We start from the raw sequence: 288,358 nt of genomic DNA, 5'->3' as shown, positions 1-288,358 counted from the left end.
ATCTGGCCAGCACCTACTGCACGTACCCCGTATAAAGCACTGCCGCACTGGTGGCCGCTCCTTTAGGGTTCTGGGAACCAAGCTCTGGAACGCTCTGCCATTGAACATCCGTTCTCTGGAAAACTTATCTACTTTTCGGAAGGCCATCAAGACCTACCTGTTCCCCTCTCCCTAGGCCACCTGTCTATCCCACTCTTCTTATTCTCAGTGTAGTGTCTGTGGTTTCTTAGCGCCGGGTCGCCTCTTTGCTGGGGCAGCTGTCACGCTCTACCAAACTTATAACATAACATAACATGTATACATTTATTAAATGGTTTAACTTGTGGTTTGTTTTCCATGCCTCCTTGCTGGTTGTTGTTGATGTTGTGACCATGTGGCTGGCAGCCATTTTGTGTAGCCAGCCAGTGTGCTTTTGCCATAGGACTGTATGTGTTATTTATTTGATAAGCCTCCTGCTTGCTCTTGTGACCATGTGGCAGGCAACCAATTTGTGTAGCCAGCTGTTGACTATTGCCAATAGGCCTGCATTTGTTCTTTTTTTTCCATGCCTCCTGATTGTTGTTTGACCATGTGCCTGGCAGACATTTTCTGTAGCAAGCCAGTCTGTTTTAGTCATATGCCTGCATGTGTTCTTTGTTGTGGCTATGCCTCCTTGCTGGGTATTGTGGTTGTTGTGACCATATGGCTGGTGGGTATTTTGTGCAGCCAACCAGTGTGCTTTTGTCATAGGCCTGCATGTGTTCTTTGTTTCCAATGCCTCCTGCTTGTTGTTGTGGCCATGTGGCTAGCGGCCATTTTGTATAGCCAGTCAGTGTGCTTTTGCCATGGCCCTGCATTGTGTTTTATGTTTTCCATGCCTCTTGCTTGTGGTGTTTGACCATGTGGCTGGAGGCCATTTTGTGTAACCAGACACTGTGCTTTTGACATATGCATGCATGTCTTCTTTTTTCCCCGTGCCGTCTTGCTCAGTGTTCTTGTTGGAATGAACTGAGGTGGCGAAGTGAGCTAAAGAACGATGATGGATTCAACCCAGATCTATTACTGGGGATGAGTTTCTGAAAAGTTTCAGTGCTCCTTCCAGCATCTCCTTGTGTTTGCAGTGTTCTTGGCACTGGCTGGCAGCCATTTTGTGTGTCCAGCCAATGTGCCTTTTTCAAAGGCTTGAATGGATGGATGAGCATCAGTTTAATAATATGCTTGAGAATAGTTTCACTTATTTTTAATTTTTTAAGTTGCATTTTTTAATGTAAGTTTAAAAAATAAACTTTACATTTTTATTTCATTTTGATTTTTTGAATGTAATATTTTTTCCTATTTGACTCAATCCATCCATCCATCGTTCCGTACATCCATATATCCATCTACCATAGGCGCACATCCGCACAAAAGCATTCAGTTTTGTAGGTATATAAATCCATTTTCTCCTGGACACCCTGGCAGGCATACACTTTGGCATGTTAGCATCATTCATTTGTGAAAACGATGATGATTATTCAATACCCCACAGGCCACAATGCCTACCATAGGTGCACACTACTCTACTTCCCTTCAGATGCTTAGTAACAGTATTCTCATATCAAGGGGCATACCTGAACCGGAAGGACTGCAGTAGAAGGAGGAGTTTGTCCAGCGGAGCGTGAGGCAACAAGCTTGAGCAGGATCGGCAAGGTCGGCATCATAGATGCTGCCGCTTTGCCGCTTTGCTTTGCTCGCTCACTCGTCTGCCCGCCAGCCAGCTGGTTTACCTCAGCCGGGAAAACAATTGTCATGCTAATCTGTGGTGCAGGGTGTGTCCCGCTGGAACCCTGGGGTCGGGAGACTCAGCAGCGGGACCCAGGAGAGCGAAGAGCGGAGAGTGGGTTGCAGCCTTGTAGCCCTTGTGGTGAGACCAGTAAAGTGACAGTAAAGTGACTGTTAATGAGCAGAGATATGCTGACAGTTGACAGCTGACAGCGGGAGCAAGTGGGAGCAGCGGTGAAAAAACTGCTGGTGCATGGTGCCGGTGCATCCTTGATTCTCCCCCCAGCTCGTCTCTGCACCTCTGCGCCACTACAAGCACAACCTTTCCAATCCATATCAATCCACTAACTATTCAAATTATGATGAATTCAGTGGAGAAGAAAAGAAGAGCCTATACTAGGCTGGCAGAGGTAAAAAAAAAGGAGAGTGTGAGAGCACGGCCCCCGTTAGTAGTGGCCGCGGAGTGTTGTGCCCAGGAATCTTGACGAATCGCCCCAGCTAGGTGGGCTGCAGCTATCGGTATCTAGTGTGTCCTGCTCTTGTGCTTTTCCCTACAGTTCCAGCCTCCTCACGTCTCTACACTGTTGCCTTACACTGCACCCGCAAATAGACTCAGTCCATTATCAATCCATTATTAATGGTACCTACCATCTATTGAAAGAGGTGCGGGAGGGACAACTCAAAAGAGTTAAACGAACCAGTAGGAAAAACATATTAATTGTGATATTGGATATCACATATTTGGGCTGTTGGGCTATTATCACCAAAAAAAAAAGGCAACTGTGCGTTCAGGTAAAGAGAGGGCAACAGGACCCTCCATAAGACAAGCAAAGAAAATACAAGTACCGAAATTGATAAAAAAAGGCAAAAGCAAATGCTACAGGATTGAACCAATCGTTAATCTCACAGATAGCACTGATGTTTGAAAAATCCACAAAAGTCCCACATAAATTTGATTTTATGAAAGATCCATCTGGAGCCCTAATAACAATGCAAATAGAATCAGAAAAAATTAAACTACAAATCCCGATTAAGCCAATTAGCAACGAGAGACAAAGTACACAAACCAGCAGACAAGAGGTGGACCGACAAGCACAAGACAAGATATACCACATTGTTGTCAATGAATCCTAAATTACCGACCAGGAAATGCTAAATATAATATTACCTGAATGAGTGAATGAAATAGCTTTTCTATAGCGCAAATTTCACTCCAAGGAGTATCTTGGCGCTGATGCAGAGGAAATGGGCACCTTCCAGGAGAAAGAGAAACTGGCATGGTCTCAGATGATTGAAGATCCGACAAACGACCAAGCCATATTCTCAGGAATATTAAAGATCCATGTTCATAAGGATTTCCTAAAATCGATTTCGGTTTGTGTATGTCTTAGTTGGGTAGGCAAGGGGTTCCAGGCTTTCCTCCCAATGGCTACCAGTGTCTTGCCGCCCCTGGTTTTAAGTTTAAATTTAGGTGTTGTTGGGAGGTTCTCTGAGGATGACGGTAGGGTACGTTGAGTGATATAAGGCTTAGTTCTATCGTTGAGATTAAGCATGGGCGTAAAATCCGTTCCACTCGCGGAATTTGCGGATTTTCGGCAAATTCGCAATCCACGAACTCTCGTGAATTTGCCAAAAATTCACAAATTCGCGCGAAGCGGATTTTTTTGCTTGATCGCGCTTGACAAATACAATATTATACAATTTTGCAGCGCGCGGCGTTCACTTACCGTCATTCAGCGTTTGAAGAGTTGCTTTTCTCCATGTTTGCGTGTGCTGCGCCATTTTGGATCTTGCTGCAGGATCCCGCGGGAGTTTGTCGACCCCGATTACTTCATCGCGGCTTGCCACCTTGCACAGCGAGAGTTTGTCAACGCGAGTACGGCCCGTGATCACGCATCGCGGGAGTAAACACTTGCGAACACGTAGATGCGGCGGGCAGCAACAATCTCGCAATTGCGAGATTGCAAAATTTGCAATTTCGCACAAGAAATCCACCAGCAGGCAGCATAAACCTTGAAAATGATGATTTTTATCAGAATAACTCCCCAGGTTGACATTTGCCTGCACTTTTTTTTGCAAGGAGTCCATTTTGGGGGGGGGGGGGGAAGGAAGTGCCCCACAGTCTCCAACTTCCTGTTCCTGTCCAGCAGGCTCCTCCCAGTGCTTTGTTCATGTCCTGGTCACTTTGATTTGGATCTTGACCTGGAAGGATTACTTTTTGTGGATGCTGCTGGATATTTGGATTTGAGGCCTTTTTGACTCTCTTTGGATCACTTTTGGATTAGAAATTTCACAAGTAAGTTGATGTTGTTTGTTTGGGGCATTACAGTTGCTGCAACTACAATTTTGGAACTTTTTCAGAACATTAAATAAAATACATTGTGGGTAGCCACAGTATCCAGTAGGACCAGGGTTAGTTATGGGTGCATGATGCAACTGTTTTGTTGAATTTCAACATCATTTAGGGCATGGAAGGCATTGGATTATGGTGATTTTTGTGTGTTTTTCAATTTTTTGGCTGTTTTTGGGGCCTTTTGCCTTTTGCCCGGGGTACTCAGTGGTGCATGGACTGAGTCTTTCTGTGGGATCTCTTTAATGTAAACATCATGGAGAGCATGGATGGCATTGGATTGTGGTGATTTTTATGTGTTTTCCGATTTTTTGGCTGTTGTTGGGGCCTTTTGCCCAGGGGTACTCAGTGGTGCATGGGCCTAGTCTTTCTGTGGGGTGTCTTGAATGTATACATCATTGAGGGCATGGATGGCATTGGATTGTGGTGAATTTTATGTGTTTTTCGATTTGTTGGCTGTTGTTGGGGCCTTTTCCCCAGGTGTACTCAGTGGTGCATGGACTGAGTCTTTCTGTGGGGTCTCTTTAATGTAAACATCATGGAGGGCATGGATGGCATTGGATTGTGGTGATTTTTGTGTGTTTTTCGACTTTTTGGGGTGGTGTTGGGGCCTGTCCATGTGGGTGGGGGGCATTTTGAGGCCTGGTCCTGGCAGGGCCTGGCCATGTGGGTGGGGGTCTAGGGGCCATTTTGAAGCCAGGCAGTGTGATTTGTTGTACCATAGGCCTGCACTCAGTCTGCCATGCTTTCATCCATTATGCCCAGGGGTACTCAGTGGTGCATGGACCGAGTCTTTCTGTGGGGTGTCTTGAATTTCAACATGATTGAGGGCATGGATGGCATTGGATTGTGGTGATTTTTGTGTGTTTTTCGATTTTTTGGGTGTTGTTGGGCCTTTTGCCCAGGGGTACTCAGTGGTGCATGGACTGAGTCTTTCTGTGGGGTCTCTTTAATGTAAACATAATGGAGGGCATGGATGGCATTGGATTGTGGTGATTTTTGTGTGTTTTCTGACTTTTTGGGGTGGTGTTGGGGCCTGTCCATGTGGGTGGGGGCCATTTTGAGGCCTGGTCCAGGCAGGGCCTGGCCATGTGGGTGGGGGTCTAGGGGCCTTTTTGAAGCCAGGCAGTGTGCTTTGTTGTGCCATAGGCCTGCACCCAGTCTGCCATGGTTTCATCCATTATGCCCAGGGGTACTCTGTCAGTGGTGCATTTTATTGGTCTTTCCATTTTGGGGGGGTGGGTATAATAAAAATGCTTACTTGCAAACTATTAATTGAAGCGCTACATATGCAACATTTATTTAACTGATGTTCCTCTGGCTTCGTTTGCTTTTAGGTGCAGAAAGACGAATCATCAGCCTCATCGTTCCTCATCAGTGCCAGGAAGAAGTCCTGCTGCGGTGTGTGCAGCACAACATCACGTGTGGCCACAGACAACTCTGCAACTTGTGCAACTGCGGCCTGCTGTTCTGACATCTGAAGAAGATGGCCCCAAAGAAAGTTGCCCGTAGCTCCTCTAGCAAGAAAGTTGCCAGTAAGGAGCAGAAGAAGCAAGTGGCGCCACTTGCCAAGGAGACTGGTGTGCCGACCGCTACATTTTTTGGGGAAAAAAAAGTACGCCTGCAGCAGCAGCGGTGTCTGCTGGGGACCAAGCTGGGAGCAGCACCTGCATTGGGCTCAGTCCCACCACCACCACGCCAACTTAGGTCCATGCCCTTGTGTGCTGCAGAGGCAGCCAGTATAGTTGTTCAATCACCATCGACCAGTGATGTTGGCTCATCGCAAGAAAGTAGCAGCATCCCTCAATCAACACAGGTTGTTGTAACTCATCTGATGAGTGTTCAACAACCACAGCCGCAACAACAACTACATATGCTGCAAGTACAAGCCCAAGTACATGTGGAAGGAGAGGTGGCGCAAGGAGAGGCGCAAGCAGAGGTGCATGTAGCGGCACAAGTGCCCACAATAGTTGTTCCTCCAGAAGTAGGGGCACATCAGGAAATCACCATTGAAGCCGAGGTATCATATGAGGAAGCCACTCCTCCTGATGATCCATTGTCTTCCAGATCCCCAGCAAGGAAAAGATCAAGGATGGTGTCTACATCTTCTTCAAGCACCCTTCCTTCTGATGATATGGATGAAAATTGGGAACCACCAGTGCTATCTGAGAGTGAGGCACACCATGATCTGACAAAGGTAGCTAAGCGTAAAAGGAAGGTCCCCGAAAGTCTCAGAGTTATGGAGTGTGATGATGACGCTGAACAAGAAGTGGCGTATACTCCTGCTGAATGTGCTGATGACGTCACTCCAGCCTCAGCAGGCATGCAGCAAACAGACATTTATACCCTATCCTGAAATGCTGCTGAGCGTGATGTTGGCGACGTGTCTATGGGACCACCACCAATGCAGTTAACTAGTACACCACCACCTACAGCTTCCATATTTTCTCGCCAGAAGGGACCTCCATCCACCTCGACCTCCATTTCCTCAATTAGTGGTGCTGTAAGTGCACAACGTACTAAATTTCGGCAACACACAACCTCCACTTCATCTGGCATTAGCAGCATTCCCAGTATCGCCTCCTCCGCCCCCCACAGACATTTGAGGTCCACAGTTTGGGACTTCTTTAGTGTTAGCCCAACAAGGGAAAGCATAGCCATTTGTACCAGTTGTAAGGTTCGAGTTAGTCGTGGTAAGCTTGGTGCCAACTATGGTACCGGAGGCCAGAGAGGTCATCTTGAGAGACAGCACACTGTCAAATGGCATGCGCATCTAAGGGAGATCAAGGCAGCCCAAATTGCAAGTCAACAAATTGTATCCGTTGATGTTTCATCTGCTGATGACGAGGACAAAGAAGCGTCAAACATTTCTTCAAATACACCCAGTACCCCTGTCAGCAAGCATACCCCCTGGAAGATATATGAGCCAAACTAAGAGTGTGGGAGAGAGTGAGACACCAATGCGAAAAAGATCATCATCACTGAGCGTAACTGGGTCGAAGAAGTCATCATCATCCCTTAAAATGGTCCAGCCCACCATTAGAAGCATGTTGTTTTCAGATGCGCCATTTGAACGCAACCGCCCAACGGCGCGTCTGTATAACACTAAGCTGGCTAAAATGCTAGCGCTGGACCTTCTCCCTTTTTCTTTTGTGGAAGGGGTGGGTTTTCTTGAAATGGTGGCAACGCTCTGCTCTAAATGGAAGGTTCCTAGCCGGTTCTATTTTGCCAGAGTTGCGGTTCCAGCACTACATGAAGATGTGCTGGAGGTGATTGGGGCAGCTTTGCAGAAGAGTGCTGTTCACACTATACATCTGACAACAGACATGTGGACCAGTTGCGCAGCCACTGATTACATGTGCATCACTGCACACTGGGTCTCTTTTTCAGGGGTTAAAGCAAAGCTAAACGCAGGTGTTGACACGGACAAAGTTTATAAAGCTGCTCGGAAACATGCAACAATAGCCATGTTTGCCATGGAGAAAACTCATAGAGGAGAAAACATTTTGCATGAGTTTAACACAAAGGTCTTTGAATGGCTGTCCCCAAGAAAACACATGATTGGTTATGTTTCCACGGATAATGGCGCCAATGTAGTTAAGGCCATGGATAAGGGTAACTATTTCAGAGTGCCGTGTTTGGCGCACTGTATAAACCTGGCTGTTAAAAAATTCTTGAGTAAAGAAAGTCCAGTCTCCGAGTTACTGACCACCTGCCGAAGAATGTGCACACATTTCAACCATTCTTTTAAGGCCCGGAAGCAGCTGAGGTGCCTCCAACATGAACGTAAATTGCCAGTGAAAGCACTCATCCAGGAGGTGGCAACACGTTGGAACTCAACCTTCTACATGCTTGAGCGTCTGTATGAGCAGTATGCGGTAGTCGATCATCATTTCTTTAAACTGGGTACACCTATGATAGACATGAGAATACAGGTGGAGCAATGGGAGCTAGTTAAAAGCCTGACAGACATGCTTCGTCCTTTTGAGGTCTTCACACATGCAGTCAGCAGGGAGGATTGTAATTTGGGAAAAGCTATCCCATTGTTGAGCATGATAGAGCACCAACTGAAGGCGGTGTCTTCTAGGTTTGAAAAAGATGGAAAGGAAGAAGCATTGGAGTTGGCGGAGAAGTTATTACAGCGCCTACTTCGCGATGAACTTCTTGAAAAGATCCAGACAGAACAGCATTACATTTCTGCTACTATTCTGCATCTACGGTACAAAAAGGCAGTGGCAGGCAGAGTATTCTTTCCTTTTGATGACGCAGATGTTACAAAGTACAAACATTGTCTTGCTGTGTCAGCCACTCAGTTTGAAAGAGAACGGCAGGAAATTGAAGGAAAAGGCAGTACATCAGCAGGCCATCCGCAGTCAAAAAAATCCACTTCTGCATCTGTGGCAGAAGTGAGTGATTTTCCCTCTCAGCCGTTAACGACACCAGCAACCGTATCATCTGCACCAGACACAACAGTAATATTGTGTGAAGAAGAGGATTGGCTAACTGATCTTGGGTTTTCTTCTCAAATGATTCCAGAAAAAAATAAGCAAAGTGGAGGAACCCTGGAGAACCTTGAGTCGATGGTGCAGGCCTATCTGAATGACTCAACAGAGGTCCATCTTTCTCATAACCGTTGGCGTATTGGCATGGGAAAACTGATGTGTGGCCAGAGATCACCAACCTGGCTATAAATTACTTGTCTTGCCCACTCGCAAGCGTGTCTTCTGAACATGTTTTCAGTGCTGCTGGTGGCATTGTAACTTCCAAAAGGACCCGCCTCTCGCCCAAAAATGTGGAGAGGTTAACAATGATCAAGATGAATCAGTACTTCATACCACCAGATTACAAAATACGAGAATGCACGCAGGAAGAAGACGAGGAGGACACCAATTAGATGAGGGAAGTTCTTCCCTGTTAACTGACCTAATCCCGTCTGAATTAGCAGAGTTTGAGGACGAGCTCTTCTTCCCTGACACTGAGCCCTGAAAATGAGTCAATGAATCACTAACTTTCTTTTTCGTCCTTATTCACTTTTATTCCTGTGTGTCTGTCTTTCTTTGTTTTGAAAAATCTATATAAAAAAAACTTTAATCACCTAATCACAAAAACAAGCCCATCAGCAGAACTTTCTTCACTTATTTGTTTATTGATTTTAAGGTGCCGCAGTTTGCATTCCTCAGGTTCACAAGGTCACAAGAACATGCTCCTCTATCCTCCTCCTCCAGACTCCTATTTCCCTCAAAGCAGATGGCTGGATTACGCCCAATGAAGAAAGACTCTGCACTTGTGGGGGTGTTCTACTTCTTTGCGGGTGAGTTGACGGGTCTAGGGCATTGATGTGAAGGTCTAATACCGGCTAAAAGTGGTTTGGAGAAAATCGGAGCAGAAAAAGTTTTTGCGCTTTTGATCACTTGCCTGTCTTTCGGGTGCTGTTTGGGGGGCTTTTAGGTTGTTGGGGGTGGGTTTTGGGGTCTGTGAGCACTGCTGGCACATTCTAATGTTGATTGCATTTGTTTTACAGGAAATCCATGGTGGAAAAGGGGAGTTAGGGCCTAGCTGCAGAGCTCATTTTGACTGCACTTCAGGTAGGCCCACAGTTTCCTAAGTGTGGCTTTTCCCGGTTTTGCTTTTCGGCTTTTTGGGGGGGTGAAACTTGTTTTTGCCCGGGTTCACGGGTCTGGGGGCCTTGCTTGGAATGTGTAATACCGGCTAAAAGTGGTTTGGAGAAAATCGGAGCAGAAAAAGTTTTTGCGCTTTTGATCACTTGCCTGTCTTTGGGGTGCTGTTTGGGGGGCTTTTAGGTTGTTGGGGGTGGGTTTTGGGGTCTGTGAGCACTGCTGGCACATTCTAATGTTGATTGCATTTGTTTTACAGGAAATCCATGGTGGAAAAGGGGCGTTAGGGCCTAGCTGCAGAGCGCATTTGGCCTGAATTCCAGGTAGGCCCAAAGTTTTCTACGTGTGGCTTTTCCCGGGTTTTGCCTTTTTGCTTGTTGGGGGTGTTAAACTTGTTTTCGCCCGGGTTGACAGTTCTGGGGCTATTGCTGGGAAGGTCTAATACCCGAAAGAAAGTGTTTTGGAGACAATCCCTGGGGAAAAAGTTTTTGCATTTTCTGAGATTTCCCTGACTCTACCGTTTTCGGGGGGCTGTTTGTGGGGATTCCTGGTGTTTGTGGGGGGGTTTGCGAGTCTTGGAGCAATGCTGGGTATGGATACTTTTGCTAGCTTGCAAGTGGTTTGAATACAATCCATGGTGTGTAAGGGGGGATTTGGGCCTACTTTACTTTCAAAGTAAGTTTGGTCATCATTTTCTACTAGGCCTCTGACAGGTAGCAGTATCGCACGTTTTTGAGATCTGATTGGGGGTCTTCTACATTTTTGCGATTGGGTTTAGTATGGGTCTGGGAGCACTGCTGGGAAGGTCTAATTTTGCTCTAAAACACAGTTTACAGTACACCTAGCTTGAGGGGAAAGATCCTCTAAATTAATTCTCCCATACTTATTTATCCTTCAAAAGGAGACTCAGACAGAGTACGCACTTTCAAAAATATTGTACTGTCTATTAGGAAACTCAAAGTGTGACTTTTTGACCTACACAGCGTACATACCTTATTTTTATTTGTCAGTGGTGTTCCAATATCACTTCCTGTTTTTCCATCAATAATTACAGGCCGGGTTTCAGCCTGTGCAATGGGAAAAAAAGGATGAAGTCAGGCTTCACATTAGCGAGCGGCAATTCAGCATCCGCCAGGCAGGCAGTGAACAGGGTGTCTTCTGGTCACCAACATTGATGGACGGAGCGTCAGATGGAATGGAGGAGTCCCGCTAATAAGAGGATTGGTTGGATGCATGCAACTTACCAAATTCAACAGGACAACTACAACAACATACAGATACAGTATCCGTTCTTTTCTAATTACCTTTTAAGTAATGTTATTGCTGTGAACTTCTATGAGTGTGACTCTGCATTTCTTTGATCTCTGCTTCTAAAATCATCCCTACAGCCATTCTATAGGTTTTACTTCTGTTATTTTTTAAACCTAATTTAATGTAAGAAGTGTTTCTCTGAGTGCAGAGATAGGCAAGTGAAAACGCATAATTATTACTGCAGCCCTGTACTGTCGCATTCTTTCATTCACGGTTTTCGAAAGTACTACTTACTTTTCAGTAACCATGCATGCAGTAGTGCATGTACTTCCTTTATGTCACTTAAAAGATTTATGGATAGCTTTGTACCCAAAGATTTTTTTATCTTCAATTATTGTTTGTCCATGCTGTGCTTTTTTTTCTTCTCTCAACAAAACTTTCCCAAAAACCCCCATTCCCATCCATTTTCCAAACCCTAACCCTCTTCCCCCGGGCTGTGTGGTTTTGATTGATGTGTGACTAAATTACAGCAATAATTCCACACACTTGCTGGGGAGGATAAGGTCATAGCAACAAGCTGGTGAAGGAATCCGAGGATATATTCTTACTCAGCTTGACACTGAGTCACTATTGGCAAATGAAAGCAGATTTTCATGTACGCCATCAACTTGATTGGTCATCAAGAACATCCTCCTCCTAGACGTGGCAAATTATTACGCTGCTGTGTCCTTCACCTTCAGTACTATTTCTTGTAGTAGTAGCCAATGTCAAAGAAATTCAACGCAAGTACTACTTATACTTATACTTTCAATACTTTACCATTTGTTAGGCTACATTGTGGCACTGTTCTAGTGTACTGTCACCTGCTATATTCTCTTTTGTACCGTTCTAATGCTACGGTAAGGACAAACAAGGTTTCATTTTCTTTTTTTTCAGATGCTGTAACTGCCACTGTGTAACACCACAAGTACCACCGCAATGATGACATTTCATCCGCCCAGGATTGCCAACCTTAATCACCATTTCCCGTGCAGCCAGCCCTGTGCCTAGCCCTATTTCCAAACACAAATTACAGGTAAGATAAGCGTTTGGCGGTAGGTAGTATACTGGAGTATTAGGAGAGACGAGAGACTGACGGTCCTAGGACTATTGAATTCACTTACTCTGTGAAAGGCACTTAGTTTTGAAAACATTTGGGCAATTACTAGTGCTTACACAACTTGAATCAAGATGCCACTTAAGTTTCAGGAAAACAAACTTACTGTTAAACTCCCACCCACCAGCCTCAAAAGCAGTAAAAAACACGTATGCTAAGATAAAGTTTAAAGTATATTTATATATCCCTAACATAAATAATCTCCCGCAAGACCCAACCCACCCCCCTCCCGAACCCCAACGAATGTCCGTGAAAACTAAGTCCAAAAAAGTCGAAAACCCAACACCAAATCCCCCCCCAGAAGTCTTTAAAAAAGGGGCAAGGGACAGTCTCCTCCTACTGCTAGCTGCTGTTGACGTTTCGGGCCAGGTCGGCATGCTCCTTGCGGAGGGTCTCGAGCAGGGTTTTGGTGTTGAGGAGCTCCTGCTCGAGGTAGGACACCCTAAGTGAAAGGCGGTGCACAAGTGCCTTGCACCTGCTGTGGGGGGCAGCTGATTTCTTTGCTGCTCGGCGGTGGCGGGTGGCTGCGGTACCCCGGCTCCGTACCGCTGGAGACCTGCTGCACTGACTGGCTGACCCAGGGAGCGCGGAGGAGGATGCAGGTGTCACTGTGGATGTTGTCGACATACTCTGCGTGTCCCCCTCCTCCTGGGCCACCAGCAGCCGATATTCAGCGACAGTGGCCTCCAGCCTCCGTTGCCGGACCCTTTTAGCCAGCTCCTTCCGTGTTGGTTTGGAAGGAGCATCTATATGAAGAAAGAAAGACATAGTCTGTAACCAATGCTCTTTAAGATTAACACAAAATGATTCAGCAGAAAGTTGTGTCACAGTAGAACTAGCAACTTGCAAGTGCAGTACATAACTATTGTGGCCAGTATCTATCTAACCTCCCACTTCTTCATCCTTGCTCTAACATTAGTGGGAGTTTAAGGAATCAATTCTACGAGCACTATGGACTCACTCCATTAGAGTCGACTATGACAGTACACCAGTCTTATTCTTCTTCTTCTCTCTTGTTTAGCAAAATTGGTACGTTAACTTCTGCAAGCCGGCATAATGCCAGCGCAGTCAACTTGCACCCGAGAAAAACAGACGCCCGCCATGATGAGTGAGACGGACTTGCGTTACTGTACCAGTCCAGTACATGCAGGTTGTGATGCTCTTACTTTTCTATTATGGGTGACACTGAGAATACTCTGTTACAAGGGCTACTGCTTAATTAATTTAACTTTCACCCTACAGTGCCAATGAATACTAGAAAAGGAAAATGAAGAAGATAAATAATCTGATTATCTATCACTGCACATGGTATGTATTTGCTTACATATGGGATGACTTTAGGTGCTTTGCTTTTTATTGAGTCAACAGTGATACATCCACACATGAATGACCGAGTTCTACTAAACTTATTAACAGAGGTAGTGAGTGGCCATCGTAATAGCCGGATATATGCTGTGCTTGCAATACAAACTACTGCTACTATTCATGGTAGTATTCGGACAAAATTACAACTTCTTTTCCTTGCCTTTCCTACACTGGGACGGACGTGCGGGTGCGGTGTTACATGCTCTTCAAAGTAACACTTAGTTCATCCAGTGACCGTCTACTCTCTCTAGATACACATATGCTATCTAAGAGTCAGATAGTACCATGATCCAGGCATCCATCCATTCAAACTATATGTCAATCATTCTTCTTCATGTCTCTAATCTGGACAAACCTTACGTTTTCTCACGGGAAAACAACCTTTTCATTTTATTTGGGAAACCGCAAGCCATACATCCGTGCTTGACTTGCATTTGAATTTCAACCAAAGCATATGTTGCGCACACATACAGTTTCATTTTCACCCACCCAGGCTGTTCTCCTTCCAACCATCCTTGCCTCATCCTTCACCAGCCATGCATCATATTCCTTCCCAGCCACCTCGGGCACCAATCAAACATGTATCATTCTTCTTTGTCAGTCATCATTACTTTTAACTTGCTCATCCTTCCGCACTTACTTACACCCTTCTTTCACTTTTCGTTCATCCCATCCATCAAGTTCATCTCAGATCTGATTTGGATTCTCGAAAAAAAATTCACCGCTGAGTTGAAGTAAATTTAGAGGAGGCTACTACCTGGTTGATAAAAACTTTGTTCTAAATTTGAAAGTCTGCTTAACAGTATAGTAACTTAACTGTAGAACATATATACTACACCCGTACAGAGAGCACACTATGCAGTCTGCAATCTCAATAAGTAAGGAATATAAGAGCTTACCACTGCCGCCCACTACCGTGGCAACCCGCACAGCAGTTTCGTCTGGCACTTGCACCGCCTCCTCCCCAGAAGTGTCCTCCTCCACCTCCGCGCTGGGCCCAGCACCAGATGTTCCACCTACAAAGTACATTTAAGAATGTTAGATGTCATAGACATACACCACTCATTAGTATTTTGTCTAGGAATGAAGAAATGTGAATACAGAAACCAATCTAATAATTTGTGCCTGTCTACTCTAAAGTAAAAATGTCCCTTTTTCCAGGGAAGGGTGTTGTCTTGCTGCACTTTTTGGCACAACTGATGAATGCTTGCTTTTTAACACGCACCATTTTTCTCATAACAGACAGAAGCTTCACTTCTAAGAACAAGAGCAAGATCAGATCATCATCACTAGGACGGAGTGACCAACGATTCAGCACCAAATAGAAAATTAAAGTTCAAACCAGGTGAGGGCTCGGCTCGCCCATAATAAATGTGTGAAATAAATCACTAAGCACTTTTCCATTTTTAATCAACCGTTTATGTTTTATGACAAGCTTGATTTTAATAAATATTTTTACTTTTAATAAAGCTTTAAAACTTAAATAGACTCTGTGTTTTTTGGTCAAGAGAGAATGAGCAAAAGGTTTTGCAATTAGCAAGCAAGAGTCCGTGCCTCTGACACTTCTGGACTCTGACTCCGTACTCTTGTACTGCGTTGGATAATCATCATTGGAGATCAATCATCGATGAATTCGGGAGCTAAATGACTCTGCCACACTATCTAGTCAGTAAGGAGATTGGGGGTTCTTCAAAGTCTGATATCACTGAGGTATGTGGAAAGTCTACCTGCGTCTATTATAATTGAGAAACAATGCACTATTTAGTGTCCATAGTTCAGTTTGTGCAGATTTGTCCCTGCAACAGTAGTAGTATGGATTGTCCTCTTATCCAAGCCAAAAGTAAAGTAGTATCTTATTCTTTCTTGGTGGTCATTCACCTTTTTATTGTTGGTAATTGTCAAAGCATAAACATTTAGAAGACTTGAAAAGACATTATGGACACTCCCAGAGGACTGCACTCAGTGCATAGAGCTATTGCTGACTAGAATGGGAGTTTCGTTTAACACCTTTTGCCAAATGTGTAATCTTAGTTAGCTACACAGACAGACTAATAAGAATAATCTAGTAATACCACAGGGAGTCATAGTAGAGGCAGGATAAGAATTTAGATACAGTCTACAAGAAGATCAAAGACGATTTAGAAAAAATCGAATAAGGAACGCTAGGAAAAAATAGGTACTCTATATTAAATTTAAGACTTACCGGGGCCAGCAAAGGAGCCCTCGCCTGACCGATCCTGGCCTTGAACAGCAGCAACAGCTGATAACCCCTCCTCCTCTGTCCTCTTGCCCCTGGGGGGAGCTGATGTACAACATGAAAGAAAGAAAGACCCGAAAACATTGATGATTGTTGTCAACCAAATCAAACATTTCAAAAGAACAATAACAAAATATTTTGGCAAAATAGCAAATAGACAACTATTCCACGGGATATATTGACCTATCTCATGTGGTCTACTACGATATTAGTATTGCTTGATTTGCGGACCGTCGACTTGGAAAGTTATGTAACTCACTAACCAAACTACTAAAAAGGTTCGCCTAGGACTGGCAGGCAGCAGTCCGCAGCACGCGAAGTGACAGCCAAACTCCATCGTGATTGCAGATCAGCGACAACACTAAAAAGTTTCCTACTACATTAACCAGTCATTAAAATACTCAAACTATCAATCCACCACCACTATTTCTTCTTATTGCCAGGTGTACAAAGGAAGGACTGGACCTGAGTCTGTAGGGGCAGATTTACAAGCCCCTTGCGGCTCTTTTGCTCCATTGTTGCGTGTCTTTTGTGACGCAGCGGCAAAACAAAAGAGGCGCCATGGTGCGGCGTATATTAACAACGTGACGCATATGGGAGATGCATCACGTTGTAAAGCCCTGCGCCATCAAGGGGCGTTCCGGCGCAAGGGAGGGCGTTCCTGCAGAGGAACGCATCCTAAAAGTGGCTGAGGGAAATCTACAAGATTTCAATCAGTCACTTTTAGGACAATGATGCGTCACTCAAACCCTGCGCCTTCTTGAAGCAGACGTACGGCTTGATGCAGCATTGGGGAGATAGGGCACCCCAGAGCAGTGCTGGAGCTGCGCCATCGTTGCGACGCAACTCCAGCAATGCGCCACCTTTACGGCACAGATGCGTAACGCTTCGGTGACGTTTTGGGCCCATGGTGCGCCACATTGTAAATACACAATTACTGGCGCATCCCTGCTACTTTGCAGGGATGTGCCGGTAATTGAAAATCTGACCCTTAGTGTCTAGCATTACGCAGTTCTTTAAACTACACTCTTACATAATTTCTCAGGCCAATGAAATGAACACAAAATCGAAAACAAATAAGCATAGTAGCAACGCTACTGAGAAGGAGAGCAGTGCACCTGAAATGCACAGAAGATTTTGAAATATAATTTACCTACAATGTAATCGGCAGCATTATTGCTCTTGGTAAAAAACAAAAATTTGCAATATAATAACACACAGAGCAGGAGAAAACAGAGTAGTGATGAAATAGCTACTACTACTCACCAAGCCCGGGGATCTCGATGCCGAGCAGGTTGAGCAAGTCGCGTTCCCGGTCCAGGAGATCCATCCAACGGTGGGTGGCCTGGTTGTAGCTGGACATAAAACACTAGTGCGGCCACCTCCTCCGCGCTAAAGATCTCCCGTGGCATCACTAGCTCACCCCTCAAACGCCCGCACGGTAGCCGGGCACGGGGTGCGGGACCCTTCCCCTTCTCGGGCTGCTTCCCGGCTCCCTTTACCATGGTCTGGGCAGAAAGGAAGGTAAATAAGAAATAAGAAATAGAATAGGGAAGAAGAAAAGAAAAGAGTTTAAAAAAGTAGTTTAAAATTAACCAAAAGTAGCAGAAAACACAAAAATATAGAGCTAGAAAAGTAGAGGGATAGATAATAAGTAAAATAGATTAAAAAAAACTTCAAACAAGTAAAGGATGGCAGAGATTGACAGAGGATACAGAAAGCATGCCCAGAACCATAGCAATGAATGAAAAAAAAGATCGCCGCGCCCGTTCACGACCGCGAGGGTATGTTCGCGCTAGATTTCCCTTGCGATCACACGCGAACTTGTACTAGCGAGCCGCACACTTTGCGAGATTACACATAGCGCCCGGAAACGGAAATACGTCACGCAAACAAGATGGCCGCGCCCATCTACGACCACTAGGGTAACTTCGCAATGTTGCGCAACAAGCAACTTGCGAAAATGCAAAAAATCACGCGAACTAACACGCCGCAAAAAAAACAAACCGTATATTCGCACGAATTCGCGGCTTCCGAATTCGATCTCGCTCGAATTCGCGCCCCGCGAATCGCGCGAAATTGCAGAAAAATGTTTTTTGCAAAACTGAAAGCACTCAGCAGGTGCAAAAGTTCAATCTTATCATTAGTAACCATTCCCTGTAGTGCTTCCTGAGGGGCCCCTCCAGAGTTCAGTTGCCTACTTGCAACTATTCTATGACCCTGCTCTGACCCTCACAGCAGGCTCAGAGAATAGCTACAAGTAAGCCACAAAGGTCCTGTTTAAAAAAATTACACTGCACAGAAAGCAATTACAGATAAGGAAGCAGGTGCCAGACTGGAAGTTCAAATTCAGTGACACATTAATCAGCCCCTAATTCATTCATGTCAGTTGAGGCAGAGCAGGTGTGCTAACGAATTTTACAAACCTGAAAGCACTTAGCAAGTGCAAAAGTTCTAGCTCATCATTAATGAGGAAGCACTTACAGCTAAGGAAGCAGGTGCCAGCTCAAATTCAGTGACACATTCATCAGCCCCAAAATAATTCATGTCAGTTGAGGCAGGGCAGGTGTGCTTTTCCCACCATAATCTACAGTGATGAACCAGAGGGTGGCATGTGTGAGCCAGAGGGTGGCAGTGGTGAAACAGAGGGTGGCAGTGGTGAAACAGAGGGTGCTGTGATGAACCAGATGTAGAAACAACATGGTCGCGACCGTTGCTACCCGACAAGTAAGTTCGCGTTTGCGAACTGGTAAAAAAACCCTTGCGAAATGACAGAAACACTTGCAAACACAAAAGAAAATCCACAAAATTCGTGAGAGTTCGTGAATTTTGCGGATTGCTAATCCGTAAATGCGCAATTTCGCATTTTGCGAATTCGCAAAATTCGCCCATACTTAGTTGAGATATTCTGGTCTGATATTGTTTGCTGTTTTATAGATAATGGTAAGAACCTTAAACAAAATCCTCTTATGGACGGGCAGCCAATGAAGGGTTTTCAGTGCTGTGTGAGGGGAGGTATCTCTAGGCAAAAAAGTACCAACCTCGCTGCAGCGTTCTGCACCACCTGTAATCTTCTTAGTACTTTTTTGTTAGTTCCTGCATAGAGACTATTACAGTAGTCCAGACAGGATAGCACTAAGGCTGCTACCACCGTTTTTTGGGCCGACGTTGGGTGTAGATCAAAAACATTTCTGGGAGTTTTTATTACCTGAAAACAAGTACCAGCCACAGCAAGAGCTTGCTTGTGAAAGGATAATGTATGATCAAATTTTATTTCTAGATTCTTTGCAGTCTCCACTGTAGTCGGGGATGGTGCTGAGTTTGAGTGCCACCATTTATCTGGTCTAAAAATGTTATTCTTGCCAAACAGTATAATCTCTGTTTTGGAGCTATCACATTTCAAATTGTTTAGCTTCATCCAGTTCATCACTGCTGTTAAACAGTGGTGAAATGTTTCTTCAGCCACTGTTGAGTTTTTATCCAGTGTAAGGATCAGTTGAGTGACATCTGCATAAGCGATACACTCAACATCGTACGTGTCCGTCCAAAAAAGCAATGGTGCCATATAGAGATTAAAAAGTGTTGGACTCAGGGCCGAGCCCTGAGGAACCCCCGATTCCAACTCTCTTTCTTGTGATCTATACCTCCCAGCGTTACAATCGGTTTTCTTATTTCTAAAAAGAAGGTGAACCAGGCCAAAGCATTGTTTGTGATTCCCCTGCAAGCAAGTCTGTCTCTCAAGATATCATGAGAGACCGTAACAAACGCCGCTGGCAAATCTAACAGAACCAGCACTGAGTCCTTTCCCTGATCCATAGCATTTTTTAGGGATTCAGCGGAGTGCAATAGTACTGATTCTGTAGAGTGACCTGCTCAAAAGCTTGATTGCTTAGGATGTAGTATGCTGGCTTCCTGCATGAAATCATTAAGTTGGTTATTGACAAGTTTCTCTGTGTTTTTACTCAGACATGGTAATAGTGAGATAGGCCTAAGATTGGAAAGGATTGTGGGATCTGAAAGTTTCTTCTTTTGAAGCAGTTTTACAACGGCGGTTATCCAGCTAACAGGCATTTTGACTAATTTAAAAGTAGCATTTTTGATCTGATTAATGATGGGTTGATAGTATCCATCAGTGCTTGTTGAATTTTTGGAGGGCAGGGATCAAAAGGTGAGCCTGATTTAGAGGAGAGGATAGCTTGCCTAGATTGCTATAAATTAATCTCCTTAAAGCATATCAATTCTTTACTTCTTTCCCCAGTGGTATGGGCCTTTCGCATCTGGGTGGGTGACCTAATAAAATCTTTCTTTAGTTCCAGGATCTTTTCCTCAAAAAAGTCAGCAATATGATTGATACGACCTAGCATGTGGGTAGTAGATATCATCCAGGATAATCAAGGTAGTAGTGAAAACTATACTAGACTCAGCTCGGAGGTAACCTCGCCATTAAACCCAAAGAGAGGAATGAATACAAAAAAATAAAATGAGGATACGGAATGTCATTTCCACAACCACCAAAACCCATTGATCACAGGAAAACTAAATGTAGAGCCTATGCAAGATAGCGCTCAAAGAATACATTACAATCTAGTAACAAAAACAGAAATATCATCTAACAAATAGCACTACTAATAGTAAAACACAATATAATGGACAAGATTATAATAGCAAATATATTGATAAGGATAACTTCACAAAAAGAGCAGCAGTGCAAGAAATCCTGAGTATTTTACTCAAAAGTTCTACTAATATTATTCATGAGCATCTGAATGAACAAAAAACACAAACTATAGGCAACCAGGATTTGGGGTCTATCTGGGATATATTCTACCAAACTTCATCATTACCGTTAGAAGCACTAACATATCAGTCAAATAAAATGAACATTCAAACAGACCTACTCAGAGTGATGGCAAATGCAGTAGCTGGCATAGATCATAAACTTGCTCAGCTGCATAACTTGATAGTTAGAGCCCAAACTGAAAGTGCCAAAAGAAATACCAATTGTACATGTACACCTTTATTAGACAAATTTGCCACAATACCGGAGGTCATACTACCATACTAGCAGATGTCAAAATGAACCTTCCGAGGGAGAAATATAAAGAGGACACTTATAAAATACAAAAAGACAACAATAATATTTCTACAGTTACCGATATGGAACATCTTAGTCTCATCTTAGTCCCATAAAAGATCTGGAAGGCCCCAATCAATTAACCGCTATAAAATTGCAACAAGATGGCCAAGATCTAATAACTAAGATCTAATAACACTGGCAAAACTGCGAACTCGGCGTCAGGATGGTGAAAAGTTATTAGGCATAAAAGCTTCAGCTCCTCAAATGGAAAAGATCACGGATGACAAAGAAGTCAAAGAACCAGTTTCCCCATTGTTTACCATGACAAAAAGACATAGGAAAATACTATGTAAAGGAAGAACAAAGGCTAAACAGAAAACTACAGTGACAACACAGCCTGAAGATAAAGCCCCACCAGAAATAGGCAGTGAAGGAAAATATCTATGGAAGAAAACATCTGGGAAACAAGAAAAAGTCTTGTACGGACAGCGGTGTCCAATAATAAAAAACAATAATAACAGTATTTTGCTATATTCACAAAAAAAACATTGCCCAAATAAGTTCCCAAAGACATATAGCCATTACAGCAGACAAAATAAAACAAACCCAGAATAAATTGGAGATGGGAGAAGAAAGAACGAGTGAAAAGAAACTTAAGTCACATGGAAATGGGTGCATCATAGAACAGGCATCAGAGGAATTAAAAAGTATACCACCTGAAGAGCTGGTAAATTAAAAGAACGTACCAATTCCCCTCAAACCCAAAGATACGGTACAAGAAATAGAGGAGAAAGAAACATATATCGACCCAGTAGTACATTTGGCCACAAGTTTGGGATCATAACATACTCCATAGTACAAGCTTAACAATACCTCCAAATCAGAACCAACAATGTGGGTTAAATGGAGAACAGCAAAATAAACCAAACCAATTAATTGTGAAACAAAACGATATAATAGAGCAAGCTGAAATTATCCGGTGTTAACCAAACTTGGATCATCTGGTTGTTGAAAGATATGGTGCGGAGAAACAAGTTACATATAAAGTCCTACAAAATTTAGATGAAGAAAGGAATAAAGATCTTCCAGTCAATGAGAAAGTACAGTATATTTTTAAACCAGAATTCGACTCTAGAGTTAATCAAGACACACTAAATAGAGGAAACATCCTTTGTCTCTTAAAACCGATCCCGTCACTAGCAAAAGTGACGAGTAAGGATATTAAATCTATAACATTCCTACCAAATACTGAGGGTAGCCAGACATCGACCTTGATAACTGTAAACTCTGTGTCTTTAGCAGAACAAGTCATAAACAAAAAAGATATATTCAATAGCTGGGGTATAATAATCAGCAAGCCAGTTCCAAATGTATAACAACTCCTCTCATTCAAGAAGAGGTTATGACACAGAAAGGAAATAACAACAAGCTGGTTCTCTCTGTACTGAAAAATGCCCTTGGAAGATTAGAGCGAGATATTAAGGCAACATTGGCCCAAAGTAAAATAGAAAAGCCAAGAGAAATAAATGAAAAATGGATATCATCGGCTTTACACACTAATAAGGACCCATGACAGAATACAGCTATAACAACAACAAAGGAAGAAAAAAAGGATAGTGAAATATTCACAATGTGCTCATGGAATATAAAAGGGTAGGAAACAAGGTTAACAATGCCCACTTAAACTCTATGTCTAATTTGTATCAGATCATTTTGCTACAAGAAACACGGGAAATCAATCCAATTATGCTACAGGGATATAAAGGCTATTTTGAACCTGCATTCCAACAACATAAATATGGCCGTCCAAGTGGGGGGTTAGCAACATTCCTATCCATCAACTTAGAAGTAGGACATGAACAACTGGATACAATTAGTCCTAATATCCTAACGATAAAGTTAACATATAAAACAAACAATCAAATTAAATTAAAAACTCTATTTTTGATCAATGTATATAAACATCCAACACCCAGAACAAGGTTGAATATGCGTGCCACCCGTAGCAGTTTTTTGTTGGAACAAATGATGGATGACCCACTTGTAGATTTTATACTCACAGGGGATTTTAATCTAAATCTTTTAGCACCTTTTATCAGAGATGACATCACGCAGTCACAAGACCATCAATGGGATATTCCTCAACAGGTACTAGATACAGAAACAAACCCCCTTCGAAGTAAAATAGGAACACATTTTGTAAAGGACATAGAAGCAATGGGACTACGAATATTAAATGGGAGATTCAACACCAGCATTTATTTTTCAGTCCTACAATGCAAAGTCACAGATTGACTATACGATGGTATCTCTTAATATCTTTAACAACATTACCTTGCATCACTTGAGGAAGGTTCCTGATAGTGATCATAGTCAACAAATGATCACCACAAATTTGTCGAGTAAAAAGCACCAAACATACCTGTCTATGCAAGGTCAGACGGGAACTATCAACTACAGGAAACTCATCCTGTAGTTGTAGAGGGGAATCGGTACGTTCATGGTATATAACAAAGAGGAGACCAATGAACTGGTGCAAAAACTCATTAGAGATTGTTTTGAAGATAAGATCTTGACTTCCACGATTGAACAATGGGTAAACTTTACTCGTAAACTTGTCAAACCCCAGGACTCTGTATCTAAAGTTAAGGAAAAACAAGTCATAGAAGGAGAGAAAAGGGAATCAGATATTAATTTACCTTATAAAAGCTGAGAAGGACTCGTGACAATCTAAGGAGACAGATTACCAATTTTCCTCATAATGAGGAATTACCAATTATGTCAAAAACCCTAAATCAGAATTTGATGAAACTGATCTGGAATGAAAGAAATCAAGCTAAGCAAGATTTGTGGTTGAAACTTCCAGCAACCAAACAAATTCAACCGAATTCTGGAAAACGATAAATGGCCTAGTGAGACCTAATAAGTCAGTGGTCTCATCTACACTAAAGGAAAAAGAATGGGTTAGCTTTCTGGTAAATCATTTAAACTCTGATTGGAAAAAACCCCAAAAAAACGGAAGGCACTCAGAGCAGGACGGATACATCAAATTACGACAATGGTGGTGAAATTGACATATCAAAATCACAAGTCTCTAAACTAATTACTAATTAGAAAGATGGGGCACCAGGACCCAACGGTTTTCCGTTTGCCCTCTAAAAGAAAAAATGGATTTATGGTCAGAACAGTACGGACGGGAAATATACCCAATCCTGGAGAGGGTCGTTAATTTCCCCTATTTACAAAAAGGAAACTGGGCCCACCCTGAAAATTATCGACTAATAACTCTAGAAGATACAAGATACAGATGCTAAGCTGTTTGCGGGGATTTTACTTACAAATCTCGCTGAATGAGCCACGGATAATAAGATACTACCTCCGAATCAGACTGGATTCATTAAAGGACTTGGAACTACAACAAATATTTGTATTTGTATTTTTTTTTGTATTTGTATTTGTTTTTGTATCGCGCATAGCTCACCCATTAGGTCTCATAGCGCTGACAGATGGATAAAACAGAACCGGTAGGTATGGAAGGTGGTTGACTAAGGTTTGAAGAGCAGAGTTTTTAAGTTCTTACGGAAGATAGTCAAATTGGGTTCTGCTCTCAGATCTAAGGGAAGTAAATTCCAGATGGAAGGACCAATTTTTGAGAAGCATCTATCACCGTTCCTCACTGTGCGGACTCTAGGCGTCTTTAACAGTAGCTGGTTGGAGGAGCGAAGATTTCTCGTTGGGCTGTATCGGTGCAGTTTATCTCTGATATATGCTGGTCCTTGTCCGTTTAAAGATTTGTGGACTAGGCAGCAGACCTTGAACTTTATGCGTCTGTTAACTGGTAACCAGTGTAGTTGATTCAAACAGGGGGCAGACGGGGTTCTTGGTGGAAGGTCCAGTGCGAGCCTGGCCGAGCAGGTTCTGAATGGTCTGTAGTTTGGCTATGTTAGAAGCATTTATATCAGCAAACAATGCATTGCCGTAATCCAGCCGGCTAGTTATTAAGCCTTGGATTAGTGGTCTTCTGCTAGTTAAAGGAAGCCATTTGAATATTTTTCTGAGGCTTCTCATTAGGCCTATACAGGTGTGTACCACTTTATTAATGTGTGGTTGCATTGTAAGTTGGTCATCCATTGTAATTCCTAGGTTTCTGACTGTACCTTTAGGGGGGGGGGGCATTGACCAAGTTCAATGGGCCACCAGTCCTGTTCCCATAATTGGTGTGCCTTTCCGAACAGCATTATTTCGGACTTTTCTGCATTAAGCATTAGAAAGTTCTCAGTCATCCAATTTTTGATGGCCACCATGCAGGACCGAAATCTGATTTTAGTATCGCCTGGGTTGGGGCCCATGGTGACCAGGATCTGTGTATCGTCAGCGTATGAGACAGTTTGGAAGCCATGATCCCTGATTATCTTGGCTAGGGGGGACATATAAACGTTGAATAACGTTGGGCTCAAGATTGAGCCCTGGGGGACGCCGATGTTGTTATCTGTAGTACCGGACAGGAAAGGACCAGTTTTTACTCTGGATTTCCTGTCTGCTTTGTAGCCAGCCCAGCGCCTTGCCCCCGACACCAACCCCCACCAGCCGCTCTATTAGTACTGTGTGGGAGATGGTGTCGAAAGCTGCAGAAAGATCCAGGAGAATCAGGATTGCTGATTTCTTCGAATCAATGGCAAGGCGGATATTATCTACTATTTCGAGTAGAGCTGTTTCCGTACTATGGTGGGCTCTAAAGCCTGATTGGGTGGCGTCCAGTATCTTATTGTCTTCTAGATGTTTCATTAGTTGGGAGTTTATAGTTGCCTCCATCATTTTACCAAACAGAGGGAGGAGGGCTATTGGGCGATAATTTGAAGGAACTGTGTGGTCAGCATTGATTTTTTTATATATATATATATTATATATATATATGAGCCTTATCACTTTTAATGGACAAAACAATTTTAACGAAACAACCTTTGTACTTGTGCTTTGTAGATTTCAGATCAGCTTTCGATTGTGTGCACAGATGTATTCTATGGAGAAAACTACAGAAAAGACAAATATTCCGGAGCAATTGCTAAAAGTAATTCAACTTTTGTGTACCAATATAAGGGTTAGAGTGTGGATGTGGGATGGCCAGACATCAACAAAGGAAATATTAACAAAAGCAGGTCTTAAGCAGGGGTGTGTATTTGCCCCTATACTTATTAATGTATTTCTAGCGGACTTAACAGAGGCTCTGAATGGAATAAATGTACACCTACCTAAATTAGCTGGCAAACAAATATATACTCTGCTATATGCAGATGACGTCATTCTCCTAAACCAAACAAAAGTGGTGTTGCAATGCCTAATAGATCAAATATACTCATATTCAAAAGAAAACGGGATGACGATAAACGAAACAAAGACTAAAGTTATGGTTATCACTAAAAACTTAAGATTAAAACATAAATCTAAATGGTTTCTGGAGAATATCCAATTAGAACAAGTTGAATCATACAGATACTTGGAAGTATTATTCGATGACAATGGAAACTTTTGCATGCAAAAATTAGATTTACAAAGGAAAGCAAACGCTTTAACAGCAGCATTCAAGATCCTGCAGAAATCATTAGGTAATCCTATTTATCGGCCCCTTTTAAAGGTTATATCAACAAAATGCCTGCCTACCTTAACATATGGTAGTGAGGCGCTAAGTGGGAAAGACACTGTGATTATAAACAATGCAGTTTCAAAAACTTTTAAATCCCTTTTTCATCTACCAAATAATGCATGACCAGCACAAATAAGGCGGATATATGACGTTACAACGCATGCTTTTACCACGCATGCTGTTACAACGCAGTTTTTACAACGCATACCATTACAACGCATAGCTCTTTGGGGTGCTGGATGGTGAATAGTTTAATTTACTATTCCAACTCCAGTCCCCGTGGACACTAGGGAAGATGTTGGATAGTAAATTAAATCTATTCCCTATCCTAGAGGGCCCCCCAGCGCAATGCGTTGTAATGGTTTTCGTTGTAAAACCTGCATTGTAATAGCACTGTGTGGTAAAAGTTGCGTTGTAAAGGATGTTTCCCAAATCAGGCTGGAGTATGGTCTAATAACCAGGTGTACGCAAGAAAGGGCCAGTTTATCAAAGTATGGAACAGGATAAAAAATTACCATGAAACCTAAATGTCTCAGTTATTATGGCAAGAAATAAATAACAACAGAAAATTACAAGCCTGGAAATATTTAAATACAGCACTGGAATAATTTAAAGTGATGTCAATCTGGGAAACCACAATAACCAAGGAATTGTTTAAAAAGGCAATCAATAAAGTAACAAATCATCTATCAATTGTACGAGATAAAGACATATTTGCAAATAAAAAACACGCATGGCCAATAATGAGTGGGTGCCGCTTCGCTAACTGGCTCACCGCCAGATTGACAGTGCCGGGTTGTATCCCGAAGGACTCCGTCTCTCAGGAGCCCCAGGATTGCCACCACCTGTGTTGGAGCCTGCCCACAGCCGCATAGCCTACATTACTTCTCGCAGCACCCACTGCGCGGGTGCCGCTTCGCTAACTGACTCACCGCCGGATTTTTACTGCAGGGGCCGGGTTGTATCCCGAAGGACTCCGTCTCCCAGGAGCCCCAGGATTGCCACCACCTGTGTTGGAGCCCGCCCACAGCCGCATAGCCTACATTACTACTCGTGGCATCCGCTGCGCTGGACGCACGCGGGCGCTCGGCGGGAGAAGCCTGGGACAAGGGCGGGGCCGTCTGTGGCTGTCCGAGGCCAGAGGAGGCTGGGCTGGGCCACCCCTCGAACGTCTAAGGAACTGTAAGCATACTCAAAATTGGGACTCAATAGCACGGCATGCAATTATTTAACTGTGTGTGAACGTAATAGCGTGCACTGGAAGAACGAATGACAGCACGTACCGGAAAAGGGAGAAAGGCAGGGGTGTGGGGGAGTCTTACGGGAACATTGGACAATTTTATAACCAGAGCCACTACTGTCTTAGAGCATGAAATCGACCTAACGGAGAGACGTCTCTCGTTAGAACCACTTTATCTTAGACGATCATCAATGGGGAGAATAGCGACAGCAGTCACACCAGAGCAATTAAGGAAAAATGCTAGTAATAACATCATGAGACAAAGCGATGGTTGGCAGACATTAGAAAAGACAAACTCCCCTATGACAAATGCCTGTAGCCCCGTTGAGGTGATGAATGATTCTGGTGAGTTAGGCTCTGTTAATATATCCACATAAACTATACCACATTCTCTGACCAGATCAAAGTCTAAAAGTATTTCCAATCCCCAAAACATAAATGTAAAATCGATGCCAGTTATGGGATCAAATGTAAAAAGGAAACAGGGAGGGAAGTCACAGAAGTTAAAGAGTGAGAAATTGAATAATAAGCAAAAAATAATCAAAAGTACTGCAACACAGAGCTCAATTTTATTAGAATCTACACGTTCAATGATTCCTAATCCTAATCCTCCACCAAAAACTGTGTCAATGGATTTGTTAGAATCCTGTATGCCCCCCTCAACTTACAGAGGATTTTATGGGTAAGATGGAGCATTTGCTTAAATCACTAATGTTGCCCCTCCTTGAGAGGATAACAAGGATAGGCGACAAGCTATCAAAACTTGAACAAACAACTCTAGCTAATAATAAGATAGTGAGGAAATATGCTGAGTCCACTTCTATACTCGGTTTGAGGAATTTAACTGAGGACTCAGCAAAAATGATTGCCCAATCCAACTGCGGTTAACCCATCCATGCAACTAACGAATGGAATCAGTCAGGATATCATATCCTTAGAAAATATGACTTTAAGCATGCAAGGAGGGGAGATACAAGGCATAGGAAATGGGGGGCTGGCAAAGACATCAAGTGATACTGGGCAGCCTAGTAAATATGAAGGCCTAGTTAAGGGAATTTAAGATACCGTAAAATGTAAGAATATACTCCCACATATTGATCTACCACCAGAGTCTTTCCCATATACCGTCGTCTTGACGCGGGTCCCCGAGCTGGATGGGGCAAATCAGAAAACTATTCTAAATTGAAGAACAAAGTAGCCTACTGGCTGAATAAGTTTTGACCTATCCCGACCTTTATGCATGGTGAAATCCTGCATGTTCGTAGAATAAGCTGGGTGGGCCATAAACCGAAGGACCAACAAGGAGATTGTGTTATTGTCAACTTTAGGGACAGACGGGTGGTGAGATACATCTGTGGACGGAGCCAGCAAAGAGTAGGGAGTGGGATTAAAACTGTAGATCTAAGGTATTTCTATCCTCCGTCTCCACTTGTCCCAGAAATTCTTATCCCCTGGGGATGCAGGGAGGGGGCAGTAGGGAAGTACATAACAATCACTTTAACATTCCCACCTTTAACCGCTTTGATATCTTCTATGGTCACGAGGGACTTGAGGGACTGGATTGACGGTGTCTGGGGAATTCTAGTTCGATTAATTTAGAACCTAAACAATTGAGTATACAAGACTGAAATTGCCCCTGACAGAGAAATTTGCTCAGAAATACCAGTTATCGTAAGGGCTGGGGCGACTAACCCCAATAGGTTGGCTACACCGGAGGTCAGTGGTATAGTTATGAATACCCCAAGTGAAGAGCCTATTAATGTCAGTTGTAACCCCAGTAGTATTAAGCAGTCCCACAGCAGCCCAAAAAAGGGGAGCTGGTCAATTATGTTTTGGAATATTGCGGGTATAAAATCTAAGCTGTCTGATCCAAATTGGTTGAATCTTGTCAATGATTGTGATATAGTTAGCCTGCAAGAAACTTGGGCTAAGGAGGCGCATCATTTGTGTGGTTTTAAAACTTTCTTTTCCCCGGCTATAGGTTCAGCTTCTGGCAGAGCTAAAGGGGGGCTATGCACTAATGTATTGAACCTTTTTAAATGTGTTAAAATAGAGTTTTCTGTTAATAACGGATATTATCATATGGTTAAGATACATATTAATAAAGTGCAGTGCCTGCTTATTGTAAATTTTTATAATAACGCCTCGGTGGAGGTTTTGAATGATGTGTTGAAAGGACTGTGTGCAGATTTTAAACACATGACAGAAGGGAAAAGTAAGGAAGTCTTAGCTGTCTGGGGAGGGGATTTCAATTGCTCACTATGTAAAAGAGGGGAACAAGGAGTATGCGGTATTTTGTTGGATAGAGAGACAAGTTTATCTCACTTCGATCATTCTGTATGTGGGAATCTTTTGAATTAAATCATGTTTTTATGTGACATGGGCTTTGAAAACAGAGCTTGCCAACCCGAGGTCCTTTTTGGTCCCACGTTTAATGGGAGAGGTGTATTCTCAACAATTGATTTTATTTTAACCTCGGCTAGATATAGCAATCAGGTTATACATTTTAATACGTTAGATACCGCACTAAGGGATCATTTCCCTCTAAGCATTGAAATCTCAAATTCCGATTATGAACTTGAAAAAGACAGCTCAACCAGAGAGGTTGTAGATGACATTGCTCTGAAGCGTCAAAATGGATACGCTCTGAAATGGACTAAAGTGGTCCCGGAAGATTTCCTTCAGAACTTAGTCAGGAAAGGTGAACCCAGTTTTGATGTGTGTCTTGATGACAACGCTTCTGACTCAGCAGTTATTAAAAATGTTTTAAATATAACTTCTCACGTCAAAACTAGCTTATGGGTTGGTAAGAAAACCCCAAAAGATGATGTAGCCAGCTGGTTTGACACGGCCTGTGCCAAGGCTTATACCAACTTTAAACATGCCTTAAATGACCCATACGGGACCAGAATTTAGTCAGAGAATGGCGAAGGGCTTACAAAAATGGGCAGAAACAGAGAAAGGATACCCTGAAACGGGAGGCATGGGAATCCCTGTGTGAGGCGTCCCTGAGCAGAGACACTGTTGCCTTCTGGAAAGCAGTTAACGCACCCTTTTTTGTAGATAAAGTTAAGTCCAGAATTGAGATAGCCATCACTGACACTGAATGGCTAGAGCATTACGCAAATGTATACAGCGTGGCGACGCCCTTGGATCAGATTCCACCAGTAAGTGTGGTGGACGAGGCGACTCTAAATGGTAATAAAATAGAGTGTATTACCCTGAATGAAGTTGTCTCTGGTATAAAGCTAGCCTTGGAGGGAAGGCTCCCGGTCCCAACGGAGTGCCAGTTGATCTGTATAAACATAATAAGGCCTTATGGGGTCCAATTCTTACGAAACTTTTTAATGCATCCTGCTCGAGAGAATTGTTACCCTCTTAGTTTGAGTCTATCATTGTACCTATATTTAAAAAGGGAGATAGAGCTAGTTGTACTTGCTATCGCCCAATATCATTGTTAGACTCTACCATAAAGATCTTTGGGCGCGTAATTTTAAATAGATTATAACTATGGGCTGAAGAATACTCAATAATAAGTGACCTTCAATACAGTTTCAGGAAACGCCTTGGTACAATTGAACAGGGTCTTAACCTGCACATTCTTTTAGAAAGATATACCACAGTAAGGAGAAATCACATATTCTTAACCTTTGTCGATATAACGTCGGCATTCGATTGTGTCACCCATAGTATGCTAAGGCTTATTGTAGAGAAATTGGGCGTGGAGGAGAATATAATTACTTTTCTTAGAGAACTATATATGGGAGCACGGGCCATAGTTAGATTTGGTAGGAATGGTGAATGCACTACGGCTGTTAACATTGCAAGAGGAGTACGGCAAGGGTGCGTACTCGCTCCCTTCCTATTCACAATCTACATTAATGATTTGGAAAAAACATTACTTCGGGAGAGCAGGGACATGCCTTTGATAGCTAAAAGATCGGTCCCTGCACTACTATACGCGGATGACGCGGTTTTGATGGCCTGGACACCTTTGGCAATGCAAAGGATGATTACATCCTTTTCAAATTCCATGACCAATCTCGATTTAAGGGTTAATTGTACGTAAACATTTTGTATGAATTGTGGCCCCGGGGCACAAAACAAGAAGAAAATAATGTACATTAATTCTAAACCATCGGAATTTACTCCAACTTTCCCTTACTTAGGTATACTGTTTGACCAAACTGGCCTATGGAACACAACAATAAAGACACAGAGGTTGTTATTTTGTAAATCCATAATGGCCCTTACAAATGTTGGCAGAAAAATTGGCAAAAAACTGATCGGGGAACTTTTAACTATATATAGAGCAACTTGTGTTGCAATTGCAACATATGGTGCAGGAATATGGGGGTACGCAAATGTTAAATCATTACAGATGTCAGAAAATTGTTTTTTGAGACATCTCTTAACAGTTCCAGATAGTGTGTCTACATATATCTGCCACTCGGAACTGGGCCAACCTTACATAGAGGATGTTCTCAAAGTCCAACCAGTATTATTGTGGCTTAGGGATTGGACTACGGAGGAGTGTGTTTTTAATCAATTAATATTGAGAGATGCGATGAATCTAGATAACGCCAGAAAAATAAGATGGTTGGCATATGTAAAGATGTTTCTTACTGAAATAGGCCGTCAAGATTATTTTGATGATCCACTACTTCTGTCTCATGTGTCCAGGAGAGAATTTAAAAAACTTTGTATGGCATACCTTGAGGATCAAAGATATTGTACTGAGATGATGAAAAGTACAGTGGTCGCGCACCAACTTATAATGATTACCAATGACACTCAGCCATATGTTAAATTGCACATGAAAGATTTTGAAAAGTTTTTATTGATTAGTTTTAGACTAAATATTTTATTTAGATTTCTCAGTTTCCCCAAAATGAACGATTGGACAAAGGAGCCCAGTAAATGTCCCTGTGATGAACTGTCTAATCAATCGGATATGCACTTCTTGCTATTTTGTAAGTTCTATGTTGTGCAGAGGAAAATATGGATTGTGCCGTTTAAGATAATGGGTCTTAACCAGTGTGGCCCTGCCTTTTTAGCTATCCAAAAGCTAGATACCATTTTAAATATTGCTTCTGTCTCTGCCTTTTTATAAAACGTTTTTAGACTACGAAAATCAATTCATGCCCCACCGTAATTATTTATTTGTTTTATTATGTGTAATGGTAATGATGACTGTGTATATATATCTTTCTGTAGTTTTTAACAAATGTACTTTTATGGTTGTTATTCTCATTCAATAACCGAATGAAGATAAATTGAATTGAATTTAATTGAATTGAGTGGGTTCTCAAAAGAGCAGATTCAACCATATTTAGAAATACCATGGTCATTAAAAAACAAACAAATCTTTATAAAGGCAAGAATTGGTATATTACCTGGACTATGCCATTGCCCTCCGTGGATAAAGTCGGAAGGGGGCAGATTGTGTAGACTATGTAAAAAACAGAGAGGAGACCATTATTCATTTATTATGTATCTGCCCTGAACTGCAAATTGAAAGAAAAACTATACTCAAGACACTTTTTAATGCTCGAGGAATAAGGTCATGTAGGCAAGCCTTAATGATGTGTCTGCACTCTAATGATATAATAATGAATTTTGCTTTTGTAAAGTTTTTACTAAGAGTAGGAGCCAAAGTGGAAGATCACAATTAACAAAACACTAGCACAATATGAAACTTTGTTTATAGTATGAAATTAATACTTTATATATGTATACCATGAAATTAATTTTATATATTGCAGCTGGCTTAAAACAAATTTGATGCTTCACTTTTTATCGTTTTAGTTGTTTTATATTGTATTATATATTACATGTATAATGTCTCATTGTAAGGTTTTAAGTAATCAAACAATAAAGAATTATTATAGCTGCCCTTGGGGCACAAGCAGCTATCCTCCATTTTTTAAAAGACTACTTCTATTTACAGATGCAGTTCTCTGAGCGCCACAGGTGTATCCTTTAGAATAAATGGACATAAAGGAAAGAGCTCTCCCATTTAGTATACTATGTGATATTTTGAGAGGGAATGATGTTATGGTGGTGATGTTTGACTTTAAGGTGGTTACCTAAGTAAACAAAACAAACACACTAATATTAATATTGCATTTGTCTGTACTGATTCAACTCTCAAACAATGCCACAATTCACACTACATGTTTTATTTACTAGTTTGCATTTAGGTGCACAAGAGAAGATGCATCACCTGCAGTACTGCCAAATAGAAAGCCTGTCCAGTCACACGTCAGTTCTCCAATCTCTTCCACTTGTGCATCTTAGTGCCACTGCCAATCAAGAGCTTTAAGATTGCCCCAAAGAAAGACCGTTCCAAGGAAGTGGTCAGCGAGAAGGGGCAGCTTCACACCAGTAAAGTGGATCACTTACAAAACATTATTTGGACCACCATATCATGTGCCTGCTGAACGGGCCTATGGGGAAGAAACACACTCCTACATCAACAGCACCACCCCATACTAAGCCCAGGACTATGTCTGTCAGTGAGGCCTCCACTGAAATCATGGCATTGCCAACGAGTAATAAAGTTGAATAGAATGTGTCCCTTTCACAAAATAGTACACAATTGTTTAAGGAAACAGAACCGCAGCCAGCAATAGTACATTTTCCTGATTTTTGAACAGACCAGGTGGTTGAGCTTCCTTCCAAGCAAGAACCTCCTCTTTTAGAAACATTGGCTCCCAGATCTCCAGCAAGGAAAAGGAAGGGTACTACTCCACGATTGTCGCCAAGCACGAATTATGATGCTTGTCGACTAGTACTGTGACTGAATAAAGCCAAAGAATGCAAATGAATGATTAGTGTAGTGAACCCGCTATTCTAAATCAAAAGCTCTATTCTATCCACCTTATCCCTCTACCGTACCCTGTAGTAGAGTAGGTCAAGTTTCTTTTCTTTACTGCTGAGCAAATTAATTTGTTGGAAATAATATGTGGTGGTGGCAGAGACCAGTGACTAAAGTGGGAGTAAGTGCATGATTTGATGTAAGTTTAGCACACAACCTTAGGCACAGGTCGGGAAACGGCATCCATCCGTGCCCTCTGTGCCTGATGTCATAAGGTGTGTCCTCAGTCTCGATCAGTTAGATGGCGGGCTGCAGCTTTTCCGACTCGTAGTCACCATCCTGTTTTTTCCAATGCAATCTGCAGCCACTTGTGAGAGGGTCTCTGGTGCGCGTCACAGGAAACCGCGCTAATACAAAGTCAAAACCTCTCCGTTCCTTAGGAGACTGTACCCTCCACGGCGAAGAAGACCAGAGACAACAACGAAGTTTGGCAGGTAACTGTTTGTTGATTCACAGGACATTGGCACTACCGGTTTCAGCGAGTGCCTTCTTCAGATGCCTAATCCGTTAACAGCGTTGACCCACCTAGGGATTCCTTATAAGCTCCTCCTCCAAGTGGTGGCGGGCTCACCTGCTCTGGATTATTTCAGTCAACGTTAGTTTTGGGGACTACTAGTCCCAGAATACACAGTGCTTAATAGTCCAGATGCAGTGGTGGGGCTATATATATACGCTGTGACGAACGTGCCAAATACAAACAATATCTCCTGTTCCTTTCCCTGTAGTGCAGTACATCATTAATCCGCATTTCATGTGTAAGGTGCATGATGTAGTATTATATTTATTATTCATCTGCCTCTTTGGAGCCAGGGTAGATAGAGAAAGGAATTTGTAGAAGAGCAGGGCCCTTAAAAATAAAAATAGATATTTGTCAACCACAACTGCCCCAGCTGCAGACAGTGGCAAAAATACCTGACGCGCTGACTAGCAATGACCATGGACCCGTTAATTTAGCACAACGTGCAAGTTGTATTCTATAGTGCATGATGCCTTACTCATTAAAGAGATGTAATTTATTTCCCACTCAAAGTGTCAGTTTAGTTACTTGAAATGCCTTTAGAAGAAGAAAAATAAAATCATTGTGTTTTTAATCTGGTGCTATTCATATACTGCCTTAATAAGGTTCTGCTAAACAGTCAGTGCTTTTTATGTGAGGCATGTTTGGGTAAAACATAAACTTTGCCTTGTTTCTCACTTAATCATAATCACATCAAATTCCAATGGCCTCTAAGGGACAAGCAATGTACTGCTACCCCAAAACTGGTCCCATGGTGATTGTTTCCAGTCCAGGGAAAGACATGGCTTGGCAGTTCGAGCTGGACATTTCCCATGAGGCACAGGGTTAAGACTGATTTGTATATAGCTGTGTCTGAACTGGGGTGGGAAGTGAGCTAAAGAATAATGATGATTCAACCCACAGCTGTGACTGAGGGTGAGTGTTTGAAAAGTTTCAGTGCTCCGTCCATCATCTTCTTGTGTTTGCTTTGTTCGCCCTAAGTTGGCAGGGTATGCCAAGATGTGGGTCCCTTGCTCACTTTGCCACTGGATTCAAGCTAGTCTGGCTGATGAGGGGTCACTGGATGCTTGTTTACAGCCCAGGGAAGACATGGCGTGGCAGTTCGGGCTGGGCATTTCCCATGAGGCACAGGGTCAAGACTGATTTGCATAAAGCTGTGCCTGAACTGGTGTGGCGAAGTGAGCTAAAGAACAATGATGGATTCAACCCGGATCTGTAACTTGGGGCGAGGATCTGAAAAGTTTCAGTGCTCCATCAATCATCTCCTCGTGTTTGCCTAGAAAAAACATTACTCATAATATTTTAGAGGCCAGACACATCTCCTCTTAATTTTTTCAATTAAAAAACATACAACCACAATACATCACTACAGTTCGGTTCGCCCTGCATTATCTTCTAAAAAGAAATATTACTCTGGGCATTTGGTTTGTTGACAATGTTAGACAAGCCAGTGGTGGAATAATGGTCAATGAAAGACATATGGGCCTCATACTTTATTTCCAGTCATGCTGCACTGTCATGGAAAAACTGCTGGTATACTGCATAAATGAATAACACAGCACACAACATTGGGAGGGGTCCACAACCATAAACACTTTCTCATGAACTCAACTGTTAGAGCATAAGCAGGTAAAAGAAAGCCTTCTAAACAAACCTACACGGTGAATATTATTTATAATACTAGCTTATTTGGGCCTACAATCTTTACAGTAGAGTTCCAACATTGTGTTCTCCTTAATCTTACTTTTACAGTATCACAATATATATAAGACAGGGAATCATTAACAACAAAGCAGATGAGAAGTGAACTAGAGACCGGAAAAGTCAGCTACCAAATAAGAAAACCATGTAACATAAGGAAAAAATAATAATGCTGGGATGACAGGAATGAAACAAAAATGTAATCTATTGTGCTTTACATGAGTGAGTTTGTATCCTGTTCTCATCTCCACATGGAAGGAATATGGCAGGTAAGGGTGCCAGTCCAACTTTATTTCTCACCAGCAACACCAGCGTCCAGGCAGCAACTCCCATCTTGGAACCCAGCACCAGCATTTCAATACCCTAGCCTCAATTCCCTACAATTCTTCCCTAAGCACCACCACAATCATAAAACCTAAAATTAGGTTCATAATAATAATAAATACTATGTCTTACTGGGATTAGCGGAGAAAGATAAAAAAAATAGATTAGTTATTCTGTTCATCTCCACAAAATAATTATGACAGGCAAACACATGCTCAGAATTGTACTTCTTAAAAATAGATCACTATAGTACTAGCTTTGAATCTATTGACTTTTGTTGAGTTGCCCATACTAATCCTAAAACCATATTCCAAACTTCCTTAACAAAAACTACATTTGGAACTAATGTATTGCAGTTAAAGATCTTTGATTCAATTCTCATATCTCAACCCCCTTGATGGACCCACGCAGTCTCTTGTTCAAGAATATCCATCCAGCGGTGCGTCAGCTTCTGGATGGTTTGCAAAACGTAGCTTGTGTGCAGCACATAACAGGGCACCCTACCCCAGTGTAGCAGATGCTCCCATAGGGGATATCCATAGCTGGGCCTGCCGCCTACAGCCAGCATGAATGGGAAGAGGTGCTGCAAAAAAAACTAGTGGTACAAAAGGGGGTGGTGATGGACGGGGCATCTGAACCAATCAAACACTCACACCCAGTCAACAGATCTGGGTTTCATCCATCACCGTTCTGTAGCCCACTCTGCCACCCCAGTTCAGACATGGCCATATGCAAATCAGTCTGACCCTGTGCCTCATGGGAACAGTCCAGCCCGAACTGCCAAGCCATGCCTTCCCTGGAGCCGGAAATAAGCTCCCGAGGACCGGTTTCTGGCATTTCAGCTGTCTTCAGCCCGGCTTGCTTGAATCCAGTGGCAAAGTGAGCAAGGGACTCACGTCTGAGCATACCCTGCCAACTTATGGCAAACAAAGTGGTACCAAAGGGGGTGGTGATGGACGGAGCATCTGAACCAATCAAACACTCGTGCAGCCACCTCCTCCTCACTGAAGATCACCTAGGGCAACACAACTGGGTGGCGGCACCGCATGCAAGGTAGACAACCCTCTGCCATGGTGCTGGATGGGGTAAAGAAAGATGAGAAAAAAGGAAAAGGAAGAAAAGGAAAGAAGAAATAAAGAAATAAGGAAGTACGGCAAAAATAAACAAAATACAAAAAGTCACAAAAAAACACCCCAAAATTTACAAAAAAGTCAAATCCACAAACACAAAGACACACAATAACATCATAAATAAAAATGAGGGGTAGATTAGTTTGATAGGGGGAGGATTACAGAGATTAAAGGGGGATTTAAACTAAGGCCCATCACCATAACAGATTTGAAAAACAAGATGGCCATGCCCATGCGAACCGCGTGGTGCCATTCGCACAATATTTGGAACATGAGGACACACATGAGAGCTGCGTGGTGCCATTCGTGTGTGATTTGAAATGTGCGGGTAAACTCTACGAACTCCTCCCAGGCCTATCAAAATCCACCCGAGGTGACCTGTTGGTGTGGTCTTGAACCTTGCTCCATTGCACACTGTTAGTACTGAAGCACAGTCATGTATGTCTCTGCTAAGTTCCTGAATGCAATACATGTTTTTCTCCATAGGATAACATTGCCGATCTGCACTGTGTCCATTTTTGAGAACTGTAAAAATGTATAACTCGAAAAGCACTTAACCAATTCTGATTACCTTGGTATCTAAATTTATATAAAAGTATATGTTATTTTTATAATTCAGTGTCGGAATGCTTAGCACTACCATTTGATATGCCTAACTGCTTGCCTACACTACCACAAAAGCAAGCTGTTGGGTGTAATTTGTGCCTCTGTAATTGCTTTGGGGTTTGCTTGAACTCTTTGCACAGTGTACCTCTTGTTGGTCCACTCTATAAAGAGCCTGCTTCCTACAGGTTCTGATTAATATTCCTATGAATGGAAAAACGGTAACAGACCCTAGGTTGTATTGACCACTCACTTTGTTAAATACCAATTATAATACGCAAAGATATTAGCTAATAGGTGTAGACTAGTGGCTCCCAGACTGGTTTCTCCAGATCAGTCAGGGTTCATCAGAGGTCACAGTTTGTTTACAAATATCCAGTACATGACTGATTTCACTGGTTATTACAGACTCTGTGCTGGTGGTCGTTATCCTACTGGATGCAGAGAAGGCATTTAACCTCTTGAGCTGGAAATGCCTTTTCCATACCATGGGAAAGTTTGGAATCCAAACTCATAGACTTGTTGCATGGACTATACCAAAGAGCAGGAGTTCAATTGAATATTCATACTAAGCAAGTGGGGGAAGTGATGTTTGAATAGGGGCAAGGCAGGGTTTCCTCTTTTGTCATTACTAATTGCCCTGTTCGGTGAGCCCCTAGCACAGGCCTTGCATCAGGACAGTTTGATTTTAAGAGCTATTGCAGAGAAGCCAGTAAGAAAACTGTATGCAGACAATGTGGTGCACCTACATTGGAAATTATAAACAGGGTATTTCGAACAATTAAGACCTTTACATGCTTACAACGGTATAAGATAAATGAGTCTCCGGCAGAATGCTTGGTTTTAAATGCTCCCTTAGAAAGATTGCCGCCCCTTTTGAGTAAGAATTGCAAAGCAGACCCTAAGAGATATTTAGTCATATATTTTTTATAAAAACAAGAGGGTTTTTTTCCACAACAACTACTACCCATTCTTAGGGAAAGCGGATAACTCACTGCTACTTTGGAGGTGACTTCCTCTCTCAATCAGTAGTAGAATTACCTTAATTAAAATGATGATACTCCCCTTATATTACTTCTTCTTTTTGGCCGTTTCATAGCAATTAGAGACCTATTTCTATACTAAGGTGAATCAGTCAGTTTGTTCTTTTGTATGCACTCAAAAGCATTCTGAGTCAAAATAGTTAGTCTGCAATCGCCTAAGAATAAGGACTGGCTTGGACTCCCAGACGTACTGGCAATAAAGACACCTCGTATGCCAGTAAACTCCTCCTGCATTGTTATTTCTGTTCTCCGAATGCCTAAAAATTCACTGCCCCTTCATGGTATGTGAAAGTCCCTAAACTTCTGAACAAGTCAGATGTAAACAAGACAGTGGCCCAATTGAAATTATGCAGGACATGGATTTTTTCAGTGAAAGGAATTCCTCATATCAATGATGAGACTCTGTTAGAATGTTGCAGCTCGTTGTGGTTAGTACTGGCAAGGGAGACTATACGCAAATAGGCTGACCTTGGTATAACCAAGTTGGGGGACATTTTTGGAGGCCCTAGGTTCAAATATCCACAGTTAGTGTTTCTCGGCAGAATGTTGCACTGTCAACGGCATTATGGCCTGGTACTTACCTAAGTCCCCTTCTCTACTGGACTCACCAATCTACGGGGATGGATGGCACCTCCCTCCCCCTAGCTAAAACATTAGGACAGACCACACCAAGTTTGGATGGAGAGAGTGTAATCCCCGGCCGTATTTATTAAAATTAAAAAACATCAATGAATAACATTATGTACAAAAATTACGCATAAAGTACAGATACATTGATAGACAAATGCTGTCACATGGCTAAACTTAACAAAGTCTAATACACAAGACACACCTACTGTAAATCTAACAATGCATATATTTACTTTCTGCATGTCCCCTCTAGAGAGGGGTTGGCCTAACGGCTAAGGCGCTCGACCTCGGATCTGGGGATCTGGGTTCGAGTCTCGGTAACGACGCCAAAAACCTCCTGTGATTCTGGGCAAATCACTTAATCTCCCCGTGCCTAAAAAAAAATGAAAGTGTGTCCTCATGTAACGTAACAGGTGCTATGTAAAGCGCTCTGATACCTGATTCGGTTCGGGTCTAGTTCGCGCTATATAAAACTCTGCAAAAAAAAAAAAAAAAGCCTACGGCAAGGTCAATGACTGTCAGCTCCCCAGATCTCAGTACACTACAAAATTTACTCCATCAGGGTAAAGGTTGTGCAGGGGGTACAACTTATCGGACTGAGACTTTCCCCCGGGCCCTCCATATGCCCTGAGCCTTAAACTCCATCACAGGGGCTGCATACTTCTGCATACTGGCACCCTGAGGCGCATGTGCATGCGGGGGTGGCCCCAGGCCCACTGGGAAGAATGACTCCCCCGGCCCCCGCACCCTGACAGTCTACTTACCAGCTGTCACCGCATCTGGAGTTACACGGTACTGACCAATAAGGACCAAAGACTATGCTTACCAATCATGACCTTACCGCCACAGGCCAGTGTACTAGCCTGACTACCTAACTCCCCCAGTCTCCCACTCAGCCCACCAAGAGGTCATGTTCTGCTCTCCATACTCTCCACCCATGCTAAGATGTCTTCTATAAAGGCCTGATTTCCTCGATATGGGAGGTGCACCCCGTCCTGCAGAAAAAACGGATCTCCCTAATGTACCTATGTCCTATCGAGTTCAACTTAGGGGTCCTGAATTACTTATCAAACTTCGCTGAACTGCGTGGTTCAACACCCTCACTGACCCCCCCCCGCCACTGGAGTCTAGGGTTCATGTGAGACCAGACTATCATAAATTTGGGACAACTCTTTGCCAACCACCCCACCTCAGTGAGCAAGTTCTCCACTAGTGCCCTCCGCCCTAGTTGAGCTAAGTCATTACCCACTAGGTGCAGGATCCAGATCGCGGGTGGTGCCTTACTTTCTTTTAAAGTGCGGTTCACCATCTCCCTGAATTGCCCCATGCACAGGCCGCCCTGACCCCAAAACACCATCCTTGTTCCCAACTGACATGTCCTGGCCTCGTAGGCCCCTGAAAAGAAAGTTTTCAAACGGCAGATATATTGTTATGTATCATTTTAGGACTCTATTGTAAGTTTCCCGATTCATGCCCTTATATAGGTATAAATCACCATATCCTTTATAGGCATAGAAATCATAACCATATGTTAGGCATAGCTCATGCAGTCCAAATACGTCAGGGCTACTTCCACTAGTTCCGAAAATCCACAACGATTTCTTGGAAAACTCAGCTTCAGCAGCCGGGGACTTTCCCTTGCTTGAAGATTGATTTGTCCAAGAACTCATGGAGTTTTCAAAGAACTGAGACTCTTTGATGATGTTATTATGTCCAACTGTACGTCAAACTCGGCACCTTCAAGGTATAAATATGCCCACACTCGCCCAAGCAAAGACACGGTGGTTTGGAGCAGTTCGTCTATCTACTTGCCTGACGCGCCCTGCTACAGCAAGTGCCGAAGGAAGCCGACCCTCCAGCAGACACACTAAGAGAGACGCTGTCTTTTCTCCTGCTGAGAACTCCAGCTCCAGTGTTTCCAAGCTACCCTTGCGGGTTGTTGGGAAATAGAGTCCCGAGACTGACCTTCTCCATTCTAAACTAAGGTACGGTACGGAGCTGATTAGACCCTTGAAGAAATCTTGGGCAGATTCTTGGCAAAAGAATACTACAATTATGCTACACCTCGCTTACTTCTTCCCTCGTACTTGGCTTAGGTTAGGTACACTGGGGTAGGTGTATTTTAGAAGCACCAGTTGAGTACTTGAGTACTTTTAGCCTCTGTTATTTATGTATGTATTTATATATGGTTTAGGTACCATACAATGCTCTTACAGTATTATTTTATTCTACTATTTATACTGTATGCATTATATTTTTCAAACAGTGTTACGATTGCAGCAGTTCATTTCTTATGCTCGAGAAAGAAGACTGTTCAATAAAAACATTTTATAGAAACGCCCGTCTTTCTACTTTCTCTGCACCTCTAGTGAAACGAAGCATGCACAATTGACTGAGTGAAATATCTATCTATTGTTTCCACGACTCTGAAGATACGTTTTATCTTGGGGAAACAAAGTTGCCATGTTTATGCGGTTGTCAGAGACTAATCCCTTCTTGTGAATTCGAGAAGGTTTCTAGTGACCTCTGATCTAGCTGGCACACACAATTAAGTCTAGTATATTCGATAGAGACCTAGTCGACCACAGTCCTACGTCTAATCTATTGGATATATTATGCCAATGCGCAGAGCCTATTGGGAATATAGGAACTACACTACATGGCGCCCAACGTTTGGTAAGGCACTAATTTAACGCTAGATACTAGAGTAACTCAGTCATGCTTTTCACAGAGATCCCTTTTATCCCGTAAAAACTCCAATAGACGTCTGGAGTGGGTTAAAGGATAAAATATCCGCCTTAAACTGAGTAGGAGGAAAAAATCCTATGTATTAGTTTTTGGTTTTGTTCAACGTTGAAGGATACAGTGTTCCAAAATATTGTGCACCTAATCTTTATTTCCTTGAAAATTGCTCTGCAAACCTTCATAAAAAATGACGGAGAGTGACGAAGAGTTGTCTAGAGCCGCACAAAACCTAGATACTACAGGTTTTAATGAAAATTACCCGGATGTTATACATTTCCGGCAAATGTAAGAAAAATGATAACTTACAAACTCATAAATAATGGAGTATCATCGAGAGGTGGTACGGTAATATTTGTAATAGATGCACAGGAATATTGGCAGACAGAAGTATTCTATTCATGGATTGTCTTTCCACAAGCAAATCCAGTAACACATGAGTTCCACTTCTATAAGATAGAGGATCATCCAGCGGAATACGTTCCTTTCGAGGACGTTGAAATTCCACTAACTTACCAAGAGCATCAGCTCTGGTTTAATGGCGCCCTATGACATAAAAATCACATTACCAGGCTTGGTCCACTAGGTAGACCAGGAGCTAGATGGCCGGTATTGGCCAGCTATACACCACATCCCGACATTGAAAAAATGACAGGACCAGAATTGTTAGCTCAGCTAGAACAATTAATTAAAATACATAGACAATTGGTACAATATGTCATGTTGACCTTAACAGTCCAACCTGCTATTAGAATTCCACAGCACACCCCTAATCAGGGAAACACAAACAAAATCATACCACAGACTATACAGTCAGTAATCGGTAAGTTGCCTGTAAAAAGGGAACAAATTCCATTCTGGTTAGCCCAGAAAATTACTCAAATAGAGGCAGTATTTCCCGATAGTACACCTCATGAGAAACAAAGGATTCTAACAATCTGTTTAGCAATGGGGAATGCACCACATGTAGAGGACTGTGACACTAGGGGTACAGTCTTTGCTTCAATCTACACAAAAAACATGATGTCCCGTCTATGGTGGTAATACCAAACGTTTTGAGACAAATTCAAAATGAATACGGTCCGGAACCAGCCTTGAATCTTGGTATGAAATTACTGAAAGATTTCAAACAGGTCTCAGCTATCTTGTTAGCTAACATTAAAGGTGAAGCAGCATCAGTGGCAATCCGCCAAAAATTAAAAGAACTTGATATTACTGAGCAACCATATAAACTTGCCAGAATTATTGAAAAATCCTATGAAGAACTAGAAAGAGATAGTTTGGAAGGGAAACCTGTAGAGCCTGAACTAACAGAAAATGCTGAAAAAGTTTTTATCAAAAACAATCTGACTACTTAGAAGAAATGGGAAAATAGTAGACAATCACTTCCTAAAGAGAAGCGTTCTCAGTCCAGAGGTAGATCTCCTCAAAAGGAGCACTCTGAAAAGAGATATAACCTTAGAAATAGGGATAATTTGAGAAAACCTGATAGATATCAAGATACTGATATCCAATCCTCTCGTACCTTTCAGACTTCCTTGCAGAAATCCGAAAGAAGAGGACGATCAGAACACAAAGAAGAACCCGTGAAGTCCAAAGACGAACAACACGTTCCAAAAAATAAGAAAAGCCAATTCTCCAAAAAGAAGGTAGCAAGTCTAAAAATCAGACATGCCGAGGATCTTGAGGACATAACTACAGAACAAGGAGTGGGCCCAGACAATGTTGGACAGCTCGCAGGATCCTGAAAGATCACCTGGAGACAGTGGATCTGAATGAATACATTCAGGTTGAAACTGCTGACACTAGGGTTAGTGTACCCCAGAAGTTATATGAAGTAACACTCCGAATAGAGGGGGATATAACTAGAAAAATAAAAGCACTATTTTGGGAAAAATTATCTAAGGGTTATGACATCTTTCTAGCTGAAAAAGACTGGCCACCTGAATTTGTCAGGGAGTGCCCACATGGCGAAGAGATCATTATGCCAGCCTTCTCTAATCATATTTCTATTCATAAAAAATACACCTATGCCATAATATGGGCTGTTGCTCTGGCTCCAGCAATATATAAAAATCATATGGGATGGGATGAGGACTCTCCTCACCATAAAATCCAGTTAACAAATCAACCTACTGCTCAGAGGCAGTATCCAGTAAAGCAGGAAGCTAAAAAACAAGTCAGGGAGATCTTAGATCAACTTGAATACCAGGGGGTGATTGAAACATACACCTCGTCAATGAACAATCCTTTGTTTCCTGTCTCCAAACTAGACAATACCATATCGTCTAGGTTTGGACTACATACATTTAAACTCTTGTAGCAAAACGTTTGCAGTACAAAATGCACACAGTGCAGCACTGATGAATAACATTGTGCGCAAAAAATACAAAACGACATTAGACATTTCAAACGGTTTCTTCTGTCAAAACATTGCACCAGAAAGCAGGTACTTGACCGCTTTCTCAATCATGGGGACACAGCGACAATTTTGCCGTCTCCGCCAGGGATTCAAGAATAGTCCAGGATTATTTTCAGCCAGAATAACAGAGTTACTACAAACGTATGATGATGAGGCATTATCTTATGTCGATGACATATACCTTACAGATGATGATTTGGACAGGCACTTGAAGAGACCATAATACCATAATACTTGGGTTTGCTTCTGAAGGGTATAAATTCATCTTTAAAAAGTCCAGAATTGCCCACCTCAATGTCCTATTCTTGGGATACGAACTTTCGAGTGAAGGCAAAAGCCTGGCAGCAAACTTTTTAGAAAAATGTGCACTGCTCCAAACTCCAAAAATGCTGAAAAACCTAGTCAATGCTAGGATTCCTAAACTTTGGAAGAACTTACATTCTGAATTACGCAGAAAGGGTTAAACCTCTCTACGAACTAATCAATCCTGATTTCAAACCAACTAATTGGACTCAAAAACAAACAGAAACTTTGCGTTCAGTACAAACAGACATGTTGGCAACAACACACTTACAAACACGCGACAATGTACGCAACCTTATAATCCGAATCATCCCAGGGAGATGCAGACTCACATATCTAACCTTTAACGAAGGTGAAAAGGTACCAATAGCTTACAAATCACACTTGTACACACAAGCTGAAATTAAATTCATTTCAACAGAAAAAATTCTGACAGCTGTTCAGACTGCTGTAGCAAAGGAGAGAGCCCTCGCACAGGGTAAATGCATTATAGTTGTTACACCGTTACCTGCCTTAGAGGCAGTGACGAAGGCAAGCATTCCAAATGCAAAAGCTCTACATCCGAGATTGATACAATGGGTTAATTCTCTTGCTGCAACAGATGTTGAATACGTTTTTGACCCTTACTTGAAGACGCAAGAATTTCTCCAATACAAACAAGAATGTCCTCTGCCTACTGAAATTTTACCTCTAGAACATTATGGCTGTATAATATATACGGATGGATCAGCACAGCCCACTATTGGGGGTAAACAAGCTTACAGTGCTGCGTGCGTGATTGTTAAAGGTCGCTGGTACGATGGTAAATTCAGACCAATGGTCACAAAAACTCAATCTCTCTGAGACTGTACAGCTCAGTGAGCTGAACTACAGGCATTCAAGATGGCGCTGGAAAATACCGATCGCAAATTCCCCACACTCATAGTGTGCGATTCATATTACTGTGTTTAGTCTTACAATGAATATCTGCAGACCTGGGTTCAAAATGAATTTAAAGACACAAAAGTTGGCACAACCAATCATAAAATGCTTTGGGAACAGGTAGTTCTTTTACAGAAAGAACTACAAAAGACTCACATGATCCATACACTGAGCCATCAGCGTGATGGCGTTCACGTTGCAGGGCATTTATTGGCTGATGAAGCCGCAAAGGTCGTTGTGCAACCGGCTTCCGTAGCTGCTATTACTCGTTCGAAAACAAAAATAGACAGCGAAATTATGCAAGCAGTCACTGCTTCAATAAAAGACATTGATAAAACATTACCGAAGGGCTTTCCACTCAAGTACTCATACATAACTGATGCGAATAATGTTCCTTTTGCTCAAATCCCTGTAGTGGGGGATAGAGTAATCCCAAACATGGAACACAGGTTAGGACTAATCTTAGCAGCACACGAAGGTCTTGCCTCTGCACACGCAGGTGTTTCTGCCACAGTTTCATTATCAAAACAACGATACTGGTGGCCGCGCATGAGGAAACAAACCAGAAACTATGTTTTGGAATGTGAAATCTGACAGAAAATAAAAGTTTTGACAGTGAAACGCCCGGCGCAGACGTCCCTTCTGATTTCTGATAAACCACTAGCGTGTGTTTACCTGGACCACTGTGGTCCCTGACAAAGGGATGGCAACTATAAATATATCATGGTCGCAGTGGATTCATGCTCGAGATTCATTTGGATGTGGCCTCAGCGCTCAGCTGATGCTCGAACTGTTATAAAAGATTTGCGAGTCTTTATCAGCACATACGCAATCGGCACGCTACATTCTGACCAGGGTCCTGCGTTTAGATCTAGGGCTTACAAGGAGCTTGGGCGTTGCATTGCGATTTTGGAGTCCATTCCATCCTGGGGGAAATTTAGTTGTGAAGAGGAAAAAACGTGACATAAAGCAATCTATAACAGCTAGGGTATTCGGCTCGGGTGATGGGTGGGTCAAACATCTAATAAATGTCCAACGTAGTCTTAATAACCTGCCAAGACATTCTCTGGGTGGAATCACTCGATATGAAATCCTTTTTGGTACTAGAATGTTGGTTGAAGATCTCGATCGTCACACTTCAGAGGTGGAACAAAAACCCTTTGATATCAAAGATCGTTTGGCTGTTTTACAGGACTTAAATGAAATATGAAGTCTAAGCAATACCAGCGAAAAGCCAACGACCACTGAAGAAAAACCACCTGTCCCAGCAAGACCTGTCTGTATTCCAAAGATTGGGGATCTGGTCAGGGAGAAAATAGCGGATAAGAAGGAATTTAGGCCTTCTTACAGAAAACCAGCACCTGTCTTAGCAATCCACGGAACAAGATCAGTGTAATACTGCCACCCCTTGCTCGAAAAAAGGAGAACCGTGTCTTGTCCATCGAGCGGGTCAAACCACACCATGTGGTTGATAATAAGTAGTAGGCCCAGTGGACTCCCAAGGTGCAGCAGACGACCAAATATTGCTACTATCCAAGAGGTTCAAACTGAAAGACTCATCACCTTTGAAGATTCTAAAGTGAGAAAAGAAGGACTATGCACTTAGGCCATGGAACCTGTGCCTCTTGAAACCCAAATACCAGTTTGTCAAGAAAATCCGGTCTACAATGATGTAGCTTCTGACTATACAAATATGTCAAGGCAACAAGCAGCTCCAGCGATTTCATAGAATCAGGATGCAATACCAACTATTGACAGAACTGCCTCTGGCTATTTTATCAACTTCGATACATTTTCTGAGGATCCCAGTGAACCTGAAACTACGCCAGCAAACACATTTTTCCAGGAAAAAGTAAAGGAACTTGGTCAAGAGCTTACAAATACATATCTGGTTTCACCATGGGTTGAACTTGGATTTTGTTAGGTGTCCTGCTTTGGCTCATTCTTGTTTTAAGTCTGGGAAAGCTGATAGATGGAAAGCACATTAAAATGGACACAGCAAATAGAAACATCAACTTGCTCCTGAAGCCACACAAATCTTCTCATCGTGAACAACGAGACCTGTCATCTGTAAACATTACAGCGGTCCCACTACCTGGTGGAATAGCATGGGATACAACTGATTATGATATTTCATGGCCCTGTTGAGCTGCTAAAAATTCCTCATTAATTTAAGATTTCCTTGAGTGATTTTGTCTCACCAAGCACATTTTTCAGATGACTTTGAGACTGTTAATAACATGATGGCAGACTTAGAAATGTCAGCAAAATTTACAAAACATGAATACTTATAAGGTTCATCAAATTATGAAGACATTTATTGTTTTAATCATTTTGGCCATCATTACTTGCATAAAACTGCAAAACCCAGAAATGTTTTAAGTTATAATCGATGGGAACATTGTCCAACACCTCCAAAGGGTAGTTCCAAAACGTTTCTTAGAAAATTTCTATATTTCACAGGTTTTAATGTTACAAACCCAGAAAGTTTTTACTTTAAAAATGTGAATAAGACAGGCATGAAAAGTATGTTGACAAATACTAAACAAATTTATTCTGCTGCCTTTAATGCTCAATTGTCCACCTTGTGTCGGGCTGGCAGTCGAGGAGAATGAGTGACTCCGAATATATGTAAAAGAAATACTGGTGTGGCTAAATTGTGAAGAGCGAGGGCTTCAAGTTAGCTGAAAGAAGGTAGAGCCTTGTTTGCCCAAGTCCTGAAGATCCCTGAAATGATGAAAGGCTGAAACGTGTCGACTGTTTTTTGAAAGGCACCATAACACAAGAATTAATTATGAATATACGAAATACATTGTGAGGAGCTCAAATATAAGGGAAGGGTAAAGGATTATACCTTCAGATGCTCCCTCGAATTTGATTTTGGTGACCTGGTTACGAGGATTGTTCTTTTGTAATTAATTGAAAACATCCTTTTTGAAATAGTTGTGGGCAAAAAGACCCCTAAAAAAGGTTCAAAGGATTTTTTGTATTTGTTTGTACATTGTGAATTTTGTATGTATATTGTATATATGTGTGTATATATATATGTTGAAGTTGTATATATATATATATGTAAAAAATAGAAAAAGAAAAGAGAATCCACCTTCTGAGAAAGATATGGTTTACTAAACTAAATATACACACCAACTTTTGACTTTTTTCTTTGATTTGTTGAATTTGGTGGATTGCAACCTAGTCGAATGAGTGTAAAATTAAACTCATGATTGATTTAGTTCCTACGAGAATAATTGTTTGAGGGAAAGATAATTAATGGTATCTGTCCCCCATAAAAAATATTGGTAAGTAGTCCATATGCATCACTTTTGATTACTTTCCAATTGTCCACCTTAGGCTTTGACTTTTGGAAAGACAACATTGAGACAAAAACTGTTTGGGGCACGAAAGACTGGCAGGTACAAGGTTTAGAAGCATTGTTCAGAGCCTGCATCATCCCAGAACAAATGATGTTCCTAAATGACACTGTTCAACAGACATTTTGTCTTGGCATTGCTAAGATAAAAGATTTAAACAAACCGTCCATACCTAAGCTCACACCTGATAGTAATTTAACTTCAGATGAGGAGGTAGATGTAAATTATATTTTACAACAGAACAGAACAAATCCTGAATGGAAAAAAATGGTTAATCTGACCCACAGACACGAATAACTGTCAAGATAGATTCCTGAACAAAACACAAGGGTTCACAGTCCCTCAGTCAGATCCAAGATATATCCAAAGACAACATCCAGGGATAATAACAACTTATAGTGTAGAAAAACTATGCCTTGAATGGCTGCAGAAATCCACACTTCCCGAAATCAAACAACAATCTCATTGCTTAAAGATGGCGTTGATTTACGAGAATTCTTAATGGGACCTCATAATCCACGTCATAAACGTTTCTTATTCGCCGGTATATACGCTGCTTACAATAAAGCTTGGAAAGTCACGCAAATTGAAATAGCTGTAAGAATACAAGACATTGATCGTATTAATTTAGAGAAATCACACTCTTTAGTTGACAATGAGTTAACAACTGGGGAGCTCCCTGTTGCGTTTACGGACTTTCGCCTTCCTCTGCCCTACTCACCTGGATCTTCACGTCTGCTGCCTGCAGCCTGCAGTTTTCTCCCGGTCTCCCCCGTCGCCGCTGCACTCCACCACCCGTGCGCGGCCGCCGAGGGGGGAGATCACAACACCTAGCGATCCCTGCGGCTGATCCCGCCCGCCACAGGATTTGGCACCAGGCGGTGCATCATAAGGAGCGCGGAGCTGCTGTGGAGCGGGTGCTCCCTGTAGCGTTTATGGACTTTCGCCTTCCTCTGCCCTACTCACCTGGGTCTTCACGCCTGCCGCCTGCAGCCTGCAGTCTTCTCCCGGTCTCCCTCGCCGCCACTGCAATCCACCACCCGTGCGCGGCAGCTGAGGGGGGAGACCACAACACCCTGCGATCCCTGCGGGTGATCCCGCCCACCACAGGTCAGACTGATTTGCATATAGCCATGTCTGAACTGTGGTGGCAGAGTGGGCTAAAGAACGGTGATGGATCAAACCCAGATCTTTTAACTGGGTGTGAGTGTTTGATTGGTTCAGATGCTCCGTCCATCACCACCCCCTTTTGTACCGCTCTGGCCGCCATGAGTGTGGCAGGGTATGCTCAGACGTGAGTCCCTTGCTCACTTTGCCACTGGATTCAAGCAAGCCGGGCTGAAGACGGCTGTAATGCCAGAAACCGGTCCTCGGTAGCTTGTTTCTGGTCTAGGGAAGGCAAGGTTTGGCAGTTCGGGCTGGACTGTTCCCATGAGGCACAGGGTCAGACTGATTTGCATATAGCCATGTCTGAACTGGGGTGGCAGAGTGGGCTAAAAACGGTGATGGATCAAACCCAGATCTTTTGACTGGGTGTGAGTGTTTGATTGGTTCAGATGCTCCATCCATCACCACCCCCTTTTGTACCGCTTTGGCCGCCATAAGTGTGGCAGGATATGCTCAGACGTGAGTCCCTTGCTCACTTTGCCACTGGATTCAAGCACGCCGGGCTGAAGACGGCTGTAATGCCAGAAACCGGTCCTCGGAAGCTTGTTTCCTGTCCAGGGAAGGCATGGCTTGGCAGTTTGGGCTGGACTGTTCCCATGAGGCACAGGGTCAGGCTGATTTGCATATAGCCATGTCTGAACTGGGGTGGCAGAGTGGGCTAAAGAACGGTGATGGATCAAACCCAGATCTTTTGACTGGGTGTGAGTGTTTCATTGGTTTAGATGCTCCGTCCATCACCACCCCCTTTTGTACCGCTTTGGCCGCCATAAGTGTGGCAGGGTATGCTCAGACGTGAGTCCCTTGCTCGCTTTGCCACTGGATTCAAGCAAGCTGGGCTGAAGACGGCTGTAATGCCAGAAACCGGTCCTCGGAAGCTTGTTTCCGGTCCAGGGAAGGCATGGCTTGGCAGTTCAGGCTGGACTGTTCCCATGAGGCACAGGGTCAGACTGATTTGCATATAGCCATGTTTGTACTGGGGTGGCAGAGTGGGCTAAAGAACGGTGATGGATCAAACCCAGATCTTTTGACTGGGTGTGAGTGCTTGATTGATTCAGATGCTCCGTCCATCACCACCCCCTTTTGTATCACCACAGGATTTGGCGCCAGGCGGCGCATCATAAGGAGCGCGGAGCTGCTGTGGAGAGGGTGCTCCCTGTAGCGTTTACGGACTTTTGCCTTTCTCTGCCCTACTCACCTGAGTCTTCACGCCTGCCGCCTGCAGCCTGCAGTCTTCTCCCGGTCTCCCCCGCCGCCACTGCACTCTACCACCCGTGCGCGGCCAACTAGGGGGGTAACCACAACACCCAGCGATCCCTGCGGTGATCCCGCCCACCACAGGATTTGGCGCCAGGCGGCGCATCATAAGGAACGCAGAGTTCATGTGATGCGGGACGCGCGCGGGCGTAGCCGGGGGCGAAGCCAGGGCAAAGGGTGGGCCGTCTGTGACCGTCCAGGGCTGGCCGAGGCTGGGCTGGGCCATTACTCTTGGCTGGACATTAGACACTGCCTGCCAGAAGACATATACATGTGGTACTTCATTGAACTATTAGTGTTTGCCCCCTGGTATATACCAGGTTATTGTTGGTGGTAATACTAGTATTTGTCTATATTGTGACAATATTTGTTCTTGGAGACATGGGTAAAAATACCCCATACAACCCCGTCCTGCCACCAAACAGAAAACAGCTCCAACTATCCCTCTTCCTAGTCTAACTGCAATAGACAATATGCTACAGAAGACCATAGGGGTGGTTGCTACTGCCATTGAGAACACCGAGAGACGCCTCTTGCTTCCCCCAGGTATGCCTCAACCCCCACGGCTTGAGAATACATCCTTATCATTGGCAAATTCTTTAGACTCTATGCTCATGGCCTCATATGTGGGGTTTTGTGGTGCTGAGAGCCATGAGGCTATCCCCCTACAGCAAAACATGTCCTCTGAATTTCCCCCTTTGGCTAGTAGGCTATCATTAACACCAACTATGCAGTTGCCACTTATAAGTGAGGAACCTCCCCTCCTAATTAATGATTCGGTAGAGCTAGATGACCCTTTAATTTACTGACGCGGTATTAATTGATGTGGTAATCGCGGAAAGCCCCCCTGTGAGAACTAGAGGGCAATAAGCCAAAAGTAAACAAAATCACACCATTAAAGAGCAGCCCATAGGCAAACTCAGGGGGAAAGGTAGCCGCTCATATAGGAAAACGGCACCTAATTCATCTGGACATAAAGGGGATAAGGGAGAGGGTCAGTTAAGTGACGCTGATGTCCATCTCAGCAGAGGAAAGATCGAGGTGGGGGAAGCAGGTTTTTGGGGAAGAATGGAGACTCTGTTTTCTACATTATTAGGGACTATTGCTTTGAAGATCTCTAACATTGAAACTAGGGTAGATGCGATTGAGACCAAATTTAAAAAATCACTAATTTGTCTAAAACACCTTGTACTGAGATTTATGTGCCCTCATTTGCATCAACTTCGAATGTGGCTGGGCCTAAATCTACTCAAGATAAAATTAGGGAGGCAAGGGACAAGTCAGATTCTATACATTTGGGGGGAAATGTTGTAAATAATCGACCTAACATCAGGGATCGTAGTTATAGTAAAGTTGTGACACCTGAGAAACAAGATAAAACACCAAAGACTAATAATGTAATTTTATTGGCAGGAAACAAGAATCCAGGGGGATCCATGTCTAAGGGTCCATGCCTTATAGAAATCACCAAGGGAAATGACATACCGCCAGTTATAAATTTACCACCAGAAAGTGGCGCGTATGTCACAGTTCTATGTAATGTACCCAAGTTGCGAGAAGGGCAACCAGAAACTCACGAAACCCTAAAAAAATAAAACTCTGTACTGGTTAACAAAAAACGGTGGATACCCAACATCACGTGCAGACCAGATAATTCTTACACAAAGAGTGGGATGGATAGGCCCCACTCCAGAAATATTTGACGGGGACTGTGTGATAATAAATTTTAGATCACCAGTTTGGGCACGTGAAACTTTACTTAGCGCCCGCCGCCTTCATGCTGGGAATTCAATACAACTTTGTTGCCATTGGGTTTTTTTTACAAACATTTGCTGATTAATAATTCAGCCCCAGATTATATGAAATTCCATCGCAATATTTACCGGCTGTACATATCATCAGTAGCCCGTTCATTGCAATTCCCCATCCCGCTGTATAATAGATTCCAGTGTTTGACTAGGATGGAGGACAATGATTGACACATAAACCCAGAAGGGGTGCTCGCTAAACATGAGTTAGAGCAGACGGTAACTAGCATGGGAGACAAATGAAGTATTACCCAAACTCAACACACAGAACCCGATATGGTGCCTGAGATTGTTGGGAATGATGAGAGTAGTAATCTAATTATAATAGAACCGGTGTCCTTAACTGATGTAGGCACACCGGATTTAAACTTAAACGATAAACCAGGAACAGAAACTATAATGCCGGGAGGATATACGCTAACTACCTGGAATATAGCTGGCCTTGGGAAAAAATTAGATACACCTTTTTGGCAAAATTTGGTTAATCATGGAAGTGACATCATCTGTATATAAGTAACTTGGTGTACAGATGTGGTTGTAGTGGAAAGTTATACATCCTATTGCTTAAATGCTGTACCTTCCCCATCAGGCAGAGCAAAGGGTGGTTTATTGTTGCTTATATCCACCAAATTAATTGGGTGTAAAATCATTGGTTATTCATCTATTGGCGATTATAGCCAAATTTTGAGGCTAATGCTCCCAAAGGGTAAGGACTTGGTTTTAATAAATTACTATAATAATAATTTTAATAAGGATAGGGATACACCATTAAATTCAATAGAAAAGGAGATAGACAAGGTACTGAAAATATCTAGCAAACTTGTAGTTATCCTGTGGGCTGGGGATTTTAATATTCGGGTTTGCTCAGTGACCCTGACTAACTCATGTGGATTCATGACGGCCCACACTATTCCCTATGGGATAGATGATGAATTATTAAATTTCCCACATTGTGGATACGGCATAGCTTTAAATCTATTAATGGCAAAATTTGATCTTGACCTGTTAGATTTTTCCATGAAGCAGGGCCATATCAAATGCCCGACTTTCACTGGAAGAAATGCTAACAGTAATAATGATCATATTCTAATCTCGAAGAATGAGTTTGAGTTTGAGTTTGAGTTTAAAGTATTTGTAGAGCGCTCTTTCACCAGCGGTTTCATGGCGCTGTAGCAGACAAATCCCCAGAGGAGGAGTACCAGAGAGTACGAAAAAGAGAACGAGAGACCGGGTGACCTAGTTGAAAGCTTTAGCGAATAGATGGGCTTTGAGTTTCCTCCGAAATTCAGGGTAAAGAGTTAGAGATCTAAGCTCTAAAGGCAAAGAATTCCAGAGGACTGGGGCGAGGGTCGCAAACTTCGATCCTCCCCATTTCTTCCTCCGGAAACGGGAGACTGACAGTAGGGATTGGGTGGAGGATTGTAGCTCCCTGGTTGGAACATAGGGAATAATCTCGGATGTGATGAAGGCCGGAGCCGCGCCAAGTCGGGCTTGAAAGGTGATAGAAGCAAGCTTAAACTGGACGCGTTCCCGTACAGGGAGCCAGTGTAGGGATTTGAGGAGGGGTGTTACATGATGGGATTTTGGTAGACTGAACACCAACCGTGCCGCCTGGTTCTGAATAAACTGCAAACGCTTTAAACAATATACTGGGATACCTGCATATAAGGCGTTGCCATAATCTAGGCGGGAAATGACCATCGCCAAGATGATCAGTTTCAAGGCATCAAAAGAAAAAAAGCGGGATACCTTGCGGATGGTGCGTGGTGACAGAAAAGAAGAGGACACCACAGAACTAACCTGGGAGTGTAAGGTGAGCTGGGAGTTAAGTTTGATACCTAAAGTTTTAGCTGAGGTAGTGGGGACCGGGGGTGAACCTAGGGAAGGGGGCCAGAAAAGAGGAGACCAGGGACTGGAGCAACACCCGTCAGCACCACTTCGGTCTTATCCGGGTTAAGTTTCAGGTGGTTGTAGTTCATCCAGTCCCAGATAAAAATCATAATAGACTGAAAGTTTGAGATAGAGACAGAGGAAGAAGAAAGATTGAAAACAAGTTGGAGGTCATCCGCATAGTTATACACGCCGACCTCCATTTGCTGCAATGAAAAAATAGAAGAATAACTCCTTTACTGACCTCTGGATATCAGAACAGGTGGTTAGTGATCACAATAGTATTTCTATGGTATTACTAGACTGAGGTAACAAATTAACTAATACTACGACTGACTTTCGGGTATTCTCCCTTTGAGACCTAACGGGATGAGAATAAAGTGGAATGGTGTAGAGCCCCAAAAGATCCAAACGGAAGTGGTCATTAAAGGCAGGAAAGCAATTGATTATTATCTTAGCGAAGAGATAACTCCTGATATATTACTAACCACATTTTCTGATCTAAATAACATAATTAAAAATGTACTAACAAGGAATACCAAAGGGAGGAAACAGGCTGGCGCTAGATGGTTCTATTCTAAATGTACCCAGACATTACATAAATTGAAATTGGCGCTGGGGACTAAGCCTCGTAACTAATTGCTAGTGCATGAGCTCCGAGTTGCATATAAACTAGCTTTGATGACACACAAACAAGAATTGAGATCTGATGCCTGGAACAAAGTAAGGGCCTCATTAGGATGGCGGACGGAAGGCCGTCGGCCGTCCTGGAGTAGGCGGAAAAAGCCCTTTTCTGTCCACCTGCCGCGGACAGTCCAACCGCCATATTAGGATGGGAGAAACTGTCACAACTCCGTACGCGGCGGAAGAGAACGCACCGCCGTGGAATTACACCCGACCCTGCGGCCGACGTAACCAATCCAGAGACACCGCCGCACGGAATGACGTCTCCGACCGTGTCCCAAATCACGATGGCGGAAAACACACATAAAACCGCTGCGGAAAGACAACCTGCCTGAACACGGCGGATTCCCCACAGCTAACAAACCACACATTGCGAAGATACCCACCACAAGCAGCTCGCCCACATGGACCCAGCACTACACGCTTTTCCGATACTCTTCGCGATCCTCCACCAGCAAGTCATGGACCATCATCGACGACGACGCAGGTACGCAAACTCACTAATTGCTGTCGGAAGGGGAGTACCTGCCAGGGCTGTGACGTTGGAAGGGGGAGTGTCATGTCACAGGAAATACATTGACGAACGCACCAAAATATACACAATAGAAGTACACAACCAGGAATGACAGCGACAAACCACTACACATGATACATTAGCTTTATTCAACATAATAGGTGCATAATATCAGAAAATCCAAGAGCATGGGCATTGTGCCCAACAGAGCAGGTACATCATTGGCAGCACATGAGAGGGCAGAATGCATTATCAGAACAGCAACAGGGCATTGTGCCCAACAGAGCAGGTACATCATTGGCAGCACATGAGAGGGCAGAATGCATTATCAGAACAGCAACAGGGTATTGTGCCCAACAGAGCAGGTACATCATTGGCAGCACATGAGAGGGCAGAAGGCATTATCAGAACAGCAACAGGGCATTGTGCCCAACAGAGCAGGTACATCAGAGGCAGCACGTGAGAGGGCAGAATGCATTATCAGAACAGCAACAGGACATTGTGCCCAACCGAGCAGGTACATCAGAGGCAGCACGTGAGAGGGCAGAATGCATTATCAGAACAGCAACAGGGCATTGTGGACAACAGAGCAGGTACATCATTGGCTAGCCAAGTACGTGTGTCAAGCGACCCGTCACAAGGAGACTAATAAAACATAGGTGGTTACATACGCTATCTACCCACAAACTTAAATGAGATGTGACTGATGGCAACTAGACCTCACACCACAGAATCAGGTGGACTGCTTGAACAACTCGCCTCGGACACACCGCCAGCACAAGCAACAGGAGTGTGAGACACAGCCACCGATCTACTGACTGACACATGTGCCAGAGACCCAGACACACCGCCAGCACCAGCAACAGGAGTGTGAGACACAGCCACAGATCTACTGACTGACACATGAGCCATAGACCCAGACACACCGCCAGCACCAGCAACAGGAATGTGAGACACAGCCACCGATCTACTGACTGACACGTGAGCCCTAGACCCAGACACGCCTCCAGCACCAGAAACAGGAGTGTGAGACACAGCCACAGCTGTGGTGACTGACACATGTGCCATAGACCCAGACACACCGCCAGCACCAGCAACAGGAGTGTGAGACACAGCCACCGATCTACTGACTGACACATGTGCCAGAGACCCAGACACACCGCCAGCACCAGCAACAGGAGTGTGAGACACAGCCACCGATCTACTGACTGACACATGTGCCAGAGACTCAGACACACTGGCCGGACATGTCCCTGTACACTGACCAACAAATACCATGCCTGCACCTGACACATGTGAGTGAACAGCAGCTGAGCCACTAGGACCACTGAAATGTTGAGCCACAGGGCTGTATGGGCCAGGAGGCAGGGTGGCTCTGGGAGCTGGGGACAGCTGTACTGGAGCGACATTGGGGTGTTCAGGTCTCACTGGTGTGTGTCTCTGTTTCTTTGTGAAACGTGGGGGCACCCTGGACATGCCTGGACTGGTAAGTGGAGTGGCATCATCAGACATCAAAGGTGTATCATGTGCTTGTGGTGGTCTGCTCTCTGGGGACGTGCTGGACCCTGCCTGCCGTTTGCTGTGTGCCTGCCTTCTGCCCTCTGCATCATGTGTAATGGGGGATGCAACAACAGTGTACTCCTTCCTCTGCTTTAGCGGGGTGTGGATGGGAGTTGAGGTATGGGGGGACTCCCCCGCTGATACATGTGTTGTACGTTCCTTAAACATCATCCTCAGTGCAGCCAGGGGTGAAATATGCCTGTCCTTGATGGTGCTCGTGTCCATGGGAGAACCCTTGGCCATGGGATGTGCCTTGGATGTCGGAGGTGTCCTGTCCCTGTAATGGCCCTGTTCCCTTGCCGGTGCCCTGTCCCTGGGTGCAGACATGTCCATTGTAGTGTCCCTCTCCTTTGAAGCTACCCTGCTCTTGGGAGGTGCCCTTACCTTGGTACTGTCCTTGTCCTTGGGTGTGACCCTGCTCTTGGGAGGTGCCCTTTCCTTGGTACTGTCCTTGTCCTTGGGAGTGTCCCTGCTCTATGGAGGTGCCCTTTTCTTGGTACTGTCCTTGTCCTTGGGAGTGTCCCTGCTCTTGGGAGGTGCCCTTTCCTTGGTACTGTCCTTGTCCTTGGGAGTGTCCCTGCTCTTGGGAGGTGCCCTTTCCTTGGTGCTGTCCTTGTCCTTGGGAGTGTCCCTGCTCTTGGGAGGTGCCCTTTCCTTGGTACTGTCCTTGTCCTTGGGAGTGTCCCTGCTCTTGGGAGATGGCCTTGGCTTGGGAGTCACGTTGGTTGGGGATGGCTGTGCAGCATGTGAATCCATTTCCATACACACCCCTACATGATCCTGTCTGTCAACTCCAGTGTTGGACACATCGTCTTTGGATAAAGAGATCACAGGCTTAGGGGAGGGTGTCTGTGCCCTCCGTGCCCTGCCTTGCTGCCTGTGGCTGCTCCTAGTGTAATAACCAGAATAAGAGACCTGGTCTGAAGACTCACTCTCCTCTGTAACATCAAGTGGTGTGGATGGTTGTACAGAAGTAGCACCCTGTGTATGCGACTGTACAATGGCTGAGGACACAGTGTTTGCCAATGACTGAACTGTTCTGTGGAGATCAGCAACATCGCCATGCATACCCTCCATGAATGCCACCACCTGCCCCAACTTCCTATCGTGGTCTTGGAATGCATTGATCATGTTGGTCTGCCCTACACACAGCTGTCGCAGCAGATCAACAGCCTCTGCACAAATTGCACTTTGTGTCACTGGGGCAGGGGGGGCGGTTCCTGCACCGAAGGCAACTCTGCTCCCCCTCCTCTGGCGAGCCTGAGCAGTACATGTTGCAGTGGGTGGCAGTGTGGGCCCTGTGTGCTGTGTCCCGACTGAAGGTGTCGATTGGCCACTCCCTGTCTCTGCCAACAGTGCGGACTCACCAACACTTTCTGAGGATGAGGGCGATGGTGTTTCCATATGCGAGTCCTCAGGGACGGTCCTGTCCCCCTCTCCGGGGCTGCCCCCTTCAGTGTCAGTCTGCGTGTGCGTGACCTCTGAATCGGAAGCATTGCCACCATTCATCTCCGTCGTCTGTGGGTCAGTGCCCTCTGCCAAAGCTGAAATAGAGAGAAACGCGGTGTGAGTAAGTGCCACACTCACGTACTGAAGGACAACAGATCTAGGATTCCATTACATACGTTGTACATGTAGCACACATCCTGCACACGTCCCACCCCTACTATCTGCACACATGTCATGCCATGGGACCACAGACCTCAACGGCATGTCCTGGAACCCTCAACTTCCATGCAAGTGGGCTGTCCACCTGGCGGACATGGATGCCACGCCTACTCCGCTAATGGCACCAGCATTGTATTTCAGATAAACATACACACCACCGAAGCCACAACTGTGTCCGAGCAGCAATACATGCATTGCAGGCCCAAGTAACACACACATACAATCTGCTTACCGCTAGTGTGCTGCTGCTCCCCACTCAGCTGGGCGGACAGGTCAGTATGCGTCACAGCAATGATACGGTGCATAAGAGGGGTCATGGTGCGGGGGGCCAGACGTGTAGATCTTGGAATCATCCCCAGTGTCATCTCCGCCACATTCTTGCTGAGCCTGGAGATGTCGTCCCAGCGCTTGTGGCAGTGTGTGTGTCGTCTATTGAACCCCTCCACTGCCCGTACATCACGTGCTATCGTCCTCCACACGGCCTTGCGAACGTGCAGTTTTACCTGCCATGATGGGAGACAAGAGGGTAACGTAAGTGGACAGTATGACATGCACAAACATCGTAGTAACACGTTTCTACATGCAGCCATGCTCCGCACTACACATGTGAAGGTCCAACAGCACACCGCCAGGCCTGCAGAAGACAGGAGCCACTGAACACCTCATGACCAACAACATGTACACCACTGTACTTACCACCTGTCCGGGTGCACCGTAGAACCGTTGGTAGTGGCTGAGCACACCGTCCACAAGGACATCCAGCTCCGCTGCGGTGAAGGGACGCAACCGGGTCTCTCGCACTCCCTGCATGGCAAGGTCCTGGACAGTGGCACAACAGCAGCAGCCGTTGGTCAGGTCAGCAGCAGCAGGTCGAGGTGATGGTCACAGGCAGCAGCCGTTGGTCAGCTCAGCAGCAGCAGGTCGAGGTGATGGTCACAGGCAGCAGCCGTTGGTCAGCTCAGCAGCAGCAGGTAGAGGTGATGGTCACAGGCAGCAGCCGTTGGTCAGCTCAGCAGCAGCAGGTCGAAGTGATGGTCACAGGCAGCAGCCGTTGGTCAGCTCAGCAGCAGCAGGTCGAGGTGATGGTCACAGGCAGCACTGGATCAGAGCAGTGAATGTGTGCTTGTGAAAGTCACACATATATAGGGCCCCGAGCCCATGTCAGTGGCACACGTGGCCAGCTATTGGTTCCCCCTGGAAACCTCATTCGAAAAGGCCCAATGACAGGCCCTGGTGTGGCGGTGCACTGTTTCAGCCATTGTCGATGGCGCATACGTGGCCCGCGTTCCCTCTTCCCATTGGCTGCATGTGCACGGACCGTCACGGACACACATCGGCAACCGCAAGTGTGCACTTCCGCGACGGTTGCATCATTTGCAACAATGTTCAATCAGTGGCGCCACCATGGCAGTGCACGCCTTCCGCGGGGGACGTGCAGGCCAACACATATTTGTGATAATGGATATCAAAAGGGCAGGTCATGACCCCCCTTACAGTCACGTTGCATCATCCACCATACACCGGCCGTGGCAGGCCCGGTGCACAACCGCCGTGCAGGCATGTCACCCACCGCCATGCAAGGCATGTCACCCACCGCCGTGCCAGGCATGTCACCCACCGCCGTGCTAGGCATGTCACCCACCGCCGTGCCAGGCATGTCACCCACCGCCGTGCCAGGCATGTCACCCACCGCCGTGTAAGGCATGTCACCCACCGCCGTGCAAGGCATGTCACCCACCGCCGGGCCTGGCCCGGTGCACAACCACCGTGCCAGGCATGTCACCCACCGCCGTGCCAGGCATGTCACCCACTGCCGTGTAAGGCATGTCACCCACCGCCGTGCAAGGCATGTCACCCACCGCCGGGCCTGGCCCGGTGCACAACCACCATGCCAGGCATGTCACCCACCGCCGTGCCAGGCATGTCACCCACCGCCGTGCAAGGCATGTCACCCACCGCCGTGTAGGGCATGTCACCCACCACCGTGCAAGGCATGTCACCCACCGCCGGGCCTGGCCCGGTGCACAACCGCCGTGCAAGGCATGTCACCCACCACCGGGCCTGGCCCGGTGCACAACCGCCGTGCAAGGCATGTCACCCACCGCCAGGCCTGGCCCGGTGCACAACCGCCGTGCCAGGCATGTCACCCACCGCCGGTGGGTGACATGCCTGGCACGGCAGTGGGTGACATGCCTGGCACGGTGGTGGGTGACATGCCTGGCCCAGCGGTGGGTGACATGCCTGGCACGGCGGTTGTGCACCGGGCCAGGCCCGGCGGTGGGTGACATACCTTGCACGGCGGTGGGTGACATGCCTTACATGGCGGTGGGTGACATGCCTGGCACGGCAGTGGGTGACATGCCAGGCCCAGCGGTGGGTGACATGCCTTGCACGGCGGTTGTGCACCGGGCCAGGCCCGGCGGTGGGTGACATGCCTTGCACGGCGGTTGTGCACCGGCCAGGCCCGGCGGTGGGTGACATGCCTTGCACGGCGGTTGTGCACCGGGCCAGGCCCGGCGGTAGGGCGGTGGGTGACATGCCTTACACGGCGGTGGGTGGCATGCCTTGCACGGCGGTGGGTGACATGCCAGGCCCGGCGGTGGGTGACATGCCTTGCATGGCGGTTGTGCACCGGGCCAGGCCCGGCGGTGGGTGACATGCCTTGCACAGTGGTTGTGCACCAGGCCAGGCCCGGCGGTGGGTGACATGCCTTGCACGGCGATGGGTGACATGCCTTACACGGCGGTGGGTGACATGTCTGGCACGGCGGTGGGTGACATGCCTGGCACGGCGGTGGGTGACATGCCTGGCACGGCGGTTGTGCACCGGGCCAGGCCCGGCGGTGGGTGACATGCCTGGCACGGCGGTTGTGCACCGGGCCTGCCACGGCCGGTGTACGGTGGATGATGCAACGTGACTGTAAGGGGGGTCATGACCTGCCATTTCGATATCCATAATTACAAATATGTGTTGGCCTGCACGTCCCCTGCGGAAGGCGTGCACCGCCATGGTGGGGCCACTAATTGAACATTGTTGCAAATGATGCAACCGTCGCGGAAGTGCGCACTTGCGGTTGCCGATGTGTGTCCGTGACGGTCCATGCACATGCAGCCAATGGGAAGAGGGAACGCGGGCCGCGTATGGCCATTTTTAAATCACGGAAACAGTGCACCGCCATGGCGGCGCCAATGATGTTATTATTTGGACCGCTGCACCGTGCTGTCTAGTCCGCTAATGTGTTATGAGGGTTGTGACCGTGCTGGTGACATTGCATATGTAATGCACTATATCATGTGTGTTCATACTATGCCCAATGATGTGCACACAATGTGCTACACATGTGCATGTCGACGTGTTGACGTCTTGTATTTCCCTACACACGTTTCAAATACTTCACATCTACACTGTACATCAGGCCTGTCTCGCCACAGTCAGAATCTGTTGACAGTGTGTAGTTTATGTGTGCTAATAACAATGGTGGGGGTACACATGCATTCTGTGTATGTGTGTTGCCTGTTGTTTGACCATGCATGTTATGAGCGGATGCTCACCATTGTCAGTGTTGCCATTGGTGCATGGTGACATGGAGTGTGTGTAGCAGAATCGTTTAGTGTCTGCACGTGAATGTGTGCCAGTGATGAGGCTTGTACACATTTGGGTCCTTACACATGTCTTGTTGGCAGTAATGTTGACATGAGACTACGTTGCATTGTACATGTTGACACACTTCATGTTGCTAGTGGCTGCACATTGTTCATAGGGCACTCCGTATTGTCGTTACTTTCTGAGATGTCACACATATGACTATTGTCCACAACATTTATCTGCTTGCTAGTGTTGGCTTACATGTGATGGAGTTGCAAAGACATGCGTTGTTTGTAAGTTGACTTATATTACATCTACTCCCACACAGGAGGGCTCCAAATGTCCATCGCCCATACACTGTGCTGGAGGATATGGTTGACGAGGAGGTGATCAGGAAATTCCGGCTAGATCGACGTCGATTGATGGAGCTTGTAGCCCAATTGTCTCCTCATCTGCAGCCACGAAGGACGTATCCTGGTTCCATTACACCCACAGCTAAGGTGATGGCGGCACTACACTTTTTTGCTACTGGCACCTTTCAGTACACAGTTGGACATGCCGGGGGGATGTCACAGTCCATGTTCAGCATGGTACTTCGGGATGTTCTAAAAGCCATGATGCTGTACAAGGATGACTACATCCATTTCCCACGGCCGGCAGAGTTGGCAGCTGTCAAAGCAGACTTCTATGCACTGGGTCAGATACCACACGTAGTGGGTTCCATTGATTGCTCACATATCGCTCTCATTCCACCACGGGCACGTGAGCCGGTATATAGGAATCGCAAGCACTTTCATTCGCTCAACGTGCAGGTGGTGTGCCTGGCCGATAACATCATCTCCCATGTATGTGCAAGATTTCCAGGCTCCGCACATGACTCCCACATCATGCGGAGCAGCATTGTCCCCCAACTGATGGCAAATCTGCGTCCAGGACACGCGTGGCTTGTTGGTGAGTATGCTGTGGGGACATTTGTGATTTATGTGTGGCATGGGGTACCCACCAATTCTGGTTGTGATATTTGGGTCTGTCATCCCCCTACATAGGCGACACGGCCTACCCAAACCGGCCCTGGCACCTGAGTCCCATACGTAATCCTACTACAGCGGGTGAAATGCGCTACAATGATGCCCATGGAAGGACACGTAGAGTGGTGGAACGTACTTTTGGACTGCTAAAATCCAGGTTTCGGTGCCTGGATAAGACCGGATGGGCCCTGCCTTACTCACCAGGCAAAGTATGCAGGATCGTGATTGCCTGCTGCATGCTCCACAACCTGGCAGTGCGCAATAACATTGAACTGATCTTGGACCCTGAAGACCAACAAGTTCCTCGGCCTCCCATCCCACCCATGTCGACTGATGAGGATAGTGGTGAGGAGGAAGGTGTGGACCAGAGGCGTCAGCTCATTGATCGCTATTTCCCTTGAATGTGAGTGACTACCTCCTGTGACGGTTGACAATGCGTTATGTATGTTTGCTGGTGGTGTGTGGATGTGGTGTCCATCAGTTGCCTGTTCTGGTATGTTATGTTTGCATGTATGTGTGTTTATTTCTCTGGACATGCAAGTCTCCATGATGTGTGTCCTCTCATCTACTGAATTTGTGATGTGTGTGGTTTGTGGAAATTTGCACTGCTGTGTGTTGTGATGGGTGTGATTCACTTACCTGACGTGTGTTTGCTGTCTCTGATTTTCCCTAGGTCACTCCCACAGCGGCAGGATTCTGTACAACATGGTTCCCTGCACCTGGTCAGGTCTGTTTCTGAGACAATCATGTGAATAAACATGGAGGAAACACATCATTGAGTGTGGAAGTGAAATTTATTTACAGGTTGTGCATTGGTGCTGGTGGATATATACAAGTAAGTGTTGGGTGGGGGAGTGTGAGTTGAAGGTCATGGTAGATGAAATGTCCGTGCTGACACCACATTGGGTGATGTCCCGCTAGTCCAGCAGACCTGTGCCAATACTTGGCGTAGTGGGACAGGATAGTTTGCGGGTGGATGGCAGCCTCAGGCAGTGTTACTGTCATTGTCGGCCCCTCTTTGAGCGTGTAGATGGAGCATCCCCACTGCTCTCAGCTCCATCCAGCCTCGGACGGCCCCTCCGTCTTGGAGGCGCTACGGAGTCAGCTTGTGGGGCAGGTTGCTCAGGGGCCACATCCATGTCCAGGGGCACAGGTGGCGGTGGTGGTGGCGTTGCAGACCGTGGCGGCTGGACACTTGGTTGAGGGGGGTCCACTATTTGGCCAAGGCAGCTGTCAATGGACCGCAACACATTGGTGTTATAAACCGAGTCCTGGTGGGCACGATCACCATGTCCCTGCCCACGGTCATAGGAAGCCTGGACTGTGCCGAGGGCTTCCAGTGTCTCAGCGGCAGGATGGGCTGGGTGTCCTTCCCCAGCTCGCCGGTGTGAGGTGATCCTGCTTCGGGGATGTTGTCTCAGCTCTCTCCTTTCCCGTCCACTCTCCCTGCTTGCCTGGGATGTTGATGGCCCTGCGTCTTGCGGTGGGTCAGGCAGGGTGGCACAGGCAGGAGTGGTGGTAATGGTGGTGGTGGAGGTGGTGGTGGTGGTGGGTCTACAGCTCACTGTGGCAGGTGTTGCAGGAGTGACACAGGCCACAGTTGTTGAGGCAGGGATTTCCAGTGTGCCAGATGGCCCTGGCTGTGTGCATTGGCCCACTCCCTCCTTCGCACCGGAGCTGGCTGTGGCATCGTCACAAGAGAGTCCTCGATGTGAGTGAGGAGAGTTTGGCGGCTGGTTGCTGGTTTCACCAATCAAATTGCGATCACCTGTGGGAAAAGATTTTGATGATCAATACTTTGGACATGACATGTTTTGATTGACATACATTACTTTTCAGTGTCCTCTCGCACACATCCCACCCACCACCACCCTCCCTGTGGACATGGGGGCCTGTTGGGAGTTGTAGTTGTGACCTCTCTCACACATCCCACCCACTACCACCCTCCCTGTGGACATGGGGGCCTGTTGGGAGTTGTAGTTGTGACCTTTCTCACACACCCCACCCACCACCACCCTCCCTGTGGACATGGGGGCCTGTGGGGAGTTGTAGTTGTGACCTCTCTCACACATCCCACCCACCACCACCCTCCCTGTGGACATGGGGGCCTGTTGGGAGTTGTAGTTGTGACCTCTCTCACACATCCCATCCACCACCACCCTCCCTGTGGACATGGGGGCCTGTTGGGAGTTGTAGTTGTGACCTCTCTCACACACCCCACACACCACCGCCCTCCCTGTGGACATGGGGGCCTGTTGGGAGTTGTAGTTTTGACCTCTCTCACACACCCCACCCACCACCACCCTCCCAGTGGACATGGGGGCCTGTTGGGAGTTGTAGTGCTGGTCTCTCACACACCCCACCCACCACCACCCTCCCTGTGGACATGGGGGCCTGTTGGGAGTTGTAGTGCTGGTCTCTCACACACCCACCCCACCCACCACCACCCTCCCTGTGGACATGGGGGCCTGTTGGGAGTTGTAGTTGTGACCTCTCTCACACATCCCACCCACCACCACCTTCCCTGTGGACATGGGGGCCTGTTGGGAGTTGTAGTTGTGACCTCTCTCACACACCCCACACACCACCACCCTCCCTGTGGACATGGGGGCCTGTTGGGAGTTGTAATGCTGGTCTCTCACACACCCCACCCACCACCACCCTCCCTGTACATGGGGGCCTGTTGGGAGTTGTAGTGCTGGTCTCTCACACACCCCACCCACCACCACCCTCCCTGTGGACATGGGGGCCTGTTGGGAGTTGTAGTGCTGGTCTCTCACACACCCCACCCACCACCACCCTCCCTGTGGACATGGGGGCTTGTGGGGAGTTGTAGTGCTGGTCTCTCACACACCCCACCCACCACCACCCTCCCTGTGGACATGGGGGCCTGTGGGGAGTTGTAGTGCTGGTCTCTCACATACCCCACCCACCACCACCCTCCCTGTGGACATGGGGGCCTGTGGGGAGTTGTAGTTGTGACCTCTCTCACACATCCCACCCACCACCACCCTCCCTGTGGACATGGGGGCCTGTTGGGAGTTGTAGTGCTGGTCTCTCACAAACCCCACCCACCACCACCCTCCCTGTGGACATGGGGGCCTGTTGGGAGTTGTAGTGCTGGTCTCTCACACACCCCACCCACCACCACCCTCTCTGTGGACATGGGGGCCTGTTTGGAGTTGTAGTTGTGACCTCTCTCACACATCCCACCCACCACCACCCTCCCTGTGGACATGGGGGCCTGTTGGGAGTTGTAGTTGTGACCTCTCTCACACATCCCACCCACCACCACCCTCCCTGTGGACATGGGGCCCTGTTGGGAGTTGTAGTGCTGGTCTCTCACAAACCCCACCCACCACCACCCTCCCTGTGGACATGGGGGCCTGTTGGGAGTTGTAGTGCTGGTCTCTCACACACCCCACCCACCACCACCCTCTCTGTGGACATGTGGGCCTGTTTGGAGTTGTAGTTGTGACCTCTCTCACACATCCCACCCACCACCACCCTCCCTGTGGACATGGGGGCCTGTTGGGAGTTGTAGTTGTGACCTCTCTCACACATCCCACCCACCACCACCCTCCCTGTGGACATGGGGGGGCCTGTTGGGAGTCCTTTACATTTTGGTGAGTATGTAGCCCACATGCATGGGTTGGAGCCTGGGAGCTTTTTCTTCTCAGTTGTGTGAGGCAGGCCATGTCTATGTGCTTGTGGTGCTTGGTTTGTACTTACCAGCCTCTTCTCCTTCCTCAATTCCTTCCAGGCTCTCTGGGTGCAGTATGCCCAGCACCTTTTCCTCCCAATCAGTATAGGGTATGGGCTCCGGGGGTGTGCCGCCGCCAGTGTGATGTGCTCGCAGACGGTTTTTAGCACGGATGCCTTTGACCCTGGTATTTAGGTCATGCCACCGCCTCTGGATCTCGTGCTTTGTCCTTGGCACGGTCCCTGACGCATTCACCCGATTTACTATCCTGTCCCACATGTGATTTTTCAGGGCCACGGTGGTCTGCTGGACTAGTGTCCTGAATAAGTGGGGTTCAACACGGATGATTTCGTCCACCATGACCTTCAACTCTGTCTCCGTGAATTTGTTTTTTTTTGGGTGGCATGGTGTGTGGTGCTCAAGGTGTGGGTTGATTGTTTTGGGAGGTGCAGGTGTGTAGGAATGGTGTGGTGGGTGTTTGTGTGGTGGGTGTGTTTGGGTGGTGGTTGTATGTGTGCAATTTGTCTCTGCTGTCAGTCGTCTCGGCCCTCTTGCTAGCAGCTATGCTGTGTTGCAAAGGATTGTGGTAGTGGGTGGGCGTAATTTTATAGTCTGTGTCGTGGTTGGGTCCCAATGGTTGATGGCAGTCAGGTGCTAGGTGGGTGTGTTGACTAGTGTGGATTAGTAGGTGCTTGGGGGGTTGTCATTGTGGCTTGTGATTGGTGTGGGTGTTTCAGGTGGGTGGGTGTCCTGTGTAGTGTGTTTTGTATTTACTTACGTATGCCATTTGTAAATTGGTTTGACGGTAGGGATGGTGTCCGTGTTGTCCTTCCGCTGGGATGCTGGGTTTCTCGTTGCATTGTTTCCGCAGCGTTCGTGGATGGAGGTGAGTACCGTGGGACTGGCGGCGTGATCCTAATTGCCGTAACGGAGCATCCGCAGGTATTGCGGTGGCTGTGCCTGTTCCCGCGGTCATGATCGTCCGCCGCGGACGGAGTTTCATAGGTTCCGTCCGCTTGCGGGGGTCTGAGGTGTACTCCGTCCGCCGCGGAGGGGGCTTGATGTACTCCGTCCGCCACGGACGGAGTTTCATGGCATTAATATCCTAATCGCAATGGCGGTTTCTCCGCGGAGCGGTCGGGTGTATCTTGGCCGCGTCCTTGGCGGACGGAAGCCGTTTCCGTCCGCCATCCTAATCGACCCCTAAGTATGGCCGCTGACACTAACAATAGCAAACTCTTTTGGGAAACTGTAAATAGCTCCTTTTTAAGGGATAATTGTACTCCCGAACTGACGTCTTATGTGAACTATACTGAATGGATTGAACACTTTTCTAATATTTTTAATCCGGATAGGTTGTGTTTAACTTCTTCCTTTTTAAATGATGATTTTACATGGCCTAGATTACCATTGCTGATTGATGTCGAAGAGGTGCAGGAAGGGCTGATGAACTGTAAAGGGGAAAGGCACCGGACCCAGACGGTGTTCCAATTGATTTGTATAAGGATTTAATGGATTTATGGGCACCGATCCTTACAAGGATTTTTAACATTGCGGCCATGGGGAATTTCCCTATACCATGGGCCCAATCATTAATTGTACCATTACATAAGGAGGGCTCGCGCTCCGAAACATGCAACTATCGCCCGATTTTGCTACTGGACTCCTCTATAAAAGTGTTGAGTAGGGTCCTTTTAAAAAGATTGGAAACTTGGGCCTTTGAGTCCAAAGTCATAACCCCAGTCCAATATGGATTTAGGAAAGGTTTAGGTACTATAGAACAATGTGTAAATCTGGACCTAATCATTAATAAATATACAATTGCCAAAGAGGGTAATTTGTTTTTATGCTTCGCTGATTTGAGCAGCGCATTTGACTTAGTGGATCATTCCCTTCTCTGGAAAGTGCTGCTGGAATCTGGGGCCCCAAAAGAAATAGTGTTCTTTTTTGCCCGGGTCTACGAGAAATTATCTTGTAGTGTACGATATGGGCCAAATGGCCAGCGAACACCATTCTTTGCTGTACAGAGAGGCATCAGGCAAGGGTGCGTATTGGCACCTCTTTTATTTTCCCTTTTCATCAACCAAATAGCTATGGTATTAAATAATATCTCAGCAGATGCGCCTATAATTGGTGGTGAGGCTGTATCGGTACTATTATATGCCGATGACTCTGTTTTAATTTCACGCACCCCATTAGGCCTTCAGCGACTTATTGATGAATTCACTGTTTTTATTAAGGGAAGGAAACTTTTAATAAATAAATCCAAAACATATACCATGATATGTGGGAAGAAAATGAAGTCATCGAGGACCTTTTTTCTGGCCGGCTCTAAAATACAAACTGTTAATACCTTCTGCTATTTAGGCGTTATTTTTGAAGGTAATGGTAAATGGGCGGGTGAGCAAGAAAATATTAGATACAAAATGACTAGGAATATAAATGGAATTTTTCGCTTTGCTACGAAATTGGGAGACCGTAGAATAAGGGACATGGGGGCCATATGTAATGCAAGATGTGTTTCTTCAGCTCTATATGGAGCTGGATTATGGGGTTTTTCATCTTCAGTTCAACTACAAAGGGATGAAAATAGTTTTCTAAAATGGATGCTGTATGCTCCGGCCTCAGCTTCCACCGCTTTAATTCATATAGAAACTGGCCTCAATTATATATCAGATCTGGCAGCCCTGTGTCCCTTGCTTCTATAGAGATCTATTTGGAATAAGAGCGAAACAGAGTTCACACAGTCCATTATTAGAGATTGTCTTAAATTAGATTATTGTTCATGAATCCCATGGCTGACCTACATTACTCATTGGTATAGAATATTATTTGATTTTAATATTTATAAAGAGTCCGAATTTGCGATAACTTTTTCCAAGAAAGAAATAAAAGATTCATTTTTGTTATATAAGAGGGAAGAGTGCTTCAAATTAATTAGGACCCAAAAGACCTCTGTCTTTTACAGGCAACTCAAACTTAAAAGCTGGCTTCAGGCATATTTGGTGGATATGTCAAGACCCTCGCACAGATTTGTTTTAATACGTTTAAGGTTAGGCTATGTCCACCACCTTGTATCCTTCCCCGATATGGGGATAGGCTCTACCATGAAATGCCCCTGTGATGATATTTCTAAGGAGAGTTGTTGCCATTTTTTACTATTTTGTAAATTTTATGTATTTATTAGGAAATGTTATCTGAAGCCTATCCTTTTAAAATACAATACTCGTTCAACAGTAGTTGCTATGAATTTGTTATGTTCTCTTGAGAGTCCAGATATTTGTTTTCATGTCGCACTTTATTTATTGAAATGTAGAGCGGCCAGGAAATCGATAATACTGTGATATTGCATTTATTGTTTGTCTATATTTGCATTATCTATATTTGCTTTTTGCACATGTGCATATGTCACTTTATACCATGCGGTAAATAGCGCGAAGGATCATGACAGAGCAGCTATTTACGAATGCACTTTATGTGATAATCCTTTTACAGGGTTAAAGTTGCACTTATGCACATGTCACTTGATGCCAGGATAGGAATACTTTGATGTTTTGTAAAGTCATTGTTTCATTATGTGGTAGAAATTATAATGAAATGGAACATAGAGTAAGAGAATAACAGTTATTTAATGTAGTATCTTGAAACTTATTTTGTAGGGTTGAATTTATGTATTTGTCAACACTAGGAGAACAAGTTAAGCTCTTCAACCATTGGAAATATAGTTACTTGATGAATGCGACTTTGCGTGTTTGGTTTCTCCCACATGCTATTTTTGCACTATGCACTTTAATATGGTGTAGTAATTTGTGTTGTATTTTTTAAATGATTGTTGTAGTCACTGTTTTAAATATTTTTATAGCGGTGTTCTCCCTTTTCAGTACTAGAGTCATTATGAGAGTCGGTACGTGGAGTAGTTTCCTATAAATTGTTGAGCAAGTGGAGCGTAATGTATTTGTGCCTGTGATGTTTATCTTGTAAATGCATATTGATAACTTTTTATTTCTGTGATTTCTTTTAACCTGTTCAGCTTATATGGTTGTATAAAACAAACGGAATAAAGCTTTTTGAACTGAACCGACTGGGTTAACAACTCTGTCGTCCAGAATATATTCTTTGGATAGCATTGTATCATCTGCCATAGACATAATAGAACAGGACTTGCTAATGCTACAACATGGCCAGTCACAATTACGTTCTATAATGCTGTTAGAATGGACGTTGCAAAACCTTCGTTCTGGCTATGTGCCCTGGCAGTTAATCAACACTACGTCATTGTTTACTGTATTTAACCTTACAGATAAACAAGTCTCATTGGCACAGAGGGGTGCAGACTATACGGTGCTGAGCATTGAAAAACTGGAGAGATTACCATTGACCGTTTCTAAGAAACCATCAGTTGAGTGGATAATACATGGCACCATCACGATACCAGTGACAACTTTCCAGTTTCAATATTGCTTAAAACACATACCAGCAGGCCAGTATGAAAGGTTGGGTAAAGAATACATTAAGTCGACCTGGGATTTACCATACACACACAAATGTTGGAGTGGGGGAAAGGAAGTATTTCTTAGTGATAAAAATTGGGAAACTCACTAAGCGGTACACTATTGTGTCAAGGTATTAATTTACACTGAGCCTGCGAAGGTTCTTCCAATAACCTTTCTTGCCAACTGCAGGGTTCGCCCACAGCGGTGATAGATCCAATTTTCAGGCAGCTTTCCAATGGTAGCTGCATTATGTTAAATGATCAAAGCTGTTGTGGAATGATGCCAGGAATAAGCTATCTCGTTACTGTGTCAGCCGGGGTCACTTGCTGTATGCAAGTATTGTCCCTAAAACCAAGACAGACGGGGAGTCGCCACTATGGCCTTCACTGAACATCTCTTCTATATGAATTGATACTTTAAGCAGAATGAAAGCCATTCTTTTGCAAAAAACTGTGCCACTGACCTCGTCCCAAGAGACGTATGATCTGCAAGTTGCAAGGCTTCTGCAGAGATACATGCATTATTATCAACAAACTGCCCAGTACATTTCGCAGAAATGTTAGGTCGTATCTTTAACATGTCTGATACCAGCGGTATTGCACATGTATTTAAGACGATTTTTTCAGGACTGTTAGCACCCTTTGAAGCAGTCCTGGGCATTTTTCCTAACTTCGTCCACTCTGTGTTCGGCGGACTGCCTCTCATTTTGGGACTCATAGCAGGGATTTTATTTTTATTCCTCCTGCTCTGTTATGGCAAATCCGGCCACCAGTGATACCCAGGTCAGCATTGAAAATGCGCTCCAGGCCATGAGGCATCGTGAGAGAATAACACAGATCCTTAGCTTGGCTCGTTATGAGAGATCTGAATACCACATGGTTCCTGTCTTTCAGACCAATCTGGCAAGATTGCATCTTACCTGTTCTACGATGCTTGCTTTGTGGAGAGGAATGCGTGTTAGATGTTTGTCTAACACTACCATCGGTTATGCCAACGGATGCTGACGCATCACTGGGTCTTGTAACGGCTCATGTGTTGTGTTGCCCCCAGCGGCTACCAATCCTGAGGACGGCATTCATTGAGATCTCACCAGCAAATCCAACTGGAGGTGAGATACGCGGATCAACAGGCACACAGGTACCATCTGATATGAACATTGCTAAAGCAACTGACGCTGACGGTGATGCTTCGCATCTGTGCAGAAATGACCTTCTTAATGAAGTAGTCGAACTTTCATCTACTGTGGTAGACGATTTCTTTGCCAGCCTTGATGACTTAATGTTTTCTCCTGACACCGAGAATAACTTTTGAAATTAGCACACAGGGTTCTTTCAAACGCTGAAATTCGACCTTCACTTTCTTTAAAACAAAAGCTACCAAGTTTGAAACTCTATTTTTACGACAGATGTATTAGATTTTTTCCAAAACAGACTGAACTTTGGCACAAAGTAATCTGCTTAAAGTAGAACTATTCTTAGAAAACAAGAATTCCTTGAATACTTCCTAAGAAACAATATTAGCCTAATCCACAAACAAAATCAGTTTGTATATTCTGCTATGGGATGGTCTCGACTTTTTCTTCTGTAACTGAGAGCCATTTCATAAATGTAATTTTTATGATTCATTCAGTTAGCATTGCTGATATTGTATCACATGCTTACAATGAAGTCATTTCCCTTAAATGTTTACTGTACAAAATGCTAACATTTTCGTGTGCAACCATTTCAAATGCATTTTATTAGATTTTTTGGGGGTTGTAAACACATGCTCTAGATTATATGTTTCAGTGCTTGAACTTAGATGAACATGATAACGTGGAGTGGGTGTTATTTATCATTTTAGGACCCTATTGTAAGTTTCCGGATTCATGCCCTTATATAGGTATAAATCACCATATCCTTATATAGGCATAGAAATTATAACCATATTTAGGTATAACTCATGCAGTCCAAATACAGCAGGGCTACTTCCACTCGTTCCGAAAATCCACAACGATTTCTTGGAAAAATCAGCTTCAGCAGCCGGGGATTTCCCCTTGCTTGAATATTGATTTGTCCAAGAACTCATGGAGTTTTCAAAGAACTGAGACTCTTTGATAACGTTATTGTGTCCAACTGTACGTCAAACTCGGCACCTTCAAGGTATAAATATGCCCACACTCGCCCAAGCAAAGACACGGTGGTTTGGAGCAGTTCGACTATCTACTTACCCGACGCGCCCTGCTACAGCAAGTGCCGAAGGAAGCCGACCCTGCAGCAGACGCACTAAGAGAGACACTGTACAAAGTACAAAGTACAAAGTACAAAGTAGTTTGTTATGTTGATTATTTAAAATCTTACAATAATACGCATCTAAAAGAACAGTAAAAGTTGTCTTCAAGGATATAAAAAACATTTATAACATGTGCAGAGCGGTCATACCGCCCTGCGCGCTAAAAGAGAAGTATTGTGCTTGAATTACAAGCATTTTTAATAATTCCTCGTTTTTTATTTAATTTAGCTTTTTAATTAATTTTTCCCCTGTTTTTAAGGGCTGCTCCCCTATACTTGCACAATAATCGGTTTTGCACCGCGTTTTGCGGGTCCCTGATCCCTTTCTTTCTGACCCTCGGCAGTTGAATTGTTTGGCGGCCATCTTTGGTGAGGGAAGCTCGCCGGTCGGGCAGTGCTCGTTCTAGCGCCCAAGGACGCTCGACCCCCTCATAAAGGAGATCATGCTGACGCGCAGCGGTCACGCGCAGCAGGAATGCCGGATCACTGCCGGAGTCACGCCAGAGTCCAGCCCGTCTGCGCCCGTCCGCGCTGAGGACGGGCTGCTGGACGGGCTGCCCATCGACATTTTGCATTCCAACTCAGGTCGGTTAAATCATGATCTTGTTCCCAATCGTCTGACATATTCCGCACTTATTTTAATATCCTTGCGACCCCGTACTCCCGCTTCTTGTACTACCTGTACTCTACCTATCCATTATTTTACTTGTGCAGGTTGTGGCTTCTCTACCGGTAAAATGTCGCTTTCTAAGATGCAAACTGCTAAGGCACATCACCGGGGTAAATGGAAGGCCACTAAGATTCTTCAGCCTTCCCTTCCTCTCCAATTTTGGAGTATTAACTGCAGATCGCTCCCCAAAAACAAATTAAATTTGTTTGATTTCATAAACGAAGAGTCACCAGACGCTTTGTTTTTAACCGAGACCTGGCTTCACGAAAGCTCTGGACCTGACATTGCTTTAGCCGTTCCTAACGGCTATGTGATGGTACGTCAGGACAGGGCTTCCGGGAAGGGTGGGGGGATCGCTATTATTTTTAAATCCATCTACCAATGTAAGTTGGAGTTGTTTTCCCTCCCTGGATGTGAGGCCGCTCTATTCAAATTAACGATTGGCCCTCAACTAACGCTTACTGGTCTTCTAATATACCGCCCTCCGGGCAATGCTGGCCCTTGGATATCGTCTCTGGCCGATATTATATCCCCTGTATTACTTAAATCGGCTAATTTCACCATTCTTGGTGACCTCAACATCCATCTTGAGGACGCTGAAGGTACCCTCAGTCAGTCGTTACTGTCAGATCTCGAAGTTTTCAATCTTTCACTTCGAAACTCTGGGGCTACCCATTCAGCGGGTCACCTGTTAGACCCAATCATTTCTAACTTACCCTATGACTGCTCCCAAAGGGCCCGCCCACTAGAATGGACTGACCATTTTGCAGTACATTTTGTGTTACCTCTTTGTTCATCTAATGCTAAGCCTTGTGCTGGTAAGAGCAAGCTTTCTTATCGGTGGGACAAGCTTAATATGGTGGCATTTAATCAACACCTTTCTGAATCTATCCCGACTTTGGAAAAATCTGGATTAGAATCTAATGCTGCAGTGTCCCAGTGGTTAAGGGATGCTGTAACTGCACTTCTCCCTCCCATATCTAAGAATCACAGATCCCTTTATCCTCCCGCACCTTGGTTCTCAGAGGAGCTAAAATCACAACGAGCCAAGTGCAAGGCATTAGAAAGAAAATGGAGGCGTTTCTATTCAATCCCCAGTAAGGCAGTTTATAAAGAGGCACTAAAGAGATATCATGTTAACTGTAAACTGGCCAAGGCCGCTTTTGCGGCATCTACGATCACTCAAGCCCAGAATTGTCCGCGGACTCTTTTTACAATGATAAAGAAGCTAACAGGAGCAGACACGGTACCTTCTCCTCCGGCTTTGGACAAACCACAGTGTGATGCCATTGCTGATTTCTTTATTTCTAAGGTGGAGCCTATTCATGAATTTTTGTCTACCTCCCCGCCATCTGCTGAGTCCTCACTGGTGGTTACTTCTGGGAGTCCTCCCCTCCCTTCAACGATCATCAACGACTGGTCTTTGTTTGATGACACTACCTTTTTATCGTGCCTAAATAGTATCAGGTCAGGCTCCCCTCGGGACCCTGTCCCTATGAAAATTTTAAAACTGTTGGACCTCGAGCCACGGAGAGTCCTAATGAGACTTTTGAATACCTCTCTTATAAAGTCTACGATGGCACAGGAGTGGAAACATGCTATGGTCGTTCCCTTGTTGAAGAAGACCGGCGCTGACATCACAAACCTAGCAAATTTTAGGCCCCTATCCCTGCTGCCTGCATGTTCTAAAATTTTAGAACGACATGTGAACACCCAGCTTAATTCGTTTGTCGAAAATGTGGGATATCTCCATCCGTCCCAATCCGGGTTTCGCGCACATTATTCCACTGAATCCGCACTCCTTGGGGTGACGGAGAGGCTTCGGCACGGTATCGATCGCGGGGAGACCTTTGCACTCATCCTTTTGGATTTGAGTGCAGCGTTCGATACCGTGTCTCATTCCATCCTTCTTGACTCTCTCCGCTTCCTTGGTGTTGCTGGATCTGCGCTGGCCTGGATTGCCTCCTTTTTAAGCGGACGCACCTTTCAGGAATTTTCGACAGAAGCTGAATCTGCTGTCCATTCATCAGCATACGGCGTCCCCCAGGGGTCGATTCTCAGCCCTTTGCTGTTTAATATCTATATCAGACCCCTTGCCACCATCGTGGAGGACGCCGGCCTAACAATCTATTCGTATGCTAACGACACGCAGATTGTGTTCTCTCTCTCTAGCAGTGAGGGCCACGAGGTCTCTGCTTTGAAGTCTGGGCTATCACACGTTGCTGCCTGGATGCACGACCATCTGCTCAAGCTCAACAGTGATAAGACCGAGGTTGTTATCTTGGGCAAAAATAAAGATCTGTGGGGCCATCGACATTGGCCCTGCGACATGGGTCCTCTGCCGAATCCAACCCCCGTAGCCCGCAACCTCGGCTTCCTTATTGACGATAAGCTCTCAATGAGACAGCAGGTAACAAAGGTCGCTGCAATCTGTTTTTCCACCTTAAGATGGTTGCAGAAGATCCTATGGATGTTACCTTGCTCTACTCGGAGAACTGTCGTCCAGGCTCTTGTGATCTCCCGCATCGACTATGGGAATGTGCTTTATCTTGGGGCCGATAAGGCCACAATAAACAAACTCCAGGTGGTGCAAAACTCATCAGCTCGTTTATTGTGTAATGTACCCCGGAGATCCTCTGCAGCCAAGGCTCTGTGTGACCTTCATTGGCTTAAGGTCCCGAACCGCGTACAATTTAAAACCTTATGTCTTCTTTGCAAAATTCGGCAGGGCTCTGCTCCTAAATACCTGCAGAACCTGGTTCAAGTCTATGAGCCTGGTCGTACTTTAAGATCCTCCACCAGTGGCAATCTCGTGGTCCCTAGAATTAAATTGGCCAAAATGGGCGGCCGCTCGTTTTCCTATCTTGGTCCAAGGATGTGGAATGCTCTTCCGCCGGCTCTGAAAGCCGAGACTGATCTCCTCTCATTTCGGAAAAAATTAAAGACCCTTTTGTTTAAATGATCCTTCTGCACTGTTTGTTCTGTTTGGGCTTTTTGCTTGCTTTCTTCTCTTGTCTGTCCCTGGCGCCGGGAAACCCATTGAGGGTAGCTGTGCGCAATACAAGTTTAGATAAATAAATAAATAAATAAATAAATAAATAATTGCATCTGCATTGTAATAAGTTAAACATTTAAAACAGTTACAGCTCCTAGTTTCCTTTTAACTATTATTATGAACTTTACAAAGATAGCATTTAAAATGATATCATTCGAGTGCAGGAACTTAATCAGGGCCTGCCTGCATGTCCTTATGCCTCGTGTTTTGAAAGGAATCTTAAGTAACGTTTTTCTCTCCTGCAAGAGTTCAGGGCAAGTACACAAAAGATGAAGGATATCCTCCTCACCACTGTTGCATAGCCTACATTGCGTTCGGGTTTCCGATCTCTCCCACGGTGGAAGGTGACCAATAATACTTAGTAGAGGGCCGTAGGTTAGACTGGAAAGTGACTTCTTCACAATTCTGAAAGCTGCAGTTAGTGCATTCGCTTTCCTTTGGATATCCCTTTTTTGGAGCCGGAAGTTGCCCTTCGCATCAAATAGCACACCCAGGTATTTATATACCTCTACTTGTTCTAGCTCGGTGTTATCCATAAACCATTTACTCTTCTTTCTTATCTTATTATTTTTTGAAACTACCATGATCTTAGTTTTTGTCTCATTTATGACCATACCGTTATCTTTCGAGTACATATGAGCCCTCCTAATTAGATGCTTTAGTCCCACTTTAGTGTGGCTCAAAAGTACGACGTCGTCCGCATACAGCAAGTTCGTAAGACGCTTATCAGCCAATTTCGGGGGGTGCGCATTTTCCTCATCCAGTATTGCAGTTAGGTCGGCAAGAAACAGATTGAAGAGGAGTGGGGCTAAAACATAGCCTTGTTTCAGGCCTTCGTTTGCTGGAATCTCCTTAGATAGTGTTCTTCTGTCCCCCATCCTCACACTCACCCATGTATCTGTATATAGGAGATGAATCAGTTTAAGAAGGGGAGCGGGAACTTTCATTTCCTCCAGTTTTTTCCAAAGTAAATTTCTATTGACGCAATCAAAGGCGGATTTAAAGTCTATAAAACATAGATACAAAGGTTTCTTTAATCTGATAGACTTATCCATAAGTAGGGCGAGGACCAATATGTTTATTGTAGTTCCTAAACCTTGTATGAAGCCTGTTTGGTTCAGGGGTAATTTCTTGGTTTCCGTCACCCATTCCGACAGTTTGGTCAACAAAATTCTGGCAAACAACTTGGCATCCGTGTCTTGCAAGGTGATCAACCTGTAGTTTTCTGCCAGTGCCCAATTTCCTTTTTTGAAAATTGGGGTTATAAGGGATCCTCGCCATGACTTGGGTACAGTTCCTGTTTGAATGACATCTACGTATAGTTTCTCTAGGATGGATGCCCATCGTTCCGGGTTTTCTTTAAAAAGTGCGAACGGAATCCCATTTGGCCCGGGAGCACCATTCTTCTGTTTTTGTATAGATTTGACTAGCTCTTCTTTTTCTATGACAATTGGCATATCTAAGCCGTTATCATGAGAGGAAGGTTCCGTGTCATTGTCATTATTGGACCCCTTTCTCTCACTGTCTTTTCTCCTGTCGAGGATTACAGCTCCAGTGTTTCCAAGCTACCCTTGCGGGTTGTTGGGAAATTGAGTCACGAGACTGACCTTCTCCATTCTAAACTAAGGTACGGAGCTGAATAGACCCTTGGGCAGATTCTTGGCAAAAGAATACTACAATTATGCTACACCTCACTTACTTCTTCCCTCGTACTAGGCTTAGGTTAGGTACACCTGGGAAAGCGTATTTTAGAGGCACCAGTTAAGTACTTTTATCCTCTGGTATTTATGTATGTATTTATATATAGTTTAGGAACCATACAATGTTCTTACAGTATTATTTTATTCTACTATTTATACTGTATGCATTATATTTTACAAACAGTGTTACGATTGTAGCAGTTCATTTCTTATGCTCAAGAAAGAAGACTGTTCAATAAAAACCTTTTATTGAAAATGCCCGTCTTTCTACTTTCTCTGCACCTCTAGTGAAACGAAGCATGCACGATTGACACAAAATTCGCCCTACTCACCGCGAGGACCTTGCACCCTGTCAGGAGCCCGCCAACGCCATTTCCAGCCATGAGGGGAACGGCGTGGCATGTAGTGTGGCCTGGTGAAGATCACAAGCCCCAGAAGTCCCTGCAAGGTGCAGGGGAAGTGACGCTGCTGGAGGGCGACTGAGGCCCTCATAACCGGCCCAGCCCTCCCGCAGCTCGGGACACAAACTTTGCCGTACTCACCGCGAGGGCCTTGCACCCTGCCAGGAGCCCGGAGCTGCCATTTCCAGCCGTGAGGGGAACGGTGGGGCGGGTAGTGGGGCCAGTGAAGATCACAAGCCTCAGAAGTTCCTGCAAGGCTCAGGGGAAGTCCTGCTGCTGGAGGGCGATTGAGGACCTCATAACTGGACCGGCCCTCCCGCAGAGCGGGACGCATGCGGGTGGGCCCATCCGTGCCCGTCAGCGACCGGAAGAGGCTGGCTGGGCCACCCCCTTTTCATCAAATCATCGCGTTCCCAAAGGTCCTGGGTCAGTGTATTTGAACTTGAACTTTTAAGTAGTGTTGTATTTTTTGTTAACACCTGTGATCAGAACAACTGTCAACAATGAGTAAGGGCTTTTCCAAGGGGGCAGGGGGATCAGGGGTGGTGGGCACTCTTGACGCCTTCCTTATAAGGGCCAAATCGGTACTAATTAATGAAATAGAGTTGACCCAAAAGAGATTGTTGTTAGACCTCAACCGGGCCTCTGCTGGAGACCCCCTAATTGGCCCCTTGCTGACACCAGACACAGCAGAAACAAGAGAAATGCTAGATGTCCATGAGGTTCAGACACAGCAGCAACCGGCAATTGTATTACCGACTGCAGTGCTAGATGACTCATCCTATGTCGTTGGAACTTCCGCTCTTAATCATCCCTCTCCCTCCAAAATTGTAACCTGCCAGCAACGATTAGCTTATGCAAAAAAAGGGGAGGATGCTGTTACTGTTACTGCCATAGTGAAAAAAAGGAAGGCAGGTGGCATTCCAGCTACCTCACACCAGGCCAGCAAAGTGCCAAAAACCAGAGGTACCCGTGGACGGAAAGGTTGTGTGCAAGAGGTTGTCACCCCAAGCACCCCTAGTCCAATAAGCGCTAACTCACAGGGGTATCTTAGGCAGGTGCCATGCAACCTGGAAGATCGAATAGTAGCAAAACTTGAAGAAAAATGACTGTCACTGCTTAAACCTATTTCCACTAAACTCGCAGAAATAGATTCCAGATTGAGCAAAATAGAGAATCAGCTTCTTTTGCCTCAATTCATTCCACCTAGTGGGGGGCTTAATGGGCCCACTAATCGGACTGGGGAACTAGTTATCGCACCAAATCAGCCGCCTGTTGTGTCTAGTATAGGCTGCAATACAGGCATTCAAGTTTCCCCAGTTGTGAGAGGTAGTAAGCGTGTTCCACAAGCTAATGAGAGGCGAAGGCCTGATTTAAGTGAGGATCCACAAATAGGAGTGGACCAGGGAGTCCACCATCGACAAAAAAGAGCTAATCAGTTTAATTTACCCCCAGAGGCCACTCCTAACACCGTCATCTTGTCAAATGTACCCCCACTGCAATCTGGAATAGAGGAACATTGGGCCTCCCTTAGGAATAAAGCCCTCCATCACCTGAATAACTTAACAGGGCTTGGCAGTTGTCTATTTAGAGAATTCAAAATGAAATGCAGGATTGCCTGGATAGGGAATTCTGCTAACACTAGTAGAGGCGACTGCGTGATATTACATTTTGGATCCCCGCAAATTGTTAAATTGATCCTAGAGAGGGCTAGAACTAGGAACCTAAGTAGGGATGGTATCAGTATTTTACCCCTAGTGTTCTTTTACCGAAACACATCACTAACGGTAAGAGGAAGGGTCGAGCCAACAGACAGAACACAAACCCAGGGTACCTATGAGTTTACTGTACCTACCCATAATAGATTTGAGACATTTACAAGTCTAGAGGAGAAAGATTGACTGGGCTCCTCTGTACCAACAAAGACTATTATAGATAGTAGGTCGGCCTCTAATAAGGAAATATTAGTGTCAGGTACCCCTATTAGAAAAATTAATGCAGGCACGAAGATACTCAGCTGGAATATTGCGGGGCTAAAGAATAAGTTTGATGATGCCAGGTGGAGGGCTTGCCTAACTGAGTGCGACATTATTGGGTAATAAGGCCTTGGGACCGATGGTGTGCCGGCTGATCTCTTTAAATCTGATGTTAAGACATGGTCTAAAATACTGTATAATGTTTTTAATAAGGCCTGTCAATCGGGTCTACCTAACACGTGGTCTGAGTTTGTAATAGTACCTATTTTTAAAAAAGGTAGTAGAGGGGATCCTAGTTGTTATCGCCCAATCTCCCTAATTGATTGCGCAGTTAAGGTGCTTGGAAGGGTGGTGCTTAGTCAACTCACGGGATGGTTGGCGGAAACGAAAACCCTCTGAAATCTGCAATATGGATTTAGGAAGGGTAGGGGCATGACAGATCAATGACTCAATTTACACATCCTGATTGGGAAGTATACAGTTGCCAAGAAGGGTGCATTCTTTCTGGCATTTATGGACCTTTCCTCAGCCTTTGACCGAGTGAATAGGTCCAAATTATGGGTTATGCTTCCAAAATTAGGAGTTGACAAAAATATTGTTTATTGCCTCGCAGACCTGCACAGGGATTTATCTGCCACCGTGAGATATGATCAGATGGGCAATTGTACTGGAGGAATACGTATTGCCAATGGTGTTAGGCAGGGGTGCATCTTGGCCCCCTTACTTTTTACCCTTTATATTAATAATTTGGACTCAGTTTTATGCGAAGCGTGTAAAGATATTCCGCGTGTTGGGAAACGCCTGATTCCGGCACTCCTTTATGTGGACGATGCCGCCCTTTTAGCACGAACTGCGGTGGGGTTACAACTTCTTTTACATTCTTTTGCAGCCTTCATGAAAACCTTACACCTCAGTGTCAACTTCTCCAAGTCCCATATAATGATAATTGGCTGTAAATCCAAAAGGGCTAAAACCTTTCATTGCGAGGGGAATGTGTTGTCCAGGGTTTCCACCTTCCCGTATTTAGGTATTATATTCGACGACCAAGGCTCTTGGACACCACAAATTCTAGCGAAAAGAAATGTCCTGGCCAGATCACGTCTGCTGTTTTGGGCTTTGCACGTAAATTGGGGGCTAGACCAATGCAAGCCCTTTTGAAAATATACAGAGCGAAATGCGTCTCCCTCGCAATGTACGGTGCGGACATTTGGGGAATAAGGAATGTGAAGGCAATTCAGGTTGTAGAAGTTAAGTTTTTTAGAAATATTTTATTTGTCCCACAATCTATAGCTGGCTACATTGTTCATCAGGAGTGTGGAGCTGGTTTTGTTGAGGATTTAATAGCCATTGCACTTCTCTTAAAAGGGATCTTGACTTGGTTGAACCCGGAACTCGAGCTAAATCAGGAAATCTTAAAAGAATGCTTAGCTCTTGATCATGGGAATCGTATCCCCTGGCTCAGATATGTTTATAATGTGACAGTGAAATTGGGCCGACCCGAGATATATAACTCGCCTGAAAAGCTGTTGAAGGGGGACGGTAAATGGGTAAAGGATTCATATTTATTAATGGTTGACATAGCTAGAGAAGAAAGGGAATTGGCAAAGCCGACGGTAAGGGCTCATCAATTGCGGAAGACTACCCTGACAATTGAACCATATTTGAACATCGTCACAAACCCCAATCATCGATTCCTACTGGTTATATTCAGGCTGAATCAATTTCATTTCCTCCTTGCAGAATCACCAGGTTGGAAGAGGGTGGAAGATCTGGGGGTATGTTCATGTGATGATTTCTCTGTACAGGACGCAACACATTTTATTTTCTTCTGTGAGCACCTTCTTCAAATTCGGAAGCGTTTTATCCTCCCAATTCTAGCAAACAAAGGCTTCTTGCAAGTCAAGCCAGGTCTTTTCTATCTGCAGTTATTATCAAATGTGTGGGAATTTTTTAATGTTGATAGTTTACTTACCGCGGCCGTTAGAATAAAGAGGAAAAATAAGTTATGTATAACCTGTCCCAATGCACCAATCTGAATTAATTGAATGTATGGATGCCTCAATCTTGAAACGTGGTTTTTAAGTAATTAACCCAAAATGAATTGATTATATGTATTGAGTGTATTTAAAAAATTTTTTTTATATTTTTAGTGTAATTTATGTTTTTATAATTCTCTGATATGAAATGTTTAGTATGCTTTTATGGTTTTAACACAAACCGAATAAAGTACTTTTGACTGACTGCCTGAGTGAAATATATATCTATTATTTCCACGACTCTGAAGATACGTTTTATCTTGGGGAAATAAAGTTGTCATGTTTATGCGGTTGTCAGAGACTAATCCCTTATTGTGAATTCGAGAAAGTTTCTAGTGACCTCTGCGCTAGCTGGCACACACAATTAAGTCTAGTATATTCGATAGAGACCTAGTCGACCTCAGTCCTCTGTCTAATCTATAGGATATATTATTCCAATGCGCAGAGCCTATTGAGAATATAGGAAATACAGTACAATATGAATGCCCCACGACCCAAATTTCCTGTTGCTCTTGCGACCAAAAGTGAACTTGAGCCATCACCTTTGCTGTTTGTTTGTGGCTTGTTGTCTGTCGTGCTCCTGTCTGACACAATGGCCTCCTCTTATTGATATTGTGGACCGTTGCAGACCTCTCCCCTGAGTCACAGGTTGAAGAAATTGCAAATAACGTGGAGAATGTAACATTGGTAAACGCATTGCCACACTGGCATGCTAAAACATATCTAACTGCACCTAGTACTCATAGTGAAAAAGGACTTCTCCTCTCTGAGTCACAGGGTGAAGGAAATCGCAGTTAGCATGAACACAACCAGAAAACAAGCTTGTAACAGTTAGAGGACCACCTACCAATCCTCTCATCTCGATCGTCCCTCAGCCCCCTGGCCACTGCCTCCTTGGCTGCCCCTATCCTGAAAGAGTGAGTCCCAAAGTTAGCTGAATCTAGCCCAGCCTCTTGCATGGCCATAACCATGACTCTCTTGAAATGAAATATAGTGAGGGGCGCCCCATCCCTATGTATCAAAAGAGGTCCCCGTGACTCACGCCCGTTGTGCCATAAAGGCCTCTAATTTGTCAATGGGGCAACATGCATGGTCTCCTGCCCTGTGTAGCACTATGTTCTCCGCCCTGGCTCCCTGATCAGTCTTGGACTTGTGTATGGAGTTTAGCACAGAGTCCCTGCCTAAACTTACATGTCCCACCTGTAGGCCGCCCTACCAATCAATTTTCTTCCTTGGCACTAGCTCTCCTATCCTGAAGGCGCCATAAAATGAGAGGCCGAATGCTGCTTTAAACAATACCACTTCACTTGCGGATTTGCAAACCTGTGGCAGGGCTGCAATTAGACTAGTTAACATTTGCAATCCTACCAGTCTCCTGGCATCGGGCTGGCTCCCCTGCAAGCGTTGCCAGCCTTTTAGAGCCTGTTGCACCACGAAACTCCTCGTGGGGTCCCACACCTCTTTTACCTCAGCAAAAAATGATATTGCTGTGATATGTCACCTGGCCCCGTTACCGTGCCCCTCTGCTCCCTCATAAAGGCAAGATATGCCACCACCGACCCTGGGTCGAGCCACTTATACTCCCACGTTGCCCCCAAAAACTGACAAAAAGACCAAAACACCCCTTCGTAAGAACTCCTGGTTCTGGGTGCTAGGCTAGCTGCCACGAGGTCCGATACTCCAAGCTGCCAGAACTGTTCTGAGAAAAGTGTTGGGTGTACTGCTGCCTCTGGGATGTGTGACCTGAATGCCTGCATTTTAAAACGAGACAATGCGTCAGCTGCATGATTCAATATACCAAGGACGTGCTTAGCTTTAAAAAGTACGTTCAATTTCATACACTGTAAACCAATCTCCTTCAATAAACGCAGCATCATACTGCACTTGGCAGTTTCATTGTTAATGCACTCCACCACCACCATTTTGACTGACCAGAATACTACATACTGTTCAGCCCATATGGACACCGCCACCAGAATGGGAAAGAGCTCCAGGAAGCTTATGTTGCCTGTTAACCCAGAGTGTCTCCACCACCCCGGTCACTGCTGTGCCACCCATTCGGATCCCAGAATGGCACCGAAACCTTCGCTACCTGCTGCGTCGGTCATCAGGCCCAGTTCTGGACTGGACCTAGGTGAGCTGGGCCACATCACCCTACCATTGAAATAGCGCAGGAATGACTTCCAAATGAGCATTTTCTGCTTGACCTCTCCGGATAGTCTGGTGTGGTGATGCTTTTCTTTAAGACCCGACATAGCCTGTGCAGGAAAATGGGCGAGCCACTGGGATTATGCCTAGTGCAAAATTCAACTGTCCCACTACTTGCTGTAACTGGTGTAATATAACCTTTTCCTTAGCTAGGCAGTGCTTCAAAGCTACCCTGAAGGCGTTCACTTTCTCCCCTGGGAACCTAGACACCCCTTGTACAGAATCCAGCTCAATCCCTAGGAATTCAATCTTTGTGCTTGGGCCCACCGTCCTACTGAGTGCCAATGGCACCCCAAACTCTTGCATGAGGGAGCAGAACGTTGATAATGCTGACCTACATGCCCCCGAGCACCTTCCCTAAGTAAAGAAAATAATTGAGGTAATGCAGCACCACTGGTGGCCTGTGTCCCTCCTGAAAGCCCACTCTGGGAAGGAGGTACATTTCTCAAAATTGGCACAGGATACAGAGCACCCCATTGACATGCATTTGTCCACATAATACTTCCCTTGGAATTGGAAACCTAGCAGGTGAATATCTAAAGTGTGCACTAGCAGCAGTCTGAAAGCAGACTCAATGTCAGATTGTGCCAATAAAGCCCCCTGCCCTAAGGACCTGAGCATGTCTACTGCCTAGTCAAAAGATGCATATTTTACACGACATAACACGTCTGAAATTGCATCGTTCACAGAATTACCCCCTGGTGCTAAACGATTGTCGATTAGCCTTCGCCTTTTTTGGAACCACCCCTCGTGGTGAGCATACAAAATCATCCATAGGTAATTTGTCAAATGGGCCTGCCACTCTACCCAGTTTTACCTGCTTCTGGAGTTTTGCTGCTGCAAAGCCCTCACTAAACCTCACAGAGAGCTGATTCCTGCAGTGTGCCACCTCAAAGTAGTCCTGCGCCGGGATTCTAAAACCTTCTACAAAACCCTCCCTGATCGTCCTTGCCGCTTCAGGGCAGTTGTACTTGTCTAACCAGGGAATGATAGAGCCTATATTCACAGGGGATCTAGCCCTCTAGGGGTGCCTATTTGTCCCTGTTTCTTGTCCCCTTTCTCTCTGGATTTCTTGAAACACTTGGACTCAGGGTGTGACACGATGCCAAAGAAACCACAGGAATGTTTGAACCTACATGTACCTGGCGCTCTACTACAGGTTCTTTTGTTGTAATCAAAACAGACACCCTTTCTCCCCGTGCCCCCTGGTTTTCCTGCGCTGCCCCCCGTCTTCCCGGTGGGGCCTGCCCAAAAGGGATGAAAGCGCCCGCTTTCCTGTGATGACCAGCTCGGGTTGTCAGAAGGGCCCTGGACTAAATGCTTTAAGTGAATAAACATATCAGTCCGATTCCAACCTAATGATGGGTCCTGCGCCTTGGCGCTTCTAAATTCCTTATTATATTCTTTCCAACCATCGCCCCCCTTTGTTGCATGCTCGACGTTGATCCTGTTTTGGTAACAAGCCATTTCAGAACCAACTTCTGGGAAACGTTCCAACATGACTGCCATGTATATAGTAAAACCGTGTATCCAATTGGCCAAGTTCTCTTCTACCCTGCATTTCAAAATTATGTTTGACCACTCTTTATGATGTGTCCACTCCTTGTTTTTTTCTAGCCTCCTCCCTTTCTGCCTAATCTAACAAAATTGAAAAAATGCTCACATAAGCCCCTTTCCATTTTTTTTCCTTGGTCTCCTGAGACAAATGATACCCCAACTGTTCCCTGGTGGAACGCATCTCCCCCAAACCTAAAGGAGGCAAAGTCAAATTCGTACCTGCTGGTGCTGCTACATCAGCCGTCTTTCGCGTACCTGGGTCCTTTTGGTTGCTTACTGCAACCATTGTGGCTTCAGCACCACTGACCGGTACCAAGACCACGGGCGTTGTGCCGACCGCCGGTAATGCCGGCACCCCATCTGGCTTCTCTTTTGCTAATGCAGCCACTATTTTTCTGCCCCTTTTGATTGTGTCACTACCACTGCTGGATGCCCCTGCAGCGTGAGACCAGTTCCCCACCTTTTCTAGCCACAACAGCACTGCCGCTAGATTGGACACTATGTCCAGCTGCTCTGGCATGACCCCTCTGTCCTGCCCAAATGAGGGTCCTTCGGGGCATGCAGTTGGACCTCAAATTGCTCTGTGGGCACTGGCATACTTGGCTCCTCACTACCCTGTGGGCTTGGTGTGGGTGTAAGTGGTACCGGTACAGACTCCCTTGGGGCCGGCCGCAGGACCCCCTCGCCCCTTTCCCAGTGAGCTTAGGCCTGTTCCATTTAGGCGAAGGAGGGGAATAGTAGACCGCCTGGGCCTCCCTTCTCCCCATAACCTGCCCCATAACCTGGACTTGCTGCATTAAGGCTTCCAGCATGATGTCAGTGCGTGACCGCATCTCACCCCACCGCGTTTTTGGAGCCATTGTGGATAAAATGCTCCTGACGAGCTCTGACTTCAAGTAACTCCTACTTGAACCCTGCACACTGACTGGAAACGACCACAGCAAGCTCTTACCTATTCCGAAGCAGCAGCATCAACCTGCCCGTGCACCTGCGCAACCAGAGCCAGGACCCACTGGCTAACCCAGTAGGCTCGGGTGAGTCGCCCACTCATACACTCTGTGGCTCCCCAGAAGCAGTGAAGATGCTGGCCTGCCAGCATCCCGCCAACGACGATATTCCAAAAAGGCTCTTCCACTGCCCAGCAAGTGTCCTTAATGCGCTGGGTAGGTAGTTGATCGCATCCTCCTGACCTTCACTGTGCTTGTCGCCACGGCTAGCATTCTTCATAAAGGAAAACAAAAATGCTGTTTCGCTGCATGGGTACCCTCACCTTGTCACAACCTTGGATTATTCACTCACAGCGTACCAAGCAACGTCCCAGTGTGCTCCTACACACCCACCACTCTCTCTTGCGACAACCCCTGGCACGCACATCTAGCCCCTCCAAGAATACCAGTTGAAATTCAGAGACTATAGAATAATGACCTACTGTGTGGCTTCCAACAAGAGACTGTTCTGCCCAAAATTCTTCTTTAACACCCCTTATGCTTGTCAGAAGAACCCTTTGGCAAAATAACAGTTCGGCTGCCCTCTCTGCCCCCTGTCCCGCCACTCAGGATTACAGGGATTACTCCACAGGCCACTCGAAATACCATACAATTTGCACGCAGTCCCTAAAAACCTTTTTTATGCCAATTGAAACTGTGAAGCATCGTTATACCCCGTGAACTGGTTTGTTATGCCCCGGTTGTACATGGAACCTGACGCGCCCTAATCGCGCTCACTCCTCGACATGAGAAAAAGCAAACTGCAGCACAAACTAAGGCACAATATAAATGAGCACAGTGGAGTTGCTGGGCACTGGAAATGTTCGCTTAGGGTCAGGCTCAAAATCGGCCCCTCAAACCACTCAGTCAATACAGTGCATGTTATAGCTGATGCGCCCCCACACTCGCGTTGCTGCACCGGTAGCTGTGCTGCTGGCAAAAGAGCCCCACTTACCAGCTTCCTAGCCTTCTCGATCCCCGCGCAGACAACAGGGTCCCGATGTCAGGCCACCAAGCGATGTCCTCCCGACACGCCACTGTAGTCCGGCTCCCGTTACCGCGGTAAACGGCTCGCAAGAAAAACAAGCCGCTTGCTGGCGCTCTGCTCACTGAATTCTGCGAAACCCTACAGAGGAGAAAAAAGAGAATAAAAAAGGTTACGGGCCACGGCCGACCCGGTATCCTGTGGGGAGCAAGAACAAGAGACTTTTCCACTCCCCACAACTCCCCACAACTCCCTTTCAAAGAGGTGCTCCAAGGCTAGCCGATCTAGACTGAACTGTCTGGATGCAGGCTGAACGTTTGAACCGGAAGCACAAAAGTGCTTCCGGTTCAAGGTCAGCGCCTCTCCCTAATTGGATGCCCCTGGGGGTGGGATCGCCACGTCATTGACTGGCGTGGCAAACTCCCTCCTCCTTCCTGCCCCCGGGGACTGGTGCGACCGCCATAATGGCGGTGCGTGCAATGCTAGCCCTCTGTATGCCCAAATAAGAAGAGGGTAGATAAAGACTCCGCTAAAGGAATTGCAAAATATCTGTTCAGGTGGGACGGAGCTAACTGTAGTAAACTAGTTCTTCTCCCAACATGGCCACCTGCGGTCATTACACCTTCCTCTATGTTCCTTCCTACTAAGCCTCCTAGAATGCCTGTTTACATTCTATGTGTTACTTGAATGTTTCACACTTGTAGGTTGATGGTCTGGTCAGCTGCCAATGTGTGTTGCTCTGCTGTAACTTAATAAACCTATCCTGAAACTACAAAGAAGTGTTCTGCTGCCTACCTCAACTTATTTACAACACTAACCTCTTATTTAGATTTTGGTATCCGGCCTTAAAGCCAGAACCCACGCAGTTAGGAGTAGGTGTAAGTAGAAAATGGATGCAACGCATGGGGCTTGATATTACTAATCACCATTAGGAGAGGTATTTTAATTTGAGTTTCACTTGCCTCAGAGGTGTACATTTTCAGGGCATGGCCTTTTTCAACTGGTGGATGCTTTATTTAACCTGCTGCATTTTTAACAAAATCTTTCCATCAATAACTGAAAGGTGGCCAAGATGCACTGCCATAGGGGATTGGTTTTATTTGTTTTGGGCTTGTAATGCTCGAAAACTTTATTGTTTGAAGGAATTTAATGCGCTTGGTTGGTCCATTCAAGGGTACCTCTCTCCATCACCAAGACTGCCTCTTGCAGGACTGGTAGACCCTTGTCTTTTCCAAACCCAGAAAGTGAGGAACTTTATTTTTACAGCAACACTATTTGCACGTTGTTGATTACCACTAATTAGAAGTCCCCAGTAAGGTCATGTTTTTAGCAATGAGAGGACAAAATGAGGAAAGTCAGCCAGCGGGAAGCTTGGTATTATGCACGAATGGATAGTTACAGCATTTAAAAATAAAACTGGAGAGATTAGGGCAGTATGGCATAGGTGACATAAGGAAGGACAGGGGGTCCGGAGTGAAAAAAGGTTCTCTAGTGGGTAGCTAGTAGGGAAAGACTAGTTGGTCATAGGGGGTCTCCCAAGAGCCCTTATTAAGTTTAAGCAATCACTGCCACTATATCTGGAAGGGTAGGAGATATTTATATATTTAAGTATTTGATGATTTTTTTAAATGAGTCCCTTTTGAATGGATTTGGGGAGACATTTTAAAAAACTGCCGACACCGCCGAGAGTCACACTTACCTCTCAGACGCCCACAGAAGACGGCAGAAGTCATCGCCTGTAACCCCGCCACCGCCAAGAGTCAAGGGACACCGGACTCCGCGCCGCCGCTCCGGGAGACTCCAAATCCCGGCAGACACCAGGGCGGCACGTCTGAGTGACGCGGTAGCGCCCTGTGAGCGCCAACAGAGACGCTCAAAAGGAGGAGCACCCCGGCAGAGCGGGGGAGACATTTTAAAAAACTGCCGACACCGCCGAGAGTCACACTTACCTCTCAGACGCCCACAGAAGACGGCAGAAGTCATCGCCTGTAACGCCGCCACCGCCAAGAGTCAAGGGACACCGGACTCCGCGCCGCCGCTCCGGGAGACTCCAAATCCCGGCAGACACCGCGGCGGCGCATCTGAGTGACGCGGTAGCGCCCTGTGAGCGCCAACAGAGACGCTCAAAAAGAGGAGCACCCCGGCAGAGCGGGGGAGACATTTTAAAAAACTGCCGACACCGCCGAGAGTCACACTTACCTCTCAGACGCCCACAGAAGACGGCAGAAGTCATCGCCTGTAACGCCGCCACCGCCAAGAGTCAAGGGACACCGGACTCCGCGCCGCCGCTCCGGGAGACTCCAAATCCAGGCAGACACCGCGGCGGCGCGTCTGAGTGACGCGGTAGCGCCCTGTGAGCGCCAACAGAGACGCTCAAAAGGAGGAGCACCCCCGCGTCGCGGGACGCCCGGGGCGAAGCCCGGGCAAAGGGCGGGCCCTCTACGGCCCTCATCGGCACGAGGAGGCAGGGCAGGGCCAGAAACCCTGCGCAAGGTTCGCGAGGCATTCTACTGTTCAAGTAAGACTGTACTGTTGTAATACATAATTTGCTGTGGTTTGAGGGGTACTGGTTCCCTGTCATCTACCATCAGTATGCCTAAAAAGGGTCCAGCACCACCTGCACCACTTGCTAACACAATGGAAAATTATTTGGTGCAAACAGTGAAAAAAATCAATTTACAGAGGAGAGAATCGCTGGGTTTGAGTCTGTCACCTGACTTACACCGTTTGTCGCCATCTTCATCCCCCTCACTTGAGGACGTAGCGTCCCTTCAGACTTTTTTTGATGCCTCTTCAAATTGTCCTATTACACAGGAACCCGGCCCCCTAAATGACAATATGTTGTCTGGTCCCGAGGTCTTTATCGTGGAGCATGGAAATAATTCTGACAGTGATATGGAACAAGATAATCGTGCTGACCTCACAGATGAAGATATTTCCACCACTGAACAAACTTCACGATTAGCCTCTGTGAAAAATAAAAACCCACCGAGACGGGGGGGACTAAGATCTGGGGCTAGGAGGAAGAGGGTAAACATCCCAAAGGCAAACCCAAAGGAAGCTGAAGGGGGAAGTGCTGAGATTAATGTCAGCCATGATGAGGACTTGTTTGTAAGATTTGCTGACCTAATAGATAGTAAAATCAAATCCATTGTTAAACCGTTACTCTCTAAAATTGATAAATTACAATCTGAAGTCAAAAAGTTGGGAGGGCAGCTGAACAAATTAACAGAGGGAGTTGTTAACGTTACGACGTTGGTATCAAACCTGGACAAAAATAGTAGAGAAATTGATGATCAGGAGGGGGAGAATACAGATGATGTACTAAATAATCTACCATCTCAGCCTCCTGACCCAAAACTTATTGCTCCCAATACTAATAGAGGGGATGGTCTGCTAACGGTTGAGATACCCCCTGCACATGCTCAGTTAACTGACCCTCTTCAATTTATAGTTGAAGCTTCCCCTGTCGTTTTAGTATTGGCAAATGTTCCACCCTAGAAGCCGGCATTGAAGAATCCCCTTCCTCTCTGTCTAACAAAGCCTTGCAGTGGCTTACTACTAACATCAGGTTAGCTCCAGGGGGGGGTCAATTATTGGCTCAAGAGATTAAAACTGTTAAAAGGGTGTCATGGCTAGGTAATCGCCCTAAAAAATTTAAGGGGGATTGCGTGGCAGTAAGTTTCTTACACCCAGGCGTGTTGCCTAACATCCTTATCAACTTACTCCCACCCCAACGTAGGCAGGGCTCTGTTGTACCATTAACATTGAAGTTTTTTTATGGTGAGCAGCAGAATGTCACCTACCCTAAAACACCAGCCTTCGGATGGGACATTAATTCTGATCCAAACTATAGAAGGGGCTGGGAACAACAGCGGAATACTGTAAATCAATCCGCCCCCATAGCATATCAGAATCTTTTTGCTCAACCCCTCTTATTGTCTAATCGATTTGCACCTTTATCCTTTCTGGATCATAATGACTGACTCTTGTCAGATCATTCTAGTCAGATAGAGAATAGTGAGTCAGCTTTCAGTATGCTTACTTGGAATATAGCCGGTATAAAGTCCAAAGTAGGTAATGCACCTTGGTTGGCTTTTATAACTAGGTATGATATCATTGCTCTGCAGGAAACTTGGGACACAAATTCTTGTTTTTCTCTTGATGGCTACAGTTATTTCTGTATCCCTGCCGTGGCTAGCACGGCAGGAAGAGCGAGGGGAGGACTGCTAAGCCTCTTCAAACTAGATATCAAAGGTAGCCTTAAGAAATGTGACTCAGGATCTGAGCAATGTCTTATTGTTGAATTGTCTCGCGTGGAATCTCCTAATATTTTATTTATTTATTTTTATAATTCCAATGCTGCCGACTGTACCACACATAGTCTTGGTAGATTGGATTATTTCTTGTCAGTCTATAGTGAAGATGTTAAAGCATTTGAAATCATTTTTTTGGGGGGATTTTAATATACATCCTTGCTCACTTATGTGTGTCTGCGATGACTCAGAATCCCCTCCAAATGGCGTACTGGTCCATCTTGAACATAACAGACAGGGGGGCTGTTTAGAGAATTTTCTCGCAAGATGGAACCTATATGAATCCAGCTGTGGGGAGGGGGGGAATAGGGCCCCTACTTTTAAGGGCTCAGACAATGACTCTGTTATTGATTATATCTTTATTTCTGCATGTTTTTTATCCAAGGTTTTAATGTATAGAACTGTGGTTTCCACTTTTAGCGACCATAACCCAGTCTCCATGGACCTCGTAGTGTCTGATTTTTTAGGGCGAAACCATGGTCCTTGTTATGGGGAAAAAAAGCTTAAAGTTAGGATCAGGGAAGGAAACTGAAATGGGATAGTATAATCCCAGAACCCTTCATTCAAGAAGTCCTTTTAGAGGCTGAGGAGGAGGTAGGAGTGTGTTTATCTAGCGACTCTAACGATGGGGAAGTGATCTTTGCATTTAGCAGCATTTGTAACAAGATAAATGGCAGGCTTTCTGTGACTAGTAATCCTAAGCCGAAACCTCCTAAAAGATGGTTTGATCACAGTTGCTCGAAAGCACATTCTGCATTGCTTAATGCTCCGAAAACTGTTCCAAAAGATCGTGACCTCATTAGTAATAGTAGAGCACTTTACAAAAAGGCCATTGTATTAAGGAAAAAACAGCTTAAAGATGAAGCCTGGACCCAACTTACCGATCCAGCCATTTTAAAAAATAGTGGAGAATTCTGGAGGATTGTCAACCAACCTTTATTCACAGGGGAGGACAACTCCCCCTTAGAAACTAATATTCCTGATGAGGGTTGGATTAAGCACTTTAGAGACATCTATTCAGCTCATAATATCGCTGTTACCAGGGAACAGGAAGTTAATACTATTCCATTAGGGAACTATTTGCACTTTGAAGTCTGTGAAGTATTATCTGCAATAGACTGTACCTTAAAAAAAAAGGCACCAGGACCAGATGGTGTCCCTGCTGATGCCTTTAAATGCTTCCCTAACTTCTGGTCAAGATTGCTCTGCAGGGTCTTTAATGCCTTAAACCGTGATAACATTCCCAAGTCATGGAAAACATCAATAATTATTCCTGTTTTTAAAAAAGGAAATAGGCAGGATCCTGCATGTTACAGACCAATTTCACTGATTGATTCTTCAGTTAAAATTCTCGGGAGAGTCATATTAGTGAAATTGAATGAATGGGCTACCGAGAACAACATCTTGAGTAATGTGCAATATGGGTTCAGACCTAAAAGAAGTACCCTGGATCAGTGCCTTAATCTCCACCTCTTGATCGAGAAATACACCAGGGCCAAGGACGGGTCCATGTACCTTGGGTTCATGGACCTCTCCTCGGCGTTTGATATGGTCAATAGATCCAAGCTCTGGCTAAAGTTACTCGATATGGGTCTGGATAGATCCATAGTTAATTTACTAGCTGATTTACACACTGGCCTTACTGCTAAAATTAGAGTATCAACGAATGGAAGGTGTACAGATGTCTTTGCGTCTGAAAAAGGAGTAAGACAGGGATGCATTCTGGCACCATTGTTATTTTCGCTTTATGTGAACACGCTGGAGCCAGCCCTTAGGGGCGTCACTAGCGACATCCCACGAGCAGGAGAGCAGGGGATACCAGTCCTCCTTTATGCGGATGATGCTGTTCTTCTTGCGCGCACTGGGGTGGGGCTTCAACGACTCCTGGATGCCTTTGAATCTTTTATGGGCTCACTTGACCTGAAAATAAATGCAAAAAAATCACAGGTTATGCTTATGGGCAGGGCCTCTAGGAGACCCTTCCATAAAACTTTTCTTTGTGGGCAGGAAAAGCTCGCACGTGTCTCCTCCTTCCCCTACCTAGGGCTCACCTTTGATGACAAAGGTAGCTGGGGCCCTCATGTTACAAGTAGAGCATCCATGCTGGCCAGGACATCTGCTGCCCTCCATGGGTTTTCTAATAAACTGGGGGGTAGGCCATTTGCAGCTATCAGCAAAATATACAAGGCTAAATGTATCTCAGTTGCATCATATGGTGGCTCAGTGTGGGGTTATAGGGGTATGGAACCCATACAGACAATGGAAAACAAATTTTTTAGATCTGTCTTGGGCGTCCCCCAGTCAACCCCGACCTATACAGTTCACATGGAATTGGGGGAAGGCTACATTTCAGACCTGATTAGAATAGCACCTTTAGTTGCTTGGCTGAGGATGTGGCTGAACACAGAAATTCCTCTTAATCACACCATAATGAGGGACTGCTTGAAACTAGATAATGTACATAGGATTAGGTGGTTGATGTACATTAAGGAAAATTTTCTGAAGCTGGGGAGGCCTGAACTTTATACTGCTACTGATTCTCTAACGTCAAAAGATATAGTTTACATTAAAGCTGGAATGAAGGAGCTCCTAACCTTGGAGAGGGAAGAAACTGAGTTGAAGAAACCCTGTGTCAGGGCCAGTATACTGTTGGCTATACCCAACGGACCTGACAGTTATCTTAACGTGGTGACCCATCCCTACCACAGGTTCATTTTAACTCGTTTTCGATTTAATTTGATACATTTTAGCTTGGGGTTTTATCCCGTTTGGAGTAGCCCTGAAAAGGCACCACCATGTTCTTGCGACCATTTTTCCGAGCAAAGTACCATGCACTTTATAATGTTTTGTAGCCACTATAATGAAGCCCGGAAATTGTTTCTTGTACCTATACTCAAGGAAGCAGGATTTATTTTAGTTAGACCTGCTCTTATTTATTTACAAATGCTACAAACTCCCAGGATCATGTTTTATGTGGCTAGTTTCCTGGTGAGAGCTATTAGAAGCAGGAATATCAGACTTAAAAATGTGCCTACTTGCCTTTGTAGTATAGATCAACATTCTAGCTAGTATGTTGACCTTCTGGGTCAGCATTCTTAGAAGCAAAGTAACATGGCTAGTAGTTGCCCGTCCTAATTATTTTCCTAGGGACCCCCTTAGCATACTTTTTAACATTTCTTAGTTTTTATTGCACTTTAGCACTTTTGCACTTTAGCACTATGCACTTTGTACCAGCTAGGCTGATGTTAAAATGTAATATTGTGTATGTTGGTCTTATTAATTCGTTGCTGGTCTTTTTAAACCTGTTATTTTTAAACTGTTTCTTAAATGTTTTTAATGTATGTGTTGTTTCTGTCTCATATATTTGCCATTGTCTTTGTATGATATTAAGTTATCGCAATAAAGTATTTGACTGACTGACTGAATGGATTTGATCTGATTTAACTTGTGTTCTGACATATGGTTTGTTTTGAATAATGTATATCATCTTTTACAGTAAAACAAAAATAAACAAAACAAGAATGAACGACAATGCACTAATTTCTTTCCTTGTGAGGTGCGCAAAACAAGAATGTTCAGTTGGCTCTCTGTATTTGCAACAGTTCTTCCCTCAGTACGCAATTTCGAATTTTATTTCAGACGTAAATAGTGCTTTGTACTTGAAACTGGATTGGTGGTCCTATTGTAACCAGGACCTTAATATCATACACCAAGAGTACAAAGAATCCATGATTTCGCTGTGAAAATGGCAATCTCGTGAGTGTTTACTTAGCAGCAATTAGAGCAGATGAAGACGTAATAGAGTACTCAAACCTAACATAATAAAATGTCGAAATCAGTTCTAATGTTTGTCAATGTCTATTGTTTCTAACTTTCTAAACAAAGAAGATACAGAACTGTTGAAAGCAGCACATACATTGAAGTGCATAACATTTCTTAATCAGAAACGTTTGCTAATCTTTACATATATGGACACTGTCAATATAATAATTAGGAGAATTCTAGCATTTGCACTAAAATCAGATACTTTCTGCCTGTTCAATTATTTTAAAAGATGTATGCAAATCACAACAATCTTTCAAAGTTAAATACTGCAACAGAAACTAAACATAACAGTATCAATCTAGTCAACAGTACCTACAAAGCAACAGTGCAATGCTTCAGAGTTTCTTCACGTATGTTGGTGTACAGTGAAGATATGCCAACTTACGACTGTCATGAAACCCACAGACACAACTACCCGAGAAAGATGAGGCTTGGAATGAACCACAAATATTCACAGATTCAGCAGGCCAGCTGGATCCTATACTGCCCTAAATACCAGGTTAAATGGAAGTCGTGAATAGATAAAAATAACAAAAGGTGCAGCTAGTGTTGTGCGCGCTACAGTGAGTCACCATTGCCCACACACAAACCCCACAATCTCTTCCCCCATGGGCATGCTGATCTTCTTTGACCAGAAGTGGTGTAGTCCCTTTTGGGACTCTGGTGCTCCACAACCAACCAGTCTCTTGTGTGAGGGAAATTCAGTAGAGCCTTGTCACTTCTATCGCATTTAGGGGGTTACATACGAGGAAGTGGAGGAGAGCGGTGTTAGCCTTCCTAGCTTAATGCCTCTCTACACCACTTCTGAAACGCAAGGCGGCACCATTTTTACAAGAATGTGGTGCAGCCTTGGGGTCCACCCTGCGATGGCGCTACGTTTAGCAACTTAGCATCAATGCAGGCCCCCTTGCACCAGAGTGCAAGGGTGTCTGCATGCAGGGGAGCATTGTTTATGTGTAAGAAGGTGTCCCTTTCTGCACATAAACAATCTTAGTAATGCCATTCTGTCACTTTCATGTGTGCTGCTTCAGCAAGCACACATGAAAGTGACAAAATGGCATTTAAAAAAATGTGATTATGTACTGGAAGGGACACCTTCCTAAACATGAAAAAACAATGACATTTTGCTTTTTCTCTTTGTGCTGCGCAAGTCAACAAACATGGAAAAAGCAAAAACTAGGAGAAGTAATGCATTTCTCTTCGTCTCGCTAACTTAAGGCCAGGATTTACCTGGTCTTAATTTTGGCTCGCTCTCCTATGTATGCCAGTCTTGTACATAGGGGGCAGCATCAAAATGAATGGTGTTGCGGCGGAATGCCCACCGTGAAACTCACTGCCCACCCCTTTCACGCTAACCATAGCATGAAAGGGGGGCTTACGTACAAGGCAGCGTTAAACCACGTTAAGTAGCTTAACGCTGCCTTGAACATAAGGCGCAGCCCCTATCGCCACCACAACGTCAATATAGGTGACATTGTAGTGGCGAAAAGGGCTTGTAGATATGCCCCTTAGAGTCTTTAAAAACAAGAGACTCAAAGGGCATAAGTTTAAGGATTTACTTTGAAAATAATAAAAATACAAAGTGTCAAATTGCAGTTGAACAAGATGAAATTTGGTCAATGTGCTAAGGCCAAACACAGAAAATCATGAACTTGAGAGAGTCCAGAGACAAAACTGACAGATATTCACCCAAAAAAAGAGGGGAAGACTTCTCTTCACATCATAAAATCGCACACCTTTATAGGAGTTAAACAAACAGTTCATGCATTCACTGTTAGTATATGGTTCTCAGGCTTAAAACCAAAAAAAATCAAGCACAGAGAAACATTGAAAACAGAATACATTCAAGGGTTTTCTTACTGGATTTGTGTTCACAGCATCAGGTGCATGGGGACATAAGTGGTACATAACATGTTATTTAGTTTGGGACAGCTAAACTCAGCCTTAAGAAAAACTAATTTCAGTCAGATCGTTCAGTAAAGTTTCCATCTTGCTCCATGGGGCCTAAAAATTACTTATTCTAGCAGGGATTGAAACAGCAAAAATAATCACCAGGTAGCCCTGCACATCCTTAGGTCTGATCCCCGACCTCTTTTTGCTTGTTGCGCAGCAAAGTTTCTTGGCCAGGCATGGCTCACTGGATGGAAGGTCCTTTCGAGAGTGGCACACCCACAACCTGACTGAGGTTGCAACACACATGTGCTACGACCTTGAGCCTGCTTGACCAATTCAATTAGAATAAATCAAATTAAATAATCTTCTTTCATGCACAAGCACTTTATTAGTTACTCTATATTATCCTATAGTAAATGTATAATGTCCCAGCTAAATACCAGACATGCATTACACTTTAATGGTTTGGCAACAAGATGAAATGCTATTTGTTTGTAATCTGTTGATATTGTACATTTCTATTTGTTATATTAACTGCTTGTTTTTACCTGATAAACCTATATTTTAACACATTGATTACAACAATTCTTTTATTATGTCTAGGATCAAACAGACCGTCACGATGCATTGTTGTTCATATGATGTTTACAGTATTGCATGATTGTACTTTTATATTTTCTTAAAAAAAATGTATTCCAATAGCTTTTATGGCACTATCTGCTGAATAAAGTTTTACAACTACCACAACAACACCAACAACAACACCAGGTATAGTACAATGTCATATCAAAGATGGACGACAGGGGCAAAGTTAGCCTATGTCACTTAAAGCATAATTTCTGAGGTCACCAACATTAAACTTTTTAAAAAAGTGTTTTCACCACCATCTCTCTTTTGCTTGCAGCTGTCAATCTCTCAGGTAGTCTGCCCTTGTTTCATAGGTTTGAAGGGCTCAGTGGATGTCCACGACACAATCATGTCTCAATATAGAATGATCCACAGACTATGGGGTCCATTAGGATGTCGGGCGGTGGCACCACCGCGGTGCTGGCGGGGTGGAAAAACGCCTTTTTCCGCCCATGAGCAGCGGAACTCACGTCCGCCATATTAGTATAGCAAAACATAGGTCATTTCCCGTCCGCCATGGAGCGACGCACACCGCCATCAAAGTGCGCCCGCCACTGTGGCGGTGGTAGCCAATGGAGACTGACCGCCGTGTGGAATGTCGTCCGCCACGCTCCCAAACAGGCAGATGCACCGCAGCAGAGACGGCGGAAACCCGATAGTGGAGTGCCATAGCACAGAGCCTGTCGTCACCACCCTGTCATGAACGCCATGGACCCAGCCCTACATATGCATCCGGTCATGTACCTGCTACTGCTCTACCATCAACTGGGCCGCCGCGGACGTCGCTGCAGGTACACAAATACACAAATACAACACACAACACATGGGCTGACACAGGGTCCAAGTCCACCACAGACACCCAGCTGGGGGTCACAACACATCCACAAGGGCACCCCTACAGCACCCACCTGCCAACAAGTCTCCCCTCCGCATCCGGGACACACATCGACCGCGAACTAGCAGCAACGTCCCGCTCCCGGTCACGTCACCGCAGTGGTCAACACATACGCACAATGCAGAATGCAGGGCCACTACAAGACATTGGCAGGGCACAGAGACCACAGGGACACACCACCCCCAACCACACATCAACACACACCAGCAAGTCACAGGCCAGGTGCCCATCCTGTGCACCCCCATGCACACCAACAAGCACAGCAACAAGCAAGCACAATACACAACTGGCACCACACAACAGACAACCAGCGATAAAGCCACTGCATGAGTGTCTGCCAAGGAACACACAACATCAGTGCCACAAACACTCAAGGCTGACAATACTTCCCAGCACATACACATATCCACAAACAGAAAACACACACAGGGTAGCCTGAACAGATGCCTGACCAAAACTACACACAAACACCACAGGAACACCCCCCCAACAGAAGCAGACATACGCTGCCAGCCAAACTGTGGAAAGGCAATGTGAGTACAAACACAACATGAGTGCACAACATCATCACTCACAAACTAAACACACACAAAACATAACACAAATCACACAAAATTGCACCTGCACAGAACTACACTGCCACATCAAACACACCACACATGCCCATGAAACCACAAATCAACAAACATCACAGGACATCAGAGGATGTACATCAGGCAATGCCAAGCCCACATTCTAACAGCACTGTATGTACAACAAGCAGTGTGTGCACAACAAGCACAACAGCTACACACAGACATGACTGACACAACCTCAATACACACACCACAAGTCAGCACAGCACAAAAGCAACAGCACACCCAGGAAGTGAAGCTACGTCACAGCCAACACACAGACATGCAACACAACAACAACAGGATGCACCACTCTGGGATGCAAGAGCACAACCAGCTACACCAGAACACTGGGCAGCACACACAGCTCAAGTACACAAGGGCAATCTACACTGATGAATAGCACAAGAACATCACACATAAACCCATGTGGTAATGTCCAGAGTGGAACAGCACTCCTGGTCCAAAAACTGCACCACAAGGCACAGTCTCACAAATGAAGGGATTGGGAGGCACATACACATGTAAACAAAGGGGACAGCTGACATCAAAATCAACTGACTTGCATGTCAGTAGTAGACATGTGAGGTGTGTACCATACACAAATAGTGGGAATGCAGACCCACAATGGCTAGGCACAAGTGGCACACATAGGGGATGGGATCACACCACACACCATGCCATATAGGAGGAGAAAAGGCACCATGTGCTTGGAGTGCAAGAGAAAGTCACACACAATGCCAGTGAGGCTCAGCAGGGCCACACAGCCCACACAAACACACACAACACACATTGATGATCAAACAAACACAACACTGATGTGCAAGTTACACAGTTGCACACTCATAAGTGGCCAAAAAAACAAGGAGGAGTCACACAGAACTGCATGGACACACCAACACACTGCACAGTGCACAACAGACAACTCACACAAGTGCATACAATCATTTACACAAGGCAGGACAATTCAAACAACAGGCACACAACTCCTAGCTGACACATGTGTGGCTATCACAATCCAGGGGCACACGCACATCAACACCCACTACAAAGCCACACCCTTCACACTTCCTCACCACCCAAGAGCACACATCTCATGTAGGCCAGGGGACCAGGACTAAGGGCCAACACAGAATGACCATACACATACACAGTTGGGCACATATACAGGAATTTCACACATGCATCATGACAGTGCCCAGCCTGCATGCAAACCTGTGCACAGCATCACACCCTGTGCTGGCAGTGTACCCCAACCTGTCATGGCAACAACGTAGCCAACAATAGGAAACCACTACAAATAGAACTGCATGACAGGTAAAAGAGCCACACAGAAAACACAAGTATCAGGGTCTGAATGGGTTGAAGACCCTGTCACCCCTGTTTAAAAATGTGATGCGGCCAAAGAGCTTGGCAATGTTGAAGTGACACATAGAGCATGGGACACAGGCAGCCAAATGCACACACAAAAAGAACTTTAATCAGCAAGGACACTGGCAAAACACACAACAGGAGTAACTGTCTTTATTCACATATTGCACAGATGTGCCAGTAGAACAACTGTACACAAGTGCAATGTACAAAATGCTGATCAAATGCAAGATATCCTGCACAAGCAAACTACAAACAGGAAGGCCAGTGTCCATGGCACAGGGGAAACTCCAACAGAGCAGAGGAACAGGACCAGTGTCCAGGACAGGTAGCACAGCAAGTACATGAGAGGCTGCACAGGTGAGACTAAACACAGCAGAGTAACAGGGCCAGTGTCCATGGCACAGGGGAGACTCCAACACAGCAGAGCAACAGGGCCAGTGTCCAAGGCACAGTTGAGAGTACGACACAGCAGAGCAACAGAGCCAGTTTCCATGGCACAGGGGAGACTCCAACACAGCAGAGGAACAGGGCCAGTGTCCATGGCACAGGGGAGACTCCAACACAGCAGAGGAACAGGGCCAGTGTCCATGGCAGAGTTGAGAGTACAACACAGCAGAGCAACAGGGCCAGTGTCCATGGCACAGGGGAGAGTCCAACCCAGCAGAGCAACAGGGCCAGTGTCCATGGCACAGGGGAGACTCCAACACAGCAGAGGAACAGGGCCTGTGTCCATGGCACAGTTGAGAGTACAACACAGCAGAGCAACAGGGCCAGTGGGCATGGCAAAATGCAGAGTCAGGACATGAGAAGCTGCACAGGCAAGGGGAGAGCAGCAGTGAACGACAAGGCCAGTGGCCGGGGAGAAGTGCAGAATCAGGACATGAGAAGCTGCACAGGCAAGGGGAGAGCAGCAGTGAATGACAAGGCCGTGGATCGGGAGAAGTGCAGAGTCAGGACATGAGAAGCTGCACAGGCAAGGGGAGAGCAGCAGTGAACGACAAGGCCAGTGGCCAGGGAGAAGTGCAGAGCCAGGACATGAGGAGCTGCACAGTGAGTGTGTTTGACTGTAACCTTCCATGGCCAGCAACACACCCAGGTGGCAAACAATGGTCAGGACTAGCACACCTGTATGAGAGACAGGTGTATGAGGGGGACTGCCACTCACATTTGGCTGACAGGTCGACTTGGAGCTGGCTGTGTGTCGGCATGAACACTTGACCGGTGAGACAGAGAAGCCGGTGATGCAGGGGCAGGGCTATCAGTCGTTTGGCAAGCTGGAGGGCTGTTTGGACCAGGTGGTATAGTGGCACGTGGAGGTGGAGTCATACAGACCTCTGACACAGTGTGGGTGGGAGATGTTGGAGGGGTGCCCTTCTACTTTTTGGGAATACAAAAATGGCTTCCCTGTCTTGGGGTTAATGGGAACTGGTGATGACACAACAGGTACACACACCAACTGTCCGGCATCAGGTTCAGACACTGGCACTCCCTCTGGTGATGTGCTGGATCCTGCGGAATGCTTTGTCTGGCTATGCCTCCGGACCACCTTCCCATGCTTGCCAGGTGTCCCACCTACAGTGCCCACCTTTGCCTGTTTGCCAGGGGTGGCCCCTAAAGTGCCCTCCTTTGCCTGTTTGCCAGGGGTGCCCCTACAGTGCCCTCCTTTGCCTGTTTGCCAGGGGTGGCCCGTACAGTGCCCTCCTTTGCCTCTTTGCAAGGGGTGGCCCCTACAGATACTGTGGAATGCTTTGTCTGGCTATGCCTCTGGATCACCTTCCCCTGCTTGCCAGATGTCCCACCTAGAGTGCCCTCCTTTGCAAGGGGTGGCCCCTAAAGTGCCCTCCTTTGCCTGTTTGCCACGTGTTCAACCTACAGTGCCCTCCTTGGCCACTTTGCCTGGGGTGGCCCCTACAGTGCACTCCTCCACCTGCTTCACCGGGCTTGGAATTGGAGTTGATGTGGTGGGTGGATGTGGGCCTGTGCCCTTCCTAGGTGTACCCTTGCCATACAACACCTCTTCAGTGGGCACAGACACTGCACGCCTAGCTCTGCGTGAAGTTTTAGGGACAGGAGAGTCCTTTGCTGGTGATGCCTCAGAGGTTTGTGAGGCTGATGTCAGCCTCATTGCTTTTTCGGCCTTGCTCTTCCCTGACAGGCTTTTGTCTTTGGTTTGTGTCTGCTTTGTGCTCCTTGTGCTGTATCGTGTCTGTGACGCATGTGAACCGTGGTCACTGTCCTCTGATGTGGCCACTGACATGGGGGGTGGACAAAGGCACCTGAGCAGGAATGGGAGCATGTACTTGTTGAAGGGCAGATGTTACTGCGGATGACAAAGCTTGGACTGTACGGTGGAGCCCACCCACGTCAGAGTGTATTCCCACCATGTAGGCAACCACCTGCCCTAATTTCTTGTCATGGTCACTGAAGGCATTGAGCAGGGTGGTCTGGCCCACACAAAGCGGGTGCAGGAGCTCTACAGACACAGCACTGAGTGCAGCAGGGTGGAAAGGTACAGGGTCAGCGGTGCCAGGTGTGAATGTAACTCGCCCCCTCTTACTGACACGGACACGGCCACCACCAGAGGAATTGGATAAGAGGCAGGCCACTGGCCGTTGAGTGGTAGATGATGTAGCAGACTCCCCATCCCCTGTGCCTGACAACATGGATGCATCACCACTCGCATCAGATGATGTAGTACTCTGTGTCTCAGCAACGGATTCCTCCTGCATACTCCTGTCCCCTTCAGATGCGCTGGTGAGCTCTGTGTTACTGGCCTCCAGTGCAGCTGTAGTGCTACTCTCGCCACCACTGGTTTCCAGCTCCCGTTCCTCCATGCCCACTGGTGATTCTGGATGAGAGAGAAATGCAGGGTTGTATAAATGATTTCATCAGGACAAAGCAAAAAAAACAATGCATGCAGGGGATGCCCAAATCAACATGCTGACCACCACACCATTCATAAACATTGCAGCAACACACTACATACACCACAACAGTGCCTGCAACACTGAATAGCTGCCATGACAGAGCCATGTTGAGGCCACACAGCACTACACCTTGCCCGTGGATGAAGTGTACCACACACAGCTTGCCATGCCCATACCTATCATGTCCCAACACTCATTGCCACTGACAGGCCTTCAGCGAACCTGAGGGGAGAACACACACACCTATTAGGAAATGACAGTCCACAATGCCAAGTAGGCCATACCAAGCACCATATTGTACCCTGGGGCACCTTGTTGTCAGAAATGTGACCCTCAACAATCATGGTGTATGCAAAGTAGGAAAACATGAACTCACACTCAGATAGTGGACCCTTCTGTTCACCCCTAATAGATTTTCCACACCATCCCAATGCAGAATGATCATGTGGTTCCAAACACACCTGGCTATGATAAAGCACAGCAGGGATGATCAGCCTTGTAAGGGCAGTTTGGCACAATGCCTGACACTAGCACACATCCCTGCATCCACTCACATGACACATCACAGCACCACCCCACGAACATCACATGGCACACCGCTGCCACAGGCTCTGTACACATGCATCCGCTCCCAGGCAAAGTCACCCTCCCCAAATACTCACCCCTGCCTTGCTGGCCATGCTCCTTCAGATGTGCATCCAACTGCGGATTAGTTACTGCCAATATGCGGAACATCAGTGGTGTTATATTGCGCCGTGCCAGACGCCGAGTGCGCGGTTGCAGCCCCAAGGTCATCTCGGCCACATTCTTTGCCAGCCGGCTGATATCGTCCCACCTCTTGTGTCAGTGGGTGGGTCGTCTGTTGGATACCCCCAGGGCTCGTACCTTTTCAGCAATGGCCCTCCACACAGCCTTATGCTGGTGTACCTTGAGCTGCAGGTATGGGAGAAAAGTAGGGTAAATGACAAGTTACACAGTGTCATGTACCAACATCTCTCACAACAGTAGCAATACACAGACTCAGGACCAATTGTAATCCCCCTAATTCCCAAACTGGGGGACACCTCACAAGGGCACTCTGCATGGCCCAAATTGATATCATAGCATGCATACATGAGGGCGTAGAGGCTACATGCTAATCACACACACATGCAGGATGACTGCACTGAACCCCCTCAGTGGGTCGCACACATCACCAGTCCCATGCATTTCAGACACCCCCCCTGCCCAACAACACCCTCAATGTTAACTTACCACTACATTGGGGCCACCATACAGCCTCAGGTACTGTGCCAGCACCTCGTCCACTAGCACCTCCAGCTCCTCACTTGTGAATGGACTGGCACGGATATTCTCAGTTCTTGTCATCCCTGTGGACATGTAACACCTGTGGTTGAAGTGAGTGGTGAGGAGTCCCAGGCAGCAGGCACTTCAGGCAGCAGCAGGAGAGGGACCCAGGCAGCAGCAGGAGAGAGTCCCAGGCAGCAGGCACTTCAGACAGCAGCAGGAGAGGGTTCCAGGCAGCAGACACTTCATGCAGCAGCAGGAGAGGCTCCGAGGCAGCAGCAGGAGAGGGTCCCAGGCAGCAGGCACTTCAGGCAGCAGCAGGAGAGGGTCCCAGGCAGTAGGCACTTCAGGTAGCAGCAGGAGAGGGTCCCAGGCAGCATCAGGCACTTCTGGCAGCAGCAGGAGAGGGTCCCAGGCAGCAGGCACTTCAGGCAGCAGCAAGAGGGTCCCAGGCGGTAGCAGGAGAGGGTCCCAGGCAGCAGGCACTTCAGGCAGCAGCAGGAGAGGGTCCCAGGCAGCAGCAGGAGAGGGTCCAGGCAGCAGCAGGAGAGGGACCAAGGCAGCAGGCACTTCAGGCAGCAGCAGGAGAGGGTCACAGACAGCAGGCACTTCAGCCAGCAGCAGGAGAGGGTCCCAGGCAGCAGGCTCTGTGAGCAGTGGAAATGTGGGGCTCACTCCCACAGATTTATAGCCCCCTGGGCTCGTTTGTGAAGTGCAAAGCTGCAGTAATTGGTTGTGCAGGACTGCCTCATTCAAAAGCGTCCAATGACCGGCTCCGCGGTGGCGGAGCACGCCTTCCGCGATTTCGCGATTTTCAAACCTGCATCATGCCACAGCAAACATTGCTCCCATTGGCTGTAGGCAATGTTCCATGGCGGTGATGCACCGCAGGGGCCTGGGGTGCAGTACCGCGATGGTGCATTGTTTAAAAGCATCCAATGACCGGCTCCGCGGTGGCGGAGCACACCTTCCACGGTTTTCAAACCTGCATCATGCCACCGCAAACATCGCTCCCATTGGCTGTAGGGAATGCTCCATGGCGGTGTGGCATCGCAGGGGGCAAGCGGTAGCAACCGCGATTTGTGTGGCGCAGCATGCCCACCACCAGCAACCCATGTCTCCATGCCAATGTCTACCGCACTTGTGTAGGGGGTGGTGCTTGTGTCACACCGCCATGGACAGGTGGTAGCAACCACCATTTGTGTGGCGCAGCATGCCCACCGCCAGCAACCCATGCCTGCATGCCAATGTCTACTGCACTTGTGTAGGGGGTGGTGCTTGTGTCACACTGCCGTGGACAGGGGGTAGCAACCGCCAATTGTGTGGCACAGCATGCCGACCGCCAGCAACCCATGCCTCCATGCCAATGTCTACCGTATTTGTGTAGTGGGTGGTGCTTATGTCACACCGCCGTGGACAGGTGGTAGCAACCGCCATTTGTGTGGTGCAGCATGCCCACCACCAGCAACCCATGCCAATGTCTACCGCACTTGTGTAGGGGATGGTACTTGTGTCACACCGCCGTGGACAGACGGTAGCTACCGCAAATTTGATCACATGCAATGGCAAATTCCATCGTGAACTCTGCATCAGTACACAGCAGCAACATGTTTAATCGCACATCATTGTGCACACAATGCCATTAATTGATTTAATGCACAGGTTGTCGCACGATATGTGTGACGTACATTGGTCTGTTGTCCCTTCAATGTCACTGATGCATTTGATGATTGATGATGCCTGACAGTGTTAAGCTGTTGTCAATGATGTGTGACAAATCGGTGTGTCATGGGTCAGTCCTACCCTTGGCAAGGCTTGTCTCACTGAATGGTGTTCTTTCATACTTGTGCTACCTTATCAGCCCATGCACACAAGTTTACCATCTACTGTGATCATTGGGCTCTTGAAGTGTGCCAGCTTCACATGATGCATTGAGGTGTGACAGGTACAGCAGATGTGTGTGAGGCATTCATGGTCATCGTACACACTTTTGTTGATGGTACGGTATGAGGCGTGCACATGTGGAATGTGGTGTTCAGAAACTGTGCATTTACATTCTGTTTTGTTTGCAGCACCTGTCTATTGTAAATGCATTGGTCTGTCCTCTGTGTGTCTCAAATTTAAACACATGTGACCTTGTGTGCCACGCATCTCTCATGGAATTTTAAGGTTTTGCGTGACATGCTTAATGGTATGTGCTGAGTCCACCTCATGATGGTTGTCATTGACATGTGTCCATGTACATCTCAACTAGGAGGAGGCCAAATCTCATACGTCACCTGACAGCGTTGGAGGGCATGGACGATATAGCGATCATCCGAAAATTTCACCTCAACAGAGCGACCATGAAGACCCTTTGTGATCTGTTGGAGCCCCACCTGCAACCTCGTCACCACTACCCAACAGCCTTCACACCCACATACAAAGTGATGGCAGCCCACCGCTTTTTTGCAACTGGTTCCTTCCAGGAGACCGGGGCGGGCGCTGCAGGGATGTCGCAACCCATGTTCAGCATGATGCTGAGGGATGTTCTTGCAGCCATGATGAGATATAAGGATCAATACATACATTTCCCCAGGGGAGCAGAATTGCCCGGTGTGAAGAGTGACTTCTATGCCCTTGGGCACATCCCCCATGTTGTTGGTGCCATCGATTACACCCATGCCGGTCTGGTGCCACCACAGGCCAGTGAGCACATTTTTAGGAATCGCAAACATTATCATTCAATAAATGTGCAGGTGGTGTGCCTTGCGGACATGATCATTTCACATGTGTGTGCAAGATTCCCCGGCTCAGCCCATGATTCATACGTCATGAGGAACAGCATGGTGTCCGGATGATGGCTAACCTGCATCCCGATCGTGCTTGGATTGTGGGTGAGTATGCCTAGTGATATGGCGTGATGTGTTGTTGTGACCTGCTGCCCTCTGCCTGTGCAACATCGCAATGTGTGTTTGTCATTCCTAGGTGACTCTGCATATCCCAGTCGTCCATGGCTGCTGAGCCCACTAAGGAACCCCAGGACCCCGGCTGACGTCAGGTACAATGAGGCCCATTGCAGAATCCGACGTGTCATTGAGCAGACTTTTGGCCTACTCAAGTCAAGATTCCGCTGCCTTGACAGGACTGGAGGTGCACTGGCATACTCGCCTGTGAAGGTGTGCAAGATCATTGTGGCATGCTGTATGCTGCACAATATGGCCATTCACAAGGGGATTCCACTGCTCCTGGATGACGGAGAGGAACCAAGGCCCCTGCCTGCCCAAGGACCTGAGTCCAGTGATGAGGACAGTGGAGAGGAGGAAGGAGTTGACATAAGTCAATAGCTCATCAACCGCTACTTCACTTGAAGGTGTGTGAAGATGTACGACTTGTACATTGTCTGTTGTGGTTGTTGTTGTGAAGGGCTATGGTCGGATGGTACATACAGGCACATGTTGAGTCACCTGTGTGTAGGAAAGGTGGCATTGACATTGCATATGTAGACGTATGCAGGACTCTATTGGTTGACACCTGCTGCACATTGTCTTGTATGACTGTAGACTCATGTGTATGTTTTGTGTAGTGTTATGTCTGTGATGACACAATGTCACCAGTGACTGTTCTGTTGTGTCTCCCTAGGTGCTTCAAAATAATCCAGCCCTACATACTGTACATCATTTGGACACATCATGGACATTTTCTAAACTGTAAATATTGCACTAAAAACAATACAGCACAAAATCTGGTGTGTCAGATATTTTATTTGCAAAGTGGACATGTGAGGGGAACGGGAATATTTGCATGTAGGTGGTGAAGGAGCAGTGAGTTGACAGTCATGGTAGATGAGATGCAAGAGTAGACACCACATGAATGTGGTGACCCAGTCCAACAGACAAGTGCCATTGCCAAGGCAGTGTGGGGAAGGACAGTCCAAACAGTCAATGCAGTGGGGAAGAGGGTTGCCATCAGGGCTGGCTCGGTGACTGGCGTGTGGCTGGTGCTTTGCCTCCAGAGACTCCCAGGCTCTTCTTTGGATGCCCCCTTGATTGCTTTGGTGGGGGGCCTGCTGCATGGCCAGCGGCGTCTGAGAACTCACCCCTCTCTGTGGCCTCAGGGGAGGATGGTGCACTGTCATCCTGCAACACAACAGAGGGGGCAGAGGTGTTGGTTGTGATAAAGGCCTGTCCGTCAGCAACACCACTTACTGGGCCATGAGGTCCACCATTTGACCAATGCGTGTGTCGATGGACCTCATCAGCAGGATGAGCTCACGTAATAGTTCGTCCGACCTGCCACTTTGTCCCTGGACCTGTTCATATGCACCGATGACTCTGGAGAAGTGGTCCAGGGATGGTGTGCCAACCTCCTGAGGTCTGGGGGGACCCTGGCCCTCCACCTGCCCTGCTGCCACGGACCTGTTGCCTCGCCACAGTGGGTACTCGCACATTCTCCCTGCCCTCTACAGTTGGTGGTGTGTCCTGGTCGTCCCCTGGGACAGGGAGGGTGCTGATGGTGCTGGTGGTGGTGGTGGTGGTGGTGGTGGGCGAGGTTGCAGCGGTGGAGGCACAGGCCGTGACTGCAGGGGTCTGCTGTGCAGTTGGTGCAGCAGACGTGGTGGTGGGGAGGATGGGGTCCTGGGACCGGTTGGGCATTGGCACACCAGATGGGCTGGCCCGGAGCTCATCGTCCAAACTGTTCTAGGAGTCAACATCCGAGAGTCCATGTACCAGGGGTGGAGACTGGCTCTGCTGGTCGTTGTTGTCGTCAGCAGCAAGCTCTTCATCACCTGTGGATTAGATGGGGAATGGTCAGTGTTGTGCAATGTGCAATTGGTCTGTTAGCTGCATGTCATCTGCTGTCTGTGCACTACACAATTGAGACAACTTTAGTATTATTGTTAAATGCAACACTGGCTGTTATTACATGGTGCAGGGAACCATCAAATAATCATACATGTCCTGTATCGATGCATTGCATGCAATTGGTGCTGTCTGTAGAGTGGCAGGTCTCACAACCACTAACAGCCAGACCTGTGACGATGGCTACCTACCTGTTAGGTGAGGGTGAACAGTGCAATGGCTGACACATGCTCTTGGGTGGGGGAGACCTCCATGCTGCTGGGGTGTGGGACAAGGTGCATGGTGGGAGTTGTGGTACAGCCCTCCCACAACCAAAGAGCCAGTACAAGGAAGATGGCTACCTATCTGTTAGGTGAGGGTGAACAATGCAATGGCTGAAACATGCTCCTGGGTGGGGGATGCCTCCATCCTGGTCAGGTGTGGGACAGGGGGCATGGAGGGAGTGATAGTGCAGGCCTTCCTCCCTCAAACAGTCCTCCCAGTGAAGATGGCTGCCTACCTGTTAGGTGAAGGTGAACAGTGCAATGGCTGACACATGCTCCTGGGTTGTGGAGGCATCCATGCTGCTGGAGTGTGGAACAGGGGGCATGGTGGGAGTCGCAGTGTAGGCCTCTCACCCCCACAAAATCCTCCAATACAAGATGGCTACCTGCCTGTTAGGTGAGGGCGAACAATGCAATGGCTGACACATGCTCCTGGGTGGGGGAGGCCTCCATCCTGCTCTGGTGTGGGACAAGGGCCATGGTGGGAGTGATAGTGTAGGCCTCCCTCTCCCAAACAGGTCTCCTAGTGAAGATGGCTACCTACCTGTTAGGTGAGGGTGAACAGTGCAATGGCTGACACATGCTCCTGGGTGGGGGAGGCCTCCATGCTGCTGGAGTGTTGGACAGGGGGCATGGTGGGAGTCACGATACAGGCCTCCCATCCCCAAACAGTCCTCCCAGTGAAGATGGCTGCCTATCTGTTAGGTAAGGGTGAACAGTGCAATATATGACACATGCTCCTGGGTGGGGGAGGCCTCCATGCTGCTCAGGTGTGGGACAGGGGGCATGGTGGGAGTGATAGTGCAGGCCTCCCACCCCCAAACAAGCCTCCCAGTGAAGATGGCTTCCCACCTGTTAGGTGAGGGTGAACAGTGCAATGATGATTGGGTTGTGCAAGGAAGTACTTATCAGTGTGTTGGTTGCCATTTGTTTGTACTTACCAGCCTCCGTTCCCCCGGCTACTCCTGTGAGACTCTCAGGATGCAGTATGGCAAGCACCTTCTCCTCCCATGGTGTGAATGTTTTCTGTGGGATGGGAGGACCACTGCCAGTCCGGTTCGCCAGCTCCCAGTTCTTGTTCCTCTTCTCCTTGACAATCCTCTTGAGATCATGCCACCGCTTCATGATCTCCTTCTTCGATCGGGTGGTGGTCCCTACTGCATTGACTCTTTGGACTATCCTTTCCCACATGTGTGTGTCCTTGAGGCTAATGGTGTCTGTTGGACCAGGCTACCAAACAGTTGTGGTTCCACTCTCACTATCTAATTGACCATGACTGTCAACTCACCCTCTGTGAATGTTGGCATTTTCTGTGCTGCCACGGTGGTGCGTGATTGCAGTGTTTGTGGGTGCAGGGGTGTGTTTGGTGGGTGCGGTGTTGAGGTGTGAGGTGTGTTGTGTGCTGGGGGATTGTTCGTGATGGTGTGATGGTGGTAGCGATGATGGTGGTGTTGGTGGTGTGTGTATTGTGTTGTTTTGCCTCTCCTGTCAGATGTGGTGTTTGCCCTTCTCTTCTGGAGTGTTGCAAATGATTGTGGTAAGTAAAGGGGCTGTTTTTATGCTCGGCTGTGTGGGTGTGTCCAAATGGGCTTTTGCTGCGAGGTGTATTGTGGGTGTTGTCCTGGGAGTTGCATTTTATTTTTTTTGCATTTGTTTTATCATTGGTATGTGTTTTGTGTATTTGTGGAGCATGGCTACTTTAATTTGTTCTCAGTTAGGCATCGTTGCGGTGTTTTGGCTTCGTCCACCATGTTTTTCAAGTACCGTCCGCTGCGGTGGCTATGCTGCAGCTCTTCCGCTGGCTCTCCCATTCACTTCAGTGTGCGACCGTGGTGGTCGGAATCAGCGGTTCGTACCGCGGGACCAACGGGGAAATCCTAATTTCCCATGTGGTGTCTCCACTTTGCTTGCGGTGGGGTGTAGCATTTCCACTGCGTTTCTGACTGCAGCGGTCGGTTTTAGGACGTCACCGCCCGCATCGGGTGGTTTTTGCTAGCCCACTACCGTCGCGGTCTGTCATTTTTGGAGGTTGATCCTAATTTGACCGCCGGTTTATCCGCGGTCCCGGCAGACGGTTGTTTTCCGCCTCGGTCGGGGTGATTTACCGCCCGCTATCCTAATGGGGCCCTATATCTGTCTCATTGTGAAGGGGGTGAAGAGACAGAATATTGATGCAAAAATATCAACTTGCACAAATATCGAGATATAAATATTGTGGGTCAGAAATATCGATAGACAAAATATCGTGGTCAAGAATATCGATTTTAGGTTAGTAATATCAATGCTTAAAATATCAAACTGTTTAATATTGTGTTAAAAAATACAGTTGTTAAAAATATAGTTTTTTATTAATGTTATGTATTTTAGTATATATTTTATATGTATGTGATTTTTTTTGTGTACGAATTGTTTGTATTTTTATTATATGTGTTAAAATAATTAGTAGTTATTCAAAAGATTGCATTTGAATTTTGCGTTTTTAGTTCCGTAGTGGGTTGTGGATTTATAGGGAATATGGTGGGAAGTCATTTAAATATATAAATGTATAGATTATTTGTAGTTGTTAATAATAATTTTTTATCAGAATTTAGCATTTTTAGTTCCATAGCAGGTTGTGGGTTTAGGGGGATAGGTTAGGAAGTATTTTAATTATATTAAGAGCATTGCATATTTGTATTTATTCACATTTGTTTAATTGAGACATTATAGTGTTAAATGTGTAAAGTAATTTATTATGAAATAATTAAAAATGTGTTGTTAATTAATTAATTGGCAATTAATTATGATAATTGTATAATTAGTTGTAGGTGTGTGTTGTGGTGTTTATAGGTGTAAATGGTGAGAAGGGTGGTTAAGTAATTTATTTTTAATTGATTGATTATTAATTAGTTGCTAATTAATTTAAAATAATTAATTAGAAATTAATTATTGTAATTGTGTAATTAATTTTAGGTGTAGGTTTTGAATATCATAATGTTAAAGCATGTGCATTTGATGAATATGTATTCTTTTCTTATCAATAATATTTCTTTAAAGTGATTAGTAATTATGTTAATTATGCAAATAAATGTAAATAAAACATTTGCAGTGTTTTTTATTGGTGTGGTGTTATATGTTAGGAAATACAATAAATACATTTATGTTTTAAAAAATGTTTTTGTTGATAATATTTGCTCCTTTTAAATAACTATTGTTTATAAATGTATTTATTCCTTTTTTTATATAATATTTGTAGATTTTTGTTATATGTAATTTATATTTTTATATTTGTTGTTTTTCTATGTTAAATATATTCAATCATATCTTTTCTTAAATGTTTATTTATTTTTAAGATTTTGTCTATTGTTTAAATGTTATTAGTAATTTTTGTTTCTCTGCTATCCAACACTTTCCCTAATGTTGCACTCAATGGAGTGGGAATAGTAATTTTTACCTCTCCGCTATCCAATACGTTCCCTACTGTTGCACACACTAGAGTGGGAATAGTAATTTGTAACCTTCTGCTATCCAGCACTTTCCCTACTGTTGCACTTACTGGAGTGGGAAACCTAATTTTTACCCCTCTGCTATCCAACATTTTCTCTACTGTTGCACTCACTGGAGTTTCTATTAGTAAATTTAATTCCCCCACTATCCAAGACTTACCCTACTTTTGTACTCACTGGAGTGGGAATAGTAACTTTTACCCGTTCACTATCCAACACCTTTTCATACTGTTTTACTCTTTGGAGTGGGAATAGTCATTTTTGCCCCTCCGCTATCCAACACTTTCCCTACTGTTGCTCTCACTGGAGTGGGAATAGTAATTTTTACCCCTCCACTATCCTCCACTTTTCCTTTCCCTACTGTTGCACTCACTGGAGTTGGAATAGTAAATGTAATTATTTTGCTTTCCAACATTTTCCTACAGTTGCATTTTTTGTATTGCGAAATGTAAGTTTTCATTTATTTTTATAATTTAATGTTTTAATTTATTATAGATTTTTTTTATTTTAAATTATTGAGATATTTATTTACTGTATTTGGGACACCGACAGGAAAACCATGTGGTAACATTGGACAGCACCACAAGTACCAGAATGCCCTGAGGCCCGACGGGCGGGGCTCAATTGAAATAAAATGGCGACTGTTCCTGTTCTTGTCTGTTTTCCTTTATTGCCGGTGAACAAGGGCATGTTTGCCGGAAACACGTACGGCGAAGAAATCTAGCACAATGCGCACACCCCACCCGCTGCATCTCCCGCTCAGTGTATTTCACAAGTCTGAGAGGCCCTTTCCACATGTTGTGAATTTTGTTGGGATTTAAGTTGGCTGGCCCGGTCGAGGAAAAGGCCCGCTGCATGAAGAGCAGATCAAGTGACCACAACCGTGTGGTTTTGGTGATGGACTGGTTTCCGTTTGGGGGCACGGTATTGGCAGGGGTTTGGTGATGGACTTAGTCGCCCAACCACAGGGGTTGTAGTTTATTTACTGCATTTGGGAAACCGACAGGGGAAAACCCACTATGGTAACATTTAACAGCACCAGAAGTACCAGAATTTGTCATCAATATTCATGTGATCGATATTTTTAACATCAATATTATGCACAGTTGGCTCGGCCGCTCTGACATCCTTGGCCCATTGGGGACATCTGCAGAGAGCAATGTAAGCAGCAGGGTAGGCGGAGACCTTCAACAGGGATCTACTGAGTGCACATCAAGAAAATGATCAGGGAGCTGCTGAGAAGTTCCAGGATTTATACACAAATAATACTGCCAATTGATGTCCACTGCATCTCAAATCACATTTATTCTTCTGGGCTCATACTGTTTGAAAATTATAACACCATTAATTTAATTCCATACAACCACCAATCAGTTCTATAACAAAGTGCAAATGCTCTAGTAGGGCGTTTTCTATAAGAGTTTCTAATATTGTTTATGGGCAGCCATTGACTTGGGGCAAAGGAGCATAACGTGTAAAACAGATTACCTGCCCCCAGGTATACAGTAACTAGAGTAACTATTAAAGGCCCAATCCCAATCCCGACCGGAAAGGCCTCCGTACGGCTCGGATCCGGATGGCTTTCTAGACAAAACATGCTCCGGGAGTGCGAAGGAGCGAGTACGATGCATCCATAAGCATAGAGACTCGATTCGCTCAGACTTCCATTGAGCTCTATGGGTGCCTGCGTACAGATGCGTACACAGGCTCCCATAGCAAAAAAGGGGTGGGTGGGAAAAAGCGTACACCTAGTGGTGGACACCCCATGGTGACCACCATATGGTGCATGCTTGGATCGGGGGGACCCATGGGCACCCCCCGTGACAGATTCTGAGGGCCCTGGTTGAAGAGGGTACTAGTATGGCCCCCTGAAGTACACTTCCGACAGCTGTTTCGGCTCGCCGAGCCCCAGGCGAAGCGGCTGTCTGGGTGGTGCATCGTACTCGCTCTGTCGGAATCCGGCTTGTTTCGACTACGTACGAGTCGTAAGGCCAGGTTTTGGTCCCAGAAAAGATTCGGTCGGAATGTAGGCGAACTTTGCATCATACTTGGTCGTTCGGACCTGTGTACGAATTGGTCGTAAACAAGGGCTACGATTCAGATCCGGTAAAGCCAAATCGGATTCAGAGGCCTTCCGAACGACATCGGAATCGGACCCTAAATGTTGTCCTATCCCCTTTTACTCTAAAGCACTGTATATGCCCAATTGGACTTTTATTGATTAGGTGTAGCATGCCTCTGATTGGATCCAGTCTAGGTAGGATTCATAACCAATGTTTTTTTTTTAATAAGATAGTTCGATATCAACAAGGTAATTTGGGCTGAGGTGCCAGTTTTACTAAGCTAAAAGTCAGATAATTCTTCCTGTATTTTGTCAGCATTGTCAGGGATAGTTAAAGCAGGGTCGCTACACAGTGCTTTAAATCATTGGAATATGAGAGTTTGCTTTTTAAGATATGAGCACCCTCTCTTTGGACCAGCTTTATCATAGGATATTGCTCCCAACAAGGACCTAACATAAACTCCTACCAGTCAAACCCACTTCAAAAGCGCATAATATAAGATTGGACAAACGGCATAATGTCAGAAATAGGTTACATACCTAGTTCCAAATACAAAGCTGCCAAGTGAGTTCCCTGTCCTAGAGGTAGCAAAGATCTCAAAACTTTCTTTTCCTTGGTTTGTATCTCTTTATTGCCAATAAAGACCCAAACCTCATCAACATAAGTGGCGGAAACAAGAGCTTTTTGTCTATACATTTTCCACATTTTACTTATCTCTCCTCACATCTCAACATTGATAGCAGTGTGCTCATAGGAAGGAGTGCTCCTGTCTAACTACTAGCAGTAGAATTTCAATTGCTGGAGAACACCCTGTCCAAGGAAGATGGGGGATTCTGGCAGCAGGAAGCACAAAGTTACAATTACAGTAAAGGAGTTGGAGCTGCTAACTGAAGAATGTGTGATACACATGGAAAAGCTCTTTGGGAAAGCATCATTTACTGTTCCTGAAGCCAGGAAGTACAAAATATGGAACAGCATCCCGGAAAACAACACAGTCCTTGGTGTCACCCAGAGGACCATGTCAGAGATCAGGAAATGCTGATATGACTTACAATTCCACACCAAAGAGAAGGTGGCCAACAGAATAACTAAGGCTTGTGGCACAGGTGGTGTTAACCTCCAAACACCCCCTCCCACTCCCAAGGAATCACTGATTGAGGAGACACTTGAACCTGAAAGTGTGGTGGGAGTGTCTGACTGACAACTCCAAACCTGCATGCTTCAGCCAGGGTAAGCCTACTACCATTAAATTACTTAACATAACACATTGCTTGAAATTCCTCAAGTACATCTCAGCTATCAAAACTCCATCAAGATGTTTGCTGTACCTTGGCAATGAATCATGGGAGTTGTAGTACATCTAAGTTACATGATGTACTCAGTGCTGATAAATAAACTACGCATATCCATACATTATATACCTGCCACAAACACATACATCACAGTCATCAACAATATTTTGAATAACCATTAACAATTTATTTAATTAACTATGTATATACTTTTCCACAGATCACACCCAGGACATGTCAGAAACAATTTAGGCTGATAAAGCTACTGACACATATGTGGAAATGGAGGGCAGCAAAATTTCAACTCTTACATGCAATACTCCAAATCCAAATACTAGGAGAACAAACGTGACACCACTACCAGACTTTGTAGAAGGTGATGATGAGCAATCCCAAATCAGGAACACAACAACATCTGTAGGCAGGACACACAGACACTGTGGAGTCCAACAAGCAACAGTCCACAATGATAATGTTTCTGATGCCATGGCCGACAGTTCTCCTTTGTTTGGTGGCCAGGAGAAATCCATCATCTCAGTACAGTGCCTAAAAGCCAACCAGATAATACAGTAAATAGGCATTTGCAAAGCATATCAAGGTCAATGATGCACTTGCAGAAAGGGCAAGACTGTTTTCTGCCATGGAGAAGGAGCAATTTCTGCAAAGACAGAGGCAGCACATGGCATGCTATGGTGCCTTCACTCGATCAATCATTAGATTGGCAGTAGCCATGACCACTCCTGCAAGAAGAAGTCAATATACAAATTTACATGGGACACTGCTGCCAAGGTGTTGTACATGGACTAGTACAAGTAATCACACCCATTGAAACATAAAGACACAACCAGTGTGTCCCTAACATTTTGCTGCCACCTGAGCGTCAAGACGACTCTAGAATCAGTGCCATCTGTGCAAGAAGGATGCGGTACCACACAGAAACACTGAAACACATCTGGAAGATACATCTTACCACCTCCACAGCCAAGTCCTGCTGAGAAGGCAACCAACCGAGAGGTCAGAAAAAGTTAATTTTATGAACGCTCAGAGTTATGAGACTACTTTGTTTTGTTAGTTTTTTCATAATTTGTTGCTTGGATGAAACAATATTACATCATCTAAGGATACAGTTTATAATGGAGATATACACTGTCACAACCTATAAAAGGTGATCTTTCAGTCATGCACAAACAATCATATGTGTCTATTTCTTAGATAAGGTCATTATTCTAACCTCAAAATTAGTTGGTGGTGATCTCTGTGCATCAAGCACAACTCTTTGCAGCATTTGTCCTGTCCTGCTGAATTTGTAGTGCTGGTAGTTCTTCATCTGAGTCAGATTGTGGCTCTATGCTGATGTTGTGCAGACCCTTTCTCATGGCTAAGTTGTGTAGAATGGCACATGTGGCAATGATTTTACATCTTTGGTCTGTAAAGCTGTGCTCCACCAGTTTTGTGGCTGCATCTGTATCTGGACTTCAGTATGCCAAAGGTACATTCTATGATTGACTGTGTTGACTTATGTGCGCTGTTATACTGCCTTTCACTTCTCGTTCTGGGAGTCAATTATGATGTCATTATCCAAGGGCTCAAGCCACATGCACTGTCTCTTTTAAGAGTATGAGATGGAGAAGTAATTAGGTCAGATTATAAAACAGTTCTGGACACTGTATGAATTGAGCCAGCAATTGTCTTACCTAGTAAAAAGTAATCAGCAAATTTAAGCTGAAACAGTCGGTTATGTATTCCTCTAAGGCAGAACATAAAGGAGCCATGGGTGCTGCCTGGAAACCTGGCTACATGGTCAGATATGATGCATGAAGCATCACTCACTACCTGTACATTAAGTGAATGTGAGCTTTTCATTTTCTATTGATGAATTAATTTGCTGAAGGGGGATATATGGCAATATGTGTGCCATCAACACAGCCAGAACCATTGGGGGAACTATTCTACCTGGTAAAACATAAATTTAGACTACTACAAATATTGAGGGGCATTTTGAAAAAAATGGTGTTGCTTCTCTTTGCTAACCACAATGTCCAGAAACCTGTGGAAAAAACCTGGAAACAGAACTTTATGACACTTCCTCTGCTATTGCACATATGGTGGGATTACAGTGCTTTAGAGTGTTGGGGCCTGCAGTAAAGTTTTCAACTCCGCAATTAATTTAGGAATTACCTCACTACTGAGTCTGTACTTCTCATGTATCTCCTCATCCTCAGTCTGTTCAAACAGAGTGACTCTCACCCAAAATATATTCTGTCTCTTCCTCCTTCTCTCTCTACCAGCCAAAATCCTCATCCTCCTCACCAAGACAGGTTCACTGATTGAAATCGATGTTAAAAATATTGATGTTCAAAATAGTGATAAAAAAATATAGACTACAAAAATATCGACTCTCATACCTACACAGGTAAGTACAAAAATATGTAATCAAAATATTGATGCAAAAAATGTAGTTGTAAAAATATAGATTTATATATAAAATAAAATGATGTATATTAATTATATTAATATTAATTTTAACAAAATAAATTACATTTAATATACATGTTTACAAAATAATACGAATAAACATAATGAAAAGTTAACACACAAACAGAATAATTTATACATATATATTTACAGCTATATATATATATTTACTTTAAAATAATAAGTAAACTAACTATAATTTACTTTAACACTTTAAAATGATATAAAACATATATATATCTATATAAATATTTTAACATATAAAAAACATTTAAAAACATTAAACTATGAAAAAATATGAATGCTTAAAATTTCCCAATACAAGCAGTGCAACAGTGGGAAAAGTGTTGGATAGCAAATTAATAACATCTACTATTCCAACTCGAGTGAGTGCAACAGCAGGGAAAATGTTGGATAGCTGAGGGACAACAATTGCATTTCCCAATCCAAAGAGTGCAACAGTAGGGAAAATGTTGGAAAGCGGCGGGTTAAAAATTACTATTCCAACTCCAGTGAGTGCACCAGTAAGGAAAGTGTTGGATAGTGGAGGGGTAACAATTACTATTCTCACTCCAGCGAGAACAACAGTAGGGAAAGTGTTGGATAGCAGAGAGGCAAAAATGACTGTTCCCAATGCAAAGACTGCATCAGTAGGGAAAGTGTTGGATAGTGGAGAGGTAAATATTACTTTTCCAACTCCAGTGAGTGCAACAGTAAGGAAAGTGCAGGATAGCGGAGGGATAACAATTAATATTCCCACTCCGGCGAGTGCAACAGTAGCGAAAGTGCTGGATAGCGGAGGGGTAAAAATTGCTATTCCAACTCCAGTGAGTGCGACAGTAGGGAACATGATGGATAGCTGAGGGGTAAAAATTACTATTCCAACTCCAGTGAATGCAAAAGTAGGGAAAGTGTTGGATACCGGATTCACACACAAACAAAAAAATATTTATTAAAAATTATAAGAAATATAACATATAAACATAATTTTAAAATAAATTAAAAATAGTAAACATATAAAAAGAACACATATTATAATATTAATTACATATAAAAACCTACAAATATTATATAAAATAAAATAATAAATTCATTTTACCCCCAAAATTCTTTTAAAATGTATTAAAACATACATATATTTATTTTATTTCCTACCTTATAACACCACACCAATACCAAAACACTTCAACATTTCATTTACATTTATTTACATAAATAACATAATTAATAATCAATTAAAAAATATTGTTAATAAAAAACTAATAAACATTCATTGAATATACACACTTTAACACCATAATATCCACAGCAACCACCTAAATTAAACTATAAAATAATAAAACACAATTCAAACGTATTTTTAAATTACAAAACATTACTATTAACAACTAATAATTAATTATGTAAAATGTATTTATTAACCACCTTTTACCCGTTTAAAAGTAAAAACAACACACACAAAAATAAACAATTACCCAAAATAAATATCAAATAATTAAAATTAATTAACTAAATATTAATTAATTAAACACAAATTAATCACCACCCTTTACTCCTATAAACACCACAACACACATCTAAAATTAATTGCACAATTGCCATCATTAGTGACCAATTAATTAATTTAAATTAACTAACAGGCAAGTGTTTATTTATCAATTAAAAATAAATTACTTCCCACTCTTCCCACCCTTTACACCTATAAAAACACACAACACACCTGAAATAAATTACAATATTAATAACCAATTAATTAATTAAAATTGATTAACAACAATTATTAATTCATGAATTACAAATAAATTACTTTCCAACCTTTACACCTATAAACACAATACATACCTAAACTAAATTACACAATTACCACACTTAATTACAAATTAATTAATTAAAATAAATGAACAACCAATAATTAATTATTGAATAATAAATTACATTACACATTTAACACTATACCATCTCAATTAAACAAATATTAAGAAATCTAAATTAACCAATATACTTACTATAATTAAATTACTTCCCACCCTATTCCCCTATAATCTGACAAGCTGCTACGGAATTATAAACACAAAATACAAATAAAAAAAATAATACCTACTAAAAATGTAACACATATATTAAAAATATAAACAATTCTTACATATAAAACATACATCCCATACATATAAAATATAAACTAAAATACATAACAGTACTAAAAAAAACAATATTTTTAACAACTATATTTTTGCAAATGATATTAAACACTTCGATATTTTCAAAGTCTATATTCTTGACCACGATATTCTTGCTGGCGATATTTCTGACATACGATATTAATGACTCGATATTTTTGAAACTCAATATTGTGTACTCAATTTTCTGTCTCTGAATCACCAAGACATACAGAGCTGTCATTCTGAAAGAGCCAGATGCATTTTGGGTGACTTTTAAAAGTTTGCACCTGGTTACTACCTGATACAGGTTAATAGTAATTGCATTTCCTAAATGGGCATTCGTAGTTAGGAATACCTTTGTACATGGTGTTAGTGATCTTCTCTTTGGAAATCCCTATTTGCAACTTCCTATTTAGGGGTTCCCAAAAATTTGATTTCAACATGATAATGGCATTTTGCATTTCCTAATGGCCTGAAATTGCGAATCTCACTGTTAGGAAATGCTAAATGCCATTGTACATATGGGGCCATGTAATTTAAAAGCAAAGTAGGAAAGATAAGTAAAATGGTTTTTTTCGAACATTTGATGCTGCATTGGCTGGTGTACACTGCCAGCAGAACAAAAGTATCGTTTCTCTCCGCTGATTGAATAAATAATGGATACTTTATGAATGTTAATTTTGTTCCAAAAATTTGCTGAAATATTTAAAATGTAAACGATCGTATGAAAGTGGTCGTCGTTTTTAATTTCTAACCCAGTTGCCCCATTGTATCAGTGAACAATAACAAAAGGAGGGAAAAAATACCACCTGCCTTAACTTAGAATGGGATAAAAAAAATCCCTAAATAAATACAGAAAATAGATTTCCAGGAAAAGGATAGAGAATGCCACCATATAGTAAAGTATTTGTAAAAAAATCCAATGCGGACCCCCAAAGCCCAACTCCGGGAGCTATTGTGAGCCGACACGCCGACTCGATCCTTCTGTCCGAATCGAGCATCGTACTAGATCAGTCATGAATCATCTCCATTGCTCACCACGGTTTGCTTGTGACCGAGTCGTACGGACCGGTTCGGACCCGGAAACGATTCGGACAGAGATTTCACCCTTTGTCACATCGTACTTTGTCGTCCGGACCCATGTATGATTCGAACGGAAATTCAGTCTCTGAATCGGATCCGCTAATGCCGAACCCGATTCGGTGCCCTTCCGACTGAGATCGGAATCCGCCCCTATATCTCACACGCTTCAATCATACAGATTGAACCAGCATACTTAAAATACAAAAAAGGTTAAAATCATGATTATGGACAGGAACTGCCCCAAGAATTGTGAGGGGAGACCCTATGTGAAAATATTCAAACATCAACTCTTCCAAGCAATAGAAAAAGGTGTTTTAAGTTGACATAGGAACATTACATTGCATCTGTATTCAAACATTTAGATATGTTTTCTTAATACACAAAATAATTTTCCTAATGTATACAAACAAACATATTTTTCTTTTTTTTGTATTTTTTATATACAAAACACATTCCAATGTGCTTTTTTTTTAAATTAGGTACACCATTCGGTAGTTCCTGTCACAGGCTGTGCAGATGCACTTTCGGTACAGGCTTCAGTGCAGCCAGGACCTTCTTCAGGGCACAGGTACTTTAGAAGATATCAAGGTAACCACATAAGTAATGGGGGTGGGGGGGTTATGGAACCGCAAAAAGGAGTTCCAGCACAAAAGTCTAGAAAATACATTTTAAAAATCCATATAGGGGCAATCTCAATCCAGATCAATGTAAAAAAGTACTAATAAACAAGCAATATCCTCAAAGAATCTAAAATAAGAATAGGCATGCTTCCAAGATCTCACCAGAGTCATGAAGAAATCCGTAATTAGTCTGTTCCCAGAATGTGCAGAAATTAGAGCTCAGTCACCACCATGTCGATGATGTTGTAGAAAGAAGAGGAAACAGTGAGACATGCAGACCATAACAGGTAATAGTGTAACCCAATCGCTTTAATTGACGGTGCCAAAATAGAAAACATAAACCCCAAACATGTCCTTAAACGTATTCTTATCTATGGAACCAATGCTTGCTCTTAAAACATATTTTAACATACATTCACAAAGGGGAAGGGGTTCCCTGTGTACCCCATCCCGTTTGTGACCGGCTTACCACCTACTTGAAGTAGGTTTAAAACTGGGAATATTTTGCGACTGCATTTGCAGTCATGCAACAATTGTACATCCCCCTGCCCCTTTCTAATTGCGACTCCCAAACCCTATTTTGCGAGTTGGTAATAGATTACCGACTTGCAAAATAGGGTTTGTACATACTACTACTATTTTTTGCTGTTGTAAACGGTCTGATTTTTCATTTGCGACCACTAAAAACGGTTGTACATCTGGCCGCTGGTCTTCTAATGAAATAATTATTAACAGTATTCCTTTGATCCACTATTTGAGACGTGACAGCTCCTGTGCTGCATGGTCTGAAGACAGATTGGTGTGATTCCAGCAGATTAAGGGGCAGATTTATAAACGAGTTGCATCGCCCTTACGCCTCGCAAGGTGGCGCAAAGGGGAAGCAACCAGTAAGTCAGATTTACCAAGATACATAACACCACCTTGCATGGCCCTGCATGGCTTTATAAATCTAGAGTAACTGAACAAAGTGCAAATTTCTGCGTTGTGTTACTCTGGCCCGGTAGGCAATCCATGGGTGGAGCATGGCATTGGATTTTGGCGTGGTCCCAGGTTAGCCAACACTGGTTGACCTGGGAATGTGTCAAAATGCTACATCCGACAGGCATAACGAGGTGAAATATCTTTATTTCTACTTGTTTTTTTCAGCACACATAGAAAGAAGAAAATGCCTCAGAGGATTATTTTTCTGCAGGAATGTGCCCCTTCCTGCACTAAAACAATCCTGTCTGCAAATGCGGCGGGCGCGCCTAAGGCAAGCCCGTTTGCCCCGTCCGCGCCTGTACCGGGCCTAGGGCCATACCCCCTGGTCCAGGGACTACCCACACTACTGGTACTCTCCTGCGTTATTCCTCTAAACATTTAAGGGATGTTAACACCGGTAAGAGCTCTCAACGATGCAAAATAATACCACTCCCCACTCTCTGCACGTCAGCCCCCAAATTTTGCCCAGGCTGTGGCTTTACAATCCACCCTCCCCTCTCATCCACCAGTCCTCCTTTCAAAACCCAGGAGCATAAACCACCTTACCGCATGGCTTTGATCAATGCCCGCTCCCTTCTTAAACACCATCTGGAAATCAGGGAGTGCATTACGGACCAGGAACTAGATATTCTCTTCATCACAGAATCATGGGGGGATGCGGCCTCTGGTCCAGATTTTTGCGCGGCCACGCCCGATGGTTTCTGTGTGACAAGACTTGACAGACCGGTAGGCAGGGGAGGCGGCTTAGACATTATCTATAAAGCCTCATATTCCGTTACTACAGAACCTATCCAGCACGCTGACTGCGAGGCTCTGGCCTATTCAATATCACTCAACCATAATCAAGCCTTTAAAGGCATTTTGCTATATCCCCCCCCCCCCGGTCCTCGCACACACTTTCTTGCGTCTCTAGACCATTTTACAGAGCTATCTCTAGAAACCAGTGACTATACCATTCTTGGTGATTTTAACTTTCATTTAGAAGCCACAGGGGATAAAGACACTACCCACTTAATTGCCGATCTCCAGTTAGCGGGACTCCGACAACTAGTCAGTTGCCCCACCCACCAAGCAGGACACATTCTTGATGGAGTATTCACTAACAACCAGGATATCTCCTTGCTCACTGTTCTTCCGCTAGTGTGGTCAGACCACTTTGCAGTGGTCTTTACCTTACCAGTTCATAATCCTAACCCTCCTCAGCTTAAAACACATGTCCCCAAAATTACCAGAGTTTGGAAAAACCTTGACATTCCACTTTTCTCTGCCACCCTTAATAACGTCCCATATAAGGCCTCTCCAGACCCATGCTTAGGGTCCACAAGGTATCAAGAATGGATCCTGGAGGCGGCCAATCAGTTAGTCCCGACCAAACGTGTTTCCCCCAAATCGCGCAGTGCCTTCTGCAGCATGGTTCACGGAGGACCTCAGACTTCATAGACAGTACTGTAGGAACCTCGAGAGACACTGGAGAAAACACTATTGCCCCACAGCGAAGCTCACCTACAAAAACGCTTTGGCAATATATAAAAGATCTATTGCCTCACACAAGAGCGCCTACTTTTCATCGCAAATTGAGTCTGCTCAGAACTCAGCCAGGAAGCTGTTCCAAGTTGTTAATTCCCTTTCTAATCCCCCCACAGGCCCCTCCATTGAGGCCACACAAGATCTTTGTAATTCTGTAGCCACCTTCTTTGCATCCAAGGTTACTACTATATACTCTACCTTCTCCCCCCCTAAATGTCCTGAAATCTCCATTGCCCATCCCTTGCTTCCTTCCTCAAAACCAACCTTCTCCGTCTTTCAAGCAGTTTCGGCTCAAGAAATTAGCAAACTTACCACCGTCATCAGGTCAGGCTCCCCCTTGGACCCTTGCCCACCTTCAATATCCAACTCTATATCAGAGGTTATCACGCCTCCTCTGATGGATATATGCAATTCCATTTTCCAGACCGGGATTTACCCAGATACATGGAAAAGAGCAGTCATAAGACCACTGTTAAAAAAACCCTCTCTTGACCCGGGAGAATCAGCCAACTATAGACCTATTGCATGTCTCCCCTTTCCTGCCAAAATCTTTGAATCTTTGATGAATCAGCAGCTCTCAGAGTTCATCGATAGACATCGACTCCTGGATGACACGCAATTTGGTTTCAGGAAGGGCCACGGCACTGAAACCGCCCTGATAAAGGCCTCTGATGAAATTAGGGCCATTTTAGACCAAGGCGGGGCGGCAGTCCTTATACTTTTAGATCTGTCTGCCGCCTTCGACACGGTCGATCATTCTATACTGATCGACCGTGTCGCATCTTTGGGGGTTAACCATCTGGCCAAAAACCTTCTCACATCTTTCCTGGCCAACCGCACGCAGGCGGTCAGATTGGGGAAGTTTTACTCACCCTTCTTCACCTTACCCTGTGGTGTGCCCCAAGGCTCCTCGCTAAGCCCTACATTATTCAATATATATGTAGCGGATTTGGCGAGGGTCATAAAGGCACACGGGTTGTCTCTAACCACCTATGCAGACGACACGCAGTTGGTGCTGGCTGTACATAAGAATGGCCCAGCAGTTGCCTCGAGATTCCAGGAGGGGATGCTTGCCATCTGCTCCTGGATGTCGGGGAATTGCTTGAAACTTCATTTGGATAAGACCGAGGTGATGACTTTTGGCAACCTTTCTCCGGACTGGTCTCCCATTTGGTGGCCTAAGCAAATGGGTCCTCCCCCAGTCCCGGTTGCCAAGGTCAGAAACCTGGGAGTTATTTTCGACAAGAAGTTATCTTTTAAACATCATGTTAACTCGGTGGTCTCATCCGCTTTTTTCATGCTGAGGAAAATTAAAAAACTACTCCCATACCTCCCTGTCTCAGCAGGGAAAACATTGGTTACCACCTTGGTCTTCTCCAAAGTGGATTACAGCAATGCCCTCTTTCTTAACTCACAAGAACAAATCCTAAATAAACTGCAGTCGGTTCAAAAATGCGGCAGCAAGGGTCCTTCTTGGTATTCCTAAACATCATGCAACTTCCTTGGCCATACGACATCTGCACTGGCTACGAGTCAGGAGCAGAATTAAATTCAAGGCACTCTGTATCGCCTATAAGGCCATACATGAGAATGGGCCTCGCTTCCTCAGAGACGCCTTTAGGATCTATGCCCCAAAAGATCGCTGCGATTAGCCTCCACCTTCGCATTACCTGTCCCCCATACTAGAACTTCTACCTGGGGAGACAGACGCTTCCTGGTGGTAACCCCTAGACTCTGGAACTCTCTTCCTATAGCTATTAAAACTTGTCCCACGCTCATGGCTTTTCGCAGATCCTTGAAAACCTGGTTATTTGATCAATGACTCCACCAGCTGGCCATTGCCCCATAAAGTATTATATGCGCCGAGACACCTCCGGGTATTTGTCGCACAATACAAATCTCGAAACTAAATAAAATACATAAATAAATAAATAAACTCATGCACCCTTCCGTCATGGTACAAAGGTGCCGGTGTTGATGCTAGGCAGCACATTGGCTCCGCAGGGGCGAGCGGCGCGAGACGTCTCCCCCTGCGGATTTTTGCACAGATGGTAGGGTCCAGGAGCGTGAGGCAGGGAGAGCGTTAGGGCAGTTTAGACGGCGTTTTTTAGTGAGGAGAGCAGGCGTAGGTAGATAGAGAGGGCGTTTTTCAGTAAAAAACAGAATAGTGAGCATAGATAGTGTTTATATTTATATTACGGTAGAAAATAGTGTATTTAGTGAGAGAAAGGGAGGTTTTTGTTGAAGGGGAGAAATGGATATGAGTGAAAATTTAATAGCTGCCTTAAGGGTAATACAGCAGGAAGGCAGGGAGGACATGCTGACACAAGCAGCACTTGAGGAAATGCTCCCCCCGAAGCGCCCACCACGGAGACAAGCGGCAAAAGGGGTTCAAATTGCCATTAAAGCCTGTCAACCGGCTTCTGTCAAGAAGAAGAAGGTGAGAGCTCGGTCCTTGAGCGCGAGTGCGGAAGCAGCCTTAAGAACTGTGGAGACAGAAAGGGGTACAGAGGAGCGAAGAGCGTCTTCCCTCACACGGCAGAAGGCAGCAAGTGACTTTGGAGCTGAGGTAAATGTGCCAGTGGCGGGGGTACCTTCAGGAGCGGCTACGAAGGGTACACAGGTAGCACTGAAGAGGAAAGGGAAAGAAAAAGCGATTAAGAAGGTGGCCCTTACGCAAGACAGAATGGGTGAACAGGGGTTAGCATTACCTTCCCACCCCTTTAGCTGTCTTCCCGTGCGGGATGCGACGGGCAAGGACTATATGCAGAGTTCTGCCAGTCAGAACTTCATCATGAGAGGTGGGTTGGGTTCTTTAGTGGCGTATTCAAGCGACAGCGAAGAAGAAATAGTTTATGACACGCAACCCACCAGTGCCCCCCTCATTCAGCTGATTCCTATCCCTATACCTCAGAATAGTGCCAGGTTGACAAGAGTGGTGGCGACTGGAGCGAGGAAGCCTCCATTGGATGCGGCGGCGGGGCATCAGACAGGTCAGCGAGATGGCTCAGGTCAAGGGGCTCAGGATGTGAGTGATTCTGAGGTAGAAGAAGACTATTATGAAGAGACTGACTCAGAAGTAGAGTGCGAGCAGGACCAAGGACATGGACTTTTGTCTAGGGATCAAGACGCCGGGCAATGGGACACTCAATATGTTTTTCCATGTGCACGCCCTTCACCATATGGTATTCCACACAGGAAGAGCACGCAGGGCGAGAGCGGAGACGGTCAGTTGCTTTGGGTGGAGCGCCCAATGTTCACTGACAAACAAGATGTGCGCCATGTTTCCAGAGAGGTGGCTAACTCGAGAGCACAGCGCGACATGGTTGAAGCGCAAATGGTGAATTCTTTGAATGGGCCATTTGTTAATGCGGCTGCCCCTATAGTGTCAAAGTATACTGGGGAGCTTGATCAAGTTTACTCTTGCGAATCCAGAGCGGATTTTGTGCGATCAGATAGGCCTCAAGAGCGGAGTTCAAGTCTGATTTGGTCACAGTTTGATGGGGGGGTGGGAGACGGGGCTTGCCCAGGGACTAGTGCTGGTTTTCAAGGGAGTGGTGAGTTTAGTCAGGCATCCAGGAGTCAGACTAGGAATTTCAAGAAAAGCAAAAAGAGTGTAAATTCAAAACAGAGTGTTGGGGGCAATGTGGGGAAAGAGGTCAGGATTGGGGAGGGGGCAACGAATTCTTCTTTGTTGTTCCAGAGGTCAAGTGCGGACTCTTCGGTTCAAAATGTGACACCACGGGACTATCAAGAGCGGATGGCTCCGATGGAATTACAGCGGCGGACAGGACAGCTACCATGCGGTAAGCATCAATGGTGGGCAGTGTGGGATGAGGGAAGGAGCGACAGAGTGAATTTCAGGGAACTACCTGTGGTGGAGTTTGTGGGGGGAGGAGAGGGCAGAAAGATTGTGGTACCGCGTGCCGCGGCAGTTCCAGGTAAGCTGCCGTCCAGTGCAGCAACAGGCACGCTAGATTTACCCCAGGAGTTACCGGTCGTGGTGGGAGGGAATACGAAGGAGGCGGCGTCCGATCAAAGAGTAACTGTTAATGTTAGGCAGAAGCTTCCCTATATGGGTCTGGCGATGCCTTTGGGTTCCCACTTATCAGAAAAAACTAAACAGCGAATTTGGAATCACGAGTGTGTGGACATATTCAAGTTGCTTCACCGAGATCTACAGGCAAAAGAGGGGTCAAAAGAGGAAGAATGGGAGTTGGCGCGACGTCCCAGGGTGCCTCGCACGATTGAGAACTGGACCTCAGCTTTCTTGATTTATGCGAGCATCTACTGTGAAAGGTATCCTGAAAGATCTGTGGCCTTGTACAAATATATGGACATAGTTAGGAAGGCACATTCACATTTTGGTGGATACTCTTGGCTGAATTATGACGAGGAATTTAGAGCTCGTATTAGCATCTGTGTAGAAAAGCCTTGGGGTGATGTGGATTCAGAGTTGTGGCTTCAATGGATGTCCACGTCTCATCCATCAGCTACGACGCATACAGCGAGTGGCTTGCCAGTCCCATACCGGCCCTTTCTATGGCGTCCCGCTCAATTCGGAGCGGGTACAGGGGGAAGAGGTTTCTCTTCAGGTACAGGAGCCTGCTGGAATTACAACAGGGGCATGTGCAACAGGCCATTATGCCGTTTCAAACACGACTGTTCCCATTGTGGGGGACGGCATCCGCTTACGCAATGTAATGCACCAGCAGGGAATTTCAGTGGGTACAGAGGCGGTGACCAGCAGCGGTTCCCAGAGCAGGGGGGCTGGGCAACAAGAGGCAGAGGTGCCCCTTTCCATACTTTCCCGAAAGGCGCCTACTCCATTTAAATTGAACAACTTAGTGCCCTGGTTGAATAGATATCCTGATACTGATTCAGCAGCTCGATTGTTCTGGGGGTTTCAAGAAGGTTTTAAATTGGGATACCAGGGACCCAGGCACCAGAGGTGGGCTGACAATTTACGTTCGGCGAAGGAATTGCCGGAGGTGGTCCGTAAGAAGCTTGCAACTGAAATCGAAGTTGGTAGAATAGCGGGCCCTTTCCGGCACTGCCCTTTGCCGAATCTGATGGTCTCCCCTATTGGAGTTATTCCCAAGAAAGCTGCTGGGGAATATAGGATGATACAGCATTTATCCTGGCCAGAGGGGGGATCTGTCAATGATTTTATATCGGAAGTCGACACATCAGTATCCTACACAACAGTAGATGAGGCAATGGAGCTTGTGACGAAAGTGGGCAAGGGAGCTGAAATGGCCAAATGTGATATTCAATCGGCCTTTCGTTTAATGCCAATTCACCCTACTGACTTTGAACTATTAGGAATGTTCTTTGAAGGACATTATTTTGTGGACAAGGTATTGCCAATGGGCTGTGCGGCCTCTTGTGCGATTTTTGAAATGTTCAGCACATTCATACAATGGATTTTTTCCCAGACGTGTCCTGAGAGTGTCAGTTGTCACTACTTAGATGACTTTCTGTTCATAGGAAAAGCAAACACTGGGCAATGTAAACAGGCATTGATGCATTTTCAGAGATGGGCTGAAGTTTTGGGGGTCCCGTTAGCACCAGACAAGACCGAGGGACCGGATACAGTCATAACCTTTTTGGGCATAGAGTTGGATACCACACAGATGTATGCGCGCCTACCACGGAGTAAAATTTGTGAAATTAAGGCTTTTCTCCTCACGATTATGGATACCAATAAGATTGAAGTGAGGCAGGTGCAGCGTTTGTTGGGTTATCTGAACTTTGCTTGCCGGGTGGTGAGGGCAGGGAGGACGTTTTGTCGACGTCTAGGCATGGCTTTATCGGGAGCGTATCTCCCACACCACAGAGTGCGAGTGACGAAACACATCAAGGAAGATTTGCGAGTGTGGCTGTGCTTCCTGGACAATTTTAATGGTGTACCTTTACAGTTTGTGGATGACAACTTCATTTGGCAAGTTCAAATATACTCAGATGCAGCGGGATCTAATGGTTTTGGTATCTTCTGGGAAGGCAGGTGGTGTGCAGAGGGCTGGCCTATACATTGGAAGAGTCGAGGCAGGAGCATAGCTTTTTTGGAGCTCTTTCCACTGATTGTAGCATTGCTAGTGTGGGGCAAATAATTTCAGAACAGGTCAGTGTTATTTCACGTTGACAACATGGCAGTGGTGAACTTGATAAATAACCAAAAGGCTAAGGATGTTAGAGTGTTGCAACTACTGAGGATGTTTATGCTTTTAAGTCTGAGTTTCAACATGATGTTTAAGGCTAAACACGTCCCAGGGGTTAATAACTCCATCGCTGATGCTCTTTCCCGATTTCAGTGGCAGAAGTTCCGCGAGCTGGCGCCAGGGGCAGATTTCCACAAAACATCAGTGCCGCACAACATCTGGGCCCTAGGGGAGTGAGGATACGTCAGATAGTCGAGCAGTCCATTGCCCCTTCGACTAGAAGAAGCTATGTGCAGGCGTGGCAAGAGTTTGTACAGTACACACAGTGTTTGGGCAGAGCTGAGTCAGTGGGGAAGGTCAAAGGTAGTATCTGTGATTTTGTTTTGACTCTCATCGATAAAGGTTTGTCACATACAACCATAGCAGGAAAACTGTCAGGTTTATCATTTTACGGTCAGTTGTTCTGGGGTTTTGACCCGGTTGAGGACCAATTAGTTAGAAGAATGTTGAAAGGGGTACAGAGGGGGTCAAGTGTTGTTCAGCAGCCGCGAGCTCCCATCACGTTTGACTTATTGCAGAAGTTGTTAGATCAGTTGGGTTTAATTTGTTATGATCTTTGGGAGGTGGGGCGTTTTCGGTTAGCTATGATTTGGATGTTTTTTGGGGCTTTCAGGGTGTCGGAAGTTTTGGGGGTGGGAGAGGACACAGGTTTATCCAGTGCTGAGATTTCGGTGAGAGAACACAGATTGGGAATTTGGGTGAGGAGGTCGAAAACAGATCAGCTAGGCCGAGGGACGTGGGTCTTTCTGAGCAAGAGTGGGGTAGCAGATTGTTGCCCGGTGCAAGAGTGGGTTCATTTTGTTTCTGGGGACAAGTTTCAGAGGGGACCGATTTTCATACATGAATCTGGGAGGAAGATTACAAGTTCTCAATTTTTAGCGGTGTTAAGAAAAGCGCTGACCTTTATGGGGGAAAACCCGCAGTTTTTTGCCACACACTCTTTTCGGATAGGGGCGGCTACAGAGGCTGGCAGGTTGGGTTTAGGTGTGGATGTGCTAAAACGCATAGGCAGATGGAAATCTAGCAGCTACAAACGTTATGTTAGAAAATGATTTTGCTGTTGTTTTACAAAACTGATAGGTTGTGTGGTCTAATTTTCATTTCATTCCAGGTACAGTGCGGGGTGCAAATTCGAAGTTTAAGAAACAGACCTGGATGGTGGGACATTCGTTCATAAAGTGGGCAGCCCTGTTTGCGGAGAAGCAGGTTTATGGACGGTCATTGGGTATCCCTAGCGCGACGCACGAGGTAGTATGGAAGGGTAAAGGAGGAATGAGGTGGGTTGATTTGTTTCCTACTCTATCGCAAATGTTCCACGTACGAGGATGCCCGGATCAACTGGTAATACATCTGGGTGAGAATGACTTGGTTAAAAGGTCAGGACTCACGCTCATCAAGCAAATGCAACTTGACTTGACAGTTTTGAGGATAAATTGGCCGACCACTCGTGTGTTTTGGACTGAGTTTGTTTACAGACAATCGTGGCGGCAGGCCAGGTCCCATGGAGCAGTCGAAAAGGCCAGGAGAAAACTAAATAAAGCCATGCAAGTTTTTTGTAAGGTTATGAAGATTGGGGTTTTGCGACATGAGAGCATCTCGGGTAGCGAGAGCCACCTTTTCCGGGATGACGGGGTCCATTTGTCCCAGATAGGCATGGCCTACTATTTAGTGGAAATAAGAGACGTGCTTGCACAAGAACTACAGGTCAACGTTTGGTGCACTTCCAAGTTATGAACAAGATGTTTGTACTATTTTAGGTGGGGACAGGAAAACTCGTTGGTTTTCCTGGGTGGCATAAAATCCCCAGGGAAGAGAAGCCTAGAGCGGGCTCCTCTAGTTAGTAGTTAGATAGGGGGAATTAGACACAACAATGGAGGGGAAAAAATGGAAGGAAAATGTTGGGGAAGTTATTGATGATTAGTTGATGGTTTCGGTATAAAGTCCAAATTTTGAAGGAAATGAGATAAATAAATAAATAAATAAATTGTTTGCGTTCAAATGCCAAAGTTACATGATTGATGATCTGTTGGGAAATTTTATGATTATTTATATCCTGAATAAAGTGGCCTTTTCTGCTATAACAAAGCGAGTGGTCTGAATTCATGGGCAATGGCTCCGCAGGGGCGAGCGGCGCGAGACGTCTCCCCCTGCGGATTTTTGCACAGATGGTAGGGTCCAGGAGCGTGAGGCAGGGAGAGCGTTAGGGCAGTTTAGACGGCGTTTTTTAGTGAGGAGAGCAGGCGTAGGTAGATAGAGAGGGCGTTTTTCAGTAAAAAACAGAATCCCACCCGCCCACCCCTTTCAAAAAAAAAAAAAACGCATGATGTACTTGTTGGAAGGCTGGTACATTCATGAGTTAAGATTTCTAATCTTAGTTGCCACTTCAGGATGCATTTCCCAAACAGATGGCTGCGGCATAAAATCCCCAGGGAAGAGAAGCCTAGAGCGGGCTCCTCTAGTTAGTAGTTAGATAGGGGGAATTAGACACAACAATGGAGGGGAAAAAATGGAAGGAAAATGTTGGGGAAGTTATTGATGATTAGTTGATGGTTTCGGTATAAAGTCCAAATTTTGAAGGAAATGAGATAAATAAATAAATAAATAAATTGTTTGCGTTCAAATGCCAAAGTTACATGATTGATGATCTGTTGGGAAATTTTATGATTATTTATATCCTGAATAAAGTGGCCTTTTCTGCTATAACAAAGCGAGTGGTCTGAATTCATGGGCAATGTGTGCCAGTGTAAGGAAGCGATAGGAACGCGCAGTATTATGTTAAATATGGCGTATTCCAGCTGTTTCCCATTCACATAGCATAGCAAGATGGCTTGCTGTGCATAATATTGATAAATCTGCCACAGTTTGTTAACATTATCTGCATTTTATCAATAAACAACTTTATTTCATTTTAAAAAATATTACAAATAATCATGATCAAAAAGTTTTAAAGTTGAAATAATTTGAACCGAGGAGAAATAATAAAAGGGACGGCAAATACATATTTCAACAACACAAATGATGTTTACATTTTGCTAGAGATACATGTCAAGGAACATGAATATATTTAGGTTGCGGACATCATTAATTCCTCCCACGAGAAAAACAGTGTCTCTCACTTATTTCAAGATTTCTAAACTTTGATATCCATGCATCATCATTCAACTGTCATGTTATGTTAACCTTTGTGTAAGCAGAAATGGGTCAAGCGATGTGGATTTGATGCAGAAAGTCTGTCAACGATGCATTGTTGAGCAAGCATAAATACCGCTCTGTTTTATTTGCTTGTGAGAGAAGATATCTGCTAGTGGGTTGCCAAGGTGATAGCGAATTTTCACCTTCATAAGCAGGAGTGGTTATTTAAAGAGTAAATTGTATGCCTAGTGCTATACTTATCTTGAACCCCTAATTGGTGCCAGATAAGTGATTCCCGCCTCTTTGACCTGGTATATGTTATTAAATGTGGACTGAGTATTTCATAGTCTTAGGTGAATATTATAAATTCAGGTAAGCAAAAGAATGTCTCAAAGACAATCCACTACAGGCTGAGAGCAGTGGAAATACCTCTTTAACTATCAAGTTTCTTGGCTTGTATTCTCTTCAGGTATAAATGGATTGCTGAACTCTGCTCAACATGTTTGCTGAGTTGGAAGGACACTATTAGATCCCTGTAGTGCCTCACCGTGGGGCTTACACCGATGCATTCTGTATATTGGTGTTTTTCTCACAGTGATAGCTCCGTTACTCCCATTGTCTATACTTCCATCCTCCCATTCCTCCACGTACCACTCCACCTTTCAATTTTTTGGGACACTTTTCGGTTGTTCTTTTCGAAGAGTGGAAAAGCAATGTCTCTCTCTCTCTCTTTTTTCAGTGTGTGTGCCTTTTATTTTTTTCAAAGGTGCCCCCTACCCATCACTATTTCTTTGATTATGGACTGCCTCCCATACCCCGTCTCCTTGGCCCTGCTGGACAGTTTGACGTCTTATACCCATGGGATGGTAGGGATAACCACCTTATAATTAACATTGGAAAATGTAAAGTTAGGATCTTTTTGAAATGTTCGGCAAAGGCAAAATATAGGTGGTACTTAGATGAGTTACTGATCCCCAAATCCATACCACTCGCTGTGTATTGTGTTCCCACCATCTATCTTCTGTTCGAATATACAATGTGATGTGGCTATCAGTACACACTCCCCATAAACTTGGATGCAGGTGGCACTGGCTATGAATGCATTGTAGGTGCCAAACTGTGTGCATGCCATTCGGTGCCTCATTATGCAGATGTTGTGGGCACTAGAGTTATCAGTCGTGCCTGCCTATGGGTATGGGTATGGGTATGGGTGTTGTGCATATGTCACTGGATTTAGGTCCCTCTCTGGGCAGATTTGTTCAGATCTTGCTACTGAGCAAGCCATTAAATGCAAATGGGGGACGTGGCCATTGGTACAGGTGCCAGTGAGGACCACAGCTTAGTAAAGCACCACCTGAGCTAATGGGCAGAGTTTTGTCTGGATTTACTGGAGCTGGTGAAATAATGATTAATTTGAATTTGTTTATTGTACAGTTAATAAAAACTCACAATATTACACAATAGGTAAAAAGTCGTTGACTATTTTAAATGGTTTTACAAAAAGGTATTACACATTGATAAAATCACAGGGAGTCCATGGTAAATTGATGAGTCTTTCCTGTTGGTCTTGGCCTTAATAATTGTTGTTCTTTTGGTTGTAAGGCCATAATTTCACCCCACTGTCTTTTCGAATAGTTTTGTGAGTGATTTCATATTTTATTCTGATAGCTGTGGCTTAGTTACTTATGGGTCTAATGGTTTTAAGGCTGTTAAGGAAGTCTGCTGTTCTCCTGGTGCGGTAGGGTTGTCCCGCCCAAGTGTAATTTCATTTAGTTTTTTGGCCACTAGATCAAAGTATTTGACTGTTCTACAATTTAACTGAGTCTCTTCGGGGTTGAAGCAGAGCATCACTGCTTGCCTGCAGGTTTTTACGCCCTTCTGGTTCCATAGAGGCCGAAGCATGGAGCGCCTTATGTCCATAAGAGCTTTACAAATACAAATAATGTGTATAAGATCCTCCTTCGCAGATTGGCAAAGGTGACAGGCGTTTGATGGATTTGGCCTTTTCCATGGTGCCAGATGACGTGCTATGGGTATGTTGCCTAAGCGCATGTTTAGGAACCTATTTTTTGTTTTTTGTGTGAGGCCCGTTGATAGGTATTCTTGTGGCTTTGTGGTTCTGTACCCTTCAAGCACTACCCATCCATGTGCTCTCTTGGTTAGGGTGGCTCTGTCCTCAAGTGAGGAGACTAGTTTGATGACTTTTGACACTGCTTTTTTAAAGGTCCCAAAATCCGTTCTTGTTTCCCAGAGCGTTTTTAGACCTAGGCTCTCCAGTGAGCTTGTTAGGTAGGCCCTTGCAGGTGAGTTTTCTTTGGCATTGAGCACAATCCATAGGTTGGCGTTTAGCGATCCTTCCTCGGCGTCTTTAATTTTGCGCCAGCTTTTTATGTATTGGCCTTTCCTCTCCACAGATTGTTTCTGCAGTCCAAATTCGAGACGAATTTGAGCGGGCGAAGAGTTTTTAGGGAGGTGAAAGATTGCCCTATATATGCGACTGATAGTATTGTCCAGAGTACTTGCATCTTTGCCTCGCATTGATTCGCTGCCGTAGGAGAGCATAGGCTGTAGGCGAGCTTTTATTACCTGTAAAAGTGGCGCTAATGTCCTATCAGGGAGAGCTTTCTGCAGGGGCCTTGTTGATAATTGGAAAGTCATGCCCTTCCGGCGAATGGCCTCTAGTTGTTGTTTAAAGGAGCCATTGCCCTCTATTATGACTCCTAGATATTTATATGAGGTCACCAGTTCTAATCTTTGGTTGTCCAGGTACCATGCGGGTTTCCGTTTTTTGTTGTGGTTCATTGGCATGACTTTAGTTTTGTTCAAATTGACTGTTAAGGAATTTGCTTTCGAAAAAGCATTAGTTTTATCCAGAAGGTTTTGGAGGCCAATAGGAGACCGGCTAATGAGGACCAGGTCATCTGCATAAAGCAGATTTGAGAGCGTAATGTTTCCTAACCGAGGTGCGTGTGATGTAACTGTCTTTAGCTCTTCGGGCAGGTCCGCGAGGAAAAGATTGAACAACGTTGGGGCTAGGACACAGCCCTGTTTTAGTCCTTTGCTGGTCTTTATTTTTCTCGATAGATGTGTGCCAGATCCCAGTTTTATTTGGACCCAGGTATCGGTATGTAACATAACCAGCTGCTGTAGCAGGGGGCCAGGGATCCCCCATGAGCTCAGCTTCCGCCATAGTTTGTGCCGATCTACATGGTCGAATGCGGCGCTGTAATCGATGAAGCACACGAACAGGGAATTTTTTGCCGTTTTTGCTGCGTCGAACAATAGGGTTAACGCCGTGATGTTTGTTAGGGTACCCTGGCCCTTCCGGACGCCCGTCTGTGTAGCTGGGATGATGTTCTTTTTTGTTGCCCATGTTGTTAGGTCCTTCAAGATGAGGCCTGCGTAGTACTTTGCCTCTACGTCTATCAGGGCAATCAGACGGTAGCTGCTTGGATCGATCCTCGCACCTTTTTTATATATTGGGCTTATTATTGAGCTGTTCCAAAATTTTGGTATTATTCCTCTTTTCCCTTCTTCGTTGAATACTGGGGTAAAAATAGTGCTCCAAAAGGCTGGATCCTGTTTGTATAGTATCGGGGGGATCCCGTTTGGTCCTGGAGCCCCCTCAAGTTTTCCCTTGGAATTTTCTTTAAGAATAGTATCTGTTGTTTCCTGAGTTGATAGTTCGTTTTCGCTTTTTCTAGGCTCAACTATCATAGGACTGGCTTCTGCCTTTGTTGGAGTGTGGGGCCCGTTTTTTTTCTTCTTGAGCGCTTGGTTTGAAATAATGATTAGAAACCTGTAGCATTAGTATATCGCTTTATTGAGTCTATTCTTTACAACTCAGCCTCTTCGCTCTACAGTCTATCTCCTTAACTTTTTTCCTTATTCCTGTGGCCATTCCAGGCAGGGAACACTCACAGAGAATGTTAGCACACCATTCCATACTGCACAAAACCCATTGAAACCATAACCCAACAGTACCATCAGGTTACTACTGCACATAATCATCCAAATACTTCTGTTTGCAAACACTTCTAAAACTTCTCCTCATTTCCATCAGAGGTGCTACGTTCTCATCACCTTTAGTCAATTCCTTACCATTTTTTCCCCCACGCGTAACTTTTGCCTCTTGTCTCAAAGTCCACACTCTATGGTCCTTTGTTCTTATGGCATTTTTGAAGACCTTAATCACTATCATGGGTTGTAAAAATTTGGACCTGTGTGAAGAAACCCCTTTCTGAAGTAATTTTATCCTCACTACATCACCTATTTTAACTACTGTACTCTTGACCGCTTTACGCAAATCAAACTACTTCTTGTTTCTAATCATCTTCTCCATTTAGACCTTATTATTTGTCACATTATCCCTCTCACACTTCAAATGTCGGTCTTGTCCAACAACCAATAAGGTCAAACTAAAGTACACACTTTCCTTTTCTTGAATACCTAAAAATGTGTTTTTCCTGTCATGGAGGTAGGCGTGAACCTATAATTTTTTACTTTATTTGAAACAACAGTCATCCAACACTTTTGATTGGTTAACGCTCTCTGAATGGTTTGCTTTAAAATGCAGCTAAACCTGTCAACCCCTCTGTTCCCCTCTGGATGATAAAGAGCTGTCTGTAGGAGAGAAGGGTCTGCTTTCCTATGGTCACCCCACTTTTTACTTTTTGCTTCACTGGTTTTCAACTTAGATGTGGCTGTGGCCCTGCTAATCAAACCCACAAACCCTGATGTTCTCTCTCTAAATTCACATCATGTACTTTAGGTACATCACCAATTGGGAATTGGGTCACTCTTGTGAGTCCCTGTACAGTGTACCATAGGTCCCCAGGGCATAGATGTACCCAAGGCCTACCAGGGGCTGCAGCATGTCGTATGCCACCCCTGGCTGGCCATCCAAACTGACACAACTGGCTGATCACTCAGCTGGGGCAAGGTCGTGTAATCACCCCTTGCTTGGGTATAGTAATCCTATACCTACCCTTATATATGAACACATATGCACCTATACATCACTCCTATGGCAGGCCTTAACAATCCTGAAGGCAGAGTGCTTGGTTTTATGTGAGATGGTGCTCTAGCATGAGCTGAGCCTGTCTGCAGCTTTCGGAACCATGTCCTTATAGCTGTTCTATGATATAGCCATACCATATACTCTTAAGTGCATTATGAACCTCGCGGTTAAATGCTATCTTTGGTTTGGCTTTATCAAAACATGTCGTGTAAGGTTTCATACGCTTTGGAATACTACCCCCTCGCCAATTCTGGTGACGGGGGTAGCATTCCACCCTTCTAGAGGGAGAAGACATGTTGTTCCCACTAAACCCGGTTAAAGTTAACCAGAGCCCTAGCATCACAATATGGATGCTGCTGCCACACACACAAGTCTGACTTCCTGCTGCTGGGAGTCCTTCCAGCAAGGGAGGCTTGGACAATAGGTTTCCTGTCTTGGGACATGCTAGCACCACCCCAGACAGGCTATAGTGTATTGGGGCAGGGAGGGCTGAATGAAATGAGACACTGCCTGGGGCACACAAGGTGTCCCATGCTTAGTCCAGTTCAAACCGGTGCTGGGGCACTCCAGCCCCAGCTCTGGTGCGAAACTGGACAAAGGGAAAGGGGTGTACCCACCCCCTTCCTGGGTCCCACCCATAGGAGGGACCTAGCAGGTAATCCAGTCCCTAAATTTGGTATATAGGTAGGAGCTGAGTCCCAAGACTTTAGATTTATCCTAACTGAAACTCTGAAACGAAACTCTGGACATTCGACAATCTACTTTGCAAGAAAACAACTGAAGAATCTCCCTTGTGGTCAAGGAGTGACCACTCTGCACAAGCAGGCACCATCAAGCAATCAACGGTTTGCTTTGTCAATGCTCCTGCCAGAGCCTGACAAGACCCAGACTTCCAGACATCCAACAGCCCGATCCACAGTCACAGCAGAGCTGAGACCCGTGGAGGCGATGAGAGACGTGGGACCGGCCATCTTGGAAAGCCAGGGAATTGCTTTCCGTGCAACTTCTGAGGCACCCTCAAAGTTGTGCATTGGGGATTGGGAAGCCCCAGCCCTGAGCACTACTGCACCGGAGATCAGCCCTCCACACTTCACGAGTTCTGCGTGGGGCCCTTTTGCATTTTCCTGCTTGACACGTCTGTCCAGTTATTTGCCCGTTGGCTAGTGGCCTCTGTGACGACGAACCTTTGAATTTACGATGCTGGTCTGGTTGCTCCAGACTGGCCCTTGCTTCCCTGAAAAGGAGAAGTCCATCAGGCCTTGCTGGTCTGATTAAGAAGCCATCATTGATTCCTGCGTGGGTTGCCTTTGCCTAGGCTTGTTGACTCCAATCCGGAAGCCAACACTGCTGACAGCGAGAGCCTTTGTGGGACAGTCCGTATCCAGCTCCTGGTCATCATCGACTCCTCCTGGTCCACGTGGCTGCAGAGACAAGCTTCACGACATCACCTGATTGCTTTGCGACATCGCCTGGTTCTTTCCTGGTTCCATCCTGGTTCCATCCTGGTCACTGGCTAGTTACCCAGACTCTGTCCCCTCTGCTTTCAGGTACTCTTCATCCTCGATCCGCCCTTGGATCCAACCGAACACTTCTCTCCTGGTTGCCTGCAGCATCTTTCTCCAAGGCTCCATAGGAATAAGCGACGAAACCCGACACACTATGCACCCGCTTCCTGTGGGTGAGGTAACGCGAGTAGTTCAGTACTCCTATGGGTATTGACTATCCTAGTGTCCTAGTTTCAAGTAGCTTTTCCCTAGTCCATCCGGAAGTGTCCTAAAAGAACTAGTCTCCATTTCTTTCGTTCCCTTTCTAACTCTATGGTAACTCGCGTGCGTGTAAAGACACTGCACGCGCATCCCGTGGGCCTCCTGCTCCCTATCCTTTGGTAGTACAGTGTAGCCCCAGGGATTCTCCAGGCCCTAGGCCTTTCCTTTGTTTGTGACGTGGTTCTTATACCACTATTTAAGTATATGATTCGAAGTGCCCCTAGGGCATTACTGTATTTTGTGCAACTTATTGTATTTTAATTAAGTATCTTGTTATGTAATGGTGCCTCTGACCTCATAAAGAGTTCAGAGGATTGTGTTAGAAATAAATACGTATATATATTGATATACAACCTGTGTGGTGTCCTTTCACTTGGTATTAAAGGGGTTACATATGGTAAAACAGCTGGCTTCACATGGCCTCTTGAGTTTAGCCTAAGACTGCTTTGTCCATGCTACCACTAGGATAGCTGGTCTATAAGTTTGACTTTACAACCATCACCATAAGGGTTGTTTGGACTGGTGCAAGGTGCTCACTAGAATAGTGAACATCATATACCAGGCCAACTTCTCACACAGTCTTTCTATATGTGCTGCCTCTCTCACTCAAGTACCTTTTCATCTCCCTAGATGCAAACTTCACACCGTTGTCAGGGAGTGTATTTAATGGTAAACCTTCCCTCTCAAGGATCTTCTCCAAAATGTGTATTACTTTTTTAGTGTCAATAGAGTTTACTATGTCTATCTCTGGCCACCTTCAGTACATGTCCATGAGGAGGATGACATACTTATCAATGCTTGATATTCATTGCATTTCAATGGCCACATCCTCCCAGGCTTCTCTGGGCAACTTCCTCTAGTTCATGAGATGCAACCTAGATTTCAATGTTTTGTCACACCTACTGCCTTCCACACACTCTATGATGCTTCGTTCAATACCAATATCCATGACAGGCCACCAGTAGGCTTTTCTTACAATTTCTTTAGTCTTTGAATTCCCTGGATAACCATTGTGGGCAAACTCAATTAAAGGATCTGTCAGACTGCTAGGAGGAATTAATCTTGTACCACAAAGAAGCAGTCCATCGCGAACTGCAAGCTTAGACCCAATTTTACAAAAAGGTTTTATTGCTTCATCACGTTTGTTAATTGTACTCCACCCGAACTTCACTCCATTCATCAGTCATCACTCACCATCTCCTGAATCCATTCATCCTCTTTGATCACTCCATCCTTGATGTGACATACTAGAAACTCATGCTCATCCGAATAATTATAGTCCTCGATAGATTGTTTCAGCGCCTCACTTTTACCCACCAATCATGAACAAAAATCCGCTACATTGTTACTCGCACCAGAAACATACTCCACCTGAAAGTTAAAATCTAGAAGAGCAACAACCCATTTCCTTATCCTGGCAGAGATGATATCTAACCCTTTATTTTCCACATTTTCCTTAGGAGGCTTGTGAACCATTTTAACCAAGAACTTTCCTCACCACGCAAAATTTCTTGAGTTCCTGATGCCCCAAATACAGTCAACGCCTCTTTTTCTACTACAGAATAATTAACTTCAGCTCTTCTAAGACACCTTGATATAAAAAGATTGGTCCTCTCCACCCCTTCCTGTCTTTGTAAGAGCACGGTGGACACTAAGCCGGCGGCTGGGCCCTGAAACAGAGGTGTAGGTCGGCCCTGGGTGTGGAGCACTGTTGGTGGCGGCTCCTGTTTGGTGTCGCTGGTGGGGGGGCGACCCACGTTGGCCGGTGCCTAAAGCCAGTACACCAGTAACTGTGCCGCACGAGACGGGAGCGCCCGGATGGCGGATGAGTGGGCCCTGGCCTACCCTTGACCTGCGCCGCGGGTTGGAGGCCATTGTGGCGGTGGCCGAGATCCGGGGCTCACTGACGCCAGTGTGATTGTCGGGGCTACGCCGGGGAGCACTGAGAGGCGGCCACTTGAACTTAGGACAGTGGAGGTGGATATATGGCCCTGGGGAGTGGCTAATGGCTCACTGAGGCGAGAGTAGAATCTGGCGACTCGGGCATCTGGCTGGCCACGGCGGAGTGTTCGGGGCGATCTGACCTGGACTCACTGCGGGCTGCTTTCACGGAACTGAGCCTGCGAAGTGAGTAGAGGGGGGGCCCGCTGCCCAGAGATACCGGTCGCCCCTGCATAACGAGGGACTCTGATTGAAGTGGGCCTAACGAACGAGCAACCCCACGGAGTGCTGGAAAGAAGCATTCAAACTGCACTGCGGTGCGGGGGCTGCGACCACTGAGACACATGAGATCTGGCGTGAACCCGTGTACTACCAGGCCTTGAGCCTCGGAGTGAACATCAGGCTCGAGAGCACGTTGGACTAAATAATCCTGTTCTGGGTGGCCTCTCCGGGCCTACGCAGATGGCGCGTGGCGCGGCAGGCACTGGATAGTAGTGTTGCTAGAGGCAAAAGCATGCGGAGGATGCAGAAGGAAGGAACAGGTGGAACAACATTCGGGTGGTGGGCCTGCTGGAGATAATGGAGGGGTCAGACATGGTGCGATATCTAGAGGACTGGCTGAGAACGGAGGTGACCCCTGAGGGCTTGTCCACCTTCTACACTCTTGAACGTGCACACCGCGTCCCTGCTAGACCCTCACAACAGGGACGCCCTCCTCGACCAGTGGTGGCATGCCTGTTACATTTTAGAGACAGGGACTTGCTTCTTCAGAAGGCTCGTACGGATGGACCCTATCAGGTTGGCAATAGTAAAGTCACCCTATTCCCGGATTATTCATTCAAGACTCAGCGGCGCCGAGTGACCTTCCAAGCAGTCAAGAAATAACTGTGAGCGGAGGGGATACAATACTCCCTGTTATTCCGGCCAAACTTCGCACAATACTGGATGGGAAGACCAGTTTTCATGATATGCCGGAGGATGCGTGGACATGGCTGGAATCTTATCGTGCTGGGAGGGATGGACCGGTCATGGCTGAGGACTCGCTGCCCCGAAGATCACAGCGAATAAGGCGCCGGCGCCGAGGACTGCGGAAACCATCGACCTCACAAAATGAGTTGGAGCACAAAGGGGTATTTGCAGCGGTGTCGGCGATCTCTGGGGAATTATTGTTGACTTGGCCAAGAGGCTCGGACCTGGAGAATGACAAGGATGCTTCGGAGGCGGACACTTCGGCATCGGACAGTGTGCACCTGCCACTGGTTACACCGGGAACGGCGGATGGCCTGATGGAGGAGTAGACTCTGTGTATTGTGTGGGGGAGGGGGGCCTGATGTGACCTGATGTGGAAAGAGCACAAGTGGGAAAACGACTGTTGTGGGCTTCCTAGGGGATTGAGTGGCACTGAGGTGAGGGGGGACGTGGACTTGGCTCTGGGTGGATAATACGGATTGTTGCCTGGGCCATTGTGAAGTGTAGAGTTATGCTTGGGGGTACTGGGAGGGATGGTTTAGTTGGGGGTCCTAGGGGCGGAGGTTGGGTGTTGCACTGACTAACTACTGGTAGCTTGCTAGGCTCTGTCCAGCCCCCACCGGTTGGTCCCCAGTTAGTTGGCCTTGATACTGCTTAAGGCAATTGTTGGGTTAGTTTGGATGGGATTCACTATGTTAGTGCCTGTTCTTGGGGGGAGGGCAGTGTTGCGGGTGGGGTGGGATTGTTTGGGCACAGGAATGGTTTGGGTGGGGAATGGTGCCCGCCGGCGCGGCTAAGGGGAAATGTGAGGTTCCTGTGCTTTTTACATCGATACTACGGGTCCGTTACCTGATGTGAAATGTATGACTTGGATTGTGCGGGGATTGCACTACATGCAGAGCAGATATGAAAAGTCCACTCTCATTTAGTGCGTAGAGGCGCGCAGATAGCCTTCCTGCAGGAGACACACTTGACTAGAACAGAGGGGTTGGCACTGCAGCGCAGATGGCGAGGACAGCTCTATTATACCACTTATTCAGTTTTTGCGCGAGGGGTGTTGATTTGGATTAGGGCTGGGGTCCCCTTTCAAATGACTGACCACCTGGTAGATCCTGAGGGCCGCTATGCTATGATTGGAGGACGCCTTTATGGGCGGAAGGTGACCCTTCGCAGTATCTATGCCCCTAATGTAGAACAGGCGCCCTTCTTAGAGAGATTATCTGTCGCCCTAGCTGATTACTTTACGAACTCGGTCCCGATGGGGGGATTTTAACTCTATTGCGGATGTGACTATGGACAGATCGCACCCCGCACTATCCACGGCCCCGATTCATAAACTAGCGAAAATCAGGGCACAATGGCAGGATCACTTGGGATTAGTGGATGTTTGGTGAGCACAGCACCCGGACGATAGAGACTATTCGTACTTTTCGGCTTTACATGATTTGCATGTACGACTTGATGCGGTCTTGTGTAGCCCCGGACTGGCGACTATGGCGTTTGGTAGAGAATACTTATTGTGCACCATCTCAGACCACAATCCATTACTGGTGAGTTTCTATTGGATTGCGGAGCGCCCTACAGTCCCGACCTGGAGACTGCATCCGGAGCTACTGGAGGATCCAGCCTTTCATACTGAGCTGGGTGTTGTGGTTGAACGATATTTTGCGGAGAATGAAGGTATGGCCACGACGACTGCCCTGGAATAGAACGCTTTTAAGGTAGTGGTCCGCGGGATTTGTATTACTAAGTGGGTGAGAGTGCGGAAGCTGTTGCTGCAAGAAATTGAATCTGGGGAGCAGGACCTTAGAGAGGCTGAAAGGGTCCACTCTGGTGGTTCAGAAGCATGGGAAACGGTCCAGACCCGTAGGGAAGCAATGGCAGTGGTTGTAGAGCGCTTAAGGTGCTTTGACCACAGAGCTTACTTGGCCCGTGCGCATGCTGAAAGGGATAAGGTGCGGTACAAAAGGGGGTGGTAATGGACGTAGCATCTGAACCAATCAAACACTCACACCCAGTCAAAAGATCTGGGTTTAAGCCATCACCGTTCTTTAGCCTACTCTGCCACCCCAGTTCAGACATGGCTATATACAAATCAGTCTGACCCTGTGCCTCATGGGAACAGTCCAGCCCGAACTTCCAAGCCATACCTTCCCTGGACCTGAAACAAGCTTCCGAGGACCGGTTTCTGGCATTACAGCCGTCTTCAGCCCGGCTTGCTTGAATCCAGTGGCAAAGTGAGCAAGGGACTCACGCCTGAGCATACCCTGCCACACTTATGGCGGCCAAAAGCGGTACAAAAGGGGGTGGTAATGGACGGAGCATCTGAACCAATCAAACACTCACACCCAGTCAAAAGATCTGGGTTTAATCCATCACCGTTCTTTAGCCCACTCTGCCACCCCAGTTCAGACATGGCTATATGCAAATCAGTCTGACCATGTGCCTCATGGGAACAGTCCAGCCCGAACTGCCAAGCCATACCTTCCCTGGACCGGAAACAAGCTTCCGAGGACCGGTTTCTGGCATAACAGCCGTCTTCAGCCCGGCTTGCTTGAATCCAGTGGCAAAGTGAGCAAGGGACTCACGTCTGAGCTAACCCTGCCACACTTATGGCAGCCAAAAGCGGTACAAAAGGGGGTGGTAATGGACGGAGCATCTGAACCAATCAAACACTCACACCCAGTCAAAAGATCTGGGTTTAATCCATCACCGTTCTTTAGCCCAATCTGCCACCCCAGTTCAGACATGGCTATATGCAAATCAGTCTGACCCTGTGCCTCATGGGAACAGTCCAGCCCGAACTGCCAAGCCATACCTTCCCTGGACCGGAAACAAGCTTCCGAGGACCCGTTTCTGGCATTACAGCCGTCTTCAGCCCGGCTTGCTTAAATCCAGTGGCAAAGTGAGCAAGGGACTCACGTCTGAGCATACCCTGACACACTTATGGCGGCCCCCTGCCGCATACTGGAGGTTCCTGGTTAACTAGTTGGCGCCCAGGGACCCCCAGTATTCAAGTGGAAGTTGTTCCCCCTCTGCAAACACACCAGGGGGGGCGTTTGCAGAGTGGTGCAAGGAAGGAGCATGGCCTCCGGCCCGATCTGTTTATTTTTTTCTTCTTTTTTTTTAAGAAGGGGGGCTGTGTAGCCCCACTTCTTTTTCAAATGTATTAGCCATGGGGACCCATCCCCCTTTTTTCTCAGCCCCCGCTTGATGAATCACTTTCAGGATAGGAGCGGACCGGAGCTGGCCAAAAGTTTGGAAAATTTTGCGCAGATTCGTCAATCTGCGCCAAAGTTATTCCAAATAGAATGTTGCGGATTTCCTATGGATAATAGGTCCTAACTATAACTACCCACTGGCAACCGCCAGTAGGTAGTTATAGTTAGGACCTTGTTACCATCGGAAAATGGCAACATTCTATTCCCAATAATTTTGGCACCGATTGACGAATCTTCGCAAAATTTTCAAAACTAATTCTTTGTTGAGATTAAATTCTATGTTGAAAGTTTGTGGGTGATTCATCAAGGTGGGGGCGAGAAAAAAGGGGAGTCCCAAAACTTGTTTTTTCAATGTTTCAATGTTTCATAGGAAACTTTAGACAAGGCTACAGGTCGAACGGGTGTATGGAATTACTCCAAATTTGGCAGGGAGAAAGGACATGGTCTAGAAAGCACACTTTTGTTTATTTGGTGTAAATCCATTCAGTAGTTTTTGAGAAATATTGAAATTTACAGATATCGATATTTGGGAATCCGGCCATCTGATTGGCTGAGGCGTTATGAGCACGAGCTTGCTGCTGATTGGCTGCGAGCGCTGCGAGTTGTTGCAACTAGGAAGTATTGGGCACCATTTTGTGATTCCATTGAAGCGAGTGAGGCGGAAAAAGGATGAAAAATATGGGAAAGAGGAGGGTAGGAGCACTGTAACCTTGGTGGGGTGTTTAGGGTATGCTATAGAGGTGGTGCAAAGTAAAGTATTCACCCCTACCGGTGTGAAAGTGCTGGGCTACGAAAATTAAGTGAGGTATTGCCTAGTGTGTGATGTTGCTAAGGTGAGCTTGTGGGCAACTCGAGGATTAAAGTGTGAACCCAAACTGTGTGTCTTATGCCAGAGAAGTCATGTGCCCTCGCCGCTGCAGTACAGTTGTGGAAGTAGTGTCAGCATGTGTTTATACCTACTAGGATGAACTACTGACCCGTACTGGTGTGAAAGTCTTGGGTACGGGAAATATGTGAGGTATTGTCTAGAGTCTCATGGAAGGAGGAAGTGTTGGCCACCATTTTGTGATTCCGTTGAAGCAAGTAAGGGGAAAAAGGGCAAAAGGAGTGGGAAATAGGAGGGTAGGAGCACTGTAACCTCTGTGGGGTGTTTAGGGTGTGCTATAGAGGGGGTAGGAAGTGAACTAATCATACCTACCAGTGTGAAAGTGCTAGGGTACGACAATTAAGTGAGGTATTTCTTAGAGTGTGATGCTGCTAAGGTGAGGAGGTGCGGGACTCCGGGATTAGAGCTTATGCCCAAATTGTGTGTCTTATGCTGTGAAATCATGTGCAGTACAGCTGTGGACGTATTGTCAGCATAACTACTAGAACAAACTACTGACCCGCATTGGTCTTAAAGTTCTGGCGTATGGAAAATATCTGAGGTAGTGTGTAGTCTCATGCTGCTAAGCTGAGCTGTTGCCGGACTCGGGGATGATCGCGTGAGCACAAACTGTGTGTCATATGCTGTGAAGTCATGTGCTCAGGCCGCTGTGCCACATCTGTCCAAGTAGTGTCAGCATGTAGTTACAGCTACTCGGAGGAACTTTTGTTTCGAACATTGTAACTTGTGTATGGTGCTTAGGGGATGCTATATAGGGAATGCAAAGGTAAATTTGTGTGTATGAAATGAATATGGTATTTGGAAAGTGGAAAGCACTGACTCCTACAGGTCTGATGGCGCTGGGGGCGTAAGGTGAGGTGCTGCTGGAGTTCGGAATAAAGCTGATGAACTACTGACCCCTATTGAATAAAATGTTGCAAAAGTATATCGTTAGGTTAAAAAAAATTGATGAACTTTAAACCTGCAGGTGTCATAGAAGGTTCCTTAAAGTATGGTGATAAAATAGCTTTTCGAATGGAAAATTCAAAATTAACAAATGGAGGTATGTTTTGGAATGTCGTTGAAGGAATGAAGTATTCTGATTTGTTCTTTACATGTATTTATGTGTGGAGCAACAGAGAAATTGTGCCATTCCTGGTTTCATTCTTGATGAAGTCGGAGCTTTACATGTACTATGTGTCAAAGAAAGAATTGTATGCGTGTGTCAATTGAAATCTGGATAACATCTACAAAGGTGAGTTAGAAATGAACAAGGTGTGTTCTGTGTTTTATAGTAGTGATTAAGTATTTGAGGTGATGTTTTTAATGTTGAAAGTATTTTTTTATTTCAAAGTAATATAGTGTTAGTAAAGTGGGGTGTTTGATATTGGTTATAAAATATGCATAACATTTGAGCTGTTCTTAAATAAGTACTTTATATATGTCTAGGAATTTTTCACAGAGAAGACGTGTAGTTTGTCATCTTTATAGGACTGTATGGTTTTGAAAATGAGGTACAGTGTTAATTTGGGTTTGTAATGTATTCTGGGACATAAAGAAAATGTTACACGTTTGCAACTGATACTTTTTGTGGAAATTGTTGGGTGGGGGGCTGGTGGTAGGAGATGTATGTGTTATTAAGTTAAAAGAGATAAAACGAAATCCAGAAATGTTATGTGGGCAGGTTGTGGTGTCATTTTTGACACTGAGAGGTAGATTTGAATGTAAGTCAAGGTAGGTTGTTGTACAGTGGGGCCGTCTACATGGAGAGGAGATGGCGATAGGAAAAGTGATATGTTCATTTTATATGTATACATAGTTTGAATCATGTGATCCTAGGTTGGGATATAATATGAACATGGTTTCTGGTTTGCATTTGGGTATAGTTAATAGTTTTTGTAGTTTCTGACTAGTAAATAATAGAAAGGTAGATATACTAAAATATATGGTAGTAAACATATTAATTATTGTCTGTTCTTATGGAATAGAAGTGGTTGGGGAGTGCTTATTTAGAAGAGATGTTTTATCAATGTGTGAGTGATAAAAATAATGTAAATGTGTGGTATATTTTCTGTATGACTTTGTTGACATTAGAGAACTACATATGATTAGAAGTGAAACTATTTCTCAGGCTGTGTCGCTGTGGTGGATATATGTAGGTGTTGAAGTGGTCCGTGTTTTACTGATGCTGAGCTTCACTATCCCTTTTGAGATATTCATCAATTTATTCATTCCATTTAATATCTTTAATATAGATACAGTAAAGGGACAGTATATCAAAAGTTTGGGAATTAGAATTTTGTTTACTCTCCCCATGCCCTGCTATACACTCTACAGAGTGTTTAAACGACTTTCGTAACATATAGATGTCTGGCTAGTAAAGGTGGTGTCGTTCGACTGGGCACATTTATAAACCGTGCTGTGGGATGATTTATGTTTTACCCGCCAATTTGCATGTTTGAATAGTTTTTGCTGTTAAGTGTTCCGGCAGACACCTGTTAAAATTAAGCCTGTGTATGGGTATAGTGGCGCTACTAGGAATGGTGGGGGTTTCTGTTTGATTTCGTACGGTTAGCCAAGGGCGGGGGTGGGTGTGGGGGAGGTAGTTATCTTGCTGTTTTGAAACACGGAATTTAGTAACGTGGAGATGTAGAGCTACTGAAGGTGATGTAGTACCATTGGGAGCAAATATTAAGTGCCCTATGGTATGGTATATGCTTTCCCCGCAAATTTGCATGTTTTAATACGTTTTGCTGATGAGCATTCTGGCAGACACCTGTTGACAATAAGTCTATGTATGGCTATAGTGGCACTTCTTCGTTTGCTTGGGCTCTTTCTTTTATTGTGTAAAGTTAAGCAAGGGCGGTTGTTGAGGTGGTGTAGTGGTACTGTGACTATTTATAAACCGTCTTGTGTTATGGTGTATGTGTGAGTTGCAAAATTGCATGTTTTAATAGCTTTTGCTGATGAGCGTTTCGACAGACACCTGTTGACATTAAGTCTATGTATGGCTATAGTGGCGGTAACGGGAGTGATGGGGCTCGTTGTTGGATTTTGTAAGGTTAAGCAAGGGCATGGTTGGGGTGGGGGAGGTACATATGTTGCTGATAATAAGATGGACATTTGTAACGTGGGCATGTGTAGTTAGTAAAGGTAATGTAGTTTCACTGGGCCCATTTATTAACCATGCTATGGGATTGTTTATATTTTTCCTGCCAATTTGCATGTTTGAATACTTTTTGTGTTCTGGCACACACCTGTTAAAATTAAGCCTGTGTATGGGTATACTGGCTGGCCCAACTAGGAATGGTGGCGGTTTCTGTGTGATTTTGTACGGTTAAAGAAGGGGGGTGGGTGTGGGGGAGGTGAGTATGTTTCTGATTAAAACACAAAATATAGTAACGTGCAGATGTCGAGCTAATAAAGGTGATGTAGTACCACTGGGAGCACTTATAAAGTGCCCTATGGCATGGTATGTGTTTTACCCGCAAATGTGCCTGTTTTAATACGCTTTGCTTATGAGCGTTCCGGTAGACAGTTGTTGAAATTAAGTTCATGTATTGCTATAGTGTGTCTACTAGGTTTGGTGTGGCTCTTTCTTTAATTTTGTAAAGTTAATGAAGGATTGGGAAGAGGGTGGTGCAGTGGCAGTGTGCCCATTTATGAATCGCTTTATGGTATTGTATGTGTTTTTCTATCATATTCCCATGTTTTAATACCTTTTGGTGATGAGTGTTCCCGCAGACAGGTACACAAATTACACAATATTTCTATGGATAAGAAATGTTTGTGCTGATAGATACTCTTGTACTGTGGTAGAAGGCTGATAGCGTTGATGGAAAATTATGAAAATTGGTGCCATTGTAGATTTCAATGGAAGCTTACACTGTTTCTTTGTTACTATGGTGTAGTTAGGGTTGTAAGTGGGAGAAAAAAGTGGGGGTGCTCTAAAAGGGAGGGCAAAGCTCTTAAAGGGGTGTGGGCTATGTTGGGCCGTGGTCTAAATCAAGATAAGTATCATTGTGTGCGTTAGAAAGTCCTCTCCAATTATCCTACGTTTGGAAAAAAACATTCTTTAAAGGATTTCCCTTCCTTCTACAACGTGGGTAACCTAGCGTGATTTCACCAGTTCTCAGTAGTGAGCAAAATAAGCATGCGTACATCGATGTGCATACTCTCACTGCAGTGCAATTAAAAAGAGAAAAAATTGACTATGTTTGGGAGGGCCGAAAATAAAATTTACTATGTTTGCGAGGGCCGAAAATAGAGCCTGATAGAGACCCATTTGGAGGCTCCCTGAAAATAAGTGCCGGTCCTCAGACCCGGCCCAATTAAAGCCCAGCATCCATCTACCCTCAGCACTGCGCCATCCAACCATCTTTTAATTGATGCATACATTCCTACTTATATACATACATACATCTGTTCCTGCACTTATGTGAAGAAATGTGAAGAAATGTAAAGGAGCTTTTAAGTGTAAGACGTTAATTTAGAAACATAACATTTTGTCGAGTTGTATATAGGTACACTGTTTGAAAGTGGCCGTGACTGACAGATACTGAATACCTGTACTTCTTACATTTGAGAAAATATACCAGAGAGGTAATTTGGGGGTGTTGAGACCCTTGATTTCTATATTTCCATGTGAAGCACAGTATAGGAATATAAAAGTATTTGGAAAGCTTTTATGTTCATATTAAAGAGGGGGTGTGAGAACTAAGTGAGGCAGGCAAAGCATGTGTTTTTGTAGCACTAAAACAAGAGAATGTGTAAGGTCAGAGCAGGTTCGTGCTGGAGTTGCCTGCTTGTGGTCGTTTCCTGAGGCGCAACCAGAGGAAAATTTCGGGGGAGCCTAATTCGTTCAGCAGTAGGCAGACTGGGGATGTAGGGGCTGTAAAAAGGGGTGAAAAGAACAGAGTCTGTATCAGAAAATGATCTTTTGAAGACCTGTGAAGTACTCCGGTGCGGCTGTGTGTGTGCACCCGTGAAGCTGTTTGAGAGAGTCCGGGGCAATGGGCGATGCGCGCCTGGTGGTCTGTTTGCTAATTACACCACGATGATGTTGCTCCTGCGTTGCAAAAAGAGAAGAGAAATTCTGAGAGGAAATGTGTCTTTTTAAAGGATTTCCCTTCTCCCCAGTGCGAGTCACCTGGCATGATGTCTGCACTTCTAAGTAGTGAGTAATGTGCACGCTTTCACAGTCTCACTGCAGTGCAATATAGAAAAAAAACGGATGAGGTTTGCGAGGCCCAAAAAGAGACCCCCATAAATACCTGTTTCGAGGCCCCCTAAAATAAAGTGCTGGTGCTCAGACCCCCACAGACACCCCCCTGCTTAAAGTCTGGGGGGGCAGTGTTATGTTTGGAAAGTTGTATATAAAATTGTAGGCTAATAATGGTAACTTTTGTGTGTGCTGTTTGGTTGATAATATCATCTTAAATACATAGATTACAATTTTTTTAAGTTGTCTGATGTGGGTTGCAGAGAGAGTGGTGTGGGGTGGTGGGGTGCAGCGGAGAGATGAAAAGTACGAGATAGTGCAGTTACATATAAATTGTAAAGGTGTTTGTAAATAAATAAATACATTCTTGCTGTATGTTCTATGGCACTACTTGTCATCTTAGTGCTGTTCTATCGTGTTCAATCACGTTCAGCACTTGTGAAAAATAATTGAATCTATTTTTTGTTTTTCAGAAAATGATTTCGTATGGATCACAATTTGGAAATGCCAAGAAGAAGTAAAAAAAAAAGAAAAGAGAAAAAATATATATATTTCTGCAAAAGGCAAAAGTTTGAATTAGAAAAACATGGGAGTAGTACAGAAAAAGTTTGTTCTACTATAAGTACAAGATGAACAAAGGTTCACACAAGAGGAAACATAGGAATTTTTCAAGTAAGGTTAAGCAGAGTTCACTTTCAAATACCAGGAAAAGGAAAGATGATAAAGAAATATTATCTGTTACTCGGAGACAAAAGCAGTTTCATGAAAATCGTCAGAGACTTTTTCGATCTAGAGTGTTTCAGAATTCAATGAAAACAATACTGCAAATATAAAACGAAAGTTTTTGAATTGAAAGAGAAACAGCGTATTGAAAGTATAGTGGATAGTGATTTCCATTTAAAACAGAAGTTTTTATTTGTGATTTTGAAGAGAAAGTATTAAACAGAATTTTAAGTTGTTACAAGGACTAGATCCATGTCACATATGAATATATACTGAGAAGTATGGGCATTCTCTGTAAAAGTGTTTTTCATCAGTTGAGGATGTTAGCAGTATGTTATTCAGAAATGCGGAAATTTGTGGTGAAAGTGTAGTATGTAAAAAGGCCTGAATTATTTTTAAGTGTACTGAGTACAAGTCTTTTATATGTTTCTTTATTAGTTGTTAAAAAAAAGTGTGTTGATATTGAAATGCGATATTTTGGTCCAGAGGAGCAGTTCATAGAAAGTTAAAGTTTGACAATTACAGATGTTGGAGGAGATGGGAAAGTGATTAGCACTGATCAGTTTGAAGAAGAAATTGGAAAGTTGAATGTAGTGTGGTCTGAAATACGAAACTATGTTTGTGTTTGTTGTTGACGTGCTGATTATAAAAGTCAAAGTAGGAATGTTGATTTGTATTTGAAAAGTGAAAAGGAGAACAATGGTAAGCGGGTAGAATTTACAATTTACTTGTTGGTGGAAGGTGAATTTGAGTTAGGCAGTGATCAACGTATATGTAAATATTATTACAACAAATTAGAATAGAACAAAATACCTTTTAGAGCAGTACATAATGACTTAGAATTAGTAGCTGTTAGAAGCGGCTGTCTCTAGTTGGCAGAGGTATACACTTCTGACAAATAGGGACACACCTTTTCTAGTCAGGGCAAGGGGATCACACACTTAGATAACCCCTGCTCACCCCCTTGGTAGCTTGGCAAAGCAGACAGGCTTATCTCAGAGGCAGTGCGTTAAGCATTTATGACCACATACAGTAATAAAGTGAATACACTACAAATGGACACGACACAGTAGTATTATAAAAATAAGGATTTTTATATAAGGCTTAGCACAAGACCAAATAACGACAAAAATATACCACAATCTTAATAAATACTCTTGGAAGGAAAAATAATAATTCAAGCACGGTTTCTTCTTAGCACAAAGTCTTTAGTATCAAAAGCAACTCTTCTTCTTTAAAACACAGTTCTTGGCAACAATGTAACCCACACGGGAGTCACACGACGTCGAGGCAAAGTTAATCCAAAGGTTCGGCGTCCACCGCGAGGAGCGCTACGTCGAGCCCGGAGTCACACAGACCCCAACAACACAGTACCTTGGAAAAGTGAAGCACTCGATGATCAGCGGCGTCGAGATGTCCGGCGTCGCGTCTTCGGCGTCGATCGGGCCTCGGAGTTGGGGCGATCTGCAGCGGCGTCGACCGAAGTCAGGCAGGAGCAGCGCTCACGAGGTGAAGCAGGATACGGCGTCGTCGATGTCGATGTTGCAAGAGTGAGCAGCGCTCACGGCGTCGAGAGGGCTCGAAGTCGATGCGATCAGCAGCGGTGCCGACACGAGGTCACTTGGAGCTGGAGCCGAACTCACTACTCACTGGCGTTGTTGCTGGCGTTGATCGGGCCCGGCGGCCGGCGTCGAGGAAGCGGGACACTGGAGCCGTTACTCACGATGTCGAGCTGGATTCGGCGGCGTCCGTCGGCGTCGAGATTGCTGGATTCTTTCAGAGGTGCTGGATTCACAAGTTCCAGCAAATAGCACTTTAAGCAGATGAAGTCCTTTAGCCCTGTGACTTCAACAGGAGACTGGCACTCTTCCAGCCCTTGGAGATTTTCTTAGCAAAGATTGAGAGTACACACACAGTTCCTCTCTCCTGGTTCCTTGGCAAAAATAAAGAAGCAATGCAGGATTCCCCCAACAAACAGCACTCTGGCAGAATGGGTAGGCAGTCCTTAGATCAGCAGGCTTCTTGTCCTTGGTTCAGGTTTCCTTGTCAGAAGTGATCTAAATTCTTGGTTCAGGGGTCCTTCTCTTATACCCCTTTTTGGCTTTGATCCCTTTGTCCATGCAGGGGAATTTCTCCCCATCTTGGGTTTGTTGTGGGTGTTGCCAGGCCGAAGCACCTGGCCTATTCACTGTGCAGGGCAGAGTCTTCAGCCGCCCAGCAGGAGCGGAGCCAGCATTGTCACTGGCAGGGGCAGGGCCATCAGTTGCCCGGCAGGAGGTGGGCCATGAAAGTCCCAGGCAAGCACAGAGTCATCAGTCGCCTGGCAGGGGGGCGGAGCCAGCATTGTATCAGGCAGGGCAGGCTATCAGGAGCTACTCTTCCCCTACTCTCAATGCAAATGCCCCACTCATCCCACACTGACTCATTCAGACCTCTGGAGCCACCCAGCTCCTGTCACACGCACACCAGAACCAGCAGAGACCGGTAGACAGTTAGACAAGAAAATAGCTACTTTCTAAAAGTGCTATTTTCAAACACAGAGTCCAAAAACCATCCACACAAACGGATGCGTTATTAAACCCTGAGTTCAGGGATACCAAACTCGACATTGCACCATGCTCCCCGAGCCCGCTAGGATTATAGCATTAATAATCCTGGCAGCCCATTCTAACTGATGGAGAGCAGGTTACCTTACAATAGTGAAAAACGAATATGGCTGTAATTCACTATTAGGACATGCCAACCTTCTCAGGCTTGTCCTACCTTATGCTTACAATGCACCCTGCCCTTGGGCCTACCATAGGGGTGACTAACAGGAAGTTAAGGGAAGGTTTAGGGACTGGCAAGTAGGTGTACTTGCACAGTCTGCGTGACAGTACCAGACTGCACGTGGTCTAGCAATGGTAGACCTTCAGACATACTTTTACTAGGCCGCTCTTGTGGGTGGCACAACACGTGCTGCAGGCCCACTAGCAGCATTTGTATTTACAAGCCCTGGCACTCCTGGTGCACTCTACTAGGGACTGACAGTAAACCAAATAAGCCAAACATGGAATTCAATCAATACAGCAATTTCACATAGGGAGCACTTGCACTGTGGCACTGATCAGCAGTGGCACAGTGCCCAAAGCATTTACCAGCAAAAACATCGTAAACAGAGGAGGCAAACAGAAAAAATGGAGGAGAGACTCATGCCAATGATGCCAGGTCTAACACGTGTCCCCTCCAGCTGAAATGTGGGGAGAACTACCCTTACCCTAGGGAGTCCTCATCACTAAGGCGGAAAAATCTGGACAGACCATCAGCATTGGCGTGATCTGTGCCAGGGCGGTGTTCCACCGTGAAGTCCATCCCCTGTAGGGAAATGGACCACCTCAACAGCTTTGGATTCTCACCCCTCATCTGCATCAACCATCTGAGGGGCCTGTGGTCTGTCTGAACCCGGAAGTGAGTCCCAAACAGGTAGGGTCTTAGCTTCTTCAGCGCCCAGACCACAGCAAATGCTTCTCTCTCTATCGCACTCCACCTCTGTTCCCTGGGAAGTAACCTCCTACGTATGAAGGCTACAGGTAAGTCTCGGCCCTCTTCATTCACCTGAGCTAGAACAGCCCTTACGCCATGCTCTGAAGCGTCCGTCTGGACAACAAATTCTTTAGAAAAGTCGGGTGCCTGGAGTATGGGTGCTGCGCACATTGCAGTTTTCAGGGTGTCAAAGGCCGTCTGACAGGCTTCAGTCCAGATCACAAGTCTTGGCTGCTTCCTGGAAGTCAGCGAAGTCAAGGGGTGCACAATGTTACCATAATCCTTGACAAACCTCCTGTAGTAACCCGTGAGACCCAAGAAGGCTCTCACCTGAGTCTGGGTTTTGGGCGGTGCCCATGCCAGGATGGTATCAATCTTGGATTGCAGGGGGGGCCACCTTGCCGCTCCCTACTTGGTGCCCCAAGTACACCACTGAACCCTGCCCAATCTGGCACTTACTGGCTTTGATTGTGAGGCCTGCTCTGCGCAGGGCCAACAACACTTCCTGGAGGTGGTGCAAGTGTTCCTCCCAGCTGGCACTGAACACTGCGATGTCGTCCAGGTAGGCGGCACTGAAATCCTCCAGTCCAGCCAAGACCTGGTTGACCAACCTCTGGAAGGTGGCAGGGGCATTCTTCATCCCAAAGGGCATAACCCGGAATTGGTAGTGCCCATCTGGTGTGGAGAATGCTGACCTCTCTTTTGCCCCTTCAGTCAAGGCGATCTGCCAGTACCCAGACGTTAGATCAAACGTACTAAGGTACCGGGCAGCCCCTAACCGATCTATGAGCTCATCAGCTCTGGGGATGGGGTGTGCGTCAGTCTTGGTGACTGAATTGAGTCCTCGGTAATCCACACAGAACCGAAGTTCCGGTGAAGCATCAGGCGCTGCAGCCTTTGGGACCAAGACCACTGGGCTGGCCCAAGGACTGCTAGAGGACTCAACCACCCCTAAGGCAAACATTTTGGAGACCTCCTCCTTGATGTATGCTCTGACCTTGTCAGTCACTCTGTAAGCCTTGTGCTTGACAGGAGTGCTGTCCCCGGTGTCCACATCATGGACACACCACTGAGTGACACCAGGAATCAAGGAGAACAGATCAGGGAATTGTCCCAACAGTTGGCGACAATCCTGCTGCTGCTCAGGGGTCAGTGTGTCAGAGAGGACAACACCATCCACTGACCCATCTTGCTCTTTTGCATACAGGAGGTCAGGAAGAGGCTCACTCTCCTCCTCCATTCCAGCATCTGTAGCTAGGAGCATGCCCACTTCGGACCTTTCTAAGTGGGGCTTTAAACGGTTGACATGCAGGACCCGCAAGGGGTTCCTGGGAGATTCCAAGTCCACCATGTAGGTGACATCGCTCTTTTTCTCCACAACCTTAAATGGTCCAGTCCACCTGTCCTTGAGCGCACAAGGTTCCACCGGGGACATAACCCAAACTTTCTGTCCAGGCTGAAGCTCTACCAGAGTGGCCTTCTGGTCGTACCACCGCTTCATCTCCTCCTGGCTGGCCTCCAGATTTGCCTGAGCAAGATCTCTGAAGCGCCTAGTCTGGTTCCTAAAGGCCAGCATGTAACTGTATACATCCTGGGGAGGTTTCCTGGGAGATTGCTCCCAGCCTTCTTTGACCAGACTCAAAGGTCCTCTTACCGGGTGACCATACAAGAGCTCAAAGGGGCTGAACCCTAGAGACTTTTGTGGCACCTCACGGTAAGCAAACAACAGGCATGGCAAGAGGACGTCCCATTTACGCCTCATTGGTTCTTCAAGACCCATAATCATGCCTTTAAGGGTACGGTTGAATCTCTCAACCAACCCATTACCTTGAGGGTGGTAAGGAGTGGTGAACTTGTAGGTTACCCCACACTCCTTCCATAGAGACTTCATATAGTTGGAAATGAAGTTGGTGCCCCGTTCTGACACCACCTCTCTGGGGAACCCCATTCGGGAGAAAACACCCATCAGTGCCCGTCCCACCACGGGGGCCGTCACTGTTCTGGGAGGGATGGCTTCCGGGTACCGTGTGGCATGGTCCACCAAGACCAGGATGAACCTGTTGCCCAGGGCTGTCTTGGGGTCCAGGGGCCCACCAATGTCAATCCCCACCCGGTCAAAGGGGGTACTGACCATGGGAAAAGGTTGGAGGGGAGCCTTCTGCTTCCGCCCGCTTTTCCCACTTGCCTGGCAAGTTTGACAGGTCTTGCAATGGATATCTGTATCCCTTCGCATCTGAGGCCAATAAAAATCGGTGACAAGCCTGTCATAGGTCTTGTCCTGCCCCAGATGTCCAGCTAACGGAACGTCATGAGCCAAACCCAGTAGGAAGGCTCTGAAGCGCTGGGGTACCACCAGCACACGGGCTGACCCAGGGTCAGCAGCCTTAGGCTCGCTATACAGGAGGTCGTTCTCCCAGTAAACAAAATGTGACCCTGACTGATCACCTGAGGTTTGGGCTGAGGCCTGCTGCCTCATACCCACAAGAGAAGGGCACACTTTCTGTTCTGCACAGAATTCTTCCCTGGAGGGACCACCATCCTGCTGCCAGTGGGTCAGCTCGGGCAGGTCTCCCAGTTCAGCAACTTGTTCATCTGTGGGTTCCAGGGCATACCCCTCAAGGTCTGCCTCCTCCTGGACCACGGGAACTACGGGGGACGGTTTCCCGCGCCCCCTGCCTCTTCTCTTCACAGCTGGGTCCTGGGCCATACTTTCAGGCTCCAGAACCCCATCAACACCCTTACGTGCTGTCATCGATCGAGTGGTTGCACACACCCACTCTGGCACACCCAACATTTTCAAATGTGTCTCCCTCTCCACCCTAGCCCAAGGGGAGTCTTCCAAATCATTGCCCAGGAGACAATCAACAGGCATGGCGGGCCTTACAGCAACCTGAAGAGTACCTGAAACTCCCCCCCATTCAAAGGAAACTTGAGCTACCTCACACTCTCTCTGGGAGTTGTCAGCAGCTATCACAGGGTAGAATGCGTGGGGAACAACCTGCTCTCTGGACACCAAGTGACACTTGACAGCTGTCACACTCGCTCCGGTGTCTCTGAGAGCTTCCACTCTATGGCCATTAACGGTCACCCACTGCCTATATTTCTTAGTGTTACTAGGCAGAGGGGGTGGAGGGACCAATTCCATGTCTCCTAGAGAGACCAGGGACATCTCTGAGGGACCTTCCCCACCATGGGCAACCATCTCCTCCCCTCCCAGGGCTACACTCGCCAACTGACGGGGGGCGGCACGTGGTGGTGCACTAGAGTTCTTCAAGGGACACTGGGGATCATAAAAACGGTGTCCCACCTGCTTACAAGCGAAGCAGGTCATTGGGCCCCTACGAACAGGTCTACCTGTCGGGGCCTCTGATTTCTTCTCTGGGGGAGGCTGGGAACCCTTCCCTTGGTTCCCTTGGGGATTACTTTGGGGCCCTTTCTGGAACTCCCTCTGTTTACCCTTGTCCCCCCTACTCTTCTGCTGGGGACCCTGCCCACCTTTGGCTGAGTCTCCCACTGGACCCTTGTGGACCCTGGTACTGACCCAGCGGTCCGCCTCTTCAGCAAGTTTTCTAGGGTTAGATATCTTGCTATCAATAAGGTGCTGGCGCAGCTCTGGAAAACAGTTATTAGACAAGTGCTCCCAAGCAAACAAATCATAAAGAGCATCATAACTTTCCACTTTGCTGCCCTTTACCCAACCATCCATGGCTCTGCAAAAAAATGACACATATTCAACCCACGTAGTACCAGGCAACTTCTTACATTCTCTAAAGGCCTGTCTGTACTTTTCTGGGGTTAGGCCATACCTTAACATTAAATCATCTTTCATATGAGCATAAGACATCCTATCCTCAACAGGCATGTCTAACAGGGTATCTCTTCCCTCATTCACAAAGCGACCCCACAACCCCGCTCCCCAATCCTTCTCAGGGACCCGGTGGGCCAACAATGCTAACTCATATGCTTTAAACCATTGACCAATATCCTCATTCTTCTGAAAATCTTTGATCACATCTTTGGGAAAATAAAACCTACTTTCTGCAGGCACAGATGGGATGCTGCCACCAGAGGGATTCAATTCTAACTCTTTAGCTTTGAGCTCCAACTCCCTCATCCTGGTATCACGCTCAAAAGCTAACTTCTCTCTTTCAAACTCTAACCTTTTGATCTCCATATCAGCTTCTCTCCTGCCTCTTGCATTCTCTATTTCCAACTGCCCATTTATCTTAAGTTTTGCCATTTCCATGTTGTAAGCTCGCTCTTTCTCCCTTTCTTCTCTTTCTTCAGGAGAAAGACCCTTGGAGGAAACACTGCTGCCAGGAGAGGACACATGACCATTCACTGGTACTTCCTCTTCCCCTTCCCCTGGCGGTACCACCACCGCATCAGAGGGATCTCTGGCCTCTAACCAGGCCTCCAATGCTTTGAGATCATTTTCTTTAACTTTGAGGCCTGTTGTAGGAACTTTAAATTGCTTACAAAAGGATTTCAGATCCTGTAACTTGTAATCCTTTATCTTGCTCCTATCAAAGTCCTCCACAACAGCAACAGGGGCAGTGACTCCGGCATCACTCATGGTCAAAACTGGCAGTTTCAAAAATCAAGTTCCAGGAAAGCGGAGAACAAAAATAGAATATCCAACCAAGTAGATTGTGAATGCGCTATGGTCTGCTTTCACTATGTAGCGCACACTAATCACTGCACATGGGTCATAAATGCAAAGTTCAAATCCTCATCGCTGACCCACCAATGTTAGAAGCGGCTGTCTCTAGTTGGCAGAGGTATACACTTCTGACAAATAGGGACACACCTTTTCTAGTCAGGGCAAGGGGATCACACACTTAGATAACCCCTGCTCACCCCCTTGGTAGCTTGGCAAAGCAGACAGGCTTATCTCAGAGGCAGTGCGTTAAGCATTTATGACCACATACAGTAATAAAGTGAATACACTACAAATGGACACGACACAGTAGTATTATAAAAATAAGGATTTTTATATAAGGCTTAGCACAAGACCAAATAACGACAAAAATATACCACAATCTTAATAAATACTCTTGGAAGGAAAAATAATAATTCAAGCACAGTTTCTTCTTAGCACAAAGTCTTTAGTATCAAAAGCAACTCTTCTTCTTTAAAACACAGTTCTTGGCAACAATGTAACCCACACGGGAGTCACACGACGTCGAGGCAAAGTTAATCCAAAGGTTCGGCGTCGACCGCGAGGAGCGCTACGTCGAGCCCGGAGTCGCACAGACCCCAACAACACAGTACCTTGGAAAAGTGAAGCACTCGATGATCAGCGGCGTCGAGATGTCCGGCGTCGCGTCTTCGGCGTCGATCGGGCCTCGGAGTCGGGGCGATCTGCAGCGGCGTCGACCGAAGTCAGGCAGGAGCAGCGCTCACGAGGTGAAGCAGGATACGGCGTCGTCGATGTCGATGTTGCAAGAGTGAGCAGCGCTCACGGCGTCGAGAGGGCTCGAAGTCGATGCGATCAGCAGCGGTGCCGACACGAGGTCACTTGGAGCTGGAGCCGAACTCACTACTCACTGGCGTTGTTGCTGGCGTCGATCGGGCCCGGCGGCCGGCGTCGAGGAAGCGGGACACTGGAGCCGTTACTCACGATGTCGAGCTGGATTCGGCGGCGTCCGTCGGCGTCGAGATTGCTGGATTCTTTCAGAGGTGCTGGATTCACAAGTTCCAGCAAATAGCACTTTAAGCAGATGAAGTCCTTTAGCCCTGTGACTTCAACAGGAGGCTGGCACTCTTCCAGCCCTTGGAGATTTTCTTAGCAAAGATTGAGAGTACACACAAAGTTCCTCTCTCCTGGTTCCTTGGCAAAAATAAAGAAGCAATGCAGGATTCCCCCAACAAACAGCACTCTGGCAGAAGGGGTAGGCAGTCCTTAGATCAGCAGGCTTCTTGTCCTTGGTTCAGGTTTCCTTGTCAGAAGTGATCTAAATTCTTGGTTCAGGGGTCCTTTTCTTATACCCCTTATTGGCTTTGATCCCTTTGTCCATCCAGGGGAATTTCCCCCCATCTTGGGTTTGTTGTGGGTGTTGCCAGGCCGAAGCACCTGGCCTATTCACTGTGCAGGGCAGAGTCTTCAGCCGCCCAGCAGGAGCGGAGCCAGCATTGTCACTGGCAGGGGCAGGGGCAGGGCCATCAGTTACCCGGCAGGAGGTGGGCCAGGAAAGTCCCAGGCAAGCACAGAGTCATCAGTCGCCTGGCAGGGGGGCGGAGCCAGCATTGTATCAGGCAGGGCAGGCTATCAGGAGCTACTCTTCCCCTACTCTCAATGCAAATGCCCCACTCATCCCACACTGACTCATTCAGACCTCTGGAGCCACCCAGCTCCTGTCACACGCACACCAGAACCAGCAGAGACCGGTAGACAGTTAGACAAGAAAATAGCTACTTTCTAAAAGTGCTATTTTCAAACACAGAGTCCAAAAACCATCCACACAAACGGATGCGTTATTAAACCCTGAGTTCAGGGATACCAAACTCGACATTGCACCATGCTCCCCGAGCCCGCTAGGATTATAGCATTAATAATCCTGGCAGCCCATTCTAACTGATGGAGAGCAGGTTACCTTACAATAGTGAAAAACGAATATGGCTGTAATTCACTATTAGGACATGCCAACCTTGTCAGGCTTGTCCTACCTTATGCTTACAATGCACCCTGCCCTTGGGCCTACCATAGGGGTGACTAACAGGAAGTTAAGGGAAGGTTTAGGGACTGGCAAGTAGGTGTACTTGCACAGTCTGCGTGACAGTACCAGACTGCATGTGGTCTAGCAATGGTAGACCTTCAGACATACTTTTACTAGGCCGCTCTTGTGGGTGGCACAACACGTGCTGCAGGCCGACTAGCAGCATTTGTATTTACAAGCCCTGGCACTCCTGGTGCACTCTACTAGGGACTGACAGTAAACCAAATAAGCCAAACATGGAATTCAATCAATACAGCAATTTCACATAGGGAGCACTTGCACTGTGGCACTGATCAGCAGTGGCACAGTGCCCATAGCATTTACCAGCAAAAACATCGTAAACAGAGGAGGCAAACAGAAAAAATGGAGGAGAGACTCATGCCAATGATGCCAGGTCTAACAGTAGCTATTCCGAAGGAACTGGCAGAATTGAATATGCATGAGTCTGTTCTAATTCAATGTGTTAATTCTTTTCAAACTAGAATTCAAATGGAGTCTAAAACAGTTAAACTGCCACCAACAGACTTGGGAAGAGGTTTGAAGGAAGAGTGGTGTAGTTACCTTTGGATCATAAGAAAAATATTGAAACTATTGCTGAAGTGAAAGAGGAAAATTAGGTGGTAGTCATTCTAGGAAATGGTGTAGTAACAAAAAGTTGGATAATATGGCAAGAATTTGTGGGTGTTAACAAAATTGAAAAGGCTTTGTTATATCTTATAGAGAACAATATTTATTACAAGACTGTAAATGTGGGTGAGCAGGTAATAGGTTTCGAAGATTAATCTTGTTGACCGATATTCTGAAGCTGCAATCAGTACAGGGGGATCATTATACCATCCACCTTCTCCTGTAGTAAACAGCTGTGAAAAATAATGACCTTCCAAGGTTTTCTCCCAGACACTCATTGGAGTTCCCTGTGTTTTTTTTCATTTCAAATAACTCAATGATGCTTCCTAATACTTCTTTTGAATGCAAAGGATATATTGTGTAATGGTCATGAATATCTTCAGTCCTTGACTTGTTCACTTTCCCAGTTTGATCACTTGAAATTTAAGATTATATTCTGAAGATCCTAGATTTCGACAGTGCATTTTATACATATTTCACCTTTTGTTTGAAAGTGATCTGTCTTCTCTGTCGTATGCAGTAAACCACATACTTAAAACTAAAGTTCATCAATAAGTTCTTTTTGCGAAAGAATTTGTGAAGAAAGTTCAAGAAAGAGATGACAATTTAGAAGGACACTTAATCAATTTGATGGCATGTCAACATGGAACAAAGGAGTATTGGTATTGTCATCATGAAAAACTAAAGTGTATGTTACGGTACCTAGGTACAAGAACATGGTTTGTCACACTTAGCTGTGCAGAGTATGCATGGGAAAATTTGCTTGACTTTCTAAGAGAAGCGAATTCCAACACAAAAGTTTTTGAAATAAATACTCGTGGTTAACTGTGTTTATTGGATCCTGTAAATGTGTGCAGATATTGTAATGATAGGTTTCACCCTATAATGTCTTTTATCTGCAATAAAAAGAATACACCTCTTGGAGAGGTTACTGATTTCTTATGGAGAAAGGAGTATCAATAAAGATGTGCACCTCATATACATATGCTACTATAGATCAAGGATGAACCTACATTTGGAAATGATTCTGATGAAACAGTATTGTCTTTCATTGAATAGTATGTGACATGTGATATACCAAGAGAAGAAGGAGATAGAAGCTTGAGATAGCAAGTTTTACGTTTCCAAAGTCACAGTTGTTGAAAGTGTTGCAGAAGAAAATACAAGTTTAAAGAAAATTTTTACACCAGATGTCGATTTGGTTTCTCCTGTCCAGTCATTTGTAAAGGAAGAGTAAATTATTATTTTCTTCTGTAAGGCACACAATAAATTGGAACTCTCAAAAGAATAACTACAAGTTACAAAGAAGAGAAGTGTCAAAGTATATCAATGATTGCAATCCAGCCATTTTAAAAATGTGGAATGCGAACATGGACATTCAGTATGTTGCAGATACCTCAATTCCTGTTGCATTTAATGTTACATCGTACATAACAAAATCAGAAAAAATAGAGATGAAAGAACTGCGGGAAGAAATTACACAAGAGAAAAGCCCTAGTAAAGAATTGTACAGCTTTACTTTGAAAACGTTTTCCCACTGAGAAATTCGATTGTATGAATGTTCAGACTGGTTGTGCTCTTCAAGTTTAAATTCAAAGTCACGAAGAATCATTTGGGTAAGTTTAGGTCTTGCCTGCAAACGAAATGGAGTCTTGAAATCATTTGAAGAAATTGAAGAATTATCAGTAAATGATGCAGACAGTACAGACAATCTTAAAACTAATATGTTGGACACATACTAAGCAAAAAGAAGTCAACATCTGGAACAGCTATGTCTGTATGAAGTGCTTCAACATTACAGCTTGAAAAGAAATGTTAAAGAGAATGTAAAAGAAGGAAAGTATGCAGTAGTTGGATGTCATGGTTGTTTAGTAAAACATGCAAAGAGTAATCTCATAAAGCACAAGAAAGTTAGTTGTGAAACATTAGATAAGGGAGAATTTTACTATTTTGCCCTTCTGCAACTGTTTAAGCCATGCTGTAGTGAAAGTGAATTATTTGGAGACTTTGACTGTTACAAAGATTCTTGTAATACATGTAAAGGTAGCGTTGCATGTATAATTTTTGCTATATATTTTAAAATGTTGAATGATGAAGTTGAACAGGAAAATACTATTACAACTGAAATTAGTAATGAAAGTTCTCAAGATAGTGAAACTAGTGGTCCATGTAGTCACAATCTTCTTGGACGACCAATATTGGAAAATGAAGCAGCCATTGCTATGCATGAAGTCTAAATTGCAATGCGGTACAGCAGGTCCGAACAGTGAAACGGGGTCTTGATTCTATGATTGAGGATGTCAGAAGTTAAAGTCTGTGTTTAGCTCTAGGTCACAATAGTGGAACAGTCTCTTGATCCCAGAATGGAAGATGTACAATATTACTTGAATTCACAGAATTTCCTCCGTTGAAGTGCATCAGACACTGTGCTTGCGTAGCTAAATGTTGCACATGATTATTGTGCTTGGTTGACACCAGTCAGTGGAGTATACCGCTGTACAGCAGATCCGAACAGTGAAACGGGGTCTTGATTATGTTATTAAGGATGTCAGAAGTTAAAGTGTGTGATAATTTTTGTGTACCCCCTCTGATCAGGGGCAATAAACTGTAGGCCCCAACCGTGGAATGGTGTTTTGATCCCACAATGGAGGATGTTAGAACTGCATCTCAGAGTGGAGGTGAAGGCACTCTGTTAGACCAGGTGCAACCAACTCTAGGTCCCAACAGTGGAACGGTGTCTCGATCCAAGAATGGACGATGTCCGATATAACCTTTTGCTGGGTTTTCACAGAACTGTCTCTGTTGAGGTGCATCACACTGTGTGCTTCTGTAGTTAACTGCTGCACATGATTATTGGGCTAGATTGACTGTCGTCACTGGAATATGCTGAGGTATAGCAGGTCCGAACAGTGAAACGGGGTCTGGATTCAATGATTGAGGATGTCAGAAGTTAAAGTTTGTGATGATTTATGTGTACCCCCTCCGATGAGGTGCATCAAACTCTAGGTACCAACAGTGGAACTGTGTCTTGATCCAACAATGGATGATGTTAGAACTGCATCTGAGAGTGGAGATGAAGGTACTCCCTTCGACCAGGTGCAAGCAACTGTAGGTCGCAATAGTGGAACGGTGTCTTGATTCCACAATGGAAGATGTCCGATATTACTAGTTGCTTTGTTTTCATAGAACTCCCTCCGTTGAGGTGCATCAGACTCGGTGCTTCAGTAGCTAACTGTTGCACATGATTATTGTGCTTGGTTGACACCAGTCGGTGGTGTACACCGTGGTACAGCAGGTCAGAACAGTGAAACGGGGTCTTGATTGTATTATTGAGGATGTGAGAAGTTGAAGTTTGTTATTATTTATGTGTACCCCCTTTGATCTGCAGCAACCAAGTCCATGCTTTCAATTTGAACGATACATGGCTGTCAGGTGTTAATGAATAGTGAGTCTGGCCTACAATGCAGACAGAGTGGTTCACAATTCAGAGTGAGTGCTGATTGTCTAATTATAGAGTCCAGTAGTCAAGTAACTACAATGTCTATTGGAATATACATATTATGTTTTTAATATACTTGCTTGAAGACATCTTTTGAAATGACTTATAGGTTTACTATAATGATCAATTTTAATTTGCAAGTGCAAAAGAACACAGAATAGTCTACACTGTAGAATGCAGAAATGGTATTTGCATTGTTTTGTTTGATTTATTGCAGATTTTTCTGCCATTTCTGTTGTTGTCTTTTGTGCAGAGGAAGTGAGAGAAAGTATTCATGAATGTCTGTGTGAGTACTGTCTACAATTAACACTGCAGATAGCAGTGTTCACAATTCAGATTGAGTCGGTCTTGTAGATGACGCAGTTCTGTAGGAAAAGACATTGCTCCAGTGCGCTCTGTCTACACCATGCATACGTATTATTACAGGCTCCAAACATGCTTTTTGTTGCTTCGCGTATGACAAACTGTGTCGCTGAATTGCACCTTACGTAGCTGTGGACCCTTGTTGACCTCTCTCTCTGGCCTACACTGTAGACAGCAGAGATCACAATTTAGATTGAGTTGCTATTGCAGATGATGTTCTGTTGATGGTAACAGATATTATTCCTAGTATGGCCTGCCCGTCTACAGCACAAATCATATCTGGTTGTTGACATTCTGAATGATTTTGATGTGGCTATCTGAGTGCACTAGAACTTATGGACCCTCTATGATACAATCTTTTTGTGTATTATTTCAGATCTATTAATTGTATCTCAGTATACCATAAGTTGTGTTTCTTTTACCATGGAATATGTTTCTGTATTACTTCACATCTACTGTCCCTACCTTACTGCAGTACAAACTATTGATTCTTTTATTATTGAATATCTGTGTGTGATCCAATGATTACTGTTGTAGTAGATGATAGCAGCAACTATTCCTTGAGGGCTGGTTTACTCTGACTCCACACGCTTCCACCACAAATGTCACTGGATATGTGACCCTGGTAATAAAAAGGTGTTGAGTGCACATGCCCATACCCACTTCCACTATCTAGCTGTGTCTGTGTGTTCATTATCTATGCATGATACTGCCCCTGGGCCGTATTACATTATATTGTGCTGTGGGCAGTGTATGTAACTATGTTACCTCTGGTAGTGAGGAAAACATTGGTTATGTAACTTTCAGGTGTATGGCTATCATGGGTGGAAGGCTACTTTACAGACGATGAATATTGATGAAGATGGTCGTTAAATGTTGTGTGTAGTGCAAGATATGTATACAAAGCAAAAAGTTTCAGAAAAGCTCTCTAAGCAGAAGAGGTGTGTCTCATGAAATGCTGTAGAGAGAATGACTAAAATGGGTGGCGTCCTTCAACTGCTACAATGGAAAATGTTATGAACTAATCAAAAGCTTTTTTTTTAGGTCTCATGGTGATCGTGCACTCAGTGTGGAAGGAGACCGCACCCGATGCAATTTTGAAACAATATATTTACTATAATATGTTTATTACAGTTAGAAATATATAAATGTTTGAAATATTTTAGATTATCTCTTGCTGTCATATACACTTTAAAGGTATTTACATATACTTTCGAGACACAAATAAAAATGAGGGAATGGCGTACCCTGGGCAACACTATACATCTATGATGTAAGACAGGGCCTGGCAGTGTGCACTCTTCGCATACGCAACGCGCAGCGGGAGCGATCCCATACGTACATGATGTAATGTGCGGCTTGGTACTGTATATCCGTCGCATACCAAACTAGTAGGTGGCGCAACCTCGTCCGTATATGTTGTTACCTGGGTCACGGTGCCATGAACGCGTTGCATTCCAAATGTGCATTATTTCAATATGGTGGATAGGATTCGCGTGCTGATGGAGTTTGGTAGACTACCGGTACGGGACTTTAGTTTTCTCAACAAAAAAAATGAAAAAGTGATATATATATATTTTTGGGGGGAAGATTTAAAATATTATATAAGTTGCAAAATATAAAAAAACAATTAGAAAAAATATACGTTTTATAAATATTGAAATATGAAATTAAGATTTAAAAAACCTTTAAAATTCACTGAAAAAACCATAGGTTTGACAGACGGTATTGTTAGGAATTAGCATTTAAAAAAACTGTGAAATTCACAAAAAAAACCATAGGGGTCGATTAGGATGGCAAGCGGCATCCTGTCGTGGCAAGGGACCATCCGCCATAATGGCGGAGGTCCCGTGTGTCGAATTAGGATGCACCCGCCACAGTGGCGGATGCTGAAAGCACGGCACGCCACAATGCTAAAAATGCATGTTGTGCGTTGCAAAGCACAACATGACAAGCACCGCACGGTGCCTTCCTTGTTGTACTTTGAAACGCAGGGGGGCACCATAGGTATCCCCAATGTGCACCCCCATTCACCCTGGGGGCCCGAAACGGGCTCCCAAAGCAAAGACCGTATGCCTTTCCGTGGCGGCAATGCCCATCCTAATATGGCTGGCGGTTTTAAAAATTCCCTTGTTATAGTTAGTTGAGCTAACTATAACTTGCACCCCCACAATGCACTGCTGATGACATCACATATTACATCATTCATGACATGGTCAGTGACATCACTGATGAGATCACTGATGACATCTCAAACGACATCACTGATGACATCACTGATGACATCATCCAGTTACTATGTGTTTCTATAAAATGTTAATATGTTTTATATATATATGCCAAGCTGTATTGAAGAATGAATGGGTGTACAAGAGTCAGCATGGTTGATTTAGTAGGTGTTTGACTGGCTGTATAAGTGAGTGATTAATTGTGTCTTGCTTAATGCACATGTCAGCGACTGATACACACATTCACACAACTTAGGTTGTCAGTTGGTGTGTAAGCGGTTGCATGGGTTGGTTAGCAGCTAAAAGAGGATCCATATGGGCTATTGATTTGTAGTCTGAGTATTTGTATGGGTGCCTGAGTGTCCGTGTTGGTGAGTGTGAGCTGTGTGTCTGTGCATAGATGTGTAAGCGGTCAATTCACTGGGTATATGTGCTCAATTCTGTATCTCTAAAGGGCTGAATGGCTGGGTGAGTGTGAATGGCTATGTTGGTGAGTGAATTGATGCCTCAGTGGTACATGTGTAAGTAACTGCATATATGAAAGGCAGTATATGTGAGTGTTGGACTGTATAAATGACTATATGTGACAGTGAGTGATTGTGACAGTGCCTGTATGGATCAGTGTGTGCTTGTATTACTTATTGTATTAGAGTGTAAGTGTATGTTAATATATATGTAAATAGGTGAGGTGGTATGTGTATACCTGCACAGGTAAGTGAATGAAACTGTGATTAATTATTTCCATGACTGACTAGGTGTGTAAGTAACTCTATGAATGAGAGGTGGTGTGTGAGTGTCTGTATAGATATGTGAGTGCATATGATAATGGCTGACTGTATGTATGAGTATCTGTATGTATGAATGAGTGGATCTGTGTGTACAGCTAGGAATTAGTGAGTGGATATGTAATAACTGGTATTTGTGTGTTCATGGTTTTGAAAATGATAGTCTGTATTTCAGAGTGGGTGTATCTACCATTATATTAGAGTGTGATGAGGTGCATCAGATTTTCACATGGATGTCATCAGTGATGTCATTTGAGATGTCATCAGTGATGTAATCAGTGATGTCACTGACCATGTCATGAATGATGTAATATGTGATGTCATCAGCAGTGCATTGTGGGGGCGCAAGCTATAGTTATATCACCAGCTGTGATTCTACAAGCTGTGCATATCAGCGCAACAACGACATAAAGACTGAAGCTGATTAAACCAGCAATAGTGAAACAGGAAGTATTATGCTTTGTAATAGTGAGCGTATCACTGACCAATCCAAGATGACTGCCAAATTACAACACATACCAGTCTTGAACGAAGACAAGCATTCTAGCTGTTTGGAAGAGGTTATTTTCGTCTTGCTTGTCATGATACAAATCCTCATAACAAGTGAGGATGGAAGTTCACGAAGAACGTTGCGCACGTGGGCGCAGCTCAGATCCCACTCAACGCTCGAGGTTATGCGCTGAACCGTAAGTTTTAATTTATTGAAAACTACCAGCACCCGCAATCTTTGCCCAAACACCTAACTCCTCCCAATTGCTGCGCAGTCAGTCAGCTCATATATAACGTATAGCAAGTGCCGATACACGGAACCGTAGCATTTGATTGTTCAATTCTGATATGTGGGATGGTGCCGTTCAGTTATTAAAGCCTACTGATACTCGTAACTGTGGTATTATCAGTCATTAATTTGCCCACAAATGTGATGATGACCAGGAAGTTGAATCATTAGTATATTGTTTTTTTGGGTATATTCTTTGCACCCCACCCCTTCGATGTAACATTCGCCTCCTTAACTCTTTACTTCACTCCAGTGGCTCTTCCACACAGGGAACACTCACGGAGAATGTTCGCAAACCATTCGATACAAAGGATGATACAACAGCTGGCTTACCCAAAGCATAGTTTACCCACTTTCCTGTTGTATTACAGATAAATATGCTTCACATTTTCGACAGAGCTGGCAAAACAGGCCAGTGATTCACCTACAGCAACACCTCCAACTCAAACAAGTAATTACTCACTGATTCATATTTCAAGACATATTTTCCTTTCTGCTGAATGACATTGCACTTGCCACACCTTTGAACCTTTGTTTCAACCATCTATTGTTATGTTTCATATAGGTGCCCTAATATAGGCCAGGTAACATCATACCCTTACACCTACATCCGCGCCCCTACACTACACAGTAACAAGCCTTTTAGGATTGAACCTTTATCTAGTATTAGTCCTGGGCACAGAAGGAGGGTTTCGTTGAACAATAGCGTTCTATGACTTCATCTTTAGATTGACACTGTATTAATGAATATTCATAAGGTTTCTTGGAAACCAGGCTCAGGGCTACATCCACCTGCATAATATCTACATACAAGGTTCATCCAATACGACATCGTCAACCACAACAATGACTAATACAAGTAACAAGGGACGAAGGAACCTTAGATACTTCCTGTATAAATACAGCACCTCTTGCTAGTGTTAGCTAGAGGGAACTGAGACTTCCAGGTCGACACACTGACCAGAGACGCTGAGGCTCCTGCTTGCAGACGCTCCAGCTGACAGCGGTCTGAACATCCCTTGCAGGGTGTCCAACTCGAGACCAGGACAGGGTCCTACACTCTCTTGCTTCAAGTAATGGAGCTAGACTACACCTAGAGGGATTATTGGCTTCACACCTACTCACATACTAGGTACACTTAGGTACATCTAGATAGGCATTGTAGGAGTACACGTGCTTTCTTTCATGCATTTAATATATCCATGTATATGTTCATGACTATTGAAAAATGGTAGAACTGCACTATCCTTTTATATTCACTGAACTGCTGATCATATATCTCTGCTACTGTCGAATGATTGTCGCAGCACATATATTTTACACTAGAAGAACAACTGTGCAATAAATACTTTTTGTAACACTCCCGACTGTTTCTTCTGTGTAACTCTCTGAGAGACACTAAGTGAGTACGAGTGACTGAGCAAAAGGTAGTAAATTTTTTCCACAATCCTGGGGGATCAGGGTTGTCATGTTCTAAGGTTGCCAGAAACTATTCTCTCCCCGATAAGAAGAGATTCTAGTGGCACTGTGAGCTGGCTAATGCAAACAGGCTAATGTACTCAGTGGGGGTGCAAAGAGCTAGTCGGCCACCAATCCTACAGTTTAAGTTATCCAAACGTACAGGTCCTGTGTAGGTAATATAGGAACTACACTACACTATCATACTGTTTAGCAACATAACAATCCTTTTCTTCTCATATCCAACCTATGACAACATGGTATAAGCACTCTCCTACACACATATGGTGAAATCATCGCCTGCTAAGCCTACAAACATCGCTCAAATCAAATATTTTTCTCTCTCCCACTATACATAGCCTATACCCACACATAACCGCACATCCTTCCCCTTCAACATACACAACTCAACAGTTCTCCACACCAGTGGTTAGTTTGTAAACAAAAGAAGTGCTAGGGCTCTGTCAGGAGGCAGCTTCTACCAGCCCATTTCTCCTATTATCGCCACCTAACAAAGAACCAACAAGCCATACATGTGGGGAGAGGATGAGGCATAATCGCCATAGCAGCCAACTTCCCAGCTGGGGAACCAGGCTAGAGTGTCATTGTTGGTTCTACATCCTGTGGTTCTAGGTGCATCACTTAACCTTCCTGTGTCTACCATAAATGAATGTGTCCCTAACTGGTGCTCAAGTGCCAGTGTTGATGATTAAGTGCTGGCGCTGAGCACCGGAAACTACCTGCTCAAATTAAGCACTGCTCCACATTCAAAACCATCTCAAATGCACGCAACTTCATTACCCAAATTTAAAATAAAAAAAAACCCGCAAACATACAACACCCACCACACATCTGTCATTCATTGCTCAATTGAGAGCCATTCAACATGACAACGATGTTACTTACCTTAAGGTCAATATTCTGGTCAACGATATTCTTGGCATCGATATTCTGTCCCTATGATATAAAAAAACTCGATATTACTGTATGTCGATATAAAAAAATCGATATTTTGACTGATCGCCAAGTGACAGGTTGAGAGGGATCCCAGTAGCTCTTTGGCTATTGACCGCATCATGCCTCCGAGCACTTTCAGGGCATAAATATTGCACCCCGGACACCCTGAATCCCAGATCATGACAGACAGGATAAAAAAATGAAGGACTGCCCTGCTGACACGGGATCTGGCTCGAGAGGTTGTACCGTCTGCTGGACTACTCTTGCCGCACATTGGGTTAACAAAGGAGGACTGTGCCTGTGGCTCCTGAAAAAGTCACTCCTGAGCCCCAGACCGAAGAAGTTACTCCAAGGGTCAGTCAGTGGACCCCCTGGAATAAGCACCAGAGCCATCAAAGCTGAGGAAAGCCATTCTGACAAGTCAGTTGGCACTTTCCTTGAATTGCTGTTGAATGTCCAAGGATGACCCAAGAGACTGATCCTTGATGGCCAAGATTTGAACCTGGATTTGAAGATGGACACCAGCCTTCACCAAAGGATATCGCTGGACCAACTGTGTACGGAAATCGATAGCCCAGACACAGCTGTAATTCTACTAGCTCAAACAGAATTTTGAGAGACACCGACCCCAGTGGCTAAAGTCTCTCCACCTTACCTGTGGCCGAGGAATAACTGCAAGGGCACCCCCTTTGACTGCACAGCACACCAAACGTCTTTCAGCACCCTCAGCATCCTACAGCCCCAGCAGCAGGACCACTCTATTGAAATCCTTACTAGGCTCCTCCAACCTTTTACCTGCTGCATTTGGTCATACCACTCAGGCAGGACTAGCAAAACACAACTTTTTAAAACTTTTCAAAAGTTTCTACACTTACGGTTACCAATGCTAATTTCCGTTTGGGTCTAAAAGCTGAGATTTAATTTTGTTTTGAAAATCTATATCTCCGGAAAGCTCTGGTGGATTTTGCTTACCTTGGTTTCTAAAAATCCATAAAAATATAATCTATTTTTATAAATTGGTGTCAGATTTCAATCGTGTTGTGGGATTTTCGTAATTCATTGTTTAATGCGTATGAATGCTTTAAACTAGTTCCCTTGTTTAAGCATCGCTGCTCAAACCCACAGCACCCACGGGTTGAGCTAAAGGTTTTACAAATGAGCCTGACTAGATTCATGACAGGTTTGTGAGTGTATTACACAGTAAGGTTTCACATTCATACCATATAATACACCTCAATCGTCACTCCTGACAATACACAATATGGTTAGTATTTTGATGTGTACTGTGAAGGGTTTGAACAGTGGTTGCAAATCACTGTGCATCACCCAATGAGTGCAGTGTATTTAACCATAAGTGTTAAGCCTGCAAGAAATACATTTTGGCTTTGATGTATAAGGGAGACAGATCTGTTCTGTCAGATTATTTTAATTTGTTTTGATTAGGGGAGCTACTATTGAAGTGCTGAGACGCACGTAACTCAACAGAGAACCAAGTCAGTTCACTATAAGCTCTAATTCAGATGACCTCAGTTTATTGAATAATATGACCAGTAAAGCCACTGGAAAGGAGTATCCTCTCATTATTTTCTTAATGGACTGGACATTTTCTGCCAATATGACACGAGTGTTCGAATCACACCCAGATGCTTTCGAATTTCCTTAACAATATATCGACTAAGTAAACAATTATAAAGAGAATAACACGAACATTATTCAGAGACATCCATCGCTCAAAAAAAGGCGTGCATGCAACCTATTGTGCTTCATTTGACGTTGAGTACTGTATTTTGTTACTGTTCATCATTTGTATCATCTTCACTGTTTCTGCCTGTGGTGTAAAGGTCACGCCTCCAGAAGCCATAAGAAGCACCAAAGAGAGTTAATGCAAGGCTCATGATAATCCCATCGAGAACTGGGAGCTGTTAGTGTAGCAATATGAGTGGGTGGAATTCACATTTTCTGTATAGTTGTTCAGCCCCTTCAGCTTTTTAAAAGTCTATTAAACTAATAGTTTTTTAGGCAGCAGTGCTTTCAGTATGATGAATGATGATTTCAAATAAATGTAATGACTATAATTTTATTTCGTAGTCTCCTGTACTCTATCTATGGGGGCGGAGGAGAAATTGATCCTTACAATACCTACAAAATGATTTTAAAATGAATGAAGTAGAAAAGAAGCAATTGTGAACGAGATAAAGAGGCTGGGCTGAGACGTGTGTGAATGGAGGCGTTATGTCGGCCTTTATTTAAATAGGAGAATCTCTGTCATGTACATTGACATTTTTCACGGGATGCTGAGCTTGTAGTCGCTTGTAACGATTCCACGTTTATATGAGCATACATATAGTTAATGGGTCACATTTAAATATCTTTGATCCTATACATTTAAAATCTACTAGTTTTTTGATCATCTTGAAAACACGAGTTCTGGTGATTGCAACGTAGTTCAGAGCAGGTTACAAAATGTGGATGATTAGAAAACGATGATGGCGACATTACTGCTATTAAGCGTATTGTGTTTATAATAATGGGGCATATTACCAACCAATAGAGATAATTTTTGTCTCTAACTTGTTTAGAGACAAAAATTATCGCCGCAAATCGGCGATTTTTATCGCAGATAAACCTTGCTATTAGCAAGGTTTATCGCAAATGCGATAAAAAACGGCCGCAATGCATGAATATCGCTGAAAAGTCAGCGATATTCATGCATTATCGAGCAAATGCTCTTAGCCATGTTATCCACCTCCCATTGGATAACATGGCTAAGAACTGCTCAGGGCAGGTGTTAGCTTTTGGAGATATTCGCGCTTAGCGCGAATATCTCCAAAAGTTGGTAATAGGAGATAGCGATGTTAGCGACTGTTTCCAGTCGCTAACATCTTGGCACGCCCACTTTGCATGTCATTAGTGATAAATATCACTGACATGCAAAGCGGGGCCCAAGATGGTCGCTATCTCCTATTAGCTGTCGCTAACTGGTGTTAGCAACAGCTTGGTAATAGGGAGATAATTTTATGTCCGCTTTCTTGGCTTTTAAAACCAAAAAAGCGGAGATAAACCCCCTTGATAATATGCCCCAATGTTTCTTATTAATAATGTTGTTATTATTGCTACTGCTGTATTCGTTTTGTTGTTGCTAATAAATTGGCATTATTATTGACCTGGCCCTTGTTTTTGATTTTTAATAATCTCGTACTGCTCTTTTTCTTCATTCCATTTTTATTGTTTATACAGCTTTCATGGGAAGCGTTTGTCATGAGCAATCTTATCGACATCCGGCTATTAACTTCAGGGCCATCACAACTGCTGGAGCAGAAATCAGTTCTCAGATAACAGAATCCCGGTTTACCATCACATGGTCAATTTCCACTCTTTATCATGTCTGGTCATATGTATCTTTGCTGCTGTGTTAGAAAAGAGGAGAGCTGTGCATCACAAAAGGTATAATCACAATAATTAATCTTTCAGTCAAAACCGAGAGTTTGATATGGTTAAATGGCTTTAATATTCAAATCTTTTAGTAAATCATTTTTATAAGTGACACGACACATTCATACATTTTAGTCAATAGAATTTATTGGAAGTAAATAATCAATCAACAAGCAATAAAATGCAATAAAACGCAGTAAGCGCGTTCCATAAAGGAAACAATCCCCACTCTAAGAATATAGAAGAAAGCAGTCAGTCAGAACCCACAGAGAGTTCTAGTTCGAGAGAGTGAGTGAGAGAGGAAAGCATAAAGCTTTAGCATTAATGTTAGAAATGTGGGGGCTTATTTACAAGCCTCTTGCGCCGTTGGTGCATCACTTTTAATATTGGAAAATGTGACGCACCTGTGCTGTAAGGAGCTTGTAAATAAGCCCTGTGGTTTCTTGTTGGTAGAGGTTTGCACACTGTCTGATTAAAGACCACCATCCTTGTCGGGGTAAGTCAGATGCATACCCTAAAGTAACCTGTTCTCACCCCTCTAGTAGCTTGGCACAGAGCAGTGAGGCTTAATTTAACAGGCAATGTGTTAAGTATTTGAGCAACACTTAAATTACATTGAAGAAAACACCACTAAAGACTCCACATAGGTTTAGAAAAAATAAACTATTTATGTGAGTAAAACAAGACCAACATGACAAAAATCCAAAAAAGTAGAAGTCAAGATATGAATTTTAAAGATTAAATGTGAAAACAGTGTTTAGAAGACACTAGCAGTCAAAAGGTTACTTGAGGTTGTTCGGGACCTGTGCAAAATCATAGTTCAGGGCAACCATGATGGAGGACAAGCCAGCTACAGAATTCAGACAGTTCCTGCTGAAGAAATACTTTAGATGGAGTTTTTTTCAATGTCAAGAGTCTACTGCGTCGTACTCGAGCTGCGGAATGTGGGTCCCACATTGGCATTGAGCACTGTTGAAGCGAATGCAATGCATCTTCTTTGAACTGCACAGAGCGTGTACATTATGCTGCACAGGCTGTGGATTCTTCATCGTCGAGCAGACTCTGCATCAGTGTCAAAGGGCAATGCGGCAGGAATTCTCTCTCAGTTGAGGCAATATGTTGGTTTTTGCAGAAGGTAGGTGCAGAACGCACTTCTGAGGGCCAGGACTGGAGGGGACACCTACAGCAAGGGTACAACTAACAGACGTCAGAGTCCAGTTGCACCCACAGGATTGTAGGAAGTAATTTATAACCCTGACACTGTAGAAAACATGAGGCAAGCCAGCAAGCCCTCTGAGTCAATTTGGGTTCAAGTGGGATGGGTCCAGTACTTGTCCTCAGCAGGGCAGAAATCAGCACGCAGCAGGGCAGCCCAGTAACATAGAGAAGTATTTCTGGAGAACAATCAGCCAAAAGCCAAGTGGCAATCCTTACAGCAGAGCAGTCTTTACTCCAGCAGAGTTCACCCCAGGTCCAGTACTGATTTGGTAGGTGTAGAAGTGAAGGGTCTGCTTCCTATGGTCACCCCCACTTTTTGCTGTGATTTTCTGGTTTTTCGACTTTAGTGTGGCTGTGGGCCTGCTAATCAGACCCCCAGCCAGCTGTTCTCTCTCTAAATTGATACCATGTACTTTAGGTACATACCAGATTGGGTATTGGGTCACCTTTGTGAGTCCCTGTATAGTGTACCATAGGTACCCAGGGCATAGGTGCATCCAAGGCCTACCACGGCTACAGCATGTATTATGCCAACCCTGGCTGGCCCTCCAAACTGACACCACAGGCTGATCACTCAGCTTGGGTAAGATGGTGTAATGACCCCTTACTTAGATATAGTATATCTATATTTACCTATGCATAGAGACACATATGGACCTATAAGTCACTCCTATGGTAGGCCTCGACAATCCTGGAGGCAGAGTGCTTGGTTTTATGTGAGAGGGTGCCCTAGCATGAGCTGAGCCCCTCTGCAGCTTTCGGAACCATCTCCTTATAGCCGTTCTATGATATAGCCAGACTATATATTCTTAAGTGCATTATAATCCTCGCAGCTAATGCTAACTTTGTTTTGGCTTTATCGAAACATGTCATGTAAGGTGTCAAACACTTTGGAATACTAACCCCCGACCCCCACCAGTTCTGGTGGCGGGGGTAGCATTCCACCCTTCTAGAGGGAGAAGACATGTAGTTACTGCTTTACCGGTTAAAGTTAAACAGAGCCCCAGCAGCACAAAATGGATGATGCTGCCACAGACACATGTCTGACCTCCTGCTGCAGGACAAATCTCCATCAGGGGAGGCCTGGACAATAGGTTTCCTGTCCAGGGAGGTGCCTAGACAGGCTGATGTGTATTGGGACAGGGAGGGCTGCATCAGCAGATGCTTTTTTAGACACTGCCTGGGGCACACAAGGTGCTCCATGCATAGCCCGGCTCAAACCAGTTTCTGGGGCACTCCAGCCCCGCTCTGGCGTGAAACTGGACATAGGGAAAGGGGTGTAACTACCCCCTTCCCAGGTCCACCCATAGGAGGGACCTAGCAGGTAATCCAGCCCCTTAGCTTAGTATAAGTATAGGAGCTGTGTCCCCAGGACTTTAGATTATCCTGGAACGAAACTTTGATATAGAACTCTTGGACCTTCGACATTCTATTCTGACTAGAAGATGGAAGACATCTCTCTTTTGGTCAAGGAGTGACCACTCTGTGCAAACAGGCATCACCAGTAACTTGTCAGTCTGCTTTGTCAATGCCCCTTCCAGAACCCGAAAACTTAGCAACACAGGAACTAGACTTCCAGACTTCACTGACTCCGAGTCACATCCACAGCAAAGCTGAGACCCATGGTCGACACAAGAGACATGGAACTGGACACCCTGGACATTCTGCATTTTGCTAACTGCATCGACTCCTGGGGTAACTTGCAGTTGTGCATTGGGGTACGAGAAGCCCCAGACTCAAGCACCATTTGCACTGAAGCTCAGCCCTCCACACTACACGAGTGCTGCGTGGGACCTGCTCTTGCATTTCAACGTGACGCATCTTCCCGGTTGCTAGCCCATTGGCTAGTGAGCCCCCTGAAGACATTCTTTTAAAAGCAAACTGCTTTCCTGTTTGCTCCAGGCTTGTTCCAGTGTGCCTGCAAAGGAGAAGCTACTCCGACCTTGCTGGTCTGCACCGAATCCCATCTTCACTTCCTGCTTGGATTGCGTTTGCCAAGGCTTGTTGGGTCCAATCCGGATACCAACACTGTAGTCAACTAGATCCTTTGAGTAGAGTGGTGTGGCTCACTGGTTAGAGGTGGCAGACCCGGAAGCAGAGAACGACCCGGGACCAGGGTTCAATTCCCGACACGGCAGGGTCGTGGACCAGGGTCAGCTACTTTAACCAGGGATCACACTCGGCAACTCTGGGCATTATCTTGCCTCATCTCTACAACGGCCCCCGACATTCGCCGAGATGCCTGGTTTCACCTTGGAGATACCCAGTAGGGACCATCACACAGGGATAGCCAGGACGGGTTCCCCAGCGGTCTACAGCGCCACGACGCCTCAGGGCAGCAGTGCGCTTTACAAGACACATACATTACATTACATTTGTGGGAAAGCTTTAATCCAGCTCCTGGTTGTCGTCGACACCTCCTGGTCCTCGTGGCAGCAGAGACAAGCTTCACCTCTTCACCTGAGATCAGCGCAACATCGCCTAGATCTTTCCTGGTAACCTCCTGGTCACTGGCTAGTGACCCAGACTCTGTCCCCTCTGCTTTCAGGTTCTTCAGATCTTCGATCCACTCTTGGATCCACCCGGACACTTTTCCTCTGGTCGCCTGCAGCACTTCTTTGCAGATCTCCATACAAAACATCGACGAAACCCGACACCAAAAGGCACATATGCACCCGGCTTCCCTGGGTGAGGTAACACGAGTACTCTGGTGCTCCCATGGGTCTTGACTCTCAAAGTGTCCTAGTCTAAAGGGGTTTTGTCGTAGTCCATCCGGAAGTGCCTTTAAACAGTAACTTTGTAACTTTTTCGTTTCCCATTATAAGCCAATGGTAACTCACGACTGTGTTTAGACACTGCACACGTCTCCCGTGGGCCTCCTACTTCCTAACCTTTGGTTGTTTAGTGTAGCCCCAGTGATTCCCCAGGCCCTAGGCCTACTCACTGTTTCAGACGTGGTTTTTATACCACTTTCTTAGTATATGGTTTGTGAGGCCCCTAGGGCATAACTGTATTTGTACAACTTATCGTGTGCTAATTGAGTAACTTGTGATGTACCTTCACCTCTGACCTCATAAAGAGTGCAGAGGGGTTGTGTTAGAAATGAATACATATATATTTGATATAAACTTTGTGTGGTGTCCTTTCATTTGGTATTCAAGGGATTATAACTGGTAAAACAGCTTGCTTCACATGCTCTCTGAAGTCTTAGCCTATGACTGCTGGTCCATGCTACCACTAGGAAAGCTTGTCTATAAGGTTGACTTTTCAACCGGGTCAATTAGACTGGTGTAAGGTGCCCACTGGAATAGTGGACATCATATGCCAGGCTAACTTCTCACATTGGTGTGCAGCGGATGGGATAAGAGGTTGCTGTTGGTTTACCATATAATCTCAAGATATCATTTGAAAGATCACATTAAGGTACCTGTAGGTACATATAAATCAAGTTCTTATAATACATACGTTCTACTGAACTTAGCAGTTGTAGGTGATAAGGGCTTAGCACACCCTGACTACAACTCCTAGAGAGGTTCTAGTAGGTAACATTTAGTGTAGGTCGGTGCACACACTACACCTCACTAGAAAATGTCCTTGGAAGATGGGCCTAGTGGGCCTCTGCCAGAAGCTGACCCTCCCAGGGAACCTTCTAAATATGACACATTCACTTTTCATGAATTGAGAAGTCTGTGTACAGCCAGAAGGCTGAGACAAGGACACAGTCCAACCTTTAACCACCCGGTAGATATTTTAGTGGAGTATGATGTAGAAAAGGCATCCAACCCAGATCAAACAGGTAGTACAGAGGGGGGTCAGCCCTCAACAGAAGATCCCACTGGTGAGAAGCCAGAGGATTCTGATGATGATGTGGTTGCTAACCAGGTAGAAGTCAGGGAACTGAACCAGGTTAACCTAGGACTACTTGGGACTGGAGGAGGAAGAATCCAATCCAGACCCCCAAGTAGGCCTAAAACTGAGCACAGAAGAGGAAGGTCACTCTCCGGTGAGTCCAACCACTCTGATGACTCAGTAGGGTCCCATGCCTCAGCTCTAGGGGAATGACTTCCCCTCAGAGAAGAGAGCATAAGGCTAGGATGAGGGAATACAAGCTTAGAATTAAGAGGCAAGAAGTTGCCCTTGCAAAAGAGACCCTGGCTCTTGAGAGAGAGAAAATTGTGTGGGCTAGAGCCCACTGGTGGCAGCATAATTCCTAGAGATAGGGAAAGGTCTCATGACCATAAACACTGAAATAAGATTGTCCCTCCCTACAAGAGTAGGGATGGCATCCACAAGTGGATAACGGCTTTGGAGAGGGCCTGCATAGTACAGCAGGTACCCCAGAGTCAGTGGGCAGCAATCATATGGCTCTCCTTTTCAGATAAAGGGAGAGACAAGCTCCTCACAGTTAGTGATGGGGATGCTGACAACTACACTGTCCTGAAGAGTGCTCTAATAGATGGGTTTGGCTTAACCACTGGGCAGTATAGGTTGCTGTTCAGAGACACCCAAAAGACACAGACTCAGGACTGGACTGACTTTGTAGATTGTGCTCCTAAAGCTCTGGAAGGCTGGTTACTGGGCAGTAAGGTCAATGACTATACAGGATTGTATAATTTGATTATGAGAGAACAAATTCCTAACAACTGTCAAAACCATTTATTGCATCAGCACTTGCTTGACTCTGATCTGACCCCTCCCCAATAGTTGGGTAAGAAGGCAGACAAATGGGTCAGAACCAGGGTGAAGCAGAAGCTACAGAACCAAGGTGGTGATCAGAAGAAGCAAGACCAAAAGGGTGGGGAGAAATCAAAAGACCAGAAGTCTTCGCCAGGTCCCCAAAAAGCTTCTAATGGTGGGGGTCCCCAAAAACCCAAAAAGAAAGAAGGTCCAAAGAAATCATGGTACAACTTTTGTAAGGTTAATACTCACTGGACCAGTGATTGCACCAAAAAGGAGGCAGCTCCAGCCACCATTGCCCCTAAAGCAACTGTTCCCCCTAGTACAGCTAATAGTGGTGGTTCTCAACAGAAGGGTGTAGTAGGGTTAACCCTGGGAACTGAGGTGGATTCTGACCTAGTCAGAATGGCAACTCAAGCTGTTCTTGTCTGTGATGTGGACATGGCTATGTCCTCTACTGTGAGCCCCAGTAACTTCGGCAAGTACAGACAGACTCCTTTAATTAATAACAAAGTGGCTCAGGCCTACAGGGGCACATGTGCTAGTGCCACAATGGTGACACCCAGCTTTGTGAACCCTGGACACATAATACTAGGTGACATTTACCTAGTGACCAATGCAAGCAATGTCACTACCACCCATAGTATGGCAATTGTTAATTTCTCCTGGAGAGGGGTAACTGGCTTCAAAAGAGTTGTTGTTAGTTCAGACCTCCCTGTAGAATGTTTGCATGGCAATGACCTAGAATCTTCAGTCTGGTCTGAAGTGGAGTATAGGACTCATGCAGAAATGTTAGGTATATCAGCACATGTCCTTGCTGTGACCAGGTCACAGGTCAGAAATTGCAACACTGAACAGGCCCTGGATCCTGAAATAATAGACCAGTTGCCTACCAGGAGGAGAAGAAGTAGGGTTAAGGCAGTGCCCCCCCCCTGCCTCAGAATGAGGATCAGCCTTCCAAGGAAGCTGATTGTGACACCCAAGAAGGAACTGTCCTAGAAGAGCTTGAGCCTGATCAGGTTGAGTTTCTTGGGACGGGGGACCTTCAACGGCAGATCTGAGGCAGGCGCAGTTGGACTGCCCTTCTCTTGAACCCCTCAGACAGCAAGCTGCTGCTAAGGCTGCTGAGAATGCTAATGGAACCCATATAGTGTATTGGGATGAAGGGCTCCTGTATTCAGAGGCTAGAGACCCCAAGCCTGGTGCTTCCAGGAGGTTGGTCATACCTTTGGCATTCAGGGGCTTCCTTCTTACATTAGCCATGATATTCCCCTTGCAGAACATCTTCGTCAGAACAAGACTTGGGACAGGCTTGTCCCTCACATTCACTGGCCCCACATGTCATTAAACACCAAGGAGTTTTGTCGCTCTTGTGTCACTTGCCAAGCCAGTGGCAAATCAGGTGGTACCACAAAGGCCCCCCTAATACCACTACCTGTGGTGGGGGTTCCCTTTGAAAGAGTAGGGATTGACATTGTTGGACCAATGGAACCCCAAACAGCCTCTGGGCACAGGTTTATTCTGGTGGTAGTGGATCATGCCACCAGATACCCAGAAACTATTCCCCTAGGAAACACAACAGCACCTGTTGTGGCAAGAGCCCTCCTGGGAGTTTTCTCAAGAGTGGGTTTTCCAAAGGAGGTTGTCTCAGACAGAGGTGCAAACTTTATGTCTGGATATCTGACTGCTATGTGGAAGGAGTATGGAGTGAACTATACGTTCACCACACCCTATCATCCACAATGCAATGGTCTAGTTGAGAGATTCAACAACACCTTAAAGGGCATGTTTAAGGGTCTCCCAGAAAAGCTTAGGCGGAGATGGGACATCCTGCTGCCCTGCCTTTTGTTTGCTTAGAGAGGTCCTACAGAACAGGGTTGGCTACAGCCCTTTTGAACTTCTGTTTGGGCACCCTGTAAGAGCACCCCTTTATCTGGTGAAGGAAGGATGGGAGCTACCTCCAAAGCAAGACATTGTGGATTATGTACTTGGTCTCCTCTCCAGGATGGCTGAGTATATGAAAAAAGCATCCAAAAACCTTGAGGCTAGCCAGGAATTACAGAAAGCCTGGCATGACCAAAAGGCTGTGCTGACTGTTTACCAGTAAGGGCAGAACGTGTGGGTGTTGGAGCCAGTGGCCCCAGCAGCACTCCAAGACAAATGGTCTGGACCCCACACTATTGTTGAGCAAAAGGGAGAGGTAACCTATTTGGTTGATCCTTGGAACTCCCAGGAGCCCCCACAGGGTGCTTCATGTCAACTGACTGAAACCATATGTTGACAGGGCTGTCATGGGCTTGTTAATGGCAACTGATGAAGGACAGGAGGAAGAGAGTGACCCTCTCCCAGACCTGCTCTCTCAGAACCCTGATGATGGGTCAGTTGATGGTGTAGCCTTGACAGGCAGCCTCGCTGATCAGCAGCAGAGGAACTGCAGACACGTTTTGCAGGCCTATAGACATATGTTCTCACTGACTCCAAGTCAGACAACCTGGTGCACCCATGAGGTGGACACTGGGGACAGTCTGCCTGTTAAAAGTAAGATTTACAGGTAACCTGATCATGTCAGGGACTGTATCAGGACAGAGGTCCAAGAGATGTTGGAGTTGGGAGTCATTGAGCCCTCAGAGAGCCCTTGGGCTAGTCCTGTAGTCGTAGTGCCTAAACCTCACACCCAAGATGATAAGAGAGAGATGAGCTTTTGTGTGGATTACAGAGGCCTCAATGCTGTAAATAGGATAGATGGCCACCCAGTACCAAGGGCAGATGAACTCATTGACAGATTAAGTTTTTGAGAACATTTGACTTGACAGCTAGCTACTGGCAGATCAGACTAGCTGATGATGCAAAAGCCAAAACAGCATTTTCAACCCCAGGAGGACATTATCAATTTGTGGTAATGCCCTTTGGTCTGAACAATGCACCTGCCACATTCCAAAGGTTGGTGAACCAAGTCCTCTTAGGTTTGGATGACTACTATGCAGCTTATCTTGATGATAATGCTGCCTTCAGCTCCACTTGAGAAGATGACCTGATCCACCTGAAGAATGTTTTGGGAGGCCCTGCAAAAGGCAGGCCTAACTATCAAGGCTATCAAGTGCCAGATAGGGCAGAACAAGGTTGTATACCTGGGCCACCTTGTAGGTGGAGGTCAGGTTCAACCATTGGAGAGCATGATCCAGACCATAAAGGACTGGACTGCGCCCACCACCCAGACACAGGTCAGAGCTTTCTTGGGCCTGACTGGGTACCTCGAAAAATGTGTCAAGGGATATGGGTTCATTGTGACATCCCTTAATGACTTAACTTCTAAGAAAATGCCAAAGAAAGTTCAGTGGACAGTAAGCTGTCAAAAGGCATTTGATGACCTAAAGCAGGCCATGTGCACTGAACCTATTCTGCAAAGTCCAGACTACTCCAAAGAATTAATTGTTCAAACAGATGCTTCTGAGTTGGGTGTAGGTGCTGTTCTTTCACAAATGAATAAAGATGGTCAAGACCAGCCTATAGCTTTTATTAGCAGAAGGCTGACCCCTAGAGAGAAACGTTGGTCAGCTATTGAGAGGGAGGCCTTTGCTGTGGTTTGGGCCCTGAAGAAGCTGAGGCCATACTTGTTTGGTACTCACTTCAAGATTCAGACAGACCATAAGCCCCTCTTGTGGCTAAATCAGATGAAGGGTGAAAATCCCAAACTGCTTAGGTGGTCCATTTCTCTACAGGGGATGGACTTTACAGTGGAACATAGACCTGGGACTGACCATGCCAATGCAGATGGACTCTCCAGATATTTCCACTTAGAACATGAAGACTCAACTGGTCAAGATTAGTTTAATGTCCCTACGTTTGGGGGAGAGGGGGTTGTGTAGGAGAGTAGGGTCTGCTTCCTATGGTCACCCCCACTTTTTGCTGTGATTTTCTGGTTTTTCGACTTTAGTGTGGCTGTGGGCCTGCTAATCAGACCCACAGCCCAGCTGTTCTCTCTCTAAATTGATACCATGTACTTTAGGTACATACCCGATTGGGTATTGGGTCACCTTTGTGAGTCCCTGTATAGTGTACCATAGGTACCCAGGGCATCGGTGCATCCAAGGCCTACCAGGGCTGCAGCATGTATTATGCCATCCCTGGCTGGCCCTCCAAACTGACACCACAGGCTGATCACTCAGCTTGGGTAAGGAGGTGTAATGACCCCTTACTTAGATATAATATATCTATATCTACCTGGCGAGTCTATTTTGGGAGCCCGTTGTAGCCCGTTAGAGGCCGGAAGAGACTGGACTGGGCCCTCCCTCTAACTCCTGACCTTCTGGACATAGCTTTCTGTAGGGCTACTGACATTGCAGTAAGTGCGCCATGGTTGTATTGTCGTCTGTAACTATGCCTGCCCGGGAGAAAAGAAATAAGACTGTCGACGGCCCATTGTTCTTAGGCACCCTAGATAACTTTATTACACGAACAAACTCTGTCATAGATCAGGGGATTATTTTGATGGAAAGGAGGGTGTCACAGGATCTTGCGTTTGCAAAAAAGTCCTCTATGGGTCACCTGGCAAATGCCCTTACGCCGGAAGCAACCAAAAGGGCAAATACCATTGACTTAGAGGTCCTCATGCACAGACCTCCAAGCTCGCAGGGTTCGTTTTGCTCCCTGCCTGCTCCTATTTCACATACAACAGTGGAGCCGCCAATAGATTTAGAAGCGGAGAAAGTGGTAGCAGAGGCTGCATTGGCCAGCCCCCAAATCGCAGAAAATATTAGGCAGCTATGAGGAAAAAAGGAAGGGGCATTGCCAAAAAGGAAGGCGCCAGCGCCTGTTGCTGTAAACAGCAAAAAATCTAAAACCACTAAGGGTACGGATCAAACTGTTATACCTGCCGCCTCAAAGCAGGTAGTCGTTTCTACTAATCAACTACCTAACTTGGAGGGGGTTATGCTTGTTGATATTACCGGGGACAACATACAAGAAGTTAGCACAGCTAATCATATCAACAATACTCAGGGTGGATCAGGCTCAGAAGGATTGGTTGAGGACTTATCCCTAAATAATTTTGCGTCCCTATTAAAATCCTTACTTTCTCCCTTAGAGGAGAGACTTATTGGTATAGAAAAACAGTTAACAAGGTTGGAGCTAGAGGTAAAGAGTTGTAAGGGGGGAAAGTCCAAACACACCTCAACTGGTACTCCACAAATAATTGTTGCTCCCCTTGGGCAGTCTACACAGATTGACACGCAGGTAGTGGCCCAACCCAGCGTAACCCTCCCCAAGGTAGTAAAATATACCATACCCTCTCTAGATGCCGCTAGTCTTATGGGCAAAGTAGCTATGCCACTTTTATCACAGCCTGAAGCGGTGGTGAGGGATACCTTTGAAGAAACACCAAGGCGGCCGAAACCGGCATTATTGCCTCCACAATCGAGCCGGTATGTTATAGTGCTAACGGGAGTGCCTGAATTGTAAAACCCTAGCCACAAATCATTTAATTGCCTGAAAAATAAAGTAGAGCATTGGCTCAATGTCAACAGACCATTACCTACCCATATGCGAAGTAACATCTTGATGGTGTGAAGGGTTCCCTGGGTGGGGTACACACCAAAAACAATCGCTGGAGACTGTGTTTTGGTCAATTTTAATGATCCCCGCATGGTGGAGTACATTTGCTCATGGGAGCAGAACAACTTCAACCCTAATCTAGGGACATCGATAGAAGCTAGACCACGATCGTATTTTTTCAACCACCTATTCACTCGGACATCGGGGGAGGTTGGTCACATGTGGGTCATGGACAAGGACAGGCTAAGATGGGGGGTTTTAGACAGGGGCCTCAATACTTAAAGAACTACCTACCACTACACAATAGGTTTAGCCCGCTGGAAATGGTCGATTGACTGCCTACGCCAGTAACTTGTACTAAGTCTCAAAAAGGGGGGGAGGAAACAGAGCAATATTCCGCCCTCCCCAAGCAAGAGCACCAAACTTATAGGGAATGTAACCCCAGTGAAATAAGTACACGGGAGCCTATTGTCAGCAAATATTCAAGATCTAATCCGACAGATATAGAAATTAGCGATAGAGCTTTAACTTTTCTGACTAGTGAAGGGGGTATTCTGAGAAATATGTCATTCCTAAGTCATACAGTTAATAGGGAGGCCACAGGTTGCGAAGATTTAACCACGATCCCCACAGGGGAGAATGGGGTCCTGGTTTTAGCAGGAAATGACGTATCGTCATTAGAGACTCACAACCTTAAGGTCTCAAGCCCCATGGTGGCCGACAATAAGTTGGCAATTCTGTCATGGAACATTGCGGGGTTAAGATCAAAAAGGGGGATACGAATTGGGAGGCATTTCTTGCAGTACATCATATTATCGCCCTGCAGGAAACATGAGAAGCAAGTGATAGTTACCATCTGGATGGTTTTCAGACATTTATTAAATTTGCAGCACCGTCCATGATGGGGAGACCTAGGGGTGGTCTTATTTTGCTATTTAGCCTGAAACTCCAATACAAAGCAGTGTTAGTAGCGACACGCTCCCTAAATATTTTGGCGGTTAGATTGGTAGGGGACACCTTGCCTACAATCTTAGTTGTACATTTTTATAACTCTTTCACCAGGGAGGATGAATTAGAGCATTTAAAAGCACTATCAGTCTTTCTGGATGATTATGATGAAGACAACAGTAGTTTTTATTACCTGTTAGTGCTTGGTGATTTTAATATTCATGTTTGTCCAATTAAATGTTTGCAGAATATGGATTCTGAAAATTATGAATCGGGGAATGCTCACTTCTAGCACTCGAGGAGTGGGTCACTTCTGGTGAGTCTTTTAGCTATACATCAATTGTTTGTACCAGTGCAAGGGGAAACTCAGTGCCCTGTCCCAACTTTCAATGGCCAAGGCAAAGGGTCTATTATTGACTAAATTTTTGTGTCCTGTCCTCTGAGGGATAAAACGGGTCCTTTAAGAGTTGAGCAGAGGGGTTTTAGTGACCACAATCCTCTCATGTTGACTATTGATATGAGAGTTTTTAAAAGTAAGCCGGTCGCTTCTAACATCTCAAACTCTAATATAACCTCTAAATGTCAAGGACGCAGACTAAGGTGGGAGGTGATCACTCCTATTGAATTCCTGGAAAATCTTTACAGAAGTAAAGCTGATGACCTGTCTGTATGTTTAGGGGAAAACTCTGACCCAAGGGATATTTTGGTTGCTTTTAATCGCATTACAGATCAGGTAGCTGTTGATTTGACCAGGAAAGGCAAAATAAGGCCTATGAAATTTAAAAATTGGTTTAACCAAGCCTGTAGTGACACACACACAGCACTCCTAGCAGCCCTAAAACAACCTGGCAAGAATGCCCAGAAGATAGCGGTGGCGAGAAGGGCCTATAATAAGGCGATTAAATTGAGGAAGATTGAGCTTAAAGATATGGCGTGGGAGGAATTGACCAAAGTGAGTGTTCTGCTCACGGAACAGCAGGAGAGGCTGGTTCAGGAATCAGTACACACCAGGATTCCGGCAAACCCGGAAAAACTATTACGAATGGTAGAACGAAGCAGCTTGGGAACTATGACCAATGATCAGAATTTAACAGTTGTACCAATTTTTAATTTATCAACTCATGTCCTCAGTTCAAAAGAAATGGAGGTACTAAGTCATGGTTTATCCTTTGTCCCGACGAACAAAAATGATGCATTTCTCACTTATGTGGAGCTGTACAAATTTTTTAGAAGCATACGACTTAAATACTTCTTTGCCAATAATCCGATGACCTGTACCACAAACATCAGTGGTCTAAAATGTCCCTCTACCTTCTTCCCACCCACCACTCTAATGCCAAAAGATCTGATCACATTCGAAAATGTGGTGTTGAATGAAGTACAACAGCTTTTCAGTGAGAGAAAATATGTTAAGTTTAACTTCTCGAAGGAAGATAAGTCAGTTCTCCAAGCCTTGTCTGATCGTGATGACTTAATCATAAAACCGGCAGACAAGGGGGGTGGTATTATTTTACAGAACAAAGGAGACTACGATAATGAAGTGTTACGACAACTAAACAATTCAACTCATTATAAAAAACTGAGAGGAAACCCAACAGCCAGAATACGTAAGGAGATTCTCAAGCTCACAACAAAAGGTGTAGATGGACAGTGGCTTAGCAAGAAGGAATTTGAATATATGAATAAAGATGACTACGTGATTCCGGCATTTTACACCTTGCCAAAAATACATAAGCACAGTGAATGTCCCCCTGGAAGACCCATTGTGGCAGGGTGCCAATCAATTCTACAACCATTAGCCGAATATATAGATCATTTTTTAAAACCCTTTGTCCCCTTAACAAAGGCTTACACCCAGGACAGTAGGGATGTCATTGACAAACTGGAGGGCCAACCATTTGATTCAGATTCAGAAATTCTAGTCACTATGGATATTGACGATTTGTACACTAGTATCCCACAGGGTGATGCCTTATTAATTATCAGTGACATTTTAGAAACAAGGACACGCCCACATCAAGTCCCTAAGGATTTCATAGTACAATGTGCAAGAATTGCTCTGAATGAAAACTATTTCATTTTTGGCTCTGACTTCTATGGCCAACTCAAGGGGGTGGCCATGGGAGCTATCTTCGCGCCGGATATAGCAAACCTTTATGTGGCTGCATTCGAGGACAAAGTTGTGTACAATAATAATCCCTTCAGCACACACCTAAAACACTATCTGAGATACATCGACGATGTTTGCCTTATTTGGAAGGGTACAGATGATGATCTGAATAAATTTTATGAGTGGCTAAATCAACAAGACACTAATTTACACTTTTCAATTGAAAGTAACAGAAATTCTATTAATTTTCTAGATCTTTCTGTATATGATGACAATAAAGTATTGGCAATGCGGTTGTACACTAAGCCTACAGCTAGGAACACCCTCCTGAAGTATGATAGTCATCATCCTCGGAGTTTACGGGATAACCTCCCTTTTGGACAGTTCTTACGTCTTCGACGTAACTGTACCAAGAGGGAGGATTATTTCCGTGAAGCAAAGGTTCTGCAGTCCAAACTGGTGATGCGCGTGTACCCCTATAGATTGGTAAAAAGAGCCATGAAACGCGCATGGTATTATGACCGTGAGGCCTTACTAACCAAAAAAGTCCATCGTGATACAGATGATTTGAACATCAGGCCCGTAACATGTGTGATGACTTTTGGTTCTGAGTCTAACCAGATTAGATCTATCATTAAAAACAACTGGCATTTGATTAAAAATACTGAACCTCATTTAACACAACCCCGTTTTGCGTTCAAAAGGGGAAGAAACCTTAGAGATTATCTAGTTAAGGCTCACCAAGAACCACAGGCGATTACGTTACAATCACAATGGGGGTTATCGCCTATCATCGGGCATTACCCTTGTGGGAATTGTGTGGCTTGTATAACAACTAAAGAAATTAAGATGTGCAATCTAAATGGGAAAGAAATTAAGATGCTACACCTGTCTAATTGTAACACCAAAAATGTCATCTACTGTATTCAATGCCCTTGTTCTTTATCATATATAGGGAAGACTACACAGGAAGTGAAGAAGCGTATTTTGCAGCACCAATCACGTATTAGGTGTAATGTAAAGACAGCTCCTTTGGTGGAACATTATACTGATATGTCACACAAACCTAATGAAATGCTGTGGTTTACGGAAACACCCTCTACGCCGGAACCACAGCCAAGCTACAGAAAAAACTCCAACGTATCCAGAACGCCTCCGCCCGACACGTCCTGGACATCCCCCGACGCAGCCACATCTCCGGCCACCTGAAAGACCTGCACTGGCTCTCCGTCAACAAGAGGATCACGTTCCGGCTCCTCACCCACGCACACAAGTCTCTCCACGACCTGGGCCCCAAGTACATCAACGACCGCCTGACCTTCTACAAGCCCACCCGCCAGCTACGGTCCACCAGCCTCGCCCTCGCCGCCGTACCACGCATCCGAAGAGCCACCGCCGGAGGAAGATCCTTCTCCTACCTGGCGGCCAAGACATGGAACTCCCTCCCCATCCACCTTCGGCTGACCCAGGACCATCTCGCCTTCAGGAGACAACTCAAGACCTGGCTGTTCGAGCAGTAGCAAACCCCTTCCCCCAAGCGCCTTGAGACCCTTCCGGGTGAGTAGTGCGCTATACAAGTGTTATGATTGATTGATTGATTGATTGATTGATTGATTGATTGATTGATTGGTTTGTTATAGATGTAATTAAATGTACCAAGCGCTATCACAATGTCGATCGTCTTCTCACTCTGAAGGAAAATAAATGGATTTGGACATGTAATACCGTGCAAAAAGGGCTGAATGCTGTTATTGAATGGCACACTGTAGCGACATTGTAGTGTTATGCGCTTGGCATTCTAGTAACTTTATGTGGTATGTTTTTTCAGCTCGAGTGGTGTAGGGTATGCAGCTTGCATTGAGGATGAAGGTTAAGCAATGGTCTCCCTCTCCTATTCCATCAGGACCGCCACTTATAAATACTTATAGTGGAGTTTTTCTAATATGACTCTTTGTTAAGTTGAATCTACATTCTTTACGAACAGCCAAACTGTGGTTATTTGATGTCCACTCTCGTTTTCCACTCCCGCTCCATCATGACCGCTACTTATATATGCTTATACTTTGGCAAGTTGCATATATAGTTTACAAATAGCCAAACACTGATTCCGCACTGTGTAGGATAAGTTGTTTACGTTAGTAACGAAGGCTGTGCAATTGATCCTTACGTAACTACCCGTTCCATCATGGCCGCCACTGTTGATGCATGTTTACAACACCACGATAGGTTTGATCTGCATACGACCACGTGATATAAACGCCCGGAAGTGCCGTCTTCGGCATTCCCTGACCGTTGTGGCATGAGGAAGTGAGACGCGATTGCTCCAAAACACAAGTAAGTGCAAGTGGTATACTGGTTATTCCTTTCGCGTAAAGTCCCGCTGGTCTGATGTAGTAATCAGTTCGTTTTCGTTTTGGATTTGTAGGAGTCATTGAAAACGTCGTGCGTCTGAGTTGTAAGTATCGTTGTGGTTTTCATGCGGTGATGTTGAATTGAACAAAGAGTGGTCAACCAAGTCGGTTTTATTAACAAAGTTGGGGTACCGCTTTGTATTGCAGGGTACTACTCTCCCCATTTGTGTGCAGGATTGAGTCAAATATTTTGTAAGTATGATGATGACTCGGCATTTTGGGGCACTGCATTCTGGAGTAATAGAGGATGGCTAAGTCTAATAGGTAGTTGGTTTCTAATTTTCTAGATTCTACGAATTAATTCCATTTTGAGGCATCACGTCCACCGGCTGGTGGTTAGTGGTAAGACTCTGTTGTATATACTTTGTAGATAAGTGTACATTGAGCACTTTGGTGGTGGTCTTTCTTTCATTATTGTTTCAGATAGGTCCTTGCACATCTGGATTTATTTGTTTCCTCGGATTGATTAGACGATTGGTGTATTGCAAGGTGCTTGATACAAATGTTTATTTAAATATTTATTTATGTGTATATATTTATCTGTAGATATAGTCTGTGCAACTGGTCCTGAAGATGGTCCTATGGATTCATGAACCAAGGGAGGACCGAAACGTCGACGCTTAACGCCGCTTTGCCTGTATTAATATCATTTATGTTATATGAATTTGTATGATTATGATATAAGTTGTTGTGTACATGGTATTTCAGCTCTTCCATGTAGAAAGCATAAGGCGTTACATATACTACTGAAAATCAATGAACTGTAGTATTATTTTGTTGCCATGTCTGAAATTGTAAATTTTTGATACTAATATATTTGAAAAAGAAAACAAAAGAAGATCTTTGAAAAATAAAAGACAGTAATAAAACTGTAGCAACCTTGCTTTGAGTAAATAATTGATCACTTTTGTGACAAGACTAATCATTGAAAATGGTTTAAACGATTCCTTGGAGGACATTTGTTTACTTGTGATTGTTCTGAAAAGTAGCACCCACTTTTGGAACATTATTAACAGTCCCGTGTTTAATGAGACAGAAAATACCAATCAGGACTGTCTCATTCCTCCAGATAAGTGGGTGGAGCACTATAGTGGTCTTTATACGGAAATAAATGACCTATCCTCTTCCTCACAGGGCGAGTTTGTACAGCCGGGTAAGAGTACTTTTAGTATTGAAGAAGTCTTGGAGGCTATTGAGACTACAGCCCATGGGAAAGCCCCAGGCCCGGACGGGGTCCCGGCAGACTTGTACAGAGCAGACCCCCATTATTGGGCAAAGATTTTAACCTCCGTTTTTAACGCAGTCACGTTAGTGGGTCCCCCAGTGTCCTGGGGAAAAGCAGTGATCGTCCCAATATTTAAGAAGGGTTCAAGAGAGGATCCAGTATGTTACCGGCCGATCTCGCTTTTGGACTCGGCTGTCAAGATTATGGGTAAAGCCGTCTTGGCACGGATAATTGGTTGGACGAGAAATTAGTTATTTCAGACCTACAGTATGGGTTCAGGAAGGGAAGAGGTACTGCTGGTCAATGCCTAAACCTACACCTTCTAATAGGGAAGTACACGGTCGCTAAGCAGGGGGACATTCATCTAGCTTTTATGGATTTGTCCACTGCTTTCGACCTTGTAAATCGCCAGAAATTGTGGACTTCCCTATTTGACAAAGGTCTGGACCCTGCTTTGATATCTTTTTTAGCGGCCATCCATAGTGACACCAGTGCAGCTGTCCGTTATAGCGATAATGGGAATCTGACGGATTCCTGGCCTGTAAAGTGAGGGGACAGGCAAGGGTGCATTCTTGCACCCTTGCTGTTCACACTCTATATAAATAACTTGGGGTACGCCTTAATTTCATCGTGTATGGACATTCCTAGAGTGGGTCACAAAAAGATTCCGGCATTACTATATGCAGATGATACTGTGCTGATAGCCAGGACGGCCAGAGGGTTGAAATCACTTCTAGACTGTTTTAGTAATTTTATGGATTCCTTGGATTTGAAAACCAATTTTAAAAAATCGCAGGTTATGTCACTAGGTGGTGGGCGGGCAAAAAGGGCACCTTTTTTCTGTAAAGGGCAGTTTCTCACGAAAGTCCCTACCTTACCCTACTTGGGTATTGTAGTTGATGATAATAGATCGTGGGTAACGCAACGCGCCCTGAAAAAGAACACACTGGCAAGGGCGACAGGGGCCTTGTTAGGCTTTGCAAAACGCTTAGGCTGTAAGCCTTTACCGGCCATTATGAAGATCTATAATCCCAAATGTTTGCCCATGGTGTTATATGGCAGTGAGATGTGGGACTACACTGATTCAAGTGAGATCCAAAGGTCAGAAAATGTCTTTTTTAGAAAAGTTTTATCGTTACCACAACCCGCAGCAAATTTTAACGTGCATGAAGACTTGGGGGCAGGTTATATTTCTGACCAAATAGCTGTTGCGCCGCTACTAGGGTGGTTAAGAATTTGGGCGCAGGAAGCCCCTAATTTAAATCAACTAATCATTCAGGATTGTCTGACCCTAGATAAGGCCATGGCTATACCATGGATCCATTACATTAAAACACAAATGGAGATAATGGGTAGTTTGGATCTATTTACAAAACCCAGGGCCCTAAGTAAAATTGCTATAAAGAATATAAAACATCAATTTTTAAGCAGAGTGATGCCTCAGTGGGAAGAAGAGGAATTGGCGAAACCATCTGTTAGAAAGTTTGTTATGTTAAGTATGGGAAGAGAGATTCAACCATATCTTATAGTTATAAGCAAGCCGTTCCATCTGTTTGTCTTGCAAAGGTTTAAACACAACATGTTACCATGGTTGTTGTCTTTCCCCTTGGTCTTCTCCATAAGTGGGACCTTGGGCCCATGTCCATGTGACAGTAAATCGGAGCAAAATGTTCTGCACATGATCTTTTTTTGTAAGTTCTATAAATTATAGCGAAAGAAATTTATCCTGCCATTGTTTAGAGGCTTGAACTTTAAGCAGGCAAGACCAGCGTTGGCCTACTTACAAATGCTTGGGTCCGCTGTGGTCTGTTTTGGGGTGGCAAGTTATATTATAGGGGCGGTGAGATCCCGCAAGAAAATACTGCTACCATAACGATTTTTTTGTGCCAGTTTTATTGACCAGCCTGTTTCACACTAGAATGTGTTTACAATGTGACATTTACCTAGATGACCTTTGGAATTTTTTTACGATTTTAGTAACATAAGTTTGATATTGTACATGTCTTTGTTAATTGGCAAGCACTTTTTTATTCTTGTAAACTGTTGTGTTATTAGTGATATGAATTCTGACAATCTATGATGAAATTCTGTATGTGCTTTGATGGTTTTAAATTTTTTTTAACCGAATAAAGCGAATTTGATCTTGAACTTGATACCATGTACTTTAGGTACATACCAGATTGGATATTGGGTCACCTTTGTGAGTCCCTGTATAGTGTACCATAGGTACCCAGGGCATAGGTGCATCCAAGGCTTAACAGGGGCTGCAGCATGTATTATGTCACCCCTGGCTGGCCCTCCAAACTGACACCACAGGCTTATCACTCAGCTTGGGTAAGGTGGTGTAATCACCCCTTACTCAGATATAGTATATCTATATCTACCTATTCACATAGACACATATGCACCTATAAGTCACTCCTGTGGTAGGCCTCGACATTCCTGGAGGCAGAGTGATTGGTTTTATGTGAGAGGGTTCCCTAGCATGAGCTGAGCCCCTCTGCCACTTTCGGAACCATCTCCTTATAGCTGTTCTATGATATAGCCAGACCATATACTCTTAAGTGCATTATAATCCTCGTGGTTAATGCTAACTTTGGTTTGGGTTTATCGAAACATGTCATGTAAGGTGTCAAGCTCTTTGGAATACTACCCCCCCCAGCAGTTATGGTGGCAGGGGTAGCATTCCACCCTTCTAGAGGGAGAAGACATGTAGTTACTGCTTTACCTGGTTAAAGTTAAACAGAGCCCCAGCATCACAAAATGGATGTTGCTGCCACAGACACAAGTCTGACCTCCTGCTGCTGGATGAAACTCCTGCAGGGGAGGCCTGGACCATAGGTTTCCTGTCCAGGGAGGTGCCAGCACCTCCCCAGACAGGCTGATGTGTATTGGGACAGGGAGGGCTGCATCAGCAGAAGCTTTTTGAGACACTGCGGGGGCACACAAGGTGCTCCATGCATACCCCGGTTCAAATTAGTTGCTGGGGCACTCCAGCCCTGCTCTGGCGCAAAACTGGACAAAGGGAAAGGGGTGTAACCACCCCCTTCCCAGGTCCACCCATAGGAGGGACCTAGCAGGTAATCCAGCCCCTTAGCTTAGTATAAGTATAGGAGCTGTGTCTCCAGGACTTTAGATTATCCTGGAACGAAACTTTGATACAGAACTCTTGGACCTTCGAAAATCTATTCTGACTAGAAGACGGAAGACATCTCCCTTGTGGTCAAGGAGTGACCACCCTGTGCAAACAGCCACCACCAGTAACCTGCCAGTCTGCTTTGTCGATGCTCCCGCCAAAACCCGAAGACTTAGCGACACAGGAACTAGACTTTCAGACTTCTCTGACTCCCATATCCACAGCAAAGCTGAGACCCATGGCAGACACAAAAGACGTGGGACCGGACATCCTGGACATCCTGCATTTTACTAACTGCATCGACTCCTGGGGTAACTCGCAGTTGTGCATAGGGGTACGAGAAGCCTCATACCCGAGCACAATTTGCACTGAAGCTCAGCCCTCCACACTCCACGAGTGCCACGTGGGGCCTGCTCTTGCATTTCAGCTCGACGCATCTTCCCGGTTGCTAGCCCATCGGCTAGTGAGCCCCCTGAAGACATTCTTTTAAAACGAAACTGCTTTCCTGGTTGTTCCAGGCTTGTTCCAGCTTCCCTGCAAAGGAGAAGCTCTTCAGACCTTGCTGGTCTGCACCGAAGCCCATCTTCACTTACTGCATGGATTGCATTTGCCATTGCTTGTTGGGATAAATCCAGGCACAGGCACTGCAGTCAACTAGATCCTTTGTGGGACAGCTCGAATCCGGCTTCTGGTCATCGTCGACACCTCCTGGTCCTTGTGGCTGCAGAGACAATCTTCACCTCTTCACCTGAGATCATCGCGACATCTTCGGGTTCCTTCCTGGTACCTTCCTGGTCACTCGCTAGTGACCCAGACTCAGTCCCCTCTGCTTTCAGGTTCTTCAGATCTTCGATCCACTCTTGGATCCACCCGACACTTTTTTCTCTATTTGCCTGCAGCACTTTTTTGCAGATCTCCATAGAAAACATCGATGAAACCCGACACCAAAAGGCACCTATGCACCCGGCTTCCCTGAGTGATGTAACACGAGTAGTCCAGTGCTCCCGTGGGTCTTGAATCTCGAAGTGTCCTAGTCTAAAGGGGTTTTGTCATAGTCCATCCGGAAGTGCCCTTAAACAGTAACTTTGAAACTTCTTCGTTTCCCATTATAAGTCAATGGTAACTCGCGACTGTGTTTAGACACTGCACGTGTATCCCGTGGGCCTCCTACTTCCTAACCTTTGGTTGTTTAGTGTAGCCCCAGCAATTCCCCAGGCCCTAGGCCTACTCATTGTTTCAGACGTCGTTCTTATACCACTTTCTTAGTATATGGTTTGTGAGACCCCAAAGGCATAACTGTATTTGTGCAACTTATCGTATGCTAATTGAGTAACTTGTGATGTACTTTCACCTCTGACCTCATAAAGAGTGCAGAGGGGTTGTGTTAGAAATAAATACATATATATTTGATATATACCTTGTGTTTTGTCCTTTCATTTGGTATTCAAGGAATTATAATTGGTACAGCAGCTTGCTACACATACTGCCTAAAGTCTTAGTCTATGACTGCTGGTCCATGCTACCACTAGGATAGCTTGTCTATAAGGTTGACTTTACAACCATCATCAATAAGGGTCGATTAGACTGGTGCAAGGTGCCCACTAGAATAGTGGACATCATATGCCAGGCTAACTTCTCACTGTAGGGTCAGAGCCCTGGTACTTATACCCAATCATGTCTTTGATTTAGGGGGTGACTTCACAGGAGTTTTCTGAAGTGCCTAAGGATCTCTTTCAACCCAGTCCTGTCTGCCAGGCTATCTGTTTGAGTAATCAGCCCGTTGTGTGAGGACAGGACACAGCCTATTCAGATTTAAGTGTGAGCCACCTCTCCCCTTTCCTGCCCAGGAAGGCTATCAGAATGCAGATAGGCCCTCTGTCATACCCAGCCCTTCCTATGTTTGCTGCAGTCTGGAGGGAATGCGCAAAATGTAGCTGTCATCCAGCCCACATATGTATTGGAGACAGGCTGCAGATACACAGAGCAAAGTTAATAGCAGAGAACTGTCCACTTTCTAAAAGTGGCATTTTTAAAAAGGTAATGTCAAATCCAACGTTACCACTAAAGAGGATTTATCACTACCATTCCTAAGACAAGAAACATGAAGTAGCGACTCCTTTCTGGTTATGAATTACAGCTTTAAAAGTGTTTTAGGGAATTCCGAATGCTAGCCTATGAGAGGAGTAGACCTCACAGTAGTGAGAAACAAACTCAGCTGTTTGTCACTCCCAGAACATGTAAAACTGAAAATGACATGCCCTTACTTTTAGTTACACAGCAACGTGCCCATAGGGTCTACCTTAGGGATGACTTATGTGTTATAAAAGGGGAAGTTAAGACTTGCCAATTGGTTTTAAGTGGCAAGTTGAAGTGGCAGTAAACTACACACTAAGGCCTTGGAACGGCAGGACTGAAGCAGGGTTGAAAAGCTACTTGTGCGAGTGGCACAACCATTGCTCTAGGCCCACTAGTAGCATTCAGATTATAGGCTCTCGGTTTATGGAATGCCACTTTAAAAGGGAAATATAAGTAAACTAAATATGTCAGTCAGATATATACCAATGTCACCATGTTCTAGGGGAGAAGCACATGCACTTAACACTGGTTAGCAGTGGTAAAGTACTCTTAAGGCCAACAAAAAAAGATACAGCAAAAAGTGGAGGGAAGCAGGCAAACAGTTGGTAAAAAATCAATAAGGATGACAGGCCTATAATGTGTCCACCACAGTGGAAAGTGGGGACATCTACCCAAACTCTAGGGAGTTCTCATCACTAAGCGAAATAACCTGTACAGATCATCCGCATTCAAGTGGTCTACTACTGGTTGTTTATCAAAATGAAGTCCATCCCCTGTAGGGAAATGGACCACTTTAGAAATGTTGGATTCTCAACCCTCATTTGCATGAGCCACCTGAGGGGCTTGTGGTCAGTCTAATTCAGGAAGTGAGTGACAAACAGGTATGGCTTCAACTTCTTCAGTGCTCAAACCACAGCAAAAGATTATCTTTCTATTGCACCCCAGCTCTGTTCTCTGGTGAGTAAACTCCTAGAGATGGAGGCAACTGGTCGGAAAGGGGGCTTTCATTGAGCTGTTATAGTACTGCCCTATGGCATGTTCTGAGACATATGCTGGTACAATAAACTTGTGGGAGTAGTCAGGGGCCCTGAGCATAGGAACTGTGCACACAGCTTGCTTCAGGGAGTCAAATGCTTTTTGGCATTTCTCTGTCCAAATCACATTTCTGGGCTGCTTCTCTGATGTCAGCTCTGTCAAAGGGGCAACAATGGTGCTATATCCCTCGACAAACCTAAGATAGTACTTAATGAAGCCCAGGAATAATCTGACCTCAGTGTAGGTTTTGGGGGGCTGCCTTAAAGGTGTTGCACCTTCCCCTTGCCCAACAGGTGTCTCAAGTTCACCACTGACCCCCTTGCTATGGTCTGCCTGTTGCAGGGCTCGAAGTACTTCCTAGAGGTGAACAAGGTGGGGCTCCAAACTTCTACTGAAGACAGGTATGTCATCCAGGTAGGCAGCTGAGAATGCCTCCAAACCAGCAAGTACCTGGTTCACCAGCCTCTGGAAAGTGGCAGGGGCATTCTTTAACACAAAGGGCATCACCCTAAACTGATAGTACCCGTCTGGAGTTGAGAAAGCTTAGCTTTCCTTGGCACCTTCTATTAGGATGATCTGCCAGTACCCTGGAGTAAATCAAAGGTACTTAAGTACTGGACAGCCCCTAACCAGCCAATGAGCTCATCTGCCCTAGGGATGGGATGATCATCAGTCTTGATCACAGAATTTAGCCTCCTGTAATCCACACTGAACTTCAGTTCAGGTGTGAGGCTCACTGGGGCAGCTTTTAGCACCAGAACCACAGCACTGTACCAGGAGCCACTGGAGGGTTCTATCAACCCCAACTCCAACATATTAGAAACTTCACTCTTGATGCCGCCCCTCACCTTATCCAACAATCTTTAAGATTTATTCTCTGTCTCCTGTGTCCACATCATGGGTACACAGGCAGATAATCCCTGGTCTAAGGGAGAAGAGAGAAGAATACTGTCCTCCTCCTTTGTTCCATGTATCACCAATAGTATGGTAATCTTAGCGCTTGGACGCCTCAGGGCAGCTATGTGCGCTCTATAAAACTCAATTCATTCATTCATGGTGAGCCCAGACCACTTAAAGTGTGGTTTGAGGTGATTGATGTGAAGCACGCTATGGCGTTTCTTGGGCAACTTAAGGTCCACCACATTAGTGGACTTACCCTTCTTTCCAATTACCTCATAAGACCCAGTCCAATGGTTCCGAATGGCACTGGCTCCACATGTTCTATGACCCACACTTTCTGCCCAGGCTGCAATTCCACAGTGGTAGAATGTTGGTTGTACCACTCTTTCATCTCAGCCTGACTGGCTTCTAAGTCGTCAGAAGCTTGCTTCTACAACTTAGCCATTTGGCTTCAGAAGGCCTGCATGTAGCTCTCTAAATCCTGGGAAAACGTCCAGGGAGCTTGCTCCCACCCCTCCTTCACCAAATTGTTAGGTCCTTTGACAGAGTGCCCGTGTAGAAGCTCAAAGGAGCTGAAGCCCACTCCCTTCTGTAGTACATCTCTGCAGGAAAACAACTGGCAGGGCAAGAGGAAATCCCACTTTCACCTCAGGCCCTCAGGCATACTTCTCATCATGCCATTCAGGGTATTGTTGCACCTTTCAACAAGCCCATTGGTTTGGAGGTGATAAGGGGTGAATAACTTGTAAACTACTCCACAATCTTTCCACATGGACTGCATATATGCACACATATGTTTAAACCCCTGTCAGACACACCGCCCTTGGGGAAACCCACTTGTGCAAAAATCCACATTGGGCCTTTGCCACAACAGGTGCAGAGGTGGTTTTCAGAGGAATGTCCGCTCAGTACTGAGTGCCATAATCCTTCAGAACGAGGATAAACCTGTAGCCTGAAGCAGTCTGGAAGTCCATAGGAACAACAGTGTTGATGCCCACCATCTCAAAGGGGGTGCTAACAACACATAAAGTAGTAAGGGAGCTTTCAGTCTCTACCCTGTCTGCCCACTGCCCTGCCAGGTCAAACAGGTCCAAGAGAATGCATCTGAGAATATCATGATCTTGGGCCATAAAACTGGTGGACAAGACTTACAAAGGTCAATAATTAGATGTTCCTCCGAGCACTCAGCAGAAAATTGTCTTTATAGAGTGTTCTCTTCAATTCTCATTAATCATCAAATCTTCAATCCAAAACAAATTAAAGTATCTTCAAAGAAATTCAATTTATTCGAATGCGCAGCCAACACGTGTTTCGTCTGTCTGTAAGACAATGACTTCTTCAGGGCTGCAACCCAAAACAGTTACAATCAATTCTAATTACAGTAACATTTCCAAATATCAATACTTGCTTCAACATACGTCTGTGAAAGAAGCAATTTAAAGAAAGTAAGGGGGATACACCCTCAAACCAAAATCTAGCTCACAACGTTATCTTTACAATGTGATTTTGAAAGAAGAAACATACACGCCAAATTTGTGCTTCTGTACTTGTAGACATGTGACATTCTTTGTTTATACTTATGAAATTAAATTAGGTCGTTTGTGATCACCATATGGTCACATGGGTTACCAGGTCACGTATCGTGTACTATATCTTAGGTTCAAGTCAATAACTCACCAATAACTCTATGTAATCTCTAGTATTGGGGGTCAATAGCGTTACCACAAGTCCAATAATGTGTCAGCATCAATAGCGTTTCAATTCCAAATCGGGCTTCTACACGTCTATCCCTACAAGTAAATCCATTTTAATAAGATAACTGCACAAATAGATTTGACAGTAAAACTACAATCCCTAGTACAATAATCATAAAAAATTGGTAGACACTCACCAAATCAAAGTTTGATGGTCTCTGTCAAGTCAAAACAACTTCTGGATCCAATGCAATTTTTTGAATCCAGGTGCAATAGTAATTGTATAATCCTCAGGCGAGTGTGGATCGTAATCACATCTACAAATAATATATTCAATGTATAGATTACGTGTATAAATCAATTGTTACCAACTATCATGTAACAAGTTGGTACTTGGCACCTTATATCCCATGTCGTAACAGTAATCTCACCTAACGTACGGTGTGAAACGTTATAACTCTCCACTGTAATCCTAATTTTCTATATTCATATTTCCGCTCCATACGAGTGCGTATCTGTAATTAAAACCATACTTTCATAAGTATATATCTTGTGCTACTTGCTCTCATAGTAGTCCCAAAGTCCCCACACTCACCTTTCAATATCTTCCGAGTCACGTATTATGTGGCGTTCTGCGCCCGCGCCATCTTGTAATGGCTTTATATTGAGTGTCAGAACGACGCGTAAATCGTCAATTCTATGAGCGCCATTTTGTAATGGTTTGGATCGCCCTAATAATAGTCGTATATCAGCATAATATTATAGCTAAAAATACGCAATTCTGTATTCGGAGGTAATCCAAATTGTGTCTAACATTATTAGTATCTTTAAAGTGCTATTCAGTACCTTATTGTAAAAGAATTAAGCAATATTTTCTATAGTACTGGGGTTGGCTTTACTTACGACGCCATCTTTAAATGGCTAAATTCGGAATTATTACCCATATGTGACAATGTGTTCATGTACCGAGTGCAGTAATTATGAGCCTCAACTAATTAATATTATTAGCACGCTGTGTCATATTATTATGTCGCAATAATGTTATATTTATCTTTTTCTTATACGATGCGTGAACCCGGTAGTCCACGGTACACATGGGTTACACAAATCCATACATATCTTTTCAGATTCTCGATTCACCTAAACATAAGTGAGGGGTAGCTGGACGATAGATATCCTTAACGCCACCATATTTAGCCAGAATTCACACGAGCATATATAAGATCTTGTTAGCATAGGAACATCACATTCTTACCAGTGCTAAGTGATACATTGTGTACATCGGATATTGTTTTTGTCATTGGGGGGACAAAACAACAACGTAACATGTTAATAAAACATAATCAAGCTCTACATTCATAATGTTAAGATGTACATAATACTTCAACTTCAATTGCCCAAGTAGAATTCATATTCATGATCAACATTAAGACCGCATTCAACGGCCTTCAGTTTAATCAACCATTGAACTTCACGTCTTCTCAACATCAAAAGTCTGTTCCCACCACGTGGGTCAGCTTTGATATGGTCAATACCATGGTAAGTAAAACAATGTTGATCTTTATTGTCAAAGTTTTGTACTAGGTGGGATGCAATCGGATAGCGTGTATCACCATTTTTTAAGGCTCTAAAATGTTCTGCAATTCTGTCCTTGAGCCTCCTAATTGTGCTCCCCACATAAATCTTTCCACAGGAGCAAGATATCACGTAAACCACAAATGAAGTGTCACAGTTCATAAACATTCCAATTGTATATATTCCTGAATTATTATATTCAAAGCTTAGTACCTTCTTTCTGGCCCTTCTACAGGAAACACATCGGCCACATTTATAAAAGCCCTTAAAACTGTTAAGCCAATCTGTTTTATTCAATTTGCTTGGGTAGCTAGGACTTAATAAATTCCTCAAAGTAGTCCCTCTTCTGAAGGTCAAACTTGGTCTATCGTATAAATGTGGTCTTAGATCATTATCCATGACAAGTAGGTGCCAGTGTTTCTTCAAAATTGTGAATAGTTTAGAACTGTCAAAACCATAATTCGTAATTAGTCTAACTTTCTGGTCACTAGTTTTACCATCCTTCTTATGTCTCTTCAGGGTGGATTCCCTTTTCATTTTCTTAGCTCTGGATACAGCTATTCTGATTGTCTCCTCTTTGTAACCTCTGTTACGAAATCTATTGGACATGTCCATCAGATTACTCTCAAAATCATTGTCATTCGCACAATTACGACGGGCCCTAATGAGTTCACCAAAGGGTATGGCTCTTTTCTGACAACTAGGATGACTACTTTCTGCATGAAGGATTGCATTGCAGCTCGTGGGTTTCCTAAACATCCTACTCTTTATTTTGTCACCCTCAACGAACAACTCAACATCCAAAAAAGTAATGCTCAGTTTATCATAGGACGTTGTGAACCTCAAACTATATGCATTCTCATTAAGGTATTCAAAGAAACCTTTCAATGTCTCAACTGTGCCTGTCCATATTAACAGGCAATCATCAATGAAACGTCCCCAATAGTGTATATATTGGGTCCATTCACTTCCCGCCGGGCCCCAGATCCGCTCCGCCTCGAACCAACCCATAAACAGGTTGGCGAAAGACGGAGCAAATCGTCAGCCCATCGCGGTCCCAAGGCGCTGTCTAAACCACTTTCCGTCAAATAAAAACACATTATTCTCTAAAACCAATTTGGTAATTCGTAGTAACATTTGAGTGTGATCATACATTTCAACCGGTCGTTGGCTGAGAAAGTGGTCCAGAGCACGTATACCTAGACTGTGATCAATAATGGTATATAATGATACCACGTCTAGTGTAACTAGTAACATGCCATCTTCCCAAACTATATCTTCCAGTAGGTTTAAAACGTGTTTCGTGTCTTCAATAAAAGACGGAAGGTTATATACATACTGTCTCAAGAAGCAGTCAATAAATTCTGATAGTCGTTCCGTTGGACCACCTATGCCGGAGACAATAGGCCGCCCTGGCGGACTGTCCCGGCATTTGTGGACCTTAGGAAGAGTATATAGGCAAGGTGCCCTGGGACTACTCAAGGTCTGGTAAAGGAATTCATCATGGTCCAGAAGTGCTTGGTCATACCATATCTTAATTTCCCCATTAATTTTAACAATAAGGTCTGGTAATGGATTGGTAGTAAGTTTCTCGTAGTAAGTGGTATCATTGAGTTGGGAGTAGACTTCATTATTGTAATCCGAAGTATCTAATACAACAACATTCCCACCCTTATCGACACTGCGTATTGTGATAGATTTGTTGTTAATAAGTTCATGTAAGGCCTCTCTTTCACCATAAGTGAGGTTGTCCTGAAATCCTCTCTTGCCCATCCTACGTGATGTATCAATTTCTCTATCAATTTCAGTACCGACCATTTTAAAAAACACATCAATAGTATTGCCAGGTATAAGTTGTGGGGTCCACTTTGACTTAATTTTGAGTCCACTCCCTTCCCTTTGAAATCTGGTAATTTCCAAATCTTCCATGAGTTTCAACATTGTTATAGGATCTTCTTCTCTCTCCGTTAGTGATAAAAGAAGTTGAGTATCTTTCAATTCTTGTATTGTCAATTCACTCAATACTTTATTAGAAGATTGTTTATCTTTCTCTGGCACATTTGCAAAGAACTTTTTTAACTTCAGTGTTCTAATGAATTTAAACAGGTCTATTTTAGTCATACACCAATCCATTCGAGTTGCAGGACAAAAACCCAAACCCTTTTTGAGTACAGATAACATGTTATTAGACAAATCACAAGAAGATAAATTGATCACCTCTATATCACATGCTTTGGTAACATCATTTGTCATTATTGTTTCCAAGATCTCAGGGTTCTTATTCTTGCGCCCGGATCTCCTGCCGCCCCTGATACCTCTCCTTGTCTTTTTACTGTAGACTCTCGATTCCTCAATTCTGAGTCCCGATTCCCTCTCCTCAATCTCTGAACTTCCTCTAAAAAATTGTTAGTATTTGTGGCCGGGACTGTCTCAGGTGCATCTTCATTCTCACTACTCGATATTATTGAAGATGCATCTGTGTCACTCATTAAGGGGGTGCTGCCACTATTAGTATTGGGAGAACCTTTCTTCATCAGATAGTCGAATCTTTTGGCGAATGTATACACTCGTCCCATTCTATAATCTTTCTCATCACGTTTGAGTTTGTGTGCCTTTCTTCTCTTTATATCCATTTGGAGATCATTTAATTTGTCATCAAGATTAGTATAATTCTTGATCGTAAGTTCAGGTAAATTCATCTCTTTGATCTCATCCACTAATTTATTAATTTCGATGAGTAATTTAGCTATCTTTCTATCTGCATTGTCAATCAAAATCTGTATAAGGTTACGTGAGCTGTTATTTAGCTCCTTCTCCCATATATTATACAGGTCGGGTTCCAAGTCTTCATAGGTTGGTATAATATGAGATCTCAGTCCCCGTGGGATCCTATTAAGAGTCAAATATTGTTTTAAGGTGGCAGCATCCCACCATTTGTTAAGTTCAGTACGTTTCAATAGTTCTAATTTCGCGAATTTGGCTCTAAGGCTTTCTTTCTTAGTAACAGTAGGAGGGCCCACAGACTTCCCTATGGTGCCACCTGCAGCTAAGTTCCCAAATAGTAATTCAGCCTCCTTGTCCCTATTCATATTGTAACCTAAGCAGCTGCTCTCTTAACCTATATAACAAACAACAGCAACAATGGTAACGGTTAATAGGAGCGCACAGCAGTGTATAGGTAAGGTAGTCAATTTCAAAATAGTAAGTAAAGTAGGTGCTCAGGAAGAGAAGGGAGATCGGTTACCACAACCTCCGAAGCAACCAATGGTCAATAATTAGATGTTCCTCCGAGCACTCAGCAGAAAATTGTCTTTATAGAGTGTTCTCTTCAATTCTCATTAATCATCAAATCTTCAATCCAAAACAAATTAAAGTATCTTCAAAGAAATCCAATTTATTCAAATGCGCAGCCAACACGTGTTTCGTCTGTCTGTAAGACAATGACTTCTTCAGGGCTGCAACCCAAAACAGTTACAATCAATTCTAATTACAGTAACATTTCCAAATATCAATACTTGCTTCAACATACGTCTGTGAAAGAAGCAATTTAAAGAAAGTAAGGGGGATACACCCTCAAACCAAAATCTAGCTCACAACGTTATCTTTACAATGTGATTTTGAAAGAAGAAACATACACGCCAAATTCATGCTTCTGTACTTGTAGACATGTGACATTCTTTGTTTATACTTATTAAATTAAATTAGGTGGTTTGTGATCACCATATGGTCACATGGGTTACCAGGTCACGTATCGTGTACTATATCTTAGGTTCAAGTCAATAACTCACCAATAACTCTATGTAATCTCTAGTATTGGGGGTCAATAGCGTTACCACAAGTCCAATAATGTGTCAGCATCAATAGCGTTTCAATTCCAAATCGGGCTTCTACACGTCTATCCCTACAAGTAAATCCATTTTAATAAGATAACTGCACAAATAGATTTGACAGTAAAACTACAATCCCTAGTACAATAATCATAAAAAATTGGTAGACACTCACCAAATCAAAGTTTGATGGTCTCTGTCAAGTCAAAACAACTTCTGGATCCAATGCAATTTTTTTAATCCAGGTGCAATAGTAATTGTATAATCCTCAGGCGAGTGTGGATCGTAATCACATCTACAAATAATATATTCAATGTATAGATTACGTGTATAAATCAATTGTTACCAACTATCATGTAACAAGTTGGTACTTGGCACCTTATATCCCATGTCGTAACAGTAATCTCACCTAACGTACGGTGTGAAACGTTATAACTCTCCACTGTAATCCTAATTTTCTATATTCATATTTCCGCTCCATACGAGTGCGTATCTGTAATTAAAACCATACTTTCATAAGTATATATCTTGTGCTACTTGCTCTCATAGTAGTCCCAAAGTCCCCACACTCACCTTTCAATATCTTCCGAGTCACGTATTATGTGGCGTTCTGCGCCCGCGCCATCTTGTAATGGCTTTATATTGAGTGTCAGAACGACGCGTAAATCGTCAATTCTATGAGCGCCATTTTGTAATGGTTTGGATCGCCCTAATAATAGTCGTATATCAGCATAATATTATAGCTAAAAATACGCAATTCTGTATTCGGAGGTAATCCAAATTGTGTCTAACATTATTAGTATCTTTAAAGTGCTATTCAGTACCTTATTGTAAAAGAATTAAGCAATATTTTCTATAGTACCGGGGTTGGCTTTACTTACGACGCCATCTTTAAATGGCTAAATTCGGAATTATTACCCATATGTGACAATGGGTTCATGTACCGAGTGCAGTAATTATGAGCCTCAACTAATTAATATTATTAGCACGCTGTGTCATATTATTATGTCGCAATAATGTTATATTTATCTTTTTCTTATACGATGCGTGAACCCGGTAGTCCACGGTACACATGGGTTACACAAATCCATACATATCTTTTCAGATTCTCGATTCACCTAAACATAAGTGAGGGGTAGCTGGACGATAGATATCCTTAACGCCACCATATTTAGCCAGAATTCACACGAGCATATATAAGATCTTGTTAGCATAGGAACATCACATTCTTACCAGTGCTAAGTGATACATTGTGTACATCGGATATTGTTTTTGTCATTGGGGGGACAAAACAACAACGTAACATGTTAATAAAACATAATCAAGCTCTACATTCATAATGTTAAGATGTACATAATACTTCAACTTCAATTGCCCAAGTAGAATTCATATTCATGATCAACATTAAGACCGCATTCAACGGCCTTCAGTTTAATCAACCATTGAACTTCACGTCTTCTCAACATCAAAAGTCTGTTCCCACCACGTGGGTCAGCTTTGATATGGTCAATACCATGGTAAGTAAAACAATGTTGATCTTTATTGTCAAAGTTTTGTACTAGGTGGGATGCAATCGGATAGCGTGTATCACCATTTTTTAAGGCTCTAAAATGTTCTGCAATTCTGTCCTTGAGCCTCCTAATTGTGCTCCCCACATAAATCTTTCCACAGGAGCAAGATATCACGTAAACCACAAATGAAGTGTCACAGTTCATAAACATTCCAATTGTATATATTCCTGAATTATTATATTCAAAGCTTAGTAGCTTCTTTCTGGCCCATCTACAGGAAACACATCGGCCACATTTATAAAAGCCCTTAAAACTGTTAAGCCAATCTGTTTTATTCAATTTGCTTGGGTAGCTAGGACTTAATAAATTCCTCAAAGTAGTCCCTCTTCTGAAGGTCAAACTTGGTCTATCGTATAAATGTGGTCTTAGATCATTATCCATGACAAGTAGGTGCCAGTGTTTCTTCAAAATTGTGAATAGTTTAGAACTGTCAAAACCATAATTCGTAATTAGTCTAACTTTCTGGTCACTAGTTTTACCATCCTTCTTATGTCTCTTCAGGGTGGATTCCCTTTTCATTTTCTTAGCTCTGGATACAGCTATTCTGATTGTCTCCTCTTTGTAACCTCTGTTACGAAATCTATTGGACATGTCCATCAGATTACTCTCAAAATCATTGTCATTCGCACAATTACGACGGGCCCTAATGAGTTCACCAAAGGGTATGGCTCTTTTCTGACAACTAGGATGACTACTTTCTGCATGAAGGATTGCATTGCAGCTCGTGGGTTTCCTAAACATCCTACTCTTTATTTTGTCACCCTCAACGAACAACTCAACATCCAAAAAAGTAATGCTCAGTTTATCATAGGACGTTGTGAACCTCAAATTATATGCATTCTCATTAAGGTATTCAAAGAAACCTTTCAATGTCTCAACTGTGCCTGTCCATATTAACAGGCAATCATCAATGAAACGTCCCCAATAGTGTATATATTGGGTCCATTCACTTCCCGCCGGGCCCCAGATCCGCTCCGCCTTGAACCAACCCATAAACAGGTTGGCGAAAGACGGAGCAAATCGTGAGCCCATCGCGGTCCCAAGGCGCTGTCTAAACCACTTTCCGTCAAATAAAAACACATTATTCTCTAAAACCAATTTGGTCATTCGTAGTAACATTTGAGTGTGATCATACATTTCAACCGGTCGTTGGCTGAGAAAGTGGTCCAGAGCACGTATACCTAGACTGTGATCAATAATGGTATATAATGATACCACGTCTAGTGTAAATAGTAACATGCCATCTTCCCAAACTATATCTTCCAGTAGGTTTAAAACGTGTTTCGTGTCTTCAATAAAAGACGGAAGGTTATATACATACTGTCTCAAGAAGCAGTCAATAAATTCTGATAGTCGTTCCGTTGGACCACCTATGCCGGAGACAATAGGCCGCCCTGGCGGACTGTCCCGGCATTTGTGGACCTTAGGAAGAGTATATAGGCAAGGTGCCCTGGGACTACTCAAGGTCAGGTAAAGGAATTCATCATGGTCCAGAAGTGCTTGGTCATACCATATCTTAATTTCCCCATTAATTTTAACAATAAGATCTGGTAATGGATTGGTAGTAAGTTTCTCGTAGTAAGTGGTATCATTGAGTTGGGAGTAGACTTCATTATTGTAATCCAAAGTATCTAATACAACAACATTCCCACCCTTATCGACACTGCGTATTGTGATAGATTTGTTGTTAATAAGTTCATGTAAGGCCTCTCTTTCACCATAAGTGAGGTTGTCCTGAAATCCTCTCTTGCCCATCCTACGTGATGTATCAATTTCTCTATCAATTTCAGTACTGACCATTTTAAAAAACACATCAATAGTATTGCCAGGTATAAGTTGTGGGGTCCACTTTGACTTAATTTTGAGTCCACTCCCTTCCCTTTGAAATCTGGTAATTTCCAAATCTTCCATGAGTTTCAACATTGTTATAGGATCTTCTTCTCTCTCCGTTAGTGATAAAAGAAGTTGAGTATCTTTCAATTCTTGTATTGTCAATTCACTCAATACTTTATTAGAAGATTGTTTATCTTTCTCTGGCACATTTGCAAAGAACTTTTTTAACTTCAGTGTTCTAATGAATTTAAACAGGTCTATTTTAGTCATACACCAATCCATTCGAGTTGCAGGACAAAAACCCAAACCCTTTTTGAGTACAGATAACATGTTATTAGACAAATCACAAGAAGATAAATTGATCACCTCTATATCACATGCTTTGGTAACATCATTTGTCATTATTGTTTCCAAGATCTCAGGGTTCTTATTCTTGCGCCCGGATCTCCTGCCGCCCCTGCTACCTCTCCTTGTCTTTTTACTGTAGACTCTCGATTCCTCAATTCTGAGTCCCGATTCCCTCTCCTCAATCTCTGAACTTCCTCTAAAAAATTGTTAGTATTTGTGGCCGGGACTGTCTCAGGTGCATCTTCATTCTCACTACTCGATATTATTGAAGATGCATCTGTGTCACTCATTAAGGGGGTGCTGCCACTATTAGTATTGGGAGAACCTTTCTTCAGCAGATAGTCGAATCTTTTGGCGAATGTATACACTCGTCCCATTCTATAATCTTTCTCATCACGTTTGAGTTTGTGTGCCTTTCTTCTCTTTATATCCATTTGGAGATCATTTAATTTGTCATCAAGAATAGTATAATTCTTGATCGTAAGTTCAGGTAAATTCATCTCTTTGATCTCATCCTCTAATTTATTAATTTCGATGAGTAATTTAGCTATCTTCCTATCTGCATTGTCAATCAAAATCTGTATAAGGTTACGTGAGCTGTTATTTAGCTCCTTCTCCCATATATTATACAGGTCGGGTTCCAAGTCTTCATAGGTTGGTATAATATGAGATCTCAGTCCCCGTGGGATCCTATTAAGAGTCAAATATTGTTTTACGGTGGCAGCATCCCACCATTTGTTAAGTTCAGTACGTTTCAATAGTTCTAATTTCGCGAATTTGGCTCTAAGGCCTTCTTTCTTAGTAACTTGTAAGAATGTGATGTTCCTATGCTAACAAGATCTTATATATGCTCGTGTGAATTCTGGCTAAATATGGTGGCGTTAAGGATATCTATCGTCCAGCTACCCCTCACTTATGTTTAGGTGAATCGAGAATCTGAAAAGATATGTATGGATTTGTGTAACCCATGTGTACCGTGGACTACCGGGTTCACGCATCGTATAAGAAAAAGATAAATATAACATTATTGCGACATAATAATATGACACAGTGTGCTAATAATATTAATTAGTTGAGGCTCATAATTACTGCACTCGGTACATGAACACATTGTCACATATGGGTAATAATTCCGAATTTAGCCATTTAAAGATGGCGTCGTAAGTAAAGCCAACCCCGGTACTATAGAAAATATTGCTTAATTCTTTTACAATAAGGTACTGAATAGCACTTTAAAGATACTAATAATGTTAGACACAATTTGGATTACCTCCGAATACAGAATTGCGTATTTTTAGCTATAATATTATGCTGATATACGACTATTATTAGGGCGATCCAAACCATTACAAAATGGCGCTCATAGAATTGACGATTTACGCGTCGTTCTGACACTCAATATAAAGCCATTACAAGATGGCGCGGGCGCAGAACGCCACATAATACGTGACTCGGAAGATATTGAAAGGTGAGTGTGGGGACTTTGGGACTACTATGAGAGCAAGTAGCACAAGATATATACTTATGAAAGTATGGTTTTAATTACAGATACGCACTCGTATGGAGCGGAAATATGAATATAGAAAATTAGGATTACAGTTGAGAGTTATAACGTTTCACACCGTACGTTAGGTGAGATTACTGTTACGACATGGGATATAAGGTGCCAAGTACCAACTTGTTACATGATAGTTGGTAACAATTGATTTATACACGTAATCTATACATTGAATATATTATTTGTAGATGTGATTACGATCCACACTCGCCTGAGGATTATACAATTACTATTGCACCTGGATTCAAAAAATTGCATTGGATCCAGAAGTTGTTTTGACTTGACAGAGACCATCAAACTTTGATTTGGTGAGTGTCTACCAATTTTTTATGATTATTGTACTAGGGATTGTAGTTTTACTGTCAAATCTATTTGTGCAGTTATCTTATTAAAATAGATTTACTTGTAGGGATAGACGTGTAGAAGCCCGATTTGGAATTGAAACGCTATTGATGCTGACACATTATTGGACTTGTGGTAACGCTATTGACCCCCAATACTAGAGATTACATAGAGTTATTGGTGAGTTATTGACTTGAACCTAAGATATAGTACACGATACGTGACCTGGTAACCCATGTGACCATATGGTGATCACAAACCACCTAATTTAATAAGTATAAACAAAGAATGTCACATGTCTACAAGTACAGAAGCACGAATTTGGCGTGTATGTTTCTTCTTTCAAAATCACATTGTAAAGATAACGTTGTGAGCTAGATTTTGGTTTGAGGGTGTATCCCCCTTACTTTCTTTAAATTGCTTCTTTCACAGACGTATGTTGAAGCAAGTATTGATATTTGGAAATGTTACTGTAATTAGAATTGATTGTAACTGTTTTGGGTTGCAGCCCTGAAGAAGTCATTGTCTTACAGACAGACGAAACACGTGTTGGCTGCGCATTTGAATAAATTGGATTTCTTTGAAGATACTTTAATTTGTTTTGGATTGAAGATTTGATGATTAATGAGAATTGAAGAGAACACTCTATAAAGACAATTTTCTGCTGAGTGCTCGGAGGAACATCTAATTATTGACCATTGGTTGCTTCGGAGGTTGTGGTAACCAATCTCCCTTCTCTTCCTGAGCACCTACTTTACTTACTATTTTGAAATTGACTACCTTACCTTTACACTGCTGTGCGCTCCTATTAACCGTTACCATTGTTGCTGTTGTTTGTTATATAGGTTAAGAGAGCAGCCGCTTAGGTTACAATATGAATAGGGACAAGGAGGCTGAATTACTATTTGGGAACTTAGCTGCAGGTGGCACCATAGGGAAGTCTGTGGGCCCTCCTACTGTTACTAAGAAAGAAGGCCTTAGAGCCAAATTCGCGAAATTAGAACTATTGAAACGTACTGAACTTAACAAATGGTGGGATGCTGCCACCTTAAAACAATATTTGACTCTTAATAGGATCCCACGGGGACTGAGATCTCATATTATACCAACCTATGAAGACTTGGAACCCGACCTGTATAATATATGGGAGAAGGAGCTAAATAACAGCTCACGTAACCTTATACAGATTTTGATTGACAATGCAGATAGGAAGATAGCTAAATTACTCATCGAAATTAATAAATTAGAGGATGAGATCAAAGAGATGAATTTACCTGAACTTACGATCAAGAATTATACTATTCTTGATGACAAATTAAATGATCTCCAAATGTATATAAAGAGAAGAAAGGCACACAAACTCAAACGTGATGAGAAAGATTATAGAATGGGACGAGTGTATACATTCGCCAAAAGATTCGACTATCTGATGAAGAAAGGTTCTCCCAATACTAATAGTGGCAGCACCCCCTTAATGAGTGACACAGATGCATCTTCAATAATATCGAGTAGTGAGAATGAAGATGCACCTGAGACAGTCCCGGCCACAAATACTAACAATTTTTTAGAGGAAGTTCAGAGATTGAGGAGAGGGAATCGGGACTCAGAATTGAGGATCGAGAGTCTACAGTAAAAAGACAAGGAGAGGTAGCAGGGGCGGCAGGAGATCCGGGCGCAAGAATAAGAACCCTGAGATCTTGGAAACAATAATGACAAATGATGTTACCAAAGCATGTGATATAGAGGTGATCAATTTATCTTCTTGTGATTTGTCTAAAAACATGTTATCTGTACTCAAAAAGGGTTTGGGTTTTTGTCCTGCAACTCGAATGGATTGGTGTATGACTAAAATAGACCTGTTTAAATTCATTAGAACACTGAAGTTAAAAAAGTTCTTTGCAAATGTGCCAGAGAAAGATAAACAATCTCCTAATAAAGTATTGAGTGAATTGACAATACAAGAATTGAAAGATACTCAACTTCTTTTATCACTAACGGAGAGAGAAGAAGATCCTATAACAATGTTGAAACTCATGGAAGATTTGGAAATTACCAGATTTCAAAGGGAAGGGAGTGGACTCAAAATTAAGTCAAAGTGGACCCCACAACTTATACCTGGCAATACTATTGATGTGTTTTTTAAAATGGTCAGTACTGAAATTGATAGAGAAATTGATACATCACGTAGGATGGGCAAGAGAGGATTTCAGGACAACCTCACTTATGGTGAAAGAGAGGCCTTACATGAACTTATTAACAACAAATCTATCACAATACGCAGTGTCGATAAGGGTGGGAATGTTGTTGTATTAGATACTATGGATTACAATAATGAAGTCTACTCCCAACTCAATGATACCACTTACTACGAGAAACTTACTACCAATCCATTACCAGATCTTATTGTTAAAATTAATGGGGAAATTAAGATATGGTATGACCAAGCACTTCTGGACCATGATGAATTCCTTTACCTGACCTTGAGTAGTCCCAGGGCACCTTGCCTATATACTCTTCCTAAGGTCCACAAATGCCGGGACAGTCCGCCAGGGCGGCCTATTGTCTCCGGCATAGGTGGTCCAACGGAACGACTATCAGAATTTATTGACTGCTTCTTGAGACAGTATGTATATAACCTTCCGTCTTTTATTGAAGACACGAAACACGTTTTAAACCTACTGGAAGATATAGTTTGGGAAGATGGCATGTTACTAGTTACACTAGACGTGGTATCATTATATACCATTATTGATCACAGTCTAGGTATACGTGCTCTGGACCACTTTCTCAGCCAACGACCGGTTGAAATGTATGATCACACTCAAATGTTACTACGAATGACCAAATTGGTTTTAGAGAATAATGTGTTTTTATTTGACGGAAAGTGGTTTAGACAGCGCCTTGGGACCGCGATGGGCTCACGATTTGCTCCGTCTTTCGCCAACCTGTTTATGGGTTGGTTCGAGGCGGAGCGGATCTGGGGCCCGGCGGGAAGTGAATGGACCCAATATATACACTATTGGGGACGTTTCATTGATGATTGCCTGTTAATATGGACAGGCACAGTTGAGACATTGAAAGGTTTCTTTGAATACCTTAATGAGAATGCATATAATTTGAGGTTCACAACGTCCTATGATAAACTGAGCATTACTTTTTTGGATGCTGAGTTGTTCGTTGAGGGTGACAAAATAAAGAGTAGGATGTTTAGGAAACCCACGAGCTGCAATGCAATCCTTCATGCAGAAAGTAGTCATCCTAGTTGTCAGAAAAGAGCCATACCCTTTGGTGAACTCATTAGGGCCCGTCGTAATTGTGCGAATGACAATGATTTTGAGAGTAATCTGATGGACATGTCCAATAGATTTCGTAACAGAGGTTACAAAGAGGAGACAATCAGAATAGCTGTATCCAGAGCTAAGAAAATGAAAAGGGAATCCACCCTGAAGAGACATAAGAAGGATGGTAAAACTAGTGACCAAAAAGTTAGACTAATTACGAATTATGGTTTTGACAGTTCTAAACTATTCACAATTTTGAAGAAACACTGGCACCTACTTGTCATGGATAATGATCTAAGACCACATTTATACGATAGACCAAGTTTGACCTTCAGAAGAGGGACTACTTTGAGGAATTTATTAAGTCCTAGCTACCCAAGCAAATTGAATAAAACAGATTGGCTTAACAGTTTTAAGGGCTTTTATAAATGTGGCCGATGTGTTTCCTGTAGATGGGCCAGAAAGAAGGTACTAAGCTTTGAATATAATAATTCAGGAATATATACAATTGGAATGTTTATGAACTGTGACACGTCATTTGTGGTTTACGTGATATCTTGCTCCTGTGGAAAGATTTATGTGGGGAGCACAATTAGGAGGCTCAAGGACAGAATTGCAGAACATTTTAGAGCCTTAAAAAATGGTGATACACGCTATCCGATTGCATCCCACCTAGTACAAAACTTTGACAATAAAGATCAACATTGTTTTACTTACCATGGTATTGACCATATCAAAGCTGACCCACGTGGTGGGAACAGACTTTTGATGTTGAGAAGACGTGAAGTTCAATGGTTGATTAAACTGAAGGCCGTTGAATGCGGTCTTAATGTTGATCATGAATATGAATTCTACTTGGGCAATGGAAGTTGAAGTATTATGTACATCTTAACATTATGAATGTAGAGCTTGATTATGTTTTATTAACATGTTACGTTGTTGTTTTGTCCCCCCAATGACAAAAACAATATCCGATGTACACAATGTATCACTTAGCACTGGTAAGAATGTGATGTTCCTATGCTAACAAGATCTTATATATGCTCGTGTGAATTCTGGCTAAATATGGTGGCGTTAAGGATATCTATCGTCCAGCTACCCCTCACTTATGTTTAGGTGAATCGAGAATCTGAAAAGATATGTATGGATTTGGGTAACCCATGTGTACCGTGGACTACCGGGTTCACGCATCGTATAAGAAAAAGATAAATATAACATTATTGCGACATAATAATATGACACAGCGTGCTAATAATATTAATTAGTTGAGGCTCATAATTACTGCACTCGGTACATGAACCCATTGTCACATATGGGTAATAATTCCGAATTTAGCCATTTAAAGATGGCGTCGTAAGTAAAGCCAACCCGGTACTATAGAAAATATTGCTTAATTCTTTTACAATAAGGTACTGAATAGCACTTTAAAGATACTAATGATGTTAGACACAATTTGGATTACCTCCGAATACAGAATTGCGTATTTTTAGCTATAATATTATGCTGATATACGACTATTATTAGGGCGATCCAAACCATTACAAAATGGCGCTCATAGAATTGACGATTTACGCGTCGTTCTGACACTCAATATGAAGCCATTACAAGATGGCGCGGGCGCAGAACGCCACATAATACGTGACTCGGAAGATATTGAAAGGTGAGTGTGGGGACTTTGGGACTACTATGAGAGCAAGTAGCACAAGATATATACTTATGAAAGTATGGTTTTAATTACAGATACGCACTCGTATGGAGCGGAAATATGAATATAGAAAATTAGGATTACAGTGGAGAGTTATAACGTTTCACACCGTACGTTAGGTGAGATTACTGTTACGACATGGGATATAAGGTGCCAAGTACCAACTTGTTACATGATAATTGGTAACAATTGATTTATACACGTAATCTATACATTGAATATATTATTTGTAGATGTGATTACGATCCACACTCGCCTGAGGATTATACAATTACTATTGCACCTGGATTCAAAAAATTGCATTGGATCCAGAAGTTGTTTTGACTTGACAGAGACCATCAAACTTTGATTTGGTGAGTGTCTACCAATTTTTTATGATTATTGTACTAGGGATTGTAGTTTTACTGTCAAATCTATTTGTGCAGTTATCTTATTAAAATGGATTTACTTGTAGGGATAGACGTGTAGAAGCCCGATTTGGAATTGAAACGCTATTGATGCTGACACATTATTGGACTTGTGGTAACGCTATTGACCCCCAATACTAGAGATTACATAGAGTTATTGGTGAGTTATTGACTTGAACCTAAGATATAGTACACGATACGTGACCTGGTAACCCATGTGACCATATGGTGATCACAAACCACCTAATTTAATTTAATAAGTATAAACAAAGAATGTCACATGTCTACAAGTACAGAAGCACGAATTTGGCGTGTATGTTTCTTCTTTCAAAATCACATTGTAAAGATAACGTTGTGAGCTAGATTTTGGTTTGAGGGTGTATCCCCCTTACTTTCTTTAAATTGCTTCTTTCACAGACGTATGTTGAAGCAAGTATTGATATTTGGAAATGTTACTGTAATTAGAATTGATTGTAACTGTTTTGGGTTGCAGCCCTGAAGAAGTCATTGTCTTACAGACAGACGAAACACGTGTTGGCTGCGCATTTGAATAAATTGGATTTCTTTGAAGATACTTTAATTTGTTTTGGATTGAAGATTTGATGATTAATGAGAATTGAAGAGAACACTCTATAAAGACAATTTTCTGCTGAGTGCTCGGAGGAACATCTAATTATTGACCATTGGTTGCTTCGGAGGTTGTGGTAACCGATCTCCCTTCTCTTCCTGAGCACCTACTTTACTTACTATTTTGAAAATGACTACCTTACCTATACACTGCTGTGCGCTCCTATTAACCGTTACCATTGTTGCTGTTGTAAGACTTACAAAGGTCTTGTCTTGACCACAGTGTCCTGCCAGGGGAATTTCAGGAGCCAGCTTCAGTACAAAGGCTCTTGTTGCTCGGATTTGAGTTTACCTTAAATAAATGAAAAGACAAGAGGCATTTGGCAAAACAGGAATACGTTGGTTTAATTAAATGCTGCAGCCGGAGAGCCTCAACAGAGTGTGTCTACTCAAAGTCTCTTAGTGTAAATAGGTTTTGGCCGCTGTTTTAGCCAGTTCGAGAGATAACAATATAGCAATTTTTTACATACCAAAAAAGCATCTCAGTCATAAATCAACAAATGTGGGCATCTGATAAGGAGACAGATGGCTCTTGACCTCAGGGAGAGCTAGTGTGTCCAGAAGTCCAGCATGAGGAGCTTGTGATCACTACATGTGGTGTGCATGTCATGTCCTGATTGGTTCAGTGTTTCTATCTACATGCAATATCTAGCTTTGTGATATTTTGGGATACATGAGTCCTTCGCCAAACGTGTTTTATTTGGGACAATTTCCTCTGACCTGTTTGTGGTGCAAGTATCTATCTGTGGGATCGATCAAGGTTTTCCTCGACCGCGCATTTTTCTTTAGATTAAGAGAGCCCTGAACTGTGACCTGGTATTCAAAAGATTTGGGTGTATGTCATAGGACTTGTCTAATCATGTATCTTTGACTCGGGTTGATAGGGAGGTTACCTTTGGTGAATCCGACAGCAATGATACGTGTCCATTGGAACTCCTGAAAATAATCCAGCAATCAATGGTATTATTTCTTTTAACATCCTTAACATTGTGCATACAGTTGTCATAGCATACATTAACTTGTTCTTACTGCTAATGACACTGTTCAGTTAGCTTAAGTCAAAACATACATAGACATTGTTTTTACTAGCAACAGTACCATCATTTGTGCATGGATTATGACATACATTGATCTCATCATTGTCGGTATCGGGAACACTGTGCAGGTGCAGGTTATGACATACATTGATGTTACATTGCCAGGAAATGGAATGGCCATGCAGGCACAGGTTATGGCAAACATAGATATTGCCTTTATTGGTATTGCCATTGTCGGGACTGCACATATGATGGTATTCATTGGCATCATTTTCACTCGTTCCAACCCTCCCCCTCTAGTTGATTCTTCAACTGCTCTACCCTCCTCATATGTCATGACAGTTATGTTATTAGAAAGTGTCTGTGTGTGTGTCCAGTGTCAGTTACCTTTTCCCTAATTTGAGAACAGCATTTTCTTTACACCGTTAAGCCCCAACTTGTAGGGAACCACATAACAGAAGTACAACAATGAGAATTAGCATAAACAACGTGAATAGTTTGGATGCCCATAAGGGGATCCATGAAAAGATACTATGCAACCAGTTCTGCTTTGGGTCATCTCCTTCTTTCCTAATGTCAACTTGCAGATGATGCAGTTCTTGGATGGCATGGGCTAATGTCCCATTGTCAATATCGTATCCAGAGATAAAAGTACAACAGGAAGTACCAATCCTGGTACAGACCTCCCTCTCCATAGCAGTCATCAATTCCAGCACATACTGATGTTGCATCACCATTGGGCAGATGGCTCTCAATTCCTCCTTGATAGCATTTAGGCTGAGCTCAGTATTGTTGATCATCTTCATTATTTCCCATCTGGTTATTTGCAGTCAGAGGGCATTTGCTTCTGTTTACATGGTGAAAAAGTTTATTGACCATCAGGCATTTACTTCAGCCTCGGTGAACTGTCTAAATTCTTCTGGAATGTCCTTGTACTGAACCTAGCTAAAGTACTCAGCAGTTGTCCTTTGAGCCTGGTGCAACAACATTGTTTTCTTCTGTAACAGGTGTTGTGACAGCTCAGACAGATTTTCTTCAGGGATAACCAGGGTTGTGGTGTGTATGGTTACAAGGGTACAGAGGAACTGCCATTTGGGGACAAGCTGGTTGTAAGCAAGGTCTCCATATTGGCAGTAATTCATCAATCTCGAGGTGCCCCATTGCAGGTGTGATATGTTCATTATCATGCAGCAATTCTCATTTTTGCCCAGCAGTATGGTTCATTTGAAACATAAAAGAAACAATGTAAGTTTCAGTACAATTAGGGGTTGCCCCAACCTCTCCAACCATGGATACCTATTGATCACACTATCCCAGGTTTGCTGACACAGGGTGTCTATGATGGTGTAAATGTAAATGTAAATGTCATTTGCACTTGTATAGCGCCTATCACCCAGGGGTCTCTAAGCGCTGTATGAATACCACTGTGGAACCCTTCCTGGCCTGTTCCTGTGAGGTGTCCACTCCTGGGCAACCCCAAGGTGATCCCCTCCTATGGAACTCATTCCCCCAACGTGATTGAGATGAGTGGCCCTGCACCGGAATTCCATGTCTGGGGTCCCTTGGCATTATAGAAGGTGGCCCCAAAGATGTTAAGGGCCGCCTGAGCCCACAGAAGGAGGCAGGAGTGGACATGTCTGTGCATTGGTGCAGTGGTCTTGCTACCTCAAGAAATCTATTTTCTACAAAGTCCTGGAACCAAACATGGTCGTCCCCTGTGTTGCCCTTTTTCCACATCATGTCTACTTCAGATTGAATATCACTTGGCTCACTGAAGAGATATAGTGCACCGGGGTTGGTTTCATACCAGGTGTCCTACTGGCTTCTACTCTATTGGGTTGGATATTTGCTGTTATTCTGCATAGGTACAGATGAACGAGTCACTTTGCTTTTTTGGGGGCTATCTCCTGTGATAAGTAAAGCTTGTCAGTGCCTACTGTGTGAGGTATCAGTGAACAGAAGTAACATGAATTGTTCGTAGTTTGGTTGCCTATGTCTGTCATGTGCTGATACCAGGCATTGTGTATGAGTGCGCTGTGTAGTGTTTGCGGAATACTAGTGTTTGGTTCAGTGTAAGTGTATGTGAGGTGAGAGAAGTCTTGGCGCATGCATTGCAAAAATGAAGAAGTAGAGGTCATGATAATAGGCATATTTTTGGCTCTGGAGGGACTCAAGAGCACCCTGGCGCGATAGAGAGTGTACAAAAACACGTAACTTAGGAATAATTTAATTACATATGAAAGCCTGTGGAAAGGACGAAAAATTAGCCGAAGACATTATGTACTGGAGAGAATAATGCAGGAAACTTCTAAACCCAATGTGAAATGGGAATGAGCAGAATGATACCTCTGATTTCAGTAGCGAAATGTCAAGTTCAGTCTTGTGTGAAATGGCAAATATCAAAGATATCACTCACAAACTTTGTATTGTATAATCATGTATTAAAGATGTGTCATGGGAATATGCCGCTCTTAGGAATCAACTGTTTTAAGATATGATGATGACTGTATTCAACCACCCTGTATTAATTTAATAAAATGGAAAAATAAAGTTGTTAAAAAAAACAAAAAAAAAACTTAGAAATAAATTTGTAGCTGTAGTGTTGTCTTTTAGGGAGAGGTCGGTCATCCAGGCCTGTTGTCTGTTGGTTGCCGTCTGTTTGTTGTCCAGTGTCTGAGCGCCCAGAGATGTCTTGTCCTGGTGCAGTGCTGAAAAATGTTTTTTTAAGATGAGGCTGCAAAAGTCATATCAGAGTTTGCAGGACTTGAAAGATTGGCCTTGTAAAACAGTGTTTGAAAGCTTTGATTGAAGAAATGGGAGACTGCGGTTGTGTTGATTCACTTATAGTTTGATCTCAGACCTGCAGGATAAGAACTGCGGCTTGTAGGTTAGCTTGGACGTTTTAAGGCACTTTTTGAACATTCCTGTGTTTATTTGATAATGGTAAGCTCCATGGTTTTACTGGGGGCAAATTTTTCTTGAACTGGATGGAGGTAATCGAATTTCAATGGAATGGTGGAAATGTAACTCATTTTTTAGTAAGTGCTAGAATTTTGGGGGAAATGTTGAATTTTAAACCCTTTTAATGCTATTAGTGTTATGGGTTACCACCACCTCTTCTTGCCACAGTGGAGAAAGTGCTTCTCCAGTGGGCTGCCTCGCTTAACGGTGTGATGTTTTTACTGGTTTGGTGGTGTCCTTTTTACCTCCATAAGCTGCTGGCAATTGTGAGGAGAGGTGGATGTTTAATTTTAGGCTAATGTTTTCATTGACACAAGGGAGTCCCTTGGGTCTCCTAACGTGGAGTGGAACAAGGTTTCATTTTAATTGGACTAAGTTACTGGGTTACACCCGTCTTCTGGAAGGGTCAAGATTCTATGGGCTGTTGTCAGGCTGTTTTTTGTGGGTCCCAGAGGGTGGTTACCTGTGGTTTTGGGCATTGCTAAATTTAACAAGGGATACTGGAGGTTGTGTATGGACCTTCGTACGAACCTGTAGGGCAAAATAGCGGGCACTATTTTGGTTTTTGGTGTTTTCTCAGCAAGAGTCAGGGGCTCATTGGGACTTTTATGTGTTTGGCCTGATGGAGGAGAAGCTACTGGATTGAATCAATTTTCCTGATGGGTAGCTGCCGCCGTCGTGGACATCACTGGGTTCCGACAACCATGGGCTTGTGGGTATCATTCTGATTGGCCAGGCACAGTTGGTTAGCCTATCCATGCAAAAGTCATATGTGGAGACCCTTTCTCTCCCGCTGCTGTGAGGCTCGGCTTCCACCACTGAAGCAGTTACCTCATTCTGGAACTATAGTAGGGCCTCCATTTGATCGTCAACACTGAGGCAGTTGAGACTTAAATATCCTGCCCAAAGTTGGACTTCAGTGAGTGGTCCTGGGTACCAGTTTTTATGCACAAGTGGGGGCCCACACTGCTCCCTCGTCAGACTGTCCTCCTCCCAGTAGCGACGTCAGCCAACCCTTCCCTGAGGGCCCTTCAGCAAGAGGGGGGCTGGGCCCCCTGCGGGGTTGTATGACGTTACAACGCATACTTTTACAACGTACACCTTTACAACGCATTTTTTACAACACAACATCCATTACAACGCATTCCATTACAACGCATGCCATTACAACTAACTTTTAAAAACTACCTTTACAACGCATTCCATTACAATGCATACTACCTTTACAACGCATACCATTACAACGCATAACATTACATTGCATGTATGGTAAGTATTGGATAGTGTAGGGGTAAAAATTACTATTCTAACTCCAGGGGGTGCAACAGTAGGATAAGTATTGGATAGTGTAGGGGTAAAAATTACTATTCTAACTCCATGGGGTGCAACAGTAGGGTAAGTGTTGGATGGTAATGGTATGCGTTGTAATGGTATGCGTTGTAATGACTGCGTTGTAATGACATGCGTTGTAATGGTATGCGTTATAGTGTCATGCGTTGTAATGGTTGTGTTGTAATGGCATGCTATGTAATGGATGATGCATTGTAAAAGTTTTGTTGGATTGTCAATCAATGTAGCATGGCTGTCCTCAACACCAGCAGTGGAGGCAGGTAAGGAAGTGTGACTGGGAGTGATACCATCTAGGATCCATATGTAGAGCCACCTTCTTGTAACTGCGGGTTCGGTCCCTACTGGACTGAACTCCCTGTTTGTTGCAGCGATTGTCATGTGTTTGGTCACCCAACCGGTAAGGTGGGTGTAGCCTGATTTCCTTGAAGTGGATTGGGTGATGTGGGTGCAGCGTTCTGAGTTTGGTTTTGGGGCTGAATGCTTTGTAGGGGCTGTCCCTGTACTATTCTTTTCTGGTCATGGTATATACATTTAGGCAGCTTCGGTTGGCCATGGGGCCCACTCGATGACAGTAGTAGTGCTCTATGAGGCCGGCTTGGTCCCAGCCTTCCATTCCTTGGCCACTAGAATTGTGCGGAGAGCCTCTGGGATCCATATGTGGAGCTCCCCTTAAGATGGGTGCCATCTGGATATTTGCAGCTAACACAGCCCGTTTGAGGGAGGTCTTTTTCAACTTCTGTTTGACCAGCCTGGCAGTGTGTCTCTGGGTCTGCTCCTGCTTCTTCCTGTCCTTCTCCTGTCTCTTCTGGTAATAGTTTAGCAATAGTTTAGCATGTGGGCCTGTATTTCCTGACAGGATTTGCAATCTAGCCCTACTAAGCAATGCAGTCTGATCTGGATCTCTGTGGGAAATCCCCTCTTAGGGACCTGTGCCAGTCCAGGGCTGCCCTGTCTCTTGGCGCTAGCATTCTCTTATTCTGTCTTGGTACTCAGTCATGGATTTCCCAGGTTTGATACTCGCTGATACTGGCTGCCAATAATCCTCCTATGTCTTGGTGGTTAGGGAACAACTCCTTCAGGGCTGTCCGAATTGGGTGTCTGAATTAATTAAATACAGACCCGTCATGCTCTTTGTTGATGAGCATGACTGCGGGGATGCAGGATTGGGAAAACTCTGCATTTGTTGTCACTAACGAGGCTGATAAGCAGGCTTTTGATATCGCCTATAGATAGGTATATACCCGCGGAGTTCTTTCAAAGCAGAAGATGCATTTCCCTTCCCTGCTTTGTTCATTAATGGGGGCAGTATTTTCCTGAGCTTTTCTTTCTCAGTCTGTGCCCAAGGCACATAGATAGTTCCTGCTTCGCCTTTCTGGAGAAGCAGACAAATCCCGGCTCAGGCAGCTTTGTTGGTTTCTCCTCGATGTAGCGATCCCATTGTCTCAAAAACTCCTAAATGTAGGGGGTAGTTACATTTTGAATTGCTCCCTCCAAGCCAAATGAAGTCTTCTGTATCGGCCATGTGATTGGGTTCAAAGGATCACTCCACTGGCCAAGGACGATTACACTCATAGCCCTCCCTTTCAGTCCAGCAGGCCAGTATATGACAAAACTGCTGCATGAAGGCCTCGCTCTCTTCTCTGGATATTATCTCTTGTTGCCTTCTTATCTCAGTGCTACGTACTCTTCTTCTAGACAATATCTTGGCCCCAATCTCACTTCCTGATGCTTCTTCAGTGCCATAGGCCTGCGTTGGTGCATTGTACCCCACGGCTCCTCCTTCAGAGTCAGATCTTGAGGGCTGGTGCTTCTTCCTTTTCATCCACTTGTTATGTGCCCGGATTAGGCCCATGTAGCACCACTGCAGATTTTTCTTGCTGTGTCCTCTTTCTGCACAATACATTGTGCTATGACTTTTTTGCAAATATTTCCGTGTGTGACAACGTTGGATTAGTTACTCTGAAACTGTTTTGCTTACTCATCTGGCGTCGTGCAACATTATCATGTCTTGAACACTGAGTACAAAGCCTTTGCACACGTTGCGCAAATGTCATTCTATCTTCATCCACAAGGCAACAGGGCTATGTGCATACTAATAACATTGCTAATCTGCATATACTTCCCCAGACTGTTATAAATAAAACATTTCACAGGGTTAGACAGAGGAGACACTCTGCTGACATCAAGAGGTGCCTGTATGCTGAGGCTTCCTCAAGCAGTTGCGTAACATCTCTGTGAGGGTTGTCCAGTTTGTAACCCAGACGGAGACTTACGTTCTGTCTCACCAGGTAATGGGGTTGGATCATCTTGTATGAAGATTCTTGGCTCTAGATATACATTCATACACCTACTCAAGACACACAAGTAGGGATTGCCGAGTAGGAGTATGCCTGATTACTATTCCTGCTATTTACTATGTTGGTGCTTGTAATCACTTTCATCTGCTTCTGTCTAATGAATATTACAGCACATGTTTTGTTTTACAAGAAGAACATTGGTTCAATAAATATATTGAAAACGTCCCGTTGGGTATTCTCTGTATACTTCTCTGAGAACAAGAGTGCATGAGTAACTGAGATAAAGGGTCTAGATCCATTACCACATTTCCTGAGAAGGCAGGGGTGCCATGTTCAGTGGTTGCCAGAAGCCACTTTCTCCCTGTTTGGTATAGGGTGACTTATGTTGGCACTGTGAGCTAGCTGGTCTCTAGGCAAACATATACTATGGGGGTGCATGGAATCAGTTTAGGCACCTCACCCAAAGTTTATGTCAACCACAAATGTGCAGATTGCACTGATTAGCGGGAACTCCACAACACACTGGTGGAATCACCTTCTAGGAGGGCCTCTAACCTCCTACTAACCTTATGGCACCCAGCGGGGCACTCAGGAGTCTGGGCTCCTTGTTTGGTTCGAACCTGCTGGGTGGCGGCCGAAGGGTTAAGGGTCAAGACTGGTCTGAGACGGGGCCAATGGTGCCCGAGCTGTTGGAACCGGAGATCCCCTTTTCCACCCATCAACTTGATTCTCCAGAGGGTGTTTAGCAGCCTCCTCAACCAGTGGATTGCTGTAACCCAGCACGGCTGCAACTGGGATGGCTGGCATTAGTGAGCGTACATCCCTGCAGGTTTACAGTGGGCAAGGTGCAGATGCATTACTCATGGTTTCGGGATAGTTTTGCAGGCTGGGGCCACATCGAAGATGGCCCATAGTTATAATAGGGCTTCCCACTTAGCCTTCTTATAGCTAAGGGTGGGTGGAGCAGTGTGTGGTGCTTCTTCACAGATTTCCACGAAGTTGGAAAGAAACTCAGTGGAACTCTGCTCCGCTCCCTCCCTCTCCCAAAGCAATTATACGCAAGACGTACAATGTAGTGGTTATCAAAGAAGAAGGATGAAGAGGACGAGGAAGGAGAGCGGCCATGGTGAGGAGGAGGCAGCCACAGCAGGTAAGTTCCTTTTATGTACATTATAATTACTTTGGGAGGGTGGAGGGGCAGGCTAAATCCTCTCCGCCATGGAGCCGGAGTTTTGCCTAAACTCAGCATTCACAGCGGAACGCGGAGTATGAAAAACTCTGCTGGCAGAGCGAAGTTACCCACCCGGGGTTACTTATATTCTATATAACTGGTCTGTATGTGGGTCTTTGTGGGTTCTATAGTGTTGGAATCAAATGTACCCCCCTCACGCCAAGGAAATGCATGTTTTTTTGTATGGGCATGCCACTCGCTGCAGTGTTTCTCTAGTTTCCAGGCCTGGGTGGGGAACCTGGCCTACATGTGGCCCAGTGGAGTCTTCATGATTGATTGGAATCTTCTTTGTTTTAAGGTCTTTGCAAAATTCGGATTGTCTAAAGAGGTTTTTTAAATAATCACCATTCTACTCTAATTTTGGGGAACTGTGCACATGGGGTGATACCAAGTGTAGTCATGATCTCGAAAATACTGATGCATCAAAAACAATCGATTAACATAACATAGAGACAAAAGTGCAATGAAATAATAACAACCTATAACAGCAAAGCAATTGGTAATTTAGAGCAGTACGAGTTGATGTGTAGCAGCAAACTACCAATCATCAACCTTTGATTTGAATAAGGGTTATTGTTACCTAAAGTTTAGACTTACTAACATGACCTTACATTTGAAAATGCAGCATGATTTGCAAAATTTCAACAGCACCACAACATCAATAAATGCATAAAAATAGGAAATAAATCTAATAGATACTAAAAAGATTGCCAGAAAAAAAATGTGTCCTAAAAAAATCAGCTAGTTTCAATAGCCCATGGGGACAAGATGCTCTGTGTCTTACTCAGAGCTAGGTGAGTCTGATAGTCTGTCAATATCGGCTTGGTGGACCAAAATTAGCAACAATTTAAATGGAGAAAAAGTAATAACCTGAAAATGATCAGCCCCCTGTGGCCTGACACAAGCTGCACCTGATTCACCAAGATCTGAATTTTCCCTCAATTTTGGAATTAAACCCTATATCACAGTCAGGGGTTGTGCATATCAGTGCCTAATGCCCAGAGAGAAAAAGGGGAACACGTCTCACTTCTTTTAGATGCTACAGGTGAGGATTCAATAGCACTAAGGATACTTTTGTGACAAAACAATAAGTTTGAGATGTTAGATCTATATCACACCTAGAGCATATGTGTACCAACTTGCCACCATGCCCAGTGGTCCAAGCTATTCCTTACTGTCATCCAAGGATGAGACATATCCCCTGATCCACGCCCAGTCGTATAAGCGATCCCTTATTAACATCCAGAGACTAGGCATACCCTTTTCCAAGCCAAAGGTCAGACTTTTACTTTCTAACATCCAGGAATGATGTGTACCTTGAGCTCCACACCCAAGGTCAGGTAGCTACATTTGCCTTTGTCTAGCGTGCTGAATAGGGGAAAAATAAAAGTTATATACGTGCTTGTTTTAGTTTGCCATATGTCACATGTTAGGACTAGGGTTAATTTGTAGTCTCTTACCCTTTGACGGTTGCCTCTGGAGGTAATTATGGTGTCTGCTCACCGATCTTTTTACATAGATGTGAATCGGTTCGGGCCGGGGTCCTTCCTTCAACAGCAGTTGGGCTCAAACAGATTTCTCCGGGCTGGATCGCCAAATATGGCTTGGATATGAGTTTACCTTGAATAAATGAAAAGACAAGGGGCATTTGGCAAAACAATAACAAGTTGGTTTAAATAAACGCTGTGGTTGGGAGAGCCTGAACAGGGTGCGTATGCTCAAAGTCCCTTGGTGTGCAAAGTTTTGGCAATTGGACTATACTGTTCATGAGGTACAATAAAGCAATTTTGAACATTCCAAAAAAGCATCTCATTCATAAATTGACAAATGATTTCATCTGATAAGGACATAGATGGCTATTGACCTCGAGGAGAGCTTGTGTGGGCCAGTGTGTATGTGTCCAGATGTCCGACATAAGTAGCGTATGATCACTATGTGTGGTGTGCATGTCGTGTCCTTATTGGTTGGGTGCTTCTATCTACATGTCATATCTAGCTTTGTGGTATTTTGGGGAACACAAGCCCTTGGCCAAATGTCTTTTATTGGTGCCAATTTCCTCAGACATGTTTGTGGTGCAGTGTTGCGTAAATATGTGAAATTTTGACAAAAGTGCATGAAGTTATGGTGTATTACTTTAAATGATCAACAGAACTTTTTTGCTGCATTTTATCGCAAAATGCGTCCTTGTGTCCACCGTGGATACAAGTGTACATGACACACTAAAAAAATAGTACGTAAAGTAGCACTGTGAAAAACAGCCTTTCGTCCTCTGTTGCTTATGTTGTTCCAGTAAGTGATACATTTATACTTTGAATGGCTCGTCCGCTGCAAATTTCTGCCATGAATTATGCAACTGACATAATATCATAGTTTCAGGAATTTTGTGTAACAAGAGTATGTTATTACAGAAATTACGATAATTCAACAGCCATAAAGCAAATGTTACCTTGGCTTAATTCAGACACCTATAATGCTGACTTAGTCACCTGTGACAGATGTCATGCATGTGTGGCTTGTATCACATTCCTCCCGGAACCGTGGCAGCCAGACATCCAGCATCTTCTCTCTGGGAGCAATTCCATTGCTGCACTTTTTTCTGTCTCTCGCCAAGGTCATTTATCCGCAGTGCTCCTGCTTCCATTCTTTTATTCCCTTCTCCAGATGTGTCCCTTGTGGTAGTGTCTCCTTCCCTTTGCCTATTATTACATGGGTATGCAGTTCCTATAGCGGTGAAAGGGAAGGTGTCCTAACAGGCCAGAAAATCTATAACCATTGGGGTGGTTCCGTATTGGAATATGGGCTCTCACACACTTTTGCAAGTGTCATGCTTCATCATGAGGCTTTGCTCCTGGTTGAGCCGGAACTGCAATGCTCCACGGGCATCTTCTTGGGGGCTCTTTGGCAGAGATCTTTTATCTAAAGCCGTATGTAAAGTGTCTGTGTAGGGCCCTGGGTGTAGATGTGTAGCAAATGAGTGTGAGTGCAGGTGACTAAAAAGGCATCAGGTGGATCTCAAGGAGAAAGACTATTTATTCAGTGACTCCTTCTGAACAATTAAAAGAATATGTGCGCCAGCCATTAAGGCAATAATCTCTGGTGGCTTATTAATATCATGAGGTCAATATGTTTCTTGCCCAGGTTAGTTAATCAATGGTCAGTGGCAATTCTTCAGGATCAAACCAAATATGATCTAAATAATGCTTGGAACCATCATTATATAGCGCGTGAACTAAGCAGTAGAATGTACTTTAGAAAAACACCGTATTGACCTGAGTAGGCCGGCTTATTGGAACCTAATGAGGTTGACCTGTTAGAGAACAGTTAAAAAGAAAGCAACTGCATAGCTTACTTTAGGTAATGCGATAAAAAATCAGGTAGTGCATGCACAAGTGGCATGCTTAACACCTTGAGAACACATAGTGTAATGGAAAACCATACAACATTGGAAAAACGTGATCATACATAACGCACAACTTTTTAAATGTCAACAGGCGGTCTCAAACATTGTGGAGAAATCGTTGGAGTAAACACGTATCCATTTAGTGTTATGTGTTTGCCTCCTCGAGGGCATCTAGAGCAGTAGGCTGTATTTCAGCGCACTGTGACTGAAAAAACGAAATATCAGCAAATGTTATTTAACGTGGACTCAGCCCAGTCGGTAATCTTAGTAAAGGGGAAGATACTTACATCGGGTGGGGCGAGAATCTCTTTCCCTTTGCCATCACCAAGCTAGCCCCTTTCCTTGCTGAGGTAAGCCCTGCATTTCACTTCTGCCCCCCTGCTCTTGTTCCGATGACACAGCTGCTTGACGCCACTCTTCTGACTCACTTTCATGGTCTGTCCCTCCTGATGTCTTTCTTCACTCTCACCTTGCGACCCCTGCTTCATTTCCCCTACTTGACTCTCCTGATTCCTTCTTAGTTAACTTGTTAACCAGCAACACAGAAGTTGTTATTTAACTATTACGAAACAGATATCCTTTGCCACTGTCTGCTCCAAATATTTCTTCTCCTGCGTACTGCCATAGTCCCATTGTCCATAGTTTTATACACAATTGGAAAAGAGTAGCAGGATAGAGGCAGCATTTAAATAGACATGACGGGCGGTGATTTGTAAGTTTCCTTGAAAAAGAACATCATAAATGTGCCTCCATTGCTTCACTGATGCTTTTCCATACCCCTGAAGCTCAGTAATGATGAAATAGAAAAAAGGGCATAGAAAAACAGTAAAGGTGGTTTAATATTTTAAAGCCTACAATTAGACAAGAACTTTCTTGTTGATACTTTGAGCTTCACAAGTAACAGACTTGCACTAGCTCAATACCTTTTAACACAGCCTTCAGTTGTCTGTTGTGGAAGACTTACTGGGTACTACACCAATATGTACAGTCGACCTTTGGTCAGACAATTGAAGATCATTGGTTTGCTTTTTGTGAATCTGATTTCCTTGCATCTTATTTATTTCATGTTCTTGCATTTGTCCCTCAATGGCAGCATAGCTTCTTTACCATGCTTTTGAATGCACGAAAAGCATCATTTCAACACTTACATTCAGAGAACCAGTTTTTTCTTTTTATATTTAGCACTCATGGGAGAGAAAGTATTTTCTGTCGTTCCCACTTGTGTGTTGCTTTTTCTCATAAACCCCTTCCCAGACACTTTCTGTGTCCCCTCCTCTTACCCTGTTATTCCCGAAGTTCCTCTTACCCTGTTATCCCCGAAGTTCATCCGTCACTTCCCACGCATCCCATGCACAAACTGAAGCAGGATAGGTACCTCCCATTACTGGATGCCTTCTTGGAGATCAGGAGGGTGATCCCAAAGCTTGGAACAGCCACTGGGTACCATGATGCACCTCCTCAGGCATAAGCAAATGTCACTAACCCAAACAGAATAATATTTAGCCTTTATGAACCCATGCTGAGAGCAATATGTGGGTTCACCTCAATCTGACCCCTGTGGGGGCATTTAAAGATATAAAAAAATAGAATGTTGGAGAGTTGCATTGGCATCAAGCTTTGCGCCACCCCTCAAAAAGGCCTAACAGTCTTTCTGCCCTCTTCCAGAGAGCGGAAAACCCACTAGAACACTGAAAACTATTTATTACAAAAGCAAAACCTTGGGTGGAGGCCTGCCATAAACTCCTAAAGGAATGGTGTCCCAGTAGAGGCAGGAGTGGCCAGTCCACACTTCAGAAAGACTGGTGCCCAGGAGTGAGGGATGCAGTGTGGTGACAGAATGAGAAAAGCCTGCACTCCTTTAAGTTTCTAATTTCTTTTCTTGATTGCTTGTTGGGTTTTATTATTCCCCTTGGACAGTTATATTTGTGACCTACTACCCATGAACTATTCACCATCTCCCGACACTCAGGGATAGTACCCTCTGCATGAAAAAAGCAAACGTGGTCCCCCTATTAAACAAACCTAACGCATACCCTCATAACCTAACTGACTTTTGACCTAATTTCTACTCCCCCGAGCAGCTAACACAAGCAAAAAAAAATGGTGAATACCCACTTACCTCAGTTTCTAGACAGTAATAATCTCATACATCTCTCTCAATCTGGATTTAGAATCCATCACAGCATGGAGTCTACTTTGATCGAAATCACAGACATCAAATTCACGTCAAAACTCTGTGCTGCTTTTATTAGACCACTGAGCGTCACTTGACATGATCCCACATGAGACCCTTCTTCATCATCTCACCCAGGTTGAAGTAGAGAGGAAGACATGGTTCTGGCTGGGGTCCTCTTTGAAAGGCAGGGAACAGACATTTTGGCTTAAGCCATACTTTTCTGATCCCAAAAAACTCAGGTATGGAGTGCTTCAGATTTCAGCCCTGAGCTTCACTCTTTTTAATACTTATATGATACAGTTAGTACATCTCATAGATTCTTTTGGCATTTGTGTTGTCTCACATGCAGACGGCACGCAATTGCTACTGACCTACAACAATAATGAGTCTGAAGAATCGATTAACTTTGCTGCATGCTATCAGTTGTGCAGGGTTGGCTGAGGGATAACACCCAACAGTGCAACTCTGACATAACAGAGGTCCTACTAATTGGCCAGCTGAGTGTACATCACCCCCTCCCCCCAAAAATGGGCATAAATCTTGGAGTTGTTAGTGACACTAGGCTATCCTTTAAGCGAGATCACAGCTATTAAAACTTAATTCTAGATATTTAGGATGCTAAAGAAATTACTAGAATTCTTGCCCTGTTTTAAGCCCTGATTCTGTTGAGACTCGACTATGCACATGTCTTGTAGCTTGGTTTACTGGATTACCTGATACAAAAACCTCAAAAAGTACAGAACATGGTCATACACCTTCTGTTCAACCTGCCTAAATGCATGCACCTCATTATCCCACTATCGCAGCCAGTTACACTGGTTGCCAGTGAAGAAAAGGTGTCATGTATTCCTATAGGTTCTGAATCGATCCCCCTATTCCTGACCCTATTCTAGTTAAACAAACCAACAAGTTAACTAGCAGTCAGCCCATGAGGCAGAAAACCCCCATGATGCAGATACCGTTATCTGACGCAGTCACACTACGGCACAGGAACGTGTTATCTGATTAGGTCATAACACTTGCGATCTAATTAGACAAGCGATATTCCTCCAGCCCCTGATAAGGCATACGGAGTTCTCATAACAAATCAAACCTATGACAACCTGGGCAAAACCCTGCGGCCATTGTTTTGATTTCACCGAGAACTTTAGTAAAAGAATGTGCTAACGAGCAAGTCGTATGACATCTTTATTGACGTATCTATGTCCATCCTTACGTCAATCTCGGCACCTTAAAGGTATAAATATTACCGATCTTGCCATATGCAAACACACGCGTGGTGACGAGACGGAGCAGCCATACTTGCCGAAGCCCAGAGCAGAGCAGACCCCGCTGGCGCAGCCCCGCCTTTCTGACACGCTGAGAGACGCGCTGCTTTCTCCTGCCGAGAATCCAGCACCGGCGTTTCCGGGTAGCCCTCGCAGGCAGCCTGGAATATCGAGACCAGAGAGAGAGATACCATTCCTCATTCATCCTAAATTCCAGGTACAGAACTGAATAACCCCTCACAGAGAATTCTTTAGTTATTCACTTGGCAAAAACAAACTTAACTTAAACTGTAACTTTCTATTCCCGCCCACGTATTAGACTTAGGTCAGGTACACGGGGTAGGCGTATCTAGAAACACCAGTTGAGTACGTTTAGTCAAATGTATATGTGTATATAATATATTTTATTCATTTTAAAACATCTTATGGCTTAGAAACCATATCAATGTTTTTACAGTATTATTTTATACTATTGCTTTTAATGTATGCACTTTACTTAACTATAAGTATTGCAATAATATCGATCCATTTCTCTTGTATGAGAAAAGAGACTGATCAATAAATAACATTTTTTTATTGAACACGCCCGTCTCTTCCTTTTCTCTACATTCTGATGAGACTAAGAATGCACGTACTGACTGAGTAAAATAATTTGCCTTTTGTTCACACGACTCTCGAGATTGACTCTTGATTAGGGGAGAGCAAAGTTGTCATGTTCTATGGTTGTCAGAAACTAAATCCCTTCTTGTCTAATCAGGGAAGTTAATTCCTCCTTGAACATTCGAGAAAGTTTCTAGTGAACTCTGAGCTACGCTGGCAAACCCAAAACTTTAAGTCTAGTATCGACAGTAGTAGACCTAGTTAACGTCTGGCCTAGGCCTTTACTGCTGTAGGTATTATTCCAATGCGCAGAGCCTATTGGGAAGATAGGAACTACACTACATGGCGCCCAACGCGTTTGGAAAGGGCGATAAAACTAACGTAAGACATTTAGAGTAACTCAGTCGTGCTTTCTCACTCAGACCCCTTTTCCCAAATACTCCAAAGACGTCTGGAGTGGGTGAAAGGTTATATCCGCCAGACCTCGCAGGAGGGAACTCCTATGTATGGTTCTTGGTATAGTCAACGTTGAAGGATAAACAGTTCCAAAATATTGTGCATCTAATCTTTGTTTCCATAAGAAACCTGATCTGCAAACAAACAAAATAACCTTCAGGACAGTAAAATGTCAGAAAATGAAGAAGAAAGAGAGGCAGTTAGATTAGCAGCTGACATAGCAGAAGCTGATACTGCACTACAAAATGCAGACCCGGATATAATACTCATCCCGGTCATAAAAGAAAATCTATAACCTTGAAACTTATAGAAAATGGACTGACACCTAGAGGTGGCACAGTCATATTCGTAATTGAGGCACACGAATATCGGCAGACAGAGGTATATTATTCATGGATACATTTTCCAGCAGCAAATGCTGTAACAAAGTACTTCCACTATTACAAAATAGAGGAACCTCCTAATGAGTACACTCCTTTCGAGGAGGTGGAAGTACCACTCAAATTCCAAGAGCATTTGCTCTTATTTGATGGCGCCCTAAAACATAATAATCACATCACCAGGCTCGGTCCTTTAGGTAGACCAGGAGCAACGTGGCCGGTCCTAGCCGGATACACACCACATCCAGACATCAATGGGATGTCTGCAGCAGAGCTGTTAACACAGCTAAAACAATTAATAAAAATTCATAGACAATTAGTTCAGTATGTGATGCAGACTTCAACAATTCAGCCAGCGATTAAAGTTCCACAGCTGACCCCTCACCAGGGGAACACAAATAAAATTACACCACAGAACATCCAATCCTGCCTAGGTAAAGTACCGGCTAAACGGGAACAAATACCATTCTGGTTGGCACAGAAAATTACCCAAATAGAGGCGGTGTTTCCTGACACCACCCCGCTAGAAAAACACAGGATTCTGACTATCTGTCTCCCAATGGGAATCGCACCACACATAGAGGACTGTGACACTTGGGGTACAGTCTTTGCTTCCATCTACACAAAAACGCACGGTGTTCCATCCATTTTGGTGATACCAGATGTGCTAAAACAAATTCAAGACGAATACGGTCCAGAACCTGCTTTAACTCTTGGTATGAAATTACTGAAAGACTTCAAGCAGGTCTCGGCTATATTATTAGCCAACATAAAAGGTGAAGCAGCCAACGTGGCGATCCGCCAGAGGTTAAAAGAGACAGATATAGCAGACCAACCAGCTGAAATTGCCAGAATCATAGAAAAATCCTTTGAGGAACTAGGTAGAGATAGTTTAGGTGGAATACCAGTAAAACCGCAACTGACTGAAAGTCCAGAAAAAATATTTTTTAATAATAATTCACCAAAAAAGAACTGGGATGGAAACAAACAATCCAATCCTAAAGAAAAGAAATTCCAGTCCAGAGGAAGGTCTCCTAGGCGAAGAGAGAAATCTCCGAACCAAAGACACAGGTCACCCCAGAGTGACCCCTCTGGGAAAAGATATAACCTTAGAAATAGGGATAATATGAAAAAACCTGATAGATATCAAGACATTGATACGCGTCCCTCTCAATCTTTTCAGACTTCCTCGCAGAAATGGGAAAGAAGAGGACGATCAGAACAAAGAGAAGAGCACGCCAAGTCCAAAGACAAGGAACCTGCTCAACTAAAAAAGAAATTACAATTTCCAAAAAAGAAGGTAGCCAGTATCAAGGTAGTTAACAATGCCGAGAATACTGAGGACACAACTGAAAAATGGAGAGTGGGCTCAGACAATGCTAGACAGCGCAGCAGAAGTGAGCATAGCTCGCAAAGTCCTTATGAATCATCTGGAGACAGTGGACACGAATGAATTTCTTCAAGTGGAAACTGCAGACACCAGGGTTAGCAAACCTCACAAGATATACGAGATAACATTACGTATAGAGGGAGATAAGACTAGGAAAATAAGGGGACTATTTTGGGATAACCTCTCCAAGAGTTTGTCAGGGAGTGCCCTCATGGCGAAGAAGTAATTATGCCTGCCTTCTCAAATCAAATTCCAATTCATAAAAAATACACACTTGCTAGAAAGTGGGCAGTGGCTCTAGCACCTGCTTTATATAAAAATCATGTAGGATGGGATGAGGATTCTCCTCCTCACAAAATCCAGTTAAAATCACAACCTACTGCACAAAGGCAGTACCCAATTAAGCAATAAGCTAAAAAACAGGTAAATGAAATACTAGATCAGCTAGAATACCAGGGGGTGATTGAAACTTGCACCTCACAAATGAACAACCCTTTGTTTCCGGTCTCCAAACCAGACAATTCATATCGTCTAGTTATGGATTACCGACACCTTAACACATGTTGCAAAACTTTTGCAGTGCAAAACTCACACAGTGCTGCACTAATGAATAACATAGTGCGCAAAAAATAAAAAACAACCTTAGACATCTCTAATGGATTCTTTTGTCAAAACATAAGCACCAGAGAGCAGATATTTAACTGCATTCTCAGTAAATGGCACTCAAAAACAATTCTGTCGGTTAGCCCAGGGGTACAAGAACAGTCCGGGGGTATTCTCAGCGAGAGTAACAGAATTACTACAACTATATGATGATGAAGCATTATCTTATGTCGATGACATTTACTTAACAGATGATGACTTGGAGACTCACTTGAAGAGAGTGAACACCATAATACTTGGGTTCGCAGCAGAGGGTTACAAATTCAATTTTAAAAAATCCAGAATTGCCCATCCAACAGTCTTGTACGTAGGATATGAATTATCAAGTATAGCCTGGTTGACAATTTTCTAAGAACTAGAAGAATTAAAAAATCTAGAATATGAAGAAACATATCCTCTGCCAATCGACATTCTGCCTTTACGACATTACGCCTGTGTAATCTATACAGACGGACATGCTCAACCCTCCGTTTGGGGAGAACAAGCATACAACCCCACATGTGAGATTACAAAAGAAGTGTGGCGCGGAGGTAAACTAAAACCTCTATTAACAAAGACACACTCAGTAGAAAGTAATTCAGAACAACAAACTGAAATATTAGCTTTAAAAATGGCGCTAGATAATGCGGATCGCGAATTCCCGACACTTATAGTGTCAGATTCATATTACTGCGTCAAATCATATAACAGCGATTTGCAGACATGGATTCAAAAAGGTTACAAAGATGACACAGATGCACCAATAAAGCAGAAACTGCTCTGGGAACAAATAGCTCTTTTACAAAAAGAACTACCAAAGACTCACGTGACTCACTCACTGAGTCATCAGCGTGATGGCGTTCACGTTGTAGGGAATTCATTGGCTGAAACAGCCGCAGCGGCAGCCACTAAATCGGCTCCCGTAGTTCGAAAAAAGCGTACATGAAAATACATTGACGGTGAAACAGTGCTGGCGGTGAAAACGTCATCAAAAGGCGACTGCTCAGCGTTACCGATCAACTATCCACTCAATTATACATACATAATCGATGCAAACTCCGTCCCTTTTGCTCGAATCCCTGGAGTGGGGGATAGGGTGATTCCAAACATGGACAGGAGAAACTTGTTAATCGCAGACGCACATATGGGCGAGGGTCTCAGACACCTTAAACTAAAAGATTCTCTGAAAGAATTACAATCAAGGTACTGGTGGCCAGGCATGAGCCTGCGTCATACCATGTTTGTAAAAAACTGCCCAAACTGCAACAGAGATCGCAGTGGGGAAAGAAACAGTTTAATACCTCGTCGTTCTACTCCAGAAAAAATCAGGAGTAAAAGGAAGGGTTGCGATTAACATATACAGGCTAGTTCCACTTATAATGTAGATCACCAGCACTCGGCTGACGTCCGGACTGTTATACAAAGATTTGCGAGTCTAAATGGCATATACGCTAAGAGCATGCTACGTTTGACCATTGTCTCCACTCTAGCCCAACAGCCTGAGGGGAAACATGACCAAATGAGCATAGCCCAGCGGGAATCTTCTCACTTCCTTCCTGAGGGTACGGGATGGTGTAAAGAAAAAACCAAGGCATAAAGCAATCTATAGCGGAAAGGATATTAGGTTAAGTGTCCAACGTAGTCTCAATAACTTGCCAAGAAATTCTCTGAAGGGATTCAGTGCGTACGAATTATTATTTGGAACTAGGATGATGATCTGTGACTTTGATAGTCAGACTTCAGTGGTGTAAGAAAAAACCTTTGATATCAAAGACCGTTTGGCTATTTTGCAGGACTTAAACAAAACAAGAAAAGACCTGAGCAACATAAAGTTGAAACAACAGCCAACAACCACTGAAGAACCACCACCTGTCCCAGCAAGACCTGTCTGGATTCCAAAAGTCGGGGATCTAGTCAGGGAAAAGATCGCGGTAAAGAAGGAATTTGGGCCTTCTTAAAGAAAAGCAGTTCCTGTCTTGTCTGTCAACGGGACAAGATCAGTTGTACTACCGCCACTTGCTGGTAAAAAGGAGAACCGAGTTGTATCCATCGACCTGGTAAAACCACAACATGTGGCCGATAACAAACAGTAGGCCAAGTGGACTCCCAATAAGTAGCAGAACACCAAGGTTTGCTACCAGTACAGAGGTCCTAACGAAGAGGCTCATCACATTCGAAACGCCTACAGAAGAACAACAAGGACTATGCAACAATGCAATAGAACTAAGACCTCTGAATACCCAAATAAAAACATTTAGCAGAGACACACCAATCTATAATGAAGTACCAAGTGAAAATGCAAGAAACAGTAATCCTGAAGCAATTGGAACAATTGACAGAACTGCATCCAGCTACTTCATTAACTTCGATGATTCCTCTGAGGGCTTCAGCGAATCAAAGACACAGCCATCATCAAAAACCTTTAAAGACAAAGCTAAGGAACTTTTGAAACAACTGAAAGAAACATATCTGATTTCCCCATGGATTGAATTTTGGGTGGGTTTTGGTGCATTTATCCTCATACTTTGGCTCATCATGATACTAACTTTGGGACGCTTCATTGAGGGAAAATATGCAAAAATGGACACAGCAAGTCAGAAAATCAACTTGATCCTCAAACCACACACATCTTCACACATCGAGAAAAGAGAACTTTCTTCAGTCAACTTCTGTCAGGGCTCCAAGCATTACCTGATGCGTAATGACTTTGACTTGTACTTGCGCGGGAGCAGAGATGATTCAGGCTCAGGAACTAGATGCTAGTACCCGAATCCCAAGAGACGATGCTGGTAGGTCTATAAGAACCCTCCTACATCATCCTCAGGGAAGGGGGTGTGGATAAAATAACAAACTGAGAAGAGACTGGTCCGGGAAGTTTCTTCAGACAACGTCCTTCAGGGTGTCTGCGTATTTGAAACCTGTAAGAGGAGCACACCATTAGTTTTTCCTCCTAAACTACTCTGACTCTGATATTCACGAGTTCTACACTCACTCACTTATTATTTTACTGGACCTTGCTTCTCTTCTATGGAATATAGGTTTTCTCGTCTAGTTAGTCGTTACTGCATAGGGAGACAATAGTGAATGGGTTAATTCCTTACCAAGTCTATCCTATGGTCACCTCTGATCTAATCTCTTCTAAAAATAATACTTACTTGGCTAACTACTCGAGAACGCTGCCTTAGGGGTTCTGTGAAGTTGCTCTGAGTTGAAAACCCTGAGGCAAGGCTTGCTTATAGATAGTCTTAACTCAATTAATTGACTCTAGGAGGCAAGTTCAGGTAATCCTTCTTTTCTCGCTCCTCGCTGAGTTTTGAATTTGTTTCTTTCTTTTTTTTTTCCACGCTAGTTCAAGAAATTAGTTTCTCTCTCACTAATTTCATACGAAATTCAGGGAATAGGTTTCTCTTTCTCTCTTTTCACACTCTATTCGAGAAATAGGTTTCTCTTTTTTCTTGTCAACCAAGTCCAAGAAGTTCGAGCTATGCACTTGACAATATAAGCTCGTCACAACGAATATCTTCAGTTTGGCCAAACACTTGTTATTCGACACTTAGCTTTCTGTTGCTGACTGACTCTCTTCCACGTTGGCGATCGTCTTCTCCACAGGAAACCACCATCACTCGCTATACTCTTCGACCACTCTTCGGAGGTTCTCTACTCTGCTGGGAAACTTGGACTTGGGAAAAGGCAGGTTATTACGCGTTTGAATTAATACGCCGTAACAACGTTTCCTCGACACTCGCGCTCAAACGCAAATGGAGTACTACAACCAGGATACTCAAAACTAAGGATTCTAGGAATTCACCAGAGTACGCACATAGGTTCTTCTTCTCTAACGGTTCAGGTGAAGTGCGTAGGTTCTAGAACTTGTGTCCCGCTCATACTCTCCGCACCAAAACGAGGCTAAACGACTAGAGCGTCAACCTCACAGCTCCACGGCACCGCGGCGGCCATTTTGTCTCTCCAGAATCGGACCCTCTCCGACCATGATGAATATGCGTACCTTCGGGCTTCGCTTTGGGTGGAGGTTGAACCACACATCAACGAGTCCACGTGACGGGTTCTGACAGTACCCCCCAACAAGGCAGGCTCCTTCCCTCTGGGCTTGGAAGGGTAGCGTTGATGGAAGGAATGAACCAATCTGGGAGCGTGAACATCTTCTTCCAGTTCCCATGATCGCTCTTCCGGCCCATAACCTTTCCAATCGATGAGGTAGTACAGTTTCCCTTTGGCGATCTTGGAATCCAGAATTTCTTTTACCTCAAACTCTGTTCCCGTCTCCAGGTGAATTGGCTTAGGGGGTGCTTGCATTCTCAGGTCCGCAGAGGTTCTCTTAAGCAAGGAAACATGGAAGACAGGATGAATTTTCATCTTAGGAGGGAGTGTCAATTGATAGGTGACTGGATTGATTTGCTTCTCCACAGGGTAAGGACCAATAAAGCGGGGTTGAAATTTTCTATTTCCTTTTAGTCTCAGATGTTTTGTGTTCAACCACACCTTATCCCCCACGGACAGTGGAGGACCAGCACGCCGTTTCCTATCCGCATAAATCTTATATTTCTCCTTTGCCTTTTGCAGATTGTCTGTTGCCTTTTGCTGGATTTGACTCATCTGGGATACCAGGTCCTCGACGGCTGGGACAGCAGTTTCCATTTGTCGAATTGATGCATTTGGGTGTCTTCCATAATTCAAGAAGAAGGGGGAGAAACCAGTGGAACTGTTTCTCGCATTGTTATGGGCGAATTCCGCCGACCACAAGTAATTGGCCCACTGAATTTCCTCCTTCAGAAGGAATAGTCGAAGATATTGCTCCAGCTCTTGATTCACCCTCTCTGTTTGCCCATCAGTCTCTGGGTGATAGCTCGTGGAAAACCTAACTTCAGTACCTAGACCTTTCATGAATGCCCTCCAAAAATGAGATACAAATTGGGTACCCCTATCCGAAATGACCACCTTGGGTATGCCATGGATCCTAACTATTTGGGAGCTAAATGATCTGCTACTTGTTTGGCTGACGGACTTCCTTTTAATGCTATGAAGTGGGCCATTTTTGAGAAGGCATCTACTACCACTAGAATGGTGTCATAACCTCTGCTCAAAGGTAAATCGGTAATGAGATCAAGAGTCACCGTGTGCCAGGGGTAAGGAGGGGTGGGTAGGGGTTGCAGGAGCCCCTTTGGTGCTTGTCGTTCAGATTTTCCCTGAGCGCAGACCTCACAAGCCTTGACATATCTCTCAATATGGCGGCGGCCATTTTGTCTCTCCAGAATCGGACCCTCTCCGACCATGATGAATATGCGTACCTTCGGGCTTCGCTTTGGGTGGAGGTTGAACCACACATCAACGAGTCCACGTGACGGGTTCTGACAACTTCACAGCCAATCCGATACCGGGTGGGGTAGCCTGGGACAACACTGACTATGAAATTTATGGTCCGGTCGAGATCCTGAAATATCCACACCAAATTAAGATCTCATTGAGTGACTTTGCAAAACCAAACTCATTTGCTGATGATTGGGACTTCGAAAGCATTAATAATATGATGTCTGACTTAGTAATGTCTGCTAAATTTACCAAACATGATTATTTGCAGGGTTCTACAAATTATGACAGTATGTATTGCTATAACCACTATGGTAACCACTTTTTACATAGATCTGCACAACCTAGAAATGTTTTAAATTATAATCAATGGGAACATTGTGCAACACCTCCAAAAGGGAGCTCAAGAACCGTTTACGACAAATATTCATATTTTTCAGGTTTTAACACAAGTAATGCTGAAACATTTTATTTTAAATTGTCGAACAAGACAGGAACCAAAACCATGATAACCAACACAAAATTGTTATATTCAGACTCATTTTTTTAACAAATGAATACTTTTGGATTTGATTATTGGGACAAAAATGTTGAATTGAAAAGTGTTTGGGGTACAAAAGAATGGCAAGTACAGGGTATAGAAGCTTTGTTTAGAGCCTGCATGATCCCAGAACAAATGATATTTTTAAATGACACTGTTCAACAGACCACCGTCTATTCCAAAGCCAATAATGTTTAGCAATAACTCTGATACAGGTGAAGAGATAGACGTAAACCATATATTAAACCAAAACAGAACACATCCTGATTGGAAACAGTGGTTGATCTGGCCCACAGATACTAATAACTGTCAAGACAGATTCCTGAACAAAACACAGGGGTTCAAAATGACCAGGCCAGACCCTAGATATCCTCAAAGACATCACCCAGGGATAATAACCACCTACAGTGTGGGCAAATTATGCCTCCAATGGCTACAAACTTCCACACTGGCAGAAATTAAGCAACACCTAACTTTACTTACTGATGGTGCTGACTTGCGTGATTTCACTTTGGGACCACGCAAACAGCGTCAAAAGCGTTTCATAGCAGCCTCTGTATATGCAGCATACAATGAGGCCTGGAAGGTTACTCAAATTGAAACAGCAGAGAGAATACGGGAAATTGACCGTATTAATTTGGAAAAATCACTTTCTGTAGTGGACAATGGGTTAATGACTCTGTCCTCCAGAATTTTTTCTTTGGACAGCATTGTGTCGTCAGCAATCGATATATTATCGCAAGACTTACTGCTACTACAACACGGTCAGTCACAATTGCGTTCTATTGTACAGCTTGGCTGGACATTACAAAATCTGCGTTCAGGCTATGTGCCTTGGCGTTTAATCAACACAACGTCACTATTCCAAATCTTTAACCTTACTGATAGACAAATCAGTATGGCGCAAAAGGGTGCTGATTATACAATCTTGAGCATTGAAAAACTAGAAAGATTACCAATGACAATGTCAGAACGACCTGTCAATGAATGGATAATACATGGGATAATAAATATTCCAATCTCAACCTTCAGGTTTCAATACTGCCAAAAATATATACAGGATGGCATGTACGAGAAATTGGGAAAGGGGTACCTTAAAACAACATGGAACCTGCCCTATTCACATGCATGTGTCAGTAATAAAGGACAGAAAGTGTTTCTTAGTGGCAACAATTGTGCGATGTCACTGAGTGGCACACTTCTGTGTAACGGAATTAGTTTGCATGGAGCCTGTGAAGGGAATTCATACAACCTTTCATGTCACCAGCAAGGCGCACCTGCTACAGAAATAGAACCATTCTTTCAAAGACTCTATAATGGGAGTTACATTCTTATTGTAGACCGCAGATGTTGTAGTCTTATGCCCGGGACTCCTTATCTAGTAACTACTACTGCGAAGGTCAAGTGCTGTGGACGCACATTGTTCCCCAGCTCCTTCCCAGACAGGGAGGCAAGGGCATGGCCCGATTTGAAAATTACTTCTATTCGAATAGATACTTTAAGCAGAATGAAAACAGTCCTTCTTCAGACGCCTACCAGGCTCTCGTCATCAAAAGAAACGTATGATCTACAAGTCGCAAGGACGACTGCAGAGATACATACATTATTATCAACTAATTCCCCCGTACATTTCGCGGAAATCCTGAATGAAATCTTAAATATTTCTGATACCAATGGGGTCTCAAAGGTATTTAAGACAGTATTTTCGATGGCATTAACACCATTCAAAGCCATACTGGGTATTTTTCCAGATTTCGTCCATTCGATTTTTGGCGGACTTCCCCTGATCCTGGGACTAATTGCAGGAATCCTATTCTTAGTCCTTATTTTTCGTTATGGCAACCCATGTCACAGACAAAACTCTTGCGACAAGGGAAGAAACAATCCTAGCCATTGGATACCGGGACCGGATATCAAAAATCCTGGGACTCTCCTGGCTTAGAGACCTGAACATGACTTGGTTTCTATCATTTCGACCAATGTGGCAAAGATGTGTTTTACCTGTATTGAGGTGTCTGCTATGCGGAGAAGAATGCGTGTTAGACACCTGTCTGACGCTACAATCGGATGCGCCGATGGATGCAGAAACATTGTTGAGCCCGATCAAGGTTCATGCTTTGTGCTGCCCTCAAAGGCTACCAATCCTGATGACGGCATTCGTGGAAGCTTCACCACTACGATTGATGGGTAGTGAAGTTCAAGATGAAAGCAGCATCGAACAGGTACGACCTTCTGTCAGTAATGCAAATCAGAATGTCAATGGAGACAATCATGCGCAAGAATGCATGATTACACCTATTTCCGAGTTAGTGGAACTTTCCCAGGAAGCTGTTGACAGTTTTTTCGAAAGCCTAAATGATATGATGTTCTCACCCGAACAGAAATAGAGACTTTTGAGCAAGCTCGCACACGGCGTTCCCTGAATTCGGCCTTCAACTTTAAAAATAAAGTCACATGAACATTTTCGCTCCAGTTCACGGACAGCAGTTTTTCCAGCAGCCCCAAATATTTTTGCATATTTTTCGGGACACTATCTTCTGCTTAAAGTAAGAAATATTCTTAGAGAACTAAGGTTTCTAAATTTTAGATAGCTTATAGACATTAGCTGCCCGCTGGCATGTTCATAAAGATATTTTATTCTGTGATGGAATGGTCTCGAAACTTTTTTCTGTAAGAAACCATTTCATGTGTAATTCTCATATACCAAATAAGCAATAATGTATACAAATGCGATTACTTTGGCATTTTTCTACAGCTTGAGTGCATACCATATATATATGTCTGCAATTTTTTTCAGTATATTTGAAAATTTCAAAATGCATTTATGTATTTTGGGGTGGTAAGGTATACACACTACTCTATAGTATGTTGTACTATGTTATACTATGCCTAGATTAGTAAATATGTCCATAGTTAGCGTGGAGTGGGTGTCATGTATTCCTATAGGTTCTGAATCGATCCCCCTATTCCTGACCCTATTCTAGTTAAACAAACCAACAAGTTAACTAGCAGTCAGCCCATGAGGCAGAAAACCCCCATGATGCAGATACCGTTATCTGACGCAGTCACACTACGGCACAGGAACGTGTTATCTGATTAGGTCATAACACTTGCGATCTAATTAGACAAGCGATATTCCTCCAGCCCCTGATAAGGCATACGGAGTTCTCATAACAAATCAAACCTATGACAACCTGGGCAAAACCCTGCGGCCATTGTTTTGATTTCACCGAGAACTTTAGTAAAAGAATGTGCTAACGAGCAAGTCGTATGACATCTTTATTGACGTATCTATGTCCATCCTTACGTCAATCTCGGCACCTTAAAGGTATAAATATTACCGATCTTGCCATATGCAAACACACGCGTGGTGACGAGACGGAGCAGCCATACTTGCCGAAGCCCAGAGCAGAGCAGACCCCGCTGGCGCAGCCCCGCCTTTCTGACGCGCTGAGAGACGCGCTGCTTTCTCCTGCCGAGAATCCAGCACCGGCGTTTCCGGGTAGCCCTCGCAGGCAGCCTGGAATATCGAGACCAGAGAGAGAGATACCATTCCTCATTCATCCTAAATTCCAGGTACAGAACTGAATAACCCCTCACAGAGAATTCTTTAGTTATTCACTTGGCAAAAACAAACTTAACTTAAACTGTAACTTTCTATTCCCGCCCACGTATTAGACTTAGGTCAGGTACACGGGGTAGGCGTATCTAGAAACACCAGTTGAGTACGTTTAGTCAAATGTATATGTGGATATAATATATTTTATTCATTTTAAAACATCTTATGGCTTAGAAACCATATCAATGTTTTTACAGTATTATTTTATACTATTGCTTTTAATGTATGCACTTTACTTAACTATAAGTATTGCAATAATATCGATCCATTTCTCTTGTATGAGAAAAGAGACTGATCAATAAATTACACCTTTTTATTGAACACGCCCGTCTCTTCCTTTTCTCTACATTCTGATGAGACTAAGAATGCACGTACTGACTGAGTAAAATAATTTGCCTTTTGTTCACACGACTCTCGAGATTGACTCTTGATTAGGGGAGAGCAAAGTTGTCATGTTCTATGGTTGTCAGAAACTAAATCCCTTCTTGTCTAATCAGGGAAGTTAATTCCTCCTTGAACATTCGAGAAAGTTTCTAGTGAACTCTGAGCTACGCTGGCAAACCCAAAACTTTAGGTCTAGTATCGACAGTAGTAGACCTAGTTAACGTCTGGCCTAGGCCTTTACTGCTGTAGGTATTATTCCAATGCGCAGAGCCTATTGGGAAGATAGGAACTACACTACAAAGGGTGTTCTTTAAAAGACTGACAGTAGCACACACAGCCTTTTACAGGACCAGCCCCAAATACACGTAGGATAGATTGACCCCTCATTGTCCTAAGAGGCCCCTGAGATCTCATTAATCTATTCTGCTTTGCATTCCTCGATCTAGATGAAAGAAATGGGGCGGCTCATCCTGCTCCGTATTAGCAGCTAAACACTGGAATGCTCTCACAGTAGCTTTGAGAAGTATCAAGAATATCAAAACCTTTTGTAAATATCTGAAAACCCACCTGTTCAAAGACTAAGTTGGTCCCTCTGCCTTTGGGTCAAGGACCAGGACACTCTAGTAGTAGGTTTGTGTTTATATGTCCCTTTACTCATTCATTCAACATTTGGCATATCCGAAACCTAGAGAGCCATGGACTACAGTGTGGTGTGGCTTGTGTGGATCCTAGCATGTTTTTGTACCCAGAATGCTCTGAGAACAGCCAAAAATCTACTTTCCCACATTTATATGATAGAAATCTCAGGCTTTTCCAAGCAATGGTCAAAATGTTACAATCCTGTATTCCAACACTTCTAATTGAAAACTCTCAACACTTCTAATTGAAAACTCTAAGCAGTTGAAGATCTCGTTGACACTACTGACTTCACATGATCTAAGTTTGAACAGTCTGTCATTGTCATTGTCGAAAGGCCCCACACATCTGGGTTACTGTTCTATTTCGGAGAAAGGTGGGAGTATGGGTGACAGCACTTTGAGGGTCCTCACAGATTCCAGTACTTTCCCACACAGAATGTGAGTCAAAGCTGTGATCTGTAGCCAAGGTTTGACACTTTCAGGACATTCTGGGTAAGAAAAAAACGTAGTAGGATCCACAGGAAACAGAAATTTTGGATTTGGTAGATTTTCCTGGGTGGTGGATGAGCAGAGGCTCAGCTACTGCAACTTCCCACATTGTCAGAATAGGTCAATTTTCAGAGCAAAGTCTCGATGTTTCCTTGTTCCATTTTATGGCTTTCCTGTTGATAAAACAGACTAGTAGCACATGTGTCATTAAAAAATGAAATTTCCCTGTTTCCAGATGAAAGCCAGTGTGCCAGACACAGAGTCATAAAAATATTAAGTACTAGCTGCCCGTCCCAACGATGTCCGGGTATAAAAAAGATTTACCTGAAGGACGGCAAACTTTACCGAACGCTAACCCACCGCTTTCCAATGCAGCAGGCGTCTTAGAATGCACATGCCCACACACAACAACGCTGAAGAGCACGCACACCTCACGACGTGCACAAACACTAATCTCATCACAGTGAAATTAGCGTTCGTGCACGTCGTGAGGTGCCCGTGCTATTCAGCGTTGTTGTGTGTGGGCGTGTGCATTCTGAGACATGTGGGCCTGTGCATTCTGAGACGCCTGCATTTATCCCCGGTTGAGATCGGTAACGCTTATGCCCACAAAGGTTGTTTCGCAACATATGTTATTAACGCCGCCTGAATGGCAATGTGCGTGAATACTGCGCACCATGTGTCTTCTATACGGACGTGTGAGAAGTGATTATAACTCATGAATGGAAAGGCGTGCTACTAAATGACACGGCCATTTTTTGGTTATAAAATTTGTGGCACGGCCCTCTGAGAACGCTGTTGTGGTACGCCCGTCTCACAAAGTATAATGTGTCTACTTTGACACGGCTACGACCACGCCCCGACACACCCACGGCCCTCTGAGTGTGTATTTTGACACACCCACGCCCCTCTGACAACGGTTACGGCCACAAAGTAAAATGTGTGTAGTTTGACACGCCCACGAACACGCCCCCGACACGCCCACGCCAACGGACTACTTTACCCCTAAGGTTCTTTGACGTTTCTAATGTATATGGTGGCCAGCTGTATAGGCTATGTCCATCTGCTGCAACTCCCCTTTCCAATGCTGTATTGGGTGTTGTGATTGGTGCTGTACTTCTTGAGTTTACCCGCCTCAAAGGTTTCAGCTCTCTCTTTATAATGTAGAATGGATTCCTAAATGCAGAATCTTGAGCAATTTATTAAAATGCATGTTTTCTTCATAAACCTTTTTTTCATTAGATTTTAGTATGTGTTAAACCTGACATCTATTGGTTGCAGTTTCCCCTGTCTTTTTGTCTTCGATCCCCTGTTTGTGACTGTGTGCTGCATTTTGTTTTTGCTGGTTTATGGACTCTGGGCACTGTACCACTGCTGACCAGTGCTGAAATGCAACTATTCCCTGTCTAAATGGTATTGTGATTGGCTTATGCATGATTGGCATATTTGATTTACTAGTAAGTCCCCAGTAAAATGCACCATGTATGCCTAGGGCATGTAAATCAATCAAATGCTAGTAGTGGGCATGCAGCACTAATTGTGCCACCCACATGAGTAGCGTTGCAAACCTGCCACTACTCTGTCTGTGGGTGCAGTATTAAACTACCAAGTGCACTCACATGCAAGGCCCAAACCTTAACTTTTATTACATGTAAGTACCCCTAAGGTAGGCCCAAGGTAGGCTCATGGGCAGGGTGCAGTATATTCAAAAAGGAGGACATGCACTGGTATGTCCTAAAAGTGAAATAATGCTCTCCCGTAGAATAATATGGGGATTGCCTTGAAATATCTTTTAAGGGTAATTTTCCATTGGGAGCAGATAGGGAATTGAAAGTTGGTGCTCTTTGGACTCACAATTTAAAAAAACATATTTTGGTAAAGTTTTTTTTTAATTGTTGGTCTGAAAATGACACTTTTAGAAAGTGGACATTTTCTTTCTTAACCACTTGCACACTAATGACAAAGCCAGCTCGTCATGGGCTTTACCTATGGTGGACTCATGACGAGCTGGCTTTGTCATGAACAAGCCTTTTTCTACTTCTCCAGCGCACAGCGGGAAAACGCGGTAGCGCTGAAGCAGTAATCATTCTGTGCCTCTGCCTGCCTGCTGAATCTTCATCTGGACTAGGATGACAGTTGGGTTGCTTGCGCATTCACTTTAGTCAGTCCCACGAAGGGGGCAGAGGTGTGACCTACATATCAAAATGGCTTATCACCAGGCTGATGAGCCTTCCTGAACTAGAGTGGTGGGAGGAATGGTCATTGACATCAGATTGGGCGGTGCCTGTTCTCACACAAAGCCATCCCCACCCTCCTGCAGTGTGCCTGGAGCCGGGGCAGGGAAGGCAGGTTATTGTGAAATGCTATCACTTTCCTTTGAAGTTTGCCTACTTTAAATCCAGATATAGGTATAAGTACTGGGCTTCTGACGCGATATACTCAGAACACTTCTGGGTTGAGAACATTCTGCGAGGAAGAAAAGATGGATTGCTGTCAGGAGAGACTGCCACTTTGCTGTTTGCTGTGCTGAGCTGGCCTACTGCTGCTGCTTTTGTCCTGGAATTGAAACAATTGGACAATGCTTTCTACAACCTTCTTCCAAGGTTCTCCAAGGGCTTAAGTTGAGCTTGCCTCCTGCTAAGAAGTCTCAGGGCCATCGAAGTCTTCACTTGCATCTTGCTAACAGCACCTGGACTTCTCAGCTGAGAGTCCAAGTCTTTCCAAGTGGTGCCAAATCCAGTTCCTGGGCCCTTGGAGACATGTGGTTGGTGGGAAACATCCATTACAATGCAGTCATTATATTGCACTGCTTTACAACGCAACTGTTACAACGCAACTGCCTTCACATCGCATGCCATTACAATGCATGCCATTACAACACATGCTATTACAACACATTATAAGGTAAGTAATGGAGATTTTTTGTTCTATGATGGGTATGGGTTTTGGGATAGATGGGAATAGTAATTTTTACCCCTACACTATCCAACACTTTCCCTACTGTTGCACTCACTGCACTCACTGGAGTGGGAATAGTCATTTTTACCCCTTCACTATCCAACTCTTACCGTACTGTTGAACTCATTGGAGTGGGAATAGTAATTGTTACCCCTACACTATCCAACACTTACCCTACTGTTGCCCTAAAAGTATTATGCGTTGTCATGGTATGCTTAGTAATGGTATGTGTTGTAATGGTATGAGTTGTAATGGTAGTTTTTAAAAATGGGTTGTAATGGCATGAGTTGTAAAATCATGCGATCTAACGCTAGTTGCAATGTGAAAACCGTGTGGTAAAAGCATGCGTTGTAATTGTTTGCGTTGTAACATCATATATTCGCGGTTGGTGCTGCAACTCCACGAAAGCATCCACGATGCTGTCAGAGCCGCCCCTGCCTGCACCGGAGCCAAGGCCACCCCTTGTGAAGCACATGAGGCATTGCCCTGGCTGACACCACAGCCGTGGTGTTGCCAACAACAGAAACTGATCAACTTCAATCCTATCACCGAGGCCGCTGTCTACACAAGAGCTGAGGGCACTACTCACGAAGAGCATAATGCTCCGCTTTGGCTTACACTGCAGCCCTGACTTCCTTAACAATATCGCTCCACACTGATGCCACGCCGCTGCCAGAACCAAAGCTGAGGGCATTACTCGTGAAGAGCACGATGCAGCACCTCAACTTACAATGTTGCCCTGACACCTACCTATGCCAGCCCTTCAACCATGACACCGCAGGTCGATAACCAACGTGCTTGACCTCCTCAACTCATCTAGCTGGCACACCGATATGCCACCAACGCTGCATCACCTCCCCTGCCTAGCAGCAAGGAACCGGCGTTGCATAGGCCCCAGCCACACTTCGCCTCCCTGACCCCATGCAACGTCTTTGTTTGCATCATTTTCCGGAGTACTGCAACCGGGGTCCGTGTGACTTCGCAGCCGGACGACAAACCTTTGAATTGGTACCTGTCATGATGTTGAGATAGCCCCAGTTGGAGCTATTGATTTCTGAGAGCTACATTTTTTAATGATGATTTCAAAACTGATATCTTGATTTGTGTATGTTAGATTTTTGTTGTTTAGGACGTGTTTTGTTCTGATAACTATTGGCTATTTAGGTAAACTGGTGTAAAGCCCATTTGTGGTGTCTTCACTGTGTTACTGTGTGTATGGGTGTGTGCGTGTGTGTGTGTGTGTGTGTGTGTGTGTACAAATACTTTACACGTTGCCTCTGAGATATGCCTGATTTCTCATGCCAAGCTACCAAGGGGGTAAGCTGAGGTTATCTTATTTGTGTGACTCCCTTACCTTGATTTGAGTGAGGGTCCCTACTTGGACAGTGTGCCAACTACTGCCAACCCGATACCCCAATTCGAACAACATGAATTGATGCATTGTCATTGCACAATTATAAATATTTTTAAACCGAGTTTAGGTGTTGGCTCTGGGTATTGCATGTATTGGTCAACCCAAATATAATACATAACCCTACAACTAGAAGGGTTTGTCGAATATAATGGTATATTAGTTTAATAAATCAGTCACTGTGGGAAAAAATACAGATAAAAATATTGTTAAATATTTAAAAAAATTCCTTACTATTTTCCTTATTGTCTATTTTGTCAATTAAGTTCTTTGAGAAAACTGGGCTCAAACTACACAAATGACCCCTTGCCAAATTCCACATTTTGTCTACATTTTTCAGAAATATTAGCTTTCTGAGATCACTTACAGTTTCGGACCTTTTTCCAACACAAACTGCAAGTAGGTAGAAACCACGAAAACTAGAAAATATAGAATACTACTTAGAAAAATGGAAAACTGCGGCAAAAAGTATTTTTCAGAAGTTGCATGTTCTCGAATGCTACAGAGAGGATCATTTGAGCACTGCAGACCTTTCGTGTTTCCATTTTTGAAAACATAATGCACTTTCTTGCACAACATATAATTTTCCCATTTTTCAACCCCACACCCGTAATTTTACAAACCTTCCTAAAGGCTTAATTGCGAAGTGCCTCAAACATCATAGAAAAGGGTCACCACTAGAGGAAAAGCCTCAGCAGTTAAGTTGTTTATTAAAGCTATAAAAACATAACCACTGCATCATGACATATCAGCTTTACTTTCTTTGTGCAGATGGGGACAGCATCAGCAAAACAAACAATGGAAAAAACAAAATGTTTGTAACACTAATAAACAAGGAGACCTACTAGCTTTGTTCGTGCTTGATTATTAATGCTATTGTCTATCAATACAAGGCTTAGGGCCAGATGTACAACGAGATTTAGCATGTGCAAACGGGTTTGCGACACATTTGCGCATGCTAAATCTGATAGGGCCATGTACAAACACTATTTTGGGCCTCGCAAAAGAGTGTTTTGCGACTCGCTCTTAGGAAGGGGCGTTCCCTTCCTAATAGTAACTCACAAGCCATGTACAAATGTTTTGCAACCGCGATTGCGGACGCAAAACATGCATAATTTACCGCCTTCTACAAGAGGGTGATAATGCAGTCGCAATTGAGTAGGGGTCTCCAGGGGACCCCTTCCCCTTTGCAAATGTAGAGGAAAATATTTTTTAGGGGCATGTAGTGGTCCCAGGGACCACTACCTGTCCTTAAAATAGGAAACAAAAACGTTTCATTTTTATTTTTTAAATGCATCCCGTTTTCCTTTAAGGAAAATGTACTGCATTTAAAAAGAAAAAAAACTGCTTTATTGAAAAGCAGTCCCTGGGAGGGCCAGCCATTCCCAATAGCGTCGCAAATTGCTAGTACCTCATTAATATTCATGAGCCTAGCATTTTGCGACCCCATTGGGAATCACAATCAGTGTCTCTGACACTGTTGTACATTGTAAATGGCGAGTCGCAATTTGCGACTCGCAATCGAGCGCAAATTGCGAGTCGCAATTTACACTGGTCATACATCTGGCCCTTAATGATTGCAAAGATCTCGTGACTTTGCATCATCAATAGTGGCACCATTTATCAAAACCCCTCTTTCACTTATTTCATAGGTTCTTCAATATATTCGGTTTAATTTCAGCTGTAGAATCTTTAAAAAGTCAATAATATAACTAGTATCATGAAGTTTTAGTAATGGATTACTGAGATTTCATTGGTGCTCCGACATTTTTGCTCACATCCAAATTACATAGATTACCTCTCAGTACCTACGTACATCATCAGATGTACCACCTTCCAAGCCAAAAAATAACTTTGTACTGACTGATTTGTGTGACAACAGAATCCTTCACTGGTTAGTTCACAATGCTAGTGCCAATATTGGTTCAGAATTGCACTGGTGCAAGTTAATTAGGACCTCATTTATGAGGATTTGGCATAGGGCAGGGCATCAAGTCAGCTTGCTGCATTGCCCTATGCCAAAGTAAAAGGACAGGAATACACCATGGGACAGATTTACAAGCCCCTTGCGAGATGTTTTTGATGCAGTTGCCTATTTTTGTGACGCTGCAGCGTCGTAAACATGCGCTACCATACGACAGATTTACAACGTGACGCATCTAGTGAGATGCGTCACGTTGTACAGCCCTGAGCCACATTATACCTGCTTCAGGTATAATGTATGCAGGGTGGGTGTTCCGTTGCATGGAAGCCCTGTAAAAGTGACGCAGTGAAATCTGCAAGATTTCACTGAGTCACTTTTATGTCCATGTTGAGTCAAAACGTTATGCCTGTCAGAAGCAGGCATAAGGAGTGAAGCAGCATGTTAGGTATAGGGCGCCCCTAAGCATTGCTGGGGTTGCGTCGTGCCTGCGACACAACTCCAACAATGCGCTGCCCTTACGGCAGAAGATACAACAAGCATCTGAGTATCCTTGCACCATGGGGCGTCGCATTGTAATTTTTGCAAGGGTGTTTTTGCGTGTCGCATCTTTAATGGTGCATCCCTGCTAATATGCAGGGATGGGGGACATAGCCAAGATTGTGGCCCGTAGGGGTAGGACGCAGGATCGCATTCCTCCGGCGCCGCCGATTCTCCGCCGTGTAATATCGCCCATCCTGCTGCCATCGTTCTCCGCAAATACTAAGAGGGTCATTGGGGGACAGCGGAGCACCTCCTGTAGACGGTGGAGACGCGGTCCTTGGAGCCTCCGAATGGCATGTGTATCGGCAGCATCGTGGGGAGCTGCGGCAGCGGCCTGCATTGGGAGTGTGGGTCATCAGAGGCGCTTGCTGCACTGCCCTGGAGCTCCTCCGGCACCAGTGCTGATACCTACACACACAAATTGGCTACAGCGGCAGAGGTCCTCCTGCCGGTCGAGCCGAGTGGAGCCCCTGCGATCCTTCTCCTTCATAGGAGGTGAGTGGCGGAGTGTGTTGCAGCCTGCGCTAATGTAGCAGGCCAGCCTCAAGAACCTTGTCGGTCCGCAGCTCGGTGGACGGGGTACTCCCCGGGCGGGCTGGTGAATGCTGTGTGGGGGGGGGGGGTCTGAGGGGCCACCATAGTCTGCCAATATTTACGTGCACTGCAGAGCCTGAGTCTGGTCGGCGCATGGCGGTGCGGCCGGTGGCAGAACCGGAGGGGTCAGAGCTTGGAAATTGGGCTCATTTGGACCCCCACCCTCACAGCGTACATTGCCCTGCTGTTCCTGGGAGCGGCAGCATCTGGCGCATTAAGCACGTCGGGTGCGCGACATCACCGGTCCGCATTTCGGTGGTCGGTACGTGCTGTGCCCCTGAGAGTTCCCTGACCTGTCTGGAGCTGAGGGGATCGCAGCGCTATTGGCCATTACGAGGACTCGTGTAGGGTACTGTCCCTGCTCCCATAACACCCCATTGCATGGAACTACGTACCTACCGCCAGGCCTTAGTCTGAGGAGGAATTGGGCCGTGACCATTATCTGCTGGTGGTGGGTTCCATGGTGGCTGCACGCGCCAGGAGGGAGAAGTCTCTAAAGGAGCTCCTCCTGAAGCAGGCTGGGCAGTCCTCAGCGCAGGGTGAGAAAACTGCTGGGGCAATGGACGGTGATGACTCTGCGGCCACCAAAGCATTCATTGTGGAACTATTTACGGCCATAAAAGACGACATCCAGGACTTCAAGAACCAGCTCGTAGCGGACCTGAATGAAATGCGCCACAATGTCAATGAAATTAGGGAGAGGGTAGCAACCCTTGAGGAACACGACTTCAGTAGGGATGAAGAGATCCACCACTTGCAACTTGCGGTGCCTCCAGGAGCAGAACATTGACTTACAGGCCCATTCCAAAGATCTAGAAAATCGTTCCCGGTGGAATAACGTGAGGATTAGAGGCATACCATGGAAGGAGGAGGGGGAAGACCTTCGGGCCTAAGTTGGGGCTCTGACCCAGCAAATCCTGGGTGAGGATGATATGGTGACCATACTAATGGATAGAGTCCATAGAGTAGGCCTCCCACAAGGTTACAAAGCCCTACCACTGGACATACTCGTGTGTGCACATGATTTCCAATTGAAGGAACTCCTCATAAAGAAAGCTAGAGAGGCCCAGCCCATATAGTTCCGAGGTCACTCTCCTGCAATTTTTCAAGACTTAACTGTTTCAAATCTCGCCAAACGCTGTGATTTCAAGATAGTGACCAATCATCTTCGTGAGCACAATATTCCTTACTCCTGGGGTCACCCCTTTTGCCTCATCTTTAAAATGAAGGCAAGCTACTGCAGGTTCGCTCTGTCACTGAAGGCCTGAATATTCTTGGCCTTGAAGGCAGAGACACGACGGACAAGGTGGAGCGATCTAGCGTGCCGCGTGCCCGCTGCTCTGGAGGTTGCCAGATGAGTGGGAAGGGCAACACCCGCCAAAAAGCCCGATCAGGTCACACAAGACAGGGAGCGAGAAGCTGTACTTTCCACCCTAACACAAACAACATCTCGTCCTACCACCCCATGTTTTACGACTTGGATGGCTTTGGAACGGCCACCTAGAATGGTGCCGGGGTGACGACTCTGACTGTCCCATGGAACTTAGAGACAGCCCCCCTGCAAGTAGGCAGCCCAGTACTAGATATTTCCCGCTCTGGGTCGTGGCGCCGGCCTTATCCCCCTGGACTCCTTGTACTCTGACGGACGCTAGTCATGTTTTATTTTTTGATTATCCCTCCCTCTTGGTGTTTCTCCCCTGTTGCTGGTTTGGATGTTTTCCCCCTGTTTGAGTGGGTCCTCTCCTCAGTGTGCTCCCCTTTGGATACCACGCGAAGCTGCTGCGCGCTTTCGGCCCTTACCTAACTTCCCCCTAACACAGTCTGACAGGCATTCCCGTATAGCTTTTCCCTCTCCTTATTTACCCTCTGGATCTCAATAGTCAGTCTTAATGTCAGGGGTCTCAACATTCCAGTTAAACAACGGGCCATCTTGTCTTTCTTAGAACACTCTGGGGGGACATCTGCCTCATCCAAGAGACCCATCTGTTGCAATCTGTCACCCACCGCATGCGTCATAGCCATTTCCCCCACCAGTTTTTGGTTCTCAACAGGTAGCAAAAGGGGGGTGTAGCTGTCCTAGTAGCCAAACACTTTAGGGGGTCTGTGGTGGGACCATTCTCAGAAATTAAAAGCCGCCTCTTAGCGCTTCGGCTCCACGTGGGTTCCTCCTCCTGCACTGTAGCTTCCATTTATTCCCCCAATGACCACCCAGAGAAGGTTCTGCTGGAGGCTTGTGCAGTGGTATTACGCTCCCCAGACCGGGAGGTGTTAGTGGGAGGTGACCTTAACCTCGTGATGAATAGCAGACAAAATCAATCTGGCTCCCGCTCTGGAGACGCCGGTGCACTGTCCACAAAAGAGGAGGAGTGCTTACACCCACACAACTCAGATTTTTCCTACTACTCGGCTGCCCATAAAACGTACCCCCGGCAAGACCACTTCCTAGTAGTCTCAGCTGCCTGGACCGTTATCACGTTATCTACGTTTGAAGCATGTGCCTCCTCTGACCACTCACACATTACCCTAACCTTGCACTTCCCTGCAGTGTATTCTGCTTTCACACCGCACTGGCGCCTGTGTGACTCCCTGCTCCGGTCCCCGGACGTAGTTACTGACATAAAACAGTAAATTTCTGACTATATACCAACGAATGACAGAGCTGACATACCACTCACCTCGATATTGGAGGCTCTAAAGCTGGTATTGCGCAGAGCGCTGATTGCTAAGGCCGCCTTTGAAAATCAGACCAGACGGCAAAGCACGCAGAGCTTGAGGCCACTGTTAAGGAGTTAGAAGCCATACGCAAGCTCACCGGTTCCCCCCGCATTTGGCGACAGCTGGAAAAGGAATGCCTACAGCTCCGGCATTTAGATCCTAATCAAGCTGAGCATGCCGTGATCCGCCTAAAGCACAAATATTTAGTTGGCTCTAATAAAGGGGTTGCATGCTGGCACACTGCCTACGCAGCCAACAAGAAGCTCACTCTGTTCGACTCCTAACTGGGGACACCCAAATTGTCTTGGCCTTTCAATCCTTCTACCACTCCTTTTATGGGACCGAACCCTCCTTACTATCCGATCCGGCTGTCAACCTGAAGGAGGCTGAAGTGATGCCTCTACCCGAGGGCACTCTGGAGGTGCTCATACGCATCAAGGAAGTTATCTTCGCGATCTTCCACCTGAAGTTGCAAAAGGCCCCCGGGTCAAATGGCTTCAGTGCTCTATTATACAAAACGTACTGCTCTGATCTTTCCCCTCTATTTAACCGCTTGTTTAATTCATTTGCGGACTCTGGGTCCCTCACCCCATCTATGCTACAGGTCTCTATCTCAGTCATCCTCAAGCTGGGCAAGGACCCTGAGTCCTGCGGTTCCTACCAGTCAATGTCCCTATTGAACAGAGATGCAAAGCTGTTCTCCAGTATCTTGACACAGGTTAAATCCCCACATGCCGGGACTAGTCGATCCGGACCAATCCGGGTTTATTCTCGGAAGACAGTTTGGAGACAACACCAAGCGTATTTGTTATTTAATAGATAAGGTACAACGGTCCAAACAAGAGGCCCTTCTCTGAGCGATTGACGCTGAAATAGCCTTTGACCAGGTACACTGGCCTTATCTGTTCGCCACTCTCGAACGCTTTAGGTTGGGACCCAGATTCTGGCGCTGGATTACGAGCATTTACAGTGCCCCTAAAGCCGCAGTTCGAGTCAAGGGCTTACTCTCCAAGCTCTTTGAGGTGGGCCGAGGAACGCAACAGGGGTGTTCCCTTTCCCCCCTGCTTTTTGCTCTGTACATGGAGCCTCTGTCTCAAAGGCTTCGTAACAACCCGCTCACGCAGGGTATCCCCTTGGGTCTAGATCATCATCTCATCAGCCTGTATGTGGACAACATTATCTTTTCTGTCGCGCACCCACGATCTTCCCTGCCGGCCATCATGCAGGACCCCCAGACATTTAGTCAATTCTCTGGCATTAAAATTAATATTCAGTAATCCCAAGTCCTCAATCTTACCACTAGTCAGCAGACAGAAGAGGCTCTCCCGCTTTGCTTTCCCTTTGATTGGGTCTCAAAGGGAATCACATACCTCGGTTTGACCCCGACAAAAGCCTGGCGAAAACTGCAGAGGTAAACTACTCTACCCTTATATCTTGAATTCGGACACACCTCCACCGCTGTCGCCGCTTTCCCCTGACATGGTTTTGGAGATTATCCGCGTTTAAAATTAACGCCCTACCACAAGCTCTCTGCCTGTTCCAAACACTACCGCTGGAACTCCCGCCACACACCCTACGACAAATATAGGAGGCGCTTGAGTGCTTCATCTGGGGCACAGTCTCCCAGCGCTTGCGAAAAGGCCAGTTCTAAAGGCACAAGAAGGCTGGGGGCCTAGTCTTCCCTAACATCCCTAGGTATTTCCATGCTTCCTCTTCTCCTTTACTTAGTAGAATGGAACCACGCCATGACGGAGAAATATTGGGTCTTCATGGACCAAACGGTTGCAGGCCATCACATTTGGCGAGACACCTGGTTACCGAAGGTGGGCCGCGCTTGGGGGCTATACTCTTCGCCAGTCACACGAGCCACAATGCTTGCTTGGGACAGAGTCTCTCAGATGGCCAACCTGTCTTTCTTCCTATCTCCCATGACTTCTGCTGTTCTCAAACCATGCTTTCCCACCAGGAGAAATGGCCAAATCTGCAGCACGCTGGGTGGAGGAGGAATGTAAATGCTTGGGGCATTTATTTGACATCAGGGGCCTCATCCCCTTTAAAGGATTGCAAATGGATTCTACCTGCCACTGATATATACTTACAAACCTAGATGGTACACTGGATCTCGGACCCCAAAACCCGTCCTCTGGCCTTCCGACCAATGAGGCCATTCGAGAAATGGTTAGTTACCAAAAACAATGATAAAAGCCTTCTCTCTGAAATATACTCCCTCCTGACCGCCGCCATCCCAGAGACTCGCACTGCCGGACAGAAACGCTGGGAAGCAGAACAAGAGTGCACACTAACCGATTAGGAATGGGAAGACGTTTTCTATCGGGTGCACCACACTACATACTCCTCGAGCCATTCTGAAACAGCCTTTAAAACTACTACGTATTGGTATTATACCCCCGCTAGACTCTCCAATTAGCAACCCCAATGTGACGGCCTTTGCTGGAGGGGGTCTGGTAACCCCGGGATGCTTATTCATCTGCTCTGGCACTGCTCAAAACTATCCTGCTATTGGAAACAGATCCTAGATGACATTGACTGGTTCTTCAACACTTATATACTTCGGCTCCCAGCTTACACACTCTTAGGCCTCCCTAATGCGATAACTTTTCCCTTAAGCTCAACCAGGGGGCGACGGATGACGCTTGCGCTGAATGCTGCACATAGAGTAATATTGGCTAGATGGAAATCCGATAAAGTCCCCGACCACGCACATTGGTTACTCCAACTATGGAATCTGCTTGCCAAGGAGAGATTTTCTATGGTAGCGGTAGGAAATGCCACACACTATGCTAATACCTGGGCCCCCTTCCTAACTATTCTTTCCACCGAATTCCATGAACTATCCTGTCCGCTCTACCTTTGTATCCCGAAACTCATACCGGAAGCCACTGCAGCTACCTCATAACCATGAGCAATGTCGGCTCTTCATTCCCATGTGATGTACCGACTCCATTACAATACCCGGGGCCTTAGAGTAGACACACGCGCTTATTTCCCTTTTTAGCTCACTGAGGAGAAGGGGTGGGGTTGGAGGTGGGTTAATGGGATTTCCCTTTTATGTTGTGTTTATTGTTTAAAACCTGAACACTGCCTTCAACCTGCGGACTTCAGAGAATCTCAATCTCACGGCCAAGGACTCTAGGCTTCTTTATAGGCCTTCTTGCCCACTCATGATACTACTTCTCAGGCTTTACTCCCCTTTTGATGCGGCCGGCCCGGTTGGGTTTTAGGCGGCTTGCTGTGTTTAATATCTAGTAGTCTACTTTGATCATAGCCCTGCCAGTGTATCCCATTCGCAGCTAGCCGGCCCGCTGGGTTGTAGGCATTCTGCTCATGTTCATCTGATTGCGTTCTATTAATAAAAACAGATTTAATACTAATATGCTAGGATGCGCCTGTCCTCTTAAATCTGCCCCCATATTTATGCCGTAAGGTGCCTTCCTGTCCTTCCCCCCTGCACGGGCGCCATTCCAGCAGCCAAGCACAAACGCAGGCAGTCTTGCACCATTGAGCAAGCGTGCCTGTGTTGTCTGCAGGATTGTTTTTATGCATGAAGGGGCACCACCCTGCATGGAAACATTCCAAATGGGTGTTTTCCTTTTTTGATATGTGCTGCAGAATGCAACACACATAGAAAGAGGAAAACAACTGGAGAAATAAAATAATTTTTTGTTATGCCTCACCTCAGGAGACATCAGATGTTTGTACTTTCACTGGTTCACATGCTTTTGTAAGTCTGGGCAAGTGTCAAAATCCATGGGTGTTGCATGGGAAAACCCACTGCAACATCCATGGAATGACTCCCGAGCCCAGAATAAGGAAATGCAGTGATTTGCAATGCCTTACCTTACTCCATATCTATGAGGCCTTACAAAGCCACGGATAGTGGCTTTGTGTGACCTCGTAGATAAGACAAAAAGGGATGCTCCTGTGCCGCAACGGGAGGGTAAATATGCCCTATAAGCTGTAAGTGTTAATGCAAACTTGAACAGATGTTATCTATGTGGGACGGATGCAGGCAGATGTTCCATTTGGAGCTTACAAGTCAGCCATTCCACATCCCCCACAATATTGCCATAGGAGCTAATAACTCTGTACAGTCTTTCAAAACAGATTTTAAAAATTCAGAGCGTCTACTTAGCCGGTTGCCTGGTAAATACGGAATTTCCTCTGCTATTTAATTGGGCACTGGGTACATAATAGAAATGATTTACTATTTTGCTGGGGGCTCAGAAAATAGTAGTTAACTTCACCCTTTGCACGGCCACTGCCTAAATAGAAGATATTCTACATTGTTTGGCCGACAGACATGCAAATCAAAAGAAAAATGTATTGTTTACCCAACTGCTGGCTACATAGCTGAGGTTAACTATTATTTGGCCACAACCATACAAATAGCAAAGAAACTATTATTTACCTGGTCTATGACTAACCAACAGCCAGATATATCTCCTGGCCAGAGGTCAAGCAAACAGCAAAGAAAATTGACTCCTTACATGACTGTTGGCAAGGTAGCATACATTATATAAAATGTGGCCAGCAGCCATGCAAATACACTGCAAACAAACATGATTATTTACGTAGTTGCTCATAAAAAGTGTGTACTATTTGGCTTGGGCTGGGCAAATAGAAAAGAAATGTCACTATTAACCTAGTTGCTGGCGAAATAGAAAAATAATTTACTGTTTAGGCAGTGGCCTTGCAAATAGAAAAGAAACATCATTATTCAGCTGGTAACTTGCTAAACAGCAGACAGTAGGTACAAGTTGGTCACTACCCTTGCAGACAACAGAGAAACATCACCATTTACCCAGCTGCTTTATAAGCCGCTTAAATATCAAGGTATTATGCCTTATGTAGGTTTACTTTAAACAGGGAGTTACCACCAGGTAGAACTGCAAAAAAGGCATGAATACAATTGGCACCCATCTTCTGATGCAAGTTAGAGTCATGATGTATTATTATTACATTTGCAAAAAGAGGTTGCAAGTTGTGCAGAGACTTTTCACGAACGAATAGTATTTTGCAAACCAACATTCACAAAATGCCAATCGCAGGGGTTTGCAGAACGATCTGCCTAATTAATAATCATTGCAAACACAAGCAGATAATAGATGGGGAGCTGACACTTTTCAGGCTCTCACCCACAGTCACAGATCTGGTTGAATCCACCATCTATCTTCAGCTCAATTCCCCACCCCAGTTCAGACCCCAAATCAGTATGCTTGTTTCTGGTCCAAGGAAGACCTGGCTCGGCAGTTCGAGCTTCACTGTTTCCATAAGGAACATGGTGAAAACTGATTTGCATATGGCTGGGTCTGAACTGGAATGGCAAAGTGAGCTATAGAACGATGATGGATTCAACCCAGATATGTGACCGTGGGTGAGTGACTGAAAAGTTTCAGAGATCCGTCCATCATCTTGTGTTTAATTAATAATCATTAGGCATGCAGAAATGTATAACATTCTGGGATAGGCTCTAATGACAGTGATGGTGATGTGTGGTATGCAGCCACTATCTTTTTATATTTATTCTTTTTTATACTCATTTACCTCTAAAAACACCATTCAATTTGCACCTATGAATAAAGTACCATGCCCTTATGTGCTGGAAGCAGGGAAAGAAGAGAGACAAGGGGTTTCTGCTTTTACCACCATAGTTTGTTTGAAACTCAGTCTTCTTCAAAAATCTGTTACTATCTCTCCACTCCCCACCTTATTGAATGGAAGGGGGGAAATAAGGAGACCAGATAGCCAGACTAGGCAGAGAAGGCATAATCATTGGACTTCATTCATCTGTTGCTCACACCAATTCAATAAGGGAAACCAAAAATCGGTAGCATATTTGATGGAGCGTACCCAATCATCGAACCTGGGAGGGGTCACGGCTACCCACTGTTTGCAGATTTCTCTACGCGCCAGCAGTATAGAATAAAAGATCAGCCTTGCCTGTTTTTTTGTCATTTTTGCTAAGGAAACCACACATCCAAAGATAACAAGCAAAACGCTAATCTTAATGTCGATCTTCAGCATACTAGACAAGGCCCTACTCACATCGTTCCAGAATGGCTGGATCTCTGGACAATCCACAAACATATGTACATGCATCATCCTCTTTCAAACTGCCACACTTAGGGAAAGCTAGGCCCTGCCTCTCCCAAACTTTGACAACCTCTGAGGAGCCCAATAGGCTCTGTGGATGGAGAAAATATGGTTTCTTCTTAGGTGTGCGGGTTTAACTATTTTAAACAACATAGACATCGATACTTGCCACTGATATTCCAGCGATGACTCCGGAAAGCATCTTCCCCACAATTCCGTTGGCAATGTGAAGGCACCATTTTCCAATTCCACCATCAACCAGTAGATTGTTTCAAGCGCCTTCTTGAGTACTATCCTGGATTCATTTGGTTTTCCTATTATCATACCTGTATCTTGGAACCAACTCTGCATTTGCAGGTATCTGGACACTTTTTGATCCGAAAGATGTTTACATGTTTCCCAAGATATCAAGTGACCGTCTTAAATTATAAGGTCCCATCTTATTAAACCTGCCTCAGTGGTCGTGCCAATAAATCTTTTGTCCACTCCGGTGAGCAAGGTGAATCCCAAATAGGAGCCATTAGGCTATAGTAGGGTATTTTTTTAACTTTTTTAACCCTGTACCATGTTTCAGACAGCCCCCTCAAGATCTTTAACCTGACTTTTTTGAAGAACTTGGGGTCTGCATATTTAAACATGAAGCCAAAATTACCCCATGACTCTTGCCTTGACATTACTCCCAATAATCTCTCAATCTCAGATAGTGTGGATATATTCAACAGCATTTTCCCATTCATTCATAAAAAAGACCATGAGGTTCGTGGGAGATGGGAGAATATGGCGGCCGTGAGTTAAGCGGTCGCTTGCCGTGCCGGTAACTTCCCTGGTATGTCTCACCAAAAAACCCAATAAATTCACCAAAAACCTGTTGGAAACCCATGGAAATTCATCTGTAAACTTTTCTTGCGGCACGATTTACGCAAAATTCGATAAAATATAAGAGGCTAAATATCGCTTCCTGGCTGTGGACCCGTGGACCCGGGGATGTGCTTGACTGTATCGGCAAATCTCCCGCATTGTCTCGTGGCAGCCTCTGAGTTGAGGAAGGGGTGGAGGTTTGCGGTGTGTCGGCTGTTTCGCGGCAGCCTTTCCCGAGGTGCATCCGGGAGTATGTTGGGCAGAGTCAATACCGGACGTGCGGTGGGAGCCGCTGTTTTCACTGCACTCACGCTGGAGATGGAGTCCAAGGCGTCGGGGAGGCTGGTGGGTGAAGTGTTTGCTACGGCGGTGAGTAGTGGTAGTAGCCTGTGCCAGACAGATGGTTGGACTTCAGAGGAAACAACAGAGCCGGGGAAGGTACTTGGGGGCCAAGAGTTTAAAGATAAGGGCAGAAATACAAAAAAGCCTCAGGGTGGTAAGCTTTTGATGTCTCAAAATGTACCTTATTGCCTGAGGCGAAAGGGGTTTTCTGCGCCAAATAAATTAGCCTACAATATTAACATTCTGCCGGAGGCAAAACAGGCTGAATCGAACAAAATGGGCAAGATATCAAAAGCCCCAAAACCTAGATGTGGAAAAAAAGGCAAGAAAGGCAGGGCAGCGGGTGTGCCCGAGATGCAGGAGGCACAGGTGGCACAGGAGCTTAATGCGAGCTGTGTCCACAAAGATAAAGATATCAAAGTTACCAACAATGTATCACCGCATAGTAAGGAATCACTTGGTGGCAAGTTGGTAGGAGACATCGAAGATAGTTCCTCCCCTTATCGGGTCTATAAAGTGAAGGACACAAAAAGCACAGGAAAGAAAGCTCTTTTCGCGGATCCTAAATTGAGAGTGACTCCTTCTCTGAGGTCATATTTTAAAGTTCTCCCTCAAGTTTTGGATGTGGTGAGGCAGGGGAGTCACTTAGGTAAAGTCGAGGTGAGTCCGGGTTGGATAAGTCGCCTTTCCATCCCGCAAGTATGACAACAGTGAACTCATTCTCCTTGCCTTTGCCCTTGCCTAATCAAAGCTTGGTCACACTGCCTACGGCTGACTGGTTACTGCCTACTGCTGGTTCACTGCTAAAATCAATAAACTTACCTGCTTTGCCGGATGAGCAATTGGCTGCACAGCCACCTCAGATAAATGTCTCTGGCCTCTCAGAATTAACAAAAGGCAATGGGGTCGCGAGCTTAGATGGTCCATCAATGAGTACTGACGGGGGTGGCCCTGATGGTACTGTCTCGATGGGGGTAGCGAGAGTTGTGAGAGCGGTTGAGGTCTATATTGGGTGTGACAATGAGGTAGGGGGAGCGGCCCCTGGATATCCAGGGGAAAAAAAACCATCAGGGAGTTCGCTAGAAATGCTTTTTCTCACCATGGCATCCGATATTAAAAAGGGATTTGCAGTTACAGAGTCAAATCAGGGGGATATTAGTCTTTTCTGCGAGTCCTTGGAAAAAAAGTTTGACATCTTAAGCTCTAGGAAAGTTGTTTTAGAAAACTCGGTGGAAGAACTTAAAACACTTAAGACTTAATAAGGAAGAGGCTTCACTCGGAGATCGAGTGGAGACGCTGGAAAATCATTCTAGGCGCAATAATTTGCCCCTTTTGAAGGTACCGGAAGTGAAAGAGGGGGATGACCTTAAATCTTTTATTGTTACCCTCAATAAAGAAGCTGTGGGGATTGAGGAGTCAGAAGAAGAACTTTGGTGAGACACACAGAGGATTCATAAAGACCCCTTCAGGAGACATCCTAACCGAACAAAACCGAGTAAAATTCTAATTACCTTTCTCATCTTCGAATTCAAAGAGAAGTACTAACTGCTGCTCTCAAACTGAAATCGTTGAAATCCGGAGATTTCACTTTCAAAATTAGGTCGGATCTATCACGAATCACTTTTGACCATCAGTGGGAGCTGGGAAAAAGAATGGAAGACTTCTAGAAACTGGGGGCAACTCTCCAACTCAAATTCCTGGCCCAATTGAAAATTATGCATCACAACAAGATGCACAATGTGCGAACAGTGCAGGAGGCTGACGATCTTCTTGAGAATCTAAAAACCTAATAATTTAAGGTGTACCAGCATACAAAATGTGCCATTTAGCCATTCTGTTACATTAGTAGAAGATGAGGTATTAACCCCTTGCATGCTCATGACGAGCTCAGCTCGTCATGAGCTACAGTGCTCCTGACGAGCTGAGCTCGTCATGGCCTTTAAAACGCTCGCACGCTGGGCTAATTCCCCTGCTGTGCTGAGCGTTCTAAAGAAACGGGTGTGGCCATGACGAGCTCAGCTCGTGATGACCACAGGAGCACTGTACTGCATGACGAGCTGAGCTCGTCATGAGCATGGGGGCACACTGCGCGCCATCGCCCCCCAGCACAGCAAGGGAATGTGTGCAGCAGGGAAGGGGTTAAAGTCTTAAATGACATAACCTTATTTCTTTAGCGGAGCACAGCACTAATATTAGCTAAAAATGAGGTAGAGCAGGGCTTACCGGCAGGCAGAATCTGAACTCTTCCAGGTATATGGGGGAAGGGTTCTCCAGGGGGGATAGGGTGGGGTGTAAGGGGAGTGTGGGGGGAGCACCGGTGGGGGAGCAGACGGGTAAAAAAGAAAAGAAATCCTCCTTCGACTTTTAACCCCAGTATGTTTTATTTCATGTTGTTCTTGGTTTGGTTCTAATACCTTAAGAGTTGGGGCAGAGCATAACTGCAGTTCCTTAAATCCTCCATGAGAACGCTTCAATGCTTATCATGGAATGTAAATGGCCTCTGAGTTAAGAGCAGGAGAGAACAAATCTTTCAGTATTTGAAGGACTCACCCGCACATATAATCATTCTACAAGAAACCCACCTTTTAGAGAAGAAATCACGGAAATATGTGTTAAATGTAGGTGGGTAGAACACTGTCTTTGCTTTGATCAATCGGCAAATGTTAGGTGGGTTGCTATTTTAGTAGTAAATGTTTTTTTATTGAAGAAATCAACACTGGTCAGGCATCAACAATCACGATCACTTGTCAGACAAATCAGCAGAGGTAGGGCGCATGTACATCAGAGGGCAAGGCGTACAGCGTACAGTAAGTTTTAGTTATACACAGCAAGCCGCCTACAACCCAACCGGGCCGGCCGCGTTTCAAAACAGTGCAACTGTAGTCGGGGTAGCTCCAACTCCTGTCTCCAGCTCGTGCCCTCTGACTTTGACGTAAGGCCTGGCTCAATCCCGCCCCTCAACCGTGCAGATTGTCAACACACTATTAAACTATCAACTCTTCCTTAAACACCCCACCCCTCCCAACCCTCCCGTACCCAGCCCTCCCGTCATCCCCAACACCAACCCCAATAAGCCCACCCCCAACCCCCACCGCCCCCCCCTCACCTCCCCCCCAGGAGTTCCATGGTCTCAGTCTGGCAGCTCATATCCCATTCTATCATCGCTCGGGGGCGGGCTTGGCGTCACCCTCCATGGGGGCACTCTCCGTCAACCTCAAAAGTCGAAGATACCTCGGGCAGGTGACTTCCACAAATTCCGAGGACAGAAGGGCTAGAAACGGCTGCCAAAGTTCCGCATACCTTGCCCCATCCCCCGTTTTGTACAGGGATAGTCTCTCCATACCTAGGACCATCCACAGACGGTGGAGCCACCCCTGATATGCGGGAACGTGGGTCGTGCGCCAATGAGCGACAATGTTCTGTAGCGCCGAACCCAGAGCTATGGCTATCAGGCGTCCCCTCCGCGAACGTAAGGGGTATGTCAGTGCATTTGGGAGCCCTAGGAGGACGTAAGACGGGAAGCGCGGGATTTCAGTGTCAAAATGTTTATCCACGTCATCCAGCACTTGGCGCCAGTAATCCTGCAATAGGCGGCATTCCCAAAGAATATGCGTGAGGGTACCCAATTGTCCGCAACCTCTCCAGCACAGGGGGTCCTTGTTACTATCCATCTCATACAGTCGTTCTGGGGTGTAGTACCAGTAGGTCACCACTTTCGTTAGAGTATCCGTGAGCCCCATATGATACGCCGAGTGTCGTGCCCTATAGTATACACCCTCCCATTCTTTATGGGTAAATGACCTTCCCATCTCTCTCTCCCAGCGCGCCCTACTCGCACTGTAGGTATGTTGGTGCTTGAGTGTGAGCGTTTTGTATAGATCAGAGATTAACTGCTTGTCCGACTTGCGGGTAATCAACCAATATTCGAAATGCGTCAGTCGCCGATCCGCGTCCGGTCTCACCGTATTACTGAGGGCCCAGTGCCGGATCTGAAAATAGTGGAGTCGCTCAGTCTCCGGGAGGCCAAAGTCCTGGCGCAGCTGCGGGAATGGGATTACGCCTTCGGGCCCGTATATCTGGCATAGGGAGCGGCAACCGGCCGACTTCCAACGTTCGAAGGCCTTTCCGTCCATTCCCGGCTGAAAGTCAGGGTTATCAAAAATGGGGGTGAGAGGGGAGGGGGCGGTCGTGAGACCGAGCTCCACACTCACCCGATCCCATATCTCAAGCGGGACTCGTGTAATGTAGGAGGCATACAAGTTGCGGGGCCTGTGCATTTTGCGCATAAACGGGATCCCTTGCAGCGTACGCCCCGCCACTGCCTGATCTTGGAATAACCAATGCTTCCCGGACTCCCATTGTACCCATTCCGCCAGGAAGCGCAGTTGCGCCGCCTGGAAGTAGGAGGCCAAGTTTGGAATCCCGATCCCCCCTTGTTCCGGCGCGAGCATCGCTATTTGGGCCTTTAGGCGTGGTTTCTTCCCGTTCCACACAAATTGGGAAAGATCCGACTGCACCAGTTTAATCCAACCTGTAGGAGGGGCGAGAGGTATAGTGCGGAAGACGTACAGAATCTGGGGAAGGATCGTCATCTTGATCGCCGCAACCCTGCCCAGCCAGGACAACGGGAAGTGTTTCCACTGTCCTAGCTCTTGTCGAACTTTCTGCCGGAGAAGGGTGTAGTTGACGTCCACCGTAGTCTGAAGGGAGGCCGCCAGTTTGATCCCCAGGTAAGGAACCGACTCCGCAGCCCATCGCAAGGGGAATTTGGCCTGCAGCGTGGCACGCGTGTCCACTGCCAGTGATAGGTCGAGGGCCACCGATTTAGTCAGGTTAACTTTGAAGCCCGATACGTCTCCGAACCTGTCCAGGACGGCCATGCAAGCAGGGAGAGAGGCTTGAGGATCCGCGAGCGATAACAAGACGTCGTCAGCGTATAGACTGATGACATGAACGTCAGCCCCGAATTTGATGCCTCTAACATCCGGGTTCGTTCGGATGAGCTGTGCCAGCGGCTACATGTATAAGGCGAATAGGAGGGGGGACAGCGGGCACCCCTGCCGTGTGCCTCTCCCAATCTGGAACCGCGAGGACGACAAGCCATTAACCCTAACTGATGCCGAGGGAAATTTATAGCAGTTAAGTACTCTGGCCTGGAATTTGGGACCCATACCAGCCTTCAGGAGGACCTTCTCAAGATAGGGCCAATGAACCCTATCAAAGGCCTTTTCTGCGTCGATGGCTAACAGCAGATACTCGCAATGCGTGCGGGATGCTTTCTCAATGAGATGGAGGGCCCGCTTGGTATTATCAGAGGTCTGGCGCTCGGGGATGAAGCCCGCCTGATCCGGTTGTATAAGGCCCCCCATGTAGGGGCTCAGCCTAGACGCGAGGATGCTTGTGTAGAGTTTAAGATCGACATTTAAAAGGGAGATGGGCCGGTACGCCCCACAGTCAGTAAGATCTTTGTCGGGCTTGGGTATAACCGCTATGGACGCTTCGAGCAGGTCCCGGGAGATCGCCCCGTCCTCCGCAAACGAGGTATAGAGTCTGGCCAGTAAAGGGGCAAGTTGAACACAAAAGGTCTTGTAGAAGCTCGCCGGGAAGCCATCCGGCCCCGGCGCCTTCCCAAGTTTGAGCCGTGAGATCGCTGAGATAACGTCCTCTGGTCTGATGTCTCTCTCCAGGTTATCTACTTTGTCTTGGGTCAGGGCTGGCAGCGGTATCTCCGCGAGAAAAGCCAGTTCCGCCTCTTGGTTAGGCGGGTCTGCTTCATAGAGAGTGGCATAAAAGTCGCGGAAAGCCTCCGCTACTGCGAGGTCACCGTGGACCCTAGTGCCATCAGGACCCTTGAGTTCCTTAACTTCACGTTTCTGGGCCACCGTGCGTAGCTTGTGTGCCAGGAGGCGCCCGCATCTATCCCCCCCAGTGTAGTAGGCATGTTTCAGCCGTAAAGTAGCATACTCCGCCCTGTCGATGTCCAGAGCTGCCAGTTGTTGACGGGCGGCTCGTAATTGGCGCCAAATCCTCGGGGCTCCCGTCCTTCTATGGATTTGCTCAAGCTCTCTGGTCTTTTGGGTGAGTTCGTCTCTCTTGATCTGCGGTCTTTGTTTTCCGCAGAGGAGAGCGAAATAAATTCACCCCTCAGCACAGCCTTGATCGCAGCCCATTGTGTAGCCAGCGCCGTGTCCCCGTTACTGTTGTGGGACAGGTAGTCTTTTATGGCGTCCTGAATTCTAGTGACCGTGCCTTTCCTATGGAGCAAAGAGTCCCGGAGGCGCCACACCCTGCCCAAACGCGGTTCTCGAGGTCCTCTGAGGGTGATCGTGACCGGTGCGTGATCAGATAAAGACGCAGTCCCGATGTCTGCATTGGTGACAAGTGGGCGAGCGGCAGTGGAGACAAGCAGGTAATCTAGGCGTGCATATGTCCTACGCGCTGCTGAGAAGTGCGTGTAGTCTGTTTCGCCTGGGTGAAGCTCGCGCCACACATCCACAAGCCCAAGGTCCCTCAAGCGGCCCAGACCCGACTGAGACAAGGCACCCACCCGGCTAACGCGCTGACAGGACCGATCTAGCAAGTTGTCCAGGACTAAATTCAAATCCCCCCCAAGCAGAATGTGGCGGTCCACCGTGTCAGTCGCATCTGTAAGTGCGGAGTGTAGGAACCTTTCCTGGCCTTCGTTTGGGACGTAGATCGAGCCAATCGTGTAGTTCAGACCCCCTAACGCAAACCTGTAAACTAGCAACCTGCCCTTAATTTCTGCCATCTTACCCAAAACCTTACCCCTGAATGTGTGCGCCACCAGAATAGCCACCCCGGCCTTCTTGTCGGTGCAGGAGGAGAAAAATTGTAGTGGAAATTTACTAGAATGAAGGCGGTGGCAGTCCTTAGCTAGGAGGTGTGTCTCTTGCAAGAGGCAAATGTCAGCCTTGGAATGCTCTAGAAGCAAGAGTACCGCCTTACGTTTCACAGGGTTATTCAGGCCTCTCACGTTGAGAGTGAGCACTACCAAGTCACCCATTGTTGTCCAATGAAGTAAAGATTATCAGCTGACCCTCAATGCCACGCTCCATGCCCGTAACAGCAAGTCCATCCCCCTCCCCGCTATGCCGCCATTCCCTCCCCTGCAGCATCGGCATTCCATACATCCAACCAGCCACGCACCTTGGAACTCCCCACCCCCCCTCCCCAAGCCCAACCACAAAGAACTCACCCAACCCCCAAGGCCCACCCCCCTCCCCCCCAACTGCAAACCATCAATGTGTGTCCAAAAGAAGATCATAGTCTCTCATCCAGGGATGAATAGGAGAAAAGTGAAGTAAAACAAGACAGTCTTACTTGAGTGTCCGGGAGTCTGTCTCCCGCCAACGGCCAGAAGGCCAGAACGGACATATGAATCAGGCAGTGTCTGGAGACGGTCATCCTGTGGGGCCCGAACCACCATCCGTGGCCACGGCGTCCACCGCGGCGCGCTGACCCGCTGCAATCTCCGTCGCTGGGGGTTTCTTAATCCGTCTCCTACGACGCTGTTGACTCCATTGTGGCCTCCTCCCCTCGGTCTCAGGCAAGGGCCCCCGGTCTTCTGCGTCCTCCATCGGCGTCTCAATGCCAAGCAGCGAGCAAGCTTCAGCCACCGACCGAAGTTGGTACTGCTTATTTTCCAGCTTGAAGATCAGGCGGAAGGGGTGGCCCCAACTGTATGGAACACCCTTCTGCTGTAGGAAGGAGGTGACCGGCTTGAAGAGCCGGCGTTTATGTAACGTAAGCGCAGCCAGGTCCTGAAACAGCAGCGGTGATGTGCCCTGAAAGGCTATCGGGTGCGTCTGGCGAGCTTTTTGAAGAATTTCCTCCTTAGTGCGATAGTCCTGAACACACACCAGGATGTCGGGCGGCGGGGCCGTCGCCGCTCGGGGTGGGCCAGTCCTGTGGGCTCTGTCTAGCTGCAAGGGTGAGTCCAGCGGCCTCCCCAGCACGTGGTTGAAGAGTTCCCGGGCGTAGCGAAAGGCGTCCTGAGTAGCGTCAGACGTGGCAACGTTGCGAATACGGATGTTGTGTCGCCTGGAACGATTTTCCAGGTCTTCCAGATGAAGTTGCAAATCCACCTGTTGATCATGTAGGCGAATGATCTCCTGCTGCTGAGTCGAAAGTTCCGTCTCCCGTTCGTCGCCCTTGGCCTCCAAGTCTGCCACCCGTTCCCCTATGCCGTCCATCTCGCGCCGCACCTCCCGGATCTCGCTGGCGAACTCAGTCTTAAGGGCTTGGATGTCCTCCCTCAGGGTGGCGAAGAGGGACTCCAGGAAGGCCTTCGTGATGGGTTCCGAGTCCTCCTCCAGGGCCCGCTCCGGCTTCTTCGGCGCCGGGGCCAAAGTATCTTTCTGCTGAGGGGATTGCGTTTTGGCGAACATTTCCTTCACCGTCTTGCCTCGGGGCGGCCTGCCCGCGGACATTCCTCCGTCCCAGTGGCCCAGGCGCCCCCTCCTCCGCTGCCCCTCCTGGTCGGTGGTCGTGGTCCGCTGCGAGCCCGCCACCAGCCGAGGGGTCCCCCGGCGTTACTCCCTCCAACCGCCCCTCCTTCAGTCGTGGCGCAGTATCAATGCGCGTCCCTCACGACCTCCGTGCAAATCTCTGTGGAGGGCCTGTGTGGCAACCAAGCTGTGAAGATCAAGGCCCCCGGGGAGGGAAGAAAGTCTTGGCCGCGGGGCAGCGTGGGGGTAAAAGATCCCGGCGCGGTCGGTGGTGCTTCCTTGGTGCAGCTCCCTGGTTGGCGCTATCCGGCACACCGGGAGGGGGGCAGGCCCACCCAGACTCCTCAGGGCCGCTTCTGGTAGGATGGCAATAGATGTCCCAGAGACGGGGCCCCCACGGGGACCCAAACAGTTCAGGGGGTGGTAGGGCCCAGCAGACCCCGGGTCGAAATGCCCACCGGGAGGCTCGCTGCACAGTCACTCCTGTCGCGCTCCGGGACCCCCTCAACGCAGCCTAACGTGCCCAGGGCCCGCTCTCACCTCTGTGCGCGCCACACTGCTGGTCTCCGAGATGGGCGGGCCGATGCACTCTCCTCTCCGTCAGGGCCGCCTCTCTCGCTCCGCCGGACCTCAGGCGCCTCTCGCGGGGGGTCCCGGACCCGCAGCAGCCACTAAACGTCCGTGAAGGGGACCCGTCCCAGGGCCCAGCAGATGCACCCTCCCGCGGCCGTGTCCTCCGCCGCACGACGGCCTCGCTTTCACCCAGAGGGGGGGATGGGCGCTCCTATGCCCTCGAGCCGTTACGCTGCACCGCTTCTGCCCACGGCGACGATGGATGCCTCTGAACAGTCCGCTCTGGTGCTGAGACGGCTCCGGCAGCCCCTGACACCGACTTCATTCGGAAAAGGCGCCGGAACCGGTGCCGAATACAGGCCGTTGGCAGGAGTTGAGGTGAGACACGTCCTCTCACTCTGCCATCTTGGCCACGCCCCCTGGGTTGCTATTTTAATCGAAAAACAAGCGGAAGTTAGTCTTTTGAATGTCTTGACTGATGTTAGTGGTAAATTGGTTATAGCTAAGATCTCTGCAGAAGGTATGCCTATCACAATAGTTGGGTATTATGGCCCCAATCACGATGACCCCTCAACTTTAAAAATATTTTTTTCTAATCTGCTCGGGCTGCCCGACACGTTAATTCTTGCAGGAGATTTTAATATGGTACTGAATCCTATATTGGATAAATCCCCAAATAGTAGGGCCAATCTCCCATCCAAGTCTAGAGCATATCTGTAAACTATGCTGAGGCAAAATGCGTTAGTCAATATCTGGAGGGAAAGGTCAGGCACCCAAGTGGGGGTGTCTTTCTAAAATAAAAAATATAGACACAAATCCAGGATCGATTACATTTTAATAGGCAAACAGGCAACATCAAAGATATTGGCTATTTGACCCCTCATCTATCAGATCATGCGGCTATTCGGATGGACTTGAAAGTAGCAGGGAACGTTCAGCAAAGGGTCTGGTCATTCGACCGCACATTCATTTTGGATGTGGCCGAAATTGGCTACTTGTCTCACGAGATAACATTTTTCCTTAATATCAACCTTGGCTCAGTCAATTCCATGGTGGTTTGGGACACTTTCAAATCTTTTTTGAGGGAGCTAGTTACAAATAGAATGTCATATAAAAATAGGTGGTACAGGGAGGAAATTTCATCTACTGAGAGACAAATGAAGGAGGTGGAAAAGGAGATCATTAAAGCAACCAATCAAGACCGAATTCAGATATTAGCAGCAAATTTGGACTCTCTGAAAGCCATTCTAGATAATACAGTTCAGGCTAGAATATACAGTAGGTGGGAGTTGAGCAAACTTGCCCATTTTGAGTAGGGTGAGGGGACAGGTAAATTACTAGCTTGAAAGGCCAATTCAGACAGAGTGCGTAATTTGATCAAACAAATAGATGATACAAATGTTAAAACAGGTATCGAGGAAGAGATAGGAGATGCTTTCCACACCTTTTTCAAGGAACTATACAATGAGGATAAGGGCGTAGACATTACATCGGCAAGGGACTGGTTAAAACAGATCCTGTTGCCGGTTTTGGAACCAACTAAACGAGAGAAGTTAAAGGCGGAAATCTCTCACCAGGAAGTTAGGAAGGCTCTCCTAGTCTGTAAATCAGGTAAGGCAGCAGGGCCGGATGGTCTTCCAGCTGAAGTGTATAAATCCCTGGGTGAGGAGATAATCCCTTTCATGACCATAGTTTTCAATAAAATCTTGGTAGAAGGGGCTAAACCACGTCTTCGTGGGGAGAAGCTAATATCACTCTGATTTTAAAACCAGGTAAACCAGCTACGAGGTGAGGGTTGTATAGACCTATTTCACTTCTTAATTCCAATCATAAGGTTTTCACCAGGATTTTGGCCGACAGGCTGGGTGTAGTCGCAGGAGATATATTGCATACCGACCAGAAGGGTTTAATAAAAGGCAGGAATCTTTTTGATCTCACTCATGATCTGATAGGTGCAATAGATTTTGCCTCAAATTTTACTTTTCCCCTGGCAGTAATGACATAAGATGCAACAAAAGCCTTGATAAGGTTAACTGGAATTACTTTGCTGCTGTCTTGGAAAAATTGAATATTGACCCAAAAATCCGCCAAACTATAAATCTCATATATAGTGACCCTTCTGCAAGGTTGGTGGTCAATGGTAAACTGACAAAACCCTTCAGCATTAAAAGAGGAACTAGACAGGGCTGCCCCCTCTCTCCACTCCTCTTTGATTTGTACATCAAGCTGTTTGCTCAGTGTCTCAGGGAGGAGGCAGCTATCTTACCATTTAAGAGTGGTACATGGGAGAGGAAGGTATCCCTTTATGCAGACTATATTGTCATCTTTTCGTCAGATCTAGAGACACCATTTCCTCTAGTCATCAGTTTAGCTGAAGAATTTGGTAGAGTTTCCGGCTATGAGATTAATGCAGACAAGACCTAGATTATGACTTGGAACCTGCCAAAGGGCAAATATCATACTAAAGATGAGATGAGGTACTTGGGAGTCAAAATTGTACCTAATATAGACATAGCTAAGGTAAATCTCCTGAATACTCTAAAAGAGAGTCAAAAGCTAATGAGATCTTGGGCTCACCTTCCTTTAACTATTTTAGGAAGAGTAAACTTGATTAAAATGATAATTCTTCCAAAGGCAACATTCCTTTTTAATACCATACAACTACATTTTGATAAATCAATAATTAACAGATTTCAGCAATCAATAAATTCATTTGTGTGGACGTACAAGGCAACCAGGACCTCCTTGAAAACATTAAGACGCAGAAGGGAAAAGGGTGATCTTGTACTTCCAGATATTCAGTATTATGCATGGGCGTTTCAACTGACTCACTCGAGAATGTTGCTGAAATCTCCAGACTTATCAGTTAGAGGGAAGATGTTTAACCGCTTCAGCGCTACCGCGAATTCCCGCCGTGCGCTGAAATTTCAAAAATGGCTTGTTTGTGACAAAGCCAGCTCGTCATGCGCGCAGCGCAGGTAACGCCCATGACGAGCTGGCTTTGTCACCCGCGCTGAAGGGGTTAAAGCCATGTTAGATCAGGCGGGGTTTCTGCATGAATGTTTTCTTTTTATATATGGGGACACAGGGTTTCTCAAGAAAGTGAGACTTAAGGTTTTATGGGGTGCTGTCCAAATATGGGCCAGAGTTAAAGCAGTAACGGGTATTGAATATTACTCAAGATTAGCACCTTTGTGGGACAGCCTGGGCACACCGAGTTCTCTAAGAGATGCACTGGCCATACTCTAAAAATAGCAGGGTTATTAACATGGGGAGAATTGACTGAAGATGGCTCTCTTCTATCTTAGGCAACTCTCAATGAGAAACTGGAAGAAGGCATGTCCAGATTTAAATATCTACAGTTAAAGAGTTGGTCCCATAATCAAAAAACACCAATAGGGCAGGGAAATGCCCTAGAAGAACATCTTGTTAAAAAGTTAGCAGGAAAAAGGGAGGTATCATCTTTATATTGGGCAATCGAGGAGGCCATAGATGGGGACTTTAGATTACCGGAAGAATTATGGGAGGAACCAATTCCGGAGGCAGATTGGGCTGAGCTCTGGCAGACGTCCTATGGGACTCTGTTTTCAATGTTGAAGCCAGCGTGGCTGAGAAGAAATCATTATTTCACCACTCATAGGGCTTATTTATCCCTGGCGAGACTTTCTAAAATGTCTAACGGCCCACTGGCTAAATGTAAAAAATGCAATATGGAAAGAGCCCCGGACACACATATGTTTTGGAATTGCCCTGCTATTTCGGAATACTGGGAAAAAGTGGGAGCCACCATAACGTCTATCCTTGGTTACCCATTATGTATCACACTTAGCCTAATAATCTTTGGCATCCAAGAGGAAATAACTGGCCCTAATAGAGGTTTTTTGTTTTTTGCTATATTGCTGGCTAGAAGAGAAATATGTAAGAGATGGGCTGAGGTTTTGCCTCCCATACATTCTGATTGGCTTTACTCATTGTATAAAACATCTAAGATGGATCTAGCCAGATTAAAAAATAGCAAGGAGAGACCCATTTGGGACTGCCTATTAAATTGGACTCCAGTCTAGATAGACATTACGATCATTCTTCTGTGTCATCTTTTGTCATCTCTCTTTTTTGTCCTATGATTAAGCCTCCTGGGAAGCTCTCAGATTG

This window comes from Lissotriton helveticus, chromosome 3_1, assembly GCF_964261635.1.
Source record: "Lissotriton helveticus chromosome 3_1, aLisHel1.1, whole genome shotgun sequence".
NCBI lineage: Eukaryota > Metazoa > Chordata > Amphibia > Caudata > Salamandridae > Lissotriton > Lissotriton helveticus.
This window is presented reverse-complemented; position numbering follows the sequence as displayed.